This window comes from Eurosta solidaginis, chromosome 3, assembly GCF_040869045.1.
Source record: "Eurosta solidaginis isolate ZX-2024a chromosome 3, ASM4086904v1, whole genome shotgun sequence".
In the NCBI taxonomy this organism is placed as follows: domain Eukaryota; kingdom Metazoa; phylum Arthropoda; class Insecta; order Diptera; family Tephritidae; genus Eurosta; species Eurosta solidaginis.
Window position 1 is genome coordinate 95,711,005 of NC_090321.1, and position 282,235 is coordinate 95,993,239.

The 282,235-nt window shown below is 38.4% G+C and overlaps 3 protein-coding genes, 1 long non-coding RNA gene and 1 pseudogene across 6 annotated transcripts; 3 read left to right on the plus strand and 2 right to left on the minus strand.

Moving 5' to 3' along the window:
• The first annotated feature begins 3,114 nt into the window (after window positions 1-3,114).
• Klp54D (Kinesin-like protein at 54D) lies at window positions 3,115-150,313 on the plus strand. Of its 3 annotated transcripts, none has more exons than XM_067772828.1 (11): window positions 3,133-3,224; window positions 3,424-3,957; window positions 39,831-40,002; window positions 40,079-40,306; window positions 45,014-45,154; window positions 96,210-96,351; window positions 114,911-115,147; window positions 115,204-115,810; window positions 147,599-147,713; window positions 147,784-148,010; window positions 150,150-150,313. In XM_067772828.1, exons 2-11 carry the CDS (start codon window positions 3,647-3,649, stop codon window positions 150,160-150,162), a joined length of 2,193 nt encoding a protein of 730 aa, XP_067628929.1. In that variant the 5' UTR covers window positions 3,133-3,224; window positions 3,424-3,646; the 3' UTR covers window positions 150,163-150,313. The 3 variants fall into 3 exon arrangements, with proteins under 3 accessions (XP_067628930.1, XP_067628929.1, XP_067628926.1); XM_067772825.1 differs by having other exon boundaries at window positions 3,154-3,224; window positions 3,413-3,957; XM_067772829.1 differs by lacking the exons at window positions 147,599-147,713; window positions 147,784-148,010; window positions 150,150-150,313 and adding an exon at window positions 120,958-121,407 and having other exon boundaries at window positions 3,115-3,957.
• A 62,184-nt stretch (window positions 150,314-212,497) lies between these two features.
• Window positions 212,498-213,065, minus strand: Chrac-16 (chromatin accessibility complex protein 1). Its single transcript, XM_067777638.1, has 2 exons — window positions 212,902-213,065; window positions 212,498-212,847 (listed from the first exon to the last, which is right to left on the minus strand). Exons 1-2 carry the CDS (start codon window positions 213,004-213,006, stop codon window positions 212,623-212,625), a joined length of 330 nt encoding a protein of 109 aa, XP_067633739.1. The 5' UTR covers window positions 213,007-213,065; the 3' UTR covers window positions 212,498-212,622.
• A 40,408-nt stretch (window positions 213,066-253,473) lies between these two features.
• On the plus strand, window positions 253,474-254,433 carry LOC137244190 (uncharacterized). Its single transcript, XR_010950835.1, has 3 exons — window positions 253,474-253,867; window positions 253,924-254,068; window positions 254,128-254,433. It is a non-coding gene; the product is annotated as an uncharacterized lncRNA (long non-coding RNA).
• A 22,144-nt stretch (window positions 254,434-276,577) lies between these two features.
• LOC137244189 (small ribosomal subunit protein mS26-like) lies at window positions 276,578-277,756 on the minus strand (annotated as a pseudogene).
• An 877-nt stretch (window positions 277,757-278,633) lies between these two features.
• LOC137246547 (uncharacterized) lies at window positions 278,634-281,601 on the plus strand. The gene is made up of 4 exons (XM_067777640.1): window positions 278,634-278,783; window positions 278,839-279,031; window positions 279,956-280,387; window positions 280,965-281,601. The coding sequence occupies exons 1-4, from the start codon at window positions 278,767-278,769 to the stop codon at window positions 281,184-281,186; spliced, it is 864 nt and encodes a 287-aa protein (XP_067633741.1). The 5' UTR covers window positions 278,634-278,766; the 3' UTR covers window positions 281,187-281,601.
• Window positions 281,602-282,235: the final 634 nt, after the last annotated feature.

The window sequence follows — 282,235 nt, forward strand, 5'->3', positions numbered from 1 at the left end:
CAGGAAGATCCTGGGGATGCAGTTCAAAGATCCTAAGATGGGTGTACACTATGATAGTGAGACCTATCATAGTGTATGGAGCAGTTGCGTGGGCATCAACGACAACCATGGTGACCGTACAAAAATGACTCACGAAGCTGCAACGCTTGGCATTTGTCTGCATTACGGGAGCCATGCGAACCTCCCCGACGGGGGCAATAGATGTGCTGCTTGAGTTAACGCCTCTACTCAAAATAATTGAGCAGGCAGCCAGGAGAACTTTAGTAAACATAGCCAAAGGGGGATGTGGAAGAGGCAAAGTGATACAGTTAAGGAACATGGAGAAGCTGAAGAAGCAGATTCCACTCATCCAACTTCGCAGTGATGACACGAGGAAGCTAATTAAGTTTGAGAAGGGCTTCAAAATAGAGCTGGGGAACAAGCGTACGTGGGAGACGTTCAGAATAGAAGCGCTTCACCAGAAACACACTACAATACGGTATATCGATGGCTCGAAGGCACTGGAGGGCAAAGGAGCGGGGATCTTCGGTCCCCCAATCAAAATGTCCCTACCACTCGGAAAATCTCCGAGCATCTTCCAAGCCGAGGTTTTCGCCATAAGCCGGCGTGCTCAAGGCATTATCTTCAGTTGAGATTAATTCATCAACAGTCCTTGAGAGAGAATAGAGAGGTTAAAGAGTCTAGGGGTCAATAACACCATCCGTCTAGCATGGGTACCTGGATACAGAGGAGTGGATGGTAACGAGCAAGCGGACGAGCTTGCCAGGTTGGCAGTGGCCGAAAAGCCAATAGGACCCGAGCCCATCGTGCCGATAGAGCCACATACAATAAGGAAAGAGTTTAGGCAAAGAGGGGCGTGCCTCAGAGAACAACACTGGCGCGAAAGTCCAGGACTTCGGCAGGTAAAGGCACTAATAGGAGGTACAACTCAAAGCGATATAAAGCTATGATTAACTTCCCAAAAAGTAGCCTTAGAATTTTAACAGGCATACTCACAGGTCACTGCAGGCTAAAGAGCCATATGCATAAATTAGGTATATCGTCTAGTAGCCTCTGTCGATCGCGAAGATGAGATTGCAGAAAACATCCTGATGGAATGCGATGCAGTCGCGAGAGGAAGACTTAGGATCCTAGGATCACCGAGATTAGAAAGTAGTCACATACACTCTCTGAAGCCGAGTACCATTTTGGATTTTCTCACAGAATTCGGCTTGGATGAGGTGTTGTAAAGAGAATGAGGGCACAATAGACCAATAGGTCGTAGTGCTTAACCTCACAACATCTATCTATCTACCGTAGCGTCTTGAGATTTTTTTTACCGACCAAGTGCTTTCATTTCCGGTTTAATGTTTTTATCATGGACTATACAACTATTTTGTTTAAGTTTCTGCTTTGCACAATTTAATAACAGAAGCAGCAAAATGAGTTCCCATCCAAATTTGCCAGTGTGTCACACATTAGGCTAAAAAATATTTGTAAGTAATCAAGAATCCAAAAACCAATCTCAATTATGATATTTTAAGACCCACTTGAAGAGCGGCAAGTTAACTTTTTAACTCACAGTTAACCTGATATAAGGGGTTAAACTCATACATTTTTGAAAAGTATTTTAATTAACTCTGAGCTAAAAAAAATAGCTTGCCGTTCTGCAGGTGGGCCTTAATCTCACAAGCTTTCATTTTAAAAATATTCAAAGTGGAAGAAAAATGAGGACTGTGGGGCGTTATAAACCCTAACTTCTGAAGCAAAGCAAAAAGTAAAACCAATATAGATCTCTCCTCACTTCATTCTTATATAATTAGAGCTCGAATACAAATACAGACTTTTAGTGCCTATTCATATCGTAAGCTTACCTAATTAAAAAGGCACTAACCTACAGATTTTTCGAAACTGCGTTTTTCGCAGATTCTGGTATGGCATATAGTGAATATAAAAATAATATATTTTTTGCTTCTACTGCAAAATTTTAAATTTGTTGGTTTGGGCCTTTGTGAATTAAGCTAAAGATATTTATTGTGGCGAATTTTAACATCACTAAGCGGTTATCAAATAAATGCACAACAACAAAAACATTAAAGCAAGCTACATAAACACATTAATCATCATTTACACACATATATAGAGGGCGAGGAAGAGATTACTCACGCACACACATGTGATCATCAGCAGAAGTAATTACTCACGCATATGGCTATAAGAGAAACATAAACTACAAATAGGTATACATGTATATAGCTAATAACCAAGCAAGGAATACAATTGTTCTGGAATACAGTTTCGCGAAATGACTAGACCTTAGGAGAAATGGATGAACGAGAAAACTGAGAGTATAAAAGCAGCGCAAGCTGAGGAATCAGAAATCAGGTTGATTTAAACACGCTATCAGTTGCAAAGTGAAGTTTAATTGTGAAGTATAAGTGTACTACTCCCAGCGTAGTCTAATAAATACCATTTTACGATACAGAATATTGGATTTATTTATTCGACAGTTCAGCGATTCGAACGTTAGTAGAAGTTGTCAAATTAGCGGAATTACCCTAAGTTCGTTACAGTATATACACAAGAATTGTACTTAATTTAATTCGTAAATATTTAATTTTTATGTCATAGTCCCGGACAAATCATCACAGATGGTCTAATTATGAAAAGTTGCAGAAGCCAACTTTACTTTTAAGTGTGATTTCAACCCCTCATGATGTGCTTACTATGAATTAAAGAAATAACTTGCCTTTCTGCATATGGGTATATGTGTACTTAATGTCAATAAGTGTTATCCTTTATATACCGCTACACCTAACTCGTTGTGTGACGCATTTTGTGTACTCTCTTTTTGTAATAAAGAAGTTTATGTATAAATGTAGGTATATAAAGATATTACCATACTCAGAACTTGTTCTCTTCGCGGTCAAATTACTTGTTAGCGGTCAAGTTATGACCACAGTCATCAATGACAAGTGAAAATTACCATGAATCTCCTAGCACAATACATTAACAAAAAATGACCTCAGTGACGCGCCTGACCGCCATAAGCCGATTAATTGACACTTTTCACGAACACATTTTTAATAAAACAACGGACGTACTACGCATTGCATACAGTTTGAATTGAGATATTGAGGTAGTAAGAACTAACGGATTTATTCAAAGTAGCGCTAGTTTCTAACACACATACATATTATTAATTGAAGCATGCAATTAGGCTCATAACATAAGTAAATATATTTGTAAGCAATTTCCACCCCACAGTTGATTTGACACAAAAAACATATAAAGAGTATATACATACATATATACATACATACATATGTACATATTTACGTTGATTTTTGTGATGATAACGAATAAAAAATTTAAACGCCTACACTAACTTGAATCGTGATGGAAATGCATATGAAAATATTAATATGAAAAGTGAATTTGTAGAAATAGTGCGAGAAAAAATTATGGCGCCTGATTTCACCATTTGATATAGGCAATGACATACAAGAAATAAGAAGAAAATGTGAGGGTAAAAAAAAAAATAAAAAAGCTTTAAACAAAGATACCTGAATATTTTATATTTTAAATATTGCAAAATAAAATGGTAATTACTTGTGTACTACGTTAGTAAATAAGTGTTAAAAAAAAAAACAAAAAAAACAATATTATGGTTACACGTGCGTCTAGCGTTCCTCACCTGAATAGTAGCGGTGGTAGTAGTCATGAAAGTGGTATTGGTACAGGATCTGGCTCTGGTTCCAGTTCTAGTGGTCGACGTAGTCGCGTACCGAATCCACGTACACGGCGCTCAGGAAAAGGTGCTATGCCTTCACAAGGGCGCAACACCGTCGGAGGCATGCCGCGCTCACGTAGCCTAACACATGGGATGCAACGAGGTAGTCCCCAGAAGGCCGCTAGCAGCTCTGGAGGTGTAAGCTCTAGAAATACACCAGTTTTTTTACGTTCCCGCGAGAATGAGTAAGTATAAAAATGTTTTTACAAACATTTCGTACACACTCACTAAATCGACTTTGAAACTACATTTTTTTTCATCACGATGCGCTATTTCAAACAATAAAAAATATACTACAAATGAAAACATACTGCCAGTATACCTACAAATACGTTTGTTAAACTGCAATGTTATGAGGGAGCAAAAAATTTTCCTGTCGTGCAATCGTTATCTCGTTTAAGAAATTTAACAAAAGGATAGAAAAAAATGGTCTTAATCTTCAAATCAATTTAAATGTAAAACTAATTTTTGTTTCCAGCAGGAAAACAAGCCAACAAACCCAATGGCAATGGCTGCAAAATAGAAGTGGTTATTTCTGCAGTACATGTCAACTAATTTTTGTTAAAATACAAGTTAGATTAACACCAGGTTGGTTTAGGTTGAACGACCGGTCTATAAAGACCTCACATAGACTGAATGTGTCCATAGTGTTATCAGAGTTTGTTTGACGACCAAACAGGAGAACCCCAATCAGCTGGTAGGACTTATGTTATAGAATAACTCCGTCCTCTTGACAAATACTAGAAGTTTTCTAAGACCTGGCTTAATAGCCTTGACCTGGTGAACGCAGAACGCAGCTCGCTCTTCCTACATCTACTGTTACTGACGAGGCCTAACTTATAAGCACGTGACGCCAGAAAGCAGTATCCAGTTGGGATGCCCATCGTGAGCCTTAAGTCTTCGCGCTTCTGTCCACGCCTTTCTTAATTTATGGATCATATGAAACTGCTGTCTCCTTTCAGTTTCTCTCAAACGGATTGATGCGTCTATCGTCGATTCAACGAGTGCTCCTCTGCGAACTCATCGTTACCTTTTATCCATTTATTACCGGGAACCCCGTTTAGATGCATGTTCCGGCCTGAGCGAAGTTTTTTCAATGCTTCTTTGCATTACAGAATACTTCTTGCTGAAGTATTGTGTGAGATTATTGCCTTAATCGCCACCTGACTATCAATATATATATTGACGCGAGTGCAGCTTAAGTACGCTTATTTCTGAATTTCTGCTGCTTTCTTCACGGCTGAAAGACGCTGCAGTAATCTGGAAGCCTATAGGGTCTACTTATTTCTGGATCAACACAGTAAACAACATACCCGACTCCTTCCATTAATATGGAACCATCCGTATACACGTGTATAGTATGTTCTGCCATTTCTGCACCCTGGAACTAACCACCCGACTCAATTGTGGCCCCAAGATCTGTTTCGAAGCTCAGGCACGGGAACATATGTTCCGTTTGCCCGATATTAGATGGCGCCATACTTCTATGGCTATAAGGCCTTCACTCAAGCTAACCCGAGGCCTTAAGGCTTGTTGCAGTTGCTAACGCAATGTTTTTGGCCGTTAGGTCTGCAGGCGGGATGTGTAGAATGGCCTGCAATTCTGTCGGGGTAGCTTTTAAGGCTTCCGTTATGCTAATCATTGATACTCTCAATTTTTTGGATATACGTCCTTTTATGTGTGGCTGTCCACCAAACAAGAACCCCATAGCAAATTATGGGTTTGACAATTGCCGTAGATACTTAATGAGAAAGTTTGGGTGATAGGCCTCACGTGCATCTCAGCATATCCTCTTGCATGTATACAGTACCGCGGAGGCTTTCTTCGCTCTCTCTTCCATCTAGAATTACTCCTAGATATTTTGTGCTACATTTTTCTTGTAGGGTTACCCCACCAAGCTTAGGCTTTCTCCAAATACGGACCTTATATTTCCTTGTAATGAATGCTAGATCGGTTTTTTTGACGGTTTGACTGGTTCACCTAAGCAATTGGTTGATAACCAGCGTCCACAGCATTGGTGATAAAACCGCACCCTGCGGCGTTCCTCTGTTTACAGATTTTGTTGCCTCGTATTGACCCCATTGCGACGTGATCATTCTGCAGATTAACATGGAGCTGGTCCAATTTGTCAAGGCCGGATGAACTTCTATCGAGTGGAGACTGTCCATGGTTGGTCATTTCGTGATATTGTTAAAAGCTCCGGCAATTCAGATAAACACCTGGTGCATATTCCTGGTGTTCTAGGTTTTCTCTATATTCATGACCACCTTATGCAATGCTATATCGACTGATTTGCCTTTGGTGTAAGCATGTTGTGCTGAAAAGAATAATTCCTCGTTCATATTTGATTTTAATATATATATGTCGGATCTGTCAATAAGTTTAGAGTATTGGGACATACTTTGATGAAGTGACGCGCACTGTTTCATAAAACACTTGTTGTAAGTTTACATACTAAAAATTAGTAGGCGAGAAAAACAATAATGAAAATATTGGGGTAGTAAAAAATATGAGGCAGAGTAAAATTATTATTGGTTGAAAGTGCGTGCGCGTCAATTCCTCTTAGTCTTTTGATAATGACTTCGCATCCTGCGCCATCAGAAGTGGGCAATGAGCCAGAAGAGTAAAATAGTGAAAATAGTGTATGGAAAAAATTATACGAACAACTAAATAAAGAGTTTGTTTCGCTGTAAAAACATTTGGTTCGACTTTCAGTCCAAATAGTGATGTGCAGCTACCGGAATTTGATCCAGATGGATTTAATGAAAGTGCACGAGCCTGGATAGCCACCGCAGATATGTGCATGGCAGAGAAGCCCTTAAAGGGTACATCTTTAATGTTGGAGATATTTTCGTTTCAAGATTCGACTTTTCGGAGACAAATGCTGCTTTCCTTATCAATTTAAGCAATAAAAAACCAGAAGAAGATGAGTGCCTTGCATCTTATGCAGCAACAATAATGACGTCATTATCGACCAAATGGAAAAATTTGTCCACGGAAGAGATAGCCATTTCAACAGTGCTGGCACATGTGGCTCAGTTCGACCCTCGTATTCACCGATTGGCTTTCACATCAAACGTGGGAACAAGAAAGCTTTTACAGCAAGAACTAAATTCGATGTCGTTTATCAAGAGGAAAATTTCAATAATGAGCAGTGGATGTGAACGAATTGATACCAAACGTCAGAAGCATTCCCCAGTTCCATTTGCTGTCAAATGTGTCATTTGTGGTAAACCAGGACACAAAGCGGTGATGTGCAAATATAAATTGGATAAAGCCACACAATTAACACCCAAGAAGGAATTACCAAACAGAAGTTCTTTTAATCCAAACAAGGCATCAGTCAAGTGTTATCGTTGTCAGGGTTTGGGGCATTACGTCTTCCGATGTCCAAATGCAACCGAAAATTTTAAAAACAAAACATCGGGCGGTATTGCTAATCGTAAAGTCGATTTTTGTGCTGTTAAGTCGCCATCAGGTATTTTACGAGAGTCAGGTGAGAAATACACTTTTTATTACGATTCTGGAGCGGAGTGTTCACTTATGAAAGAATCTATACGTTCAAAGTTTTGCGGTAAGCGTTTTAACAATGTTGTGAATATGTCAGGTATTGGTCACGCGAGTGTTACCAGTACATTGCAGATTTTAGCCACAATCGAAATAAATTCAATTGTGATGGAAATACTTTTTCACCTATGACCAGATGAACATTTGTCATACAATATCATGATAGGGCGTGAGATTTTAAACCAGGGCGTGTGCGTCAAAATGAGTTGTAAAGAATTAGTTTTTAGTAAAGTCGAAATTTCAGTAATTGTAAGAAGCAAATAAAAATCTTCAGTATTAAAGATCTTAATACTGATATTCCATTGCAATTTCAATCGAAATTGGTGAATAGACCGTTTGTAGACGGCCTTATAGACTAAGTTTTGAAGAACAGGGCATTGTTCGCGAAAAAATTTATGAACTATTAAGGGTGGGAGTAATTCGGCCCAGCTGCTCTCCTTTTGCTAGGCCCATTTTACTGGTCAAAAAGAAAGATGGTTCAGATCGCATGTGCGTAGATTATCGCCAATTAAATGATAATACTTTTCCTGATAGTTTTCCTTTGCCTTTAATATCAGACCAAATTAATAGACTTCATGGAAGCTATTATTTTAATACTTTGGATATGGTTAGCGGTTATCATCAAATACCGGTGCATTCAGATTCTGTAGAAAAAACGGCTTTCATAACACCAGAAGGTCACTGTGGGTACCTGGCCATGCCGTTTGGATTGCGAAACGCTCCAGCAGTCTTTCAACGGGCTGTTATGAAAGTTCTGGGGTAGCTAGTTCATTCTTATGTGGTAGTTTACATGGATGACATTTTGGTATTAGGAACAGAAGATGTTGAGGAAAGTATAAGAAGGATTGGCATTGTTTTACAAATACTTACTGACGCTGGATTTTCGCTTAATGTTAAGAAGTGTATATTTTTGAAGCGAAAGGTAGAATACCTTGGGTATGAAGTGAGTGATGGTCAAATTAGACCCAATCAAAAAACAAAAATAGAAGCCTTGGTAACTCTTCCTGCACCAAAAACGGTGACTCAACTACGTCAATTCATTGGTTTAGCTTCATATTTTCGGCAATTCGTTCCAAAATTTTCCCAAGTAATGTCGCCCTTATATGCTCTAACGAGTTTAAGTAAAGGAAATCGTATTTGGAGGACATCACATGAAAATATTAGACAAAAAATTATAGCAGTGTTAACCGATTCTCCTGTTCTTACTATATTTGATCCAAATTTTCCTTATCCTTATGCAGAGAAGTGACAAAAATCTTCATGTTGTGGCATATTTTAGTAAGAGCATCACACCTGTTGAAGCAAAGTACCATTCTTATGAACTGGAGACTCTCGCAGTTGTAAATGCTGTGAAGCACTTTAGGTATTTTTTATATGGTCGGAAGTTTATTGTAATTACAGATTGTAATTCCCTGAAATCAGCACGTAGCAAACTGGACTTGACACCTAGGGTACACAGATGGTGGGCATTTCTGCAGTCATTTAATTTTGATATTATAAATAGAGTAAATTGGGTAAATATGGACCACCCTTACCTTTTTCGTGAATAAAAACCTATATTCAAAACTATTCAATTCACTTTTTATTTTGAAGTTTTTCGAAAATATTGCGAATTCAGTATGCAATAAGAAATAAAAAAAAAAAAAAATAAATGTAAGGCGCGATAACCTCCGAAGAGATCTAAGGCCGAGCTTCTCTTCCAATTTGCGTCGTGCTCCTCTTGATTTTCCCTACAAATTGGCCGGACGGGACCTACATGTTTTATGCCGACTCCGAACGGCATCTGCAAAGCAGATGAGTTTTCACTGAGAGCTTTTCATGGCAGAAATACACCCGGAGTGCTTGCCAAACACTGCCGAGGGGCGACCCCGCTTAGAAAAATTTTCTTCTAATTGAAAAATCTTATTTCTAAAATTTTGATGTTGCTTTGCCTGGGAGTTGAACCCAGGGCGTACGGTGTGATAGGCGGAGCACGTTACCATCACACCACGGTGGCCGCCGATAAGAATAATGCAATAAGAAATAGTCAATAAAATAAAATATATAAAAGTTATTATTAAAAAACGTAAGGTACTTCAATTTTAGCCATAGCAAAAATGTGCGGATAATATAGACCATCCCGTATTCAATATGGACTACGGTGGTCCATATTAAAATGAGTTTAGGAGCAGCAAAATTCGCAAATGAAATATTCCTTTTCGTTTGCTGAAAAAAGTTCATGTGCCACATTGCGTATACAACAAATTGTATCCACGTTTCTCCTCCTTGTCATCCGAAAATAAATATAAACAATAGATACATTTGACATCTTCTTGGTTGGATCTGTCAGGGCTAAGATCTGGTGAATCAGTCAAGATTAAATTGTCGCTTTCTGATGAAGAGGTTTCTTCCACATGTTGGGCTTTCTTCTGAAAAATACGTTTAAAGTAGATAAACATTCTTTCAGTTCAAATTTTCCTACACATAAGTACCATGCTTATTAAAGTCTTTCGCTTTTTATTGTATTTTGCAGATTTTGGCCTTCCCTTCGTGATATGTTTTTCGCCATTAATTTTGTTTAAAGATTCTTCCACTTTGAGCTTTCATGTACGCTCGACCAAATAATTCAACAATGTCATATTGAGTCAATGCTTTTGCATGATTTATAATCCAACACCTGATTTCCTCGGTCAAATATTTTTCAAAGGGGTTGAATTTGGTGGCTTGAGTGGGGAGGAATGGCGCGCGTATTTTTTTCCAGCTAGCTCTATGATTTCAGTGCTTCTTGTGTGACTTGCATGGCCATCTAAAGGTTTAACTACTGAAAGGAAGTGCTTGAACCATTTGGTGAATAAATTAGTTTGAACCCATCCAGAGGGATGATTAGCATGCATGGATCCAGGAGGTGCTCCTTTCATTAGAAGTGGATTGTCTTTTTTCGGGGAAAAATGAACATGGGTTGTATGAAATATTCACCTGCATTCATACATAAAATGCTGTAATCAAAGATCCTCTTTCAGCTAAAGCAAGGGTACGAATTTGCTTCCTGCCTTTCAGAGCCAAGTTCATCAACATTATAAATATTATTGGGGGAAAATGTATATGTTTCCATCTCCCTTTGGAGAAGATCAAAGAAAATTGCAATATTTTCTGTAGAAAAACCCTTTGCTCGAGCTACAGATGTACTGGTTGGTTGACGGAACGATAAAGACGAGTGGCGTCTAAAAACAAACGCAACCAATATTTTCCTGCTGTTTCCTTCGCTATAGAAAAAGGGTTTGGTAAATTGTTTTTTAGCGCCACTTGAAAAGCTAGTGATTTTATGTCATTACTCGTTAGACCGAACAATTTCGCCTCCTTCCTAGCTTAGCTGCCACAACTTTATCAATAGGTCGTCCATGATCAGCAAATAAATGGCGCAATGGGGTTTTAGGTACATTATATTCCTCAGACGCCTTCAGGAACCCCATCTTCCTCATTTCTACAGCCGAGATTGCCCTAGTCATATTCTTCTTGCTCCACGACTGTCGTTTTTTGGAATCTTGAGTCGGATTTGACGTCATTTTAATCCTTCAAACGAAAAGAAATAACGTTACTCGTATTAAATAAAAAGTTGTCAAATATGGCCTACTGGTCCATATTATCAATATCGTAATGGGCCATATTGTCCGCAGTAAGTAATTTTCCAAACTTTTATATTTTTCTACAGATTACGAGTTGTTCATTAAAATTTAATTCCACTTCCAGAAATATATATTTATTCACTACACTTTTAACACGATAACACATATTTTTCAATTAAAATTAAAGAGATAAAAACTTACGAAAATGCACTAAAAAAGTCTTAAGTTATCACAAAAAAAAATATTTTCTAATGTATCGCGCACATCTGCGTCACTACACTGATTAAACAATACTGAGTGGCGCTATGACGAAAAATGTACGAAATGAAGCTGCAACGTGGCTTCTTGGACTTGCGGTTCAGAGTATATTAATGTGGGACATAATATACGCATAGGCCATATTTACCGAACTTACTCTAGGAATGGCGATCGTATGGCCCACGTTGATTTTTTTTTCAAGAAACCCACAACGTACTTTAAACAATGACGTAGATAAAGTTGAAAGAAAAGAAGTTAACATTGCGGATATTTCCGGAAACTGGGTAATTGCTGAACAGCATCGCGATGAGGAAATTCAGAAAATAGTTTCTGATTTAAAAAATGGAAAACTTAGCGGCAATTTATCCAAAACTTATGAGCTGCGGTCAGGTGTGCTACATCGCACTATACAACGCAACGGCAGAACGAAGTGTTTGCCAATCCTTCCTCGCACCCTAAGATGGTCGGTTATAAATTGCGTTCATGAATCTTTAATTCATCTAGGATGGGAAAAGACTCGCCAAACTTTATGATATGTACTGGTTTGAGAACATGGCAAAGTATGTCAAAAAATTTATAGACACCTGTATTACATGTAAAGTTTTTAAATCTCATTCTGGTAAAGTTCAGGCAGAGCTACATTCCATTCCAAAGATCTCGACTCCGTGGCACACAGTGCATATTGATGCAACCGGTAAGCTTAGCGGTAAGTGTGACCAAAAGGAATATGTATTTGTGTTAATAGACGCATTCACAAAATTTGTAATTCTGCACCATATCTTACATATTGACTGAAAGAATAGTATTCAGGCAGTAAAATTCAGTTTATCACTTTTTGGTGCTCCTAAACGCATATTTGCTGATAAGGGTAGGTGTTTTTCTACTTCTGAGTTTCGAGATTTTTGCAAAATAATGGCACTGAATTGCATCTTATTGCTACTGGCAGCTCGCATGCGAATGGTCAGGTAGAACGAATAATGAGTACTCTTAAGAATATGTTTACTGCTGTAGAGACAAGCAAGGGTTGTTCGTGGCAAGATGCCCTTCCCGATGTACAGTTGGCTTTAAATTGTAGGGTTAGCAAAGCGACTAAATTCAGCCCTCTGGAATTATTGATAGGAAAGGTTGCAAGACCACTTGAACTGATTCGTTTTGATGAAACCGAATTGAACATTGACATCTATAATGTGAGGCAAAATGCCTTATGCAAAATATTGACAAAAATGCTAAATACAATAAAAGGAGGTTTGATAAAAATAAAGCTCCGGTAAATAGGTTCTCAGTAGGAGATTTTGTTTTGCTGCAAAATGAAGAACGCAACCAGACAAAGCTTGATCCTAAATATAAAGGACCTTACTTATAAGTATGCACATGATCGTTTGCGTAGAATGCCTGATGGTACTATATTTATAGGTGGCGAAGATGAAGAAACTGAAAGCAATGGCATAGAAATGTAAGAACACAATTTGCGAAAATTGAACATATTCAAGTTATCTATTTAGTTTATTTTTAACGAAAAATTAAGTTTAACCACTGGTGTAAGTGGTGGATAATGAAATGTAACCACTGGTGTAAGTGGTGGAGAATGAAATTGTGACCACTGGTGTAAGTGGTAAGGTTGGAGATATTACCACTGGTGTAAGTGGTGTAGAATGAAATTGTGCCCACTGGTGTAAGTGGAGGAAAATGATAACGTGGCTTAGCGGAGCGATATTTGTAATGAATTTAAATTTGTTTATGTTGAAAGAAAATTGTAGTTCTATTATAAAATGAGTAAAAGAAAAACTGAAGGTAAGATTTTGAGTCAGTAATGGCCGAGTGGGAGACTCTTTGAAGTATATCACACGGGGACGTGTGACTTGTCAGTATGGCCGTGTCGGATCTGTCAATAAGTTTAGAGTATTGGGACATACTTTGATGAAGTGACGCGCACTGTTTCATAAAACACTTGTAAGTTTACATACTAAAAATTAGTAGGCGAGAAAAACAATAATGAAAATATTGGGGTAGTAAAAAATATGAGGCAGAGTAAAATTATTATTGGTTGAAAGTGCGTGCGCGTCAATTCCTCTTAGACTTTTGATAATGACTTCGCATCCTGCGTCATTTACATATCTATTAATCTCGCTAACGCCAACTATTATACTAACAAGTAAGGGTGTCTAAGTTCGAGTTTAACCGAACATTATATACTCAGCGTAAGCTTCAATTGTACAGTTCATTTGCCCATTTAAAAAAAAATTTCTTCCAATTTCCTCTTACAATAAAATTTGGTAAGTGAAATATCATTGATACAAATCTATTTTTCGCTAAGATATAGCTTATTATTCTAGTCTACGACCCTTTTAAACTTATTTTATATCTAAGTTGCCGTGGTCTTTAACCGATCTCGTCCATTTTTACTAGAAATATTTTCTGCTATAAGGAAAATATGTTTGAAATGAAAATTGCCTAGTCATAAAGCCAATTTTCAAAAGTTTGAATTTTTTCCTACTTCTTGTTATAATTCCACTTGGGAAGAGAAATATCATTGATATAAAGTCCAAAAATATAGCTTATTTTATTAGTCCACGACCCCTTTAAAAATCTTTAATATAAAAGTGGGAGTGGTCCTTAACCGGTTTCGTTAATTTTTCTTCGAAGCATTCCTTAAGGCAAGCTCCCTGCCGAATTAAGTTATTTAAAAAATTTAAATTTGAGAAATATATTAAATTGTATCAAAACGACTGAGAAATGTTTTCTTGGCAATCGTTGTCTAATATGACTGTAACTTATGCAGTTTTCAAGCGATTGCAAGCTATTTTATATTTGTCATATAACCGAGAACGCTAAGCTAAGAACGTTGTTGTTAGTGTGGCGATCAATGGCTAGCACCAAATCGCCTCAAGCTGATGGCGCCGGCTGTGCATCAAAATCAGCGCAAATTTGTCAGATATGGTCAATTATTGGCCAAGAATACATATGTTATTAGCGTCATGCCCAATGTTAGCCACATCACATTCATCCACGACGCTCTGCGACAAGTCGCTTTTTTGTACTGCTATTTAGGGATTTCCTTTCGTGGATGCTTCATGGCCCATGCCCTTTTGAAATATGCAGCACATTGCAAACATATTAAAAGTTTCAAGCTGCAAAAGAAGAATCAGATTGTCACATCAACTAGCGCAGTTTGGACAATTTTGAATTTGTTTTTCCAGAGTAGCAGTATCTTCAGCTTTGGCTCTGAACATAAACATGCTCGCTTTTTGGCAGTGGAAAAATTATTTACAGTTTCATTCTAATTTCGAAATGCATGAAAAAGAACGAATTATTTATTACAATATACAGACAAAATTATTATTTTAAGTGCAGCAAAATCCGAATGCAATTTTTTTTTTTCAAAAATTAATCGAATCAAATTTTGCCGCCCTAGGCGCTAGCCTGTGTTGTCTATATGGTAAATCCGCAACTGAGCATTTCTCAGGATATGCTACGTCTTGTTGCAGAGCGGAGCAAATAGCAGAATAAAGACTACTAACGAAATATTACTTGGAGCTGATGTAGCCTTGCGATGCTGTGATTTTTGTACTTGTGGTTTTAATTGTCGGCCTTTGAGTTGTTTCTATAGATTCTTTTTTGTGGTTATTGTTATTCACTTCTGTTCCCACGTGGCATTGCACTCCCACCAGCTTAAGAACTAGTCCTGTGAGGATTTTTTGAAATAAGACGAACATACTAAACTTAACGTCTAACCCATTCTGCTGAGCTTTTTTGTTTTTATGCTCGAATCAATACAGTTAAAAAACCGTTTTTTCTGAATTGTAGCCATTTGAAGTGGTCATAAGCCCAGTTGGCCTACGGTAGAAAGCTTTCTGAAAAGTTATGAAAATTCCGTAAGAAACTACCTGTTCTTTGTACAGATACCAGGAAAATAAGTCAGATAGGCATCACAGGAATCGTCATTGATTTCGTTGGGGCTAAAAGAGTAAAGTGAATTAATTTCGTCATGATAAAACCGTTTTAAAGTTACTGTTGTAGAAATATGTAATTTCTCACTGTAATCAATACCAGCTGGTATGAAAACATACAGTTGTATGCACTATGAAGGTATATAAATAGATACGACATTCTTTACTTTTCGAACTCAATAATTTAGGATATTTACACATGTGTAAGTAACAACAGGACAATACCCAGAAAAAACTGGCATAAGCGGTTGGAAGTAATAAGGAATACTAGTTTCACTCCTGAAAGATAAACCTTAGGTTAGGTTAGGTTGAGGTGGCTGCCCGAGAGCACACTTAGGCCAGTGATATTATGCCCGTTGTGATACCACGAAAATACACCATCACCTTTCCTCTACGAAGCATTTTGAGGACCTGATAAAAGATACCAAGTCCTTGACGTCATACTCCACAACCTGGCGCAGATTATCTAGAAATGGAGTACCCAGAAAGCGCTGCCGTGCTCCGCTTAGTGCCGGGCAGTTGCAGATGAGGTGAATCACCGTTTCCTCCTACTCATCCCCTTTACAACTCCTGCAGCATCGACGATAAGGCGCTCCTAAACTTTCTGGATGCTTACCTATAAGGCAATGACCAGTTAGTACCCCCACAAGTGTGGTAATTGTGTCCCTACTTAGGTTGTACACGTGGCGGGATCTTTTAGGATCCCATTTTGCCCAGGTTTCCTTCGATATTCGACGCTCCGTTGCCTCCCGTTTGTGGCCATCTTTCGTCGGTTGCCTTACAATGAGGTAAACAATTACATCATACGCCTTATTTTTGGCCTATTTAAGCTATAAAAAAAGCTTTATCTCTCAGGTAAATAAAAAGCAAGCAAGAAAGTCTAAGTTCTAGTTCTACTTGTATTGATTAGGGAATCAATATGGGAGGGTTATTATTTCAAAAATCCACTTAGACTTGGGTCCTAGAATGTGTTTATGCAATATAGGTGTCATACGAAAAGCATTAGCGACGACATAGTGCCGGGCAATTACAATTGAAAAGATGGTTGGTGTCATATCGCACGGAGGACATACTTACGTATGTCGGAGTTGTTTCTGGATAAGTAAGAGCTTAACCTGTGTCTGTATCCAGAACGAAGTTGGGCCAGGGTGACTCGCGTCTCCCTTGGTAGTGTGCTTTCTTCTTCTGAAAGAGTAGGATAGGATATTGTATGTTAATAACAGGGTTAAAGGGGGCGAGTCCTGGCAAGAGCGTTTACCGATTCTGTGTGGATTTCTCTTAAGGCCTCCTTATGCTTGTTTGGATAAAACGGCTGTGTTGGAAGGTGTCGGATTCCGTCATAGTGTTTATGGAGATGTCCCCTTAACCACCGTGGAGGTGGGACTAGATAAAGTAGTTGTTTGCTAGGTTTGTGACAGTTTAGCAGAAACTGCCTGTTCAGCATTACGCCGTGCTCTTTAATGTTGAGCTCTTTGGCCTCACTATGTAGGTGGTGATCGGGAGGCATCCCGGGGCAGTTCTGATTGCAGCATTTTGACAGGCCTGCAGCCTTTTCCAGTATGTGTGTTTAAGACCAGGCTACCAAACTGGTGGCGCGTAGCACATGAGCGGCCAGAAAATTGCTTTGTACGCGGTAAGCAATGTTTCTTTATCTTCTCTGACTGACAATCGGTAGCGTGACATCGTTGATGTGAACGTCCAATATTTGCGTGAGTCGTCGGCATAAGAAATGAGTGTAACTCCTTCTGGTGGGGTAGAGAGTTTTGATATGTAGAAATTAAACAGATTTGGTTATGGGACACGACCCTGTGGTACCCCCTATTTTATTTTCCTTGGCTTTGAGATTTCGTTAATAAATTGAACCGACCATTCAGATAATTTGTGATCCATCTTTTTATACAAGAAGGAAGGTATGAGACTTCTATGTATTGGAGTAGTGATCGGGTGTGCATTACCCTAACGTAGGGGACAGTCGGACTTGTCGGGAAACTGAAATAAAGCAGCTATACATAACTATCTCATGACTATAATGGCGGACAAAACATTTTGGACTGAAAATAAAACCATTTACGTATTTCAATTTAAAATTGGCCTAATTTCATTTAAAAATATCGTTTTGGCTTAAGGAAGGCTATTGTAATCAATGTTTCGAACAGAGATCTGCAAATTTTGACATATATTCTCAAAACTGTATCTAGCTTCACGTTCAGTTTTAGCATAAAACAGTATAGCGCCCTCTAGAAAAATTTAAATTAAAGTCCCAAAGGATTGTATAATTTCCAAACATGAGCTAGGCAATGATAATCTCTCAGACGGATTATGATTTCGAAGGCACCTCCGACCGAATAGTTATTTACTAACGTTTTATGGTGTTTCTTAGGTGATTCGCTTAGTCTCTTATAGGCTATGTAGCTCAGTAGCACGACGTCGAGCTAGTGCTTGCACTGTAAACTTTTGTATAAAATTAAGATTAAAATGGGGTTAAATTCCTGTTGAAATAATTTTTAGGTTTAAAATTCCCCTTTTTTGTACGTATTCATGTTGAAAATAAAAAAATGGATGATATTACTATAAAAAAACGTGCAATATTTTGATTTACACCGCAAAAGTACATAGTTTTACGCAAGGAAAGTGCAAAAGTATACATGCTTTGTAATTTCACACAGCAATGTGTAAACTTCGGTCACTTATTATCGTATTTTACTTCAGGTAATTGTAAATTTTCATTTCCTGTGAAATCGTCGGGTTTGTCGCCTCGTCGTGGAAAAAAGTGAATAAGCTTTAAAATATCTATATATTAATACGCTAACAAAATTTCCATACAATCAATTGACAGGCTGTTTCGCATACTTAGCATACGTAAAATCATATAAAAGTTATAAGAATCGATTCGTATTGATCAGCCGCAGTGCATAGGCCTATTTTTGTTAACAAATATTACTCTATTTGTTTATAATTAATAGAAAAAGTTTTTTGTAAATTCGAACAATTCATACAAATATCGTAAGTTATTTTCGTGAACAAGCGCGCCATCTTTGGGAACAATTATCTAAGTTTTCTAATGCGAATTTCAAAGACCTAAACCTTTATGCACAAGGGCGCCGTCTTTGGGAACAATTGTCTAACTTTTCTAATGTGAATTTCAAATTTTATGTATAGTCGCTAAATTCGAAAGCACAAATGTTTCACCTACATACAAATATGGTTCCCCATTGTAGCCGCTGACCTATAATAGTCTTTACCAAAATCCTAAAAAATTGTTCCAAAATAATTTGTAGCGTACCAAAAAATCTTAAATAGAATTAATTTTTGACCGGCCCATTTTTTGTGGCAAATTTCACTTAAACGTAAATACATAAGTCTTTATTTAACAGATTCTTTGTTTTTTATTTTAGTTGTTTTCAAAAAAACATGAAATCACAAATAATGAGTTAACTTTAGTTGAAACTAACTAATTTATTTATAACAATTAATGGCAAATTTGCCGAAAATGTTTTTGCATTTGCAGATTTAATCCTCATTTTAGATAAAGTACGTCTTATACTGAACGAAAAAAAAAAGTTACAAAAATATAACATTAAATTTTTTATATTGCGTTTTATGCTAATTTATTTTAGTTCTTATTTTATTTTATTATATATTCTCTTATTTCAAATTGGTTTATTATTATTTAACTGCAACTTGACTGAATCGGAAAATTTCACGTTGTATATTAAACGAAACAAAAAAAACGTCGCAAAAACGTTTTTGATTTTAGGTCAAAACGGCAACCGGCATCATAGCGTGCATAGTCAGTATATTACCCACTATCTATATATTAATACGCTAACAAAATTTCCATACAATCAATTGACAGGCTGTTTCGCATACTTAGCATACGTAAAATCATATAAAAGTTATATGAATCGATTCGTATTGATCAGCCGCAGTGCATAGGCCTATTTTTGTTAACATATATTACTCTATTTGTTTATAATTAATAGAAAAAGTTTTTTGTAAATTCGAACATTTCATACAAATATCGTAAGTCATTTTCGTGCACAAGCGCGCCACCTTTTGGAACAATTATCTAAGTTTTCTAATGCGGATTTCAAAGACCTAAGCCTTTATGCACAAGCGCGCCGTCTTTGGGAAGAATTGTCTAAGTTTTCTAATGTGAATTTCAAATTTTATGTATACTCGCTAAATTCGAAAGCACAAATCTTTCACCTACATACAAATATGGTTCGCCATTGCAGCCGCTTACCTATAATAGTCTCTACCAAAATCCTAAAAAATTGTATGGTTACCCATTGTTGCCGCTTACCTATAATAGTCTCTACCAAAATCCTAAAAAATTGTTCCAAAATAATTTGTAGCGTACCAAAAAATTTTAAATAGAATTAATTTTTGACCGTCCCATTTTTTGTGGCAAATTTCACTTAAACGTAAATACATAAGTCTTTATTTAACAGATTCTTTGTTTTTTATTTTAGTTGTTTTCAAAAAAACATGAAATCACAAATAATGAGTTAACTTTAGTTGAAACTAACTAATTTATTTATAACAATTAATGGCAAATTTGCCCGAAAAGTTTTTGCATTTGCAGATTTAATCCTCATTTTAGATAAAGTACATCTTATACTGAACGAAAAAAAAAGTTACAAAAATATAACATTAAATTTTTTATATTGCCTTTTATGCTAATTTATTTTAGTTCTTATTTTATTTTATTATATATTCTCTTATTTCAAATTGGTTTATTATTATTTAACTGCAACTTGACTGAATCGGAAAATTTCACGTTGTATATTAAACGAAACAAAAAAATGTCCCAAACACGTCTTTGATTTTAGGTCAAACCGGCAACCGGCATCATAGCGTGCATAGTCAGTATATTACCCACTATCTATATATTAATACGCTAACAAAATTTCCATACAATCAATTGATAGGCTGTTTCGCATACTTAGCACACGTAAAATCATATAAAAGTTATATGAATCGATTCGTATTGATTAACCGCAGTGCATAGGCCTATTTTTGTTCACAAATATTACTCTATTTGTTTATAATTAATAGAAAGTTTTTTGTAAATTCGAACAATTCATACAAATATCGTAATTAATTATCGTGCACAAGCGCGCCATCTTTGGGAACAATTATCTAAGTTTTCTAATGCGAATTTCAAAGACCTAAACCTTTATGCACAAGTGCGCCGTCTTTGGGAACAATTATCTAAGTGTTTAATGTGAATATCAAATTTTATGTATCCCCGCTAAATTCGAAGGCACAAATGTTTCACCTACATACAAATATGGTTTCCCATTGTTGCCACTTACCTATAATAGCCTTTACCAAAATCCTAAAAAATTGTTCCAAAATAATTTATAGCGTACCAAAAATCTTAAATAGAATTAATTTTTGACCGGCCCTTTTTTTGTGGCAAATTTTACCTACACGTAAATACATAAGTCTTTATTTAACAGATTCTTTGTTTTTTCTTTTAGTTGTTTTCAAAAAAACATGAAATCACAAATAATGAGTTAAGTTTTGTTGAAACTAACTAATTTATTTATAACAATTAATGACAAATTTGCTCGAAAATGTTGTTGCGTTGCCTTTTATGCTAATTACGAAACAAAAACACGTCCCAAAAACTTTTTTAATTTTAGGTCAGAGCGGCAACCGGCATCATAGCGGCCGTCTTGCATAGGCAGTATATTACCCACTATCTATATATTAATACGCTAACAAAATTTCCATACAATTAATTGACAAGCTGTTTCGCATACTTAGCATACGTAAAATCATATAAAGGTTATATGAATCGATTCGTATTGATCAGCCGCAGTGCATAGGCCTATTTTTGTTAACAAATATTACTCTATTTGTTTATAATTAATAGAAAAAGTTTTTTGTAAATTCGAACAATTCATACAAATATCGTAATTCATTCTCGTGCACAAGCGCGCCATCTTTAGGAATAATTATCTAAGTTTGCTAATGCGAATTTCAAAGACCTAAACCTTTATGCACAAGCGCGCCGTCTTTGGGAACAATTATCTAAGTGTTTAATGTGAATTTCAAATTTTATGTATCCCCGCTAAATTCAAAGGCACAAATGTTTCACCTGTATACAAATATGGTTTCCCATTGTTGCCGCTTACCTGTAATAGCCTCTACCAAAATCCTAAAAAATTGTTCCAAAATAATTTATAGCGTACCAAAAATCTTAAATAGAATTAATTTTTGACTGGCCCATTTTTTGTGGCAAATTTTACCTACACGTAAATACATAAGTCTTTATTTAACAGATTCTTTGTTTTTTATTTTAGTTGTTTTCAAAAAAACATGAAATCACAAATAATGAATTAACTTTTGTTGAAACTAATTTATTTATAACAATTAATGGCAAATTTGCTCGAAAATGTTGCTGCATTTGCAGATTTAATCCTCATTTTACGTCTTATACTGAAAAAAAAAAGAAAAAGTTACAAAAATATAACATTACATTTTTTATATTGCCTTTTATGCTAATTACGAAACAAAAAAACGTCCCAAAAACTTTTTTGATTTTAGCTCAGAGCGGCAACCGGCATCATAGCGGCCGTCTTGCATAAGCAGTATATTTCCCACTATCTATATATTAATACGCTAACCAAATTTCCATACAATTAATTGACAAGCTGTTTCGCATACTTAGCATACGTAAAATCATATAAAAGTTATATGAATCGATTCGTATTGATCAGCTGCAGTGCATAGGCCTATTTTTGTTAACAAATATTACTCTATTTGTTTATAATTAATAGAAAAAGTTTTTTGTAAATTCGAACAATTCATACAAATATCGAAATTAATTTTCGTGCACAAGCGCGCCATCTTTGGAAAAATTATCTAAGTGTTCTAATGCGAATTTCAAAGACCTAAACCTTTATGATTCCCTGCTAAATTCGAAAGCACAAATGTTTCACGTACATACAAATATGGTGCCCAATGTTGCCACTTACCTATAATAGCCTCTACCAAAATCCTAAAAAACTGTTCCAAAATAATTTGTAGCGTACCAAAAAACCTTAAATAGAATTAATTTTTGAACGTCCCATTTTTTGTGGCAAATTTTACTTACACGTAAATACATAAGTCTTTATTTAACAGATTATTTGTTTTTTATTTTAGTTGTTTTCAAGAAAACAAGAAATCACAAATAATGAGTTAACTTTTGTTGAAACTAACTAAATTCATTTATAACAATTAATGGCAAATTTGCCCGAAAATGTTTTTGCATTTGCAACTTTATTCCTCATTTTAAATAAAGTACGTCTTATACTGAACAAAAAACAAAAAATTTACAAAAATATAACATTAAATTTTTTATATTGTCTTTTATGCTAATTTATTTTATTTCTTATTTTACTTTATTATATATTCGTTTATTTCCACTTAGTTTATTATTATTTAAATGCAACTTAACTGAATCGGAAAATTTCACGTTGTATATTAAACGAAAAAAAAACGTCCCTTGATTTTAGGTGAAAACGGCAACCGGCATCATGGCGGCGTATTGCATAGGCAGTATTTTACCCACTATCTATATATTAATACGCTAACAAAATTTCCATAAAAGCAATTGATAGGCTGTTTCGCATACTTAGCATACGTAAAATCATATAAAAGTTATATGAATCGATTCGTATTGATCAGCCGCAGTACATAGGCCTATTTTTGTTAACAAATATTACTCTATTTGTTTATAATTAATAGAAAAAGTTTTTTGTAAATTCGAACAATTCATACAAATATCGAAATTAATTTTCGTGCACAAGCGCGCCATCTTTGGGAACAATTATCTAAGTGTTCTAATGCGAATTTCAAAGACCTAAACCTTTATGATTCCCTGCTAAATTCGAAAGCACAAATGTTTCACGTACATACAAATATGGTGCCCAATGTTGCCACTTGCTTATAATAGCCTCTACCAAAATCCTAAAATACTGTTCCAAAACAATTTGTAGCGTACCAAAAAACCTTAAATAGAATTAATTTTTGAACGGCCCATTTTTTGTGGCAAATTTTACTTACACGTAAATACATAAGTCTTTATTTAACAGATTATTTGTTTTTTATTTCAGTTGTTTTCAAGAAAATCACAAAGAGTTAACTTTTGTTGAAACTAACTAAATTCATTTATAACAATTAATGGCAAATTATAATTTTATTTAATTAATTATAAATACATATGTAATAGTAAAGCGCCGATTGCATACCTACTAGGTGGTGTGAAACAGGTTAAATTCCTTTAGCACATTTCTTCGTTCTTAACTAAAAATTCGTGTTTTTTGAATTATTACGCTATTGAAGTAAATGGGCGATATATGTATATGTAGTTTATATTGGTGATATAAGCCTACTGGGGAACCGAGCACCCAAAACTAACTTCGCTAGCGCGCCAACGGTATATCTCCCGGGTAGTGTATAAAAAGCAAATTTTCAATTCAAAATCAAGTAATTTCACCACAATTCTATGTAAATTTCATTTGATTTTACATATTTGCTATATTTTTTTTAAGGAGCTCTACTTATAATTACATTTGAAAAGTTTGTAGAAAATTTAAGAAAATACAATCAAAGATTATAACGTCTTAGGTCAAATTCAAAATTTTAATGATAACTTTAAGCAAGATAGATCAGTTTGCTATATTTCCACTCACTGCTCAACTATTAACGCATTATTGCACTACCCCAACACTGGATGCATAGAGTGAGTTGAAAAAAATACAAGTTGGTCGAATTTCGACAACGGGCGATACTAGTAATTATAAATAGGTGAAACGCTATAAAATATATGTCAATATAAATAAGTGATAAGCTTTGCAAATATATTGGAAATGTTTGTGTGTAAAGACGCCATGGTTGAAGGTGTCACCCTGTGTACCCCAAATTCAATTTTTCGATGGCTTCTTGCGACTTTTTCGCTACAAGCGTACAAAAAAATGAGGCCCTTAGTGTTTAAAATCGCGCTCTTAGGGTGTAAATATAAGCAACTGGTGCGTACAATTTTAGGCATATTGTGTCAAAAGTATTACACATTTTTTGCGTTAAAGTCAACAGGAGATTTTTAAAAATAAAGATGTGTAATATTACACATTTATAGTGGTTAAAGTGTTGCCTATCATTTTGGTAGTAAATTTACGATTTTCGCTTTAGAGTGTGGATTACTATTTTTAAACTATTCGCGAGAAATTAAGAAGCGGGACATTGAAATGCTAGCCCTTGGCCCTGGAAAAAAACACGAAATACACATAAACGAAACCTTCCTAAATGTTAGTTTTTTTTAAATAAGAAAGGTAAATTATTTATGGTAAATAATTCGGTGTTGGCCGTTGCCTCCCGTTTCCTATGGGCCCTACGCCGCCGCCGCTGACGAAGTGATCGGCGTAAGCCTCTACAACAGAGCCCCTTAAAGTTAAGATACTTTATTTGATAGTAGCTTTACACATAATAAATAGCGGGTTATATATCTAGTCCTAGATATAATATTAATTTGGTTCATTTGCAAAGAACTCATGTTAAAAACTGTTATTAACCAGACAATTTTTCTTCGATTTTAATGGTTTTCTTTAATTACAAAATCGATCGAACTAAATAGGAATTATTTTGCTTATATATTGTAAATGGACATACTATTTGGTGAAGTGGTGGTAAACTGAATAACGAAAACAAAATTATTTTTATCTTTGTTGGTGTGCATTGGCTCTTCTTGTAAAGCACACAAAATAAAATAAATAATATTGACACTTTTTTACTGCAATTCCAACATCAACTCCATTAACCAATATCAACTAATTTGTATAGGTTTTATGAGCAATTGCTTCTCCATGTTTGTTTATCACATTTACCAAAATAGATACATACGTGTACATATATTAGGGTGGTTCTTATAAATCCAATAAACGATTTTTCCCTGTCTCACCCCATCAAACTGTAACAGCAAGGTCATAACTATCACATATAAATTTGTGTCCCAATTGAATATGGTTAAGTGCCGAACAAGAGTCAAATATAAGGTTTTATATTTTAACTTGAATCCTTGTGCAACACGTCTTACCCGTTTCCTATCGGTACCAGAACCTTCGTGTGATATTTTTGACATCGGTATAACCATTTAAGGGGGAGTGGGGGGGGGGGGGGGGGACTGAAAATTTCATTTTTTTATTTATAAAGACTTCGCAAGTGTATATGCGTTGGACTGATACAAATAAATTTTTTTCTTCCAACAGGCCCAAAAGTTTATTTTTGGTGCAGAACATGAACTGCTCAAATATGAGCTTTTAATATTAATATCAAGCAATTATTTTATGCATCAAACTCCGATTTTTCGAAGGAATTAATTTATTGTTTGTCTTCAGTTAGAATATACTGCACTGTATGTTACATGCGATACCATTTCCGTTTCCACTTTCAATATTTTTCCTGTGGACAATTCGGACGTTGCGGCTCTTCATGGAAACTGCATTCTCCTTGATCTTTTCAATTAATTCGTTACAGTTCAATTGCACGATTTTGTAGTTCACCTTGATGATATAAAGTTGAGTGGCTTGTCTGGGACTGAAAGCCCTGGCAGCACGGATCAACAAATGCGTCCGTCAGTAAGTTACAACGGTAAGCCCAAAGCTACGTTGAACCAATGTTACAGTCATATATATTATGTGCTGGCATACGGTGCACAATGGAGAATCAGAGGTGTAAGAGAAATTTGCGGCTATTAGTAGATGTTGAAGGTTGTGGTACGCTTGCTCGTGAACTATATAATGCATTTAGGCGAGAAGAACTACGAGCTACAAAAGTATTAAAGAGATTGTGGGGCTTACGCACATTGAAAACTAACCCAGTATAAACGGCTCGGTGCAGTCATGCTTTGCATGAATCACATATTAAGAGAGTAAAGGTCATAAGTTCATATATGTTACTGCAACAGCGCAGTAGGTGCTGCCCCGACGGGGTTAAATTATAACCTTTGGTCAAGAAATAGCCCGGTTAATGCATTCAAAACAATATTGAAGTTCACAAGGCCTCCTATTTTCTGTTATCTGAAGAATTGTCATGTTTTAATAAAATTTTGTGTAGATAGCCTTGGAAACAAAGGGAGCTATATAAGACTTTACAATGAATACGATGCCTTAAATATGTATCGGGCTACTTCAATATGACTTAGAAACATATGGCGTGGTTGTAAACGATTTCGTCCACATTATCCAATCGTAAGCAATTTTGTGCAGTTCCTCTCTTGTAGAAATCTCCTCAAATTTTATTTGTCATCCGCCAAATGGTACTCTAAAAGTGTGCCAACATTTGCAACTACATCAAAAATAAGCTAAAGCAAAAATCTGAAATTTTTAAGTTATGCATGCTACCAGGCTCGCTAACCTAATACCTACGGGTCTGTATGGTCAATTAAATGTCAATTAACTCACCTAATAAAGTTTCCTGAACATTGTGATTTTTCGAGCTGATCGCTGTTTTGGTGATAGGGATTTTCCCCAATTTTCACGAAAATTGTCGAGAATATGATAAAAATTTTACACAATAGTTGTGGAAAAATTTACGGCCCAAAAACATGACAACATCAATTGAAGCGGCTCTGGGAGTGTTCGAGAGAAAAGTTCTTCGAAAGATTTACGGGCTCCTTCGCGTTGGCGACGGCGGGTACCGAAGAAGATTTAATGATGAGCTATACGAGATTTACGCAGACATCAACATAGTCTTGCGAATTTAAACACAGCAGCTACACAGGCTAGGCCATGTTACGCGAATGAAAGATAATGCTCCGTCTAAGAAAGTATTTTAATCGGATCCCGCCTACGGAAGCAGAGGAAGAGGGCGGCGACTCCCGGAAAACGATTTAAATTCCCTTGCTGTGACCAATTGGCATCAGTTAACCAAGCGAAAAAGCGACCATAATCGTTGAAACGGTTAATGCTAAGGACACACTGAGCTGCACTGCACTATGCGGCAAAATATTCTTCGCATTGATTCGTATGGAGCAATTCACACTTAGCGGCACCAGCACTGCGCGGCGCGGTCATGAGCGGCAATGTTTATCAAATAGACAAAGAATTGAAGCGCCGCTGCCGCTTCATGCCACTCTGCTCAGTGTGCGCGTTTAGCTTAAAGGCCAATTAAGTAATGGCGTTTTCTTTGCTTTTTGTCGCACTGTAGGTTTTTCTCAGCTCTCTCGTGAGTTTATATGTGCATTCACAAAACATTTTCCAATGGATAAGAAAGCGTGTCTCATTACCTACAAAGAGTCTTCTTGCATATCTACAGGTGACCCGGTTCAAAAGTTAGAATTTAAGATTGCAACATGAGGGTAAAATTTTTTCACGTAAAGAAAACACCATAAGTAAGTATAACTTTACTATGGCCATAACATGCGGTTTTATGATATGAATTGGGATATTTGTGAAATTTTTCTTTTTCGATCTTAGAAAAATTTTCTATTGCCTATTGCAAAGCCGCGAAGTACAATGAAAAGCTTATAGCAGCATTTGTTGTGAAGAGTGGGTCGAATATTGTCATATTTACTGGGTGCTTCATCGATGTCTCTGTTTAAGAGGACAAATCTCTGAAGATTGGTTACCAGGTCACGCTTTTTGTTCGGACAGAAATTTGACCGGGGCTTAAAACTTTACATCTTTCGGCTTATTTTGGGTAACATTTTCAATTTTTCCAAAGCTCTGTAGAAATAATATATATATAAGACTGGGTCGATTTATTAATCGATATCGCGCCATCGATTTTTCGATAGAATTTGGGCTCAGGAAAAAAAGGTCCACTACGCATACCCAAAAAAATAATTTTAGAGCCTGCGAAATTTCATCGATTTTTTCGATTTTTTTTGCATTTTTTTCATTTTCAAGGCTCGAAATCATTTTTCATGTATTTTTTTTTTGTGTCAAATGCAAAATTTGTAAATGCAGTTTTTTGAAACAAAATTTCTTTTATGGAGATTTAGAAGAATTTTGGTCGAAAAATCTACTTTTTCGCAGGCTCAAAAATTATTTTTTTGGGTATACGTAGTGGAACTTTTTTCCTGAGCCCAAATCCTATCGAAAAATCGATGGCGCGATATCGGTTAACTTTCGTCCATACAAATAGACCCAACCCAATATATATCTTTATATATAAAAATCACGTGTCACATTGTTTGTCCTCGATGGACTCCTAAACTACTGAACCGATTTTGAATTTGTTTTACACCCCGTGTGTAGTTTGATCTAACTTGAAATATAGTATAGGTTTTATCTCAGTTTATAGTGGCAATATTATTTTATTGCAAATTTTTTTATATGTTTACTAGCAGACCCGGCAGACATTGTTCTGCCCTAAATTTGGTCTACCTGCATACATTTTAAAAAGCTTTTTCCGTCTTAACTTTGCCCTCCCCCCTCTTCACTTTTTCTTAATCTGTTATTCACTCCTACCTCCGTTTTTTCGCTTCATCTATCTCTATTTTCGTCTTACTTTATCTCTTTCTCAGTCTCCTTCTCCTTCCCCCTTTTCTCTTATCCCAAGTTCTTCTCATTCTTCTTCATCCCTTATCGCCAGTCCAAGAGGGTGGTATATATTTTGTTCCAGTCTCATTCTGCGTCCCAGTCCCACTACGAGTCTCAGTCCCAGTCCGTCTCTGGTCTACTTCCCGGACAAAAAGGATCGTAAATACTAATATAGGCAAATTTATATCCCAAATTTCAGGCAAATCGAATAGTACGTATGTAAATAGGTATGTGGGTATTATTAATTCATATCTCTATTTCGGCCTCGCATGCATATTTATCAGTATTGCCAGGCTGATGCGACTAAATCGACTATCGCAATGAAAATTACTTTAAAGCTCTCAGCAACATCGTTCATTTGATATCCATATTACATATACATTCTAGGGGTATACGGGTCCGCGTTTTGGCCTATATCTCGAGACCATAGTCACCAAAAGGTATGAAAACTACCCTGTAATAAAGCACACATCAACAGCTTTAATTTGATACCCATACTGTAAAAACACATCCTAGTGTTACCCTGATCCACGTTTTGGCCTATATCTCGAGACCTTAGTCACCAAGAGGTATGAAAACTATCCTGTACTAAAGCACTCATCAACACCTTCAATTTGATGCTCATAATGTACAAACACATCCTAGTGTTACCCTGATCCACGTTTTGGCATATATCTCGAGACCCTAGTCACAAATAGGTATGAAACTTACCCTGTACTAAAGCACTCATCAACAGCTTCCATTTGTTATCCAATTGTATAAACACATTCTAGGGGTACACGGGCCCACGTTTTGACCTATGTATATCTCGAGACCCTAGTCACCAATAGGTATGAAAACTACCCTGTACTAAAGCACTCATCAACAGCTTCAATTTGATGCTCATAATGTAAAAACACATCCTAGTGTTACCCTGATCCACGTTTTGGCATATATCTCGAGACCCTAGTCACAAATAGGTATGAAACTTACCCTGTACTAAAGCACTCATCAATAACTTTCATTTGTAATCCATATTGGATAAACACATAATAGGGGTACACGGGCCCACGTTTTGGCATATATCTCGAGACCCTAGCCACCAATAGGTATGAAACTTACCCTGTACTAAAGCACTCATCAACAGCTTTCATTTGTTATCCATATTGTATAAACACATTCTAGGGGTACACGGGCCCACGTTATGGCCTATATCTCGAGACCCTAGTCACCCAGGGGTATTCAAATTACCATCTACTAAAGCACTCATCAACCGCTTTCATTTGTTATCCATATTTTATAACCACATTCTAGGGGTACCCGGGTCCACGTTTTGGCCTATATCTCGAGACCCTAGTCACCACTAGGTATGAAAACTACCCTTTACTAAAGCACTTATCAACAGCTTTCATTTTGTTATCCATATTGTGTAAACACTGTCTAGGGGTACCCAGGTCCACGTTTTGGCCTATATCTCGAGACCCTAGTCACCCAGGTGTACGAAAAATTTCCCGTATCAAAGTACTCATAAGCAGCTTCCATTTGATAGCCATATTGTACAAACACATACCAGGATTACCTTAGCACAAAAAATATATTGAAGAATACAATTTCCTTAGTGCACAAATATTAGCATATACATGCAAAAATACCAGAAAATAAAACTTTTGTTTAAGAATTTTAAGGAAATGTATATTTTTAACGAAAGGGTATTTCTCAAGAGATGTTTGCATTATTAACCATTTATGTTGCATTAACTTGGCAACAACGCATAAATATGTATGCACATACATATGTCAAGCTAATATGATATGATATGATACATATAAATGTACTCCCGAAGTTAAATAACGCAGCGAATGCTATGTGTCGCCTCACTCAAAAGCAATTTGTGCGCACAGGTGACACCGAGCAACCACACACAATTTGGCTGATATAAGAAAGGAATCAAGTAGAAGGTAAATATTTCAAAGTTTTACTGAAAAGTAGAATTTTTTAAATCCATCCATCCGTTTATGAAATATAGCTGTGTAAACAAAATTTTTATGATTTTTTACTACATTTTGGCAATTTTCCACGCCCCTATAAAATATACCTTCAAATTATATTAACTGTACCATCTCACGTAGCTAAGCTTTCAGACGCAAAAAACCGTTTTAAAATCGGAGCATTCTGTGTGAAGTTATGTGCGCACATGGTATTTAGCGACTTTATTTTATAACATTTACTAGCAGACCCGTCAGACGTTGTTCGGCCCTAAATTTGATCTATCAGCATACATTTTAATAAGCTTTTCCGTCTAACTCTGCCCTCGCCCCTGTACACTTTTTCTTAATCTTTGTATTCACTCCCCCTCCGTATTTTTCGCTTCATCTATCTCCATTTTCGTCTCATTCTATCTCTTTCTCAGTCTCCTTCTTCTTCTCTTTTTTCTCTTCTCTCAAGTTTTTCTCATTCTTCTTCATATCTTATTGTCAGTCCCAGAGGGTGGTATGTATTTTCTTCCAGTCCCATTCCGAGTCTCAGTCTCAGTCCCAGTCCTAGTCCTAATCCCAGTCACAGTCCGTCTCTGGTCTACCTCCTGGAAAAAAGCATCGTAAATATTAATATAGGCAAATTTATATACCAAATTTCAGGCAAATCGAATAGGACGTATGTAAATAGGTATGTGGGTATTATTAATTCATGTCTTTATTTCGGCTTCGCATGCATATTTATCAGTTTTGCCAGGTTCATGCGACTAAATCGAATATCACAATGAAAATTACTTTAAAGCTCTCAGAAACAGCTTTCATTTGATATCCATAATACACACTCATTCTAGGGGTATCCGGGTCAATGAACTGGCCTATATCTCGAGACCCTAGTCACCCAGCAGTGTAAGACTTAATCTGTACTAAAGCACACATCAACAGCTTCAATTTGATACCCATAATGTAAAAACACAGTCTAGGTGTATCCGGGTCCACGTTTTGGCATATATTTCGAGACCCTAGTCACCCAGCGGCATAAAACTTTATCTGTACTAAAGTACACATCAACAGCTTCAATTTGGTATCCATAATGTAAAAACACATCCTAGTGTTACCCTGATCCACGTTTTGGCCTATATCTCGAGACCCTATTCACCAGTTGGTATTACTAAAGCACTTATCAACAGCTTCAATTTGATACCCATTATGTAAAAACACTATCTAACCGTTCACGGGCCCACGTTTTGGCCTATATCTCGAGAACCTAGTCACCCAGGGGTATGAAAATTACCCTCTACTAAAGCACTCATCAACAGCTTTCATTTGTTATCCATATTGTATAAACACATTCTAGGGGTACCCGGGTCACGTTTTGGGCTATATCTCGAGACCCTAGCCTCCCATTTATATGAAAATTATCCTGTACTATAGCACTCATCAACAGCTTTCGTTTGATATCCATCTTGTATAAACACATTTTAGGGGTACCCGGGTCCACGTTTTGGGCTATATCTCGAGACCCTAGCCTCCCAGTTGTATGAAAATTTTCCTGTACTATAGCACTCGTCAACAGCTTTCGTTTGATATCCATCTTGTATAAACACATTCTAGGGGTAGCCGGTTCCACGTTTTGGGCTATATCTCGAGACCCTAGTCACCCAGGGGTATGAAAATTACCCCCTTCTAAAGCACTCATCAACAGCTTTCATTTGATATCCATATTGTATAAACACATTCTAGGTGTACCCGGGTCACGTTTTGGGCTATATCTCGAGACCCTAGCCTCCAGTTATATGAAAATTATCCTGTACTATAGCACTCATCAACAGCTTTCGTTTGATATCCATCTTGTATAAACACATTCTAGGGGTACCCGGTTCCACGTTTTGGGCTATATCTCGAGACCCTAGTCACCCAGGGGTATGAAAATTACCCCCTTCTAAAGCACTCACCAACAGCTTTCATTTGATATCCATATTGTATAAACACATTCTAGGGGTACTCGGGTCACGTTTTGGGCTATATCTCGAGACCCTAGCCTCCCAGTTATATGAAAATTATCCTGTACTATAGCACTCATCAACAGCTTTCGTTTGATATCCATCTTGTATAAACACATTTTAGGGGTACCCGGTCCACGTTTTGGGCTATATCTCGAGACCCTAGCCTCCCAGTTGTATTAAAATTATCCTGTACTATAGCACTCATCAACAGCTTTCATTTCATATCCATCTTGTATAAACACATTCTAGGGGTACCCGGGTCCACGTTTTGGGCTATATCTCGAGACCCTAGCCTCTCAGCGGTATTTATTGATATAGATATTGGCAGATTCTCAGACCTACTAAATATGCTCATAAAATTTCATGAGAATCGGTCAAGCCGTTTCGGAGGAGTACGGAAGCGAACATTGTGACACGAAAATTTTATATATAGATACGTAATAATAAAATGTTACGTATACGCACCGGCACTCATATTTTCAGGTGGTGCGGATATACTTCCGTGTAATTGGTTGGTGTTTAATTAAACAACGTGCTTATCAATAAAAAATATTATAGCGAATGATATCAAGTACATCACCAGGCCCGTCGAGAGGGGGGATTACCCCCGGACCCCGGGTTTCTGAGAGGGCCCGCGATTTAGAAGTACTAAGACATTTTTTTTAATTCAGGAGAGTCTTTAGTTGTTCCATGTGCAGTTTTTAAGCCGAATTTCAAAAGCAACGAATATCTGCATTTCGCTTTAATATTATCGAGCCATAACCGCAGAAAGGGCTTAACCGACATAAACAAAATCGTTCAGTAGACGCATGTATTAATATTGCGATTACTTTAGATAGTAACGTGAAAGTTGGTTTGTATATAACACTATATAATTGACGTATACTGATGTGGGATTTTTTTTGCATTTCTTTAATAATAATGGCGCATTTGTCGCTGACGCCCTTTTTGCTTTCCAAAAAAAGACTCCATTACTTGAAGGTGTCGGTTAAGCCAAAGTTAAAATTTAAAAAAATACACATTTGAAAACATTAAAAACAGTGGTTGCTGATGCAGATCAATGTTTTTATTTAAATTTAAAGATGCAGACTGATTAACAAATATTTTAAATTTACAATTAAACTAAGTATTTTTAAATAAAAACTATATAACTAAGGTACAATCTATTCATTTCACATTGCCGTCTTCTACATCAGTATCTGGTAATGTATATGTGATAAAAGAATTGTGTTTTAAGTTGAGGTACCCTATGTGGAAAATTTCGGGAATTATTTTTATCACAAAGTGATTTTAAATCAGAATAATTTAACGATGAAATTCTCTGCAAGCTCCTGTATAAACTGAAGTAGAAGGTCCCTTCTTGCGTAGAAGTATTTTGGGTAGTGGTTTCGGAATCCTCCTACCTCGTTTCCCAACACAAGTATATTCTTCAATTATTTCCTCTGAAGGATCGGTGTCGCTGTATGGAACTAGTGCAACTTTATTTGAAATCTACAACAATAGTTTGGCTATATTCATTATAATCCTTATTAAGAAAAATCTTAATATAAAAAATAATCACCTATGTTTGCAAGAAGTCCATATTTAAATTAAAAACACGAAAAAACGAAACATGCACACCAAAATGTAAAAACTTTGTATTAAAATGACAAAATTTTCTCGGATGAAAGGCTTAACCTACACATTGTGAGCACAAAAAAATACAAACAAAGTGTTTTGTGCACTTGACAAAATTGCCCTATCTATAACTTGGTATCGGTATTTCGTAGGTCTTTGATTTTTTTGGAGCTGGTGCATATGGTAATGGCCTTTCGATTTCCATCAAAAACAAAACATCAAAAATAATGTCGGTTAAGCCTTTTGTGCGGTTATGGCTCGTTATAGTGAAGTGTGAAAAATAAAAATCTATATATATAAAAGGAAACGCTAAAATGTGTGTTAGTTGGTCGCCGGTGTTTGAAGACATGCGTCGGTCGATTTTGTTCAACCGTGGACCCGGGTACCCCTAGAATACGTTTATAGAATATGGATAACAAATGAAAGCTGTTGATGAGTGCTTTAGTACAGAGTAATATATTATACCGCTAGGTGACTAGGGTCTCGAGATATAGGCCAAAACGTGGACACGGATACCCAGGGCCGTAGAGAGAAAATCCGGGTCCGGGACTAATCAATTTACGGGCCCCTATAAAAAATCCACTAATACATTTGATTAACTTAAATTAATGACGTCTCATTCATTAATAATTATTGATGGATTACATCAAAAAAAATTGTTGCCACATCAACTAAATGATTTTTTGGACTAATACAATTAACAAAGAATATTTACTATTTATACTATTTTATTGTAACGTAGAAATAAAATTCTCTTTTAACAGCCACATATTGTTTCAATTAATCTTTTCTAGTTATTTGGTAACATTTTAATACATTTCTGATAAATTTAATGATGATTATATATTTTAATTTCAATATAGAAACTTCGGTTATCAAAGAGTGGCTTTACTTGCCAAATTTTTATAATAATATCAAAATTTAACTGTCTTGCCAAAACAGATTCAACACAAATCGTAGCAAGTCCTGAAACTCGCTGTTGAGATGAACACGATCTATGAAAGTTTTTGATTCTTGAAAGGGCGCAGAAGGAACGTTCTGCACTAGCAACAGTGACAGGTATAGTGCAAAAGATACGTAAAGCAACACAAATGTGGGGAAAATTGTATACAAATTTTGAACTTATGTAGATGGCATTTAGCAAGTCCAATGGCGACAGACCTTTATAAAAAATTTGCTTCGTAAATGTGTTTCAAGTGAATTATTTCACATTCTAAGCTTTGAGAAATGCCCGACTTGTATTTTTCGACAAATTTTCCTGTGCTCGCCCGAACCGTAGTTTCATCCATGTCTTCAAATTGCCCCAAAGAGGAAAACGTTTTGTTTAAATTTCTCATAGCTGCAAATCGTTCAGTAATGCCAGTGATTACCGAATCGACGATCACCAAGAATGTGTTGTTTTTAAAATCAGACTCTGGATCATCCGTAATCATCTCTTTTCCATTATCTTCAAAACGTCTTTTGGGTTTTCTTTTTCGCATGTCTGGAAACTTGGGAAAGATGTTGAATAAACTGTTTTCATTCGTTTAAAATTGTTTCCCATTGGTTCCTGATCAACTTCAAATCAGCTAGTAAGGCACATAGATGTCGGACCTCAACATCTATGGTGGCGTCTCTAGCTTGGAGGACCACGTTTCTTTCATTAATGGTAGTCAGTATTTTGAACCAAATTGAGGACAGCAAGATACATTCGAAATTGTTGATGTACTTGAGAATGCCGGTAACATCGCCGTATCGTTGCGGAGTCAAATTTGGCTTTTGGCTGAAAGACTATGAAGAGAGCTCGGTACATTTTTTTTGGGGATGTCCCATCGTTGTGGAGTGCTGCTGAAAGTAGTAAAACATTTTTGTACAACCCCGAAGAAAGTAATTGCAGCCGTACAACATTCTGCAGCATCAAGACCACATAAATTCCGACTGTGCGTTGCACAAGGCGAGTAATCAGCATTCGAGTAATTGAATTGTAAAATTTGTTGCTTTTGAATTGAAACGGAGTTAGCGAAAAATGAACGTAGTCAACGTGACTAGCATCAGGCATATCATCAACGATATAACAAAATACTTGGCTTTCTTGCCTTGATCTAATATAGTTTCCCTCACGTGCTTTGCATAAATTTCTATAAACTCGTTCTGAATGTCTGGGGAAAGATGGAAAGGTAAACGTTTGTGCTGCTGTTGTGAAATCCTAACTTTCTCGAAATGATCTCTAAGGATCGGATCATAATGGCTTATGAGATTCCCAAAAAATGTCCATCGTTTCGTTCACCAAGATATATACTTTCGCCTTGAAAGCTAGACAGCTTTCACCAAAAATAAAATAGTGTCCAAAATTCTATATAAAATTTCTTCCCACTGTTGAGTTTCAGTGATTAGCTGTTCATTGATAGGTGTATCAATTGTAGCCTCGTTTTGAATTGGATTTTGTAAAGATCGCCATTGAATATAATTTTGAGTATTTTCGTGTGATGGCCGTTTATCGTATAGCTTCTTCGATTCCTGGAATATCGAATATCCGCACAAAAAATTGAAGGTCGATTTAAAGTATTGGTGCTTAACAGACGACATGGTAGGCAATAAAAAGCATTGCTACTGGCACTCCACACTAACCAGTCACGCTCCACTTTCTCTCCATTTGGCAAGAGTCTGTTTAACAACGAGGTAGGAAATGCCTCGTCATGACAATCACGTGGAAAAATAATAGGGCATTTTTGATGACTTCGTCGAGTTATTTCGTTGACTTCTTCAGATCGCAAAAACTCATTATTCACGGTACCGATATCGAAGTCGTTTAAATAATCTGAACTTTGATACAGAGTTGGTGGTATTGTTGGAAGACTTTTTGAAGATGAACGTTCATCAGTTTCACCACGAAAACTTTACGATGTCGGATTCATGTAAACATACATTTTTGTTTGATATTTTTATTGTAAACTCAGGCCCAGGCAAAAAATCATTATCAATATTCGTTGCTTTTGAAATTCGGCTTAAAATTTGCACATGGAACAACTAAATACTCTCCTGAATTAAAAAAAATGTCTTAGTACCTCTAAATCGCGGGCCCCCTGAGAAACACATTTTTGTTTGATGTTTTTATTGTCTCCTCAGGCCCACACAAAAAATAATTATCAATATTCGTTGCTTTTGAAATTCGGCTTAAAATTTGCCCACGGAACAACTAAAGACTCTCCTGAATTAAAAAGAATGTCTTAGTACCTCTAAATCGCGGGCTCCCGGAGAAACACATTGTTGTTTGATGTTTTTAATGTCTCCTCAGGCCCATACAAAAAATCATTATCATTATTCGTTGCTTTTGAAATTCGGCTTAAAATTTGCACATGGAACAACTAAAGATTCTCCTGAATTAAAAAAAAATGTCTTAGTACCTCTAAATCGCGGGCCCCCTGAGAAACACATTTTTGTTTGATGTTTTTATTATCTCCCCAGGCCCAGGCAAAAAATCATTATCAATATTCGTTGCTTTTGAAATTCGGCTTAAAATTTGCACATGAAGCAACTAAAGACTCTCCTGAATTAAAAAAAAAATGTCTTAGTACCTCTAAATCTCGGGCCCCCTGAGAAACCCCGGGCCCGGGGAATACCCCCATTCCACCACCCCCTCTCGTCGGGCCTGCGGATACCCCTAGAATGTGTGGGTAATATGGATATCAAATGAAAGCTGTTGCTGAGAGCTCTAAAGTAATTTTCATTGTGATATTCGATTTAGTCGCATCAACCGGGCAAAACTGATAAATATGCATGCGAAGCCGAAATAGAGACATGAATTAATAATACCCACATACCTATTTACATATGTCCTATTCGATTTACTTGAAACTTGGTATATAAATTTGCCTATATTAGTATTTACGATCCTTTTTTCCGAGAAGTAGACCAGAGACGGACTGGGACTGGGATTAGGACTAGGACTGGGACTGAGACTCGGAGTGGGACTGAGACTGGAACAAAAGAGATGTACTAAGAGATAGATAGGATGAGACGAAGATGGAGATAGATAAAGCGAAAATACGGAGGGAGGAGTGAATAAAAGGATTAGGAAAAAGTGAAGAGGGCGTGGGCAGAGTTAGACGGAAAAGGCTTTTTAAAATGTATGCAGATAGAACAAATTTAGGGCAGAACAATGTCTGCCGGGTCTGCTAGAATATAAAAATCACGTGTCACATTGTTTGTCCGCGATGGACTCGTAAATTACTGAGCCGATTTTGAACTTGTTTTGCTCCCCGTGTGTCGTTTGATCTAACTTGAAATATAGGATAGGTTTCATCTCAGTTTGTAGTCGCAATATTATTTTATAGCAAATTTTTTTTATATGTTAATACGTAATAATAAAATGTTACGTACACGCACCGGCAATCATATTTTCAGGAGGTGCGGATATACTTCCGTGTAATTGGTTGGTGTTTAATTAAACATCGTGCTTATCAATAAAAGATATTATAGTGAATGAGTATAGCACAAGTATATCAAGTATAGCACATCACCAGGCCCGTCGAGAGGGGGGGGATTACCCCTGGCCTCCGGGTTTCTGAGGAGGCCCGCGATTTTTAGAAGTACTAAGACATTTTTTTTTAATTCAGAAGAGTCTTTAGTTGTTTCATGTGCAATTTTTAAGCCGAATTTCAAAAGCAACGAATATCTGCATTTCGTTTTAATATTATAGTGAAGTGTGAAAAATAAAAATCTATATATAAAAGGAAATGCTAAAATGTGTGTTAGTTGGTAGCCGGTGTTTGAAGAGATGCGTCGGTCGATTTTGTTCAAACGTTCTTTTTTGAAAAGAAAAGATAGATAACAAATTTCATCACTAAATCTTCAGCGTCCTCGCAGTCGATGCAAAGCTTTTTTTAAAATATTGATAATTAAATAGGAATTTTAAATCATTGGGAAATTTACCTTTCGAAATATGAAACAAATTTAAAATCTTGTTTTATCTTTTAATTTGAGGTATTAATGATTATTTTTGAGTTTATGAGTTGATATGTTCGCATCAAAATTTCTTTTGCTATGAACGGCAATATATTCTGTAAGAATTTGTGAATTCAAAAACTTTACTTTAAATAAAAAAATAAAATAAAAAAGGCCAAATAGCGAAATCTGATTTTGTTCAACAAATAAACATAACCAAAATTAGCCGGTCTTTGCTTTTTCGCCAGAAATATTTAATATATATACGAAATGTATTAGTCTGACATTAATTAACGCTTTACATGTTAATGGGAGATTAAATTAGGTGCGATTGTACCGTAAAGAGCGTTGTTTTGTGCAGCCGAAACGGTGGTGGTTTAAAGGGGGCATGCATCATTAATTGCCAGGTATATACATACAATGTACCTTTGTATGTATTTAATATAAATAAATACCTGTGCTAGCGCCAAGTTCAAGGAAAAGTTAATAAACGTGCTTATGATATATGTATGTATATTATTTCAAGCGCACATCGCAATTTCACCAGTTTATTCAGTTAAGGCTTGAATAAATATGTATGCGCTTTTGTGCTTTCGAAAATTTATTTCGAGGTTATTCTGATGTTTTTCCAACTTCTTATAACATTTTTAGGATTGGTAGTGCCGATACATTGGAAATAATCGCCTCTAAGTCTACTGGTAGTGAGCCGTCAACTCCTGAGGACAATATAAATGTTGTAGTCAGAGTCCGACCTCTCAATGAAAAGGAGAAACGGGACAGGCGGGGCATGATTCTGCAGTTTCCCGGAAATGGGCAAATCATTGTAAGTTGGCATAAATAATCACACTATTAGACATAAAAATTCTTAATTAATGTGCTGTATGCTTATATTAATTTAGATTGAAAGTAGTGAAGGAAACAATAAGAGATCACGAAATCAGGAAAATGTACACGTATTTACTTATAATGTTGTATTCGAGCCGGGAGCCACACAAGAAGATATCTTGGATTATTCCGGTATCAAGCGTATAATTGAAATGGCTATAGAAGGATTTAGTTGCACTGCGTTTTGCTATGGTCAGACTGGCTCTGGAAAAACTCATACACTAACGGGTCCACCAGATCTGGTAAGCCTACCTATACGTTCATATATGTGAAAGAATGAAATTCATATAAAATGCATTATATTTAGACCCCGCCATTTCTATTACAATGTCTTACTCTTATCCTCGTTCTCTTGCCAGAAGCATGAATGTGCATTTTCGTTCGATTTTAAGAGTTTACTTCATTAACCATTAGACTACTTTGTGTGGTCTTTATCTCAGCAATTATTTGAAATAGTCATCCAATATTTGTGCTAGAAAGGGGCAGACGGGATTGGGATACATCGTTCCTCAATGAACATCATCGATGCTTTTGCAAAATTTACCATTGCACCAGCCCTTACGTTTCAATAGATCATGAGAAAAATATTTTTTAGTATTTTCTTGACTACAATGCGTTAGCTTTTTTCTTCGAGGCCTTTTCAAAAATAAGCCAAGGAACGAACCGTTTACTGGGAATATCGTGACCTCTGAAAATAATTGGCTACATACTTAACAACAAGAAAATTAATTTAACTGATGTTTTCTATGACGTAAAACCATGGACTAATGACATCGAGATGACATCGAATTATCGTTCATAGTTGTCGATGTTTTCGACATCGATATTTTACTATTGAAAAACATCTCTAACTGAGAAAGAAAGTCGGAGTGAGTGACAGTAGGAATAGGATTTAGAATGGGAGTGGAACCGGGCGCAAGAGCTGGACTGCGCGTGGAAATGAAATGTTGAGAGGGAGAAGTAGAGTGAGCTATATTTGGGGAAATCGACATTTTGACCATTTCGGACCATCCTCGGGTTCTATATACTGAAGTGACCAGGTGTTTTAGCCAGGACCAATAGCTGTTGTTTCAACATAACGCGGCTCAAGCTCTCGCGAATCGTTCAAAAAACTTAATCCAAGGAGTAGCTCCTTGCGAAGGGACGGTCCTTCATTCGCTTACTCCACGGAGGCTTCGAATCTAACCCCGGTCCTAGTTATGTTTCTCGTGGCACAGTATTAACTATTACCATTAATGCTAACCTATTGTTGATAATACCAAAGGGCACATCCAGCTTTTTTGGCTGATTTTAAAAGGTACAATTTCAGAAGTTTGAACAGTAGCAAGTCCGACCACCAGTCGCTACCACCCCTATTGGCCCTCGCACAGTATGCCAGCACAGAACCTATAGGACAGCGACATCGAATTCATACCTTCGTCAACATCACTTCCCTAGAAGCTCTAAGGTGTAGCTATGAATGCTTTCCGACGAATGTTTTTGTCGCTCCATGCTGCCAAGCTACATAGCCCACAAGAGATTTTTCTAATCACCAGAGAAACATCTTGAAACGTTAAGGAGTAACTAGGTTGCCGCTCTCGAAATCATAAGCTGTCTAAGTGAATATCATTGTATAACTCATGGGTGAAAATCGAATAATCCTCGGCAACTATACATAGTTCAATTTTACAAGTGGGCGCTGTACATCTTTACACTGAAACCGTATAGGGCCCTGGGGGTCAATTCCGTAACTGTGAAAATCTGAAAAATGTACACTCATTGAAAACTCATTTTTATCAGTGAGTTTTTTTGTTCACAGTTTTTCTTTACAGAATCAGAATTTCAAAGTTTACACAATTTCTTGTGTACAGTTTAAAACTCACAGTTAGCGAATAGGGCCCCTGGATACAATTTTAAAAAATTTGCAGATATTTGTGATCGAAACAATGATTTCAATAGAAGAAATTGAAAACATGTTCGACTTGGGTCATTTTATTTGAATTCATTGTTCTTGATTAATTTTTTGAAAAATTATGCAAAGTGATTAATTATATAATTTTTCTTTTAATCTTTTGCATTGTGGGTAAGACAAGTGTGATAACTTCTGCATAGACGTCAAAATTTCAAATAGAACGGATCACCTGATTTTATTTGACTATCGCTGTCTCATTGTGTATCTATTTCTATCACTCGCTGAAGATAGCCGGCCCCATAGTACAGGTCTACAAGTAGGATATGTTGCAGCACGCACATACATAGCCACGCTCACCTCTTAAATTCTTGCTCTTGTTGGTTTTTTTTTTGATGCTATTTGGCACTGTTGTACTTTTTAGGTCCAAGAGAAAAGTGTAGTAGCGGCTAACGAAAACTGCGTAAAATTTTTATTGTAAAATTACAAAGAAATATCCTTATTTACATTCAAACGAGCACTAAATTACATCCTCCTTAAAATCCATATGTTTTCGACAATTCTAATTAACAAATTGTGATACTTTATTACCGGGGACGATTGGTAAAACACGGCAAAAACCGTCGGGGGAGGTATTAATAGGCGCGTTTTCCCTCACTTGTAATAATTCGAATACTTTTTCGCCTTTGGAGTATTGATAACAGAACAAAACGCGTCTTTTCATTTCTCTTGCCACACTTTTGTACGGGTTATTACAGCCGACCTCGGTTTCAAACTGTTTTTCGCGGATAACTATTGAACGGGTCGAAAAACTTAGCACCCTTGTATGTATTCTTAATACTGGAATAACTACGCGTCCTCAGATACCCCAATTCAAGACTTTTGTATAATTTTCTGTAGGACCCATATAGGTGCAGTACATTTTCATACTAAATTCGTTCAAAAAATGTACCACCACAGCAACTCATATCTGATATTCCGCTCCTTTTTTGTTTCCCCGCGTCGCTTTCCACGACAGCAACCCCGGTAATTTTGACACTTCGTTAAGTGTCAAACGCATGTTCCGCACAGGTTCCACTGAGTTCCACAATAGTTTGACGCTGACCGAAGTGTCAAACTGCAATGTGTTAGAAAGAGAAAGGAATTGTTTCCTTCTCATACATATCATACTTGCAAACCTGTACTATGGCCGGCCCTATGCGCCGCCATATTGAACACACTGTCAAAACCCTGCCAAAATGCTAAAAAGTAGCCATACTGAACATCCTGTCTGGTAGTTGACGGATAAGATATCACACTTGTTTTATCCACAATGATGTTTTGTTTTAAATAACTTGATGAAATTGGTGATGCAAAATCCGATGGTATGTTGCCCGCACCAACTTGGGTGGCGTCGTTTATCTCTAAAAAGCTGCGGTCCAATCTACTGGTTGTATACTAGTAAGCCAAAAGTCCAAACTAGTTCGAGTTCTGTCTTTTTTCCATCTTACCAAGAGTTTTCTTTTAAACAGTGACGGCCTACGAAATATCAATCGCCAGTCAGTGCATCAGCATCATACCAGTGGACATACTAGTCAGTATATGCATCAGAGTCGGACCTGTTGGCATAAAAGTTATTTTATGCAAGACCACCATACTCTTTGGCATACTATGCCTTTTAATCAGGGTCATATCAGTGACATGGTAGTCGATCTAGGCATCAGCTGAATGATACGCTAGCTGGTACATACAACAGCATCCTACAAGTTTACGGTCCGGTAGACCTATTCGTGCTGAAAAATCACGCGTAAATTGCTAAATTACCTAAAATTCAATTCAATCAAAAATATAAAAAGTGAAAATCAAAATATCTTCAAAATTATAATCAGTAAACTCTTCAAACACTAACTAGTATAAATAAGCCTACAAAATTTTTATTATAGAACCATAGAATGTTTGCTGATAGTTTGGCTGTTTACTGCAGAGGAGGAGAGGCAGTGCTACTTTACAAGGTAGGCAAACCAATTTTACGGCAGGAGAACGGCGCACAGCTAGCTGGGGCTTTGCATCATCCACTCACATCAATGTATCCGTCTGCAACGTTTACTACTCGGAAAAACAGCAGGACAACCAAGCAAACATGGACGAAAGTAAAAGAATAGAAGACCTGCTCAAGGGTAAGGAATGAAGTCCTTAGATCTACAATCATGGGACACTGGCCGCATGATATCCGCGCTGAGAGAAAAGGGATCCTTTTAACCGCATTTACCGAAGTTGCGGCGCAGAGCACTGCAAAAAAACAATCGCGCACTAACTTAGCGAATTCCTAACCGTAGCACATATGTATTAGGTTTTAAACTGTGGGCTAAATTGCAAACCTCTCGATTTACTGCTGTGTTTTTTAATTTAATTAAGTTTCAATTTAAAAAGTATTGAAACAGTAAGGTGTTATTATATATTTTCTTACAAAGTTGCGATAGATCACTAGTTAGACCAAACTACTAGAATACTTGGGCACGTCGGCTGGAAGCCACGGCACCGCCCACTAGATTTTTGTTTTTTATAACTGCAAGTGTAGAGCTCTCTAGTTTCAATTTGAAACCCTCTTCTGTGCACTAATTATGAGGAATACCGGTATAATTTATATTTGAAACCAAATTCGGTTTCATATTTTGGCTCAAACTTTTTTTTTTGTTCTTTTAATGGACGTTGTGGCAGCGATCTGCCCTCAAGTGGCCCAATGAAACCAGGCTAATCCTGATCAACCAGCCCGCACAGCAACCAACCAACTAAGCATAAAAGTAAACCCCAAATTTTTACGGTCTAAATAAGGTGAATGCGAAAAAAATGTATGGATTTTTCGAAAACAGTAAACTTTGAAACTTAATTTCCCAACATTTTGATCTATACAGACCTGTTCCTGGACAGAGGGCGACGATATGCTGAAATGCACATTCGGGTGTTAAAGAAAAAGTTGATTAATTAATTTTTCATCGAAACTTAAAAGGCTTTGCTTAAATGCGTATGCTCATAAATTTATTGCACATATGAATGACAATTTTTTAATAAAATTTTTGATTAGTTCATAGGCAAACCAAATCCAAACGATCAACGCCATGGACTAATCTTCCGATCGTTTTTGTACCTCTTCCGGTTGATAAAAAGCCGTAAAAATATAAACTACGTATTGAAGGCATCTTTCCTCGAAATCTACAATGAACGAGTGAGTATAACATAATCTTATATATGACAAATAAGGAAGTCTAAGTGTGATCTCACGTATATATATTAAGAATACAGTTACAGAGAAATGTCACGAACATAAAACGATATGAAAGTTGGCATGTCGACGGACGGACAGGCCAAAGTAAAATTTTTTCTGTTGTTGATATTTTTTTACATAAGAAACCCTACATCTATCTCGATTCATTTATGCCATTACGTACAGCCGTTATCATATCAAAGGCATATATCTCTGTGCACAAGGGCATGCTGGATATAAGTATGAATGAAACAATTTTAAGAGTACCTTAAAACGAACGCAAATAACTGATAGGTTAACTAGCGTTTAACCCTGCCAGATCGGCCGCTTAAGTTAAGCTGAAACTTTCAGTTAAAATAGACTGGAAAACTGCAAAATAAGTTTAAGCGTAGTTTAACTGACAAACTGAGTTGAACTTGTACTGAAAACTGGGCCTTATTAATGTACAAAAAATGTGTGCTTCTCGAGTACGCATTTTACTGGAATCCCCGAAAACGGTGTGAATAACAAGCGGAAAGTCGAGACTCCTCCTAAAAGGGTACATATATTCGTCATTTGCTACGTAACTTTATCCTAGTCTTTTGTGTAGAACTAAGAACGTAGCATACATATATAATCATAATATTCAGAGTGACCATCTTATAGAGGATAAGACCACTACTAGCATGCAAAGCGACACAGTCAGTGTCAAAAGAAAGTGTACACACGTCTAATGTAAAAATATTAGCTCTACTTTAGGGGTTTCCGGGCGACACAAAGGAACTCTTTATGTTTTCTGAAAATGATATGTAATTCTGTTTAGTTTACTGGAAAGACAAAAACAAAGCTCTTACAAGACAAAAGCTACGGGCCAAAAACCCGAAATACTTCATATGTTCAGTGTCAAAAGGAAGTGTTAAAATTGGAGTTCATGCGTTTGCAAGACAACAAACCGTACACCCGTTACACGGACGCCGGCTTTGTATGGCAGGCGATTGAATTGAGCTATATGAAGTGTTTGGGTAGTCGCGATCTTTAGTTATGTTGGTAGAAGAACATTGTTCGTAATAAAAACAAAACGTCTATCGACATTTGCGAACTTGGGATAAAGTATCATTTGGATGGAAAAACTCCGCAAATTGGAGATATAAATATTTTCGAAATCACAACACTGTAAGAAATATTATTGACAAAGAAAAAATAAGGAAAATTTGAAAATCGTTCCAAGTTAGGCGGGCCACTGTGTGAAAATCCTTCGGAAAGTGCTGTAAAATTGTTGAAAATGTTTCGGAAATATCAGGTGTGGCGGTAAGTACCAGGCAATGCTTCGGACATTATATGGAAACGGTATACATGGGCAAGTTCCACTGCAAAGACTCCTTATAGTCAAACCTGACCAAATAAAACGCTTGAATTTCCCTACAAAAAAAGTGTAATCACAAATTCTTCTGGAAGCAAAGAAAGCAAACTTGAGGTGTCAGGGAGGTAAATAGGAAGAAAAATATGGAGAACAACAAATGGGAAACTTGTCGAAACGCAATGAAACATGGAGCGGTTGGGCGATGTTGTTGTGGTGTTTGGGCTTAAGCGATGTTGGACATTTGGTTTTCATAGAAAGTTCCATAAATAGTTAGACTATCTGAACATGTTGAAGAATAACTGATTGCCGAAAATTGAGTTTGGATCAATCGTGGGTGTTTAAGCAGGAGCCAAGTCGCAACATCTGTGATCATATGACTCGTCACGTACTAACATGGTTTTCGGTTTATAACATGTGTGATCGTACTATTTAATTCGTATTCCACATGATGCCATAAGTGAACGATTAATGGAACCTAATTGCTGAATTGATTACTTTTTGGTGGTTTTACAACCTGCCTGACGTTTTTATATCTGTTAACTTTAAAATATGCTCCTACTTACTTTTTGGTCCTAAAACGAGCAGTTCATTCAAAATAAATCGATAATTCATTGCTGTCGTTTGTTTTAGATCCATTAAACTTATACGTCACTGCACCTTAACCCATCGAACATCAATACTTATTAGTTCCATGCCACGTACAGGAAATTGACAATCTTTTGTTTTTTACACTTTCTTTTTACACTAAATGTATGATTTGTATTTCCGATATTTCATCTATAACATTTTAGGGCAAGAGCCCATGACTGCCAGACCTTCGCCATTTTATAAAATATGAAATTTCATCAGCGCTTACATCCAATTGAAGGGCGAATATTGGTGTATTATGAAGCTCTTAGACTATTTTTTTTTTGTTGTAAGAGATTTGTTTTTGTTTTTTCATTAAATAAAACAGTATTACATATCACTAAAAAAATGTCTATTGTTTCACCCAGAAAACCCTTACGGAGAGGTATTATTTTTACATTCCAGGTGTGTACACTTTCTTTGACACTGACTATACGTACATCAATTTGTAAGTACAAACATATTACGTGAATGCATTAAATTGCACAGTCACTGACCATGGGGGTCATTCCGATATTTACATTAGCAATTTGCGTGCGCTTCAGGTGATTTATTCACGGTATCAGAGTGCGCTGTAAAACCATTTTTCTTTTGACCACTTTTGAATGATATTAAATATGCAATGTTGATTTTGGTGAATACACGCCTTGTCACTTCGACATGCTATCAAATTGAAGTTGGGAAATGCAGCCTTGGCAGTCGTTCATCGTATACGAGTGTTTAATTGAAAATTAAAAAAGTGAAAGTCACATATTTAAATACTAATCCATACAAATGTAATAGGGTGGGCAAAAAATAATGTATTTTTGCTTTTGATATAGTGAAAATATTGTTCTGGACAACCAAATATATACATACAGTTGCGGTCAAAATCTTAGTAGTGCTCATGGATTATTTCATTTAAGTGGCCAAATTTTTTATTAACCACAACAGTTCTTCGATATCCACTGTAAACTGCATTGGACTAAGAAGTTGGCTTCATAACATGCAATAACTTGTTAAGATTAACCGGTTTGTTAAGTTTGCATGAAGTTTTAGTTGTAACCAAAGTGTATTAACAAAGTGTGTTTGAATTTGACAGTTCTCTAATAAAGAACCGGATTATAATGTCAAAAAAAATCTTAACCCTTTCAGAAAAATTTTCAAAATTTTTAAATTTAAAATTTGTGAAAGATAGCTTTTATTTTTTAACAAAACAACATTTTTTTGCGATAAGAACACGCCAAGAACAGTATTTCGCAGCTTACAAGCCCATGTTGTCGTTGTTCTTGTTGTAGCGATAACAACACACTCCGAAGGTTCTGGAGAGTGTAATCCATTTTATAGCCATTTTCCGAACATAGATCCAGTACGTTCCAGTAACAAGCACCATTAAGGTACAAGCCCGACCATCCCGGAATGATTTTTAGGTCGCCCCCCTTCAAGCCTATTTAGATTATAGAAGGTAGAAGTATGAAAAGGAGCAGAACGTATGAAAATGGAGGAGCGTGTAGCAACAGCGAAGACATTGAAATAGTATTTTTGTTTTTCAAAAGGCAGCTTGCGAACAAACACTGAAGCGATGTGAAGAAAGCAATCGGGTTGTATTAACAAATTCATCTCGCCTTTTCGAAAATAATTTTAAGCAAACGGATTTTATCACCTGTCCGTCAAATATTAACATTTACTAACGTGCTCGGTTGTATCGCGGAGCCGTTCCCATTCCAATTGAACCGCGTCCTTCAAGTGGGGCACAATTAAACAAAATACCATATATGTTTCCGATTTGGAAACTTAAACAGAAAGCCCTTTCGAAACTAGTTTTCGAAAGGAGAAAATACGAAACATGGAAGTAATGCTTTAGGACGTTAGGTGTATAAACTTAAAAATCCTAACAAAAAGTAGTTCTGGAAGTGGGAAAAGCATATATCTTCGGCAATTTAATACAAAAAAATGGCTTAAAAGGTTTGTAAACAGATATGTTTTTTTTTAGCAAAATACTCTTTTAATTTAATGTCAGATATTCAAATGTAACTTGTGTGTTTGGTGTTATTGGAATAATTACGGTCGGCTTTGGAAGTGCTACATGCACCATATAGGGTTAATTAAATTTTTTATATTTGTTTGACATAATAGTCCCTTACAAGATAATAATATTCAACTGTCAATGACATAATTTGTTAAACTCACTTACGTTGCAACCGCTTTTTAATCAATCAAAATCTTAGTAGTGCGAGAAAAAATGTATAAAAAATTAATGTTATCGTCATCCTAGACAGTAAGCTGTCATGTACCTCAACGTGGAGGAGAGGGTGAAGAAGGCCTCAACGGCACTTTATGCATGTAAAATAATGCTGGGGTGTACGTGGGGCTTATCGTCCTCTCTTTCTCATTGGTTTTTTACAGCGATTGTAAGCCCTATTCTATACTATGGAGTTCTTGTTTGGTGGAAAGCCACACAAAAAACAATCTACCTCAAAAAATTAGAGGGGTTATGCAGACTAACAATGCTTAGCATTACGGGAGCCCTGAAAACAACCCCGACAGCTGCACTGTATGCCATTCTGCACATTCCACGTGTAGACCTGGTAGCAAAGAACAAAGCGTTAACAAATGCAACCAGGCTCGTTGCCTCGGGCAGCTTAAGCGCCGACCATACGGCCATAGTAGTATAGAGTCATCAATCGATATTTTGTTCATAGGGAGACCTTAAGGTCACAATAGAGGTGGACGGTTGGCGCAAGCATGCTCAAATGGCGAACGAGGCGATACATGTGTACACAGATGGTTCCAAAGTTGTGGAAGGAGTAGGGTCTGCGGTATACTGAGCTGATGCGGAAATAAACAGATCCTACTGGCTGCCGGATTACTGTAGCGTTTTTCAAGTGAAAATAGTAACCATAACCAAAGCAATAGAAATCCTGGAAGAAATTAGCCCAATCTGCAATCGTGTTAACTTTTATATTGACAGTCAAGCAGCAGTTAAGGCAATAATCTCGCATAGCATAGCCTCTAAATGCATGTTAGAGTGTAAGCAGTCTCTGGAGAGAATGGGGAAAGGGAGAAGCATACATCTATATTGGGTCCCAGGACATATGGGAATAGATGGGAATGAAAAAGCGGATGAACTAGCTAAGAAGGGCGCATCCTTTGAAGCTTGCTGCGTAGACGTCCCAATTAGACTGGGCGAGATTAAGCGAAGGCGAGAGGTGTACGAAGCGGATCGACCAAGCGGGAAAGGCGTGGGTTCAAGCGCGGGGTTGCAAAGTGGGGAAGATTATGTGTAGGTCTTACTTCCTTAGACTAACAAAGTTGCTTCTATCATTAAAAAGAGAGGACTGTAGACTCATGACGGGTATTCTGACTGGGCACTGCCTTCTGCCGTCACATGCCTTTAAATTAGGCTTGGTCAGTGACAGCAGATGTAGGACGTGCGGGTTGGAGGAAGAACGATCGAGCACGTTCTGTGCTCGTGCACTACGCTTGTCAGGCTAAGACTCCAGCTTTTAAGAGTGATATAGCTGTCAGATCTAGAAGCAGGAAGTGGCTTAAATGTATCATTCAATAAAACAATTGATTTGATATTTAAAGATTTAGTTTAATTTCCACTTGGCGTGTCTGCACAGCTAGATTGTTCAAAACGGAAGTCTATGTCTTACAATTGGTGTACTAAAGTTATCGAACTATCGAACTGCACACTAATAATACATTGGTAATATTATACAGATGCGTTCATTTTAAAGATGTAACATAATAGGAATATCTTATAGTATGTGGCTTACTCCTAGTTCACACACTCCATACATGCTCTTTTTTTATTAATTTTTAATTTTTAATCATCATGAAAACCATACAGCTTGGGAGGCATAACTAGACGTCCACTTCGTGTTTGATAGTATGGCTATGAACTGCTTGTTCCTGCATCCATGGCATCATCTCTTTCAACAGTATTACTATTATTTTCAGGTATTGTAACTGACTCATCGTTACTTATTACCTCGCGAGTCACAGGCATACTATTTTCATTTAACGAGCAGGACGGCGCTACTGATTCTTTCTCATCATTCCGCTCAAGCCACGGTGTACATATTGGCAAATTTTCATTACACTGACTCATGCCTTCTTCAAATAACATTTCAGGATCACTTACACTATTCTTACTTTTTGCTATAAATCTTCGATTACGTCTAAAATAATTATTATTATTATCTTTTATTACATACGATCTTCCATTAATGTTTTGCACTATCTTGCTATAGTACCATTTTTTGTCAGTTTTCTTAAATATAATTCTATCGCCTAGCTCTAATTCCGGTAATGGCTTTGCATTGCGATCAAAATAATCTTTCTGCTTTTTCCTTTTTTTTTTAATCCTTTCCCCTATCTCTGATTCATCTATTGAGTTTTGGAACAAAAGTAGTTCTGCTGTTGGGAGTTTTGTTTTTATCAATCTCCCGAAGTATAACTGAGTTGGAGCTAACTGCAAATCTGCCACTGGGGTGTTATTATATTCTAGAATATGATATTGAAAGTTGTCCTTTTCATTGGCTTCAAAACACCGTTTCATCAAACCCTTAGCAATTGCTACCCCTTTCTCCGCTAATCCATTGCTCTGTGGGTATCTAGGACTTGAAAACTTTACCACAATATTAGCATCATTAAAGAAGTTTTCCATTTCTAACGAATTAAATGGGTTGTTGTCGCAGCGGATTGTTGTGGGATATCCTACTTTCGTGAAAATGTTTTTCAACGTATCGATTACACAGCCAGCGGTTTTATGTGCAAGATTTTCCGACAACACAAGGTTAGAGTATGCGTCGATCAGGGAGATATAATATCTCCCCGCATATTCAAAAATATGAATTCCTTTTATTTGAAAAGGATATTCAGGGACGTCGTCTTGTCTCAATGGCTCTTTTGCATTATTACATCTGAAAGTTTCACACACAACACATCCCAGGATTAGTTCTTTAATCTGTTCAGTCATGTTTGGCCAGAAATACAATTATCAGGCTTTTGCTAACGTTTTTTCTATCCCGAGGTGTGGCCTGTGCAACCACCTGCATACAACTGGTTGTAACGAGGTTGGAATTATTAGTCTATGATTTTTAAGCAACATTCTATTTTCGTAGTGGATATCAGACTTGTATTTGTGAAAATGTTTGCTTAGCTCATTCAATTGGTGATAACTGGGCCATCCCTGTTCCACGTATTGACATATTTTCTCGTAATCCTCATCCTGCTCTATATGCTTGCAATATAAATCATAATTAGATTTCGATATGCAAACTTTCCTTGACAGCGTATGAATAACTCTCTTAAGCTCGGCAATTTCAGCCGTTTCACCTAAAGGAGCCCGAAAAAACAATCATCAACCAACATTTGCTTACCGGGAGTATAAACTACCTCCATCTTTGGATATTTGAGCAAAAACATGAACATAGCCTGCAGCCTAGGCGTGACCTCATCAATTTCTTTCTTCAGAAGGGATTCGAGTGGCTTATGATCACTCTGTACTAAAAATTCACGACCGTAGAGATAATAATGAAACTTAATGCAGGAAAATACTATAGCTAGCAACTCTTTCTCTATTTGTGCCCATTTCTGTTCTGATTTACTGAGAGTTCGGGACGTATAAGCTACAGGATGTCTCTCTTGAAGTAAAACGCAACCTAAACCATCTTTTGATGCATCTGTCTGCACCACAACCGGTTTTTCCTTGTCATATATAACTAGTACTGGGTCAGATGTAATGATAGTAATGAGATTTTGAAATTCATCTTCATGAGCATCAGTCCACTGAAACTTAGCGTTGTTATGCGTTAGGTAACGTAACTTTGCCGATTGTTTTGATAAGTGCGGAATATATGCCGGAAGAAACTTAAGCATACTCAAAAACCACATAACATCGCTTTTATTTTCTGGCTTTTTCAGCTTGATTATAGCTCCACGATATTTGTCAATTGGTTTAATTGTACCTTTTGACACTACACGACCCATGAATTTCATTTCCGTTTGACGATATTGAATTTTATCTGGATTGAATCTTATACCTTTGTAAATTGCTCGCGTCAAGACTGTTGCGAGAATCTCGTCATGCTGATCCATAGTTTCCGCCACGATTGCCATATCATCAAAGTATATTATGACACCGGGAATATCGCCGAAATGTTTGACCATTTCTTTCTGAAACATTTCTCGCGCACAATTTAAGCCAAAGGGTACGCGATTGAACTTATAGCGACCAAACGGTGTCATAAACGTAGTTAAATTTGAGCTTGGTTCATCCAACTCCATTTGCCAAAACCCACTACTGAGATCGAGTACAGTAAATGTACATTTGTTTGCTAATTGACTAGTTACATCATCGAAAGGCGCGATCAGAAAATGCTCTCATTTTATGCACTTATTTAATAGCTTTGGATCCAGACACATTCGAATGTCATTTTTCTTTTCCACTAACTGTACATTATGTACCGTATCCGTAGGGTGATTGACTGCAGTGATAACTCTATTCCACACTATCTCCTCAATTTTGCATTTAAAACGCTCTAACAAACTTAATGGTATTCTTTTCTTATAATGCAGACATGGTATAGACCCCTTCTTTAGTGTTATTGAAACAGTTCCTGGAAATTTACCTAATCCACTGAAAATAGTACTATATTGCTTAATAAAATCACTCTTACTTTTTGGAAACGGTGTCGTTTTAGACTGTATAGTATTGATATCCATCCATTTTATGATCTTAAAGTTCACACTAGTCTCCAACCCTAAAATTGGTACGCTGGCATTATCTACAACAACAAACTCTGCCTCTTGTTCCGTATTCAAGTCAGGATCAGTGCATTTTAATATTACTGTGCCAAGAGTTTTTATTTTATTCCCACTATAATCGTACAAGGGATAATCATTACATTTGTTAATGAATTTAGTTTTAAATATTGAAAGATATTTGATAGGAATGCAATTGACATCGGATCCGGAGTATATTTTGAATGAAACTGCGGTGTTTTGTATATAATATTTCTTGGTCCACTTGCATGTTCCATTATTACTGGTATTTATTCTATAAATGTGAACACTACCTACTAACCTGGTTGATATATTTGTTTTATTACAAGCTTTACCTTCATCGTTCCAATTATAGTGATCTCCTACTGAGTGTACCTGTCCATGCTGCTTGCTTAATCCGGGACTTGCTCTCTGTCCGTTGTTTGTTGTCTTCCTATCCGTTAATTGCTGGTTTTTCTTTCCGCGACACATTTTCACAAAATTACCCTTTTTTTCGACAACCTCGGCAGGTTACTTCCTTTGCTTGGCACGTATTTAAATGGCCAGTTGTAAATTGTTGCCCGCAATTGTAGAAAAAACCTGTAATTGCATGCACAGATTCTTCGATTGCGTTGATGGTTTTGGAATTTCCCTGTTCCAATAGCATTTTGTGAGAATTTGCAGCCTCGTATACCTTACACTTCTCAATTATCTTTTCTAGTGGATCATTTCTCCCTTCAAGCAATTTAAGCTGTAGTGTTTTGTCATAAACACCCAAAATGATTCGGTCTCGTATCATACGATCGCCGAACGACTGACCACAGCTACAGTTGTATTCGCAATAACGTATTTGAGTGCGCAGTTCCGTTTCAAACTCAGAAAAAGGCTGTTTTTCTTTTTGCGTTAGCGTATTAAATTTGAATGATTCGATTGCCACGTTCTTTTTTGGAATGCAGTAATTGTCAAAAGCATCCAGCACATTTGCTAATGACCGTGTACCCTCACCGCCATTGCTAGCACTTGCAGGTATGCCAAGCAATTGCTCAGTTGACTCATCGTTTGGGAACAGCGTGTTATACATTTCCACTGCTTTCGGTCGTACAAGCCATAAAAATGTTGCAATTTTGATGTCTTCTTTTTCTTTTAGTTTTCCATTGGCATGTAGGTACATGCAAAAAGTTCCTTTCCATGTGGGCCAGTCTTTAGCGAGATTACTGCAGTCAAATTCAGGCGGTAGTCGATTTTCAGCCATTATGGCAGTTATCAATGGTAATTATATTATAAAAGTATAAAGCTTGATGTGTTTTGGTCCACTTCTGACACCATGTATCATTCAATAAAACAATTGATTTGATATTTAAAGATTTAGTTTAATTTCCACTTGGCGTGTGTGCACAGCTAGATTGTTCAAAACGGAAGTCTATGTCTTACAATTGGTGTACTAAAGTTATCGGACTATAGAACTGCACACTAATAATACATAGGTAATATTATACAGATGCGTTCATTTTAAAGATGTAACATAATAGGAATATCTTATAATATGTGGCTTACACCTAGTTCATACACTCAATACATTAAGTCCTAGGAAGCTTCTAGTATTCGCCAAGAGGACGGGGCTATTTTATAGCATAGGTCCTGGTTTTTGATAGGGTTTTTGAGTTTAGTCGTTAAAATAAACTTCTGGTAACACTACCGACTCATTCAGTCTATGTGAAGTCCTCATGGACCGCCCAGTTCAACCTGACCTAACCTAATGTTATCGTGACTATATTTGTGGAAAATTTAAAGGGGCATAAACAACATTGAACATTTTTCCGTCCTCTTGGCAAATACTAGCTTAATTGCTGCTTTGAGATCTGACAACTCTACTGCCCCTTAAATCTTGCTTTGACCAGGCAAGCGCAGGACACGAACACAGCGTGCCCAACCGTTTCTACCAGCGAGGCCTGACTTACATATAAGCATCTGTTGGCAGAAGGTAGTGTCCAGTTAGTATGCCCATCGTGAGCCCTATGTCTTCTCTCTTCAGAGATATGAGCCACTTTGTAAGTCTAATATCGTAGGATTTGCAAATGATGCCCCGCGCTTCTGTCCATGCCTTTCCTGCTTGATGGATCATATACAACGCCTGTCTCCTTTTGATCTCTCCCGCATGAATTTGGATGTCTAACGTCGACTTAAGAGAGTGCTGCCCCCTCCTTTGCCAATTATATGAAAAATATTGCGGTTTGCTTCTGTTGCTTTTCGATCAATTCCACGAGGTTATTCTGGGTATTATCCTGCGACGAACTGTACTAATTCTCAACTAGAGCAGAACTATTGCATTTAGAGCCTGCAAACACAACTTTTAAATGACGACCTTTCTATTGGGATGGGCCAATATGTTAATGTATTGAGGATTGGCTTTCATGTTTAAACATTTTCCGCCCTTCCTCTCATTCTCAATCAGCATTCCATGCACAGTGACGAAATCCCAATTTTTTTTACCTGGAATCATGTCAAAATCCCTATTGAGATAATGTCACCCTTTACGCAAAAAAAAAAAAAATGTATGAGCATTTCGAAGGCAGCCATGGCCGTATTGTGCTAGTTGCCTTTTCTTGCCGGATACCTTGGTTCAAATACATGAATATGTATATAAACATACACGATATATGTCGCACGTCCTGTGAGACATCAACCATCTTTTCAATTATAATATGGGACCTAGAGTCGTTGGCAACATACAAATTGTTCCATGTTGGAACTTACGGTTTTCTTGGGCTCCTGTTAGAGGACTTTGATAACAATTCAAGAGTATTCACGCCTACTGGATGGAGAAGGAAACCAAATCTAGAAAGCATTTAGAAAGTTTTCCTGGGAAATGGTCACCTTAGAAACCACAATGACTATTTTTCCTTTAAGAATATTTCAGCAGAAATTAATTGCAGAAGAAAATTACACTCGTACATAAATTGGTCTGAGCAGCATGATGATCACGTTCGCGATGTCAAGGCTCCCCCTAATAGGAACGGCAAATGTATCATATCTGTTACGTGGCTGGCTGTTTGGGTGGCGAGGAGCGGCGGCAAGCAGGTATGCTTTTATTTCACCACCGTCCTCACCCACAGCCACATGAACAAAAAGGGTTCATACCTGCATATCTATAAGAGAAGAAGGAGAAAGAGCTGAAAAAGATGGAAACATACGTGAGGGGCAGAGTTAAAAGGGGTAAAGATGAAGGCCTGTCCTGTCAGGTGGAGTCTTCCCTCCCTCTGCATTGCAACTTGCACCGCACCGTGGGCACTGTGCTGACTTCTGTTTACCTTACAGTGCCCCCAAACCTGGCACTAGTCTGTCCTCTGTCAATCAGTCATTTTCCCTAAACACTCACCTTCACCTTACCTTGCCACGCGCAAGCGCAGCACCAACCCCAAAAATGGGAATTTTAGCCCTGCATTATTAAAAAAACCTTTCTTTTCTCATCCATACATTACAACGACTTTATTAATATCATAGAAGGTTATCTAATATGTTAGTTAATTAGATCTTGTACCTATATCTACTTCTTCAAAACCTCTAACCTTACCTAGCTATGTACTTACGTTGATAGTAAAAAAAATCAGAAATAGACAATGCAGCTCCGTGCCAAAAAAAAAACAATATATAGCAATTCAAATTCCTACAAAAAAGGAAATTTCCAAAAAAAAAGGTCACCCTAATGTGTATTTCACCCTAATATTTCAGAAATGTACATATTCCAATTTCAAAAGGAAGCTAACGCCTAAACTGATCACACTAACGTATATTTTACCTTAATATCTACAAGACGAAAAAACTTCAAATTTAAAGCCTAAACTTAAACTTATTTTTGTGTAACTACTAACAATATCTTACCAATTCAAATTGCTAACCTACGACAATAGGGAAGGTATGGGCGAAGAGATCAACAAAAGCAAGGTATATCATGAAAAATGCATTGCACAAAATGTGCAATAACAAATCAAGCTGGTGACTTAATTATGTAAATATGTATGTTATTATGTGTATCTAGAGTAGGCAGTCATGTTTGTACACATATTTTATTTTATTATTATTTTTTGTTTTTTTTTTTTTTTTTTTCGTTTTTCCTTTTCTATTCCTGATCTTTTTGCTGATCTCTCGTGGGGATTGTCAGCAATGTTAATATATGTACATACACACTTGCCTGTATACTTTTATAGATTTGATCATAAGATAACACTCACCGCTTTCTCAATCTGATGGAGGCGCCTGCATTTAGTTGAGTAGCTATGCTGAAAAGTGTAAAAGTTCAATCATACATATATACATACATAAAGCTACTCTCAATCACTCAGCCAGATCGCTCGCTTGCGATCTTGGCTTATGAGTTATTCAGTATGTTGGTTATGCCCGGGGCAATAACGCACGGGAACAAGAACCGTGTGTACAAAAAAAAAAATAAAAAATAGGTTATGAATAAAATCAGGTGAAAAACGCGGGTGATATCAAAAGTATAAAGCTAAGCTTTATACCTTTAGTGCCAGCGGGTATGTGAAAAAGAAAAACAAAACAAAGGTCGCTAACTTAAAGTAAAAAAAAACCCATGTGCTTAGAGACTTATGAAAGCCAGTAAGAATTAGAGCGAGTAAAAAAAGTTGAAAGATGGGAAAATTGGGAGAGTTATGCTTTCGGGGGCGAATGTCAAACACAAACGGAAACTGAATGAGAGTTAGAACCTCAGGAAACTGAAATGAATACAAGTGTATAAGCGAAAGATTACACGAAGGGGTGTAATAAAAATCAAGGAATAGAATAAAAATTTATAAACCAAAAAAACGAAGTGAAAAAAATTTTTTTTTGAGAAGTGAAAAATTTAAATCATAAGAAAACTAAATAGCGACAAATATCGAAATGATCTCATGCCTCTGATCCCTGTTGATATGCCCCTTCTTTTTACCCTGAGCTAGAAGGAAATTCCTAAGTTCATTTTTCAACAAAAAAAAATATACAAAAATGTACCATATACGTATTAAGATTACTAAAAAAGTTCAGAAAACAAGCGAATGTTGTGGTTGTTGATGGCCTCTGATGTTGCGGTTAAAAAAGATGACGTTGAAGCTATTGCTGTGGCCTTTGGTAGCCAAAAAAAATGGTATAAGTGGTCGTGGGTGTTCCTGGTGGACAATCTTCAAACGCCATAGTTGTAGTTTTTGGACCGCGTATCGCCAAAATTATGCATCGCAGTTGTTTTTGCTATTGGCGTTGCGCCGCCAAATAAGAAAATGCGGTATCTCTTGCTGGAAGACTTTTGTGTTGCCGCTGTTGCTGAAGTGTCGGTTTGCCGGTACGACTGTGGTTGTTGTTGTTGATGCGTTCTACTCCGCCAATAAAAGAATGCTAGCAGAATTGTATATCGAGGGTATTGTTGGGGGATGTTTTGCCGTCGGCCAAACAAAAACGTAGAGTGGTGTTTGTGGATGCGTGGTTGTTGTTGTTGTATGTCGCCAATGTAAAAAGACGATGTGTTTGTTGTTGGGCGGGATCCGCTAATTTGGCCTTTAGGCCGCTAACTGAAATTTTCAATTGTGTGCCCAGTGGGTTCTTTCCAAAAGGGAGTGTCCTGTTAATATAAGGAAAGAAAAACATTGTTCTTGAAGAATTCCTAGTGTAAAAAGCCTGGTGATGCTAAAACTATTTTTTTTTTGTCTGCATGATTAATATACACACCGACATATATATGCCTGTGTGACGGCGTGCATATATGCATGCAAATTTGCTTTTGGCTTGCTTGGAAAATTGGCTATGTGGAAGCCAGCTTCCCAGTAGCATGCCAAGCTGGTGGGAGATAAAAAAATTCAAGGGCAAGGAAAACCATTGTACTTACCAGGAACTTCTGTTTTTTTTTCACGTTTCCCGAACAACTTTTCGGCGCGCACAACTTTAAGTCTCGCTTTTATTAGCGCACAACAAACCTTTTTTTTGTTTCGCTTTAAGCCGCGCACTTCTGAGGTTTTTTAAATATTTTTTCGAGGCACAAACTTTTAAATATTCACTCACTCACACTGGGCACTGATAAAGTAATACTTTGTCCGTTGCCTAACGTTGCGCCCTTTTATAGCTACCGCCGTGGCAAGGAACGTTACCCAGAAACGGAAAATTCGTACCTATACATGCCAAACTTTCTTTTCGGCTTTCCCGTATTTTTCATCCATACAATCAGGCACTCATACATTCACACGCTTACCGCTCCACAGAACGAACACCTACACAGATACACTCGGTTCGATTCACACGTTCATAGCCTTGTACCAATGCACATCAACATACATAATACAGCACACAAAAAACACATAGGTGCATGGCATTCATCAATGTTGCTAAGTTGTTAGCAGCATGGTGACATTTTATTTATTATAACAGCATGATACCAAGCGCAACATCTTATTTCCGCTGCAACATTGTGTTCACTATCGGTACAATGTTGTCAATGTTAATGTTATTATGTTAATATTATGTTAATATTATGTTAATGGCAACATTGCGGCTAAGGCACGGCCTGGACACGAAACACATAAACACATAGACGCATATACACTCTGCACTCATTTAAGCTAGTATGGAGACAGGCTGTCGTTACAGGCTCGCAACCGCCGATGGTGCCTGCACTATGGAGCGTGGGCGTAAAGAATTCAAACGCAGCCTGCTAAGTATTATTTCCCGCGTCCAACGTGTGGCCTCGACCCACGACTCAATGCCGGCCCTATTTTTTTTTCCACGCCTTTAAACTTTTGTTCTGTTTACTTACAAACTAAATCACTGGGCTAATGCTACTACTTAAACCTATATCACAGATACTACTCTACATATCTAATAGTAAATAAAATATCACAGATAAAAAAAAAAAATAAATAAAAAAAATAAAATAACATAAAATAAAATACAATAAAATAAAATAAAATATCACAGTTAGCAGAACAATTATAAAAAAAAATTATAAAATAAAATATCACAGATGGCAAAAAAAAATGTATTAAAAAAAAAAAAAATATCACAGATCATATAGTCAGGTAGGTAAAAAAAAAAATGTAAAATAAATAAATAAATCAAATAAATAAATTAAATAAATGCAAAAATAATCAAATAAATAAAAAAAGTTAAGAAAAATAAAAATAATTTAATAAAATAATCACGTACGTCAATAAGTTAATAAATAAAATTCGTCAATAAATAAATAAACAAAATACGTCGATAAATAAATAAATAACATAGAACAAAAGTACTAGCACTACAAAAGACACTAAACTATTTTGCAAAAATGTCTTTAGCGTGATATACGCCGATCTTTTTCCCATTGCTATCGCCAAGCTCGTACATTGAATTCCCTATAGAATTAAGTACGATACATTTTACTTGTTTCGGAGCTAGCTTGGCGTTGTAGTTATCGACCTGGGAACTTTGCTTAAAGTTTCGGCGATATACCACTTGTCCAATTTGAAACCTAACATCCCTACTCCTAGCGTCATATACTTTTTGGCTTCTTTCATGGGCCAAATTCAGCTCTTTCATAATTTTGTTCCGAATTAGTTGCAGTTTATCACCTGGGGCCTCTACCTCGCAATCAACATCCTTCACCGCTGCCAGCCTTCGGTATAGCTCATATGATGCAGCATGCTGTACCATAGGCATACCGAAAGTGGCGTAGTACGGCGACATGTTGATTGCTGCATGTGTAACGCTGCGGAGTGCAAAAGCGGCATCACTGACGCATTTGTCCCAATTTTTCTGATTCTCTTTTATAAATGATCTAATGATCTGTAGGACAGATCGGTTTACCCTCTCTGCAGCGTTGCCCTGAGCTGAATAAAAGGCTGTTTTTACATGTTTTGTGCCATATTTTTCTAAAAAGTTGTTGAAGATCTCAGATACAAACTGTTTTCCGTTGTCCGAATGGACATATTCGGGCACGCCAAAAACATGAAAAACATCCTTTTCCAAAAACTTGACTACCTCAGCTGAAGTTGCCCTTTTCATTGGTTTTAAGAACACGAACTTTGAAAAATGATCTAAACATACAAAGACATACACATTTCCATCACTAGAACGTGGATAAGGACCCATAAAATCAATGAATAAACGTTGGAAAGGTCGTTCTGTTAGCTTCTGTTTACCCATCATTGGTTGTTTAAAAACGTTTTGAGTTTTATTTACTTTACAAATTTCGCAATATTTTATATGTGCGTATACGTCTGTAGCCATCCCTGGCCAGTAATACTTTTGACGTAGTCGGGATAGTGTTTTGTGAATGCCACCATGACCAGCGGACGGAGAGCTGTGGGAAGACTCTAGCAGCCCCGGTCGCAATTCCGACGGTACCCAGAGCTTCCAGGCCGCTAGAAGATCATCCCCCCTGACGAATTGCGTCCGTTTGTAAACGTAACCGTCCGATAAACACAAATCCGGTAACTTGTCTTTGTTCTCGGTCACCGTTTTCTTCAACTCCGTATACTCCTCCGACTCGAAGCACGGTGACTCGAGACACACGTCTATGGCTCTATCGTTCGTCAGTATTTCGTCCATGTGCATTCGTGAGAGTATGTCGGGAACCACGTTTTGCGCTCCTTTTCGATGTTGAATATCGAAATCATAACCCTGGAGTTTCAAACTCCACATTGCCAGCCTCCCAGAAAGATCTTTCTGATTTATGAGCCATTTGAGGCTGGCATGATCAGTTATGATGGTGAACGGGGTTCCCTCCACGTAAGGTCGGAATCTCTTGACACTCACGATGGCGGCGTAGCATTCAAGTTCCGTAATGCTGTAATTTTTCTGCGCCTTCTTTAATTTTGCCGAAACGTAGGCAATCGGTCTTTCGTTCTGGTCATCGTCTAGTTGGAACAAAACCCTCCCAATCCGTCAGTTGATGCATCACATTGAATATAAAAGCGACGATTAAAGTCAGGATGTGTGAGCACCGGTGCAGAAATCAACCTTTGCTTTAAAATTTCAAATGATTTCGTTGCTTCGTCCGTCATTGCAAATTTTTTGACTTTGTCTTTCTTGAGGCAGTCGTGCAGCGGAGCTGCAATAGTCGCGTAGTCCTGTATGAAACGTCGGTACCAGCCCGACATACCCAGGAACCGTCGTAGTTGCTTCGGGGTTTTCGGAACTGGAAAGTCCCTCACAGCCACCACTTTGTTGGCGTCTGTCCTAATACATCCATCTCCGACTACGTATCCTAAATAGCGAACCTCTTTAAAACAAAACTTGCTCTTTTCTACATTAATTGTTAGCTTAGCCTCGCGAAGACACCGAGCGACCTTTGCCAACAAACACATATGGGACGAGAAATCTTCAGAACACACTAATAAATCATCAAAGTAAACAAAAACACATTCACGTAAAGCGGCCGGAATTACCTTGTCCATCAGACGACACATTCGTGGTGCTGCATTGCACAACCCAAAAGGCATGACAGTAAATTGGTAAAGGGGTCGGCCAGGGACAGTAAAAGCAGTCTTTTCTCTAGACTTCTTCTCCAGAGGAATCTGCCAGAAAGCGTCCTTCAAATCGATCGCGGAAATAAATCTTGTATTTTGTAATCGGCTAAGTTGTTCGTTCGTTGACTTTGCGAGCGTCAAGGCACAAGCGGGTTTTCGTCCCTTTTATTACCAGCGATACCGGCGAATTCCAGCTGCTGTTGGACTCCTCGATGACTCTCATGTCCAACATTCGATCTAACTCTGCGTATATGAGTTTTTGAATAGCTGGTGAAATCGGGTAATGGCGCTGCTTTACTGGCAGATTCTCGTCAACCACCTCGATGACGTGTTCTTCCTTATCTGTTTCGCCTAACACTAATACCGCGAAGGACGGGAATTGGGCCTTCACACGCTCCAACATTGCATTTTGCTTCGGCGTTAAAACGTGCTGCACAGCGTCGAAAGACAAGTCACCCTCGGCGGGCACGAGCTCCACCACACTGGCACCATTCACCCTACCACTCACACCCTTACTCACAACACTCATACCGAAAGCCTGCCAAAAATCTATCCCAAAATATACTTCCTGTTGCAGATCAGGAACTATCAAAAATTCTAATTCCCTGGTCGTATTATCCCACTCGACTGGTAACTTTATGACCCCTACCACGGCGGTTTCCTCCCCGTTCGCGGTTCGGATATTTTGGCTCCTGATTGGCACAATCAAGGCCCTTTTACCGCACAGGAGTGCCGCTGAGCCTTTCCCTAAACAGCTGGCACTCGCTCCTGAGTCTAAGAGAGCCAATACTTCCTGACCTGCTATAGTGGTTTTTGCAAAAAATCTATTATCACCTTTCATGGTGACTATGGTGGCAATTATTTTACTTTTCAGCCGATTAAAATATCTCCTCTTCTCACGCATTTTCTCTATTTTCTTAAAATTTCTCTTTTTTCTATTAATATTCTTCATATTCAATTTTCCTCTGATGTAAACTTTTTCCCTCGCGCTTTTTCAACTTTCCCTCTATCTTTTCAACTCTCCTATCTACCTTTTCCCTTCTCAAAATCTTTACAGTTGTGCTGCCGGGTTGCCTGTCTTCTGGCTGGAGTCCCCGGTCAACTCCGAGCCTGGGGTTTCTCTGCTTGGGCTTAAACATGCAAAAGGACGAACCACTTCCACACGCAAAACAGACCAATTGTGGAACGAGGAAGAATATTTATTTGGTTTTTGTGCTTCTGCCGGGTTTTTCACAAAGTGATCCACCGGCATACCACACGAAAAACACAACATCAAGTGGAAGGGAGAAGCACAAAAGGAATTCACAGTCGACTTAGACGCAGGACTAACAGAAGGACGAACACTATTGGGATTGGTTGGGGTTTGGTGTAGGGGTAAGGATTGGGATTGGTGTTGGGATGGGCGCTGAGGCTTCCTATCAAGAGCTTCGGCTTTTGTTTCCCCTAACTGCTCTGACTGTTCAAAATTAATTTCATTAATGACCCTCGACCTACTTTTATTTTCTTTAATAAGCTTTTCGGCTGTCTTGCATTCCGACTTGAGCTCCGCCAACGAGTCCATTTTTATGGCGAAGGTCAAGTTGCCCAGGTATGGTTTGAGGTTGCCCCTGATTATGCCAACCAACTCCCTTTCAGGGGTCCTCCTCCGCAAACGGAACGTCATGTTGTGGACTTCGGCATAAAAGTCGTCGAAAGCTTCCGCCGGCAGCTGTTTCCGTTCCATTATTTCACGGATTATTTCATAGTCGGACTCAGCAGACTTGAAGTGGCTTAGCATCTCGGCCTTCAGCTCGAAGTAGCCGAAATCAGGCTCATCTGCATGGTCCTCTAGGACCTGCCAATACCACTTCAAGGCACCGCCGGAAACCAGACTATGAAAGTCCGTGAAAAGCTGGAAGTAGGAAATATTGTGTTGCTCCCGCATGCGTTCAACACGAAAGATGAAGCTTTCGACGCTTATACTCTTATCGGTCCCATCAAATTTGATGTGCCATATTTCCAAATCCAACTTTTTCCACCTTGGAGGGTCACTACCATCTCGCTCAGTAATCCGACTGCCACTCGGAATACCGTTGCGGGTAGCAGGTTCCCCCCTGCGGTTCTGAGGCTCGGGTGTGGATGCCACAGCGGACCGATGTCCCACCGCGTGACTGGATGCCTCCATCTCTGCCACGCGACCATCAAGATGATCGACGTTGGTCTTGATGCTCCGCACTTCACCCGCCATTTGCACCACCAAATCTTGTTGTTGCGCCATCATCGCCATCATGCGGCTCAGCTGTTCAACATTGGTTGCATGCTCATTAGCGTCGGTGCGAGGAGCATTTAGGCCGCCGTGAACCATTGCTGGTGCGTTTCGCGATGGAATATCGCCCCCCTGTGCACCCACGTTCTCACTATGGGACATTTGGCACACCAAATCGATTTTCTGCGAGAAGTTCAAACTGTCCCCTGTCTCGTTAAACGACACTCCGTTCGCGAAAGAGACCCTAATCGGACGCTCAGGGCCAAACGATCCAAAGATCCGCGATTCGCACCTATTAAAGTAGTCCGTAGGTACAAAGTCAACGGGCCTCGGTATACCCGTGTCAGCTGGACAGTGCTGGACTCCCGGTAAGGTAGCCTGAACAGCTCGCCATGATCTCCTACCTAAGTCCGTCACTAGCTAAGTGTCATACCAGGTACCACTTAGTCAAATTGCAGGAATCCGAAGAAGGAACCCTGTTATGAGCACTTCGCTAATCCCTATCTTATTGTCATGGTGACACTTGTCGGCCAGGCAAACCCAAACGACATTGCCATCATGACGGTCCCTGTCCAGTCAAAATACGGAAATAAGGATTGGGTTTGAAAGGACCATGGGATAAAAAAAAACAAGGAAATCTGGAATAAAAGTGGGAAAATTAAAGAATAGTGAAAGATAGAGTTACTTTGAAAAATGTGGGAAATAAAAAAGATTATCGGGCTATTATCCGTTGGGCGCCATTGTTACGTGGCTGGCTGTTTGGGTGGCGAGGAGCGGCGGCAAGCAGGTATGCTTGCGGGCCCAGGCTAGCTCGTCGTCTTGGACGGGGTATTTCACCACCGTCCTCACCCACAGCCACATGAACAAAAAGGGTTCATACCTGCATATCTATAAGAGAGGAAGGAGAAAGAGCTGAAAAAGATGGAAACATACGTGAGGGGCAGAGTTAAAAGGGGTAAATATTAAGGCCTGTCCTGTCAGGTGGAGTCTTCCCTCCTGCAGCTTGCACCGCACAATTTTGCGACGGCGCACTCAACAACGAGGCAACGATCGCTACAAAAAAAAAAGGTGTTAACAACTACCAAAACAACCAATCACTAACAATATCTACGTCCCGCCACTACACCACTCTCAAATGGTCAAAACTAGCAACATTGAAGGCATCAGCAGCTACCACCAACAAGAACATCCAACACCATGAACTAAAATCGGAACCAAACAACGCACCCAACAGCAACACGGCACAATTGGTAATAGTAACAATACACTTTGGTGATAAAAGCAAAACAAACACCGGCTGAGAGACGATCTTTTCCGACGTTATTTATGTTATGGTATTATTTTAATGAAATAGATCTGTACATGTATGTATCTTGTTTTGTTTTTTTTTTTTGTTTTTTTTGCGGGGAGGCTGAAAAATGCCTAATGCACCATAATTGCTGCCGTCGCAGCAACCGTGTGTCCGTAGACTAAAAAACAGCCCCGTTCTGGAACCGTCGCCCACCCCGGCACCACTTTCGCATTACTGCAGGGTGGCGTTCCATATTTCTCATTTTTTAAGAGCCTACTGTTGTCCCTGCGTCCAGATTCCCGCTATTTGCTCTGAGTGTCCATTTAATCGCCACTGCTTCGCATGCGCATTTCTCTGCGCTCCCTCTCAGCATCCATCAGGCGTGTCATTACTATAAATGCCATTTTGCTCACTGCAGTCCAGCACTCTTTCCTGTTGCACATATGTGATACTAAATTTCTCGTGGTAGGTTCCTCCCCAAAGACTCCATGCAAGGTGAGTATTTCTTCGTGGAAACGGGGGCAGTGGAACATGACGTGTTCTGCGTTTTCTAACTCCGTGGTACACATTGGGCAATGAGGATCTTCCTCTATCCTACGCTTCTATAAATACTCTTTGAAACCGCCATGTCCACTCATTATCTGCGTGAGATGGTAGTTCAGTTCGCCGTGCTTCCGCTCATTCCATTGAGCTACGTTCCAAACTAGTGTGAAAGTCCAACGCCCTTTACTCGAGGCCTCCCACCGTTCTTGCCACTTAGCTATTGTTTGTGTCCTTGCTCTTTTCTTGTCTTCTGTCTTCTTCAGATGGTCGATATTAGTGTTATACAGATCGGCCATTTCGCTTGCCAGTAAGTCCACTGGGATTTTCCGGGTTAGAACCAAGATCGCGTCGTCGGACACCGTCCGATAAGCACTTGCTATTCTTAAAGAAGCAAGTCGGTACGCTGCCAATATATATTTTTGATGGGTCTGTTTAGATCCATACCACACTGGTGCTGCGTATAGTATTATTGAGCTGATTACTGTGGACAATAGCTGACGCGTAGCTTAGCTCGGACCACCAATGTTAGGCATTATTCGCATAAGTGATCCATTAACTTTGGTAATTTTCTCCCCCACCACTCTGAAGTGCTCTTTGAAAGTTAACTTATAGTCAATGTGCACTCCTAAGTATTTTAAGGAATCCTTTGAGGTGATTTGAAGATCCCCGACAGTTAAGACTAACTCGTTCGCCGACCGTTTGGAGCTTACTAATACCACTTCCGTCTTTTGGCTAGCCAACTCCAGTCCCGTATTGGTCAGCCATTCCTTTATTCTTGCTACGGCGTCGTTACATAATGCTTGAAGCAGGTCCAGTTTCTTGGCCACTACTACCACTGCAATATCATCAGCATATCCCACAATTTGCGTGTTTTCTGGTAGATCAATCTTTATCACCCCTTCATACATTACATTCCAAAGCGTTGGACCGAGAACAGAGCCCTGTGGGACGCCTCCTGTGATTTTGTACTCTTTTGCTCCTTGATCCGTGTCAAAAAGAAGTACTCTGTCTTTAAGATAGCTACCTATAATTCTGCGTAAGTAAGCTGGAGTGCCGAAGCTTTGCAGCGCTGCCATTATCTGTATCCAGTTCGCAGTGTTAAAAGCATTCTTGATGTCCAACATAATCATTGCACAGAACTTCCTTTCATTTTGGCCTCCAGAGATAGCTTCTCTAGCTATATTGACGACTGTTTGTATTGCATCTACGGTGGATCTTGATTTGCGAAATCCATATTGACTATTCGATAAGCCACCTGGTCTTTCTAGAGTCAGCTGTAGGCGCTCACTAATTATACGCTCGAAAATCTTCCCTAGGGAATCCAGCATACAAAGTGGCCTATATGAGGATGGTTGGTCCGGCTGTTTACCACGTTTCAGCAATAGGATAAGTCTTTGTCTTTTCCACGGGCGAGGGAACACGCCTTCTTGCATACAGGCATTAAAAAAACAGTAAATAATGTAGCCCTAGTTGTGATCGCGGCTTTAAGGGCTATGTTTGGAACTTCGTCGGGTCCTGGGGATTTGTTATCAGCAACTCTTTTTGCAGCGTCCAGCACCTCTTGCTCTGTAATTTGCGGAATTTCCGTACTTTCTAGATCCTCGCTAGTAGGTTGCTGTGATATCGGTCCTTTAACTTTGGCCATCACAGTTCTGTAGGCTGATCCCCAAGGATCTAGGTCGACATTATCCAGCAGTTCCCTAAAGCATAACTTCTTGCTCTTTTTTATGGCATTTTTAAGTGCCTTTCTTTGTGCGACATAGGTGCTTTGTAGCTCCGCATATCGTGGTGATGAGCGTGCCCTCTGCGCTATTCTTCGTGCTTTGTGACATTTTCTACGCTCTTCCGCAATTTCCTCATTCCACCAATATACCGGAGTGCGCTGTGCTTTTCCGCGACTTCTGGGCATGGCAGCATCACATGCCATACATAGCAACTTAGTGATTTGAACCGACTGGTCTTCCGCATGCGATGCTCGTACTATGGCGTCCTTCCAGATAATGTCAAATATTTGTGGGTCGAAAAGGTGCTGTTTCCATTTCCTACTTTGTCGATGTCTTCCTGCTACCGTTCGTGGAGTTTCGAACAGCTCTACGCTAATAGCTTTATGGTCGCTGTGTGTGTAGACGTTGCTTATGGACCATTTTGCTCGTCTTGCTATTTCGCTGCTAGCGAAGGTGAGATCTATAATGGATCGTCTGGTACCTGTATCGAAGGTATATATCCCTGGTTCATTTAGGATTTCTAGCCTCAAAGAAGTAAGGCTTTCGAGGAGAACTCTCCCTCTTTCGTTGGTTCGTCTACTTCCCCGCACAGATGACCATGCATTGAAGTCTCCACAGACTAAAAGCGGGTGTTTACCTCGTGCTTCAATGGTGATCCCGTATATCATGTCTTCGAACTCGGCGATGGTCATGCTCGGAGGGGCATAGCAACTGAAGACGTATATACCGTTGATTTTTGCCCACGTGAATCCTGCTACCGTTGGCGTCATAATTTCCTGTGGGAGAAATTTCCATGGTGCCCAAATTGAGGCTTTCCCTGCTGAATGTGAGAGCCAAACCTGCTCCTGGCAATTTTTGTATTGTTCAGAGAGTACCACTATGTCATATCCTCCTTCATAGACTGTTTGGGATAATAGCTCTTGGGCTGCCTCGCAATGGCTTAAATTGAGCTGCAATACCCTCATGAGGCAGTCATTTTGCTGCCCTCTCGTTGTGGGCATTTAAAACTGCCTGCTGAATGTTGTCCCCCACATAGCGCGCATTTCGGCGCGTTTTCGCTACTTGCAGTCTTATGACCTTCCTGGCCGCCTTTCCTGCATAGGCTAGACCTATCTACAGTCTCCTTACATTTCTGAGCTATATGCCCGTAGCCCCAGCACCTATAACAGCGTTTATCTTGCTTGAGCTCTCTAATTCGGCAGGAAACCCATCCTACCCGGATTCTTTGCGTATTAAGAACCGCCTTGGCATCATCCGCTGTAAGGATTATAAGTGCCGACTTCGTGCCACTGTACCCTGTGCGTATGCTTTTTATGGCAGCCACATCTGGAAGTTTGATGTTGCATTGCTGGTGGAGGGCGTTGCAAATCTCCTCGGGCATAGTAATCTCATCGAGATCTCTGTACTGTAGCGTGACCATTTGGGACTTTGTTATAACTTTAGCCGAGTCCTTTATTACCGCTTCAATTTCTGCTTGGTACGCGCTTGTTTTCCCATCTTGCGATTTTTTCAGCTCTAGTAACAGCTCTCCTTTCGCCGTTCTTCTAATCGTTTTGACGTCATCGCCCAGGGATTTTAATTCGTCGCATCTTCTCACTTTACGCAATATGTCGGCGTACGTCGCATCCCCCGCCTTGGAAATGATGATTGCATCCGGCCTAGCCTTAAGTGCTTTTTTCTTGCTCTTATTTTTAGCTAACTGCCACTCTCCCGTCTTTTGGGCTGCAGTTTCCTCTTTCCGATCCGTCTTCTCTTGCATTTCTTGCCGTCGTTTGTGACCACCCACGTGCCCTGGCAAGACGTCTTTTAGTGTAGTAGTGGGGTTTACCACGTTGTTCTCCTTGGTCGAGTACGAATTATTCCTCGGTCGCTTTCCTGGGGGTGATGGACTTCTATCCTTGGCACATTCGCTTGCACGCAATTTATGTTCTAAATTCTTTACCTCTAGGGCCGACTCGATCTACAGCACTTTCATTACGGAGGCCAAGCGCTTGATTTCCGCGTGTATATTATTACGCCCTATGAAGAACTGCATCAAGTCCTCAATCGCCTTGCCTAGCTTGGTCATCTTTTTTTCTCCAGGGGGGTTTTGATGATTTAACGCAGCTGACGCCTGCTTAATTAGCTCACTTAATACTGGTGTGCCCGTTTGAGCCTTGCTGTCGGAGTTCTTTTTGCAAAGCTTCGGTGTAGCACCCGGCGACAACGCTCCTTGCTTGCTTTCGGCCTCCGCTCCTTTGGGTTTCGTGAAAAAAATTTTTTTTTGAGAAGTGAAAAATTTAAATCATAAGAAAACTAAATAGCGACAAATATCGAAATGATCTCATGCCTCTGATCCCTGTTGATATGCCCCTTCTTTTTACCCTGAGCTAGAAGGAAATTCCTAAGTTCTTTTTCAACAAAAAAAAAATACACAAAAATGTACCATATACGTATTAAGATTACTAAAAAAGTTCAGAAAACAAGCGAATGTTGTGGTTGTTGATGGCCTCTGATGTTGCGGTTAAAAAAGATGACGTTGAAGCTATTGCTGTGGCCTTTGGTAGCCAAAAAAAATGGTATAAGTGGTCGTGGGTGTTCCTGGTGGACAATCTTCAAACGCCATAGTTGTAGTTTTTGGACCGCGTATCACCAAAATTATGCATCGCAGTTGTTTTTGCTATTGGCGTTGCGCCGCCAAATAAGAAAATGCGGTATCTCTTGCTGGAAGGCTTTTGTGTTGCCGCTGTTGCTGAAGTGTCGGTTTGCCGGTACGACTGTGGTTGTTGTTGTTGATGCGTTCTACTCCGCCAATAAAAGAATGCTAGCAGAATTGTATATCGAGGGTATTGTTGGGGGATGTTTTGCCGTCGGCCAAACAAAAACGTAGAGTGGTGTTTGTGGATGTGTGGTTGTTGTTGTTGTATGTCGCCAATGTAAAAAGACGATGTGTTTGTTGTTGGGCGGGATCCGCTAATTTGGGCTTTAGGCCGCTAACTGAAATTTTCAATTGTGTGCCCAGTGGGTTCTTTCCAAAAGGGAGTGTCCTGTTAATATAAGGAAAGAAAAACATTGTTCTTGAAGAATTCCTAGTGTAAAAAGCCTGGTGATGCTAAAACTATTTTTTTTTTGTCTGCATGATTAATATACACACCGACATATATATGCCTGTGTGACGGCGTGCATATATGCATGCAAATTTGCTTTTGGCTTGCTTGGAAAATTGGCTATGTGGAAGCCAGCTTCCCAGTAGCATGCCAAGCTGGTGGGAGATAAAAAAATTCAAGGGCAAGGAAAACCATTGTACTTACCAGGAACTTCTGTTTTTTTTTCACGTTTCGCGAACAACTTTTCGGCGCGCACAACTTTAAGTCTCGCTTTTATTAGCGCACAACAAACCTTTTTTTTTGTTTCGCTTTAAGCCGCGCACTTCTGAGGTTTTTTAAATATTTTTTCGAGGCACAAACTTTTAAATATTCACTCACTCACACTGGGCACTGATAAAGTAATACTTTTTCCGTTGCCTAACGTTGCGCCCTTTTATAGCTACCGCCGTGGCAAGGAACGTTACCCAGAAACGGAAAATTCGTACCTATACATGCCAAACTTTCTTTTCGGCTTTCCCGTATTTTTCATCCATACAATCAGGCACTCATACATTCACACGCTTACCGCTCCACAGAACGAACACCTACACAGATACACTCGGTTCGATTCACACGTTCATAGCCTTGTACCAATGTACATCAACATACATAATACAGCACAAAACAAACACATAGGTGCATGGCATTCATAAATGTTGCTAAGTTGTTAGCAGCATGGTGACATTTTATTTATTATAACAGCATGATACCAAGCGCAACATCTTATTTCCGCTGCAACATTGTGTTCACTATCGGTACAATGTTGTCAATGTTAATGTTATTATGTTAATATTATGTTAATGGCAACATTGCGGCTAAGGCACGGCCTGGACACGAAACACATAAACACATAGACGCATATACACTCTGCACTCATTTAAGCTAGTATGGAGACAGGCTGTCGTTACAGGCTCGCAACCGCCGATGGTGCCTGCACTATGGAGCGTGGGCGTAAAGAATTCAAACGCAGCCTGCTAAGTATTATTTCCCGCGTCCAACGTGTGGCCTCGACCCACGACTCAATGCCGGGCCTATTTTTTTTTCCACGCCTTTAAACTTTTGTTCTGTTTACTTACAAACTAAATCACTGGGCTAATGCTACTACTTAAACCTATATCACAGATACTACTCTACATATCTAATAGTAAATAAAATATCACAGATAAAAAAAAAAATAAATAAAAAAAATAAAATAACATAAAATAAAATACAATAAAATAAAATAAAATATCACAGTTAGCAGAACAATTATAAAAAAAAATTATAAAATAAAATATCACAGATGGCAAAAAAAATGTATTAAAAAAAAAAAAATATCACAGATCATATAGTCAGGTAGGTAAAAAAAAAATGTAAAATAAATAAATAAATCAAATAAATAAATTAAATAAATGCAAAAATAATCAAATAAATAAAAAAAGTCAAGAAAAATAAAAATAATTTAATAAAATAATCACGTACGTCAATAAGTTAATAAATAAAATTCGTCAATAAATAAATAAACAAAATACGTCGATAAATAAATAAATAACATAGAACAAAAGTACTAGCATTACAAAAGACACTAAACTATTTTGCAAAAATGTCTTTAGCGTGATATACGCCGATCTTTTTCCCATTGCTATCGCCAAGCTCGTACATTGAATTCCCTATAGAATTAAGTACGATACATTTTACTTGTTTCGGAGCTAGCTTGGCGTTGTAGTTATCGACCTGGGAACTTTGCTTAAAGTTTCGGCGATATACCACTTGTCCAATTTGAAACCTAACATCCCTACTCCTAGCGTCATATACTTTTTGGCTTCTTTCATGGGCCAAATTCAGCTCTTTCATAATTTTGTTCCGAATTAGTTGCAGTTTATCACCTGGGGCCTCTACCTCGCAATCAACATCCTTCACCGCTGCCAGCCTTCGGTATAGCTCATATGATGCAGCATGCTGTACCATAGGCATACCGAAAGTGGCGTAGTACGGCGACATGTTGATTGCTGCATGTGTAACGCTGCGGAGTGCAAAAGCGGCATCACTGACGCATTTGTCCCAATTTTTCTGATTCTCTTTTATAAATGATCTAATGATCTGTAGGACAGATCGGTTTACCCTCTCTGCAGCGTTGCCCTGAGCTGAATAAAAGGCTGTTTTTACATGTTTTGTGCCATATTTTTCTAAAAAGTTGTTGAAGATCTCATATACAAACTGTTTTCCGTTGTCCGAATGGACATATTCGGGCACGCCAAAAACATGAAAAACATCCTTTTCCAAAAACTTGACTACCTCAGCTGAAGTTGCCCTTTTCATTGGTTTTAAGAACACGAACTTTGAAAAATGATCTAAACATACAAAGACATACACATTTCCATCACTAGAACGTGGATAAGGACCCATAAAATCAATGAATAAACGTTGGAAAGGTCGTTCTGTTAGCTTCTGTTTACCCATCATTGGTTGTTTAAAAACGTTTTGAGTTTTATTTACTTTACAAATTTCGCAATATTTTATATGTGCGTATACGTCTGTAGCCATCCCTGGCCAGTAATACTTTTGACGTAGTCGGGATAGTGTTTTGTGAATGCCACCATGACCAGCGGACGGAGAGCTGTGGGAAGACTCTATCAGCCCCGGTCGCAATTCCGACGGTACCCAGAGCTTCCAGGCCGCTAGAAGATTATCCCCCCTGACGAATTGCGTCCGTTTGTAAACGTAACCGTCCGATAAACACAAATCCGGTAACTTGTCTTTGTTCTCGGTCACCGTTTTCTTTAACTTCGTATACTCCTCCGACTCGAAGCACGGTGACTCGAGACACACGTCTATGGCTCTATCGTTCGTCAGTATTTCGTCCATGTGCATTCGTGAGAGTGTGTCGGGAACCACGTTTTGCGCTCCTTTTCGATGTTGAATATCGAAATCATAACCCTGGAGTTTCAAACTCCACATTGCCAGCCTCCCAGAAAGATCTTTCTGATTTATGAGCCATTTGAGGCTGGCATGATCAGTTATGATGGTGAACGGGGTTCCCTCCACGTAAGGTCGGAATCTCTTGAGACTCACGATGGCGGCGTAGCATTCAAGTTCCGTAATGCTGTAATTTTTCTGCGCCTTCTTTAATTTTGCCGAAACGTAGGCAATCGGTCTTTCGTTCTGGTCATCGTCTAGTTGGAACAAAACCCCTCCCAATCCGTCAGTTGATGCATCACATTGAATATAAAAGCGACGATTAAAGTCAGGATGTGTGAGCACCGGTGCAGAAATCAACCTTTGCTTTAAAATTTCAAATGATTTCGTTGCTTCGTCCGTCATTGCAAACTTTTTGACTTTGTCTTTCTTGAGGAAGTCGTGCAGCGGAGCTGCAATAGTCGCGTAGTCCTGTATGAAACGTCGGTACCAGCCCGACATACCCAGGAACCGTCGTAGTTGCTTCGGGGTTTTCGGAACTGGAAAGTCCCTCACAGCCACCACTTTGTTGGCGTCTGTCCTAATACATCCATCTCCGACTACGTATCCTAAATAGCGAACCTCTTTAAAACAAAACTTGCTCTTTTCTACATTAATTGTTAGCTTAGCCTCGCGAAGACACCGAGCGACCTTTGCCAACAAACACATATGGGACGAGAAATCTTCAGAACACACTAATAAATCATCTAAGTAAACAAAAACACATTCACGTAAAGCGGCCGGAATGACCTTGTCCATCAGACGACACATTCGTGGTGCTGCATTGCACAACCCAAAAGGCATGACAGTAAATTGGTAAAGGGGTCGGCCAGGGACAGTAAAAGCAGTCTTTTCTCTAGACTTCTTCTCCAGAGGAATCTGCCAGAAAGCGTCCTTCAAATCGATCGCGGAAATAAATCTTGTATTTTGTAATCGGCTAAGTTGTTCGTTCGTTGACTTTGCGAGCGTCAAGGCACAAGCGGTTTTTCGTCCCTTTTATTACCAGCGATACCGGCGAATTCCAGCTGCTGTTGGACTCCTCGATGACTCTCATGTCCAACATTCGATCTAACTCTGCGTATATGAGTTTTTGAATAGCTGGTGAAATCGGGTAATGGCGCTGCTTTACTGGCAGATTCTCGTCAACCACCTCGATGACGTGTTCTTCCTTATCTGTTTCGCCTAACACTAATACCGCGAAGGACGGGAATTGGGCCTTCACACGCTCCAACATTGCATTTTGCTTCGGCGTTAAAACGTGCTGCACAGCGTCGAAAGACAAGTCACCCTCGGCGGGCACGAGCTCCACCACACTGGCACCATTCACCCTACCACTCACACCCTTACTCACAACACTCATACCGAAAGCCTGCCAAAAATCTATCCCAAAATATACTTCCTGTTGCAGATCAGGAACTATCAAAAATTCTAATTCCCTGGTTATTATCCCACTCGACTGGTAACTTTATGACCCCTACCACGGCGGTTTCCTCCCCGTTCGCGGTTCGGATATTTTGGCTCCTGATTGGCACAATCAAGGCCCTTTTACCGCACAGGAGTGCCGCTGAGCCTTTCCCTAAACAGCTGGCACTCGCTCCTGAGTCTAAGAGAGCCAATACTTCCTGACCTGCTATAGTGGTTTTTGCAAAAAATCTATTATCACCTTTCATGGTGACTATGGTGGCAATTATTTTACTTTTCAGCCGCTTAAAATATCTCCTCTTCTCACGCATTTTCTCTATTTTCTTAAAATTTCTCTTTTTTCTATTAATATCTATTGTTTCACAAAAAATTCTTCTCCTAGCTTCTTCATATTCAATTTTCCTCTGATGTAAACTTTTTCCCTCGCGCTTTTTCAACTTTCCCTCTATCTTTTCAACTCTCCTATCTACCTTTTCCCTTCTCAAAATCTTTACAGTTGTGCTGCTGGGTTGCCTGTCTTCTGGCTGGAGTCCCCGGTCAACTCCGAGCCTGGGGTTTCTCTGCTTGGGCTTAAACATGCAAAAGGACGAATCACTTCCACACGCAAAACAGACCATATTGTGGAACGAGGAAGAATATTTATTTGGTTTTTGTGCTTCTGCCGGGTTTTTCACAAAGCGATCCACCGGCATACCACACGAAAAACACAACATCAAGTGGAAGGGAGAAGCACAAAAGGAATTCACAGTCGACTTAGACGCAGGACTAACAGAAGGACGAACACTATTGGGATTGGTTGGGGTTTGGTGTAGGGGTAAGGATTGGGATTGGTGTTGGGGTAAGGATTGGGATTGGTGTTGGGGTGGGCGCTGAGGCTTCCTATCAAGAGCTTCGGCTTTTGTTTCCCCTAACTGCTCTGACTGTTCAAAATTAATTTCATTAATGGCCCTCGACCTACTTTTATTTTCTTTAATAAGCTTTTCGGCTGTTTTGCATTCCGACTTGAGCTCCGCCAACGGGTCCATTTTTATGGCGAAGGTCAAGTTGCCCAGGTATGGTTTGAGGTTGCCCCTGATTATGCCAACCAACTCCCTTTCAGGGGTCCTCCTCCGCAAACGGAACGTCATGTTGTGGACTTCGGCATAAAAGTCGTCGAAAGCTTCCGCGGGCAGCTGTTTCCGTTCCATTGTTTCACGGATTATTTCATAGTCGGACTCAGCAGACTTGAAGTGGCTTAGCATCTCGGCCTTCAGCTCGAAGTAGCCGAAATCAGGCTCATCTGCATGGTCCTCTAGGACCTGCCAATACCACTTCAAGGCACCGCCGGAAACCAGACTATGAAAGTCCGTGAAAAGCTGGAAGTAGGAAATATTGTGTTGCTCCCGCATGCGTTCAACACGAAAGATGAAGCTTTCGACGCTTATACTCTTATCGGTCCCATCAAATTTGATGTGCCATATTTCCAAATCCAACTTTTTCCACCTTGGAGGGTCACTACCATCTCGCTCAGTAATCCGACTGCCACTCGGAATACCGTTTCGGGTAGCAGGTTCCCCCCTGCGGTTCTGAGGCTCGGTGTGGATACCACAGCGGACCGATGTCCCACCGCGTGACTGGATGCCTCCATCTCTGCCACGCGACCACCAAGATGATCGACGTTGGTCTTGATGCTCCGCACTTCACCCGCCATTTGCACCACCAAATCTTGTTGTTGCGCCATCATCGCCATCATGCGGCTCAGCTGTTCAACATTGGTTGCATGCTCATTAGCGTCGGTGCGAGGAGCATTTAGGCCGCCGTGAACCATTGCTGGTGCGTTTCGCGATGGAACATCGCCCCCCTGTGCACCCACGTTCTCACTATGGGACATTTGGCACACCAAATCGATTTTCTGCGAGAAGTTCAAACTGTCCCCTGTCTCGTTAAACGACACTCCGTTCGCGAAAGAGACCCTAAAAGGACGCTCAGGGCCAAACGATCCAAAGATCCGCGATTCGCACCTATTAAAGTAGTCCGTAGGTACAAAGTCAACGGGCCTCGGTATACCCGTGTCAGCTGGACAGTGCTGGACTCCCGGTAAGGTAGCCTGAACAGCTCGCCATGATCTCCTACCTAAGTCCGTCACTAGCTAAGTGTCATACCAGGTACCACTTAGTCAAATTGCAGGAACCCGAAGAAGGAACCCTGTTATGAGCACTTCGCTAATCCCTATCTTATTGTCATGGTGACACTTGTCGGCCAGGCAAACCCAAACGACATTGCCATCATGACGGTCCCTGTCCAGTCAAAATACGGAAATAAGGATTGGGTTTGAAAGGACCATGGGATAAAAAAAAACAAGGAAATCTGGAATAAAAGTGGGAAAATTAAAGAATAGTGAAAGATAGAGTTACTTTGAAAAATGTGGGAAATAAAAAAGATTATCGGGCTATTATCCGTTGGGAGCCATTGTTACGTGGCTGGCTGTTTGGGTAGCGAGGAGCGGCGGCAAGCAGGTATGCTTGCGGGCCCAGGCTAGCTCGTCGTCTTGGACGGGGTATTTCACCACCGTCCTCACCCACAGCCACATGAACAAAAAGGGTTCATACCTGCATATCTATAAGAGAGGAAGGAGAAAGAGCTGAAAAAGATGGAAACATACGTGAGGGGCAGAGTTAAAAGGGGTAAATATTAAGGCCTGTCCTGTCAGGTGGAGTCTTCCCTCCTGCAGCTTGCACCGCACAATTTTGCGACGGCGCACTCAACAACGAGGCAACGATCGCTAAAAAAAAAAAAGGTGTTAACAACTACCAAAACAACCAATCACTAACAATATCTACGTCCCGCCACTACACCACTCTCAAATGGTCAAAACTAGCAACATTGAAGGCATCAGCAGCTACCACCAACAAGAACATCCAACACCATGAACTAAAATCGGAACCAAACAACGCACCCAACAGCAACACGGCACAATTGGTAATAGTAACAATACACTTTGGTGATAAAAGCAAAACAAACACCGGCTGAGAGACGATCTTTTCCGACGTTATTTATGTTATGGTATTATTTTAATGAAATAGATCTGTACATGTATGTATCTTGTTTTGTTTTCTTTTTTTTTTTTTTTTTGCGGGGAGGCTGAAAAATGCCTAATGCACCATAATTGCTGCCGTCGCAGCAACCGTGTGTCCGTAGACTAAAAAACAGCCCCGTTCTGGAACCGTCGCCCACCCCGGCACCACTTTCGCATTACTTCAGGGTGGCGTTCCATATTTCTCATTTTTTAAGAGCCTACTGTTGTCCCTGCGTCCAGGTTCCCGCTATTTGCTCTGAGTGTCCATTTAATCGCCACTGCTTCGCATGCGCATTTCTCTGCGCTCCCTCTCAGCATCCATCAGGCGTGTCATTACTATAAATGCCATTTTGCTCACTGCAGTCCAGCACTCTTTCCTGTTGCACATATGTGATACTAAATTTCTCGTGGTAGGTTCCTCCCCAAAGACTCCATGCAAGGTGAGTCTTTCTTCGTGGAAACGGGGGCAGTGGAACATGACGTGTTCTGCGTTTTCTAACTCCGTGGTACACATTGGGCAATGAGGATCTTCCTCTATCCTACGCTTCTATAAATACTCTTTGAAACCGCCATGTCCACTCATTATCTGCGTGAGATGGTAGTTCAGTTCGCCGTGCTTCCGCTCATTCCATTGAGCTACGTTCCAAACTAGTGTGAAAGTCCAACGCCCTTTACTCGAGGCCTCCCACCGTTCTTGCCACTTAGCTATTGTTTGTGTCCTTGCTCTTTTCTTGTCTTCTGTCTTCTTCAGATGGTCGATATTAGTGTTATACAGATCGGCCATTTCGCTTGCCAGTAAGTCCACTGGGATTTTCCGGGTTAGAACCAAGATCGCGTCGTCGGACACCGTCCGATAAGCACTTGCTATTCTTAAAGAAGCAAGTCGGTACGCTGCCAATATATATTTTTGATGGGTCTGTTTAGATCCATACCACACTGGTGCTGCGTATAGTATTATTGAGCTGATTACTGTGGACAATAGCTGACGCGTAGCTTCGCTCGGACCACCAATGTTAGGCATTATTCGCATAAGTGATCCATTAACTTTGGTAATTTTCTCCCCCACCACTCTGAAGTGCTCTTTGAAAGTTAACTTAGAGTCAATGTGCACTCCTAAGTATTTTAAGGAATCCTTTGAGGTGATTTGAAGATCCCCGACAGTTAAGACTAACTCGTTCGCCGACCGTTTGGAGCTTACTAATACCACTTCCGTCTTTTGGCTAGCCAACTCCAGTCCCGTATTGGTCAGCCATTCCTTTATTCTTGCTACGGCGTCGTTACATAATGCTTGAAGCAGGTCCAGTTTCTTGGCCACTACTACCACTGCAATATCATCAGCATGTCCCACAATTTGCGTGTTTTCTGGTAGATCAATCTTTATCACCCCTTCATACATTACATTCCAAAGCGTTGGACCGAGAACAGAGCCCTGTGGGACGCCTCCTGTGATTTTGTACTCTTTTGCTCCTTGATCCGTGTCAAAAAGAAGTACTCTGTCTTTAAGATAGCTACCTATAATTCTGCGTAAGTAAGCTGGAGTGCCGAAGCTTTGCAGCACTGCCATTATCTGTATCCAGTTCGCAGTGTTAAAAGCATTCTTGATGTCCAACATAATCATTGCACAGAACTTCCTTTCATTTTGGCCTCCAGAGATAGCTTCTCTAGCTATATTGACGACTGTTTGTATTGCATCTACGGTGGATCTTGATTTGCGAAATCCATATTGACTATTCGATAAGCCACCTGGTCTTTCTAGAGTCAGCTGTAGGCGCTCACTAATTATACGCTCGAAAATCTTCCCTAGGGAATCCAGCATACAAAGTGGCCTATATGAGGATGGTTGGTCTGGCTGTTTACCACGTTTCAGCAATAGGATAAGTCTTTGTCTTTTCCACGGGCGAGGGAACATGCCTTCTTGCATACAGGCATTAAAAAAACAGTAAATAATGTAGCCCTAGTTGTGATCGCGCCTTTAAGGGCTATGTTTGGAACTTCGTCGGGTCCGGGGGATTTGTTATCAGCAACTCTTTTTGCAGCGTCCAGCACCTCTTGCTCTGTAATTTGCGGAATTTCCGTACTTTCTAGATCCTCGCTTGGATAAGTCCAGCGATCTTGCGCCGGGAAAAGTGTTTCAACAATAATATTCATCAGTATCGGGCACGTAGGTTGCTGTGATATCGGTCCTTTAACTTTGGCCATCACAGTTCTGTAGGCTGATCCCCAAGGATCTAGGTCGACATTATCCAGCAGTTCCCTAAAGCATAACTTCTTGCTCTTTTTTATGGCATTTTTAAGTGCCTTTCTTTGTGCGACATAGGTGCTTTGTAGCTCCGCATATCGTGGTGATGAGCGTGCCCTCTGCGCTATTCTTCGTGCTTTGTGACATTTTCTACGCTCTTCCGCAATTTCCTCATTCCAGCAGTATACCGGAGTGCGCTGTGCTTTTCCGCGACTTCTGGGCATCGCAGCATCACATGCCATACATAGCAACTTAGTGATTTGAACCGACTGGTCTTCCGCATGCGATGCTCGTACTATGGCGTCCTTCCAGATAATGTCAAATATTTGTGGGTCGAGAAGGTGCTGTTTCCATTTCCTACTTTGTCGATGTCTTCCTGCTACCGTTCGTGGAGTTTCGAACAGCTCTACGCTAATAGCTTTATGGTCGCTGTGTGTGTAGACGTTGCTTATGGACCATTTTGCTCGTCTTGCTATTTCGCTGCTAGCGAAGGTGAGATCTATAATGGATCGTCTGGTACCTGTATCGAAGGTATATATCCCTGGTTCATTTAGGATTTCTAGCCTCAAAGAAGTAAGGCTTTCGAGGAGAACTCTCCCTCTTTCGTTGGTTCGTCTACTTCCCCGCACAGATGACCATGCATTGAAGTCTCCACAGACTAAAAGCGGGTGTTTACCTCGTGCTTCAATGGTGATCCCGTATATCATGTCTTCGAACTCGGCGATGGTCATGCTCGGAGGGGCATAGCAACTGAAGACGTATATACCGTTGATTTTTGCCCACGTGAATCCTGCTACCGTTGGCGTCATAATTTCCTGTGGGAGAAATTTCCATGGTGCCCAAATTGAGGCTTTCCCTGCTGAATGTGAGAGTCAAACCTGCTTCTGGCGATTTTTGTATTGTTCAGAGAGTACCACTATGTCATATCCTCCTTCATAGACTGTTTGGGATAATAGCTCTTGGGCTGCCTCGCAATGGCTTAAATTGAGCTGCAATACCCTCATGAGGCAGTCATTTTGCTGCCCTCTCGTTGTGGGCATTTAAAACTGCCTGCTGAATGTTGTCCCCCACATAGCGCGCATTTCGGCGCGTTTTCGCTACTTGCAGTCTTATGACCTTCCTGGCCGCATTTCCTGCATAGGCTAGACCTATCTACAGTCTCCTTACATTTCTGAGCTATATGCCGGTAGCCCCAGCACCTATAACAGCGTTTATCTTGCTTGAGCTCTCTAATTCGGCAGGAAACCCATCCTACCCGGATTCTTTGCGTATTAAGAACCGCCTTGGCATCATCCGCTGTAAGGATTGTAAGTGCCGACTTCGTGCCACTGTACCCTGTGCATATGCTTTTTATGGCAGCCACATCTGGAAGTTTGATGTTGCATTGCTGGTGGAGGGCGTTGCAAATCTCCTCGGGCATAGTAATCTCATCGAGATCTCTGTACTGTAGCGTGACCATTTGGGACTTTGTTATAACTTTAGCCGAGTCCTTTAGTACCGCTTCAATTTCTGCTTGGTACGCGCTTGTTTTCCCATCTTGCGATTTTTTCAGCTCTAGTAACAGCTCTCCTTTCGCCGTTCTTCTAATCGTTTTGACGTCATCACCCAGGGATTTTAATTCGTCGCATCTTCTCACTTTACGCAATATGTCGGCGTACGTCGCATCCCCCGCCTTGGAAATGATGATTGCATCCGGCCTAGCCTTAAGTGCTTTTTTCTTGCTCTTATTTTTAGCTAACTGCCACTCTCCCGTCTTTTGGGCTGCAGTTTCCTCTTTCCAATCCGTCTTCTCTTGCGTTTCTTGCCGTCGTTTGTGACCACCCACGTGCCCTGGCAAGACGTCTTTTAGTGTAGTAGTGGGGTTTACCACGTTGTTCTCCTTGGTCGAGTACGAATTATTCCTCGGTCGCTTTCCTGGGGGTGATGGACTTCTATCCTTGGCACATTCGCTTGCACGCAATTTATGTTCTAAATTCTTTACCTCTAGGGCCGACTCGATCTACAGCACTTTCATTACGGAGGCCAAGCGCTTGATTTCCGCGTGTATATTATTACGCCCTATGAAGAACTGCATCAAGTCCTCAATCGCCTTGCCTAGCTTGGTCATCTTTTTTTCTCCAGGGGGGTTTTGATGATTTAACGCAGCTGACGCCTGCTTAATTAGCTCACTTAATACTGGTGTGCCCGTTTGAGCCTTGCTGTCGGAGTTCTTTTTGCAAAGCTTCGGTGTAGCACCCGGCGACAACGCTCCTTGCTTGCTTTCGGCCTCCGCTCCTTTGGGTTTCGTTACCACTTGCGACGAATTGTTAAGGCCCCCAGCCGATGGGCCACGCCCTTCTGGAGAGCGAGCTAGCTTCCTTCCTACAAATGGATTGAACGCCGTTTCATTCTCCTGTGTTTGTTTTTTTATTTTAGTATTGTTGTTGCTCATATATTTATTTGAGGCCGCTATCTTGGTCCGAGTGTGCAGTTAGCTATATAGATCCCGTGGTTCTCTATGCGAAGGCAGGGAGGCCACGTGAAGGTTGACGCAGTCCCTCATGAAAACTGCGTTCAGAGCCAGATCAGTATTAATCGGGAGGATCTCAACCGAACCTGCACCACCAACTTTATGATGACGGACTTTGAACGTACCCCAAGGCCTGCCAAGGTTTTAACGGGACGGAGACGAATGGGACATTAACCGGAAAGTTATTTCGACGGTGTGTCAAGCCGTGTACTGAGATTTCCGAATGCCACATTCGCCAGCCCTCAACAAACATATCCGAGTCGTTGATTCCAGTATACCTTAATTAACACCTTACTGGGCTCATTCTTAATGTGACAATCACCTTAAATTTACAAATAATTTACCTCTTTACCTTCCTGAGTGTATCCCACGTCGTATAGTTGCCTCCCTATCTTGGGTAGGTATTCCCTCGAAGCAACCCCGTACTAGGCTATGGATGCTTAATTCAGGGCGGCAATTTCTCGCCCTGCCACTGGAGGTTCTCAGGGTGCTTTAGGTCTTTTAAGCCAAACCCTCCTCACCAGCCGCTCTTGGTCGAGGGCTGCTTATTTGATATTCGCAGCTAACCTAATTAATAGACCGTTCACTGCCCCCTTGGCCTGAGCTCAGCCTGTATGTATCTGGAAATACTGTCATAAGGGGGGCATAAATTTGGTAGGGAATAGGACACTCCATTTCCGGGGCCAATATATATTTTTTTTGGGTTTGACCATAAACATTTTTTTTGGGCTTCACTTTTATAGCTAAGTTAATGGTGGCACTTTTGCTTCCATCTTTTGTTCATCTTCTTTTTTTCATTCCTACTTTCGGTATGACGTTTATTTTTGATCCGTCGGTAATTCTTTGCTACCACGTCTCCCTTTCAATTTTTCTTTGCCATTTCGCGGCATACACACTTTATTATTTTTCTCACATGTGGTTTTAACTTCTGTTAAAACAGGGTCTAACTCGAAGTTAGCGAATTTTACAATTTTTTTGTAGCTGTTTTTTTTGTACTTAAATCCCCTTTATTTCGCGATTATTGGCAAAATTGATTCCTGCCAACCTACCTCTTAGCCATCAGCCTCACACCCCGAGGGTGTACATGCACAGTGTGCCTTCAGCACCAAGAACATTTTTTTTTGATTACACTTTTTTTTAACTTTTAATTTTTGCGTTTTACCATCACGCGGGCAGCTTTTATACTGCCAAAGCACTCCTTATCAAAGATCACCAGCGAGTGATCTTGGCTGAGTGTTTGAGGGTGGCTACCTTGAGTGTGGTCATAGGTACATATGTATGTTTGAGTTTTTTTTTTGTTTCAGCTACTCAACTGCAGCGGCGCCGTTGGATAAGAAGAGTAACTTGGTGAGTGTTTTGAGTGAAATATTAAAATTTATCAACATACACCTGTTTAGTTGTATGTACATGTGTTAGCACAGATTCCTGCTCTTGCAAAAATAGAGCAGAAATTAGCAAATCAGAAAAATAAAAACAGATTGCAACGAACATATGTACATGCATGAAAAACGTCACAAACGTTAAGTGCAAACACATACCTACATACATACATACCTTTTGTTTTCATATACACATAAATTCTTTTACTTTGATGACCTACTTTTGCTGTGTACATAATTGATCTTATGTTTACTTGAGCGGTTGCGGTAGATCAGGGATTAGGGTACTTGAATTTTTTTTTTTGTTCGCCCTCTTATTTTATTTTGTTTGAATTTGTATCTTTAGGATTTAGAATTAGCTCCTAGTAATAATATTGCATTAGGGTGGCCCTTAAAGTTTTAATTTTTTTCTATTTGAGTTCAGACACTTGGTCTATTAGTCGTAAGTATTTTGTATTGAATTGAATTCAGAATCGGTTGAATTGAATTTGCAATTTTAATTAGCAATAAAGTTTAGCATTAAATTTAAGCATTTTTTTTAATTTTATTTTTGAGTAAATAGAAACTTTGGAAGTGATCCTAGTAGCTAAGCCTTTTGAAATCATTGTCACATTATTTTGTATTAAACTCTGAGTTTAAAGTTCTCTTTTTTTTAGAAATCATTGAAATGGTAGTAGGGTGGTATTTGCTAATTTGTAAACCAAGAACTTTGTAAATAAATTATAAGAATTATGTTTGGATGAAATTTGAATATATTCATTATGCAGGGTTAGGTTGACAATATTTGGTGTTGGTGCTGCGCTTGTGTGCGGAAAGGTTAGGTGAAGGTGAGTGTTTAGGGAAAATGACTGATTGACAGGGGACAGACTAGTGTCAGGCTTGGGGGCACTGTTAATAGATAGGAGTTAGCACAGTGCCCACGGTGCAGTGCAAGTTGCACTGCAGAGGGAGGGTAGACTCCACCTGACAGGACCGGCCTCCAGCTTGTTTTGTCCCTGATGCTTTCCCCTTCTAACTTTTCCCCCTCACGTTTATTTCTATCTTTTTCAGCTTTTTCTCTCCTTTCTATACACATGCAGGTATGAACCCTCTTTTTGTTCATGTGGCTGCGGGTGAGGTCGGTGGTGCAATACCCCGCCCAAGACGTCGAGCTAGCCTGGGCCGCAAGCATATCTGCTTGCCGCCGCTCCTCACCACCCAAACGGTCAGCCACGTAACATATCTCGAGGCAGCAACTAAGCTAAGTCCTACTGTTTTAGTGAAATTTTATATTGTTATTGGATTTCATTGACTTTTTTTTTACAATTTTATTGTCGTGCTAATTTTTTTGGGGTTGTGCGTTAGTAGGCGTTCGCTTTTGGGAATACTGAATCGTTAGTTACATTAGGGTACCTGGTCACGTTTTTGAATTTCCTGCAAATTGTTTTCGTTCAGACAGTGAATGTCTGAAAAACGGAATTATACCAAAGACAGAGTTACTGGGGGATTAGGGATACTAGATTCCAACCGACGCGTAACTAGGAGCCGTGCGCGAGCCCTAGAAAACCAAATTGCAGGTGCTCTTTTCAACCAAATTTACACGGGTATACCGAGGCTCGTTGACTTTGTCCCTACGGACTACTTTAATAGGTGCGCGTCGCGGATCTTTGGATCGTTTGGCCCTGAGCGTCCGCTTAGGGTCTCTTTCGCGAACAGAGTGTCGTTTAACGAGACAGGGGACAGTTTGAGCTTTTCGCAGAAAATCGATTTGGTGTGCCAAATGTCCCATAGCGAGAACGTGGGTGCACAGGGGGGGGGGGGGGGGGGATGTTCCATCGCGAAACGCACCAGCAATGGTTCACGGCGGCCTAAATGCTCCTCGCACCGACGCAAATGAGCATGCAACCAATGTTGAACAGCTGAGCCGCATGATGGCGATGATGGCGTAACAACAAGATTTGGTGGTGCAAATGGCGGGTGAAGTGCGGAGCATCAAGACCAATGTCGATCATCTTGGTGGTCGCGTGGCAGAGATGGAGGCATCCAGTCACGCGGTGGGACATCGGTCCGCTGTGGCATTCACACCCGAGCCTCAGAAACGCAGGGGGAACCTGCTACCCGCAACGGTATTCCGAGTGGCAGTCGGATTACTGAGCGAGATGGTACTGACCTTCCAAGGTGGAAAAAGTTGGATTTGGAAAAATGGCACATCAAATTTGATGGGACCGATAAGGGTATAAGCGTCGAAAGCTTCATCTTTCGTGTTGAACGCATGCGGGAGCAACACAATATTTCCTACTTCCAGCTTTTCACGGACTTTCATAGTCTGGTTTCCGGCGGTGCCTTGAAGTGGTATTGGCAGGTCCTAGAGGACCATGCAGATGAGCCCGATTTCGGCTACTTCGAGCTGAAGGCCGAGATGCTAAGCCACTTCAAGTCTGCTGAGTCCGGCTATGAAATAATGGAACGGAAACAGCTGCCCGCGGAAGCTTTCGACGACTTTTATGCCGAAGTCCACAACATGACGTTCCGTTTGCGGAAGAGGATCCCTGAGAGGGAGTTGGTTGGCATAATCAGGGGCAACCTCAAACCGTACCTGGCCAACTTGACCTTTGCCATAAAAATGGTCTCAAGTTGGAATGCAAGAGAGCCGAAAAGCTTATTAAAGAAAATAAAAGTAGGTCGAGGGACATTAATGAAATTAATTTTGAACAGCCAGAGCAGTTAGGGGAAACAAAAGTCGAAGCTTTTGATAGGAAGCCTCAGCGCCCACCCCAACACCAATCCCAATCCTTACCCCTACACCAAACCCCAACCAATCCCAATAGTGTTCGTCCTTCTGTTAGTCCTGCGTCTAAGTCGACTGTGAATTCCTTTTGTGCTTCTCCCTTCCACTTGATGTTGTGTTTTTCGTGTGGTATGCCGGTGGATCACTTTGTGAAAAACCCGGCAGAAGCACAAAAACCAAATAAATGTTCGTCCTCGTTCCACAATATGGTCTGTTTTGCGTGTGGAAGTGATTCGTCCTTTTGCGTGTTTAAGCCCAAGCAGGGAAACCCCAGGCTGGCGGAGTTGACCGGGGACTCCAGCCAGAAGACAGGCAACCCGGCAGCACAACTGTAAAGATTTTGAGAAGGGAAAAGGTAGATAGGAGAGTTGAAAAGATATAGGGAAAGTTGAAAAAGCGCGATGGAAAAAGTTTACATCAGAGGAAAATTGAATATGAAGAAGCTAGGAGAAGAATTTTTTGTGAAACAATAGATATTAATAGAAAGAAGAGAAATTTTAAGAAAATAGAGAAAATGTGTGAGAAGAGGAGATATTTTAAGCGGCTGAAAAGTAAAATAATTGCCACCATATTCACCGTGAAAGGTGATAATAGATTTTTTGCAAAAACCACTATAGGAGGTCAGGAAGTATTGGCTCTCTTAGACTTAGGACCGAGTGCCAGCTGTTTAGGGAAAGGCTCAACGGCACTCCTGTGCGGTAAAGAGGCCTTGATTGTGCCAATCAGGGGCCAAAATATCCGAACCGCGAACGGGGAGGAAACCGCCGTGGTAGGGGTCATAAAGTTACCAGTCGAGTGGGATAATACGACCAGGGAATTAGAATTTTTGATAGTTCCTGATATGCAACAGGAAGTATATTTTGGGATCGATTTTTGGCAGGCTTTCGGTATGAGTGTTGTGAGTAAGGGTGTGAGTGGTAGTGTGAATGGTGCCAGTGTGGCGGAGCTCGTGCCCGCCGAGGGTGACTTGTCTTTCGACGCTGTGCAGCACGTTTTGACGCCGAAGCAAAATGCAATGTTGGAGCGTGTGAAGGCCCAATTCCCGTCCTTCGCGGTATTAGGGTTAGGCCAAACAGATAAGGAGGAACACGTCATCGAGGTGGTTGACGAGAATTTGCCAGTAAAGCAGCGCCATTACCCGATTTCACCAGCTATTCAAAAACTCATATACGCAGAGTTAGATCGAATGTTGGACATGGGAGTCATCGAGGAGTCCAACCGCAGCTGGAATTCGCCGGTATCGCTGGTAATAAAAGGGACGAAAAACCGCTTGTGCCTTGACGCTCGCAAAGTCAACGACCGAACAATTAAGGATGCCTACCCATTACCCCACATCGACGGAATACTTAGCCGATTACAAAATACAAGATTTATTTCCGCGATCGATTTGAAGGACGCTTTCTGGCAGATTCCTCTGGAGAAGAAGTCTAGAGAAAAGACTGCTTTTACTGTCCCTGGCCGACCCCTTTACCAATTTACTGTCATGCCTTTTGGGTTGTGCAATGCAGCACCACGAATGTGTCGTCTGATGGACAAGGTCATTCCGGCCGCTTTACGTGAATGTGTTTTTGTTTACTTAGATGATTTATTAGTGTGTTCTGAAGATTTCTCGTCCCATATGTGTTTGTTGGAAAAGGTCGCTCGGTGTCTTCGCGAGGCTAAGCTAACAATTAATGTAGAAAAAAGCAAGTTTTGTTTTAAAGAGGTTCGCTATTTAGGATACGTAGTCGGAGATGGATGTATTAGGACAGACGCCAACAAAGTGGTGGCTGTGAGGGACTTTCCAGTTCCGAAAACCCCGAAGCAACTACGACGGTTCCTGGGTATGTCGGGCTGGTACCGACGTTTCATACAGGACTACGCGACTATTGCAGCTCCGCTGCACGACTGCCTCAAGAAAGACAAAGTCAACAAGTTTGCAATGACGGACGAAGCAACGAAATCATTTGAAATTTTAAAGCAAAGGTTGATTTCTGCACCGGTGCTCACACATCCTGACTTTAATCGTCGCTTTTATATTCAATGTGATGCATCAACTGACGGATTGGGAGGGGTTTTGTTCCAACTAGACGATGGACAGAACGAAAGACCGATTGCCTACGTTTCGGCAAAATTAAAGAAGGCGCAGAAAAATTACAGCATTACGGAACTTGAATGCTACGCCGCCATCGTGAGTGTCAAGAGATTCCGACCTTACGTGGAGGGAACCCTGTTCACCATCATAACTGATCATGCCAGCCTCAAATGGCTCATAAATCAGAAAGATCTTTCTGGGAGGCTGGCAATGTGGAGTTTGAAATTCCAGGGTTATGATTTCGATATTCAACATCGAAAAGGAGCGCAAAACGTGGTTCCCGACACACTCTCACGAATGCACATGGACGAAATACTGACGAACGATAGAGCCATAGACGTGTGTCTCGAGTCACCGTGCTTCGAGTCGGAGGAGTATACGGAGTTGAAGAAAACGGTGACCGAGAACAAAGACAAGTTACCGGATTTGTGTTTATCGGACGGTTACGTTTACAATCGGACGCAATTCGTCAGGGGGGATGATCTTCTAGCGGCCTGGAAGCTCTGGGTACCGTCGGAATTGCGACCGGGGCTGCTAGAGTCTTCCCACAGCTCTCCGTCCGCTGGTCATGTTGGCATTCACAAAACACTATCCCGACTACGTCAAAAGTATTAGTGGCCAGGGATGGCTACAGACGTATACGCACATATAAAATATTGCGAAATTCGTAAAGTAAATAAAACTCAAAACGTTTTTAAACAACCAATGATGGGTAAACAGAAGCTAACAGAACGACTTTCCAACGTTTATTCATTGATTTTATGGGTCCTTATCCACGTTCTAGTGATGGAAATGTGTATGTCTTTGTATGTTTAGATCATTTTTCAAAGTTCGTGTTCATAAAACCAATGAAAAGGGCAACTTCAGCTGAGGTAGTCAAGTTTTTGGAAAAGGATGTTTTTCATGTTTTTGGCGTGCCCGAATATGTCCATTCGGACAACGGAAAACAGTTTGTATCTGAGATCTTCAACAACTTTTTAGAAAAATATGGCACAAAACATGTAAAAACAGCCTTTTATTCAGCTCAGGGCAACGCTGCAGAGAGGGTAAACCGATCTGTCCTACAGATTATTAGATCATTTATAAACGAGAATCAGAAAAATTGGGACAAATGCGTCAGTGATGCCGCTTTTGCACTCCGCAGCGTTACACATGCAGCAATCAACATGTCGCCGTACTACGCCACTTTCGGTATGCCTATGGTACAGCATGCTGCATCATATGAGCTATACCGAAGGCTGGCAGCGGTGAAGGATGTTGATTGCGAGGTAGAGGCCCCAGGTGATAAACTGCAACTAATTCGGAACAAAATTATGAAAGAGCTGAAGTTGGCCCATGAAAGAAGCCAAAAAGTATATGACACTAGGAGTAGGGATGTTAGGTTTCAAATTGAACAAGTAGTATATCGCCGAAACTTTAAGCAAAGTTACCAGGTCGATATCTACAACGCCAAGCTAGCTCCGAAACAAGTAAAATGTATCGTACTTAATTCTATAGGGAATTCAATGTACGAGCTTGGCGATAGCAATGGGAAAAGATCGGCGTATATCACGCTAAAGACATTTTTGCAAAATAGTTTAGTGTCTTTTGTAGTGCTAGTACTTTTGTTCTATGTTATTTATTTATTTATCGACGTATTTTGTTTATTTATTTATTGACGAATTTTATTTATTAACTTATTGACGTACGTGATTATTTTATTAAATTATTTTTTTTTTGTTGACTTTTTTTATTTATTTGATTATTTTTGCATTTATTTAATTTATTTATTTCATTTATTTATTTATTTTACATTTTTTTTACTTACCTGACTATATGATCTGTGATATTTTATTTTATAAATTTTTTTTATACTTGTTCTGCTAACTGTGATATTTTATTTTATTTTATTGTATTTTATTTTATGTTATTTTATTTTTTTATCTGTGATATTTTATTTACTATTAGATATGTAGAGTAGTATCTGTGATATAGGTTTAAGTAGTAGCTTTAGCCCAGTGATTTAGTTTGTAAGTAAACAGAACAAAAGTTTAAAGGCGTGGAAAAAAAAAAAATAGGCCCGGCATTGAGTCGTGGGTCGAGGCCACATGTTGGACGCTGGAAATAATACTTAGCAGGCTGCGTTTGCATTCTTTACGCCCACGCTCCATAGTGCAGGCACCATCGGCGGTTGCGAGCCTGTAACGACAGCCTGTCTCCATACTGGCTTAAATGAGTGCAGAGTGTATATGCGTCTATGTGTTTATGTGTTTCGTGTCCAGGTCCGTGCCTTAGCCGCAATGTTGCCATTAACATAATATTAACATTATAACATTAACATTGACAACATTGTACCGATAGTGAACACAATGTTGCAGCGGAAATAAGATGTTGCGCTTGGCATCATGCTGTTATAATAAATAAAATGTCACCATGCTGCTAACAACTTAGCAACATTGATGAATGCCATGCACCTATGTGTTTGTTTTGTGCTGTATTATGTATGTTGATGTGCATTGGTACAAGGCTATGAACGTGTGAATGTTGGTTAATTAAGATCTCCTTCGGACCAACTGGCATACGTGAATATTTCGTCAAAATGAGCTGAGCGAACATACGAGCATTTGGGAAGGTTGTCTCTCCTTACTTCGCATGCTTCGATTTTTTTTTTTACCAAAGCAATTTTCGAGAGGTTGACAAGCTTAATATCTTCTTTCCTAGACTGTTATTTCGTATTTACATATTTCCAATGCACGCATCTCATTTTTTCTTTATTATTTAAAAAAAAAACTATGAAAATAACTACTTACCATCCATTAGAAAGAAATCCATCGAAAATAAACAAGTTCGTAACATTTTTCAGCTAGATTTTGAATTTTCATTGTCACTGCAAAGGTCAAGTGGCTAACGTCACATAAATCGAACTACCTCCATTTTTTGTACCATCATGGTTCTACGTAACATAGCCTCCTAAGTAATAAATTATAGGAAGATAAACATTTTTTAAATATTTCCTTTATACAAATGGACCAACAACACGAAAAATTACTCTTTAAACAAAAACATAACCTTTCTGGACTTTGATATTCATACTTTAACATAGGTTATGTTGAACTGGCCGGTCCATGAGGACCTCACATAGACTGAATGAGTCCGTAGTGTTACTGGAAGTTTGTTTTAATGACCAAATTGAAAAACCCTATCAAAATCCAGGACCTATGTTATAAAATAACTCCGTCCTCTTGGCAAATACTAGAAGCTTCCTAGGACTTAAGCCACTTGCTGCTTCTTGATCTGACAGCTGTATCACTCCTAATAGCTGGAGTCTTAGCCTGGCAAGCGCAGGGCACGAGCACAAAACATGCTCGATCGTTTCCTCCTCAAGCCCGCACTTCCTATATCTGCTATCACTGACCAAGCCTAATTTAAAGGCATGTGACGCCAGAAGGCAGTGTCCAGTCAGAATAGCAGTCATGAGTCTACAGTCCTCTCTTTTTAATGATAGAAGCAACTTTGTTAGTCTAAGGAAGTAAGACCTACACAAAATTTTCGACACTTTACAGCCCTGCGCTTGAACCCACGCCTTTCCTGCGCTTGAACCCACGCCTTTCCTGCTTGGTCGATCATGTTCACCTCTCGCCTTCGCTTAATCTCGCCCAGTCTAATTGGGACGTCTACGGAGCAAGCTTCAAGGGATGCGCGCCCTTTTTAGCTAGTTCATCCGCTTTTTCATTCCCATCTATTCCCATATGCCCTGGGACCCAATATAAATGTATGCTTCTCCATGTCCCCTTTATCTCCAGGGACTCTTACACTCTAACACGCATTTAGATCCTGTGCTATGCGAGATTATTGCCTTAATTGCTGCTTGACTGTCAATATAAAGGTTAACACGGTTGCAGCTTAAGCTATTCTCTTACAGGGTTTCTACTGCTTTGGGTACGGCTACTACTTCCGCTTGGAAAACGCTATAGTAATCCGGCAGCCTGTAGGATCTATTTATTTCCGGATCAGCACAGTATACCGCAGACCCTACTCCTTCCACTTCTTTGGAACCATCTTTGTACACATGTATCACCTCGTCCGCCATTTGAACACCCTTGCGCCAACCGTCCACCTCTATTGTGGCCTTAAGATCGCCCTCGAAGCCATATACGGAATCAGGTAGTCTGTTCGTCTTGTGATTGATGACGCTATACTACTATGGCCATATGGTCGGCGCTCAAGCTGCCCCGAAGCACCGAGCCTAGTTGCAGTTGTTAATGCTATGTTCTTTGCTACCAGGTCTACAAGTGTAATGTGCAGAATGGCATACAGTGCAGCCGTCGGGGTTGATTTCAGGGCTCCCGTAATGCTAAGCATTGATAGTCTGCATACCCCCTCTAATTTTTTGAGGTAGGTTGTTTTTTGTTAACCACCAACATAACCACTGTAAAAACTTTTATGAAGAACAAAAATATAAAGGTGTAGCACACATTGCCGGACTTAAGTATGTAAAGATTATATGGAAAGTCTACTTATTGCACTACCCTTTATATTTGTGTTCCTCATAAAAATGTTTATATTGGTTATGTTAAAGTTTGAATATCAAAGTTCAACAAGATTATGTCTTTGTTTAAAGAGAAATTTTAGTTTATTTTAGTTCATTTATATAAAGGATGTACTTAAAAAATTTGTATGTTCTTTTTACTTGCTGCTTTTGTTGCATTATCAAGGTGACCTGAACTATGTGTCAGGTTTCATGTTTGTAGCTCAGTGAGTAGGTTCTTAAAAATCGATTGCAATCTTCCAGAATTCTTAATGGACTTTTTAATACCTCTAAATATTTCGATATTACCTCTAATATTTCAACCTTATAAAGCCCGAAGTTTTCTACAAAGTTTCAGTTTTCTCTGTTATTGGGAAGTTCCTTAAAACTGTAAAGCGTAATTTCCAGGTTCGACCGATTTTTTTTATTTTCACGATCCCTGGATCACCTAGCGAAAATATTTATGGCGCTGTGAAGTATGTTCTTAGTTTCAAGAATCTAGCTCTACCGGAAGTTACCCAAAAAGCGGTCGCAAAATTCCACATGTTGTAAATGGACTTTTTAATATATCTGAATATTTCAATCCCTGTCCCATCAAGATTGCCTGTCAAGATGCATTGTCAAGTTTCAGATTTTTGGTCATCGGGAAGTTCCTTAAAACTCGAAAGAAAAATTTCCTAGTTCGGATGTTTTTTAGATCTTTTATAATCCCTGGACAACCTAGCAAAATTTTTCTCCTCACGTTAAATTGTGACCAGGTTCTGATATTAGTTCCAAGTTTCAAGACTCCAGGAAGTTACTTAAAAATGGATACGAAGATCTCGAATTTTGTATGGAAATTGGCCGCAACACATCTAACGAAACTAGTACAAAGAAAGTAAAATGAATATATTTATTTTTATAAGCTTGCTTTTTTAAAGTTGTAGTGGTGTGAGAACAAACATTACATCCTTGTATACATCCGTTTATAAATGCGGTATTTATATATAATTCTTTGGCAGGTAATCGATTTGTTAAATCCAGGTTCGGCGCGCAAACCCCTCGCTGTACGTTGGTCAAAAAAATCGGGTGGCTTTTTTGTGGAGAATCTTTTTACAGTGGACTGCGAAGAATTGGATGATTTATTAGCAGTACTGGAGGAAGGTAAGCTAAAGAGGGGCTATTTAAGTTAATTGTTAAGTCAATAATCAACAAATTGAAGGAAAACTTATAGTACTTTCACATTATTTAAGTTTTTTGTATAGTTAGCGATTTTTTGTTTTAATTTAGAAGTATTTGCATTAGAGTACTTAACTTAAAATATCCTGCGTTGTTGACATAAAGACACAGTAAAGTGGCATCGAGCGAATTCCTCCTAACCTTTGAAAAGAGGCCGTTTGGCTTTGCGCTGCTCCAGGAGCCATAGCTCTCATCGGGAGGAAAGGCTTCTGGACTCAGCGCGCGCGGACTTGGCGTTTATTATGCGCAATCGGAAGGAAAGGTCCCAGCTGCAAAGATGGTAAGGAAACAGATCCACTCACATATGCTGACTAATTACACCACTTTACAGCGGTGGCCGTCGAGCAGAAGCATAATCAGGCCTAACATCCTGCTTTATGACCCAAATTGCGGGAGGCACACTGGGGAAATGCCAGAGACTAATGGAAGAGGAAGGGCGCAAAGTACGGCTGGCTATAGGCGCGGATGAAAATGCGCACAATAATGCGTTGCGAGCAAGCGATACAAATGATAAAAGCGAGTCTCTTTTTGTTACATATCGCAAAGCATTTTCTAGATAGCCAACAGAGGTAGTGTGCTTATATATGTTGGTCCAACATCCAGCAAAGTATGAATGGAGTCCTTGATAATATATCCTTCTAAGACATTGGGTATATCAGCATCAGAATCCCCCAAAGAGGGTGGAGAAGGGAGGAACCTGAAGAAAGTCTAAGTCAACGAACTGGATCCAATTTGAGATAAATTTAAAAACAAGACTGGGATTACCCAAAGAGGTTGCCACTACAGACTAACTGAAAGTGTCGAAAAAATTTCCTTTCAAAGACGCTTATGAGTGAACAGAGTTAGCCCCCTAAAAAGATTCAAAAGAAAATCAAAGCCGCGTGGTGGAGAAAGGAGCTAAGTCTTCTTAGAATACAATTAAAAGAAATGCTTAAACTGGCAAAGGTTACAGAAAGTGAATCATGTAATAACGAGTATAGAGATCAATTGAGGATATACAAGAAATGCACAGGGCGAAGAGAGTCTAATTGAAAAACTATGTGCGGCCATCGAGTGCTCCAGAGAAATAGGGCCCATTAAAGCCCTTCGTGACACACATTTCCCATTGGGAGATGTTGCAGAAGAGCCAGCAAACAGCACCTAGACTTCGTTTATGGGGCTAGTAGTGACCGAGGTGACTGATACCAAGATCGAATGGGCGGTGAAGACTTTGTCCAGGTTTAGATCGCCATGACCAGATTTGTATTCAAGTTATCCTGTCAACGGACGGACGGACGGGCATGGCTCAATCAAAATTGTTGTCGATGCTGATAATTTTATATAAGGAAGTCTATATCTATCTCGATTCTTTAAGCTATTACGCATTACCGTTATCAAATAAAAATGTGCACCAGTACACGTGAGGTATAAAAAAGTGCCCACTCTTCGATTTTATGTGTGGAAATAGTTGTGGAATAGTTTTGGAAAGCATTCCCAAATCATGGTCAAACAGAAAATCGGAGGTGCAAGCTCGTCACGGTTAAAGTTGATCCAGGACCATCGTAGGTAAATACGTGCTGATCAAATGTTTCTTCTAGTTGCATTGAAATATCATGAGGAAAAGGCACTGCGATAGCGAATTAATAGTAAGCTTTTGGAGATCTTAATACACTGTTTGCTTCATTCTTTTTAGCGAAGAGATTCTAGATGCTTGGTAGCGGATTACAAAATAGTTGAGAATTTGTCGTCAATAATAGAGCGAAGGTGTTTTATAACTTGTCAAAAGCACTTGGGAAGTCTAAACTAGGAGATTGTAAAATATTGCTCAAAGGAGTCGTGAGTTCGAATAATTTCGATTTCAAAAAGAGGCTTTCGATTTCTTCTTTGCGTACTTTGTTTTGTTTTGACAGTTGTCGTTTCGCTATTCAAAATTAAAAAAATAAACTACGGGTTTTGAAGCTGCGTATTTGCCATGACCTAGCAAATGCATTGCCGTGTATTTTGTTAGTGTATTGTTAACAATTCACTACACAAGTTTGCAATGCATGATTCTAGACATTTGCACAAATTCCTGAACTCCCTTAGGTTAGTTTTAACTGGCGGGTCCATGAGGACTTCACATAGACTGAATGAGTCCGCATTGTTACCAGAAGTTTATTTTAATCACTTCAACAATGTTTTTTGGTGATAACGATTTTGATACTTTACTTTCTTTTTCACTGAGGTAAATATACGCAACACTGTCCAAAAAATTTGCCAGAGTTTCATTAACCGACATATAATTTTCCATTTACTTCAATGGAATTCTTACTAAAAATTGCTCAATCTAAGTGTAGAAGAACAATGGCATTTCATCTAGGAGAAAACCAAGGGGCGGCATTAAAAAGAAAGAAACTGTGGGATCTTCGGGCAAACAATTTTTCGGACTTATCAGAAAAAAGTTTTTTTTTTGGTGGCTAGATATGTTTTTTATCAGTGATATGTTTTTTATTTGTGATAGATTCTTATCACTAGTAGAGCTTAAAGGATTTGTTTCAAATGCACGTGTGCCTCTGAGAAATTTGGCAGGGCTTGCTCCTGATGGAATCATTACTACGGTCAGCAAGTTAAAGAGAAGAAAACTATGATAAAGTGTACGTGCCACCCACTTAATTTATGCTCAATCATACACTAAAGTTTGTGAAGGAATATATCGACGTGAAAAATAAAAAGTAATTTTTACAAAGAAGTCATATGAAAAAGTTTTGAAAGTGTTGCTTCTCGTTTGGCACGTCCATATTTAAAGTTTTTCCACAGCTCAATGAGTTTAAGGATTTCCAGGACTATTGAGGTGCTAAGCCAAACAAGATACTTGAAAACTAAGTACCTTGACACAGGAACATTTTTTAATGAAAGAATGGCAAAATATTTAAGGACCAAAAACTTTACAAATGTACAACGAATTGCGATTAAAAAGAAATTATTTTTAAATTCAGCTTTTGAAACAAAAGCGAAAGAGTTTTGATCAGTGTTGCCATTTTAGCTTTTTTCCAGCTAGATTTAGTTTTTTCAGAAATTTGTGAGCTCTTTTAACCTTTTTTGCAAAATTTTGGAAAATTTAGATTAAAAGTTTGGTGTAGATTCAATTTGAAGAACATTGAATGCACTTGAACTGTATGTTAAAACTTTGAGGTGCTTAAGAATAGATAACACTAGAGTTATGTTAGGCAGAAATCGAGGCGTAGTAACTTTATTAAAGCAACACCAATCTAATATCGTTTTCGTTCCGGGTATTTGCCATCCGATGCAATTGGTTGTTTCATCTGCTTCGAAACTATTTCCGAGCGATATTGAATTTTTGATTTCAGAAAAATATAACTGGTTTTCTAAGTCCGCGTGTAGACAAAAGAGCTAGCAACCCCTATATAAACGACGAACTCGAACCATTCCAAATTGCATCTACACGAATGAGATAACACAGGTTCCACAGTTGAGTTTTAGGTACAGGTAGCAGAGCTTAAAAACATGTTTGTGAAAAATCCTTCTGCCAGTCCTTCCAGATTTTATTTCGAATTTTTAGTTTTGGCACTAAGTGATGCAGAAGTGGAGCGAATTGTTTTTTATTTCTTTTATTAACAACTTTGATATACAATATACATACATACATACATAAATTTTCTTAAAAAAATATAAAATTTTGTGTGAGAAGATATCGAATACATTTTTCTCATTGTGCATCAATCAATCCTAATTGGAGGAAAAAATAATTTGGCTTGTTCCATAAATATTTTAAGTATGTGGTGATATATGTATATGTTTATATTCCAAAATTCTTAGACAATAGTAAATTTGCTACATATCTTTTAAATAGTATGATGTTTTTTTGTACCTCTAACGGTAATTTATTGAATAACCTTATACCGTAGCGCCTAATAGATCTATCGCATCTTTCCGTTCGAAAAAAGTGAGTGCTGATGTTCTGAGAGTTTTTCTGCTATTAATTGTACGTATATTTTGTTCTATTAAGTTGTTTTTATACTCAGTTGAGCAGAGATCACAGAGTATATTAACTTTGATTGGATAACGGTTGGTTGTACAGGTATACAAGAATCGAGATAGAAATAGACTTCCATATATCAAAATCATCAGTGTAGAAAAAAATTTGATTAAGCCATGTCCGTCCGTCCGTCCGTTCGTCCGTCCGTCCGCTAACACGATAACTTGAGTAAATTCTGAGGTATCTTGATGAAATTCGGTATGTAGGTTCGTGGGCACTCATCTCAGATCGGTATATAAAATGAACGGTATCTGACTATAATCACGTCCACTCTTTCGATATCGAAAATTTCGAAAAACCGAAAAAGTGCGATAATTCATTACCAAAAACGGATAAAATGATGAAACTTGGTAGGTGAGTTGAACTTATGACGCAGAATAGAAAATTAGTAAAATTTTGGACAATGGGCTGTAATTTGGCAGCCGTTGAAGATATCATGATTAAATTTGGCAGGAACGTTACTCCTATTACTATATGTATGCTTATTAAAAATTAGCAAAATCGGAGACAGACCACGCCCACTTAAAAAAAAAAGTCGAATTTTAACAAAAAATTTAATATCTTTACAGTATATTAGTAAATTATGTCAATATTCCACTCCAGTAATGATATGGTGCAACAAAATACAAAAATAATAGAAAATTTCAAAAAGGGCGTGGCTCCGCCCTTTTTCATTTAATTTGTCTACGATACTTTTAATGCCATAAGTCGAACAAAAATTTACCAATCCTTATGAAATTTGGTAGGGGCTTAGATTTTAGGACAATAAATATTTTCTGTGAAAAAGGGCGAAATCGGTTGAAGTCACCCCCAGTTTTTATACACAGTCGACCGTCTGTCCTTCCGCTCGGCGGTTAACACGATAACTTGAGCAAAAATCGATATATCTTTACTAAACTAAGTTCACGTACTTATCTGAACTCAATTTGTATTTGTATAAAAAATGGCCGAAATCCGACTATGACCACGCCTACTTTTTCGATATCGAAAATTACGATAAATGAAAAAAATGACATAATTCTATACCAAATACGAAAAAATGGATGAAACATGGTATTTGGATTGGTTTATGTGACACCTACCATATCAAGTAGAAAAAAATGAAAAAGTTCTCCAGGGCGAAATCAAAAGCCCTTGGAATCTTGGTAGGACATATATAAATAACATATATAAATAAATTAGCGGTACCCGACAGATGATGTTCTGGGTCACCCTGGTCCACATTTTGGTCGATATCTCGAAAACGCCTTCACATATACAACTACCACCACTCCCTTGTAAAACCCTCATTATACCTTTAATTTGATACCCATATCGTACAAACACATTATAGAGTCACCCCTGGTCCACCTTTATGGCGATATCTCGAAAAGGCGTCCACCTATAGAACTAAGGCCCACTCCCTTTTAAAATACACATTAACACCTTTCATTTGATACCCATATCGTACAAACAAATTCTAGAGTGACCCCTGGTCCACTTTTATGGCGATATCTCGAAAATGCATCACCCTATAGAACTAAGGCCCACTCCTTTTTAAAATACTCATTAACACCTTTCGTTTGATACCCATATTGTACAACCACATTCTAGTGTCACCCCTGGTCCACCTTTATGCCGATATCTCGAAAAGGCCTCCACCTATAGAACTAAGGCCCACTCCTTTTTAAAATACTCATTAACACCTTTCGTTTGATACCCATATTGTACAAACGCATTCTAGAGTCACCCCTGGTCCACCTTTATGCCGATATCGCGAAAAGGCGTTCACCTACAGAACAAAGGCCCACGCCCTTTTAAAATACGCATTAACACCTTTCATTTGAAACCCATATCGTATAAACAAATTCTAGAGTCACCCCTGGTCCACCTTTATGGCGATATCTCGAAAAGGCGTCCACCCATAGAACTATGACCCTCTCCCTTTTAAAATACTCATTAATACCTTTCGTTTGATACCCATATTGTACAAACACATTCTAGAGTCACCCCTGGTCCACCTTTTTGGCGATATCTCGAAAATGCATCACCCTATAGAACTAAGGCCCACTCCCTTTTAAAATACCCATTAACACCTTTCATTTGATACCCATATCGTACAAACGCATTCTAGAGTCACCCCTGGTCCACCTTTATGCCGATATCGCGAAAAGGCGTTCACCTACAGAACAAAGGCCCACGCCCTTTTAAAATACTCATTAACACCTTTCATTTGATACCCATATCGTATAAACAAATTCTAGAGTCACCCCTGGTCCACCTTTATGGCGATATCTCGAAAAGTCGTCCACCTATAGAACTAAGGCCCACGCTCTTTTAAAATACTCATTTGATACACATATCGTACAAACAAATTCTAGAGTCACCCCTGGTCCACCTTTATGGCGATATCTCGAAAGGGCGTCCACCTACAGAACTAAGGCCCCTCGCTTTTAAAATACTCATTAACACCTTTCATTTGATACCCATATCGTACAAACAAATTCTAGAGTCAGCCCTGGTCCACCTTTATGGCGATATCCCTAAAGGTGTCCACCTATAGAACTAAGGCCCACTCCTTTTTAAAATACTCACGAACATCTTTCATTTGATACCCATATCGTACAAACAAATTCTAGAGTCACCCCTGGTCCACCTTTATGGCGTTATCTTGAAAAGTCGTCCTCCAATAGAACTAAGGCCCACTCCTTTTTAAAATACTCATTAACACCTTTCGTTTGATACCCATATTATACAAACGCATTCTAGAGTCACCCCTGGTCCACCTTTATAGCGATATCTCGAAAAGGCGTCCACCTATAGAACTAAGGCCCACTCCCATTTAAAATACTCATTAACACCTTTCATTTGATACCCATATTGTACAAACAAATTCTAGAGTCACCCCTGGTCCACCTTTATAACGATATCTCGAAAAGGCGTCCACCTATAGAACTAAGGCCCACTCCCATTTAAAATACACATTAACACCTTTCATTTGATACCCATATTGTACAAACAAATTCTAGAGTCAGCCCTGGTCCACCTTTATGGCGATATCCCTAAATGGTGTCCACCTATAGAACTAAGGCCCACTCCTTTTTAAAATACTCACGAACATCTTTCATTTGATACCAATATCGTACAAACAAATTCTAGAGTCACCCCTGGTCCACCTTTATGGCGATATCTCGTAAAGGCGTTCACCTACAGAACTAAGGCCCACGCCCTTTTAAAATACTCATTAACACCTTTCGTTTGATACCCATATTGTAAAAACGCATTCTAGAGTCAACCCTGGTCCACCTTTATAACGATATCTCGAAAAGGCGTCCACCCATAGAACTAAGGCCCACTTCCTTTTAAAATACTCATAAGCACCTTTCATTTGATATCCATATTGTACAAACAAATTCTAGAGTCACCCCTGGTCCACCTTTATGGCGATATCTCGAAAAGGCGTCCACCTACAGAACTAAGGCCCCTCCCTTTTAAAATATTCATTAACACCTTTCATTTGCTACCCATATCGTACAAACAAATTCTAGAGTGAGCCCTGGTCCACCTTTATGGCGATATCTCGAAAAGGCGTCCACCTATAGAACTAATGCCCACTCCCTTTTAAAATACTCATTAGCACCTTTCATTTGATACACATATCGTACAAACAAATTCTAGAGTGAGCCCTGGTCCACCTTTATGACGATATCTCGAAAAGTCGTCCACCTATAGAACTAAGGCCCACGCCCTTTTAAAATACTCATTAACACCTTTCGTTTGATATCCATATTGTACAAACGCATTCTAGAGTCAACCCTGGTCCACCTTTATAACGATATCTCGAAAAGGCGTCCACGCATAGAACTAAGGCCCACTCCCTTATAAAATACTCATAAGCACCTTTTTATTTGATACCCATATTGTACAAACAAATCCTAGAGTCACCCCTGGTCCACCTTTATGGCGATATCTCGAAAGGGCGCCCACCTACAGAACTAAGGCCCCTCCCTTTTAAAATACTCATTAACACCTTTCATTTGCTACCCATATCATACAAACAAATTCTAGAGTGAGCCCTGGTCCACCTTTATGGCGATATCTCGAAAAGGCGTCCACGCATAGAACTAAGGCCCACTCCCTTATAAAATACTCATAAGCACCTTTTTATTTGATACCCATATTGTACAAACAAATCCTAGAGTCACCCCTGGTCCACCTTTATGGCGATATCTCGAAAGGGCGCCCACCTACAGAACTAAGGCCCCTCCCTTTTAAAATACTCATTAACACCTTTCATTTGCTACCCATATCATACAAACAAATTCTAGAGTCACCCCTGGTCCACCTTTATGGCGATATCTCGAAAGGGCGTCCACCTACAGAACTAAGGCCCCTTCCTTTTAAAATACTCATTAACACCTTTCATTTGCTACCCATATCGTACAAACAAATTCTAGAGTGAGCCCTGGTCCACCTTTATGGCGATATCTCGAAAGGCGTCCACCTATAGAACTAAGGCCCACTCCCTTTTAAAATACTCATTAGCATCTTTCATTTGATACACATATCGTACAAACAAATTCTAGAGTGAGCCCTGGTCCACCTTTATGGCGATATCTCGAAAAGGCGTCCACCTATAGAACTGAGGCCCACACCCTTTTAAAATACTCATTAACACCTTTCGTTTGATACCCATGTCGTACAAACAAATTCTAGAGTGACCCCTGGTCCACCTTTATGGCGATATCTCTAAAAGGCGTCCACCTATAGAACTAAGGCCCACTCCCTTTTAAAATACACATTAACACCTTTCATTTGATACCCATATCGTACAAACAAATTCTAGAGTGAGTCCTGGTCCACCTTTATGGCGATACCTCGAAAAGTCGTCCACCTATAGAACTAAGGCCCACGCCCTTTTAAAATACTTATTAACACCTTTCATTTGATACACATATCGTACAAACAAATTCTAGAGTCACCCCTGGTCCACCTTTATGGCGATATCTTGAAAAGGCGTCCACCTACAGAACTAAGGCCCCTCCCTTTTAAAATACTCATTAACACCTTTCGTTTGATACCCATATCGTACAAACAAATTCTATAGTCACCTCGTGGTCTACCTTTATGGCGATATCTCGAAAAGGCGTTCACCTACAGAACTAAGGCCCACGCCCTTTTAAAATACTCATTAACACCTTTCGTTTGATACCCATATTGTACAAACGCAGTCTAGAGTCACCCCTGGTCCACCTTTATGGCGATATCTCGAAAAGGCGTCCACCCATAGAACTATGGCCCACTCCCTTTTAAAATACTCATTAACACCTTTCGTTTGATATCCATATTGTACAAACAAATTCTAGAGTCAGCCCTGGTCCACCTTTATGGCGATATCCCAAAATGGCGTCCACCTATAGAACTATGGCCCACTCCCTTTTTAAATACTCTTTAATACCTTCCATTTGATACACATGTCATACAAACACATTCCAGGGTTACCCTAGGTTCAATTTCCTACATGGTGATTTCCCCTTATTTTGTCTCCATAGCTCTCAGCTGAGTATGTAATGTTCGGTTACACCCGGACTTAGCCTTCCTTACTTGTTTATCTTATATGTGACCATAATAGTTTGAAGAGCTGAATACTTTCGGATCTCAAGCATGTTTACATATAGATTGGATGTGCTAATTGTACGTGGGAGTGCAAGGATATTTTTTACTATTTTATTCTGTAGCCTTTGTAATTCACTTAATCTTTCGTCTGGACATCCATTCTAAGTTGGGTTTAGATAATTTATATGCGAGAGAAAGAAGGAATCGCATGGAAGCCATGGCTGCTTCTTTGGAATATTGTTACGGTTTCTATATTATCACTTTCATTTTAGTTTTTTTTATCTCTTTATTCCGATTCAAATTTTCGTCGAATCAAATAACTACTCTTGACATAAAGTTACTGTTGCAATTACAGGAGCTCACTTTTATCAGGAATTTTTCTAAAATTATTGAGAATGATGAAATTGGTTTGGGAATTTCTTGCAAATCTGCTTTGATGTTGCGGATTAATTCTTATAATATAGGAAACTACCAGCATCAGCAAAGAACTTTGGGACTCCGTACAGACCGAGTTTCAGTACGTTAGTTATATAGATTATAAATAATGTTACAGGAAGTTTGGAACCTTGCGGTACTCTTACCTTTTAATGTACATTCATTTGATCCTTGCTGCTAGCACGATTTGCTTCCTATCTATGAAAAAGTTTTGGAAGAAGCTTATAGCAGTTTTGTCAAATTTAAGTTCATGGAGCTTTTGTACCAAGGTGTTTAAATTTATGGAGTTAAAGGCATTACTCAGCTCTATCGCCAGTATAGCGATATATTTTTCAGTACTATGAATAACGTTATGCGAAGCAGCGATATAAAATTAATTTAAATAAAAAGATGATAAAAAAATTTGAAGTACTACCTTTATATAAATGGACCAAAAAAAAGGCAATTTCTCCTTTAATACAGACATAGTCTAGTTGAATTTTAACTAAAAAACTTTAACAATAGCTCTTGTAAAAGAATTTTGGGATTTAAAACTAAAAAGGTAGAGCGCAATCTTTCAATTTAAGGCAAACTATGTACTTGGGATTAACTAACTGATTATTTAAAATTTAAACACGCGCTCTACCTTTATAATTTAAAATCCGAAAATTCTTTTGCAAGAGCTATTGTTAAAGTTTTTTAGTCAAAATTCAAGGAAAAATAGCCTTGTATTTTTTGGTGCATTTATATAAAGGTGGTGCTTAAAATTTTTTTAACATCTTTTTATTTTCAATTTTTTAGTACTGCCTGCAAAAAGACAATTGCAACTTTGATTAGTAATTTAAGTAATTCCTAACTGAAAATTCTTATCTTTATTTATTTGTTCAAAATAGCAAGATTTAAGAGAATTTGTGGAATATTCGCTGACAACACTGGCGAAAACAAAAAAATTCCACCTCGTTTGTCAGCTACTTAATTTGCACAGCTGAAAATCGTGTTGAAATTCGCATACGCCCGAAAGCCTAAAAGAATCGTGGTGAAAGTCGAGTACGCCTAAAAGAATGCTAGGACGTGCATTGAGTTGGGCCTTCAACGAGGTGGAAGTCTACAACGCCTGCAACACTCAGGAGGCTAGCCATGAAGGTATGGCCTAATCTTCTAAATAGTTAAATTTGTGCGTTACGTAGCTCACATTTTTTGATCACACATTGCACTGTCACCGAATTTTAAACTATATTTCAGGTTCAAGTCTCTAGATATCTAGGAAGTTAGTTAAAAATCGATTGCAAGATTCCCAAATTAAAACTAGTTCTCAATATCTCGATCCATGCGCCACCTAGCAGAATTTTTTTGATAAAATATTGCATTGTCACCGGGTTCTGACTTACGGCCCAAGTTTCATGCCTCTAGCTCATCGCGAAGCTACTCGAAAATGCATCGCAAAATTCCCCTCGTTTTTCAAGGATTTGTAGTTATCTCACTTAGCGCGCCACCTAGCGGAATTTTGTTTTGTGTAAATTGTATTGTCACCGGGTCTCGAACTATATGCTAAGATACAAGTGTCTAGGTAACAGGGAAGTTAGTTAAAATTGGATTGAAAAATTCCCAAATTAAAATTAATTTTCCTAATATCTCAATCCATGCGCCACCTAGCGGAATTTGTTTGGTAAAATATTGCATTGTCACTGGGTTCTGACTTACGGCTCAATTTTCATTTCTCCAACTCACCGGAAACTTACTCAAAAATCGATTGCAAGATTCCCCTCGTTTTTCAAGGATTTGTAGTTATCTCACTTAGCGCGCCACTTAGCGGAATTTTGTTTGCTGTAAATTGTATTGTCACCGGGTCTCGAACTATGTGCTAAGTTACAAGTCTCTAGGTAACCGGGTAGTTAGTTAAAAATCGATTTAAAGATTCCCAAATTATAATTAATTTTCCTAATATCTCGATCCATGAGCCACCAGCGGATTTTTTTTTTAAATATTGCATTGTCACTGGGGTCTGAATTACGGCTCAAGTTTCATATCTCCAGCTCATCGGGAAGTTACTCAAAAATCGATTGCAACATTCCCCTGTTGTTGTTGTTGTTGTTGTAGCGATTAGTTACTCCCCGAAGGCATTGGGGAGTGTTATCGATGTGATGGTCCTTTGTCGGATACAGATCCGATACGCTCCGGTAACACAGCACCATTAAGGTGCTGGCCCGACCATCTCGGGAACGATTTATATGGCCACATTAAACCTTCAGGCCATCCCTCCCTCCCCACCCCCAAGTTCCTTGATGAGCTTGGGGTCGCCAGAGCCTCGTCTGTTAGTGAAACGGGATTCGCCGCTCGAAGGTGAGGTTGACAATTGGGTTGGAGAAGCTATATATTGCGCTACACAACCCCTTGAATCCCAAAGCAACATTCCCCTCCTTTTTCAGAGATTTATAGTTATCTCACTTAGCGCGCAACATAGCGGAATTTTGTTTTCTGTGAATTGTATTGTCACCGGTTCTCGAACTATGTGCTAAGTTACAAGTCTCTAGGTAAACGGGAAGTTAGTTAAAAAAGGATTGAAAGATTCCCAAATTAAAATTAATTTTCCTAATATCTCGATCCAAGCGCCACCTAGCTGATTTTTTTGATAAAATATTGCATTGTCACTGGGGTCTGATTTACTGCTCAAGTTTCATATCTCCAGCTCACCGGGAAGTTACTCAAAAATCGTTTGCATGATTCCCCTCGTTCTTCAAGGATTTGTAGTTATCTCACTTAGCGCGCCACCTAGCGAAATTTTGTGTTCTGTAAATTGTATTGTCACCGGGTCTCGAACTATGTGCTATACAAGTCTCTAGGTGACCGGGAAGTTAGTTAAAAATTGATTGAAAGATTCCCAAATTAAAATTAATTTTCCTAATATCTCGATCCGTGCGCCACCTAGCGAAATTTTGTTGATCAAATATTGCATTGTCACCGGGTTCTGACTCACGGCCCAAGTTTCAAGTCTCTAGTTCACCGGGAAGTTACTTAAAAATCGATCGCAAGATTCCCTGCGTTTTTTCACGGAGTTTCGTTTTTCTCGATTCGTATGCCACCTAGCGGCATTTTGTTTTCCACGAATTGTAGTGCCATCGACTCGCAAACTATGCGCGAAGCTTCAGGTCTCTAGATCACCGAGAAGTTAGTTAAAAGTCGATCGCAAAATTTCCATTTTAAAATTAATTTTCTGTATATCTCGATCTGTGAGCCACCTAGGGGATTTTTTTCACTTGCAATGTAACGTCCCCCAGATCTGAACTATTTCTAAGTATCAAGTGTCTTGCTCAACGGGAAGTTACCGAAAATAACTTTTCCGTGGGTCAAAAATTCGTATGGAAATGAGGTGACAAACATGAAAGGGACTTAGTATAAAGGTAGTAAAAATGGATTGAAAGATTTCCAAATTAAAATAAATTTTCCTGATATCTCAATATATGCGCCACCTTGCGGAATTTTTTTGATCAAATATTGCGTTGTCACCGGGTTCTGACTTACGGCTCAATTTTCATACCTCCAGCTCACCGGGAAGTTACTCAAAAATCGATTGCAAGATTCCTCTCGTTTTTGAAGGATTTGTAGCGGAATTTTGTGTTCTGTAAATTGTATTGTCACCGGATCTCGAACCATGTGCCAAGTTACAAGTCTCTAGGTGACCGGGAAATTAGTTAAAAATGGATTGAAAAATTCCCAAATTAAAATAAATTTTCCTAATATCTCGATCCATGCGCCACATAGCAAATTTTTTTTTTGATAAAATATTGCATTATCACCGGGTTCTGACTTATGGCTCAAGTTTCATATCTACAGCTCACCGGTAAGTTACTCAAAAATCGATTGCAAGATTCCCCTCGTTTTTCAAGGATTTGTAGTTATCTCACTTAGCGCACCACCTAGGGGAATTTTGTGTTCTGTAAATTGTATTGCCTTCGCCGCAGGGAGGGGTGCTATCACCTCTGCTGTGGACACTGGTCATCAACCAACTGCTCAGGCAATTCGATGAGGGACCCGTAAAACTTACGGCTTACGCAGATGACGTTGCAATTGTCATAAGTGGAAAATGCCTTCCAACGATTAGTTCTTTGATGGATCGGGCGCTTCGGGATATTCATACCTGGGCATCTAATGTCGGGCTGAAAGTCAATGCGGAGAAGACGGATATGGTCTTGTTTACAAAGAGGTACAAGGTCCCAAATTGGACCAGGCCTAAGTTAGGAGCGGTGACCTTACAGGAGAAACCTTGCACAAAATATCTAGGAATCATCCTAGACAGTAAGCTGTCATGGAAGCTCAACGTGGAGGAGAGGGTCAAGAAGGCCTCAACGGCACTCTATGCATGTAAAAGAATGCTGGGGTGTACGTGGGGCCTATCGCCCTCTCTTTCTCATTGGGTTTTTACAGCGATTGTAAGCCCTATTCTATACTATGGAGTTCTTGTTTGGTGGAAAGCCACACAAAAAACAACATACCTCAAAAAATTAGAGGGGGTATGCAGACTATCGATGCTTTGCATTACGGGAGCCCTGAAAACAACCCCGACGGCTGCACTGTATGCCATTCTGCACATTCCACCTGTAGACCTGGTAGCAAAGAACAAAGCGTTAACGACCGCAACCAGGCTCGATGCTTCGGGGCAGCTTGAGCGCCGACCATATGGCCATAGTAGTATAGCGTCCTCAGTCACAAGACGAACAGACTACATGATTCCCTACCTGCACTTTGAGGGAGATCTTAAGGCCACAATAGAGGTGGACGGTTGGCGCAAGGGTGCGCAAATGGCGGACGAGGCGATACATGTGTACACCGATGGTTCCAAAATAGTGGAAGGAGTAGGGTCTGCGGTATACTGCGCTGATCCGGAATTAAGCAGATCCTACAGGCTGCCGGATTACTGTAGCGTTTTCCAAGCGGAAATATTAGCCGTAACCAAAGCAGTAGAAACCCTGGAAGAGAATAGCTTAAGCTGCAACCGTGTTAACTTTTATATTGACAGTCAAGCAGCAATTAAGGCAATAATCTCGCATAGCACAGCATCTAAATGCGTGTTAGAGTGTAAGCAGTCTTTGGAGAGAATCGGGGCAGGGTGAAGCATACATCTATATTGGGTCCCAGGGCATATGGGAATAGATGGGAATGAAAAAGCGGACGAATTACCTAAAAAGGGCGCATCCCTTGAAGCTTGCTCCGTAGACGTCCCAATTAGATTGGGCGAGATTAAGCGAAGGCGAGAGGTGCACATGATCGACCAAGCAGGAAAGGCGTGGGTTCAAGCGCGGGGCTGTAAAGTGTCGAAGATTATGTGTAGGTCTTACAACCTTAGACTAACACAGTTGCTTCTATCATTAAAAAGAGAGGACTGTAGACTCATGACGGGTATTCTGACTGGACACTGCCTTCTGGCGTCACATGCCTTTAAATTAGGCTTGGTCAGTGATAGCAGGTGTAGGAAGTGCGGGTTGGAGGAGGAAACGATCGAGCACGTTCTGTGCTCGTGCCCTGCACTTGCCAGGCTAAGACTCCAGCTATTAGGAGTGATACAGCTGTCAGATCTAGAAGCAGCAAGTGGCTTAAGTCCTAGGAAGCTTCTAGTATTTGCCAAGAGGACGGAGTTATTTTATAACATAGGTCCTGGTTTTTGATAGGGTTTTTCAGTTTGGTCGTTAAAACAAACTTCTGGTAACACTACGGACTCAATCAGTCTATGTGAGGTCCTCATGGACCGGCCAGTTCAACCTACCTACCTACCTATTGTCACCGGGTCTCGAACCATGTGCTAAGCTACAAATCTCTAGGTAACCGGGAAGTTAGTTAAAAATGGATTGAAAAAATTCCAAATTAAAATTAATTTTCATATCATCTCGATCCATGCGCCACCTATCGGAATTTTTTGATCAAATATTGCATTGTAATCGGGTTCTGACTTACGGCTCAAGTTTCATATCTCCAGCTCACCGGCAACTTACTCAAAAATCGATTGCAAGATTCCCCTCGTTATCCTTGTACAAGGATTTGTAGTTATCTCACTTAGCTCTCCACCTAGCGGAATTTTGTTTTCTGTAAATTGTATTGTCACCAAGCCTCGAACTGTGTGCCAAGTTTCAAGTCTCTAGGCCACCGGGAAATTGGTTAGAAATGGATTGAAAAATTCCCAAATCAAAACTAATTTTCTTAATATCTCGGTCCATGCGCCACCTAGAGAAATTTTATCAAATCAAGTCTCTGGATCACCGAGAAGTTAGTTAAAAGTCGATCGCAAAATTTCCATTTTAAAATTAATTTTTTGTATATTTCGATCTGTGCGCCACCTAGCGGATTTTTTTCACTTGCATTGTAATGTCTCCTAGATCTGAACTATGTTCTAAGCATCAAGTGTCTAGCTCAACGGGAAGTTACCGAAAAAGACTTTTCCGTTGGTCAAAAATTGGTATGGAAATGAAGGGACAAACATGAAAGGGACTTAATATAAAGGTAGTAACATGTTGAATTCAATTTTGTATTTAAGGTACAGACGTGATTTTTTAATACTTGTGAAAGTATGCAAAACTTAGCGAAACTTAGGGGAAATTTCACATTCCTTAAATGAGAGGCTGAATATGAGAGAAGACCCTATACTTCTTGACTACAAGCTAGCGTACGGTAACGGACGCGACAATAATCAATGAATAACATATACTCTTTGCGAAACATATCTCAAGTTGTATGTCTAGTTGAGTATACAAAATCTGCATAATTGGAATTTCGAATACTTCCTCAAAATCCGGAGTTATGGGCCGAAAACCCCTTTCTCATAAGCGGAGACATATACTGGCAAATAACTCTCCATCCGTTTATTCTCCGATCGATTTTTATGCCATTCAATAGAGTAAATTATTGTGAGTTTTATTCATCTATATACATAAAAACGAATGTCCGTTGGTGTGAGACTTACAGAATCAAAAACTATCCGGTCGATTTTGTTCAAACTTTCACATAAGTTGCGTATACTTCACGCGGTGGTTTGCACATAGGTTTGGTTGCGATCGACGCACAGGGTCTCGATATATAGGCCAAAACATGGACTCGGGTACCCCTAGAATGTGTTTATAGAATATGGATAACAAATGAAAGCATTTGATGAGTGCTTAAGTACAGGGTAATTTTTATAGCCCTGGGTGACTAGGGTCTCAAGATATAGGCCAAAACGTGGACCCGGGTACCCCTAGAATGTGTTTATAGAATATGGATAACAAATGAAAGCTGTTGATGAGTGCTTTAGTACAGGGTAATTTTCATAGCCCTGAGTTACTAGGGTCTCGAGATATAGCCTAAAACGTGGATTAGGGTAACACTAGGATCTGTTTTTACATATGGGCTACATAGGATCTCGAGATATAGGCCAAAACGTGGACCTGGATACACCTAGAATGTGTTTTTAAATTATGGGTATCAAATTGAAGCCGTTGATGTATGCTTTAGTACAGAGTAAGTTTTACACCGCTGGGTGACTAGGGTCTTGAGATATAGGCCGAAACATGGACCAGAATACACCTAGAATGTGTTTTTACATTATGGGTATCGAATTGAAGCTGTTGATGTGTGCTTTAGTACAGAGTAAGTTTTACGCCTCTGGGTGACAAGGGTCTCTATATATAGGCCAAAACATGGACCGGGATACCCCTAGAATGTGTGCGTATTATGGATATCAAATGAAAGCTGTTGCTGAGAGCTTTAAAGTAATTTTCATTGTGATATTCGATTTAGTCGCATCAACCTGGCAAAACTGATAAATATGCATGCGAAGCCGAAATAAATACATAAATTAATAATACACACATACCTATTTACATACGTCCTATTCGATTTGCCTGAAATTTGGTATATAAATTTGCCTATATTAGTATTTACGATGCTTTTTTCCGGGAAGTAGACCAGAGACGGACTGGGACTGAGCCTGAGACTCGGAATGGCACTGGAACAAAATACATACCACCATCTGGGACTGGCAATAAGAGATGAAGAAGAATTGGAAAAACTTGAGAGAAGAGAAAAGAGAGAAGGAGACTGAGAAAGAGATAGAATGAGACGAAGATGGAGATAGATGAAGTGAAAAATACGGAGGGAGGTGTGAATACAAAGATAACGAAAAAGTGTAGAGGGGGGAGGGCAGAGTTAGAAGGAAAAAGCTTATTAAAATGTATGCAGATAGGCCAAATTTAGGCTAGAACAACGTCTGCCGGGTCTGTTAGTATTTAATATATCACACCAAAATCTGCGTAAACTCAATTTCGGAAAATCTGTTTATTAGGGCCTTTGTGAGTTAAGCTAACGATTTATTATCGCACACATACTAACCTTTATAAGTGCAACATAACATAGTCATAATGGACATCTTCCTATGTTTTTGATTGTCTTTATGCATTTCATAACCTAATTCTTGTAATATTTCTGTTCTTTAATTAGGAATGCGGAACCGCGCCGTTGGATCCCACGCTATGAATGACCATTCGTCACGTTCTCATACCATGCTCACTGTGCAAATTATTTCAGAACAACAGACCGACGGCGGAGTATTCATCTCGAAGCGTGGAAAAATAAACTTTGTTGACCTAGCTGGCAGTGAGCTTACCAAAAAAACGCTAAGTGAAGGCAAGACACTTGAGGAGGCAAATAATATTAATAAAAGTTTAATGGTTTTAGGTAAAGCGATGAATTCTTAGTATTTGTTGCCTAATGAAAATAATGTTTTACTTTAGGATATTGCATTGCTTCATTGTCCGATAGCAAAAAGCGATTTGGTCATATCCCATATCGTGATAGCCAATTGACTAAGTTACTGGCGGACAGCCTAGCTGGTAATGGCGTAACGCTTATGATTGCTTGTGTCTCTCCAGCGCAATACAATCATGCCGAGACTTTGAACACGTTACGTTATGCCTCTAGAGCTAAACGCATACGCACGAAACCTGTTATTATGATGGATCCACGTGAAGCCTTAATTTTGAGTCTAAAACGTGACATAAACGCTTTGGAAATGGAAAATGATCATTTAAAAGCTGCTCTCAATTTACATCATAAAAACTTTCAATCGCGAAATGGCACACCCCACAACGGTGAACTATTAGAAATGCATCTGGAGCGTGTTGCCACAGGAGGTGTTGTACCCAAAATTGTTTTGGAACGCTTAGCCGAATTGGATGGCAATGAGTTGGCAGAGCTTGTCAAATTATATATGCAAGAGAATGAGGCATTACGTCAAGAGAACAATCATCTGTTTACAGTGCGTGAAACAATTCTCAGGGATCAAGAAATTGTATGCCGCGAAAACGAGCGACTACTTAAAAAACTCGAAGACGTTAATAAGTGAGTAAAAATCCTGTCTAGAGGCATAATTAGGTTAATAAGGTCTTGTTTTCAGTACGACCTTAAAGATGACTCTATGAGGAGTCAAATTTAATCATGGTTTTGAACTGTTCATACTGACAAACTGGACATTAGAGCTTATCAACAAAAACAAGTAAGGAAGGCTAAGTTCGGGTGTAACCGAACATTACATACTCAGTTGAGGGCTATGGAGACAAAATAAGGGAAAATCACCATGTAGGAAAATGAAACTAGGGTAACCGTGGAATGTGTTTGTATGACATGAGTATCAAATGGAAGGTATTAAAGAGTATTTTAAGAGGGAGTGAGCCACAGTTGTTTTGGTGGACGCCATTTAGTGATATCGCCATAAAGGTGGACCAGGGCTGACTCTAGAATTTGTTTGTACGATATTGGTATCAAATGAAAGGTGTTAATGAGTATTTTAAAAGGGCGTGGGCCTTAGTTCTTTAGGTGGACGCCTTTTCGAGATATCGTCATAAAGGTGGACCAAGGGGACTCTAGAATTTGTTTGTACGATATGGGTATCAAATGAAAGGTGTCAATGAGTTGTTTTAAAAGGTCGTGGGCCTTAGTTCTATAGGTGGACGCCTTTTCGAGATATCGCCATAAAGGTGGACCAGGGGTGACTCTAGAATGCGTTTGTACAATACGGGTATCAAACGAAAGGTGTTAATGCGTATTTTAGAAGGGAGTGGGCCTTAGTTCTATGGGTCGATGCCTTTTCGAGATATCGCCATAAAGGTGGACCAGGGGTGACTCTAGAATTGGTTTGTACGACATGGGTATCAAATTAAAGGTGTTATTGAGTATTTTAAAAGGGAGTGGGCCTTAGTTCTATGGGTGGATGCCTTTTCGATATATCGCCATAAAGGTGGACCAGGGGTGACTCTAGAATTTGTTTGTACTACATGGGTATCAAATGAAAGGTGTTATTGAGTATTTTAAAAGGGAGTGGGCCTTAGTTCTATAGGTGGACGCCTTTTCGAGATATCGCCATAAAGGTGGACCAGGGGTGACTCTAGAATTTCTTTGTACGATATGGGTATCAAATTAAAGGTGTTAATGATTATTTTAAAAGGGAGTGGGCCTTAATTCTATAGGTGGACGCCTTTTCGGGACATCGATATAAAGGTGGACCAGGGTTGACTCTAGAATGGGTTTGTACAATATGGGTATCAAACGAAAGGTGATAATGAGTATTTTAAAAGGGAGTGGGCCTTAGTTGTATAGGTGGACGCCTTTTCGAGATATCGCCATAAAGGTGGACCAGGGGTGACTCTGTAATGTTTTTGTACGATGTGGGTATCAAATTAAAGGTATTAATGATGGTTTTAAAAGGGAGTGGTGGTAGTTGTATATGTGAAGGTATTTTCGAGATATCGACCAAAATGTGGACCAGGGTGACCCAGACCATCATCTGTCGGGTACCGCTAATTTATTTATATATGTAACAACACGAACAGTATTCCTGCCAAGATTCCAAAGGCTTTTTATTCCGCCCTGCAGAACTTTTTCATTTTCTTCTACTTAATATGGTAGGTGTCACACCCATTTTACAAAGTTTTGTCTAAAGTTATATTTTGGGTCAATAAACCAATCCAATTACCATGTTTCATCCCTTTTTTCCTATTTGGTACAGAATTATGGCATTTTTTTCATTTTTCGTAATTTTCGATATCGAAAAAGTGGGCGTGGTCATAGTCGGATTTCGGCCATTTTTTGTATCAATACAAAGTGAGCTCAGGTAATTACGTGAACTGAGTTTAGTAAAGATATATCGATTTTTGTTCAAGTTATCGTGTTAACGGCCGAGCGGAAGGACAGACGGTCGACTGTGTATAAAAACGGAGCCACGCCCGTTTTGAAATTTTCTTTTATTTTTGTATTTTGTTGCACCATATCATTACTGGAGTTGAATGTTCACATAATTTACTTATATACTGTAAAGATATTAAGTTTTTTTTTAATTTGACTTTAAACAAATTTTTTTTAAACTGGGCGTGGTCGGCCCCGATTTTGCTAATTTTTATTAAGCATACGTATAGTAATAGGAGTAACGTTCCTGCTAAATTTCATCATGATATCTTCAACGACTGCCAAATTAAAGCTTGCAAAACTTCTAAGTTACCTTCTTTTAAAAGTGGGCGATGCCACGCCCATTGTCCAAAATTTTACTAATTTTCTATTCTGCGTCATAAGGTTAACTCACCTACCAACTTTCGTCGCTTTATCCATCTTTGGTAATGAATTATCGCACTTTTTCGATTTTTCGAAATTTTCGATATCGAAAAAGTGGGCGTGGTTATGATCGGATATCGTTCATTTTAAATAGCGATCTGAGATAAGTGCCCACGAACCTACATACAAAATTTCATCAAGATACCTCAAAATTTACTCAGGCTATCGTGTTAACGGACGGACGGACGGACATGGCTCAATCAAATTTTTTTTCGATACTGATGATTTTGATATATGGAAGTCTATATCTATCTCGACTCCTTTATACCTGTACAACCAACCGTTATCCAATCAAAGTTAATATACTCTGTGAGCTCTGCTCAACTGAGTATAAAAAGTTGAAAATGTGCCCCCGTGCTCGAAATTTACTTCGTGGACGTTTAAAAAAAATTTAACACATTTTTCAGCACCCTGTTAAAACAGCGAAGTAAGTTTTTTTATTACTTTGCTATTTGATAATAGATTTTATTCAGTGATATATGAATTGTTTGAAAGGTACCTATCAACTATGAAGTAGTCAAGGCGAATTCAGCAGAGGTGGTGTTATCCCAACAGCTGATTGCTTCTTCTTGATAATTTTCCATCAAGGCGAATTCAGTAGAGGTGGTGTTATCCCAACAGCTTATTGCTTCTTCTTGATAATTTTCCATACAAAGCCCTGTACTACAACATGTCAGTTAATCGGAATCAAAGAAAATTTTCTTTTGACTTTACATTCTTCTGTACGGCGAATTGATTGAATTCGCTTTGCCACCACCTGGTATGGATTCGCCTTGATTTCCCATACAAAGCCTTGTACAACAATATGTCAGTTAATCGAATAAATGAAAATTTTCTTTTGACTTGACATTCTTCTGCACGGCGAATTGGTTGAATTCGCTTTGCCACCACCTGGTATGGATTCACCTTGGAAGTAGTCATTAACCAATCTGGATACGTTCCTCTCTCATTATTCGAGCCAAATATCAAAACCAAGGCGAATCCATACCAGGTGGTGGCAAAGCGAATTCAACCAATTCGCCGTGCAGAAGAATGTCAAGTCAAAAGAAAATGTTCATTGATTCCGATTAACTGACATATTCAGTACAAAGTGCTGTATGGAAAATAATCAAGAAGAAACAAACAGCTGTTGTGATAACACCACCTCTACTGAATTCGCCTTGCCTCACACTATTTTTTGCACATGCAATTTCTTTGTATTCTAAAATCTTTGACATGTGTCGTTGCATGCCAAGCAGCGCGCTGGTTAAACAAAAAATACTCCTTTAAAATCAAATGTGTACATGAGTATATGAAAAACTATTTTTTATTTTTATTTTAAAATTACTTTCAGATTATCAAGTGAGTTTTAGAAAAGTCGGTGAAAACTTGGCATTTTTCGATGCATGAGGCTGCCAGATATATATAGCAGCACATGTGTCTAGAACAGTGGTGTACAACGCCAGCAGAGCTGAGAGTACAAACGCAACTTACGTATAAGATGTTTATTGCTTGAAGTACAACCTAAAACTGATTGACTGCTTTCCTTACAAAATCTCTGTCGCTGCACACACACGACATGTAGGTGAACGCCAAATAGTTTTCCGAAGCTCTCGAGTGCCCCACTGTCTTAGAAAACAATCAAACTCCTGCGAAATGCTGCACACGCGTTTGGGGGTAAGGTTAGGTAAGGTTGAAGTGGCTGCCCGAAGGTACACTTAGCCAAATTAGGCCCATTGTGGTACCCCGAAAAGACAATATTACCTTTCCTCTTCGAATGATTTTGAAGACCTGATAAAGGCTACCATGCTCAACGACCTGACGCATATTATCTAGAAATGAAATTGCCAGAAATTGCTGCCTTGTGTTACTTAGTGCCGGGCAGTTGCAGTTGACGTGAACCACCGTTTCTTCCTCTTCATCCTATTAACAACTCCTGCAGCATCGACGATAAGGCGCTGCTAGCCTTTCTGCATGCCTACCTATAAGGAAATGCCACGTGTGGAAGTTGTATTCCTACTTAGGTTGTAAACGTTGCGGGATCTGTTACGAACCAGATTTGGCCGGGTTTTCTTCGATGTCGGACAACCATTGTTTATTGACATTTTTTCGTTTGCTGGACGGTGGATGGGCACTTTTAGCATTAGCTTACATGTGGCAAGGGGCATACGAGTAGGAGCCAAGAAAATCGATGGCATCCAGGCTGTCGCTGAACATAAAGATTTATTAGCCGATATTGTCTGTCCCTTTCCAAACTGCGGCTTTCTTGATGGCTGAAAGTTCTGCCCGGAAGACGCTACAGTGATGAGATAATCCGAAGGAGAGTTGGAGGTCTAGGTAGGTCCCTTGATTACACTAGACCTCCAACTCTACCGCTTAGCTTAGAGCCGTCCGGGATAAAGAAAGAACAGGTTCAGGGCCCATATTACGTTTTACGATCAGTGAGTTAAACCCATTTTTATTCAAATTATAACCATGCAACTCTCAAACTATATTTAAAAATTATAATAAGTTATGGATCTAAAGAGTACTTTTTGTCGCTACTTCGCATATTCAGGTCATAATGAGCTTTGATCACGTAATCGTAAAACATCATTCATACGTCTTTATAGATGTTAATTATTACTACCTTTATAGTATTTACCACCGTGCCAAAGTAAAAATCAAAATTAAACAAAGAAACATAGAGAAACGCAATTTTGCTGCATTTACGGGTTGCCGAAAATCTATTATTTATATTTTTTGAGCTCCTCATAAGGTAAGTGTTCAAACCTTGGGGACATATTTCGAACTTTTTTTAGTCCATACATTGTGCTAAGCTTTACTGGACATAGGTCATAGTTGAATGATGTTGGTCTTTAGTGTTCATGGCTGTACTCATTGTTCTTTTTCTCCTCTCGTTTTAGATCGAGATTCGAGACAATGAGCAATGAGTCGGACACAAAAGATGCATCGTACCAGCGAAAGTGACGCGAAATTCAGGAATTGTTGATAAATTTGTGCATACATAACTACATAATAGATCAAAACAAAAGTATAGGCCCATTCCATAATTTTGTAAGAAATTGTTATATCCTGTAACATGACTGAACATAAAAGGAGTCCGTAAAACTACCTACATATCGCACACCTAGATCAAAACGACGATCAACCCAAAAAATCGCAATGTTCAGAAAACGCGAAAAACTGACTACCTGTCCCATATACGCCAATGCAATTTTAAGTTTTTTCAAAGTCCTTTCTCGTTGATTAGTGGAGGTATTAATAAATCGAGTATACAGTTCGGTAGGTATTGAACTGGGAAGTCCGGAGATACATCGAAATTTCAGATTTTTTAGTTAGTGAGCGATCAGAAAGCACGCAACTATGATATTATCAGTATTTAATAGTGATAGAGATGTAGGTTGAGGGCCTCCAATACCGAAGGGTCCCATGTTCAAAAGGCCACTACTATCAAAAATACTCTACAGCACCATTCTAAACGGCAGTTGCTCTTGGCAGTACTTCGGAAAGCCCTCTTATTTCTGTCTTGAAAAGCTTTTCAGCAGAAATTTTTCTGCTTTGCAAAAGCCGGTCGGAGTCCACGAATTTGTAGCAAAAATTAGAAACCACCACACTACAAAACGGAAGAGACGATGGACCTTAATCTCCTCGAAAATTGAGACTCGGAAATATACCGTGCAAAATTATTATTAATATTAATACACATTATCGGCTAGAAGTCTAAAACCTGCAACCTATATCAGTCCAGTAGTTTTAGGTGAAGAAAACCTAACCTGGGAATTAGAGATAAGAAGCTACAAACTTGCAAGTGGTGTTTAAAAACATAATAAATCGCGTGTGACTGGTAACCTGGTAAGAGGGCTAGAGTGCCCGAAGCCAGAGAGCCAATGGTGCATATCACAAAGCCTGACCAACGACCGGACCCCGGCCGGCTTCCCCGCAATATCCACTGTATGTATGTTCTAAGAGCACTGCCAGCCACAGTGTCTAGGTAGCCCTGCAGTACATCGCTCATGGTGCCCAGAAATTTGCCCCTGACTAGGATAGCCAGGTCCTCTGCGTAGGCAACCATCCGACAGACATTGGCTACCAGCTCCAGCCTAGTTGACTCTTAAAAGTCAGAGCAGATATCAGATACTCTTCACCGTGTTCCAAGACTATAGCTAAGACTAAGTTAGTGAAAATGACGGCCAACCAGCGGCAGGAAATCCATAAAGCACTTTGAGGTTGCGCAGGAATAATGCCAACCGGGCATACCTGCATAGCCAACAATCGCTGACTGCAGGCGGAGATTCCTGCGCAACTGTATTGTATTCTAAATGGATTCAAATTTTTGTGTGTTTTAATTCGCCAATAGACAATAGTAATAACGTAACATCTATTAAAGTGAAAAAAAATTTCCTATTTTGTAAATAAAATAAAAGGTCAATATAAACTTGCCTCTAAGGCTATACTGAAAACCAGAGTTGCAAGCTCGCTTGCAAAAAAAAAACCAGGGATGCACCTTAACGTTAAGCTAATCGTTTATCAAAAAATTTCCACCGTTTCCGTTGAAACATTTCGAAATATTATCGATAAAGAAATTATCAAAATAAATTGTATCTCGTTTTTAACCGAAACGAAAAGCTTTCGTTAACGTTAAAAACGTTAACAAAAACGTGATACCTTATGTTTGAATTGTGCTGGCAATGCTGCAGCCATGGTGAAGCCGTAAGGTGGCAACAACGAGCGCACATACACACACAAACTCTATGTAATTTGTTTGTGTAATTCGTTGGTGGTAATGTCAAAAATACTCTGAGAAATGTTCGTACTGTCAAAATTCAAGAGAAAAGTTGCAATCAGCTTGGCTAATGCTTTCACCTTTAATGACTCCGCCATCAATCAGCTTTGCCAGCATAGTTTGAAATTAATAATCAACATAAACGATTTGATTTCGTTTTGATATGGCAGAAAACGAAACGAAATCATTTCGTTAATTTGACGATCTTAACGTTAATAAACGAAACGAAATGAGTTCGTTTCGTTTATTAACGTTGATTATCGTAACGAAATGATATCGTTTCGTTGGTTAAGCATGCCTGAAAAAAACAACTAATGTGAACGTTTTTATCAAACATTCCCCACTTGTATGAATTCACAATGCTAATGTTTGAAAAAACGTTCACAATAGTAAACAGCCTCAATCACCTGTTCAATCGCTGGTCGAATACTTAAATCATTTGCTCAATAGTGTTTTTCAAACATTTTTTAGACGACTTGTATATTGCATTATTTACATATTTTAAAATGCTTGCTTAACTGGCTGCTCAAATTTAATATATTAACTAGATTTTAGAAATGAATGTTAATATGTAGTCTGATTTTCTAAATACACATTTAAAAGAAAAGCTGATTTAAAACACAAATGGCCAATTCATTGCCCTTCAATTTAATAACCGCGAGCAAAAAACAAACCTTTCATCCATTCTCTGGCCACTCGCGACAGTCGTTCTCCCTGTCAGCTATTATTTGACAGGTAGGTATGGCAATGGAGGAATAGAAAGATTTTCCACTTGTATGAATTCTCAACGAACATTAGCTACTTGTGTGAATTCAGAATGGCTGCTACGAAAAATAAAAAAAGACATTTTTGAAATGAGGGCGTCAGAATATATTGTACACGCAGCTTGGAAAAATGTCCTGGGGCGCAGGCAAAATTTATACGCGAATCAGGAAAATTAGACCCGAGTCACACAGAGGAACACCCAGCACAGCATTTACGCCTCGGGAAAAGAAATCCCGAGGATAACAGTCGTAATTTGCAAGAAGCTGAAGAGGCTAAAGAAGACCTCTAAAGGGCAAAAGGAGGACGAAGACCTGATGAAGGTGTCGGAGGGGTACAAACAGCTCAATCGTGCTGCGAGTCTTACGGATAAACCTCCAACACAGTAAAGTGCCGTCACGTTAACTCCTCCCAGCCCTCGAGGAAGGTTCGTTTCACGTTGAGCTGATCCAGGAGCCATGGCTCTCAATGGGAGGGAAGGTTCTGGGTTTGGATTTTACTACGCGCACAGGGAAGGAGGGCGCGAGCTGCATTCATGGTAGGGAAACAGCTGCATTCATATATGCTGCCCAATAACATTACCCCGCAGTGGTGTCCGTCGATCAGACGAATAAGCAGGCATTTATCCTGACATCCTGCTACATGGCCGATATTGTGAAGGAGGGGCGGAAAGAGAGGTTGGTCATAGGCGCGAATGCAAATGCGCACCATAATGCGTTGGGAGGAGGAGATACGAATGCGAGAGGCGAATCTCTATTTTGTTTCATCCTGGAAATTTGCAGATAACCAACAGAGAGTCCCTACATATGTTGGTCCTACTTCCAGCAATGTCCTTTATATTACATTAAGCTCTGAACGTGATATATCAAGGTATGATTGGATGGCTGTTGCTAGCACATCCTTCTCCGACCATGCGTATATCAGCTTCAGCATCCCCCTCCCCAAAAGGGGGAAGAGAAGGGAGGAACCTTTAGAAACCCAAGGTGAACGAATTGGACGAAATACCAGAAACATGTTGAAACAGAACTGCGAAAACCCAAAGAGGTTTCTTATGTGAAGGAACTGGAGGAGTCCAATGTTTTCCTAACAAAGACGCTTATGAGTGCGTATAAAAGAGCTTAGAGGAAAAGCAAAACCGCCATGCTCGACCAACGAGCTGAGTCTATTGAGGATCTACAAGCGTGATGTTTCCAGGGTTATGGAACGGTTATGGAAAATCTTAGCAAGGGGAAACATAGTCAACATAGAATGGTCACGTAATAGTTAGGAGTCCCTTGAAGTTATTTTCAACACACATTTCCCATCGGGAGATGATTCAGGAGAGCCAGCAGACAGCAATTACACTTCGAGCACGGAGCGAATAGTGCCGGGCAAGGTGACCGGTACAAGATCGAATGGTGAAGACGTTCTCTAAGCTTAAATAGCCGGGCCCAGATGGTACATTTCCAGCCATGCTACAAATTTCAAGTAGAGCATTCGTGGAATGGCTTAAAATAATATTCTATGGGTGCAAAGACTGAATCAAATCCACATTCTTGGAAAACTGCTCTTCCCAAAGACTACTAGCTTAACTTCAATTCTGCTCAAAACCTTTGAGAGGCTGATAGATATGTACATACAGTTCTACGTGGATGAAAAACTGCTCTCCACAACACAACATGCGTACAACAAAAGCTAGTCTGTAGATATTGCACTGCATAGGGTGGTAATAAACATAGAGAAAGTCCTGGAATATAAGTAGTATGGTTTGGGAGTCTTCTTAGACATTAGCGGGTCTTTTAACAATGTCTTTAAACGGACGATCATGGCTGGTATTAATTACATTGAAGTACACTCAGCCGTAACCAAATGGATCGTCTGCATGTTAAGTTGCAGGAAGATTACTTCACAATAAGGATTGTATGAGGCCTCAAAATTATTGGACAAGTGCACACCGCTGATCATCAACCAACTGCTCAGGCTGTTCGATGAGGGATCGTCAAACTTACGGCTTACGCAGCTGATGTTGCAACTTTGATGGATCGGGCACTTAGGATATACATACCTGAGCATCTAAAGTCGGGTAGATAGCCAACGCAGAGAAGATGGATATGGTTTAGTTTACTAAGAGGTATAAGGTCCCAAAGTGAACCAGGCCTAAGTTAAGAGGGATGGCCCTGCAGGAGAAGCCTTGCACAAAATATGTTGGAACCATTATAGACAGCAAGTTGTCGTGGAAGCTCAATATGGAGGAGAGAGTGAAGTAGGCCTCAACGGTACTTTATGCTTGTAAAAGAATGCTGGGGTATACGTGGGGTTTATCGCCCCCTCTCTGTCATTGGGTATTGCGATTGTAGCGATTGTAAAGCTTTTACTATGGATTCTTGTAACAACCTCGCCGGGTGCACTGTATGCCATTCTGTACATTCCACCTGTAGACCTGGTGGCAAAGAACATAGCGTTAACAACTGCAACGAGGCTCAGTACACCGATGGCTCCAAAGTAGTGGAAGGAGTAGGGTCTGCGGTATACTTTGCTGATTCGGGTATAAACAGATCCTACTAGCCGCCAGATCACTTTAGCATTTTTCGGGGGGGAAGTAGTAGCCAAAGCAGTAGAAACACTGGAAGAAAATCGCTTGAACTGCAGCCGTGTCAACTTTTATATTGACATCCAAGCAGCAATTGGTAGTTTTAAGGCGGCGGGGAGTTTATAAGGCGCACGCATCTGCTTCTTTGCAAAATATGGTCGGACGACTGCATGCCGCACGATTGGAATCTAAATGTCCAATCCACAAGAAAGATGATCCTGCAAACTGCGCCAACTACCGCAGAATCAACCTTTTTAATATCGCATATAAGGACCTGTCAAGTGTTTTGTGCGAAAGATTGAAGCCCACCTTGAATCTACTGATTAGACCTTATCAGTGCGGCTTCAGGCCTGGTAAATCTACCATCGACCAGATTTTCACAATGCACCGAATCTTGAAAAACAAAACTCGAAAAAGGAGTTGATAGGCTCTGCCGCTATGTCTGAATTTGGTTTCCCCGCAAAACTTATACGGCTGTGCAAAATGACTTTGAGCAACACCATCATCTAAACTAAACGCGGTTCCAGATTGGGTGACCCCTGCGATTTTTTTAATTTGATGCTGGAAAAGATCATACTAGCTACAGAACTTAACAGCTCTGCAACAATATTCCATGAAAGCATGCAATTACTGGCGTATGCTGATGACATTGATATCATCGACCTAAACACCCGCGCCGCAGTTCTGCTTACACCAAACTGGAAAAAGAAGCGATAAAGATGGGTTTGATAGTGAATGAGGACAAAACGAAGGACCTGCTGTCATCGAGCAAAGAGTCATCGCAGTAGCGCCTTGGAAACCACGCCACTGTTGGCAGAAATAACTTCGAAATAGTAAAAGGCTTCATTTATTGGGAACCAGCATTACAACAAACAACATCAGCTCTGAAATACAGATAAAAATCGCTCTTGCCAATACACGTTACTTTGGACTAGGTAGACAATTAAAAAGTTAAATCCTCTCTAGGCAAACGAAAATCAAGCTCTACAAGTCACTTGTCGTACCCGTCCTGTTATATGGTGCACAAGCATGGCGCATGATAACATCAGATGAAGCGGCTCTGGGAGTGTTCGAGAGAAAAGTTCTTCAAAATATTTACGAACCTCTACACGTGGGCGACGGCGAGTACCGAAGAAGACTTAATTACGAGCTGTACGAGCTTTACGCATACATCAACATAGTCCAGCGAATTAAAACGCAACGGCTACGCTGGCTAGGTGATGTTATGCGAATGAAAGATGACGCTGCGGCTAAGAAAGTATTTTTTTCGAACCCGCCTATGTAAGCAGAGGAAAAGAGCGGCTCCCACTCTGCTGGAAGGACCAGGTGGAAAGCGATTTAAATTCCCTTGGTGAGACCAATTTGCCCCAGTTAGCAGAGCGAAGAAGAGACTGGGGCGCCTTGTTGAATGGCCACAACCGTTTAAACGGTTAAGAGCCAATTAAGTAAGTTAGTTTTAACGCGGCGATGTCTATGAAATATTAATTGCCAGTCTCTGCATCAGCACCATACCAGTTGACTACTCAGTATATAAATCAGGTTCATATCAGTTGGCATTTTAGTCGACCTAGGCACCAGCTGAATGCCTTTTTATATAATAGTCGGTACATACATAAGCATTTTACTAGTTAATACTTATACTAGTTTATGGTACAGCAGTCCTATTCGTGTTGAAAAATCGTGCAAAAATTGCTAACATAGCTAAAATTAAATTTGTTTCCAATTCAGTTATAAAATATAAAAAGTGAAGATCAAAATAATCTCAAAACTCTAGTCAATGAACTATCCAAACACTAACTAGTATGAATAAGCCCACAGAATTCTAATCAATGAACTAGAACGTTTTCTTCCGCGAAATCTTTCTTGTTACTATTGGGTATAAGGTTAAATAAGCGTAATATGCGAAGAACTGAAGCCCAAAGTCAACGAACTGATTGGATCTTATCAATGCGGCTTCAGACTTGGAAAATCTATGCTCTATTGAATCCTCACGATATTTCAGATGTCGGAGAAGACTGGCAGCAAGAGTATCGACACGCAACATCCTATTGTCCACTTCAAACTAATTTTTGACAGCAACATCCTATTGTCCACTTCAAACTAATTTTTGACAGCACGAAAAAGATTTGCTTGTCTATAGCATAGTCTGAATTTAAGTTTCCTGCTCCTTCTCCGTAAGGACTGGGAGGGCTTCTCCATGTCATTCGAACTCAAACGGGGTTTCAGACAAGGCGGCTCCGTCGTGCGACTTCTTTAGCCTAATGCTGGAGAATATTATTCTAGTAGCATATCCAAGAAAGAATTGGGGCATTCGCGCCTTGCAGCCACGTCGTTGTTGACGGATATACATAAATTGGGGAATGTGAAGGATTTCGTATATTTATAAAGAACGGCAGCTAAGAAATCAAACGGAGAATAAATCCTGCCAACAAGTTCTACTTTGGACTGAGTATGCAATGGCAGAGTTAAGTTCTCTCTCGACGAACAAAAATCACGCTCTACAAGTCGCTTCATTTTACCTATTCTAATATATAGCTCGGAATCTTGGCCGGTGTTGAAAGAAGATGATACTCGAGTGCTTTGTATTTCCGAACAGCTGAAATTCCTGGAATACTGTTGTGCTTTATAAGAAAAGGAGAAGTAACTTCTGTCTGTGAAAGAAGTTTGCATATGAAAGATGTTGAAACAAACAAGTAAGGAAGGCTAAGTTCGGGTGTAACCGAACATTACATACTCAGCTGAGAGCTTTGGAGACAAAATAAGGGAAAATCACCATGTAGGAAAATGAACCTAGGGTAACCCTGTAATGTGTTTGTATGACATGGGTATCAAATGGAAGGTATTAAAAAGTATTTTAAAAGGGAGTGGGCCATAGTTCTATACTTACTTACTTAATTGGCGCTTGACCATCTAAACGGTTATGGCCGTCCAACAAGGCGCGCCAGTCGCTCCTTCGCTCCGCCAACCGGCGCCAATTGGTCACACCAAGGGAGTTTAAATCGTTTTCCACCTGGTCCTTCCAACGGAGTGGGGGCCGCCCTCTACATCTGCTTCCATAGGCGGGTTCTGATAGAAACACTTTCTTGGCCGGAGCATCATCTTTCATTCGCATAACATGGCCTAGCCATCGCAGCCGCTGCGTTTTAATTCGCTGGACTATGTTCATGTCTGCGTATAGCTCGTACAGCTCATCATTAAATCTTCTTCGGTACTCGCTATCGCCAACGCGTAGAGGTCCATAAATCTTTCGAAAAACTTTTCTCTCGAACACAGCCAAAGCCGCTTCATCTGCTGTTGTCATGGTCCATGCTTCTGCCCCATATAACAGGACGGGTACGATAAGTGACTTGTAGAGTATGATTTTCGTTCGCCGAGAGAGGACTTTACTTTTCAATTTCCTACCTAGTCCAAAGTAGCATTTATTGGCAAGATTGATTCTTCGCTGGATTTCAGTGCTGATGTTGTTGCTAGTGTTGATGCTGGTTCCCAAATAAACGAAGTCTTTTACTATTTCGAAATTATGGCTGCCAACAGTAGCGTGGTTGCCAAGGCGCATATGCGCTGACTCTTTGCTCGATGACAGCAGGTACTTCGTTTTGTCCTCATTCACCATTAAACCCATCTTTACCGCTTCTTTTTCCAGTTTGGAGTAAGCAGAACTAACAGCGCGGGTGTTTAGGCCGATGATACGATATGGGTACCAAATGAAAGGTGTTAATGAGTATTTTAAAAGGGAGTTGGCCTTAGTTCTATAGGTGGACGCCTTTTCGAGATATCGCCATAAAGGTGGACTAGTAGTGACTCTAGAATGTGTTTGTTCGATATGGGTATCAAATGAAAGGTGTTAATAAGTGTTGTTGTTTTTGTTTTTATTTTCGGCCTTTCAAAAGTTATATCAAGAAGAATTTTCGAGCTCTAGGCCACACATATATATTAGTAATAAAAATGCAATTAAATATACCATATATGTTGTATTTATTTATTTTGTCGATATTTCGATTTCAATTAGAAATCATCTTCAGGGCTGTAAAAAATACATTTTTCTATAAAAACCATAAATGCACAAACATAATCTAACACTTACACTTGTGAATGCACCTTGTCGACTAATTTAAAATTTCAGTGCAGAACACAGAATATCACAAACAGAAAACAAAGATGTATACAGATAATAAACAAAATATCTGCTAACAACAACGTATATATTAACTTATTGGACACCCTCAGCATTATTGTTGCTAACTTCTCTTCATTACCAAATGTCTGTATGCGTGAGCGATGTTGTCGGTGTCGCTCTTAAAATTTATGCGTATGCCTTTAGGTGTATTGATAATATGTAGCATTTCGAGAGTGTACCGCTTGGAATATTGTTTTTCTTATTGCAATATTGTAACACTCTCTAAGTCCGGAGAGTGTCCCGTCGTCTTGGAATGTTGCGATAAAGGCGTTCTGTTGTCGTTAGAGTGGTCGCGATTTTTGATGTTCGATTTGTGAGGTGTTAATAAGTATTTTAAAAGGAAGGGGGCCTTAGTTCTATATGTGGACGCCTTTTCGAGATATCTCAATAAAGGTGAACCAGGGTTGACTCTAGAATGCGTTTGTACGATATGGGTATCAAATGAAAGGTGTTAATGAGTATTTTAAAAGGGAGTTGGCCTTAGTTCTACAGGCAGTAGCGGATTTGAGGGGAGGAGGGCGAAGGGGCGACAAATCGTTTAAAAATATTTTTTTTTTTAATTTATCTTAATTTCTGTAATATTTTATTTTAAAAGAACGGTATTAAAAAAAATTGTGGAAATTGCTTCACCAGGAGGTCCGTCAGCATATCTGGGTTAATTGAGTATGAATTTTCAAATAATATTAGCGCTCAACAGTAAGAATGCTCATGCAAATCAGTCCAGTGCTCAGAAATATTTGCGCTGTTGATAACATACTGAATCAAACCTTACTTTATTGAATAAAGTTTATTCAGAATCTTATGTGATGGCAATATAAGAGAAGATTTTGTAACTTTCCTTGATGCGTACGATTCGATCCGAGAATATGTTATAAACGTAGAAAAAAATTGACAGGCATAGCCTTGGCACACATAGTTATTTAATAATTTAGGAATAACCTTCGAAGATTGCGTTGGAATTGGAACGGATGGATGTTCTGTAATGACCATTGCCTTAATAACTCGCTTGCGAAAACGTCGAAAGTTCTTCAAACAAAGGATTGTATTGCGTTGATGAAAAAAATGATCAGTTTTCCAAACCAGTCCCCGAAACGTACCATAGTTTTCAAAAAATATCTGCAGGAATCATTAAGTGGACTATGTGAAACGCGCTGGTCTGAAAAACATGATGCTATAATGCAGTTTGAAGAAAACATCACAAAAATTGTTGCTTCGTTTCAAGAAATTTCTACTTGGCAAGATTCAACAACAAGTTCTGAGGCCCGTTCTATGTTGAAATATATTTGCGAGACAGAGTTCGTGACTTCAATGATTTGTTTGAGCAATGTACTTTCTGTTACACGACCACTAAGCTTAGTTTTGCAAACACCGTCAATAGATTTGAATCAAGCTTCTGAAGCATTGAGTGGCACTTTGCGAACATTAAAAAACCATATACTTGAAGCAGAAAGTCGTTTTTCGGGACTTTACAAAAAAATAGTCGCTTTTGCAGATGAGTTGAAGTCTGATATTGTCCTTCCACGCATTGCTAAAAATCAAATACATCGAGCGAATTACACTTCATCAGACGCTGAAGAGTATTATCGAAAAGTAATTTATGCACCTCTTCTTGATCATATCATTCTTGATTTACAAGGTAGATTACCTGAAGATACATTGCAAGTTTTTAATCTTAATTTGCTACTCCCATCGCGAATAATCAAACATAGTGCACTGCAAAAAAAGAATTTGTCTAAATAGATTGTCCAAGATCTTGGTAAAGGATACGCATCTCTTATTGGAGGAAATAAAATTAATCTAGATGAAGAGTACGAAGTGTGGTCAGAACGCTGGTTTGATAAGCAACACAAAAAATCAATTCTACTATCAGCTGAAAAAGTTTTAAATGATTGCAATGAATATGCGTTTCCATCAATAAATGCTCTTATCAAAATTCTGGCCACGCTTCCAGCTAGCAATGCTTGTGCTGAAAGGAGTTTTTCGACACTTCGCCGGTTGAAAACGTGGTTACGGCCCACAATGTCCGAGAACAGACTCACTGATCTTGCACTTTTAAATACCCATTTCGATATTGAGATTGATATTGATCATATAATTGAAAGATATGTAAAAAAAAGGGAGGCATAGAATTAAATTTACTATGTGAATATGAGCTATGCAGAAGATAAAAATGATGATGTCAAAATGTCAAATATTGGATGTACTATTGTTAATTTGAATTACCAAATGAAACCAAATATGTGTATGAAATTACTAAACGATGTAAAAAAATACTAATAAATTTACCCCTAAAAAATTACGGTCTGCTGTACGTTTCCCTTGTTGTTTTGTCTTGCATTTTCACGTATAAAGTATCTTGAAGTGAACTTTGTTCAAAACACATCAGCTTTTGGGAGAAACAATTAATGACTGAAATCGCCCCCCCCCCCCCCCTCCCCCTCAAATAGCAGCCTGGTCCCCCACTGTCTATAGGTGGCTGCCTTTTCGAGATATAGCCATAAAGGTGGACTAGGAGTGACTCTAGAATGTATTTGTACGATATGGGTATCAAATGAATGGTGCTAATAAGTATTTTAAAAGGAAGTGGGCCTTAGTTTTATAGGTGGACGCCTTTTCGAGATATCTCAATAAAGGTGGACCAGGGTTGACTCTAGAATGCTTTTGTACGATATGGGTATCAAATGAAAGGTGTTAATGAGTATTTTAAAAGGGAGTGGGCCTTAGTTCTATAGGTGGACGCCTTTTCGAGATATAGCCATAAAGGTGGACTAGGAGTGACTCTAGAATGTGTTTGTACGATATGGGTATCAAATGAAAGGACTTAATAAGTATTTTAAAATGGAGTTGGCCTTAGTTCTATAAGTGGACACCTTTTCAAGATATCGCCATAAATGTGGACTAGGAGTGACTCTAGAATGTGTTTGTACGATATGGGTATCAAATGAAGGGTGTTAATAAGTATTTTAAAAGGAAGTGGGCCTTAGTTCTATAGGTGGACACCTTTTCGAGAAATCTCAATAAAGGTGGACCAGGGGTGACTCTAGAATGTGTTTGTACGATATGGGTATCAAATGAAAGGTGTTAATGAGTATTTTAAAAGGGAGTGATCCTTAGTTCCATAGGTGGACGCCTTTTCGAGATATCGCCATAAAGGTGGACCAGGGTTGACTCTAGAATGCGTTTGTACGATATGGGTATCAAATGAAAGATGTTAATGAGTATTTTAAAAGGGAGTTGGCCTTAGTTCTATAGGTGGATGCCTTTTCGAGATATCTCAATAAAGATGGACCAGGGGTGACTCTAGAATGTGTTTGTACGATATGGGTATCAAATGAAAGGTGTTAATGAGTATTTTAAAAGGGAGTGATCCTTAGTTCCATAGGTGGACGCCTTTTCGAGATATCGCCATAAAGGTGGACCAGGGGTGACTCTAGAATGTGTTTGTACGATATGGGTATCAAATGAAAGGTGTTAATGAGTATTTTAAAAGGGAGTGATCCTTAGTTCCATAGGTGGACGCCTTTTCGAGATATCGCCATAAAGGTGGACCAGGGTTGACTCTAGAATGTGTTTGTACGATATGGGTATCAAATGAAAGGTGGTAATAAGTATTTTAAAAGGGAGTGATCTTAGTTCTATAGGTGGACGCCTTTTCGAGATATCACCTTAAAGGTGCACCAGGGGTGACTCTAGAATGTGTTTGTACGATACGGGTATCAAATGAAAGGTGTTAATGAGTATTTTAAAAGGGAGTGATCCTTTGTTCTATAGATGAACACCTTTTCGAGATATCGCAATAAAGGCGGACCAGGGGTGACTCCATAATGTGTTTGTACGATATGGGTATCAAATGAAAGGTGTTAGTGAGTATTTTAAAATTGAGTGGGTCTTAGTTCTATAGGTGGACGCCTTTTTGAGATATCGACATAAATGTAGACCAGGGGTGACTCTAAAATGGGTTTGTACGATATGGGTATCAAATTAAAGGTACTAGTGAGGGTTTTAAAAGGGAGCGGCCCTTAGTTGTATACGTGAAGGCGTTTTCGATATATCGACCTATATGTGGACCAGGGTGACCCAGAACATCATCTGTCGGGTACCGCCAATTTATTTATATATATAATACCAGGAACAGTATTCCTGCCATGATTCCAAGGGCTTTTGATTTCGCCCTGCAAAACTTTTTCATTTCCTTTTAATTAATATGATAGGTGTCACACCCATTTTACAAAGTTTTTTTCTAAAGTTATATTTTGCGTCAATAAACTAATCCAATTACCATGTTTCATCCCTTTTTTCGTATTTGGTATAGAATTATGGCATTTTTTAAATGTTTCGTAATTTTCGATATCGAAAAAGTGGACGTGGTCATAGTCGGATTCCGGCCATATTTTATACCAAGATAAAGCTAGTTCAGATAAGTACGTGAACTAAGATTAGTGGAGATATATCGATTTTTGCTCAAATTATCGTGTTAAAGGCCGAGCGGAAGGACAGACGGTCGACTGTGTATAAAAACTGGGCGCGGCTTCAACCGGTTTCGCCCATTTTCACGGAAAACAGTTATCGTCATAGAATCTATGCTCCTACCAAATTTCACAAGGATTGGTAAATTTTTGTTCGACTTATGGCACTAAAAGTATTCTAGATGAATTAAATGAAAAAGGGCGGAGCCACGCTCACTTTAAAATTTTCTTTTATTTTTGTATTTTGTTGCACCATATCATTACTGGAGTTGAATGTTGACATAATCTACTTATATCGTGTAAAGTAATTAAATTTACTTACTCCAAATTGGAAAAAGAAGCGGCAAAGATGGGTTTGGTGGTGAATGAGGACAAAACGAAGTACCTGCTGTCATCGAGCAAAGAGTCAGCGCATACGCGCCTTGGCAACCACGCTACTGTTGGCAGCCATAATTTCGAAATAGTAAAAGACTTCGTTTATTTGGGAACCAGCATCAACACTAGCAACAACATCAGCACTGAAATCCAGCGAAGAATCAATCTTGCCAACTACTTTGGACTAGGTAGGCAATTGAAAAGTAAAGTCCTCTCTCGGCGAACGAAAATCATACTCTACAAGTCACTTATCGTACCCGTCCTGCTATATGGGGCAGAAGCATGGACCATGACAACAGCAGATGAAGCGGCTTTGGGAGTGTTCGAGAGAAAAGTTTTTCGAAAGATTTATGGACCTCTACGCGTTGGCGATGGCGAGTACCGAAGAAGATTTAATGATGAGCTGTACGAGCTATACGCAGACATCAACATAGTCCAGCGAATTAAAACGTAGCGGCTACGCTGGCTAGGCCATGTTATGCGAATGAAAGATGATGCTCCGGCCAAGAAAGTGTTTCTATCGGAACCCGCCTATGGAAGCAGAGGTAGAGGGCGGCCCCCACTCCGTTGGAAGGACCAGGTGGAAAACGATTTAAGCTCTCTTGGTGTGACCAATTGGCGCCGGTTGGCGGAGCGAAGGAGCGACTGGCGCGCCTTGTTGGACGGCCATAACCGTTTAGACGGTTAAGCGCCAATTAAGTAAGTAATTAAATTTTTTGTTAAAATTTCACTTAAAAAAAAAATTTGTAAAAAGTGGGCATGTTCGTATTCCGATTTTGCTAATTTTTATTTAGCACACATATAGTAATAGGAGTAACGTTCCTGCCAAATTTCATCATGATATCTTCAACGACTGCCAAATTACAGCTTGCATAACTTTGAAAGTACCTTCTTTTAAAAGTGGGCGGTGCCACGCCCATTGTCCAAAATTTTAATAATTTTCTATTGTGCTTCATAAGGTCAACCCACCTACCAAGTTTCATTGCTTTAACCGTCTTTGGTAATGAATTATCGCACTTTTTCGGTTTTTCGAAATTTTCGATTATTATGTTATGGGTTATGGTCCGATTTCGTTCATTTTAAATAGCGATCTGAGATGGGTGCCCAGGAACCTACATACAAAACTTCATCAAGATACCTCAAAATTTACCCAAGTTATCGTGTTTACGGACGGACATAGCTAAATGAATTTCTTTTTTCGCCCAGATCATTTTGATATATAGAAGTCTATATCTATCTGTGAGCTCTGCTCAGCTGAGTATAAAAAGAATAGTTTATCTTGTTCAGGAAAACCAACGATGGTAAAAATCCAAAAGAGTTCGAATTTAGAAAATTACCGATTATTTCTTTAAATTATTTAAGTCAACGAAAAGAACATTAAACAAAAACAATTAAGGAAGTCTAAGTTCAGGTGAAACCGAACATTACATACCCAGCTGTACACTTCATATGCTGTTGTTGTTTGTTTTGTGTGCTTAATAGTGTTACAAGGCTCGTTTAAGCGAAGCAAAAAGGATACAGAGGCTAACACCAATGACTTTGAGCGGGTAATAATGCAGTTTTCCTTCAGATATGTAGATTTCCCTACTGTTTATTTTAAAATAAAGATATAACAGACCAATAAACATAAACACACAAGTGCCATTGTACTAAAAAGCGTTATTACAAAAAAAGGGCAGGGTTATTAACGAGATTTTCCAACTTTTACTAGAAATAGCTTATTACCTGCATCTACGCACTTTTATAGAATATTTTATATAAAAGAAGGCGACTTAACCAATTCTTGTGATAATGGCACAAAATACAATTGGTACAAAACTATTTTTCGCTAAGATTTAACTTATTATTTTTGCCTACGACCCTTTTTAAAGTAATTTATATGAAAGTGGGCGTGATCCTTAACCAATCTTATCCATTTTTTCTAGAAATATTTCCTGCTATAGATTAAATTTGTGTACCCAATTTTATTACGATCCGTTAATTTTTCTGCGAGTTATGGCTCCCGAAACATAGAAAATTGCTTAATCATAAAACCGCCCCACGCCCATTTTTTTAAATTTGAAGTTTTTCCTATTTATTGTTATAAATCCACTTGGAAATGAAATACCATTGATAAAAAGCTCTTTTTTGCAAAGGTGTATTATTTTATTCGTCCACGACCCTTTTAAAAATCTTTTACATAAAAGTGGGCGTGGTCCTTAACAGATTTCGTTAATTTTTCTTCAAAGCATTCCTTATAGTAAAGGCAACCCCTCTGCCGAATTTTGTTACGATAGGTTTAACGATTTTTGATTTATGATTAATAATATTTATAAAATTTATTTTATCACAAGTGGGCGGTGCCAAGCCCATTTTAAAAACATTTTCCAAATTTTATATATACCATCGAACTCTATGATTTTTTCAGACAAAAATATATGCTATATACGTAAGCATTTGGTGAAATTTGAAGCTTCTATCTGTTAAAATGGGGAAGAAATTGCGCAAAGGTTCTTATCTGAACAATCGGTTGTATGAGATATATACTATATATACCACCGATCTCAATGATTTTTTCAGACAACAATATATGCTATATACGTAAGCATTTGGTGAAATTTGAAGCTTCTAGCTATTAAAATGGGGAAGAAATTGCGCAAAGTTTCTTATCTGAACAATCGGCTGTATGAGATATATACTATATATACCACCGAACTCTATGATTTTTTCAGACAAAAATATATGCTATATACGTAAGCATTCGGTGAAATTTGAAGCTTCTAGCTGTTAAAATGGGGCTAAAATTGCGAAAATATATATATATGCTATATATATATACTATATATACAACCATATATATACTATATATACCACCGATCTTTATGATTTTTTCAGACAACAATATATGCTATATACGTAAGCATTTGGTGAAATTTGAAGCTTCCAGTTGTTAAAATGGGGAAGAAATTGCGCAAAGGTTCTTATCTGAACAATCGGTTGTATGAGATATATACTATATATACCACCGATCTTTATGATTTTTTCAGACAACAATATATGCTATATACGTAAGCTTTTGGTGAAATTGGAAGCTTCTATATGTTAAAATGGGGAAGAAATTGCGCAAAGGTTCTTATCTGAACAATCGGTTGTATGAGATATATACTATATATACAACCGATCTTTATGATTTTTTCAGACAACAATATATGCTATATACGTAAGCATTTGGTGAAATTTGAAGCTTCTAGCTGTTAAAATGGGGAAGAAATTGCGCAAAGTTTCTTATCTGAATAATCGGTTGTATGAGATATATACTATATATACCACCGATCTCTATGATTTTTTCAGACAACAATATATGCTATATACGTAAGCATTCGGTGATATTTGAAGCTTCTAGCTGTTAAAATGGGGCTAAAATTGCGGAAATATATATATATATGATATATATAAACTATATATACCACCATATATATACTATATATACCACCGATCTTTATGATTTTTTCAGACAACAATATATGCTATATACGTAAGCATTTGGTGAAATTTGAAGCTTCTATCTGTTAAAATGGGGAAGAAATTGCGCAAAGGTTCTTATCTGAACAATCGGTTGTATGAGATATATACTATATATACCACCGATCTCAATGATTTTTTCAGACAACAATATATGCTATATACGTAAGCATTTGGTGAAATTTGAAGCTTCTAGCTATTAAAATGGGGAAGAAATTGCGCAAAGTTTCTTATCAGAACAATCGGCTGTATGAGATATATACTATATATACCACCGAACTCTACGATTTTTTCAGACAACAATATATGCTATATACGTAAGCATTTGGTGAAATTCGAAGCTTCCAGTTGTTAAAATGGGGCAGAAATTGCGCAAAGTTTCTTATCTGAACAATCGGTTGTATGAGATATATACTATGTATACCATCGATCTCAATGATTTTTTCAGGCATCAATATATGCTATACACGTCAGCATTTGGTGAAATTTGAAGCTTCTAGCTGCTAAAATGGGGCCGAAATCGCAAAAAAAAATATATATAGATACTATATATACCATCATATATATATTATATATATCACCGATCTCTGATTTTTTGACACAACAATACATACTATATACGTAAGCAATCGGTGAAATTTGAAGCTTATGTTAAAATGAGGTAGAAATTGCGAAAATTTTCTTATCTGAACAATCGGTTGTATGAGATATATACTATATATACAACCGATCTCTATGATTTTTTCAGACAACAATATATGCTATATACGTAAGCATTCGGTGAAATTTGAAGCTTCTAGCTGTTAAAATGGGGCTAAAATTGCGAATATATATATATTCATTTCATATCATTTTTTATTCATTTTCTTTCAAAACAGCATATATGTTACAATAGCGACTTAAATTAAATTAACCATAATTACAGAACGAAAAGTAAGGCATTCTGTAAAAATATATGTATTTTAGTATCGAATGCAATCTCCGAATAAAATTTAATTCAAAAACATGTAAAATAGTGCGTGGGGTGAAGTTTGATTAAAAATAATAAGTAATAAAATATATTAATACAATATGTACATATATTTTTTTAAGTGCTATGGTTCAGCAAAATTTTGATGTCTTCGTGTGATTTCTCTAGTAGAAAAGATTTAACCTTTCCCAAAAACTCATTCAGATTTCTAGTGACACGTATACATGCAGGCAACGCATTAAAAGCTTTACAAGAAACGATAGTAAAGAAGTTGTTGAAGTTGGTTGTTCGAGAGGTCGGGACATACACAAGTCCATATGAGTTTTGCCTCAAGTTATAACTATCCGATACCAGGCTATGTAAATACCCACAGCGAAGGAAAAATATCTTTAACGTTTTATAGTAGTACATATGCTTAACAGGAAGAACTTTCAGATCCCTAAACAACTCCATAGAGTGGTGAAAACGATCAACATTACATATTTTTCTTATGACCCATTTTTGAATAGTTAGAAGCTGCTGGATTTTATTACCTGCAGCGCCACCCCAACAGGTTATACCATATTGGAGCTTGGAGTGGACTAAAGCGTAGTAAATAGTTTTAAGTATTTCGTTTGAACAAACTTTTCTTAAATTGTAAAAATAACGAACGGAAGATCGCAAGTAGGACTTCAAACGAGAAATGCTATATATATATGCTATATATATATACTATATATATCAACATTCAAGTTCATATTTTAAAAATCTTTTATTTTGATTTTAAGTATAAAAATTTATTTTTGTTTATTTTTGAGTTTAGATATTTTCCAACTAATTAGAATTTTCTTTTTTTGAAGTTATTCAAAATTTTAAGTTAACACGAAAACTCAATTAAAATTATTTTAAAAATTAAAGTAAAGAGTACAAAGTAGTTAACACTATATTTACTCCCCCTCCAAGAAAATTTTAAACAAACAAATTATTAATTAATATTAAATGTAACCTTTTTTTGTTTTTTGTTGTTTAATGTATTTGTATTTAAATTAGTGTTAATAAGTATGTTTGCTGGTTTAAGTAAATCAATTGAAATATTTTTAATAGTATTTTTGTATTGAATTGTAAATGTTTTATGTTTCTTAGAGATAACTTTAAAAGGTCCTTCATAAGGTGATTCTAAATTAGATTTACGAAGAACTTTAACAAAAACATATTCACAATTTTCTAATTGTTTAGGAACGAAACAATTTTCTTTGTTATGATGAAAACCTTTAGAACGAACAAGCGAAAAATATTCTCTTATTTTATGAAGAGCGTCATAAGAAAAATCATGTTCTTTATTACTATTTGAAATAATTAGTTCACCAGGTATTCTAAGTGTTTGGCCATAAACAAGTTCAGCAGATGAACATTTTAAATCTTCTTTAATAGAAGTTCGTAAACCAAGTAGAATGAATGGTAAAATGTCAGACCAATGAATCGAGTCGTTTGATGCTATAATTGCTGCTTTTAAAGTTCGATGAAATCTCTCTATCATGCCATTTGCTTGGAGATGGTAAGGAGATGTATGAATTTTATGAGAACCTAAAAGTTTAGTTAATTCTGTAAAAAATTTTGAGGTGAATTGTGAACCTTGATCTACTGTAATATTTAATGGTATACCAAATCGTGGTATATAATTTTGAATAAAAGTTTTTACTATAGTATTTGTTGAAATATCTTTAAGTGGATAAGCTTCAGGCCAACGTGAAAATCTGTTAATAATTGTTAAAATATAACAATTTCCATTTGAAACTGGAAGAGGTCCAACAATATCCATATGAATATGTTCAAAACGGCCTGATGGTATTTGAATTTTTTGGATAGGAGATTTAGTATGTCTTGAAATTTTGGATTTTTGACAATTGATGCAAGATGAAGTCCAATCGTTAATCTCTTTACGCATGTTAGGCCAATAATATTTATTTTGAATTAATTTTCTAGTTGTTCTTATACTTGGATGAGATAATGAGTGAATTTTGTCAAATATAATTCTTCTCATAGAATGTGGAACATAAGGTCGAAAAGGTTGTACAGAAACATCACACCATATATTTAAATTAATAACTGGAATATGAATTTCTTTTAAATTATTTTTAGAATTTTGATCAGAAATGGTTTTTTGTAAAAATGTATCAGTTTGTTGTTCTTTATATAAAGTTTCTAAATTTATATCTTGAGTTGAAATTGCATTTATTTCTGGAATACGGGAAAGTGTGTCGGCAACTATGTTGTCTTTTCCACGTATATATTGAATATCATTTGTAAATTGAGCAATATATTCAAGATGACGTAGTTGACGAGGAGATCTATCTACTTTAGAATTTAGAACATGAATTAAAGGTTTATGATCAGTATAAATAGTAAAAGTTCTACCTTCAAGAAAATGTTTAAAATGTTTAATTGAATTATAAATAGCCAAAAGTTCACGATCAAATGTTGAATATTTAGTTTCTGTTGTAGTTAATTTTCTTGAAAAATAAGCTAAGGGTTCTAGTATATTATTGCTAGTTTGTTGAAGAACTGCTCCAATAGCAACATTTGATGCATCTACTGCTAATGATAAAATACCATTTTTGTCGAAATGTGTAAGTAAAGTATTTTTAGCAAAAAGTTTTTTAACATTTTCGAAAGCTGTTGTGGTTTCATTTGTCCAATTTAATTGTTTGAGTTTGTTTTTAATTGCATGTGTTAACATTTCATGCAGAGGACTAAGTTCTGTTGCTAACATTTTAATATATCTGTGATAGTAATTTATCATACCTAAAAATTTTTGTAATTTATTTATAGAAATTGGTTTTTCAAAATTTGTTATGATTTCAATTCTATCTAAAGATGGTTTAATACCTTCGCCTGAAATTTCGTAACTTAAAAAAATTTAATTTATTTACACCGAGAGTACATTTTGAAGGTTTGATATTTAAATTATATTCTTCAAGTCTTTTGAAAACTGATTTTAAATGATTTATATGTTGATCTTCATTATCACTGGCAATAAGAATGTCATCAATGTATGTAAATACAAAATCGAAATCAGAAAATACTTCATTAATAAAGCGTTGGAAAGTTTGAGCACTGTTTCGTAAACCGAAAGGCATTCTTACGAATTCAAACATTCCAAAAGGGGTAGTTATTGCAGTTTTATGAATGTCTTCTTTTGCCATTGGAATTTGGTGGTAAGCACGCACAAGATCAATTTTGGAAAAATATTGTTTGTTATTTAAATCGATTGTTAAATCGTGAATATGTGGTAAAGGATACCGATCTGGTGTAGTAATAAAATTAAGTCTTCGATAGTCTCCGCAAGGTCTCCAATCATTTGGTTCTTTTTTAGGAACGAGATGATGTGGAGATGCAATAGGAGAATTTGAGGGTCTGCATATACCCGTTTTAACTAAAAATTCAAATTCAGCTTTAGCAATTTTAAGTTTGATTGGATCAAGACGTCTTGGTTTCGAAAATGGTAAAATACCTTTTGTTTCTATCCTGTGAACCGTATGATGTTTAACTTTTTTAGTATAATCTGGTTCACAGGTAATAGATGGAAATTCATTAAGTAATTTTGAAAACTTATTTTCGACAATAGGAATTTTGAGTGAGAAAATATCAGAAAATCCAGAAGATCCAGCAACTTTAATTTTTGTAGTAAAATCCATTATTTCTTTATTTTTAATATTGACAATAATTCCGAATTTTTCTAAAAAGTTTGCTCCTAAAATTGGTGTATCAATGTTCGCAATAATGAATGGAAATTCAAAATCTCTTCTTAAACCTAAATCAATTTTAAGTAGTTTTGTACCGAAAGTTTCAATTGAAGAACCGTTTGCTGCAGTTAAAGTAAGATCCGAATTTCTTTTATAAATTTTAAATTTAGAAAAAGGAATAACTGATACAACTGCGCCGGTATCGATAAGAAAATTAAGTTTATTGAATTTATCAAATATGAATAGGCGACGAGTAGGTTTAATAATAATTCCATTATCCGTCACCGTCATAATGGATTGTTTCAGTTTAAATTTTGTTCGGAATTTGAATTATGATTTTGATTGAAATTGCATGGGGGTATACATTTAAGAGCGTTATTCTTAAATTTTTTGTGATACCAACAAATATTTGTTTGCAAATTAAAATTATGATTGTTTGAAAAATTTCTGGATCTTGAAAAATTTTCGAGATTTAGATCTATTTCTATCTTTAGATCTTGAACGAATATATAATTGATTAATATCATTAGAAATTTTATTTAAATTTTGATAAATAGCCGTAGTTAATTCAGTTAAATTTTTAACGCATTGTTCTAAAATATTATTATTTATACTTGAGACTACAGGAGATTTGGAAGAATGAGGTTTATTGATTAAATCAAAAAGTTTGTCAGCTAAAATAATAATTTCATCTCTGTTTTGATTATTATTGGAAGTCAAATGAATTTGTATTTCTTGTGGTAATTTACGAATCCACAATTTAAAGAGTAATTCTTGGCTAACTATGGAGTCAGAACCTATAAGTGATTTCATAAATCTGAATAATTCAGATGGTGAACGATCACCAAGTTCAGTTTTTGAAAATAATTGTTCTAATCGTTTTTCTTCGTTAAGAGAAAATCTTTCACATAGAATTTTTTTGATTGTATCATATTTATTAAAAGGAGGAGGAGGGTTAATAATATCTAAAATTTTAGATATAGTATCTTGTTGAAGAGTAATTAGAACATTTTGAAATTTTAAATTATCATCATTGATATTGTTAATTTCAAATTGTCCTTCAACAAGTAAAAACCAGGCATCGGGAGATTCTTGCCAAAATTGTGGTAATTTAATAAATTTAGTAGAAGAAACATTTGTAAAGTTATTTTGTGTTGAAGTATCTTGTGTTATATTAGAGATGTTGTTTTGTGTTGTATTAATGTTAGAATTTTGAGTTATATTGTGAGTCATTGTGTTATTTGTATAGTTGTTGTTTTGATTTTCCGAATTTGTAAAATTACGGGCTCGTATTGGTGAACGTAGAACCATATGAAAAAAAAAAAAAAAAATTTAAATGAAAAATTTGAAAATTAGAAAATATTTAAGAATTTTTTTTGGAAAGGGAGTTAACAATTTAAATAAAATATTTATTTTTATATAAAAAAAAAAAAAAATTAATTTAAATAAGTTATATTAAAATTATTAAAATATAAAAATATCTTAAAATAAATTTGAAAATTTAAAAGGTTTAAAATTTTAATTTAAATTATAATTGAAAAATTTTTAATTTAATATTAAAATAAAAATTATACTTACATAAAATTAAATTTAATAAAAAATATTAAAATTAATAAGTAGTTGATTGATGATTGTAGAGATTTTAAGGGAATAAATTGCGTTTTTTGGACGTGATAACAATTAAATACATCGTTGTTGTTATTTATGCAATGGCTTTGTTGTTTTCTTTATAAATCTCATCATTTTCATCGTGATGTCTTATACTTTAAATCCGTTTTTGTGTGTATTGTGCGTAAAATTGTTGTAATAGCTCTTGTTGTAGTGAAGTGGATAACTCAACCATTGTTTTTAATCGTAGTATGTTGTTTTTTAGAGTTTTTATTGCTCTTTTCTTTAATGGACATTGATGTTATGGTAAAAAGGTCGAAAAAAAAAAAAATCTGTTGTTGATGCTATAAATTTGTTATAATTGATGGTTGATATTCTGTTGAATTGTCGCTACATTATGTTGATATACTTTAAATTTCTTGTAGTTGAATATTTGTTGTTGCATTTCAAAATCTTCGAATAAGGCGTAAATATCAATGATAATATAGTTTGTTTAATTCACTCGAAAAATTTAGCACAATGTATAATGTATGTGCACGATATATAATGTATATTCATTTAAAGTAATTTGCACGATGCAGTTTATTTTAACTCAAAATGTTTATTTTAAAATTGAGTCGCTAAAATATGTCGTGGTACACAAATTATCGTAGCACAGGAATATTAATTTAAAATATAATGTTGCAGTTTAAAAGTCAATCAAATAACCACACATAAAAAAAAAAAAAAAAAATTGCAATTGTAGGATCGCAGGATAAAATTACATTAGTCTCGCCACTTTTCTAGTTTGCTACAACACTGTTAAAGCAATTCATCTGTTCGCAGATTTTAATTTCTTCGTATTTATTTTTCTTTTGCTTTAAATATGCAAACTACTATTTAGGTTCGTAGGATCGCCAATATATCAACATTCAAGTTGATATTTTAAAAATCTTTTATTTTGATTTTAAGTATAAAAATTTATTTTTGTTTATTTTTGAGTTTAGATATTTTCCAACTAATTAGAATTTTCTTTTTTTGAAGTTATTCAAAATTTTAAGTTAACACGAAAACTCAATTAAAATTATTTTAAAAATTAAAGTAAAGAGTACAAAGTAGTTAACACTATACTATATATACCACCATATATATACTATATATACCACCGATCTTTATGATTTTTTCAGACAACAGTATATGCTATATACGTAAGCATTCGTTGAAATTTGAAGCGTCTATCTCTTAAAATAGGGCAGTAATTACGAAAAGTTTCTTATCTGAACAATCGGTTGTGGAGGATATATACTATATATACGACCGATCTCATCAATTTTTTCAGGCAACAATATCTGCAATATACGAAATTATATAGTGAAGTTTGAAGCTTCAATCTGTTAAATTGAGTAAGATATGACAAAAATCCTCTTTTTCTGAAAAATCGGTTGTATGGAGGATATATGCTATAGTGGTCCGATCCGGCCGGTTCCGACAAATGTCTAATCGGACACCCAAATACACCCGCTCACCAAATTTTATCAAGATATCTCAAAAATTGAGGGACTAGTTTGCATACAAACAGACAGACGGACAGACGGACATGGCTAAATCAACTCAGCTCTTCATCCTGATTATTTCGGTATACTTAATGGTGGGTCTATCTATTTTCCTTTAAGGACTTACAATTTTGGGTTTCGTGACGAAATTAATATACCATTTCATTTTCATGAAAGGTATAAAAACTTGAAAATAAAATATTCAAAAAAAATTGTTTAAGTTAAACGGTTTTATTGAAAACAATTCTTACATGAAGTAATAATAATACTAAAAGCTAGAAAATTATTAGGTAGGTCCTAGGTACTAGTCCTCATCAATCTAGGGCGTTGATCAGACAATTAAATAAAAGCGTTGGGCGCGTGAAATTTCTAAAAATGTGAGGCGTAGCATAACCTGATTAAGGTTCAGTTGGTCTAACTCATGACTATCAATAGAAATTTGACGCGTCCATCGCTTTTATTTAACTGTCTGATCAACGCCCTGGATTGTATTGTTTTCAATAAAACCGTTTAACCAAAAATTTTTTTTTATTATTTTATTTTCAATAGTTTTTCAAGTCTTTTTTAACCTTTTCGGGTCTAAGACCCGGTGAGGATGATAAAACTGAAACCTCTGGAAATCCAGGTTGGAAAATTGTAATATTTGATTTTGCGAATACTTTTAACATTAACTTAAAGAAAATTGAGACGCACAGGTTAGGTTGAACTGGCCGGTCCATGAGGCCCTCACATAGACTGAATGAGTCCGTAGTGTTACCAGAAGTTTGTTTTAACGACCAAACTGAAAGGCCCTATCAAAAACCAAGCGCACAAGAGACGCACAAGTATTTATTAAAATATAAGATACATAATCTATGTACAATTCTAAAATCATATACATACATACATACAATATATATGTATATAGAAATAACTGCAGAAATTATTTGTATTAATTTGTTATTTAAGGATAATAATGTGTAATTTAAACAAAATTCTATACCAATAAAATTTATTGAAAAAAAATTGCATACAAATTACTTATCGTACAAAAAAATTATTTGAATTAAAAAAAAAAAAATATTAATATTTGTATTAAGGGTCTGTGTACGTTCACCTCTTATACCCGCACGTTCGGCGTTAACAGCTGATTCAGCCGGTGGAACAGCAAATTCAGAGATTTGGACAAATCCGCAGGATATACCTATACATCCGGTTAGTAAAATACATCAGTTAAATCTACTTCATAGGTACTTAAATTTAATAAACAAAAATACTTTATTAGCGCCAAAATGGAATGGAAGGTCGAATATCTCAGAATAAGGACAAACGATCCGACGAAGACCAACGCAAAATTGATCAAGATCGTATAGCAAAAAATATTTTACTTGTGGCAAACTCTCTTCCTAAGAAAGCGATTGAGAATAAGGATTCCAAATCTAATATAGAGAACCAGCTGGAGAGTGCCCAAAGTGGACAGCCCATCAAGGATCCTGCCGAATTCATGCCAGAGTATGTATAGCCGGAAAAATATATGTTAGTGTATATACTGTCGCCCTTAACAAAATAGAAATAAAGGTTATAAATTAAAAGTAAAGTTTACCTTGTTATCGCCATATCAATCTGGCTTTAGAGCAAGGCACCGTTGGTCCACGGCTATTATAAAAATTTTAGACGACATTAGAGAACCCTTTGACAAAAATCAACTGACTTTACTATGCTAACTTCACTTTTGTAAATTATTCTTTGAACTATGACTAACTTTTTACGAAGGCGGCCGCCGTGGTGTGGTGGTAGCGTGCTCCGCCTACGACAACGAAGATCCTGGTTTCAACTCCCGGGCAAAGCAATGAAAAAAATTTAGAAACAAGATTTTTCAATTAGAAAAAAGGTTTTTCTAAGCGGAGTCGCCCGTCGGCACTGATTTAGCATACACTCCGAGTGTATTTATCCCATGAAAAGTTTCACTGTGAAAACTTTTTTGCCTTGCAGATGCTGTTCGCAGTCGGTGTTAAAGATGTAACCTTCCCGCCAATTTTTAGGAATAATTAAAAAAGAGCAGAATACAAATTAGAAGGGAAGCTCGGCCTTAATTTGCTTTGCAGGTTTATCCCGCCTTGTATTCATTTTTTATTTTATTTGTATGAAGTTAAACAATTACTTTGGTTTTGGGGACTCCGCAACGCGTCTCATGTGGAGTAATCTGACGGGTTGATTACAGCATGTTAAAACTTGCTCTGAAGCTTCTGGCCTAAAACTGCTACTTACAGGCGTTCCGCAGGGATCCATTCGGGGTCCGCATCTTTTCAGTCTCTTTATTAATGACATTTTTTATGTGTGCCACCATGTTCATATACATACATGCATATGCTGATGATATCCAGCTATATCTATCCGGAAATCATGAGGACACGGATGTTATCTACTCAAAGTTAAATAGTAACCTAACACCCATTTTGGAATGGGCGACGAAAAATGATTTGCGTCTTAACAGTAATAAATCATATGTTTTTTGCCTATAGCTAAAAAGCGAACAAGTTTCAAATATACCATCTGTATACATTGCCGACAAATCCCTAAGACTAGCACCCAAAGCAACCTACCTTGGCTTCATTATCAATGACATTGACTTGTGACGATCATGTAAATTGTTGTCTGTAAAGTGTACAGCGTTGCAACTTTTTCCCTTTCAGCATTAGGAGGAAGCAAAATTTATATCCATCTATAGTGACGTGGCTGCTAATGCGCGAATGCGCCTATTCTTTCTTGGAAGACAGCAAGTCCTCATTCACCGCAGGATCCACATATTTTCGCTTCTTTATCTAATCCAGAGAAAACAAAATTTACAGCGAGTTTGTTCATGCCAATAATGTCAATATCATTGTTTACATAATATAATGGACGGGTTTATCCCCCATTTTTAACATTAGACCGCTGAGCCAGCCTTGTCGGGCAGGTGGTCGTAAGACCAAGATGAACTCAAAAGCTTTAAACAAATTAAGGATAAGAAGGAAAATGCGATGGCGTCGCAAGCCGCGAACTGCAAATCGCTATCAGAGATGATTCGGACGGGGCGATGGCTTAAAGATATTATGTTAGCATTTATTTGTTCTCAAGAAATTGTAAAACTTGATTATTTGGTAACTATAATTTTGTGTTCCAAAAATAGCCTGCGAGTACATATGTAGTGTTGCGGGGGTGGTATAATCCCAAATAAAAAACTTGGGGCTATGCCACTTGGGATTATGTGATATCAGCTCTTATTCTCATAGCATATTTTTTGCATTTTCTGCTCTTACTCTTTTCTTGCTTATATTGTTAGACTGTGCAGTTTTATTTCAGTTTTTATTGCGTGCATAAAAAACAACAAATGTCGTTTTCGCTTTTTGGGGTCATTTTTTAGTAACCAATCGTTCGTTTAGAAGCACCGTGGGCTATACTGTGTAGAGGATCGATTTAATGCATTTATGTATGAGTAATTTAATATTTTTAAAGAAAATTTGTTTTTAATGTTTAAATTGTTTTAGACCAAAAATACATAATAATCGCCATCAAAAATGGAAAAAAGGCCTTTTGTTAAGGACGGCAGTTCATATTTTTTTACAAATCAACTAATATGTATTAAATTTTTTGTTATTTTGGGAATTGCAGCATGCTCACATAAACTTGGCGGTTATTCTAATATTTTAAATATAAGCAATAAATATTATCCTAATGCTCATCTCCATCAAAAATAATGTGCTAATACTTTTAGAAGCTTTTGTGAGAGGCTAAGAGTTGTATCTGCTGTTACGTCGTTACCTTTATCTTTTATTATAAATAAAATTTAAAATATTTTATAAATCTTACATATTTACTAAATTGGCGCCTAACCATTTGAATGGTTCTAGTAGCCGCTGTGCTTTAATCCGCTGGACCATGTTGGTGTCTGCATAAAGCTCGTACAGCTCGTCATCAACTCTTCTTCAGTGATCGCCTTCGCTTGTTTGTAAATCTCTCCAAGAACTTTTCACTCGAACACTCCTAAATACGTCTCATCTGATGCTGTGAGTGTCCATAAAGGCATCAAATTCCAAATATCTTTATTAATTCCGGAATTTCGCGATTTAAAAATAACAATCCCGGAATTTTTTGGGATTATTCAGAGGCAGTCAGCTTTGAGTTTCGGTTCATAAATAAAAATGTAATTTATACCGGTCCAATACTCTACTCTACCCCGTTTCCAACTGTATTTCGGAAAAGAACAAAAAATGAATTGTATTTCAGAATTCTCAAATGAAAACCAGAAAGGTGTAAATGTTATTTCAGAAAATCACAAATGTGTTTCAGATACTTTAATTGTGTTTCAGAAAAGCTCAAATTAATATCAGAGAAGTGTAAATGTGTTTCAGAAAACCACTAATGTTCTTCAGATACTCCGATTGTATTTCAGAAAACCTCAAATTCATTTCAGAGCAGCTCAAGTGTCATTCCGAAAAAAAAACTATATTTCAGATTTTCGAAATTTATTCCAGAAAACCTCAAATGTATTCCAGAAAACTACCAATATATTTCAAAAGACATGAAAAGTATTTCAGAAATGGTCAAATTTATTTCAGAAAAACTCAAATGTGTTTCAGAAAGTCTCAGCTATTTCATAAAAATCCACCAAAAATTACATTTTATTCTAAATAAAAAGTTAACCAAGTTAAAAGGATGGCGGCCACCGTGGTGTGATGGTAGCGTGCTCCGCCTATCACGCCGTATGCCCTGGGTTCAACTCCCGGGCAAAGCAACATCAAAATTTTAGAAATAAGATTTTTCAATTAGAAGAACATTTTTCTAAGCGGGGTCGCCCCTCGGCAGTGTCTGGCAAGCGCTCCGATTGTATTTCTGCCATGAAAAGCTCTCAGTGAAAACTCATCTGCCTTGCAGATGCCGTTCGGAGTCGGCATAAAACATGTAGGTCCCGTCCGGCCAATTTGTAGGGAAAAATCAAGAGGAGCACGACGCAAATTGGAAGAGAAGCTCGGCCTTAGATCTCTTCGGAGGTTATCGCGCCTTACATTTATTTTTTTTTTTTATTTAAGTTAAAAGGATGAAAAAGCAGCGAACGTCGTTCCCGTCAAAGTTTTTGAACCCATTCTACAGCCTTTTTTTTAATGCGCCACGACGAATTTCCGTCGGCAGCACACTTAATGTGCTTAATTGAGGCTCGAGTTGCCTTAAATTGTAATGAAAGTTTTTCAGTTTTTCAGAGCACTGCTCACTGCTCGGTTTTTCTGAAATACGTTTGCAATTTTCTGATATTCATTTGAGATTTTCTTAAATACAATTGATTTTTTTTTTTTCAAATAAAGTTAGAAAAGGTGTAGTAGGCGAAATTGTTAATATCACACTGTAACGAATTTTATGAATCCTTATCCTTATTATTCCGCAGCTTCTGTTATAGTTCCAAACGCTGAATTGTCGAATAAATAACTCAAATATTCAGTATAGCAAAATGGTCTTTATTTATACAACTTTGGTAGTAATACTTCGCAACTAGAGTACGCACGTACTTCACTGATAACGTGTTAAAATCAGACTGATTCATTATTCCTCAGCTTGCGCTGCTTTTATACTTTCAGTTTCCTCGTTCGCCTATTTCTCCTAAGGTCTAGACTTTTCGCGAACAGCATTCTCGAACAGTTGCTTATTTATTGTCTTTATGTATCTGATATTCACGTGTAACGAAACTGCTTGGTCCAGGGCGAGAAGGGTGGCGGGTAGGTGAGGCTCGTCGGCGTTGAGGCACGGTTCTTGCCACCTTCCTCGACTCACAGTCACAGAAACAAAATTATAGAGATCATGCCTAGATGAGAAAAATATAGGCACATGTAAAAGATAAAGAGAAAGAAGAGGAAAAAAATAAAGCGGGAGAAGACCGTCCATGTCAGGTGGAGTCATCGCACCCCTCTTGTTCATGAGGCATGAACAACCTTGAACTCCACTTTGACTCCGATAACTGAGTGAAGCTCCCTTTTCCTCGCGTTCGTCAGTCTGTAATGGTCGGGCCTAAATCATCGTATGTCGGTAAGTTGCAACACCTTACCCATCCCTAGTGTGCCACAAGGGCAACACCCACACTGACCCAAAAGATAAATTAAACGGTCTGCATTTTTCCTGCCATTGTTTCAACCAATACATTAAAAAACAACTCATTTCCTCTTCATACAAAAGTTTATTTTTACAAATTTTATGTTAACTTATGTACATATATGCTAGTGATTTGTATTGGTAATTCCAAATATATAAATTCCTTATTATTATTTTCCCTTTACCCCGACAAAATAAAAAACTAAAGATATATAAATTTGGATGTTAGAAAAAAATCATTAAAGCAAATTCAAAGTAATCTTCGCGAGGGAACACGCTTTACAAAAAAAAACTATTTCTTGCTTATATTAGCAATAGTTAAAGCGATCAATTAAATATGTGCACACGAATATATGTTAGGAAAGAAATATAAAAAAGAGAGATTGTAACAATATTGTAACGAATTTAGTGCAATTCCGCTTATTTCAAATCTGTTGCTAACGTTCGAATCACTGAACTGTTGAATAAATAACTCCACTATTCAATAATGCAAAATGGCCTTTATTCAAGTACTTCACACTATTACTTCTCGACAGATAGCGTGCTTAAATCAAACTCATTCTGATTGCTCAGATTGCGCTCTTTTATACTCTTCGATTTCCTCGTTCCATACTTCTAGGTGCTTCTATTTCTAGAATTTACTCGTTCACCAGCTATAACTACAGATGCACGATTTTATAGCTTCTCGCAAAGCCCATGCGCGTGTATATGTGAGTGATACTTACACAAATGATTGCATACTTTCGGGAGGATCTCAGATATATGCATATGTTTATGCGTCTCTCTCCGCTGCGTGTACGTACATATGTGTAGACATAATGATTATGTAGATACAAGTGACTGCTTGCTTTATTGTTGTTGTGGCCAGCGTTGCCATATATTTTTTTCCCAAGTCGTCAGACGCCGCCCAAAAAATCGTCAAAAATCGTCATATCTATGGCAACAACTAATAACAACCAATGTTGAGTTAGGACGAAGTTGGGTTATTACCAGGGGACGTACGATTGTATTCGCCGGAAACCAAAATGAGATCGCCGGATTTCATTCAACAATATTAACTTTAAATACTCTTGGGCTAGCAATATTCCTTTTAATGTATCAGATTCCAGACGGTTTCGGATTTTTGTTTTGTTTAAGTTTATTTTAGAAAAAATTCGTGCTACATTCGCTGAAGAGTGTGGCAAGCACATTAGATCTGCAACGAATGCACATTAATTAGAAAAAGCGTATATAGAGACAGCTCTTTTGATAGTAGAAGTAGTTTTCTAAAAAACTTCTGGAGGAACCTTAGGAATGTCTTCAAAATAGGGGAACTGCGGCATTTGTGGTATAGCGTTTAGTTTTTGGGTATTTTTGGGTAATTTTGGCCAACCAAAGTCCAATTCACCTCTTTTTCGTCACATATTGTTTGGTGAAATATCTATAGCGTGCTTTATCAAAAGTTGTATACCACGCTTCCCCAAAAATTGGCGGGTAATGTGGTACGCAAACGTAGGTTAATTTGGTATAATATACCATTCAACCCGAATAATAACCAGATCAGTTTTACTAAAGGAAATATTAAATAACTTTTTTTAAAATTTACCAATTTTATTAATAAAAGATTAATAGCTTCTCAAAAGATAAAATAAAATGCATCCTTGGCTCGTTAATATTAAAAATAAATAAGTTATTGGAAGTATCAAAATTTGCTTAAAAACTTCAATTTGTGCAAGTCTCGCAAATAAAAATTGGATTTTTTTTAGGAATGCAGGCGTTATGAGCTCAACCCGTATCGCACTGTAAACAAGCACTCCACTCTGATATATTTCTTTTGTCCTTCCATAACTTTTCGCAAAAGGAGCAAATTGCTCCGTCAGGAGGCATTTCAACAAAATCCCCTTGGTTCGATATGCGTAAACGTCACTGGTTAATTCTTCACATTCAGCTTTTCTATCTTTCGCTGCTGATTTTTTGGAGGTTCCTTTTCTTTTTTAATTTTTGGGTTCACTTTTTCCCGGATTTTCCGAATGCTTTCTTCCAACTGATTCTTATTTGGTGATTTTGGTAATACTGTCGCTTTTGACTTTCTTTCTCTTCCGGTAGCAACTGGCTTTCTTATCTTTGTCAATGGTAAAACCTGCCGAGGTAAAACGACTCCTTTACTGTTTGGTGCCACAGGTTCTGGAGAAGTCACTCGATTTGTATTAGATGTCGGTGAAGTAAGAGTAAGTCCAGTCTCCGAAGTTGCATTATTTTGCTCGGAAACTTCAGAGTTTTCGGCAGTTACGTGCTCATACATATCATTTGCAGCAATAAAGTCTGCATGAGTAAAAATATTTCGATCGAATGGGTACATCTGAAACCGTTAACTGCAACCTGGCCAGTCTGAACCTTATAATACGCTTTGGAAAAGAGACCAAATAAATCGAATTAAGTCACTTTTTTCTCATAAAACGCTTTTCTTCGTTACTGTAATAAGTCTTGAATGGGCTCATGAATGCTCGGTGTAGCGGTTTCATTTTATGAGTGGAATGCGGAGGCAATGATATCATCACACTCCGTTTTCACGAGCTAAGTTGATCACTTCAATAATTATTACTGTAGTGTCCCTCTAAAATCAACATTATTGGATCTATTTCTTGGTGTTTGAATATTTAAAATAAATCTTACATAGAAGATAGAAGGCAGGCTTGTTATGGAATACGCATTTTCTATGGGAGCAGCAAGGAAGGCAGTCGGCATGATCTGGGGTGCACTGTGGCTAGTCATGTCGGCTGGGTTGGGTTCTTGCCAACCTTGCTGCCCTGCGCCATAACAGAAAAAAATTCCTATCATGCCTTCAAAACAAACTGGGAAAATTGCACAGAGACGACTCAAAACGCTTGAAATTCAAATTAAAACAACATCCGGTCGAACCGGATGCCACGGACAAACATTCAAAATTTAAAATTAAAAAAAAAAAATCTAAACGCAAAAAAACTTAACCGAACCGGATATGACCGGTTACTATTACTGAAAATCAAAAATGAAAAGAAAATCTGAAAATTAAAAGTAAAAAAAAAGGCCGAATATACACAGGGGGCGCCGCGGGTGGTGTTGCGACGCCCGGTGCTTTACCCACCCTCAAATCCATGGCCACCGACGCACCTAACTTTTGGTGGCCCCTTACCTGGATTACCTAGTGCCTTCTAAATCAAAAAGACTGCCAGCATTCCCATTTTAGAATACAAATTTTATTCAAAACTCAATATCAAACATTTCAGTGAAAATTTATTCAGAACATACATGGCAATACATGCTATATAACTAAAGCTATACTAAGGCTTATGAAAAATATTATAAGGGAAACCCTAAGCAAAAGAAAAACTCAAGGGTAGGTATATTTTAAAATGTGAGAGAATCTGCCTTAATTACATATTCTTTTCAACGGTGAGTACAACCCAAAGGTTGATCCAAAGAAAATTGCTACTCTAAGTTTTTTTTTTTTTTTCTTTACGCTAGATTAGTTGGGGTACCATCCTGACGCGTAACTGTACTCCCTATTAAAAAGTTTCCTCACTTCCTACCTATTCTACCTTTATTGTATTTTATTTTATTTTATTTTACTGTAGTTTAAATTGTTCTTTACTACCTACTATCTATCTTGCGCCTGATTGCCGTTTCATTTAACAAAGTTGTTCAGTCTAATTTTAGGGTTTTCGTATGCTAGTAGTAATTTTACTTGATATGTATTTTAATTACATTATGCATATTTTTACTATTAGTAATACAATGGAAGAGTTTCATATGGAATCAGCTTTTGCCGAAATAAAAAAAAATTATTTTATTTTTTTTTTTTAACGCTACGCAGCATAAGTATAATAAACATAAACAGTCACACCAAGCTTACGTGATGCTGTTCGATTCCAGCAAAATTTTCTTTAAATATGCATCAATTTTGTCGTTACGCGTGAGTTCTGTGGGCCTACTCTGTATTGCGATGCGAAAGAAAAAATACGCGAAATCGCAAAATCGGTACTCTGTATCTTGACATTCGCATGTATATTTTGACTTTCGCATTCACATTTTGCCCATTCGCAATTTTTCTCCCTTTTCGCATTGCCGGCACTCTGTAAAGCGAAAGCGAATGTCAAACAGCATTCATTTTCGCATTTTTCTTGCTACAAGTAATAGGCATTCGCATCATTGTTTACTATATAGTTTGGCAGCTTAAATAGAGGTTATGTTGCGAATAGAGTGAAAGGCAGTGGACTAGGCAGTCGAATGTCATATAATGAAGGAATGGTGTTCGGAAAAAAAAAATGTTAAAAGCTTTAATATAAATAAAACTATTGTTTTAATAACAACAAAAGGCCTTATATATTCTATATACATAAATTCGTAAGGATTATCTCACTTTAAAAATTGAGTTAAATAATCTAAAGTTTGTTTTTGAAATTGAGTCGAGAACTGTGCGTGATTTTCACCGATCAGCTGTTAGTTGCGCTACTTTGTAAAATTTACAATGATTCGCATTGTTCAAATATGTAAGTATTAATTGATGATTTTATAAATTCATATCTTTATATTCATTTAAAAATATATAGGACAACTCAAAAAACAAAACAAACACAAAAGCAACAATTTGTAATCCTAGTGGACTTAAAATACATAAATAAATAACAATTAAATCGAAACCACTTTTTTATAAAGCATTTCTATTTGAAATCATGTCATTTTTTATTTGTTCTCTGATACAACTAGCAATATTTCCCATTCTATGATTTTCCACGTTTTCTGTATTTATCACGTTCACTTCTTCCAGTTCAATTTCTGAACTGGGAGGATTTCTTCATTTAAATCAATCCTTTTTCATTTAAATCGTTCCATAATGCTACAGAATCCTTTTTTTAATTTGTTCAACAAAAATTAATCGTTTGCCGAAATTGTAATCGCCTTGTTTCTTTTGTTCTCTTTCTTTGAGTTTGGTCAGTGATGCATACTCAAGCAAAAAATTAGCGAAAAATAAAAAAGCGACATTGTTAGCGATCCGATAGCGCTACAGAGTTCCAATTACCTTTCGCATCGCACTGCCTTTCGCATCGCAATACTGAGTAGGCCCCCAGGACAATAAAAACCTAGTTAATGATGAAGAGCAAAATTTTTTCGAGGGACCAGCTCGGACTGTCTTCCCACCATAACTTTAACGTTTAAAAAGAAAAAATTTTTAAAGCTCTCATAGATACTGGAGCAAGCATAAGCTTAATTGACAGTAGTATAAATGATTTCAAAAGAATTGTATTAAAAAAAGCTGTTACATTTAGCACAATAACTAAAAGCGATGTTATTAAATATGAGGTGCTTACAGATGCACCTAAAGAATTCAATCTTCCACATTATGCAGAAATAAGATGGAAAATGACTCAGCTAAGAGGTCGAAAGTATAGTTTCATTATAGGCATTGACTTACTTAACTGTTTCAACACAACAATAAATTTGGGGGATGGTTGTATAATGCTAAATAAAAGAACCACCTATTTTGAGAGTAATCCGTATACCAATTTAGAAATTCATGCATTAGAAGCAAAAGAATTCGATTGGGGTAGAATTAATATGAATCATCTTAACAAGGAAGAAAAAGAAGAAGTAGTAAAAATCGTAAAAAGATTTAAAAATTTATTTTTTAAAGAAGGAGATCAATTAACCAGCACTACGAAGGTAGTACACGAAATCAGGACAACGACAAATGAGCAAATAAACAGTAAGTTATATAGATACCCTCCACAACATGAAGTAGAAGTACGAAGGCAAATAAAGGAAATGGAAGACCAAGGGATTATTAGGAAAAGTCGCTCCCGATATTCCAGTCCTTTAATTGTAGTACCAAAAAAAATCGACAACTCGGGAGAAAGGAAATATAGAATTGTGATAGATTACAGAAAACTGAACGAAGTAACAATAGATGACAAATTTCCTCTTCCTAATATTAATTCAATTTTGGACAAACTGGGTAAAGCACAATACTTTACAACATTAGATCTAGCCAAAGGTTATCACCAAATCTTAATAAGGGAACAAGATAGAGAGAAAACGGCGTTTGCAACACCTCACGGGTTGTATGAATTTATTAGAATGCCATTTCGATTGAAAAATGCCCCGGCAACATTTCAACGTCTAATGAATGAAACTCTAAGAGACTTCATCAATAAAACATGTGTGGTGTACTTAGATGACATTTTGATATTTAGTACATCCCTTCAGGAGCATGTAAGGACAATAACAGAAATTTTTAAGGTGCTAGAAAGAGCAAATTTAAAGGTTCAAATGGACAAATGTAATTTCATGAAAAAATGAACTGAATTTTTGGGGCACATTTTAACAGAAAATGGCTTAAAACCAAATCCGGATAAAATAAAGGTAATAGAAGCGTTACAGTTACCTAAAACGGAGAAACAAATAAAAAGTTTCCTAGGAGTGACAGGTTACTACCGGAAATTTATAAAAGGCTACGCATGAGTAGCACATCCTATAACAAAATACTTAAAGAAAAACGTAAAGATCAATACTAAGGATCCAACTTATATAGAAGCATTCGAAAATTTGAAAATACTAATTAGTTCTCACCCAATTTTGAGATATCCTAATTTTGATAAACCATTTACTCTAACTACTGATGCGTCGAACTATGAAATCGGTGCTGTTTTGTCACAAGAAGGGCATCCGATATGCTATATTTCCAGAACACTAAATGATCACGAAAAAAATTACTCTGCTACAGATAAAGAATTTCTAGCGATTTTATGGAGTGTTAATTATTTACGACCATACCTTTACGGAAGAAAGTTTACAATTTTTACAGACCATCAGCCAATAAAATACCTGCATGCTAAATATAAAGGAAAGGACATGCCACCTAGACATCAACGATGGCTTCTAAAATTAGGAGAGTATCAGTTCAACATAGAATACTTAAAAGGGAAGGAAAATCAAGTAGCAGACTTTTTGAGTAGAATAGATAATGAAGTTGATAAAATGGAAAGTGTGAAAGAAATTGATAGATGTAGGGATTTACCAATAGTCAAGGATATGAAAATTGATTCGGAAACGATAAATAACCTAGAAGATGAGACGATGGCTACAATTCATTCAGCCGAAGAAAATCTTCGAGATCATTTTTTTATCAAAGAAGAAATTGTAAACAAATATAAAACACAAATTATTTTAACTAATAACAAGATCGAAGAAATGAAACAGTTACATGGAAAAAGAATAATTTTTATAGCGGAAAGCGATTTTAATACAATGGGAGAAATCTTTAGAAAGTATATCACCAAAGGATCAGTTGGAATATACTCAGAGCTTACCGATACGAAATATAACATTGTCCAACAGAAGTTAAGGGAAATGTTTTCAGATGACAATCAATTAAAATTCTATAAATTTACAATGATGGCGAGGGACATTGAAACGGAGGTAGAGGCAGTGAAACAGATATCACTGTACCATGTAAAAGAAAGTATGCATTCAGGCATCCAGGAGACATATAATAAAATTAAAGAAAACATTTATTTTCCAAAGTTAATGGAATTGGTACAAATAGTCATTAACCAATGTGACATTTGTAAAGAAGTTAAGTATGATCGAAATCCCATCAAATCTAAATTTTTTTACACTGAAACACCATCGGATATAAATCAAGTAATACATATAGACACTTACGTTATAAAGCGGTTTCATTTTCTAACAATAATAGACAAATTCTCCAAATTTGGAGCAGTATATGCCTTAACAGATAGAAATCACATTGCAATAATTGAACAGTTAGAAAATCATTTTTCGAAAATAGGCAAACCAGAGAAAATAATCGCGGATAATGAATTCAAAACAGTACGTTTGAAGGAATTTTTAGATCAAGAAGGAATCGAACTACACCTGACGAAACCTAATAGCCACACAGGAAATGCAGATATTGAAAGAATGCACAACTCTGTGGCTGAGATATTTAGGATAATATATTATTTGAACAAGAAATTACCAATCAATCAAATTATGCAAAAAGCAATAAGAACTTATAATGAAAGATATCATTCAACAATAAAAGGTATCCCGGTAGAAGTACAAAATGGCAAGATTAGTAAAGAAAAAGTTAGACAAAATATGGAGTTCTCTAAGGGAAAATTTATACATAAACTTAACAAGAAACGAGAAAGCTACGTAGAAACTAGGAGAAGAGGCTTTATAAAAAATTATAAAGCATTAAGGCACAAGGAACAACCAAAATATAAGAAGAAAAGTCTCAAGGGTATTCATCCATGTAATATTAAAAGACCTCTTAAATTTACAGATAATAATGATGATAATATTGATGATACAATGGGCGTCTAAATCCTATTGAGATCGTCGTGACTAAAATTAAGGATCAGTCAGGATTTACAGACATTCAATTTAAGACGCAAGGAATCGTGAAAGACACTAAAATTATCTTACACATGATTAATATAACCAGGATAGAAGACATTTTAAACAAAATGACGGACAACGTAGTATCAACGAAAGCAAAATACAAAGACCTCTTATTACTCGAAATAGCAGACACAAGGAGCAAATTACTAACGCTAAGACCGAAAAACAAACGACACAAACGAGGGCTGATAAATGCAGGCGGTACCTTATCAAAATGGATATTTGGTACGATGGACGACGAGGATAGACAGGATATAAAAAATCACCTCTTACAAACAGGAGAAAAAATTAATAAACAGAACAGAACAGATTAACGAGATTATAAATAACGATAAAATTGAAATAGAAAAAGGACTCAACCTTATACAAAAATCACTTGATGAGGAATATGAAAGAAGTTTATATTTAGAGCAATTAACAAAAATTCAACTGCTGAAAACTAGCATAGAACAGATACTTGATAGCGTAGTGGCAGCCAAGTACAAGATAATACACTCTAATATCTTAACAAGTAATGAAATAATGAAGTATGATATTGACTACGATAAGCTAAAATACCTACAATCTGGAACAGCATTTTTTAATAATACATTTCTAATACTTAGTATAAAAATACCTGTAACTTTTGTAAATGTTCAAGTTAGATACATTATACCAATACCAAACGATTCCTATCATGAGATTGACTACGAAATCGAAGAAATTTTTGAATACAACAACAAAACGTATAAATTTGAAGAAAATAAACAGCTAGGAAAATTAAAGCCAAGCGCACATTGTATTTTAAACTCAAATTGCCAATTTACTAAAAACAAAGAGCTAGAAATAATAGAAATTGATATAGATACAATTCTTATTAAAAATGCCCGAAACTTATTAATAAATCAAACTTGTACAGAAAACACAGTTATTCTAGTAGAAAATAATTTGTTACAATATACGAACTGTTCACTAAAATAAATGATTATTATTTTTCAAATTCAAAAGAAAATATTGAAGAAAAAACGATATACATTCAAAATGAAATGATACGCAATTTTACAGAAAAAATAACTTTAACGGATGTCATTAAACTTAATAAAATAAATTTACAGAGTATTGCAAGCTTGTATAACCATAGCAAAGTTTCATATGTATGCATCGTAAGCATAATTATTATAATAATAATGGTTGTAATATTTTCAATTTTTAAACATAATAAAGTAACTATAAAATTAAATAGTAGAATTCAGGAGAATTCCAATCTAAAAGGGAGGGTAGTTACGTATAATTCCGCTACTCTACCAAATAAGGTCAATAGCTCGCCAAGTTATAAAGTGCAGAGTCAGCAGCAGACGATATTGACCAATTCATTTTAAAAATCACAAATAAACAAAAGTATTAATATCCGGTCTAAATTAAAGTTGCAAACTGGCCATTCTGGGAATTCTGGTATTTAACAAAATATTAAGTACACAGCTAGTTAATTCTACTTAGTAAGCAATAATATCATTCAGTTAGCAATAAGTATTAATATTATTATCAGCAAATTTTAAGTTTCATTATTGATGGTAATAAAGTGAAAGTTCAGTTTGATTCAGAGTTACACCCTAGTCAGTCGTGTTGATTTTCTTAGCGTATTCTGCCTTTGGCTTATATATTCCTTTTTAAAAAGCCCCACCGCAACTTAAGCAACGAATCTCGCGCGGTGTTGCAGGCAGTAATGGTGGCAGCGCGCGGTTTCGTTGGCGCTATTGGTGGTGGTTGCGCGTTTGGTTGGCTAGCGTTATCGCTGGTAGTTGCGCGCGGTGTTGCACGCAATGGTGGTGTTAACGCGCGGTTGTTTGCGCGGCTGGTGGTGGTAGCGCGCTGTTGCGCGATCAAGGCTTGTGGCGCGCGGTGTTGCGCTGCTTATGGTGCTAACGCGCGGTTGGTGGTGGTTATGTCCGGTTTCGGTGGTAGCGGTAGCGCACGGCTTTGGCGCGGTTAGTGATAGCGCGCAATGTTGGCGCGGTTGGTGGTAGCGGTAGCGCGCGATGTTGGCGCGGTTGGTGGTAGCGGTGCGCGATGTTGGCGCTGTACTGTTGGTGCTATCGCTAATAGTTGCTCGCATTAGTGCTGTCGCTGGTATAATATTGGTGTTGGCAGAGTATGGCGTTGCTCAGGGGCGCCCATTGAATTTGTTGTAATGTTTTTAACATCGTAGATGGGTGAACAACAGTCTCTTAGCGTCTTACTCTTAACATCCAGCGCTAAGTCTATAACGCGCTTTACATTTGTATCATACAACTTAGTTTGATCACGCTGCTTGGTAAGCATTACACTTTGAGCAACCCAAGAATAGTCCTATGTGCATACTATACTGCAATACGCGTTTGACAAAATTAAACAAGTTACACCATTAAAAAGGTGAGAATATACATGATGGCATGAGAAACGTTTTTGTGACACATGGCTAGTATTTGTCTGATGGTTTGGGCGCCCATACGCGGGATACGGCATATAAGGATATACCTGATCTTCTCAAAGGAGTTCTCCACCTATTTCATGGTCGCACGCACACTTCCTTCGTCTCGAGGTTACTTTTTATTCTATAAATGTTCAAAGTCACTTGAATCGCTCGTATTTGCGTGTACTTTCGCACGGACAAAACTAAAGACTTATATATGCACACTAGGGCGGGTCGATTTAAAAATCGCTATTTGCTCAGTGAAAATCGTATTCTAGTGATCAAAATAAGAAAGGGGCAATTTCAATTCTACCTGCTGTGTCTTGTGGTGGCTTAAAAAAAACAACACAAGCAATTTTACGATCTGCAATTGTGTCACAGTGATACCTTCATTTTTTAAAACGGTTGAATAAAAAACCCACGCAACTATGTTTACGACATGCAAATGCATCACAGTGATGCCTTGGTTTTAAAAGCGGGTTGTAAAAACGCTAATTTCTAATAATTTTTTTTAATTTCTTTTCTATTACTAAGTTAAATTCAGTTTTTCATTTTCATATGTTCTGACTAAATAAATTTCTAAAGATGAAAATAAACTTCAAAAAGAAAAAACATAGGCATTTCAAAGTGGGATTTTTCAAAATTTGCCCCTACGACCCAAAGGGGGGGGGGGGGGGAGGAGAATTCGTTTTAGAGGTACATATGGTTCCTTCGGCAAAGTTTCTTATTTTGATCCCTAGAATACGATTTTCACAGAGCAATGGGCGATTTTTTTGCCTCCTCACAAATCGACCCGGCCTAATGCACATGGAGGCAGCGCAATGAAGTTTATACTTTTGTATTTCACCTGGTGAACATTTCCATGGATGAGAAATTTTCCTTGTTGATATATTTTACGTTGTCTTTAACGTTCGACCACTCACGACCTCTACCGCGGACTTGTACGCGCTTTTCTTTATCCACCTCCCTTTTCTGGCATTCACTCGCGTGAAGTATTGAAAAAAAATGTCACTTGTGCTTGTTCGTACCACACGCTTACCGCTTATATACTTCTGCTGAAATCAGTGGAACTTTTCCATTTCGTTTATGTTGAACTTATATTACGCATAACTACACTTCATTTACATCACTTTTGTCTTAGTTATAAATGCTTATCGCATTTTATTTTTCCATTAAATATTAAGGATTTGGAAGCATAAAATCCATTATGCACCTTCCGACAACTATATTCTTGCAGAAAAAACACCAACTTAAGCCTACGAGTGCTATCCACTTAATTAGTCTCTTTTTTTGGAACCAAAAACCTCCACCACGCAGTTATGCCGTTGGCAAGACCAAATTCCATTCCATTCTTGCGACTGCGCAGTGGAACGGCGCCGTTAAATCGTATAATTTAACTGTGGTTGCCATGGTGGAACCACACCAGGTGGTAGTCGCGGTGATATTCCTGCAGCCATCATTAAAAGTTCCATATAATTTGTTTTTGTGAACCGATGGACTAATGTCAAAATCGTACTGCGCTGAAAGTTGATGTGTCAAATCGTATAAAAGCTACAAGTTAGCTGTCACCTTGTATAGTTACGCCATGGTGGTTTCCGTTATTGGGAATTTTCCCACACCATTGGATTATTTAGCGATGCCACCTGCGCGAAATTAACAAAAATTTGTTTTGACCGCCCCAGGCAGACATGAGTGAGGGTGAATCTTACCTTTTTCGCTATCACTAGCCAACTGGTACGTTCCAAGGTTGACTCTCCCAAGAGGACCATAACAGGCTTAAATCGTCATTTTTCTTTACAAAATCGTCCAAGTGTCATTCTAGTTGAAAATCGTCAAAATGACGAAGGCGTCGTCAATCTGTCAACGCTGGTTGTGACTTCATTTACTTAGCATCAAACTAGTGATGTGAGTATCACTTAGTGTCACTAATATTCGTCACATTTGCCGTCTTCCAGTGAGTTTTACAGCTCCGGCTCACGCTCAATTCTCACGGGAATGCTCTGGATCATTGAGAGACTTGAGAAGCAGATATCGTGAAATTTTCGCACACGTGAAATGTGATAGGCAGATGTCGCCGCTGCTTTTCATTTAACTCATACGGCGAAAGGCTAAGCAGCGACATCTATTTTTGAAAAAGTAGGTTTATTAAAGGCAGCGTTGCCAAACTAAAAAGAAGTAATTAACAAATTATCTGGCTCATAAATTGGACCAGACTTCTATCTAGATTTATCTGGCTCAAATCGTTGTTGTTGCATGCAAAATTATTTATCTGGCTCAGGATTTTGCCACCGGATGATCGCTAATATTATATAGATATTGCCATTCATTATCCATATATACTACCATTCACGTACTCATCTCTATACGCTCTTCTGCAAGACAAGGCTGCAGCAGCGGGAGCTGAAAGAAAAGAGAAATAAAGAGCAAAAAAACCCATTCTACGTACTTCTGTACTATTACACTGGTCAACAGTGAAAAAATTTCCAGACTTTTTCTAGTCGTTTTAAGTCAATTTAAGGGTGCTGATTACGAAAAAATGATTTGTTTCTTTCTACCAGCTCTAGTTTTTAATTTTCGTATAGGTGTTAAATTCTTACAAAAATGAGAATTTTTACAAACTTAGTTTTAATGATTTACCGCGTATCAGCACAAAATTTCCTTTTATAAGACTTCCTTGCCTTTGGGTCTGGTTCTAGATCCCGACAAAGACTCCAGAAGTAATCGACCATCATAGGCGTGTCCCATCTTCGTTAGTATCGCTCTTCACAGAAACTATCTGCATCATTCAAACAACGCCGTCTTTTTGTGGCCATTTTTAGAATCAGAATTAATTGTATTAATTTTAAAATAAAAGTCGCGAAAAAATTTGGAGATGTTATAAGAAAACACAATAAATACTCTTTAAACAAATGTTGGTTTGCTTTTGTAAATTGTTGAATTTTTTGTTTTTGCACTTTTTACTCCTGTGGGCTAAGTTTTCGGGTAGTCGAAAATATCTCAAAAACTAGAGCTGTTACAAAAAAAGTAAAATGATTTATGAAATCAGCACACAATATTACATCTACGGCCCGATTCTTAGCGTTACCGGTAAAATAGTACCCAGAACATTATGTAACCGAAAATCGTTACCAGTCCTTTGATTCGCGATTCTGGCCAAAGTGGTAACGCTGTCATCACCGAAAAACTCACCAGTGTCTGTGGTGAAATTTAAAAGTTGGGTTTTTCGCTTTACCCATGGCGGAACGATACAAGGTGGCAGCATGGGACAGCTGAATATAAACTTTTTTCAAGGTTCGAATCGAGCTCAAGGCCAGAACAATATTTTTTTTCTAATGATAATTATTGTTATTTTTTAATTTTTCTAAATTTGAAAACTTTTTTTATTTAATTTGATACATCAACTTCCGGTGCAGTACGATTTTAACATTTGTCCATCGAATTTACAAAAACGAAGTACATGGAATTTTTATTTATGTTTGTAGGTATGTCACCATGCTGCCACCGTGTATGTTTCCGCCATGGCTTTACCGAAAATGTGTCACTCGTAGATACGAAGTTAACGAATAAACGGGACGATGTGTATATACATATGTGCATACATGTATACGTTTTTACATAGCTATATTGTAATATATACGGCCCGATTCTGAGCGTTACCGGTAAAATAGTACCCAGAACATTATGTAACCGAAAATCGTTACCAGTTCTTTTATTCGCGATTCTGGCCAAAGTAGTAACGCTGTCATCACCGCAAAACTCACCAGTGTTTGTGGTGAAATTTAAAAGTTGGTTTTCTTCGCTTTACCCATGGCGGAACGATACAAGGTGGCAGCGTGGGACAGCTGAATAAAATCTTTTTTTATTTAACTTGATACATCAACTTTCGGCGCAGTACGATTTTGACATTTGCCCATCGAATTTACAAAAACGAAGTACATGGAATTTTTATTTATGTTTGTAGGTATGTCACCATACTGCCACCGTGTATAGTTCCGCCATGGCTTTACCGACGATGTGTCACTCGTAGATACGATGTTAACGAATAAAGGGGAAGATGTGTATATATACATATGTATATATACATATTTGCATACATGCATACGTTTTTACATAGCTATATTGTAATATATACTGTGAAAGTACATGAAAACAAATATGAATAGCAAGAGGCAACACTTTTTTACTATTATGTTTACTTATTTGCGCTCACAATTCTTTATTTTTCAGTATTGCCTTTTTCTAAACAACAGCTTTTGTGTGGTTACATCAATGTTACCACCTATTTTAGTGGTAAACAATTATCCGGCTACTTTCGTGGGCAGAATATCAAAAGGGTACAAAAGTTACCACATGAAGAAAGTTGCCGTGGTGAAGAAAGTTGTTACCACATTAGAATCAGGCTGATACTGTGATAGTACATGGAAACAAATATGTATACCAAGAGGCAACACTTCTTTACTTTTATGTTTACTTATTTACGCTCACAATTCTTTATTTTTCAGTATTGCCTTTTTTCTAAACAACAGCTTTTGTGTGGTTACATCGATGTTACCACCTATTTTAGTGGGTAAACAATTATCCGGCTACTTTCGTGGGCAGAATACCAAAAGGGTACAAAAGTTACCACATGAAGCAAGTTGCCGTGCTGAAGAAAGTTGTTGCCACATTAGAATCAGGCTGCTAATGTGATAAAAATTTCCTTGGAAAATTTTGAAATGTGGAAATTTGTTCCGCAGTGTTATATATTATCACCTCATGGAACCTTTTAGTTCCGGTTTATAAAAGTGAAAATACGCATGCACATTTTTCGCGATCGTGGTAATTAATAAAAAAAAGTTTGTTAAAAATGTAAAAGTAATCGCAAGTTAGATACTACGAAGTAAGCTCGGGGGAAATATATTAGTTTATAAAAAAAAACAAGTGGTTCACATATAAAGTGATTTACCAAAAAAAATTTCACAAAAGAAAAAAAGGAAGGTGGCAAATATGTTCTGTGGTTTCTCCACTGGTGTTGAGCAGATCCTCCTTTTTCGTTCTTCCAGAAAAAAATAATCTGGACCAATAATAAAGAAAACTAAATAAGAATAAAAATTATCAAAATATGGTAGAACAAAAAAAATTCTTGTGTGCCTAAGGATTAGGGTGTGAAAAATTATTTAAAAAAACACACACAAAAATTCAAAAAAAAAGGCAAATACTTAGTATCAAAAAAATATTGTGTCAAGAAAATAAAATTATCCCTTTCGGGACTACTGGAATAATACATCCCAGCAAATTTCAAACGTCTGTATTTTCTTTTCTATGTACGCTATTGGTTAAGCAAGAACTCCCAAGAGCAGATTTAGGTATCATTTATGAGTTGTAAACAAAAATATAACAGTAAATTTTTGCGTTTTGATGTCACATTTCACGGAATCGCGCAGTACCATTAAATTTTATCAGTTTGGCTTCGTTTTTTCGCAAAATTAGTCGCAATAGACGTATGATCAGAAATTTCGTATTTTGTTTATGATAAAAAGACTTTAATAAGTGATATCAATTGATTTGAATGAAATTTTTAATAAAGAAGGGTAAGTTAAAATACAGTTTTTTAAGGTGGGATATATAATCCCAAAAAGCTTTTTATGTGGGATTATTTGTCCCAATACTCTATTTACCTGGGATTATTTGTCCCTAAATTTCCTCTTAGATGGCGAAACGTAAGTTAAAACTTGAGGACTTGGAGCGTATAGTGTGTGAGGAATCAGACTTGGGTAGTGATTATGAGGAATCAGGAAGCGATTACTTGCTAGACAGTAGCGACGCAGAGACTGAAGATGCTTCAGAAATTGAGGACTGTGTTAATGTGACCCAAGAGAATGCTGAGGTAAACGGTTTAGTTTCGCAAATAGAAAATGATGATAATCTTGATACGGTCCCTGGAATTTCTGGAGCAAACAACGAAATTAGTTTAGCTGCCCAGTGGTTAAATGTTTTTCCTGATGACACTCAGAGCATTATTAATCCAAAGCATGAATTTCCTTCTGAGCGAGACTGTAAAATTCTAATAGACATAGCCCAGATTACAGTGAATTCAAAGAATTTTCCAAAATATTTCCATACAGCTTGTGTGTTAGAATTGCGGAATGTTCCAATCAGCGATTGACAGCTTTGAATCGCCGAGCTCAGTCAAAAAGAAATTTAACGGACCCCAATGAAATTCTGGTATTTCTTGGGTTTCCCTTATAATGTATTACAACAAGTTACCGTGCCTAATAGACTATTGGAGTAAAAATCCATCGCTTGGAGACTATGTTATAAAAAATTGTATGTCTCGAGATCGATTTTTGATGTTATCATCGAAGCTCTATTTCAATGACTGTGATAAGCCCGATGACGTGTCAAGGGATTATTACATTTCTGATGTTTTGCAATGTCTAAAGCATACCTTTCCAGCTGCTAGAAGTGAATGTATATTCCAATCTATCGATGAGTGCATGGTAAAATTTAAAGGCAGATCAAGCATGAAGCAATATATGCCAATGAAACCGATAAAACGGGGAATAAAGTTGTGGATGCGGTGTGACTCAAAAACAGGGTATACCTACGATCTAAATATTTATACTGGTAAGGAAGCAAAGCCGAGCCGACCTAACCTAGTACTCTTGGAGAAAAAGTCGTTCTTAAATTGGTATCTTCCGTTCGTGAAAAGAATGTTTGTTTGGCATTTGATAGATTTTTCACATCAATAAAACTATTAGAGACAATTCCATATCCAGCCCTTGGAACATACATGCAAAATCGAAAAAATACACCCAAATTTTCCGGGAAGCTAGCCAGAGGAAAAAGTTAATTCCAGAGGCATTTTGGCAGCCCGCTGGATGGATTCAAAGAAGTCCTTTTAGTTTCAAACTGTCACACGGCATATCTTGAAGACATTCAAAGAAAGCAAAAGGATGGATCCAAAAAGAAAATGTTATGCCCAAAAAGTATTAGCGACTATAACAAAATCATGGGTGGCGTGGATCTTGCTGGTCAAAAGACAGCCGTTTATGATTTCAACCGCAAGTCTCAAAAGTGGTAGAAAAAAGTGTTCTATAAACTTCTAATGGCAAGTGTCACAAATGCTTGGATAGTTTACAGTGAAAATAGAAAGCAAAAGTTACCCGTGAAAGACTTCCTCGTCCCACTTGCTGAGCAAATGATTTTGGAAGGAAGTAAAAGGCGCTTATTAATTCCCCGTCGACAGGGAGGTAGACCAACCAAACGTTCAAGAACTGATTGCCTCAATATTGGGGACCATATGCCAGTGGAACAAGAAAAGCGTTGCCGTTGCGTACGCCGCACTTCGCTTGGAATCGAAACTCGAACAAAAATGGTTTGCTCAGGCTGTAACAACGCGCTCTGCTACAAATGCTTTTTATCAATTAATTTTTTGAACTTTTATGCTTATTGGGATCTCATATCCCACCCAAAATGCCTATTGGGATTATATGTCCCAGGATAAAAGGACGATTTCGGGATTTTCGAGTATGCAGAACATAATTTTTTACCCCAATGAATAGGTGTAAATATAATTTTTCGTTCAGGCTATTCCCATTTACCGAATAAAACTCCGCCCCGAAAGGGTTATATATAGGTATGTGTGATACAAATTGGGTGTGAAGTGACTAATGTGTATCGTGTGTTTTTGGGTAAGTGATCATTATAACGAAATATATGTATCTTATAACTTTAAACGAGCAATTCTTGTATATTTGTATGTTTGTATAGCCGAACGATCTCGGGAACGGCTCAACCGAATTAAATGAAATTTGGCACAGAGATAAGGTATCACCTTTTAAGAATTTCTACCACTCGGAATGTTTCACGAGGTTGCCACCTATTCGAAATAAAAAAAAAAAATTGCATGAGATATGCCGATATGGGTATCAAACGAAAGGTATTTCGCTCCGCATTACAATAGGGTAATTTTTGAGTAGGGTTGCCGTTTAGGGTTGGGGTAGTAAGACGAAATAGTACTGTTCACGGAGTAAGAGAAAGAATATTGTTTTCAAGCAAGCTAAATTTCACGTTATTATTTATTAATTGACAATATAATTAATAGCGCAGCAGGCTTTAAAAATTTTAATCTATCTTCCCTCTCTTCTCTCTTTTTATCAAGTGACGATGACAATTACCAACTCTTGCCCGAATATGACATTCGTTCAGAGTTGCCTGAGAGAAGATAGACATTTAGGGTTTCCAAGCCTGCATTAAATAAGTACAAGGTTTAATATTACAAATGAATTCAACTAATATCATGTTCATATTAAGTGTTAATTATGGCGGTAACATTCCCCCCCCCCCTCGTAAGTAGCCCCGGTGCTTACTAAGCTATTACCGACATCTAACTTGACTATCTTCGTCGCTGTTCGTTCCATTATCCCTAGAGGGGTCTTTACCGTCACTCGCCGAACTTGTCCGTCTTTGGCTACTATGGTGCTGATTACTCTTCCTTTCGGCCATAAGTTACGAGGGAGAGTTTCGTCGATTACAATAAACACATCATCGATTACTATGGGTGTAGCTTTTTTCAACCACTTGGCTCGCCTGGTCAGTACCGACGTATACTCCTTCACCCAGCGTTGCCAAAAGACGTCTGTAAAGAGCTGCGTTTTGTGCCACCGTTCCCTTAGGTCCATACCGTCGCTGAACGCGGGTTTATGACCATCTGCCGACCCTAATAACATGTGGTTTGGTGTGAGAGCAATATCATCCGAAGACTCAAGACGAACGAAAGTAAGCGGTCTCTAGGTTATGATGAATTCTACTTCCATCAGTGCGCATCGCAAGCTTTCGTCATTAAAAGAGTATGAGGGGCATATGCTTCGCAAAATGTACTTAGTTGTTCGTACGAGACGTTCCCACGCGCCTCCCATGTGGGGTGCGCCCGGTGGATTGAAGCGCCACTTAATACGGTCATATTTCGCTGTAATTCGGTCGAAGTCAAGCGTGATCAGTTTTTCTCGGACGAGTTTCTCTGTCGCTTTAAAATTGGTGCCGTTATCGGAAAAGATCTCCGCTGGAGTACCACGACGTGCCATGAAGTTTCTAAGAGCCATAATACAAGAATTTGTATCGAGACTATGAGCGATTTCAAAATGTACTGCCCGGAGTGTCAAGCAAGTATAAAGCACTCCCCATCTTTTCTCCTTATGTCTCCCTACGTTGACAAGTATTGGACCAAAATAATCGACGCCTGTGAATGTGAAGGGTCTAGTAAAACTGGCTAATCTTGCAGCTGGTATCGGCGACATTTGTGAAGGTTGTGGTAAGGCGTTGTTAATTTTGCACCTTTGGCAAGATTTTCGTATTTTATTGTACAATACTCGTAGACGCGGAATACAATATTTGCCTTTGACATTAATAATGACTGTTTCGTGTGCCATATGATGGTTCTTTTCGTGGTAATCTCTTAACGATCAAAAACGTTATGTAGCTTTCTCTCGGCAGTACGATGGTATCCGTGTGCTCGTTAATTGAATCTAATCTGCTTCGTATGCGCAGAATACCTTTGTCGTCGAGATAAGCGTTAAGCTGATATAATTTCCTTTGCTTGCTCAGCGTGTGACCCGAATACAGTACATTAATTTCCGATGAGTAAATTTCAGCTTCTGCTTGTTTGAACAGAATATTTTCGGCGATCTCAATGATATCTGGTGTAACTTCTATTGGCATGATGCGCCTTACTCGTCTGGATTTTAACTTGAATATGTACAAGATGAAGGTCTATATAGATAGATTGCGCCACTTTGAAAAATACTCAACATTGAGAGCTATTGGTGCGACTTTATAGATTACGCATACTCGCTTTCGAAGCTTGGTGGTATCTAATACCTCGCTATGCATATCGGAACTCGGCCACATGCTACTATGTAGAAATAAGAAGTTAGGCCCTTTCCGCCACTGTTTGTCATCGACCGCGCTGTTGATTTTTGTGGCTAGATCGGCTACGTTCAGCTTCGTAGGAACCCAGCGCCACTGTTTGCTGTCGGAACTCTCTAGGATCTCTCCGACGCGATGCATTACGAATTGCTGAAAGCTGCGTGGGTTCATATTAAGCCATTGCAGTACGGTTTTGGAATCAGACCAATACGTGGTGTTTCGGTGTTCAAGCCCACGTATTTTTCTTACCTTTTGCGTCAAGCGTACTCCCACTACGGCGGCTTGCAGTTCCAAACGAGGAATGGAGATTGGTTTTAATAGAGCGACTTTACTTTTTGCCGCTATCAATGACACGTCGACGTCGTCTCCTTGGCGTACCCTCACATAGCAAACTGCAGCATAGGCATGTTCGCTGGCATCAACGAACGTATGAATGCCGACGTCGGTAGCGAAATTCAGATTACGTGAGTAGCATCTCGGAATTTCCACCGCTTCAATCAGTGGTAAAAGTTGCCTCCATTTTAACCAGTCTTCGTATAGTGTCTCGGGAAGTTCTTCATCCCACAATATTTGCTCGCCAGACTCGTTGGATCATTATTTTTAGCCCCACTGTATAGCGTGCTAACAGCCCCAAGGGATCGAAAACCAACATCAGTACTTGCAGTACTTCCCTTTTAGTTGGAACTACGTCGTGTGTGAACAGATCTCGACGCAGTCGGGTGAACCTGAGAATAAATTTAAACACGTCAGACTGTGGTTCCCAATACATACCTAGTATTTTTTCGGTATCTCCAAACTGGACTGATGTTTGCACGCCTGGGTTGCCGCCAAGTAGATTTGCTAGAACAACTACTGAATTTGATGCCCAATTACGTATTTCGAATCCGCCGGCTAGATGGACTTTACGGACTTGTTCCGCTACCTCCAAGGCTGCCTCGTCGTTGTCTGCCGTGTCAATGTATTCGTCGACATAATGCGCATTGTTGATGGCTTCATATGCGCGTGGATATATGTTGCGATACTCCTCTGCATTTTTATTTCGGACATAATGGGCGATACAGGGCCCGCAACTTATACCGAAAGTCATTGCGCGGATAACGTATACCTTTGTTTGGTTGTTGACTTATCGTACCACATGAACCATTGGGCGTGCATGTCTTCATCGCGGATGTTGATTCTGTGAAACATCTCCGCGATGTCACCGCACACGGCCACCTGACCAAGTCTGAATGCTAGAAGTACCTCGACAAGTGGTTTTAGTAAATCCGGCCCAGTTAGCAAAAAATCATTTAATTATTTGCCATGAGACTTTGCGGCAGCGTCCCCCACAAGTCGCACCTTATTTGGTTTATTGGGATTAAGAGCTATAAATATTGGTAAATACCAAGTGCGGTCAGGCTCAACTGCCATTTCGTTTTCTGATAGTTGTAGCGCGTATCCCTTTCGAATTAGATTGTCTATTTGATCGTTGATTTTATCATACATTTCTGGCTGTCGACTGATTTTGTTTTTTAAACATGTAAGACGGTTGAATGCGTTCGTGTAGCTTTCGGGTAGCGACTCGTTTTCGTTGCGCCACAAAAGGCCAATTTCAAAACGTCCATCTGTTTTTGTGCAAGTTCGACCTAGAATTTCCATAGCCTTCTTATCATCATTAGACTGCAGATTGTGTGGTTTTACTGCGTCTAGATTAAAACTATCTTTAACGACGTCGTTGAGCTCTTGCCACCCACAATCACAGTGATGCATCGTCACGTAGCTCGCTGCATTCGAAGTGCCTTGAACGCCCCATCCCAACAAACATTTTAACGCGATAGGTTCGCTTCGCTTGCCTTCGCGTATTTTACGCGGAACAGCAATTTTCCAATTATCGGTGCCGATGAGCAGCATCGGTCGAATGTCCGAATATGACGGCAGAGGAATACCTCTTAGGTGCGAATACTTAGATTGAAGGTCTTCTGCGTTCATGGATTGCTTGGGCAAAGCGATGTTTTCAACCGTATGCACGTCATTGAGCCAATACAGCTTACTACTATTTAGTGCGGAAATTTGAATCGACGCTCGCACCGAATTATTTTTATTACGCGTAGTATTGCTGGTCCATTGCAAACATATCGGTGGTGGAGCCCCCTTAACACCGAGCTCTCGGAACATCGACTCGTCTATAAGCGTTACGGAAGACCCTTCGTCCAAAAATGCAAACACTTCGACAGTCCTTCCAGCTGAATGTAGGTTTACTGGCATAATACGAAAGTATTGTGTACTATGCTTGCCGCTCTGATGCGTACTTACAACTGCTTGATCATTGGCCTTGTTTTCAGATTTTTGTGTACGATCGCTGTGAAGCAACGGGTGATGTTTTAACATACAGCCATTTACGCCGCACTTCTTTATTGAAAAACAACTTTTGCGGTGACTTTTGAGACACGTATAACAAGCCTTATTGGCCTTCACCATGTTCCACCTTTCTTTTTCCGATGCGTTTTGAAATTGTGTACAGTGCGCAGCGGAGTGGTCCGATGCGCCACACGCAATACATTTCATGGTCTGCTTTGGTTGAGACTCGATAACGTTGCTTTGAACCTCTTTAGACTGAGTCTTTGATCAACAGCTGTCGTTGCTACTGTGCGTATTTATTGAGCCCGTTTTGTACATAAACGCTGGTGACACAACTGTTGATGCCGCTTCGGCCATACGATACAACCAATCGCTGAATACCTTGATGGATGGTGAAACATTGTCGCGAGGATACATCGCCCAGTTTAGCTTGTGGTGATTTGGCAATTTGTCTACAAGTTCTTTTACCAGCATTGGGTTGTTTAGATGTGCTTCGAGTTTGCACGTCTCCATTGTCGCGCAGATGTTACGCACCGCGAGTGCAAATTCTATAAGTGACTCAAGTTTATCTTTCGGACAAGGAAGCTTTCGTACCTTGTCGATCATCCTCTCCAAGATATGTTCTGGCCTACCAAAAAACATTTTTAATGTGTTTATGACATCCGGAACCATCGCCGGCAAGAGAAGTTTATCTTTCACCAAATCAGGGCGGGCACGTGACACCTTTGTAGCCGGAGCATGTTTTCGACATCTGAAAACCCAGCGACGGATGTGCTGTGGTCGATGTACTTATAAACATCGGCCACTCTTCCGGGTCACCACTGAACGTTGGTAAGTCTTTGGAGATGGCTTGCCTTGCAGCTATTTGAGCACTTGATGGCCCATTGTTTGATGCATGTTGCATCGATGATAAAAAATTCGACGTTGATAAACCAGCGTTGTTCATTTGTGAAAGTATGTTATGTTATATTTTTGTTCTATAAATCGTTCCTCGGCGGCTCTTCGCTCTTCGAGCATGGCCAGCATGAGCCTTTGTTGATCACCAGGTTCGTTCATAGCATTACGTGGTACTGCGGCTAATTTTAGTGAGCTAGTATCGCTCTGATTCTCGAGGTTGGCATTAATCGATGTGGTCGCTGGTGCTGGTGTAGCAGCCGATGCTGTTGTTATTGTTATAGTTGCTGGCTGCATTGCGTTTGCAGAAGTGTGTGGTGCGTCCACCCTAGGTGCCTGAGTACAGGAAGCACAACTCCAGTCGCGATCTTGCACGCTAGCGTCTACTCCAGCACATTCGAAATGGAACCATAGTTCCCAGTCGTCACACTGCACCCAATCCTCAGTACCACTAGCATCTGCCTTTTTTCCGCAGACATTACAAATGCACATGCTTGATGATGAAATATATTAAGTTGAGACTCCTGAAATACGAACACGCGTTTACAAGCGTTAAGTCGCAAATGGATCGATCGATTCGCAAACAAATGTACGCTTTTAAATGCGGATGCTGTTGATTTTAATGGATTGTATTCTTGCGAATGCCTTCGTCGTTGCCGCTTTTTCTATCAAAGTTTTGGCGGCACGTGCGTTACCGAAGATTGGTCGGTATAGCTAATCCAAGTAATAATCTCCAATCGCAATTAAAATTTTTAAAGAATTGTTCACGGAGTAAGAGAAAGAATATTGTTTTCAAGCAAGCTAAATTTCACGTTATTATTTATTAATTGACAATATAATTAATAGCGCAGCAGGCTTTAAAAATTTTAATCTATCTTCCCTCTCTTCTCTCTTTTTATCAAGTGACGATGACAATTACCAACTCTTGCCCGAATATGACATTCGTTCAGAGTTGCCTGAGAGAAGATAGACTTTTAGGGTTTCCAAGCCTGCATTAAATAAGTACAAGGTTTAATATTACAAATGAATTCAACTAATATCATGTTCACATTAAGTGTTAATTATGGCGGTAACATTCCGCCCCCCCCCCCCTCGTAAGTAACCCGGTGCTTACTAAGATATTACCGACATCTAACTTGACTATCTTCGTCGCTGTTCGTTCCATTATCCCTAGAGGGGTCTTTACCGTCACTCGCCGAACTTGTCCGTCTTTGGCTACTATGGTGCTGATTACTCTTCCTTTCGGCCATAAGTTACGAGGGAGAGTTTCGTCGATTACAATAACCACATCATCGATTACTATAGGTGTAGCTTTTTTCAACCACTTGGCTCGCCTGGTCAGTATCGGCGTATACTCCTTCACCCAGCGTTGCCAAAAGACGTCTGTAAAGAGCTGCGTTTTGTGTCACCGTTGCCTTAGGTCCATACCGTCGCTGAACGCGGGTTTATGACCATCTGCCGACCCTAATAACATGTGGTTTGGTGTGAGAGCAATATCATCCGAAGACTCAAGACGAACGAAAGTAAGCGGTCTCTAGGTTATGATGAATTCTACTTCCATCAGTGCGCATCGCAAGCTTTCGTCATTAAAAGAGTATGAGGGGCATATGCTTCGCAAAATGTACTTAGTTGTTCGTACGAGACGTTCCCACGCGCCTCCCATGTGGGGTGCGCCCGGTGGATTGAAGCGCCACTTAATACGGTCATATTTCGCTGTAATTCGATCGAAGTCAAGCGTGATCAGTTTTTCTCGGACGAGTTTCTCTGTCGCTTTAAAATTGGTGCCGTTATCGGAAAAGATCTCCGCTGGAGTACCACGACGTGCCATGAAGTTTCTAAGAGCCATAATACAAGAATTTGTATCGAGACTATGAGCGATTTCAAAATGTACTGCCCGGAGTGTCAAGCAAGTATAAAGCACTCCCCATCTTTTCTCCTTATGTCTCCCTACGTTGACAAGTATTGGACCAAAATAATCGACGCCTGTGAATGTGAAGAGTCTAGTAAAACTGGCTAATCTTGCAGCTGGTATCGGCGAAATTTGTGAAGGTTCTGGTAAGGCGTTGTTAATTTTGCACCTTTGGCAAGATTTTCGTATTTTATTGTACAATACTCGTAGACGCGGAATACAATATTTGCCTTTGACATTATTAATGACTGTTTCGTGTGCCATATGATGGTTCTTTTCGTGGTAATCTCTTAACGATCAAAAACGTTATGTAGCTTTCTCTCGGCAGTACGATGGTATCCGTGTGCTCGTTAATTGAATCTAATCTGCTTCGTATGCGCAGAATACCTTTGTCGTCGAGATAAGCGTTAAGCTGATATAATTTGCTTTGCTTGCTCAGCGTGTGACCCGCATACAGTACATTAATTTCCGATGAGTAAATTTCAGCTTCTGCTTGTTTGAACAGAATATTTTCGGCGATCTCAATGATATCTGGTGTAACTTCTATTGGCATGATGCGCCTTACTCGTCTGGATTTTAACTTGAATATGTACAAGATGAAGGTCTATATAGATAGATTGCGCCACTTTGAAAAATACTCAACATTGAGAGCTATTGGTGCGACTTTATAGATTACGCATACTCGCTTTCGAAGCTTGGTGGTATCTAATACCTCGCTATGCATATTGGAACTCGGCCACATGCTACTATGTAGAAATAAGAAGTTAGGCCCTTTCCGCCACTGTTTGTCATCGACCGCGCTGTTGATTTTTGTGGCTAGATCGGCTACGTTCAGCTTCGTAGGAACCCAGCGCCACTGTTTGCTGTCGGAACTCTCTAGGATCTCTCCGACGCGATGCATTACGAATTGCTGAAAGCTGCGTGGGTTCATATTAAGCCATTGCAGTACGGTTTTGGAATCAGACCAATACGTGGTGTTTCGGTGTTCAAGCCCACGTATTTTTCTTACCTTTTGCGTCAAGCGTACTCCCACTACGGCGGCTTGCAGTTCCAAACGAGGAATGGAGATTGGTTTTAATAGAGCGACTTTACTTTTTGCCGCTATCAATGACACGTCGACGTCGTCTCCTTGCCGTACCCTCACATAGCAAACTGCAGCATAGGCATGTTCGCTGGCATCAACGAACGTATGAATGCCGACGTCGGTAGTGAAATTCAGATTACGTGAGTAGCATCTCGGAATTTCCACCGCTTCAATCAGTGGTAAAAGTTGCCTCCATTTTAACCAGTCTTCGTATAGTGTCTCGGGAAGTTCTTCATCCCACAATATTTGCTCGCCAGACTCGTTGGATCATTATTTTTAGCCCCACTGTATAGCGTGCTAACAGCCCCAAGGGATCGAAAACCAACATCAGTACTTGCAGTACTTCCCTTTTAGTTGGAACTACGTCGTGTGTGAACAGATCTCGACGCAGTCGGGTGAACCTGAGAATAAATTTAAAAACGTCAGACTGTGGTTCCCAATACATACCTAGTATTTTTTCGGTATCTCCAAACTGGACTGATGTTTGCACGCCTGGGTTACCGCCAAGTAGATTTGCTAGAACAACTACTGAATTTGATGCCCAATTACGTATTTCGAATCCGCCGGCTAGATGGACTTTACGGACTTGTTCCGCTACCTCCAAGGCTGCCTCGTCGTTGTCTGCCGTGTCAATGTATTCGTCGACATAATGCGCATTGTTGATGGCTTCATATGCGCGTGGATATATGTTGCGATACTCCTCTGCATTTTTATTTCGGACATAATGGGCGATACAGGGCCCGCAACTTATACCGAAAGTCATTGCGCGGATAACGTATACCTTTGTTTGGTTGTTGACTTATCGTACCACATGAACCGTTGGGCGTGCATGTCTTCATCGCGGATGTTGATTCTGTGAAACATCTCCGCGATGTCACCGCACACGGCCACCTGACCAACTCTGAATGCTAGAAGTATCTCGACAAGTGGTTTTAGTAAATCCGGCCCAGTTAGCAAAAAATCATTTAATTATTTGCCATGAGACTTTGCGGCAGCGTCCCCCACAAGTCGCACCTTATTTGGTTTATTGGGATTAAGAGCTATAAATATTGGTAAATACCAAGTGCGGTCAGGCTCAACTGCCATTTCGTTTTCTGATAGTTGTAGCGCGTATCCCTTTCGAATTAGATTGCCTATTTGATCGTTGATTTTATCATACATTTCTGGCTGTCGACTGATTTTGTTTTTTTAAACATGTAAGACGGTTGAATGCGTTCGTGTAGCTTTCGGGTAGCGACTCGTTTTCGTTGCGCCACAAAAGGCCAATTTCAAAACGTCCATCTGTTTTTGTGCAAGTTCGACCTAGAATTTCCACAGGCTTCTTATCATCATTAGACTGCAGATTGTGTGGTTTTACTGCGTCTAGATTAAAACTATCTTTAACGACGTCGTTGAGCTCTTGCCACCCACAATCACAGTGATGCATCGTCACGTAGCTCGCTGCATTCGAAGTGCCTTGAACGCCCATCCCAACAAACATTTTAACGCGATAGGTTCGCTTCGCTTGCCTTCGCGTATTTTACGCGGAACAGCAATTTTCCAATTATCGGTGCCGATGAGCAGCATCGGTCGAATGTCCGAATATGACGGCAGAGGAATACCTCTTAGGTGCGAATACTTAGATTGAAGGTCTTCTGCGTTCATGGATTGCTTGGGCAAAGCGATGTTTTCAACCGTATGCACGTCATTGAGCCAATACAGCTTACTACTATTTAGTGCGGAAATTTGAATCGACGCTCGCGACGCTCTGATGCGTACTTACAACTGCTTGATCATTGGCCTTGTTTTCAGATTTTTGTGTACGATCGCTGTGAAGCAACGGGTGATGTTTTAACATACAGCCATTTACGCCGCACTTCTTTTTTGAAAAACAACTTTTGCGGTGACTTTTGAGACACGTATAACAAGCCTTATTGGCCTTCACCATGTTCCACCTTTCTTTTTCCGATGCGTTTTGAAATTGTGTACAGTGCGCAGCGGAGTGGTCCGATGCGCCACACGCAATACATTTCATGGTCTGCTTTGGTTGAGACTCGGTAACTTTGCTTTGAACCTCTTTAGACTGAGTCTTTGATCAGCAGCTGTCGTTGCTACTGTGCGTATTTATTGAGCCCGTTTTGTACATAAACGCTGGTGACACAACTGTTGATGCCGCTTCGGCCATACGATACAACCAATCGCTGAATACCTTGATGGATGGTGAAACATTGTCGCGAGGATACATCGCCCAGTTGAGCTTGTGGTGATTTGGCAATTTGTCTACAAGTTCTTTTACCAGCATTGGGTTGTTTAGATGTGCTTCGAGTTTGCACGTCTCCATTGTCGCGCAGATGTTACGCACCGCGAGTGCAAATTCTATAAGTGACTCAAGTTTATCTTTCGGACAAGGAAGCTTTCGTACCTTGTCGATCATCCTCTCCAAGATATGTTCTGGCCTACCAAAAATCATTTTTAATGTGTTTATGACATCCGGAACCATTGCCGGCAAGAGAAGTTTATCTTTCACCAAATCAGGGCGGGCACGTGACACCTTTGTAGCCGGAGCATGTTTTCGACATCTGAAAACCCAGCGACGGATGTGCTGTGGTCGATGTACTTATAAACATCGGCCACTCTTCCGGGTCACCACTGAACGTTGGTAAGTCTTTGGAGATGGCTTGCCTTGCAGCTATTTGAGCACTTGATGGCCCATTGTTTGATGCATGTTGCATCGATGATAAAAAATTCGACGTTGATAAACCAGCGTTGTTCATTTGTGAAAGTATGTTATATTTTTGTTCTATAAATCGTTCCTCGGCGGCTCTTCGCTCTTCGAGCATGGCCAGCATGAGCCTTTGTTGATCACCAGGTTCGTTCATAGCATTACGTGGTACTGCGGCTAATTTTAGTGAGCTAGTATCGCTCTGATTCTCGAGGTTGGCATTAATCGATGTGGTCGCTGGTGCTGGTGTAGCAGCCGATGCTGTTGTTATTGTTATAGTTGCTGGCTGCATTGCGTTTGCAGAAGTGTGTGGTGCGTCCACCCTAGGTGCCTGAGTACAGGAAGCACAACTCCAGTCGCGATCTTGCACGCTAGCGTCTACTCCAGCACATTCGAAATGGAACCATAGTTCCCAGTCGTCACACTGCACCCAATCCTCAGTACCACTAGCATCTGCCTTTTTTCCGCAGACATTACAAATGCACATGCTTGATGATGAAATATATTAAGTTGAGACTCCTGAAATACGAACACGCGTTTACAAGCGTTAAGTCGCAAATGGATCGATCGATTCGCAAACAAATGTACGCTTTTAAATGCGGATGCTGTTGATTTTAATGGATTGTATTCTTGCGAATGCCTTCGTCGTTGCCGCTTTTTCTATCAAAGTTTTGGCGGCACGTGCGTTACCGAAGATTGGTCGGTATAGCTAATCCAAGTAATAATCTCCAATCGCAATTAAAATTTTTAAAGAATTGTTCACGGAGTAAGAGAAAGAATATTGTTTTCAAGCAAGCTAAATTTCACGTTATTATTTATTAATTGACAATATAATTAATAGCGCAGCAGGCTTTAAAAATTTTAATCTATCTTCCATCTCTTCTCTCTTTTTATCAAGTGACGATAACAATTACCAACTCTTGCCCGAATATGACATTCGTTCAGAGTTGCCTGAGAGAAGATAGACTTTTAGGGTTTCCAAGCCTGCATTAAATAAGTACAAGGTTTAATATTACAAATGCGTTACCGGTAAAATAGTACCCAGAACATTATGTAACCGAAAATCGTTTCCAGTTCTTTTATTCGCGATTCTGGCCAAAGTGGAAACGCTGTCATCACCGAAGAGCTCACCAATGTCTGTGGTGAAATTTAAAAGTTGGTTTTCTTCGCTTTATCCATGGCGAAACGATACAAAGTGGCAGCATGCGGCAGCTGAATATAAGCTTTTTTACTTGATTTGATACATCAACTTCCGGCGCAGTACGATTTTGGCATTCGTCCATCGAATTTACAAAAACAAAGTACATGCAATTTTTATTTATGTTTGTAGGTATGTCACCATGCTGCCACCTTGTATGGTTCCGCCATGGCTTTACCGAAAATGTGTCACTCGTAGATACGAGGTTAACGAATAAACGAGACGATGTGTATATATGTACATACATGCATAAGATTTTACATAGTTATATTGTAATTTATTCTGTGAAAGAAAATAATGTAAACAAATATATAATATTGTCACGGATATTAACATCACTAAGTTATACCATCACTAAGGCGATGCCAAGGCCACGACAAGCAGTATTTACGTCAATAATCAAATCATGTATACACATATATAAGGCAGCCGAAAGATGTCACACACAGATGCATTTACTTATACGCCTATGTATGCGCGAGAGACTGTAAACTGCAGACGTTCACATCGGTGATTCAATCATTATGTATCTACATAAACGAATGAATAGTTGCGTCTACACATGTGTCAGTGTGGTTATTAAGCAAGCTATTCGTTGCACAGTTTGTTATTGTGAAGTACTTTAATAAAGGTCATTTTGCATTATTACAAATTGGAGTTATTTATTCAACAGTTTAGTGATTCGAACTTAGTAGAGGATTGCAAATAAGAGGATTTGCTGCAAATTCGTTACAATTGGTGTCAGAAGAGGAATTGTTGAATAAATTCCAGAGGACAACAAGGACATGGCAAAGTTCAGTGAATTGAAGATCCAGCAACTGAAGAGGGAGTTGGAGAGCCGTGGATTGAATACAAGCGGCGTTAAACTTGAACTTCAGGCACGGCTACGAGAGGCAATGGAAGCAGAAGGAATTGATATGGATGAGTATGTCTTTTATCCTGATGGGGACGAGACAACAAAAATTGAAGAGAAGAACGGAAGTCCGAGTCCAGTTGCAAGCAGCGAGAATAATGCGATATTGGCTTTGTTATCACAGATATCGCCAAAAATGGAAACCCAGGGAACACGCATAACAGAAATGTCATCACAAATATCCACAAATATGGCATCCCAACTGGAATCGCAAGAGACACGCATAACATCCAAGATGGAAGCACAGGAGGCACGTATTTCAGAAATGACGTCGCAAGTGTCATCTCAATTGGAAGATCAAAAGACATATATGGCATCTCAATTGGAAGCGCAAGAGGCACGTATATCTGAAATGTCGGCAGAAATTTTGGAACAGGTATCATCAAAACTGAAAGCGCAGGATGCAAAAATGGCTCAATTTCAGGCAGAAGTAGATGAATTAAAAGGTCGTATTGAGCAGTTGCAACTTAATCGGCCGGCTGCTTCAGCGAGTAATACGAAGGTAAAAACTCCATCTTTTGCCGGCTCTGTTCCTTTCCAGGTCTTCAAGCTACAGTTTGAGAAGACCGCAGCAGTGAACAACTGGAATGCGGAAGATAAAGTTGCTGCACTGTTTGTGGCATTGAAGGGGCCAGCAGCGGAAATCCTACAGACGATTCCCGAAGGAGAGCGGAACAATTATGAAGCATTGATGGCTGCTGTAGAACGACGTTATGGAAGCGAGCATAGAAAACAGATATTCCAAATTGAGTTGCAAAACCGCTACCAAAAAGCTAACGAGACTTTGCAGGAGTTTGCTTCTGACATTGAAAGATTAGCTCATCTTGCAAATGCGGATGCACCCGTGGAATACACGGAAAGAGTGAAGATTCAGAGCTTTATAAATGGCATACGAGATGTGGAAACGAAGCGGGCTACATATGCGAATCCAAAACTAAAATTTGCTGAAACGGTATCGCATGCTCTGATTCAGGAAACAGCGTCGCTTCTGTGTAAGCCAGTTTTCAAGCACGCCGTGTGGAAGTAGAAAGGCCAGAGTGGGTAGAAACAATTTTGGAAGCACTGAAGGGATCTCAACAGAAGAATGCCGGAGTTATTAAATGTTTTAAGTGCGGCAACCCAGGTCACATTGCACGTCATTGCGATCTTGGTCCTAATAGTTCCAACAATGTGGGTGGCCATAAACGCAAAGCTGGAGGAGATGAGCAAGAGCGAGTAAGAGGTAGAGAGCTAGATCCAGCTATTGAATTCCCTGTGATATCTGTGTCGCAAAGTGGTAGAAAATCGAGCAGTCTTACCGTCAGAGGGAATGTGGATGGCAACGAACGAATACTGACTGTAGATACGGGCGCATCTCATTCCTTGATCCGATCTCACTTGGTCAACAGGAGAGTAAAACCGTTACCTGGAGCAAAGTTGCGTACGGTCACTGGCGAGTATAACCAAGTTCAGGGAGAAGTGATATGTGAAGTATTGATTGGGAAGGTCATGGTTCTACACAAATTTGTTGTGGCGGAGATTGTTGATGAAGTTATATTGGGAGTGGATTTCTTGGTTGACCATGACATCAAGATCGATATGCAGAGAAGGGTGATGCGTTATGAGAACCAACATGTGCCACTTAACTTTAGTTTGGAAAAAGGGTTCAGCAGTAATCGGGTACTGGTGGAGAAGACTCGACGAAGGCCACGAAATTCAAAGGTAAAGGTTGATGGAACAAATGGGCCAAACAAATCAAAACCGAAGGTACCTGTGAGAGAAACACTGTCATTGAAAAGCCCTAACGGACGTACTAAAACGAAAAAAGAATGCAAGGGTGGTTTCAAGCCAAGGCACACTACTGTTGTGAAGCGTCGGAACGATACTAATTATGCAAAGCAAATCCGTCCAGCGCAAGCTCTGCGAAGTAGTTCTTCATTGGCAGAGCAACAGAGTGCGACGGAACGATCGAGGATAATGAGTAGTAAGATGAAACACAGGTACGACAAGGAAAATAATTCGGAAGGTTTCCGGGAGGGAAATTTGGTACTGTTATACAACCCTTACCGGCGGAAAGGTGTTCCATCCAAATTTCGGTGTAGTTGGGAAGGCCCGTACAAGGTTGTGAAGAAGATCAGTAATATCATCTACCGCATACAAAGCATTGAGAAACCACGGAGTAGAAGAGTGGTACATATGGCGATGCTAGCAGCGTTTAGATCGAGAGATTTGTCTGATCGGGACGATCAGACTTAGGTGGAGGGCAGTGTCACGGATATTAACATCACTAAGTTATACCATCACTAAGGCGATGCCAAGGCCACGACAAAATCATGTATACACATATATAAGGCAGCCGAAAGATGTCACACACAGATGCATTTACTTATACGCCTATGTATGCGCGAGAGACTGTAAACTGCAGACGTTCACATCGGTGATTCAATCATTATGTATCTACATAAACGAATGAATAGTTGCGTCTACACATGTGTACGTGTGCGAGCGGCGGAGCGGCGATGCGCAGGAACATGCATATATCTCATCTGAGTTGTCACAAGAGAGAGCAATAATTTGTGCACGTAGTTGTGGCTGGCGATTTTGTAGCCGAAACTAACTAGTAACTTCTGGAAATCGAAGAGCCCAGAAGTATGCAGCGTAAACTATAAAAGCGGGGCAGGCGAGTAAGAAGTAATTCAGTTTGATTTGAGTTGTCAAGCAGTTTGATTAAGACGATATCTAGCGAGCAATACCATTGTTATTTTGAATAGCAGAGTTTCATTGAGCTATCAATCAGTGTGGTTATTAAGCAAGCTATTCGTTGCACAGTTTGTTATTGTGAAGTACTTTAATAAAGGCCATTTTGCATTATTACAAATTGGAGTTATTTATTCAACAGTTTAGTGATTCGAACTTAGCAGAGGATTGCAAATAAGAGGATTTGCAGCAAATTCGTTACAATATATAGTAATAGGCAACACTTTTTTACTATTATCTTTACCTCTTTGCGCTTACAATTCTTTATTTTTCAGTTTTGCCTTTTTCTAAACAACAGCTGTTGTGTGGTTAATTCGATGTAGCCACCTACTTTTGTGGGTAAAAAATTATCCGGCTACTTTCGCGGATAGAATATCAAAAGGGTGTAAAAGTTTCCACATGATTTCTTTACCGTGGTGAAGAATGTTGTTACCACACTAGAATCGGGGCGTAGGTGTTAATTATGGCGGTAACAAGTACTCTTCTTACTCATATTCTCTTAAAGCTTCAAAGGAGAACATTAAAGTTAAAAATCTTCATAAAAAAATCTTACACATTATTCGACTTAATTTTCTTAATTTCACACACGCTAATAAAATTGAACTGCAATATCAAGGCACCGTGGCAAATTTTAGCAAAATATGTTTAAATTCATATTTTTGGCAAATATGAAATGAATAATTGCAATTTCTCACAGATTACTATTAGAAAGATTTCTCACCATAGCAAAAAGCTATCTCACCATGGTAATTTGCTACCGTTGAACAATAGAGGCATATGTTCAATTTGAAAACGACATCTAACCATTTAACTACTTACCAACAGATGGCGCTTAGGGAAGTAAGTTGACATTTAATTAAACTAACTAATAGTTGTCAGTCGTGAAATTTACAAGTTTTGGGAATGTAATAAAATTGTGAGACTTTCATAGTGTATAAATAAAAAATTTTTGAAATTAATAATTCGGCGCATGAAGATACTCGACCAAAATAACTTAGTTCTCGATTCACTAATTGTCATAACAATCCCTTATACTATAGGCTGGAATTACCCATTTCAAATTTTTCTTTCCAGTTCATTTTGGGGTTAGTGTTTGATATGTTTTTTAAATCTATTTTTAACACGCTTTTATTAGCTTGGCCTGTATGTAACGGAATCTTTGAGCTTAATTTTCGACGGCTTCTAGAAGTCTGATTAATTTGAAACTTTGCACACGTATCAAGGACCGCTGACAATGCATTAACTTGATGGTATCGTGTCATAAGGTCAACGGCCATAGGGTCAATTGGCATTATTACCACTTTGAATGGCCATCAGTTTGAATGAAACTTTGCACACGTATCAAGGCTCGATGACAATGCATTAATGTGATGGTGTGGTGACATAAGGTCAACGGCCATAAGGTCAATTGGCCTTATTACCACTTTGAATGGCCCTAAGTTTGATTGAAACTTTGCACACATATCAAGGCTCGATGACAATGCATTAATGTGATGGTCTGGTGACATAAGGTCAACGGCCATAAGGTCAATTGGCCTTATTACTACTTTGAATGGCCATAAGTTTGATTGAAACTTTGCACACATATCAAGGCTCGGTGACAATGCATTAATGTGATGGTGTGGTGACATAAGGTCAACGGCCATAAAGTCAATTGGCCTTATTACCACTTTGAATGGCAATAAGTTTGATTGAAACTTCGCACACATGGGGTCAATTGGCCTTATTACCACTTTGAATGGCCATAAGTTTGATAGAAACTTTGCACTCATATCACGGCTCGATGACAATGCATTAATGTGATGGTGTGGTGACATAAGGTCAACGGCCATAAGGTCAATTGGCCTTATTACCACTTTGAATGGCAATAAGTTTGATTGAAACTTCGCACACATGGGGTCAATTGGCCTTATTACCACTTTGAATGGCCATAAGTTTGATAGAAACTTTGCACTCATATCACGGCTCGATGACAATGCATTAATGTGATGGTGTGGTGACATAAGGTCAACGGCCATAAGGTAAATTTGCCTTATTACCACTTTCATTGGTCATAACTTTGATTAAAACTTTGCAAACGTATCAAGGCTCGATGAACATGCATTAATGTGATGGTGTGGTGACATAAGGTCAACGGCCATACGCTCAATTGGCCTTATTACCACTTTGACTGGCCATAAGTTTTGATTGAAATTTTGCACACGTATCAAGGCTCGATGACAATGCAATAATGTGATGATGGGTTCACATAAGGTTAACGGACATAAGGTCAATTGAACTTGTGACCACCCCAAATGACCATAAATTTGAAACCTTGCACATAATGCAAAAAACGCATTCCTTTATTAATGATAGAAGTGGATGTATGGCACATCTACGAAAGAGCATACTGGAGCCCTTTTTAACACGCTTTTATTAGCTTGACCTATATCTATCAATGTATCTATGTATCCATGTATGTATGTAACGGAATCTGGAGTGGAGCCGAGAGCCCCGGTAATGCAGATCTCCGAACTCCGTTGCACCTTTTGAAGCATTTTAAGATAGGTACTTTTAGCTAATGCAGGCCACCAGACCAAGGCACGATAAAGAAGAATCGGGTGCACAATTGCTGTGTAAATACAGTAGGTCACCTTAGGGGAGAATCCCCAGGAGGTGCCAATTGACCTCTTGCAGGTGAACAGCTCTGCTGCTACCTTCTTGGATTGCTCCACTATATGGTCACTCCATAATAGCTTCCTATCCAGAATGACTCCCAAATACTTGACTTGATCGCTAAACGCTATGAACGTACCCCCAATTTTTGGCGGTGTAAGATTTGGTACTTTGTACCTCCTCGTGAAGAGGACAAGCTCGGTTTTATCCGGATTGACTTCCAAACTGGAACCCAGGCTCTAGCCGTTGGTCGTGAGGGGATATCACGCGCCTCCACTACCTTGAGGCGCGCTCCCGGATATACCACCCCTATCAGCGTGACGGCAGCCCTATAGAGGTTGACCGACCTGGCGTCGTCACAGGAAATTAGCTTGACATTGCCCTGGAACCACCCTGCATCGGTGTAAGACGGCGGTGGACCAGGGTTGTCTTTTTACTCTTAACGGCCACCGTAGCGATCGCGGCCTCGATCCACTGTTGTTTCGGTATCCTGCCATCTTCGCTGCTCTCGTCTATAATGCCAATGATCTGCCGACCCTTGGCAATTTCGGGGAAAGACGGCCTCCAGCCTCCCTGCGTCTTGGCCCTTTTCGGTGCCGAGGGGTTGGATTCATCCATGGACCGCTGGCGTTTCGAGGTTTCATCACTCTCGACTAAAAATTTTAAAATTACTTGAACTAAAAAATTAAAAATAAATAATAGTTTAAAAAAACTAAAAAAACACGCTTTTATAGCAAACCGAACTAAAAAATAGAAAATAATTTTCAATTAAAAAGAGTTTATATAACAGTAGTAGAAGGTCAAACAATCATTTATAGTTAATCACCTCAAAATAAAATTATAATAAATTTTAAGTTATTAACAGAATAATTTAATTCACAGTAAAAAGCGTGGGGTGCTTGATGTTGAATGTTACAATAATTCTATTGGCAACTATCTGAGATGAAAGATATGAATTGTAGTCAAATGCACCCCACGCTTTTTATTCTGAATGAAATTATTCTGTTAATAACTTAAATTTTATTATAATTTTATTTTGAGGTGATTAACTATAAACGATTGTTTGACCTGCTACTACTGTTATGTAAACTATTTTTAATTGAGAATTATTTTCTATTTTTTAGTTCGGTTTGCTATAAAAGCGTGTTTTTTTTTTTTAGTTTTTTTAAACTATTATTTATTAAGGAAATCAAATATTGGTAAGTAAAAATATATAATATATTGTCACGGATATTAGCATCACTAAGTTATCCCATCACTAAGGCGATGCTAAGGCCATGCAGTATTTACGTTAATAATCAAATCAAGTATACACATATATAAGGCAGCCCAGAGAGATGTCACACACAGATGCATTTACTTATACGCCTATGTGCGCGCGAGAGACTGTAAACTACAAACATTCACATCAATAATTCAATCTTTATGTATCTACATAAACGAATAAATAATTGCGTCTACACATATGTACCATGTACGAATACTAGCAGCGGAGAGTCAATGCGCAAACACATGCATATATCTGAGAAGTTTGAGAGCTACTGGACTAGTAGATTCTGGAAGCGCCTAAAAGATGTATAAAATTGTGCAATTTTAGTTATAGCTGAGAAGTTTGAGAGCTCATGGACAATGCTAGTACATTCTGGAAAAATGCGAACGAGGAAACCAAAGGGTATAAAAGGCAACAGATGTAGAGGCGCTAAAATTCAGTTTGATTTGAGTTATCAATCAGTTTGGTTATTAAGCCAGCGAGTAGCAAAGTATAAGTGTTATTGTGAAGTACTTTAATAAAGGCCATTTTTCCATTATTCAATATTGGAGTTATTTATTCAACAGTTTAGTGATTCGAACTTAGCAGAGGATTGCAAATAAGAGGATTTGCAGAAAATTCGTTACAATTGGTGTCAGAAGAGGAATTGTTGAATAAATTCCAGAAGACAACAAGGATATGGCAAAGTTCAGAGAATTAAAGATCCAGCAACTGAAGAAGGAATTGGAGAGCCGTGGATTGAATACAAGCGGCGTTAAACTCGAACTTCAGGCACGGCTACGAGAGGCAATGGAAGCAGAAGGAATTGATGTGGAAGAGTATGTCTTTCACCTTGATGGCGAGGAGACAACAAAAATTGAAGAGAAAAACGAAACATCGCAGACGGTTACCAGTACAGACTTGAACATGATTTTAGCTGCAAAATCTGCTCAAACATCGACAGTGTCATCTCAACTGGCAGAACAGCAAACATATACGGAATCGCAGGAGAACCGTATAACATCCAAGATGGAAGAGCAGAAGACATATATGGCATCACAACTAAATCGCAGGAGAACCGAATAACATCGAAGATTGAAGCACAGGAAACACAAATTTCTTCACAACTTGAAGAACAGAAGACGTATATGGTATCCCAACTGGAATCGCAGGAAACCCGTATAACATCACAATTAGAAGAACAGAAGACATATTTGGCATCTCAACTGGAAGCGCAAGAGGCACGTATATCTGAAATGTCGGCACAAATTTCGGAACAGGTATTATCGCAGCTCTTTGTGAAAGTGGAAGAGCAGGATGCAAAAATTTTACAACTCGAAGACAAAATTGATGCCGAAATAGAAGCGTTAAAAGGTCGTATGGAGCAGTTACAACTAAACCGCCCAGCTGTTTCAGCGAGTAATCCAAAGGTAAATACACCATCCTTTGACGGTTCTGTTCCTTTTCAGGTCTTTAAGCTACAGTTTGAGAAGACCGCAGCAGTGAACCAATGGAATGCTGAAGATAAAGTTGCAGCTCTGTTCGTGGCACTGAAAGGGCCTGCCGCGGAAATCTTACAGACCATCCCAGAGTAAGAGCGGAACCACTACGAAACATTGATGAGCGCTTTAGAGAGACGTTACGGAAGCGAGCATAGGAAACAGATATTCCAAATTGAGTTGCAAAACCGCTACTAAAAAGCAAATGAGACATTGCAGGAGTTTGCTTCAGATATTGAAAGATTGGCTCATCTTGAAAATGCAGACGCACCCGTGGAATACACTGAAAGGGTAAAAATCCAGAGCTTCATAAATGGCATACGAGATGTGGAAACAAAGCGGGCTACATATGCGAATCCAAACCTAACGTTTGCTGAAACGGTAACGCATGCACTGACTCAGGAAACAGCCTCCCTTTTGAGTAAGCCAGCGTACAAAGCTCATCGCGTGGAAGTGGAAAAGCCAGACTGGGTAGACGCAATTTTGGAAGCATTGAAGGGTACGCAGCAGAAGAATAATGATGCAGTCAAATGCTTTAAGTGTGGAAAGCCAGGGCATATTGCGCGTTATTGCAACACCAACCCTAACAGTTCCAACAATGTGGGTGGTCGTAAACGCAGAGCAGAAGGAGATGAGCAAATCTCCAAGACAAATCAATCGTTAAACTGAAGCGAGTCAGCAGCAAGGGGCGACAGCTGACTCCCTCAATTGAATGCCCCATAATCTCTATCTCACAAATTGGAAGAAGGTCGAGCAATCTTACTGTCGGAGGGCATGTGGATGGAAAGGAACGTTTACTGACTGTAGATACGGGTGCATCTCATTCCATCATTCGAGCGGATTTAGTCAACAAGAAGATAAGACCATTGCATGGAGCAATATTGCGTACAGCCACTGGAGAAGACACCCAGGTAATTGGAGAAGTAGAATGTGAAGTAGCAATTGGGAACGTCACGGTACTACACAATTTTATAGTGGCAGGTATTGTTGATGAAATCATAATTGGAGTGGACTTCTTAATCAACCAAGGCATCAAAATCGATATGCAAAGCAAGACGATGCGATATAAGAACATGGATGTGCCACTTAATTTCGGCTACGAGAGAGGCTACAGTAGTAAACGAGTGCTGGTGGAAGAGAGTCAGCAAATACCACCAAACTCAGAAGCAGTCATCTGGGCAAAGGTTGATGGAGATTGTGGGACAAACAAATTGTGGGTTGTCGAAGCAGCAAATAAATCAGCACCGAACATACTTGTAGGAAAAACCCTGGCTATGACAAATCAAGATGAACGTATTCCGGTAAGAGTACTAAATGAGTTCAAGTCACCATTCAATTTGACCAAAGGAGCTATTTTGGGAAGATGCCAAGAGGCCGAAGTAGTTATTAACTGTGAACAGCTCCAGGAACACGTTTCATCTAGTAATACTGATCTTTCAAATGATATCACGGCATGGACGCATGGGCTAGAGGAAGCCTATCAGAGTAAGGCAAAACAACTGCTCATAAAATACGCGAACATATTTGACCAGGATGGTTCCAAACCAGGCCGCACCAATGTTGTGAAACATCAAATTGACACTGGAGATGCGAGGCCGATCCGTCAAGCTCCACGTAGTGTTCCACTAGCGAAGCGGGAAGTTGTGAGTCAAATGATACAAGAAATGAGTGACAGTGGCGTCATCGAACCATCAGCTAGTCCATGGAGCTCACCGGTAGTACTTGTAAAGAAGAAGGATGGAAAAATGAGGTTTTGCGTGGACTACCGGAAGCCAAGAATTGACGACACTCTGGACTCGCTATCTGGTACGAAATGGTTTTCCACACTGGACTTGAAAAGCGGCTACTGGCAAGTTGAGGTGAAGGAGGAAGATAAAGAGAAAACAGCCTTCAGTGTCGGTGATGGTCTTTGGCAATTTACAGTGATGCCTTTTGGACTTTGTAATGCACCAGCTACTTTTGAGAGACTCATGGACCAGGTACTGAAAGGACTACATTGGAAAACTTGCTTGGTGTACCTGGACGACATCATCGTATTGGGCAAGAGTTTTGATGAACATCTTAAGAACTTGGAGGAAGTTTTCCAGAGAATAGCTGGCGCTGGTCTGAAGTTAAGTCCCAAAAAGTGTACGCTGTTTAAAAAGGAAGTAAATTATTTGGGCCACAAGGTAACTACAGAAGGTGTCTGTACAGCGAATGAAAAGATAGAGGCAGTAAAGGATTGGCCAAGACCACAGAACCTACATGAATTGAGAAGTTTTCTTGGGCTGTGCACATATTACCGCCGATTTGTACCAAATTTTTCCAGCGTAGCCCATAGCCTCCATGAGCTTACAAGAAAAAACAAAGCTTTTGAATGGAAGAAGGAGCAAGAAGTGGCTTTCCAAACATTGAAGGAGCGTTTATGCACTGCCCCAATGTTAGCATATCCGATTCCAGGAGCAACATTTATTCTAGATACAGATGCGAGTGGATATGCCATAGGAGGCGTTTTATCACAACTGGTCGATGGACAGGAGAAGGTAGTTGCATATTACAGCCGTTCGATTGGAAAACCAGAGAGGAACTACTGTGTTACGCGGAGAGAGCTGTTGGCATTGGTAGAGTGCATTAAAAATTTTCACAAATACCTCTACGGCCAGCGATTCCGTGTCAGGACAGATCACGCAGCGTTGAAATGGCTTCTGCAGTTCCGTAATCCGGAAGGACAATTGGCACGGTGGATCGAGCGACTACAAAGCTACGACTTTTCCATTGAGCATCGAAAAGGTAGTACCCATGGAAATGCTGATGCAATGTCACGAAGACCATGTAGTTTGGAATGCCAGCACTGTTCAAAAACCGAGGCTAAAGAAGGCATTATAGATGTCCAGCTAATGAATATAACATGTACAGATGAATGGGACAAGGAACAGCTAAGTAAGTGCCAGCTAGAAGATGCAGATCTGTCACGTGTTATGCAAGGGCTCGAACGAAATGAAAGACCAAACAGAGAAGAGATGTCAGCAGAGAGTCCCATTGCGAAGTCATATTGGGCACAGTGGAACAGTTTAGAATTGATATCCGGTTGCCTTCATCGAGTATGGGAGAGTGAGGATGGTAAATACAAGAATAAACTGATAGTTGTTCCCAGAAAGAGGATTCCTGACGTGCTCAGCGAGCTGCATAATGGTCCAAGCGGAGGTCATCTTGGAATCACGAAGACGCTCGAGAAGATTAAACAGAGATTCTATTGGGTTGGTTGCCGTCAGTCGGTCACTGAGTGGATTGCGAACTGCGAGGTTTGCAGCAGAGCGAAAGGGCCCAGAACACGAAGTCATGGCCAGATGAAGCAATATAACTCAGGTGCGCCATTTGAAAGGATCGCCATGGATGTCGCAGGTCCATTTCCTACTAGCAACCGCGGAAACAAATATGTACTGGTGGTTATGGATTATTTCAGTAAATGGCCAGAGGTATACCCAATCCCAAACCAAGAAGCAGAAACAGTAGCAGAAGTGGTTAAAAACGAATGGGTTGCAAGGTATGGTGTACCAATGGAGTTACATTTTGACCAAGGCAGGAATTTCGAATCAGCTGTGTTCCAGGAAATGTGTAAGTCATTTGACATTCGAAAAACACGGACAACTGCATTGCATCCTCAATCCGATGGTATGGTAGAACGATTCAATAGAACATTGGAGGAGCACTTAAGGAAAGTAGTAGACAAGTACCATAAAGAATGGGATACCCGCATACCATTATTCTTGATGGCTTACCGATCAGCAGTGCATGAGACAACGGGCCAAATCCCTGCAAAAGTAATTTTTGGCAATGACCTTAGACTGCCAGCTGATTTGAAGTTTGGGATAGATGCCAATGCGGAGAGAAATGTCAGGAAATCCACTAGTGATATGGAATAAGAGCTAAGAGAAATACATGATCTGATATGGCAACGAACAAAGATTATGAGTGACAAGATGAAAGCCAGATATGATAAAGCAATTAATTCAGAAGGTTTTCAGGAAGGAGATTTGGTGCTGTTATATAACCCACAACGTAAAAAAGGTTTGTCCCCGAAATTGCAGTGTAATTGGGAAGGCCCATACAAAGTTGTAAAACGGATCAACGATGTAGTGTACCGCATACAAACCATCGGTAAACCACGAACCAAAATGAAAGTGGTCCATTTGGAAAGGCTGGCAACGTTTAGATCGAGAGATTTGTCTGATCGGGACGATCAGACTTAGGTGGAGGGCAGTGTCACGGATATTAGCATCACTAAGTTATCCCATCACTAAGGCGATGCTAAGGCCATGCCAAGCAGTATTTACGTTAATAATCAAATCAAGTATACACATATATAAGGCAGCCCAGAGAGATGTCACACACAGATGCATTTACTTATACGCCTATGTGCGCGCGAGAGACTATAAACTACAAACATTCACATCAATAATTCAATCTTTATGTATCTACATAAACGAATAAATAATTGCGTCTACACATATGTACCATGTACGAATACGAGCAGCGGAGAGTCAATGCGCAAACACATGCATATATCTGAGAAGTTTGAGAGCTACTGAACTAGTAGATTCTGGAAGCGCCTAAAAGATGTATAAAATTGTGCAATTTTAGTTATAGCTGAGAAGTTTGAGAGCTCATGGACAATGCTAGTACATTCTGGAAAAATGCGAACGAGGAAACCAAAGGGTATAAAAGGCAACAGATGTAGAGGCGCTAAAATTCAGTTTGATTTGAGTTATCAATCAGTTTGGTTATTAAGCCAGCGAGTAGCAAAGTATAAGTGTTATTGTGAAGTACTTTAATAAAGGCCATTTTTCCATTATTCAATATTGGAGTTATTTATTCAACAGTTTAGTGATTCGAACTTAGCAGAGGATTGCAAATAAGAGGATTTGCAGAAAATTCGTTACAATATGTACATATAAAAAAAGTAGAGTTTGATTAATGATGACATGTAGAACAAAGTATGCGGCATACTCGAAGATTGCCGAGCAAAGCTCGGTCGACCAGATACTGTATATAAAATGAGAAAATCAAAAAAATAAACTACAATTCAGAAAAATATTTCATGCTTAGGAAATGCCACGACATACATATATTTTTGAAAAAGTAGGTTTATTAAAGGCAGTTAGCAAATTCTCTGGCTCACAAATTGAACTAGACTTCTATCTGGATTTATCTGGCTAGTCTCTCAAATGAAACTTCATTTGATGGGTGTATTTTTAAAATAAAGAATTGGTTGAACTACATATGTATGTAATACTTGTTAAAGTGTACAAGGCAAATTATTTAGTTTTGTTTAAACTTTTTTATTTCTTTATAAAATTTATCTTGACTATGTTTGAGTCAAAAATAACAGTGTATGGGTAATTTCGGACTTCGGGATTGTCATATTCAAATCCCAAAATCCTGGGATTGCAAAAGATCTTCGGGATTCGATGCATTCATTTTGATGCTGAAATCTCTCCAATTATAATATTATTGTCTGAATCAGTTATAATTGCAGCTCAATATGTTACAGTCAGCATCTCTGCTACTTGGTGACCGATAACGTGCCATTTTAACGCGAATTTTTCGATTTTTATAATGTTAACTAGCAGACCCAGTAGACGTTGTTCTGCCCTAAATTTGGCCTATCTTCATACATTTTAATAAGCTTTTTCCGTCTAACTCTGCCCTACCCCTCTACACTTTTTCCTAATCTTTTTATTCGCTCCTCGCTCGGCCTTTTTCGCTTCATCTCCATCTTCGTCTCATTGTATCTCTTTCTCAGTCTCCTCTCTTTTCTCTTCTCTCAAGTTTCTCTCCTTCTTCTTCATCTCTTATTGCCAGTCACAGAGGGTGGTATGTATTTTGTTCCAGTCCCATTCCGAGTCTCAGTCTCAGTACCAGTCTAGTCCTAATCCCAGCCCCAGTCCGTCTGGTATACTTCCCGGAAAAAAGCATCGTAAATACTAATATAGGTAAATTTATATACGAAATTTCAGGCAAATCGAATAAGACGTATGTAAATAGGTATTGGGTATTATTAATTCGTGTCTTTATTTCGGCTTCGCATGCATATTTATCAGTTTTGCCAGGTTCATGCGACTAAATCGAATATCACAATGAAAATTACTTTAAAGCTCTCAGAAACAACTTTCATTTGATATCCATAATACACACTCATTCTAGGGGTATCCGGGTCCATGAATTGGCCTATATCTCGAGACCCTAGTCACCCAGCGGTGTAAAACTTTAGCTTCAATTTGATATCTGTAAGGCAACCCTTATGATAAGTGTTGAGTGACCATAACATCAATCATTAAATATTAACCACGTCAATTTTTTGACCACACCAATCACTCACAATGAGGGTTACCTTCATAAACGTCACTTTGAATGACGCCAATTAATTTCGCGCATTCAACTCGTCAAGAAGCAAAAGTTTTCAGCAGCTCATATATATATTAAATTTCTAAGTTTGTGAACATTTTTATATTCAACAAATAAAACTTTAAAAAGACTATATTTAAAGAGTAAAGTTCATCAGTTTCTTGTTTGGGTATTGAAAGCGGTGTGCGTGCGAGAAGTCTACGCAATTTATATTGTGTGCCTTACTTAAGCTGCGTTAAAGCGTTTGGGCGATAACCTGCGTCAACTACGACGCAAGAATAAAGATGACCACGATGGTCATCTTACATGGCGACCGTGGCCATGCCTGCGGCAAAAGATGGCTCCGGGGAAGAAGAAAATTCCCTGCAGTACAAAATCAATTTAAGGTTTTAAAAAAAATATATATATATGTGCGTGGGGTTATGGACGAAAAAAGTGCGTGGTGGTTGTGCTAATGCAAAAATACGTAAAATAATATAAAAGACAAAGAAAAACTTTGCAAAAATTACATGAAGTAGCATAGAATCATAAAAAGACTACAAAACATTATAAATTACAAAAAAAACTACAAAAAAAAAATCATCTTAAAATTTCAAACACTACAAAAATTACAAAATTTCTAAAAAGTACAAACAAATATATATATCAAAAGAAAAACTACAAAAATTATAAAATTTCAAAAAAAAAACCAAAACTACAACGAAAAGTGGACTTTTACCCAAAAATTTACATTTAAAATACATATAAAAGAAAATATACATATATACATTTTTGAAAATATAAAGAAGTGTTAGAAAGTTGTGATGGGCTGGAACATACATACATATACATATGTATATATGAACAAAAATTTAATTTTTAATCGGCTGTACCATGCCATAACGGTGATATTAAAAACACAACCACCTGTGACGCTTTTACAGAGCACCGTTAATAGCGGTTAAATATAACCCCAAGCCATTTACTCATCCACAAAAATTCGACAAAGCAAAATAAGCTAAAAGCTAAAAGACAGAAGCAAGAATGAGAGGCAAAGAAGCAGAAAAAGCATCAGTGGGTAACAGCAGCAACGGAAGACAACACCAACAACAACAAATTTCAGCAGTATACAAGCAAAGGCAGCAAGCAAAGCAGAAAAAAGGTGGTACAGTACCATAATATATACGTATATAAAATTTTAACTTTGTACATACGTAGGTAGTTTGGCTTTCTCAATATATATACATGTATACTATAAACTTAGCAACAATTTTTCGTAATACACATGTAGCCTTCGCATGTAGCAACACAATTTGACACTTTTGATTATAAACATACTTTTCTTAAACATTTGTTTACTACGCATGTAGCAACACAATTTGACACTTTTGATTATAAACGTACTTTTCTTAAACATTTGTTTACTACGCATGTAGCAACATACTTTTTCTACTTTAAAGACAATAACATGTTAAACTAATTAAATTAAGAAATTGAATTTTTCAAATTACTTACATACATAAAATTATTATATTGAAATATAAACATTCAAATTTCGAAAAAAATTCAAATGTACATTAAACATAGTAATTTTAAATATACGACCACCACATGCAAATTATCACGCATATATTACTATATTCTTTCTTTTTCAAACATTAACATGGAACTTGAATTTTTTATTTTAAATGCGAACACTGCTTCGTAATAAATACAATCGGAAAACTATTTTTTCAAATTTAAACATTTTTTTTTAAAACCTTTTTGAAACGCAAATTATACATCAATTTTATATGTATAATACCAAAAATATCAAACCTTTTCGCCAAAATTTTGCGATAATTATTCGAAGCTAATCAATTTTGAAATCTTTCATTGACTTCAAATATCAATATAGACAGGTTACAGTCACATAATGGTAATGGTGAAAATTTATTTTATCGGTGAAAGCTTACTTTTCCCTTTTTCTAATTATTTCTTCGGAAATTGAACATAGTGAATATCATAAACATTTACATATTTTTTTTGCAACAAATACAGTGCCATTCAAATAGTTAACAATTCCTTCGAAGCATCACACGAATACAGTGTATTCCAAATATTTCAACATATCTTACATTTGCGACTCTTTTCAAACTGTGTATTATATACAGTGTCTTTCAAATATCCCAACAGTTTTTTTCTCTTTGCATTATTAAACGAATACAGTGCGGTTAAAATATTTCAACATTCACTTGCATTTACAAAATAAGTCTTAAATACAGTGCCTTTCGAATATGCGAATCTTTACCATTTACCAATTAACTCATCGATTTTGAATATTTCGAATATTCTCTGATTTTTAAACAAAAAAAAAAATTTTTTTAAATTACAAACCACAATTACTGAGCGAATGAATAGTTTCAAATTCATTCTTGTATAAACAGTGCCTACAGCGTTAATCTAACATTTTTCCGAATTTTTTTTTTAGGAAACATTTTTTTTCTGCCACGGAGGTAAACATTTTCAATAAATGTAATAAAGTTTTCAGATGTCAGTTGTCAAATGTCAGATTTTGATTCCAATTTCAAAAATTTACGCTCTAATTTCACTAAAGTTACTAAACGAGTTTTAAATAACCGATCTATCTCAGCGAAAAAATCAATAGAATACGAAGATGCTTTAATTAAAAGCTATAACCAAATAATAATACAAGTAAACTCATATTTTGAAAATCGAGATAAGCCTAGTTCAATAATCGAAAGTTTGTCAAAGTGCAGAGAACAACTCACTAAATGTTTTTCTAGAATTAACTGCAATATAAAAATACCCAAAGATCTTTCTGAATTAATACAAGAAAGCGAATCAAGTTCTGATTTTGACACTGAGGAAGAATTATCTGACGCATCGACAACTTCAGCTTACAAAGCTAGTATTATTAAAAAAAGTCACGTATCTTTTCTTGAGGATTTCCCTGGATTTTCCAATTCACTCCACAATAATAATTTAGACACAATTAGCGAAGAACAACCAACAATGGCGACTTCAGAGCAAAAGAAAACTTTTATTACTATGTGTGCATCCATAATTAGAGAAAACTACAGCGGCGATCCGCTTTCACTTGCATCCTTTATAGATAAAATAGTTTTGATAGAAGATTTGATGGAAGAAAATTTGACAAATACTTTCATTTCGTTTATAAAATCCAAGTTAGAAGGGAAAGCGCGTGAGGCAATTCCAAATGAAGTAACAACAATTCAACAAATAAAAGATGCATTAAAAGGTAGAATAAAACCTGACAACTCAAAAGTTGTTGCAGGAAAAATTGCATCGTTAAAAGTTTTTAATAATAATCATACTGAATTCGCTAAACGTATTGAGGAACTCTCCGATGCTTTAGAACGATCATTAGTTATAGAAGGAATGACTCAGGAAAAAGCGCACGAAATGGCAGTCGAACAAACCGTCAACGTTTGTCGGCTTAACACTCGCTCAGATCTTGTAAAATCAATTTTAGCGTCAACTACGTTTACTGATTCTAAAGATGTAGTTGCGAAAATGATCGTAGAACAAAATAACCAAACAAGTGAAAGGCAGGTACTAGCGTTTAGATCACGTTATAACAGGCAAAATAATAGTTTTCGAGGTAACTTCAGGTCAAATCAATATAATAGGAACAACTTTTCGAGGTACAACAACAACTTTAACAGAAACAACAATAGCAATTATAGGCATAATAACAACAATAATTATGGCTCGCGAAATAATGATAATTTTCGAAATAATATCAGGCCCGTAAACAGAAACAACAGCAATAACAACCGTAACAACAACAACCGACGTTCAAATACTACAAATAACGCTAGTGTACGCACTTTAAACGCCAACGGCCCTCAGGAGCGAACACTGGGGGACCAGAATCTGAATTAAATAACGTTTTTCAAAATAAATCAATTTATTGTTTAAACCTGAACTACTCAGATTTTATCGAACTGAATTGTAATGACTCTTTTAAAACATGCACTTTCTTAGTAGATACACAGGCTGATATATCAATTATAAAACTTTCAAGTTTAAAACAAAATGTTTCTATAAATAACAACAATATTATAAATATAACGGGTGTTACGACAGATACAGTTTCAACATTGGGTACCATTAAAACAGAACTTTTTTATTCAAATTTTTCAATTCCACATACTTTAAATGTAGTAGATGACAAATTCAACATACCGTCAGATGGTATTTTAGGCAAAGACTTTTTGAAAAAATACAATTGCATCATAGACTATGCAAACGAGAGCATAACAATTGGCATTGGCAAAAATATACATAAAATTTCAATTTTACATAATACAACCGATAATACATTGATAATTCCTCCTAGATGCGAAGTTTATCGCTTATTTAAGCTGAAAAAATCTAAACATCCAGTTTTCATAGACGCACAGGAAATTTGTAGTGGTGTGTTCACCGCAAAGTGTATTGTTGACACTAACAATCCGATAATAAAGGTATTAAACGTCACTGACGAGGTAAAATACGTAAGAAATTGTAACATAGTTACGGATGAAATCACCAACTATAACGTGTATAAAATCAATGATCTTTCAAAAGATTCGAAAAGGTCAGAGGAATTAAAATCAATTTTAGAAAAACAAATGCCAAATTATGCCAAACCAAAACTTCTCGATTTATGTCTAAAATATAATGACGTGTTTGCACTAAAGACCGATCGTATGACACTTAACAACTTTTATGAACAGAAATTACGATTGACAGATACAAATCCTGTTTACATAAAAAACTACCGTTTACCATACTGTCAGAGAGAGGAAATTAATAAACAAGTTGATAATTTATTGCAAAACGATCTTATAGAACACAGCTATTCCAACTATAATAGTCCATTGATACTTGTGCCAAAGAAAAATCCAAATGGACAGAAATCCTACAGGATGTGTGTTGACTTTAGAGCCGTAAACAAAAAATTGATAGCAGACAAATTCCCACTTGCACGAATAGACGATATTCTTGATAATCTAGGCAGAGCCAAATATTTTTCTACATTGGATCTGTATTCAGGTTTCCACCAAATCCCATTAAATAAAGATTCTAGAGACATCACTTCATTCAGCACTGATCGTGGTGCTTTTCGATGGAAAGTTTTACCATTTGGTTTAAACGTAGCTCCGAACTCATTCTCAAGAATGATGTCAATTGCCTTTTCAGGAATTTCTCCAAACCAAGCCTTTTTATATGTCGATGATCTTATAGTCATTGGGTGCAGCGAAGCTCACCATCTTAAAAATTTAGAACAAGTCTTTCAAACATGCAAAAAATTTAATTTGCGTCTCAATCCCGAAAAATGCAACTTCATGCGTTCAGAAGTCACTTTCCTAGGACACAAATGTTCGTCAAAAGGTCTACTTCCAGACGATTCCAAAATAATTGCAATAAAAAAATATCCGAAACCTTGCGATAAAGATGCAGTAAGACGATTCGTGGCATTCGCCAATTATTACAGAAGGTTTATACCAAATTTTGCTTCCATAGCAGCACCTTTAAATAAACTTAGCAGGAAAAGAGTGGAATTTAAATGGGATCAATCATGTGATATAGCATTTGAAAAACTTCGAAAATCTTTAATTTCTCCTCAAATTCTCCAATACCCAGACTTCAAAAAGGAATTTATAATTACTGTCGACGCTTCAAAAATTGGTTGTGGTGCCATTTTAAGTCAAAATAAAGATGGCATTGACTTACCAATTTGTTTCGCGTCCAAATCATTTAATAATTCAGAACAAAAGAAATCAATAATTGAGTTAGAGCTTTTAGCTATATTTTTTGCAATAAAACAGTTCAGACCATACGTATATGGCACACACTTTACAGTCAAGTCCGATCATCGTCCATTAGTTTACTTGTTCAATATGAAAGATCCCTCTTCAAAACTTTCACGTATCAGACTTGAACTGGCAGAGTACAACTTCACTATTGAATACATAAAAGGTAAAACGAACGTAGGAGCAGATGCACTCTCTCGCATCACAATAGAAGAAATAAAAAATTCAGGAACATCAATTTTAGCAGTACAGACAAGATCACAGACAAAACAAGAACAATTAATGCAACAAGAAATACTCAAAGAAGAAAAAGTAAAAGGAAACATAAAATTACAAGTTTATGATAATTTTTCAAACAAATTTTCAAAGAAAATACCCAGAGTAAAATCCCAAATAAATTATGATAAAAGTGGTAAAATTACGAATTTTGAATTAAATGCGCATTTAAAACACAAAAAGATTGAGTTAATTAAGGTTGCGTGTGCTAACAAAATAATACATTTAGATGAATTACTTTTGAAGCTACAAAAAGAAGCTGGCAAGCGCAATATTAATATAATTGAATTGCAAAAAAATGATAATCTTTTTAAATATTTTTCGATATCAGATCTGAAAACCATTGGGAATAAAATTTTAAAACATTTAGAAATCGTCCTAACCGAACCCGTAGAAACTGTGACAGACGAAGACAAAAAACAACAATTAATAACAATTTACCATACCGACCCAATTTTAGGAGGACATTTCGGTAGCAAAAAAGTTTATGCAAAACTCAGAACCAAATATTATTGGAAAGGCATGACGCGCGATATAGCGAAATTTGTTAAAAACTGCGAAAAATGTCTTTTGAATAAGGTTAAGCCAAAAACAAAAGAAAATTTAGTCCTAACCGAAACACCATGTAAGCCATTCGACATTGTTGTCATTGACACTATAGGACCTCTACCTCAATCCGATAATGGTAACAAGTTCGCTGTCACCATTATATGCGATCTCAGCAAATACTTAGTAACGATTGCGATACCTGACAAAAGTGCAAAAACGGTCGCATCAGCTATTTTCGAAAATTTCATACTAATATATGGCATTATGAAAACAATTAAAACTGATTTAGGTACCGAATACAAAAATGAAATTTTTTCAGAGTTAACAAAATTATTAAAAATAGAACATAAATTTTCCACAGCGTACCATCATGAAACTCTTGGCACAGTAGAGCGAAATCACAGAGTTTTCAATGAATATTTAAGATCTTTTCTAAATCCCAATTTTTCCGACTGGGATGTTTACTTGAAATATTTTACTTTTCTTCACAACACAACAACAAACACAGTATTCGATAATAAATTCTCACCATATGAATTAGTCTTTGGCAAAACAGCTAATTTACCAAAAGAACTGCAAACCGATAAAATAGACCCGATTTATAACATAGCAAACTATTCGAAAGAAGTTAAATTTCGTTTTCAAAAAACTCACGAATTAGCGAATAAAACAGTTACAGAACACAAATTAAAAAATCAAACCGGATATAACAAAAGTTCACAACCAATATCTGTCAAGGTATTTGACAAGGTATTGCTTGAAAAAGAACCCCGCGACAAGCATAGTAGTATCTATATTGGTCCGTATACCGTAATAGGTATTGACGGCGTAAACGTCACGTTAATTGATGACGAAACGAAAAAGAAAAAAATAGTACATAAAAATAGAATAAGAAAAATTAATTAAATTAAATTTTAAATTCAAGATTATTTAAAGTTAATCTCTATTGTTAAATTAGGAATAAAATGTTTTTCTTCCAAACCTGAAAAAAAGACAATGAAATCAAATAAATTTAAACAATCATTAAAAATTAAGAACTTAATTCATACAGTAGAATTAAAACACAAAAAATTGTTTTTAATTATAAAAATTAAATTTAAGTCCTACTTTAGAATTAGACTTTAGAATTTCATTTTTAATTTAGATCTAAACATAGATGTAGATTTAAATTTAGTTTAACAGTCTTAAACTTTTATTAAGATAAAATACATCACGTTTGGGACAGAAGAATTTGGCCAATTCTTCTTTTCCAAAGGGGGATGATGTAAGGCAACCCTTATGATAAGTGTTGAGTGACCATAACATCAATCATTAAATATTAACCACGTCAATTTTTTGACCACACCAATCACTCACAATGAGGGTTACCTTCATAAACGTCACTTTGAATGACGCCAATTAATTTCGCGCATTCAACTCGTCAAGAAGCAAAAGTTTTCAGCAGCTCATATATATATTAAATTTCTAAGTTTGTGAACATTTTTATATTCAACAAATAAAACTTTAAAAAGACTATATTTAAAGAGTAAAGTTCATCAGTTTCTTGTTTGGGTATTGAAAGCGGTGTGCGTGCGAGAAGTCTACGCAATTTATATTGTGTGCCTTACTTAAGCTGCGTTAAAGCGTTTGGGCGATAACCTGCGTCAACTACGACGCAAGAATAAAGATGACCACGATGGTCATCTTACATATCCATAAAGTAAAAACACATCCTAGTGTTACCCTGATCCACGTTTTGGCCTATATCTCGAGACCTTAGACACCAATTGGTATGAAGTCTACCCTGTACTAAAGCACTTATCAACAGCTTCAATTTGATACCCATAATGTAAAAACACTATCTAACCGTTTACGGGCCCACGTTTTGGCCAATATCTCTAGACCCTAGTCACTCAGCGGTGTAAAACTTACTCTGTATTATAGCACACATCAACAGCTTCAATTTGATACCCATAATATAAAAACACATTCTAGGTGTATCCGGGTCCATGTTTTGGTCTATATGTTGAGACCGTAGTCACCCAGCGGTGTCAAACTGACTCTGTACTAAAGCATACATCAACAGCTTCAATTTGATACCCATAATGTAAAAACACATTCTAGGTGTATCCGGGTTCACGTTTTGGGCTATATCTAGAGACCTTAACCTCCCAGTTGTATGAAAATTATCCTGTACTACAGCACTCATCAACAGCTTGTATTTGATATCCATATTGTATAAACACATTCTAGGGGTACCCTTTTCCATATTTTGGGCTATATCTCGAGACCCTAGCCTCCTATTTGTATGAAAATTATCCTGTACTATAGCACTCATCAACAGCTTTCATTTGATATCCATATTTTATAAACACATTCTAGGGGTACCGGGGTCCACGTTTTGGGTTTTATCTCGAGACCCTAGCCTCCCAGTTGTATGAAAATTATCCTGTACTATAGCACTCATCAACGGTATTTATTTGATATCCATATTGTATAAACACATTCTAGGGGTACCCGGTAAACGTTTTGGGCTATATCTCGAGACCCTAGCCTCCCAGTTGTATTAAAATTATCCTGTACTACAGCACTCATCAACAGACTTCATTTGATATCCATATTATATAAAGACATTCTAGGGGTACCCGGGTCCACGTTTTGGGCTATATCTCGAGACCCTGGCCCCCCGTTGTATGAAAATTATCGTGTACTATAGCACTCATCAACAGTTTTCATTTGATATCCATATTGTATAAACACATTCTAGGGTTGCCCGGGTCTACGTTTTGGGATATATCTCGAGACCCTAGCCTGCCAGTTGTATGAAAATTATCCTGTACTATAGCACTCATCAACAGCTGTCATTTGATATCCATATTGTATAAACACATACTAGGGGTACCCGGGTCCACGTTTTGGGCTATATCTTGAGACCCTAGCCTCCCAGTTGTTTGAAAATTATCCTGTACTATAGCACTCAACAACAGCTTTCATTTGATATCCATATTGTATAAACACATTCTAGGGGTACCCGGGTCCACGTTTTGGGCTATATCTCGAGACCCTAGTCACCCAGGGGTATGAAAATTATCATGTATTATAGCACTCATCAACAGCTTTCATTTGATATCCATATTGTATAAACACATTCTAGGGGTACCCGGGTACACGTTTTGATCTCAAGACCCTAGGCACGTAGCGAAAAAAAAGGTAGACGTTGGCCGATTCTCAGACCTACCCAATATGCTCACAAGATTTCATGAGAATCGGTTCAGCCGTTTCAGAGGAGTTAAGCCTCTAAAACCGTGACAGAAGAATTTTATATATTAGATTTATTACAGACTATACTAAACTGTATATCGTTAGCTTCAAAGCAGAGTTGGGCAAAATTTTTTCGAAAAACGAATAAAAGATAAATTATATTTCGTGAGTTATTTCAAGAAATTTTAATTGAGTGACGAATAAATTATTATTTTTCGTTGTAATAAATAAATAAGAAAAGAAACGCTTGTTTTCGTTCAGTTAAGCTTCATAATTAAATGATAAAACTATGCATTTTTGAAAAAAAAAATTCATTCGGAAAATTATTTAAAAATAAGTTATCTATACAAAAATTATTTAATGATAGTTTATTCATGGACATTTTTTTAAAATAATTTTCTGAATATTTATTTTCATAAATCAAACAATTTTCTGAATAAAAATGTATTACAATAATGCCCAACTCTGCTTCAAAGGCCTTAACTAAAAAATTTAAAAAATTTACTTGGCTTTTTTATTTCAAAAAGTTTATCAAGCTCAATTTTTTTTGCTGATATACTACAGATATTGAGATAAGCACATTCCAAGTTGTGCACTCTCCTACTCCGATTTCTAAATTACTTACATTTTCTGTAATATTTGCAATGCCCTTTGGTTGTTAATAGTCAATCTTCCTTTTTTTTTTGCGGATAGCTTTGGTTGCTTCACAACATTTTTTATGTTGCATCGTCGGAAATGGCATCGTCAAAGACAGGAACTAGTTTGGGAAGACGAAAGTATATCATCTGTACTGGCAAGCGCTGGACAGGGTAACAGGGATTAAGAGTATGTTTTCCTAACGGACTCGTGTGCTGGTGCTGGAAAGAAGAGCTTAAAACGGCAGCCGGTCCGGTAAATACCGACTAGGAATTTCTTGTTTCAGTATAACTCCATTTAATTTGTACCGGAGCGACTCGGGTTTTTCCCGACAACCGGGTGTAATTTCAGTGTAACCAGATTTAACTTGTTGCGTCCCTCCAAAAATTGTAATCCTCCTAGCAGATCCTTGAAGCGGGACTGCTCCCACTTCGGTTCCGGAACGTAATCGCGGTTCAGAGAAATAGTTTTGCTGCATGTGCTGGAAACGAATCTTTTTAGGACGGTCACGCTCATGCCAGTGTGTCGCGTGCAAAGGATGACTGCATTGTAGGGGGTGTTCCACAAGTACCCGCTGCTGCTCGGGTCCCATGACGCCACCAGCTCACACGCCCACTCCAACCCATAACTACGATCTCCGTAGCATGGTAAATAGCAATGCCGAGCACTAGCCCCTGCCCGCTTCCCAAGGCAGCCTGTTCTATGTACCGGAGCGACTCGGGATTTTCAGTGTAACCCCATTTGTAATGCAACTCCAATTTGTGGCGTCCCTTCCACAAATTGTCATCCTCCCAGCAGATCCTTGCAGAGGGACTGCGCCATGCTCTCCTGCTCCGCGAAGGGTATCGAAACAAATCCGGCTCCTTCACCTGACCCCGGTCCTGAGAAATGGGCTTGCTGCGTTTGCTTGACGTAGGACGGTAACACTTTGTCAGTCTGTCACCTGCAAGGGATGGTTGCATCGGACAGGTTGTTCTGGGCTAGACCCCAAAACCCGACGCCCTTATTAAAATTTATAAAAATTTATAAATTTTTTGTGGGCGTCCCTTAATCTGCGCCTTAGCGCTCCCCCACTACCTTATAGCAGCCCTGCTGTTCAGCAAGCCACAACAAGTAGCAGCTCATAAGGCCGCTCTCACTCATAACTACAATCTCCGTAGTAGAGTCGGTAGCAATGTCGAGCATCAGCCCCTGCACCCGTCTTCTTCTCACCCTCATTTCAGCAGCAATCGCATAGGTCAGGGAAATATACTCGTAGCCCCTACCACCGTTTGCCAGCACAGAATATATACGTTTGTGTCATCTGCCCAATGCACCTCCTGTCTTGGACGGTGCCACTTTCCTAGATGTTCTGGTCTCTGCTTTGCAGTCCGCAGAAAATATCGTGAGAGTGGAAATGGAGGCGGACTCACATATATCACCCACCACTCAGTGCAATATAATCTATTTAATGCCGGCATCCGCCGCAGGGACAGTGGCCTGGAACTTTAAGGCATATCTGTCCGATCAGGCGAAGCAAATTTAAAAATTATCAACACCTACGAGCCCACCAAAATCTGTAGCAGTCTGATCTATAGGCGGACATCAGGGGTGAGTGGCTGGCGGACCAAATAGAAGAAAGTGTTGTGCATGACAAACGGGGCCGCCGCCACACGTATGGTAGGAAGCTGTCATAGTTCGCCAGACATCTCGATCGTAAACGCAGGACTTGTTAACTGCGTCAACTGGCAGCCGGTAACATTGGCACCCGACCACCTACTCATACTCCTTTCGCTCGAGCGATCAGCCGAATTTATCACTTCTTAAAAACGCACTTTCATAATCTTCAAAAAAAAAAGTGGAAAGATGTCAAAACATATACAATCACTTTACTGCCCTCCCAGTCCCGACTGATGCCCGTCAAGGGGAGCGTTCTCTCCCCAAGGTCATTAAATCCATGTCTGCTCTTTTTATTTCCACTGAAATAATCCCCGAAATCCAATCATACTTTGTAATGGGGACCGGAACCTGAGGAGCATTTAAATGGGGAGCATGTAAAGAATTGTAGCCTCCCTGCCGATATATGAAAGCTATGGTCTACCGTAAAGTTCTTATAACACGCGTCTAAGCACGACGAAGAAATATCCTTCGACTTTGGCCGCGAAATCATTATTTAATTTAGCTCACAACTGCTCAAACTTGACCAAAATTATCGTTTTTATGTGGTTGCTATAATTTTGCGGCCGCCGTAGTGTAGTGGTAGCATGCTCCGCCTGCCACACCGAAGATTCCGGGTTCGCGCCCCGGGCAAAGCAACATCAAAATTTTAGAAACAAGTTTTTTCAATTAGAAGACAGTTTTTCTAAGCGGGGTTGCCCCTCGGCAGTGATTTGGTAAGCACTCCGAGTGTATTTCTGCCATGATAAGTTTGTCAGTGAAAGCTCATCTGCCTTGCAGATGCCGTTTGGAGTGGGATAAAACATGTAACCAACCAATTTGCAGGAAAAATTAAAAGGAGCACGACGCAAATTGGAAGAGAAGCTTGGCAAAATCTCTTCGGATGTTATCGCGCCTTACATTTAATTATTTGTGTTGTAACTTTGATAATTTTCCTTAAGCCACCAAAAAAATGTCAAGAAGTGTTTTGCGCGGATGTAGTTTTGATCTCCAAACCGGTGTCGGACTTACGCAGGAAGGTTTTTAATAATCTCGGCCAAAGGCCGCCAATGCAGAAAGGATCTCTACCACCCATTTGAGAGCGATCCGGGGTAATTTTTCTGTTTTTTGGAAATGTCTTTTGACAAAATAAAATTTTTTTTATTTCCGTGTATGGATTCGTGGTCCTAGGTCCAATGGATGAGTTTTGCTGTTGTGAGCTAAAGTAAAGAATACCCCGAATGTATCCTGACAGAATAAACGTTCTTATTTTTCATTTTCGGATTATTGTTGCTACGGTCTTTTGGCACCACTCCCGATATTTTTGACGCGTATTATGAGCTAACCGCTGTCCTAAGCTTTTTACCCTTACCATCTCAAATTCTCGGGTACCTATTTATATTATACAATCAGAAATATTTAAGATTTAATTTTTATATAAAGTATGCTTGTATTTCGTAAGTATAAGACACCAATAATCGAAGTAAGACTCAATCTGAAGAAAGAACCATTTTCCTTTATCTAAAGAGGTTCACTCATGTACCAAGAAATTACTTGCCCCGCCTTTCTTCTTCACTCTCAGAGGATGAATTCACATCCTCTAGTTCGAGAATTTTTTTGAAGTCTTTAACTTTTATTTTAGCGGGCACAATTTGCAACAGGAACTCTAAGTTCTTTTCTTTTTGAACGTACTGTGATAAGTGTTTATATTTGAGCGTTTTGTCGTCCTTAACTTTTGCATATGCTTCCTTTGTGAGCTTTTGTACAAACATTTCCTGTAATATATAAACAATAATAATCTTTTAACCGGATTGATTTAATAGCCTTACAGTAGCTTTAGTCATTAGAAAAAGGACTTCATTAGATATTTGACCAGTGTTTAAAGAACTTTTCATTATTGTTCTAATACGGCTTAATGGCAATTCATTTTCCATTTCTTTCTTTTTTTTGCAACCGATAAGTTTTTACCGCCAGCAACCAATAGCTAAATATCAATGATGACATGATATGAAACTTCTCGCTCTCTGAGAGCGCGTGAAAATGTGCATTTTTTATAACATTGACCATAGATGCCATCATCCTCAAAATCAAATTTGGGCATTTCGGAGTAACTTTGGGGTATTTTACATGGTAAAGGTTTAATTTATGATTTTCACCGAAAACTTACTCAAGATTGTCAAATGGGATATCAAAAAACTCGAATTTTTTCAGGATCACAAATACAAAAAAAGCTTATTTTACCCGTTAAAAATTTTTCCGTGACAACACGTGATATTAAATTTTTTGATAGCTAAGATAAAATGTACTTATCTCTTTTCGTGCGTTAATATAACAGCTCATTTAATTTTGTTATTTCTTGTACCTTTTTTACAAATTTTTGATCCGCTTATGTAGTTGAATACACTTGAAATGAAAAATAATGAAAACGCACCGATTTTCTTGGAATTTTTTTTGTGCGGTTTACGCAACTCTGATCTTCAAGACCCATTCTTGGAAACGAATGAAGTTTGTTTACAATCGAATGAACCAATGTTTACAATTGAATGAACTTTAAGACCCATTCCTGGAAACGAATTGAGAGAGAATGAATGTTTCGTATCATGTCATCATTGCTAAATATCATAAATGAATGGATTTGCAACTCTTTGTTTCGAGAGAGCGCTGTCAAAATGCACATTTTTTATAACACTTATCAATGATGCCACTCCAAACAAAAATGAATAGATCTGAAAATGGGGATATTTGACATACATTTCGGCGATTATAGTTTCAATCATTTAATAAAATAATAGTCGTAAAATATTTATTTGCTTAAAGTTATTTTACAATAATACGACTAGTTAGAGTTAAATATAAACAAATCTAAGTAAAATTTACATTTCGATTAAATTAATTAGTCAAATATTGTAACGCATTTAACTCGCAGTGAAAACCATATATTCTTTTGAAATTTCAGTAAATCGGACCTATGATATAATAGTTAACATTATTTAATGGATAGGGCTTATCCTGCATGTCTGGCGTTCCAGGTTCTGTGATCAAAATGGACTGGTTGCATCGTGAGTTCATATTTACAAAACTTATTTTTAGTGATAACTTTTGAATGGGAAATAATATTTACCCTCCGCCTTCGAACTAATAATATTTACACTAAAACAAGTATTTTTATCATTTTTTCCATAATTTTTGAACGCTATTCTACAGTTGTAGGTCAAACTAACCAAAATTTTTGGCACGTTTTTCGTTTTGGCTGGCACATTTTGTGTTCTGGCACCCGCTTCAGCTGGCGCGAGGGATTTATCTGTGATTGTTGCCAGCAACCACTAGAAGATAAATCCCTCGTGAGAGCGAAAATATGAGAGCGTAAGCAAAAGATTCGTATCAATCTAATCTATGCTAAATATGCAACACTAGAGGTAAAAAACTTTCGACGATAGTATCGATATATCGGTAGTTTGTACTATCGATGTTTACAGAGTTTAGACCAAGTTTATACATGCTCTGATCTACAATAAATCGTCGATAGAGAATCTACGTGTTTACATATCAGAGATATAACAAGATTGAATCAATTGCCTGCATTCTCTCAGCCATAGTGTACCTATACAAGTGTGTCAGCTAAGCGATAAACGTCAAAACTACAAACAGCCTCGCTCACCTGATGCAAATCTCAGGTCTAGAGTTGCATTTTTGGTACGAAAGAGTACTTCAAGCTGAGTTGCATTTCTAATTCTACTAAAACGCTGCAAAAGTTGCTGCAATCCGCCTAGGGCCACTCTTGACCTATCCCCAAGTCCAGCTTGATCGAATTCCCCCCCCCCCCCCAGCTTTGGAATTTTCAAAATAAAAGAATAGCAAATCCTCTCAAGTATTTACATAAATATTAAAATATGTAAAAATGTTAAATTTGGCATATAGTTACAATGTACGGAGAAGAAGAAGAAGTTCAAAGTTAGTATACCGAAAAGAAGAGTCATTAAATGCAACAAAACTTGGAGCAAAAGGTTGCTAATAAGAATATATATGAGAGAAAGATGTTGCGAAATTGAAATTATTATTATTTCCGAATAAAAACATCAATCTAAGAAGGATTATTCAATTAAATTAAAATAATACCTAGAATTAGGTCCATTTAGATTTAAACCCACTGTGGAAAACAAAAAAAAAGTTAAATTTAAAATATCCATTAGATTTTCATAATCATTTCTCATATAATAATTATCAACGTGAGTATGTAATGTAACTAGCGATCGCTCATCAACATATGCCTATGTTGTTGTTCGTGTACAGCAGCCTCTCAAACATGCGACAAATATAAATTGTAAGGAATGAGAATGAATGAACATGTTTGAGAAAGAGTTGTATGCAGGGATGCACCTTAACGTTAAGCTAATCGTTTATCAAAAAATTTCCACCGTTTCCGTTGAAACACTTCGAAATATTATCGATAAAGAAATTATCAAGATAAATTGTATCTCGTTTTTAACCGAAACGAAAAGCTTTCGCTAACGTTAAAAACGTTAACAAAAACGTGATACTTTATGTTTGAATTGTGCTGGCAATGCTATAGCCATGGTGAAGCCGTAAGGTGGCAACAACGAGCGCACATACACACACAAACTCTATGTAATTTGTTTGTGTAATTCGTTGGTGGTAATGTCAAAAATACTCTGAGAAATGTTTGTACTGTCAAAATTCACGAGAAAAGTTGCAATCAGCTTGGCTAATGCTTTCACCTTTAATGACTCCGCCATCAATCAGCTTTGCCAGCATAGTTTGAAATTAATAATCAACATAAACGATTTGATTTCGTTTTGATATGGCAGAAAACGAAACGAAATCATTTCGTTAATTTGACGATCTTAACGTTAATAAACGAAACGAAATGACTTCGTTTCGTTTATTAACGTTGATTATCGTAACGAAATGATATCGTTTCGTTGGTTAAGCATGCCTGGTTGTATGACGTCGTTTGAACCCAAATTGTAGCTAAATAATTTTTTGTTGCGATCTCTCTTAAACATTTTGTATGAATTCGGATGGTTACCGTCATTCGCAAATTTATTATAGATTGGTAATTTATATTTAAAAGAATATTTGAATGTTTACGATATTCCTAATGCAGCAACTGCAAGCGTGAAGGCCTTCGATGCTACGTAGCAATGCAATATATATATAAATATTTATATATATAATATATACCTATATCTACTTTTTTTGATGCCCCTAAATATTCAAGCACACCACATACATATGCATATCTAGTTATAAGATTTTATTAATGTTACTTAAATACATATTTTTCATAAAACATATTTATTTTGTTGTTGTTGTACATACATATTGTATGTACATAAGCATGTGCGGATACACGAATGCAATTTCAACTTAAGTGAAATTCGATGGTTTTTAATGATAAATATTTTGTTTTTGCAAAGTGAGTTTTTTTTGCATCTACACACATACATATGTATAAAGCTTTTTATTGAACTTGAAGTTAAAGAAAGAAAGCGAGTAGGCTTATAGGAATCATTACAGTTCTGCCACCTGTATTTTTGTATTTTTATGAAATAGTAGGCAAACTAAGCTAAGATCCCTAATATTGTAATGGATTGATTTTGATAAAACAATAATTGTTAAAATGGGTAGATAATTTGTGTTTGCTTTGGTTTGAGACACGGGAGTTAGTGGTAATGTATCGGGGCCTCAATAACATCTATGAGGCCAATGGTAGGGCGGGTACAGAGGCAGCCACCAATCGTTGCAACAATGAGCTGCCATGCATAAAGGTAGGTATGTCATATTGATGAAGTGTGGCATGCAAGTGCGTTTGTTGTTTTATTCTTTTTTTATATTTTCTTATGCTAGTGTATCCCAGTGTGCAAACTAAATTATTCTGTTTGGCCATTGACTGGGGAGAGTAGTGCTGTGCAGTGATCACGTTAAGGAATCCACGAAGCTGAAACTCCGGCCCTGAACGCCAGTGCACACGCCGTGGTCATTGCACCTTGTCACAAGTACTACTGCTCGTTTGTTCTTGAATGTGCCTGTTGAACACTCAGTCGATGGATATCATAACAGATAAAATGGCGCCCAACGTGTAGCCCAATAGAGGAAAGCAACTTTTGTGTGCTTTTGTCAAATATTGGCTTCACATACATATTGAATCAAAGTCTGTCTGCTTTTGGAATTTTTGTATTAGATTAACTTTTTATAAATTTTTTGATTTTTTTTTCTCGATTGTGTTGTGTTCAAACATTTTTGTATGGATGCGAAGAATTTTCGCTGGAATTGACCATCCTATAGGCTAGATGCCTGGAGATGCGTACCGCGTTAAAACTTCGCGTTTAGGGAATTATTTGAGCATAGTACTTATTTTGGTTTTGTTGCAAAAATACGTTATACGCTTTTTGGGAATTTTTGTCATTAACGCTAAATGCCAATTGACTTACCAGGCGTTTACGTTTGCTACAAACCAATAGAAAAATATATGCAAATTTGCACTAGTTAGTACATCTCAAACTCATCGTCGAGATACCTCAATTTCATACCTTTTTTATAATTTGAATTTAATTTATTTGAGAAAGATTGTGAATATGTCGGAATTTGTGCGTTTAAATCAAATACGTCACAACCGATCTTTCTTTCTCAAAATGTTGTATGTCACAGCACAATATGACTATATGCCGAATTTAACCTTTATGCCGCATTACCACTACAGAGGCTCCCATGGTCTCAAACCAAGTTTATTTTTGATTTTTTTGTTTTTTTTTGATAAAGAACTTTTTTTCGCGTTGATTACCAAGCGAAAAGCTTCTAATATTTTTGGTGATTCTTTTTTTTTTTTGGCTTTCTTAAGAACAAATTTGTCATATCTTTTTTTTTGCGAGTGCAAATATACATATACCTTTTTTTTTTACTTTTTGTGGGAACATGCCATTGCGTCACAGCGACGAACACGCTCCTTTGCAGGCTGGATGTTTTCTATGTAGGAAGGCTTTTACGAATAGGGATAATATACTAACTACCGCGTGTGACCACCGCTTCCACCGAAACTGCCTATTGCCGTGGCTTAAGAACAATTCTTCTTGTCCACTCTGTAGAGCTCCTTGCCGCAGTAGGGAGTTTAATCAGAATATATATTACACTAGATTATTGAAGATGATGTCTCAGGACAATGCAGGTAATACCAGTGGAAGTGGGAACCTACAAAAATCTAATAGGGAAGAACAACAAGAGCTGCAACAAGGAGCAGCAAATGGTAGTAGCTTGTCAGCTGAAGGAGCGCATGGAGGTGACGTACCACCAGTAAATGATGACGAAGCTTGTATTAGGAATATGGTTTCGGCTATTGTATCAGCGAGGTTAGCAACCGTTTTTGAAGATTTAGAGAATCGCGTAGGGCAAATGGTAGAACAGCGGATAGAAAACACTTTATCCAGTTTTTTAGAACGGTTAAATATTAACCCTACACAAGCAGTCCCTGTAGGCAATGACATAAGCCAACCAGCTAATTTGTCCACAACTCAACACCCACCAAATAGGTCTACTCCAGTGTGGCCTAGAGATGTACCTCCATTGCCAAATAATACTAATACCAATTTTCATAACCAGATTGACCAAATACGGCTAAGTGATATGTCGACCGTACCGTACATAGGTAGAATAGCCCAATTAATTTCAAGTTGGGACGTAAAGTTTGACGGTACGTCTCGTTTATCTGTAGATAGTTTCTTATCGAGAATAGAATTGTTAGTTATCGATACGCTTAACGGGAATTTCAACCTTTTGTGTGAACACATACAAAGCCTTTTTATCAATGAAGCCAAAGACTGGTACTGGCGATACCGTAGATCTGTCGAACGTGTCACCTGATTTTCACAAATTTTCAACAACATAAGAGTGATTTCGAAATTAAAGAATCGATTCGTGCTCGAAAGCAGGGTCAAAATGAATGTTTTGACGAATTCCGTAACGCCATATTGAAATTCGCGGAACCTCTTGAAACCCCACTTTCAGAGGTAGAGTTACTTGAAATTTTAAAGCATAATTTGCGACAACGTATTCGGCAACAACTTCTTTTTGTACCAATTCATTCTGTGGCGGAACTACGTAGGCTCTGTTTAAAAGGTGAGAGTCTTGCTAATGAAATTGCGAAGACGACGCCATCTTCACAAACAAACAGCTCTCGACTATTGCCTAGGAGACAGGTTAGCGAAGCCTACCTTGACTTGGAAGTCGATGATGATGCGATAATGCAAAGTGAATTCGTTGAGGTAGACGCAGTTTCTCAGCTAGCGTCCAAACTAAAACCTGACTGCTGGAATTGTAACAAGGAGGGACATAGATATTATGACCGCCTTGTGGCGCACCAAATACTTATCGTCCCAAATGCCCGAAGTGTAGCCCGGGAAACTGCAAAACGAGCGAGGAATCTCGACAGATCCCTCGCAACGACAGCAAACGCTAGACAGTAATATCTCACACAAGTTTACGCAAACCAGCCGTGAACCGTCAAGTATACGCACTGGTGAATCTCAAATTTATACAACTCTGCCAAGAAAAGAAATAATTCCATACGAAGAACGGTTGAAGAGATACAATGAAGTTAGACGAAGAATATTTAGTCCTGAGGATAATACCTCAGAATTTCCAAAACGTTCCTCAACTCGTATGAAAGACTTTTGGATAAAAGTTAAAACAAATAGAAAAAACTTAAAGAAAGTTATTTGTTCGTTGCAGCGAAGTGAAAGTGATTTAAGGCCCTATGCCAAGGTTAGGTTATTGGAAAGCGACCACTTAGGCCTCCTAGACAGTGGAGCTCAAGTGTCTTGCCTAGGAGGTTTGTTAGCAAAAGAGGTTTCCAAACGTCCTTTACGAAAACACCAAATTCCGATCTGCACAGCTGATGGCAAGAATCAAATAGTTTTTGGTACTATAGACCTTATTGTAGAATATAAAAATAAAACAGAAATGATAACCTTCTTTGTTGTGCCTAGCATGTCACAAGAGTTAATTTTAGGAATTGACTTTTGGCATAAGTTCCAAATTGCGCCGAATATTATTTCGGAAATTTCACTTGATGAAAATTATAATGACGAAAACTCGCTTTCGTTGAATGTTGAGCAACAGCATCATTAAGTTTAATTAAAAATAGATTTCCAAGCTTCGAAAAAGAAGGCTTAGGAAAAACTTCTTTGTTGGAGTACGAGATACAGCTCGAACCCAATGTCCGTCCGATAAAGCAGCGTTACTTTCCAATTTCACCAGCTGTCGAGAAACTCGTACATGCAGAAATTGATGAAATGATAAAGTTAGGTGTAATCGAGGAAGCTCCCAATAGTCCATGGTCCAGTCCGGTTGTATTAGTGAAAAAGCCAGGTAAAGTCCGTCTGTGTCTTGATTCTAGGAAAGTCAACAGCGTTACCGTCAAGGACGCGTATCCCCTTCCTCATATTGATGAGATTCTTAGCAGAATATCCAAGGCACAATTTATAAGTTCACTAGACTTAAGGCGTGCCTTTTGGCAAATTCCCCTAGCCGAACAGTCCCGAGATTACACCTGTTTTACCGTCCCTAATCGTCCGCTTTACCGATACCGTGTCATGCCTTTCGGTCTTTGTAACGCCCCACAAGCACTTTGTCGCTTGATGGATCGCGTAATCCCACCTAATTTACGAAACCAAGTTTTCGTCTATTTAGACGATTTATTAATTGTGTCAGAAGATTTTGACACACATATGTCCGCCCTTGCTGAAGTTTCTCTACATTTAAGGAAAGCGGGGTTGATAATAAACGTCAACAAAAGTAAATTTTGCATAAAGGAAGTGAAATATCTGGGGTATATCGTGGGCAACGGAACTATACGTACCGACCCCGAAAAGATTTCGGCTGTTACGCAATATCCGGTTCCAACAAACGTCAAGCAAGTTAGACGGTTTTTGGGAATGGCGGGCTGGTATCGCCGATTCGTTGACAATTTCGCTGCATTGACATGTCCTCTTACTAACTTATTAAAGAAATCCAAAAGTTTTGAATGGAACGACGACGCCCAACTAGCCTTCGAAACGCTGAAAGAAAAGCTCTGTACAGCACCAGTACTGGCTAGTCCAGACTACACAAAACCTTTCATCATCCAGTGTGATGCCAGTAAGCTAGGAGTTGGTGCGGTGTTGGTCCAAAAGAATGCCGACGATGTTGAGGTTCCTATGGCATATTTTTCGTAAAAGTTGAACAAAGCGCAAAGTAACTATAGCGCAACAGAACTCGAGTGTTTAGCAGCTCTGCTAAGTTTAAAGAAATTTAGAGCCTACGTCGAGGGGCAGGAGTTCACTATAATTACTGGCCACGCTAGCTTGCAGTGGCTTATGCGACAAACTGACTTATCCAGCCGACTAGCGCGTTGGTCTCTCAAATTGCAAGGTTTTAAATTTAATATAGAACATAGGAAAGGCTCCCTTAATGTATTGCCTGATTGTCTATCACGACAAAATTTTGAGGAAGTAGCTGAAGTCCGTGAGATTGAGGTCCGTCCGTTAGTTGATTTACAGTCGTCCGAATTTTTGTCCGATGATTATCATACGTTGATAAGTCATGTCCGTCAAAATGAGAACCGCTTGCCTGATCTTCAGGTAATCGACAACCTGATTTATAAAAGAACCGAGCACCCCGATGGCAATCCTGAAAGGGAATCATTTAATTGGAAGCTTTGGATTCCCACCTCTCTAGCTCCGAATGTCATAGAAGACGCGCACTGCCCTCCAAATAAATGTCATGGTGGGATTGCCAAAACATTGGAGCGATTGCGAAAAAATTTGTATTGGCCTAATATGACAGTTGATGTCAAGAACTATTTTAGCCGATGCGAAACATGTAAGCAAAGCAAATCGCCCAATGTTACGCTGAGACCACCAACGTCCGCACAATACACTGTACAAAGACCGTTTCAGAAATTGTATGTAGACTTTCTTGGACCTTACCCAAGATCCAAGCAAGGAAACATAGGAATATTCATTGTATTAGATCATTTTACAAAGTTTCCCCTTTTAAAAACGGTTAAAAAGTTCAACACTTCAGTTGTATGCGACTTCCTCCAAGATAACGTCTTTAATATTTTCGGAACTCCCGAAATTGTAATGAGTGACAATGACAAGCAATTTAGATCCACGCAATTTAATACTTTATTGTCGGCTCGTGGGATAAGACAATTTTACACGGCCCTATATAGTCCCCAGGCCAATGCAAACAAGCGTGTGAATCGTTCGATCATTGCAGGTATAAGAGCTGTCCTTAAAAAGGACCAATCACACTGGGACAGGAACATCTCTGAAATTGCTTAAGCACTCCGAAGTTCATATCACCAAACGATCGGTGTAACACCATATTTTGCATTGTTTGGACAGCAGATGATGTCCCATGCAGGTGATTATGAACTATTAAGGAAGCTCAAGACCCTGGACGATACCGTTTTGGAACGAAGTGACAACCTGAAACTCATAAGAAAGAAAATTTCTGAAAACATCTCAACAGCCTTTGAAAATTCCTCAAAACGATACAATTTTCGAAGCTCTGATAAACGTTTTGAAATTGGTGATTTCGTTTTTCGGCGCAACTTTGTCCAAAGCGATGCCTCAAAGAGATTCTCAGCGAAACTTGCTCCAAAATTTGTAAAATGTAAAGTGACTGCGATAAAAGGCAACTGTATATACGAGCTAGAGGACATCGATACAGGGAAAAGAGAAATTTATCACAGGAAAGATATTCAGAATAGCAACTAAGGCACACCGCACCAGCTCTCTAGGTGGGGGGATGTGTACCATAGTACAAAGCCGTAAAAATAATTTCGTTTTTTTTTTTTTACTTTCAGTTGTAGCTACTTTTTTTTTGATTGATATAGTTTTATTTTCCTTGCCACCGCTGTTCAGACTTCAAAACTTTAAGTAACACAGCTCATGTCAAAAACATATGTTTTGAACTGAGTTATCGACACATCTTGGAAACGCAAGGGTCTAATACCATTTCCTGAAAAAAATATCTTTCTTTTCCTGTGGAGATCTGAAGGAAGCAACATAGTTTGTGAAGTTGTCGCGGTGATATAAATATTTATTTAAATAAATGATTTCTTTCGAGAACTCCCCGCAGAAAAATTGTATCATATGCATGTGGGTTGCTTGTGCGAACCACAAGCAACCCTCTCCCTCATCTCCCTGCATTTCGCCATCAAAACATAATTCTACTAAAACGCTGTAAAAGTTGCTGAGATCCGCCTGGGGCCACTCTTGACCTATCTCCAAGTCCAGCTTGATCGAGTTCCCCCCCCCCCCCCCAGCTTTGGAATTTTCAAAATAAATGAATAGCAAAACCTCTCAAGTATTTGCATAAATATTAAAATATGTAAAAATGTAAAATTTGGCATATAGTTACATGTACGGAGAAAAAGAAGAAGTTAAAAGTTATTATACCGAAAAGAAGAGTCATTAAATGCAACAAAACTTGGAGCAAAAAGGGCCCATTACTGATACTTGGCATAGACTTGACTTGGCTTGATAACTGTCACTTACAGTTCTGTTAAATGAACATTGCATGTTACTGATTACTCAAAACTTAGCAACACTTAACTTGACTTAGAAGTCTGTTGAATTTTGATTTTCTATGTAAGTTCTAAGTGACGTTTACATTTTGAGATGCCATTTGTTTGTTTCCATTTCATTTTGACATTTTGTCATACAATTTGACATTTATTTAAAAATAAATTTCAACGCTGATTATGATGCCAGATTGTATGCGCCAAGTGGAGTATAATCGTGGCTAAGTTGGCAAGTTTACGCCAAGTCAAGTCAAGTTTATGCTAAGTATCAGTAATGGGGGCTAAAGGTTGCTAATAAGAATGTATATGAGAGAAAGATGTTGCGAAATTGAAATTATTATTATTTCCGAATAAAAATATCAATCTAAGAAGGATTATTCAATTAAATTAAAATAATACCTAGATTTAGTCCCATTTAGATTTAAACCCACTGTGGAAAACAAAAAAAAAGTTAAATTTAAAATATCCATTAGATTTTCATAATCATTTCTCATATAATAATTATCAACGTGAGTATGTAATGTAACTAGCGATCGCTCATCAACATATGCCTATGTTGTTGTTCATGTACAGCAGCCTCTCAAACATGCGACAAATATAAATTGTAAGGAATGAGAATGATTGAACATGTTTGAGAGAGAGTAATATGACGTCGTTTGAACCCAAGTTGTAGCTAAATAATTTTTTGTTGCGATCTCTCTTAAACATTTTGTATGAATTCGGATGGTTACCGTCATTCGCAAATTTATTATAGATGGGTAATTTATATTTAAAAGAATATTTGAATGTTTACGATATTCCTAATGCAGCAACTGCAAGCGTGAAGGCCTTCGATGCTACGTAGCAATGCAATATATATATGAATATTTATATATATAATATATACCTATATCTACTTTTTTTGATGCCCCTAAATATTCAAGCACACCACATACATATGCATATCTAGTTATAAGATTTTATTAATGTTACTTAAATACATATTTTTCATAAAACATATTTATTTTGTTGTTGTTGTACATACATATTGTATGTACATAAGCATGTGCGGATATACGAATGCAATTTCAACTTAAGTGAAATTCGATGGTTTTTAATGATAAATATTTTGTTTTTGCAAAGTGAGTTTTTTTTGCATCTACACACATACATATTTACATACATATGTATAAAGCTTTTTATTGAATTTGAAGTTAAAGAAAGAAAGCGAGTAGGCTTATAGGAATCATTACAGTTCTGCCACCTGTATTTTTGTATTTTTATGAAATAGTAGGCAAACTAAGCTAAGATCCCTAATATTGTAATGGATTGATTTTGATAAAATAATAATTGTTAAAATGGGTAGATAATTTGTGTTTGCTTTGGTTTGAGACACGGGAGTTAGTGGTAATGTATCGGGGCCTCAATAACATCTATGAGGCCAATGGTAGGGCGGGTACAGAGGCAGCCACCAATCGTTGCAACAATGAGCTGCCATGCATAAAGGTAGGTATGTCATATTGATGAAGTGTGGCATGCAAGTGCGTTTGTTGTTTTTTTCTTTTTTTATATTTTCTTATGCTAGTGTATCCCTGTGTGCAAACTAAATTATTCTGTTTGGCCATTGACTGTGGAGAGTAGTGCTGTGCAGTGATCACGTTAAGGAATCCACGAAGCTGAAACTCCGGGCCTGAACGCCAGTGCACACGCCGTGGTCATTGCACCTTGTCACAAGTACTGCTGCTCGTTTGTTCTTGAATGTGCCAGTTGCACACTCAGTCGATGGATATCATAACAAAGTGTGTGTGTTATTAATTGGTAAAATTTCATTCAATATAGAGTGTGAATCTAGGAACCATCTTTATCTTTAATGAATGTAAACTTGAAATGAATGCACACTTTTTTTCCATTCAGTACTAAATACTTTTTTCCCAAGGTTATTTTTATACTCAGCTGAGCAGAGCTCGTAGAGTATATTAATTTTGTTCGCTTCCCAAGGCAGTTGGTTCTATGTACCGGAGCGACTCGGGATTTTTCCCGACCAAGGGCTGTCATTTCAGTGTAACCCAATTTAATTTGTTGCGTCGCTCCCACAAATTGTCATCCTCCCAGCAGCTCCTTGCAGCGGGACTGATTCATATTCTCTTGCTCCGGGAAGGTATCGAACCCAATCCGGGTCCGTCTCCTGACCCCTGTCCTGAGAAATGGTTTTGCTGCATCTGCCGGAAAAGAATCTTTTTAGGACGGGCATACTCTTGTCAGTGTGTCTCGCGTAAGGGATGGTTGCATCGGACAGGTTGTTCTCGGCTAGATCCCAAAACCAGACGTCCACGTAACTTCTATAAATCTTTTGTGGCTTCTTGCTGTTCACGCCCTAGGACGTCCCGCAGTGTACGCCTTAGCGCCCCCCCCCCCCCCCACTACCTTCCAGCAGCCCCGCTGCTCAACAAGCCACAATAAGTAACCGCTGCTGCTCGCGCCCCACGGCACCGCCAACTCATACGGCTGCTCCCACTCATACCTACAATCTCCGTAGTAGAGTTGGGAGCAATGCCGAGCATCAGCCCCTGTCCCCCTCTTCTCCCCTCCCTCCCCCCCACTCTTTTCCGGCAGCAATTGTGTAGGTCAGGGAAACAGACTTTTAGTCCCTACCTCCCTTTGCACCGTTTGCCAGCACAGAATATATATGTTTGCGACATCCGTCCAATGCAACTCCTGCCTTGCACGGTGCCACTTTCCTAGATGTTCTGGTCTCCGCGACGGCAACCCCCCCACGGGTTTCATTGCACCATGTTGCCAGGGCGCATACCCAAATACACCGGGTACCCCAATGCTTACCCAAGGACGTCCAGTCCCAGGGCCACACCAGCAGTTGCGTCCTAGCCTTCCACAACCCAGACGTAGTCACCCGCCACTTGATCCCAGAGTGACGACGTCTCCCCCTATGCACTTCAGAAATTTGCAGTTAAACTGTAATGGATTAACTGGAAATATCAAGGAGATTTCATGAAGCGGCACAACATCCGCATTGCTGCGATTCAAGAGACTAAACTTACAGCAAGATCTGCTCTCCAGACCTGTTCTGGGTAAAATGTCCACAGAAAAGATCGCGAGAGCGGAAAAGGAGGCGGCCTCGCGTTTATCATACACCACTCTGTGCAATATCATATATTTGATCCCGACATCGGCCGCAGGGACAGTGTCTTAGAACGTCGAGGTTTATCTGTCCGGTCAGGAGATGCAACCCTAGAAATCATCAACATCTACATCCCTCCTGCCATCTGTTGCCCCAGTGGATACCGCCCTAATATCAGCGCCTTACTCACAGGCAATAATCGCATTATCTTAGGTGATTTCAGTGCCCATCACGATCTATGGTATTAAATATTGCGGGCGGACAATAGGGGTTAGATGTTGGCGGACCAAATAGAAGAAACGACGTTCTGCACAATAAACGAAGACGCCCCCACACGTATGGTTGGAAGCTGTCACAGTTCGCCGAATATTTCAATCGTGAGCGCAGAACTCGTAAACTGCGTCAACTGACAGCCGATGGTAACATTGGCATCCGACCACCTGCCTATACTTATTTCGCTCGAGCGTACCGCCGACTTCATCGTCACAGAAAAACGCACTTTCATAAACTTTAAAAAAGAAAGTGAGACGAATACAAATCCTTTACAGACAACCGCTTTGCTGCCCTTCCTATCCCGACTGATGCCCGCCAAGAGGAGCATGCTTTCCGCAAGATCATTGAATCCGCCTCGGCTCGTTTCATTTCCGCCTGTAGAATTCCCGAAATTTGGCCCCACTTCCCGGCGGAGGCCGCAAATTTAGCGAGAGAATGTGACCTTATAAGACAGCTCGATCCCGGCGACCCCCAAATAAGGGATATAAACCAAAGCATCAGATTGCTTGTGGATGAACACAAGCGGGCGAAATGGGAGGAGTACCTAAGCGGTTGTAACCTCTCTGCCGGTGTAGGTAAACTTTGGTCCACCGTAAAGTCCCTATCGAATCCGTCTAGGCACAATGACAAAATTTCCATCGCCTTTGGCGATAAAGGGCTGTCGGATGCGAAAAAATGCATTCTACGGTCGACAAAGATAGACGGAAGGCCAACAGACACGCACATAAACATAAATTCAGCGCGTCACCAATTACCATCACCGTCAAAGAGGTTGAGGATGCCATCGGTCAAGCTAAACCATCCCGTGGGCCCAGACGGCATAGCCATGCCGATGCTTAAAAGCCTAGGGAAAGAGGGTTTCAAATATTTAGCACATGTCTTCAACCTGTCATCAGCATGGCTTCAGAAAACTCTATAGCACCAACACCGCGCTAAATGCCATTAGCACCCAGATAAATTGCGGTTTAAATCAAAACCCACACCATAGGACAGTACTCGCTGCGCTGGACCTATCAAAAGCTTTTGATACGGTCAACCATGGCACGTTACTGCAAGACCTGGAAGGGTCTACCCTTCCCCCATGTCTTAAAAGGTGGACCGCAAATTATCTGGGTGGTCGGCAGGCACCGGTGCAATTTATAAATGAAACATCAAAACCAAGAAGAATTAAACAAGGGGTGCTGGGTGGTGTCCTATCCCCACTTTTCTTTAATTTCTACATATCTAAGCTACCTTCGCCACCAGAAGGAGTTACTATCGTTTCCTACGACTATGACTGCACAATAATGGCCACTGGCCCATGCCCACAAATCGATGAGCTTTGCAACAGAATAAAGGGCTACCTCCCTGATCTCTCCAGTTTTTTCGCCTCGCGAAACCTGGCACTATCACCGACTAAATCCTCCGCGACCTTATTTACAACATGGACGTCCCAAATGTCGACCATTTTCAACATCCACGTCGATGGCACTTCGCTACCGACTGTCCTACACCCCAAAATCATGGGTGTGACGTTTGATCAGGTACTACATTTTGGTAAGCATGCAGACGCAATTGTACCGAAAATCCAGAGCCGTAATAAAATCCTCAAATCCCTTGCTGGCAGTAATTGGGGAAAAGACAAAGAAACGCTGATTACCACATACAAAGCAATTGGCCAGCCGAATGCATGCTGCGCGTCCCCTATATGGTCGCCAAGCCTAAAAACTACCCACTGGAAGAAGCTATAGGAATGCCAAAATAGTGCTCTCAGAACCGCCACGGGTTGTCTTCTTATGTCCCCAGAACACCATCTACATAATGATGCGAGAATACTCCCCATCAAGGAGAGAAATGAGATGCTAACCAAACAGTTCCTGTTGAATACCCAGAAACCTGGCATCCCAACAGACATCTGATTGGTGAGCCAACACCGCCTAGGGGCTTAAGGAGTCATCTCCGTAAATACGGCACCTGAGAACTCAGCCCCATGAAGCAAAAAACACAAGCAGGTCCTTGGTGAACTCCACAAACAGGCGTCGGACCTTTATGCCAGGAATTGCTGGTGAATCCAGTACTCAAAGAACAGTACCCAAAACTTGCGGAAGAGGAACGCATACTCCCCAGGGAAACGCGAGTCACTCTAGCCCAACTTCGTTCTGGTTACTGTATCAGGTTACACTCTTACCTATCCAGAATCATCCCCGACATACAAAATGTATGCCCCGCTTGCAATGTGTCCCAACATGACGCCAACCATCTCTTTAATTGTAATGGGGAACCAATGCCTCTAACACCCCTTTCGTTATGGTCCACCCCTGTTGAAGCAGCAAGTTTCCTTGGACACCAGTTAGAGGATATTGATGAAAATTTGGATCGGTCGCAACTATTAGGTGGGGCGAAGCACTGCTACAACAACAATAGTATATTAATTTTGTTCGCATAACGGTACCCCGTAACGGCATAAACTAATCGAGATAGATATAGACTTCTATATATCAAAATGATCTCGGCGAAAAAAGAAATTCATTTAGCCATGTCCGTCCGTTCGTCCGTAAACGCGATAACTTGAGTAAATTTTGAGGTATTTTAATGAAATTTGGTATGTAAGTTCCTGGGAATCGGACTATAACCACGCCCACTTTTTCGATATCGAAAATTTCGAAAAACCGAAAAAGTGCGATAATTCATTACCAAAGACGGCTAAGGCAATGAAACTTGGTAGGTGGGTTGATCTTATGACACAAAATAGAAAACTAGTAAAATTTTGGACAATGGGTGTGGCACCGCCTACTTTTAAAAGAAGGTAAATTAAAAATTTTGCAAGCTGTAATTTGACAGTCGTTGAAGATATCATCATGAAATTTGGCAGGAACGTTACTCCTATTACTATATGTGTGCTGAATAAAAATTTGCAAAATCGTATGACGAACACGCCCACTTTTTAAAAAGAAAAGTTTTAAAAGTCAAATGGGCGTGGCTCCGCCCTTTTTCATTTAATTTGTCTAGAATACTTTTAATGCCATAAGCCGAACAAAAATTTACCAATCCTTGTGAAATTTGGTAAGGACATAGCTTCTATGACGGTAACTGTTCTCTGTGGAAATCGGTTGATGCCACGCCCAGTTTTTATACACAGTCGACTGTCTGTCCTTCCGCTCGGCCGTTAACACGATAACTTGAGCAAAAATCGATATATCTTTGCTAAACTTAGTTCACGTACTTATCTGAACTCACTTTATCTTGGTATTAAAAATGGGCGAAATCCGATTATGACCACGCCCACTTTTTCGATAACGAAAATTTCGAAAAATGAAAAAAAATCCCATAACTCTATACCAAAGGCAGGCAAATATTTTCCTGGGAGTCGAAGTATGTTCGGCCGTCTCACGTACACAGTTCGTAATTACACGCACACAACAAGAGCGTCAACAAGCAGAGCACAAAAAAATCAAATTTTATTCAGTTTCATGCAAGCATTAAATGAAGCAAGTTAATACCGCATTGCTTGATCATTTAATTATTAAATTTAAATTTAATGGTACACTGAGCATAAATTCAAACTATATTTTATTGATCAGGAAGATGGAGTTTGAAAACGATTTTTTGTTTTGCCTAATTATTTTTAATGATGCTGAGTGTCTTGTATGCAGCCAAGTTTTAAAATGCAAAGACGAATTTCACCTTAAGCGCCATTATAACGCTCGTCATCCTGATCTCCTAGTAAAAGGAGTAGAGAGAGATCAGTTGATTGCTAAACTTAAAGACTGTTTTAGGATAAAATACAGTAAATTATTGAATAAAGAGCATGCTGACTATAATGCTTTGGAAGACAGTCAACTGAAGGCAACATATGCAATAGCTTTAGCGTTAGCAAAGAAAGGTAGGCCTTTTAAGGATGGGGGTTTTTTTAAAGAAATGTGCATTGAAATATTTCCGTTTTTCGGAAGCGTGGGGAAGCAAATAACTGCAATCGTAAATGGTCTTCAGTTGTCAGCCAGAACTATGACTCGAGGAAGTGAAATTATTGGGAATTTCCTACAAGCGGAGACCAAAGAACGTATAGAAAATGCTAAATATGTATCGGTTTGCTTTGATGAAAGCCTCGATATTTGCGACACTAGCCAGATGATTGTATGCATAAGATCAGTTGACATCTTTTTTAATGCATCTGAAGAGGTTTTAAATCTGCAATAAATGTATGGCAATGTTACTGGGGAAAAAATTTACGAATCTTTCGAGCGCAATGTTTTGTCAAGAGTAGGCAAGGAGAAGCTTTCAGCTACATGTACAGACGGAGCATCTGTTTTGGTTGGCCGTAAGCGGGGTTTTGTTGGGCAATTAATTAAAGCCGAAATAAATGTTTCCACATTTCATTGTATTATAAACCAACAAGCTCTATTTGCAAAATCAATTGGCCTTGCCGAAGTAATGAAAACTGCTGTGCAAATAATCAATCGTTTGAAAGGTGGACACAACGCTCTTACACATAGGAAGCTGGTAGCGCTTTTGAAGGAAATAGATTCAGAATACAAGGATATGTTACAATTTACGGAAGTCAGGTGGCTCAGTCGGGGAAAAAGTTTAGATCGTTTATTTTGTCTTAGAGAAGAAATAGCTCGTTTTTTGAAGTCCGAGGCTCTTCCAAAGGATGCTCAAATAATTAGTACAATTAGATGTCCCGAATTTTTATTACAGCTAGCTTTTCTTACAGATATAAATAAATAATTTAAATCTAGTTTTGCAGGGAAGAAATAAAAGCATATGCGACTTGCTTCAAGCAATAATTGAGTTTTCCACAAAGCTAATTAGTTTCAAGAACGAAATGGCTTGCCAAAACTTTGTTAACTTTCCAAAAGTTTCCGAAATATATTCAAAATTTCCAAGTCCCCAAAAATTAGATAAATTCATGGAAGAAATAAATCATCTTATAACAAACTTTGACAGTAGATTTAAAGATGTTTTTTCAATGAAATGGGTTATAAACATTTTTAATAGTCCATTGACATGCTCACTGGGCAATGTACCTATAAATATTCAAGATGAGCTAGTAGCAATGAGGGAGGATTTAGCTATTCCATTGGAAACCGGCATTCCTTTTTGGAAAGATATTTGCCCTAACAAATACAGGGCTACTAGGGACCTTGTATTAAACATGTATTCAATGTTTACGACAACGTATACATATATGTGAGTCTACATTTTCGTCAATGTCTCTCATAAAACGCAAACATCGAAGCCAGCTAACGGACAAACACTTGGAAACATTGCTCAAAATAAAGTGCTACGATAACGAAATTCAAATTGAAAAATTATTAGAGTTTCACAATTTATGTAAATAGTTAACTTTTTAAACTTTCTGTAGTTTGTAATTATCATTATCATCACATTATTAGTTTATATTTCATCAAAAAATTAATATTTCAAAATGTAAAAAAGTTAAATAATTAATACATACTCCCCTAAGGAAAAGTTTACTACGATCACGTAAAAATTACATATACATATGTAGGTATGCTACTTTCTTTTTTGAATTACCTAACTTATTTTTAATATTCATAGTAGGTACACGAAGTACGTTAGCTTTATTTTTCTGAACACCCACATAAGAATTTTAAGAAAAATATTATTTTTAATTATTGACAAAAAGAAGTTAAAAAAAATCAAAAAAATGTCTATTAATATTTAGGTATTTTTATCTGTTAAGTTATGCCTACAACAGATACTTTTCGTATTACAGAACTTACTTAAACTCATAGTGCTTGAAGCACACGCTTCATTTCGTTGAAAACCCATATTTTAGTTTAAAAAAAAAAGTTATTTATTTATTGATAAACAACTTAAAAAAACTAAGCACAAAGCATACACACATGTTTTTTTTTTTATTAATATCTAAGTTAAGCCACCTTCATAATTTACCTATTAATACAACAGATACATAGGTACATTTTGAATTCCGAAAATGTGCTTGGAACACGTTAGCTTGTTTTCTTTAAAACCTACATATGAATTACAAAAAAAAAACAAAAAAAAATTCATTTTCAAAAAAGATCACCCTCCAAAAAACTTGAAAAAAAGTTCAAGTAGACACAAAACATAAGATTTTTATGTTTTCCTGTCAATTTCAGTTACGTCGACCACATCAAGATTTATCTGTTAACTTATACAACATATACATTTTTTCCAGTGCAATAGCACCAACACATAAGCATTTTTGAGCGTAACACACTAATATTCCCACATATTGCGTCCTCTCACCGTGCTAAGTCTCTCCTCTAGAGTTTAATCTCTAATTGGAAGCACAAAATCAAAAAAAAATAATAATAATAAATAAATCAAAATAAATGTAAGGCGCGATAACCTCCGAAGAGATTTTATCAAAAAGAAACGTGAAAATTTGACGTAAAATAATCTCGTTTCTAGGGATGGAACATATGTAATAGAACTGTAAAACAGTGCAATCATTTTAAATCATTGATTTAAGAATGCTGTTTCTTCATTCCTTCATTCCTTGTTAAGGAATGTGGCTTAAAAGTTAACTTCATGGATGTTTTCAGTGGAAGAAAAGACTGCGCTCCTTAACTCATTCGAAGAAAGAATGAAGTAATTGAATGAAACACAAACATTTTTCATTTAATTATTGTCCGCGATGACCAGTTTTTTCGTTATTTAAATGGTAATAAAGCATAATGAAGTTAACTGGAAAAGTATTTTTACAGAAATTTTCCTAAAAATAAAAATAAAAACAGCAAATGACAAATATTTCAACGTCCCTGTTCCGAAAATTGTCATCGTTCTAAATAAGTGTTGCCAATGCCATATAAAAGGTACTTGCATGAAAAAGTACTAACCTATATTTGTACCTCCTCAATTGGTGATTAAGCCATTGAAAAAAGGAAATTCATTATAAAAGCTCTTAAGTTTCTTCATATATTCTTCTTAGCGGTATACGGTCAAATTCTGTATCTTTACTGGTTTGGGGTTTTGCAAAGTTCAATAGCAATATACATACTATTTTTCTATTTTCTAATAAAAATATTCTTCTAAACACAATAGTTTGTAAGTAAAGTCACTAATGTAGGCCCTATAGGTAGTTGTAGCATTTTTCATAGCAAAGCAAATTTACTTTGAATACAAATCTGCTCAAGTAAAATAGAATTCAAACTTCCAAAGCAATTTTAATCTTTCACCAATGCTGTACAGGAAGATAGACTAAGGGTCCTTCTCAATCACTCGGGTCCTATATTTATATCTCGCCAAACTCTGTCAAAACGTCAGCTGTAAAAAAAATTTAGTCCGATGGCGCCAGTCAATCTCTTTGTGGGGAGGGAAATTAATAACCTCTGAAGAGTTTCTACCAATGGAACATTTTTTTGTGGCACAGATGAAGGAAAACGGGGAAGGTGACTCAGGTGCGCGGTTGCTACACCATGCTTTCATTTGGGACCAAAATTCACGGAAAAAAAAGACCAAATTTTTGTTTTATTTTATTGGTATATATCGTATTCGTTGTAAAATACAAAACCTTAGGATGCTTCCATGCATTCCTATATAAAATTTTACTAGACATAAATACTTTGCTTAAATTCAAGGAACAAACAAAAATAAAATGTAGTTCATGGTATTATATTTTCACATTTCTAGAATAGGTGTATGTCGTTCACCAACCTAACGTTGTGAACCTAGATTTGCTCACAAAGCTTTTAGTTCCAGCAATATGTTGTTGCTTGCAATGAAATAAAATGTATAGCGCAGTTAGGTTTTAGTAAGGAAGGGTTAAAAATTTGGGTTCTGGTCGAACTATGTGGAAAACTCAGTAGAGCATAAATGCAACTAAGCAATTTTGTTAGTTCTATTTCTATAGATGCTAACTTTTTCTCTTAACGTTTAAACTTTATATCATAGCCTAGATTCAGTAAGTGTGAGTTTTGATACCTGGCATCAGGGGTTAATGCAGGGATGCACCTTAACGTTAAGCTAATCGTTTATCAAAAAATTTCCAACGTTTCCGTTGAAACACTTCGAAATATTATCGATAAAGAAATTATCAAGATAAATTGTATCTCGTTTTTAACCGAAACGAAAAGCTTTCGTTAACGTTAAAAACGTTAACAAAAACGTGATACTTTATGTTTGAATTGTGCTGGCAATGCTATAGGCATGGTGAAGCCGTAAGGTGGTAACAACGAGCGCACATACACACACAAATTCCATATAATTTGTTTGTGTAATTCGTTGGTGGTAATGTCAAAAACACTCTGAGAAATGTTCGTACTGTCAAAATTCATGAGAAAAGTTGCAATCAGCTTGGCTAATGCTTTCACCTTTAATGACTCCGCCATCAATCAGCTTTTCCAGCATAGTTTGAAATTAATAATCAACATAAACGATTTGATTCCGTTTTGATACGGCAGAAAACGAAACGAAATCATTTCGTTAATTTCACGTTCTTAACGTTAATAAACGAAACGAAATGACTTTGTTTCGTTTATTAACGTTAATTATCGTAACGAAATGATATCGGTTCGTTGGTTAAGCATGCCTGGGTTAATGCTAGCACCTACAGGGATAATTTTACACAAAATATTTCTTCCAAAATCAAACCTCTTTTGCATTTGCTTCAAAAGCTGAATATAAAAATAAAATTTTTTAATCGCATGCGTTGTACATCTATAAAGTTATCGCCTTCAAGAAGTATTTCTGCCTTCCAGTTAAAATATTTCTTGTTCTGGGTGAAAAAGATTTAAATATCGACGTGCCTTCACAAACTCTCAATATCTCTCGGTACGTTTGAATTAAGTAAGTGGCAAGTACACTTAATATAAAATAAATTAGTTTCATTCTTTTACTTAGTTTTCAATTCATTAAACTCCACGCTTCATCAGTTGCAAGCCTTGTCAAATTTCTTAGAGGCGCAAGTGCATTTGAAATACGTACTTTTAGCTCTACTAGTGACAAAAATCTAAGTGTTTAATAACCTATGGAAATATCTAGTCATTATTATTATAAATATTAAACAAGAGTTTTTTTCATAAGTCGGCTGTTTCATCAACAATTAACGACAGTGTGTTTGCCAACACTTTTCTTTTTAATGTAAATTAAATTTAAAGTAAATTCAAAATTATATGTTGGTTAACGAATGTGCTGCAAATTTTTTGGGCAATATTGTGAATTTTTACCTGAGTGAAAAAGAAAGAAAAGTACCAAAATCGTGGCAACTGCCTAAAAAGGGCCAAAATTTAAGAAAATGGCCAGACCAAATAGGGTTGGAAGGGTCCAGTTTTTGTCCAAATGGACCCAAAGTGGCAACCGTGCTCAGGTGAATAGCATGAATCGCTGTAGGACGATGCCATGGAAATAGACATAATTTTATCCAGGCATGCTTAACCAACGAAACGATATCATTTCGTTACGATAATCAACGTTAATAAACGAAACGAACTCATTTCGTTTCGTTTATTAACGTTAAGATCGTCAAATTAACGAAATGATTTCGTTTCGTTTTCTGCCATATCAAAACGAAATCAAATCGTTTATGTTGATTATTAATTTCAAACTATGCTGGCAAAGCTGATTGATGGCGGAGTCATTAAAGGTGAAAGCATTAGCCAAGCTGATTGCAACTTTTCTCTTGAATTTTGACAGTACGAACATTTCTCAGAGTATTTTTGACATTACCACCAACGAATTACACAAACAAATTACATAGAGTTTGTGTGTGTATGTGCGCTCGTTGTTGCCACCTTACGGCTTCACCATGGCTGCAGCATTGCCAGCACAATTCAAACATAAAGTATCACGTTTTTGTTAACGTTTTTAACGTTAACGAAAGCTTTTCGTTTCGGTTAAAAACGAGATACAATTTATTTTGATAATTTCTTTATCGATAATATTTCGAAATGTTTCAACGGAAACGGTGGAAATTTTTTGATAAACGATTAGCTTAACGTTAAGGTGCATCCCTGATTTTATCGAAATTCTCGGAATTAGGAAGCTCCAACGAAATCGCCGATAGACCTATGTACTGTGATGTATTTAAATTTATATGACTTCAACTCAAGTATCTGATTTTGTTATATTATCGGCAAAAAATATCCACAATTTCTTCTATTTGATCAATCTACAACGTGTTCATTTACAAAATCCATTTTACAACAATAGCAAAATAAGTAGGACATATAGTAACATTTTGACATATAGCAAGAAAGCAATAGATTGTCTTTGCGTTTCAGCAAGTTTCAGCAAAATTCGAATATATCTTCATGTTTTTGGAATACTTTATATAATCAAGAGCGCAATGATTTTATATAAGCAAGTCATCCGCGAGATATACCTTAAAAGAAGACCAATCAACTCACAAGAGCCTCAAATTTTTTGATCTTACAAGATTAATAGCTGTTTTTTTTACACGCGTATACGTTTACGTTTGCGCGTAAGATAACGCTTATTCTCGCTTAGATAATGTTTAGTATACCCATCTAGCGGCAACTAGCTTCAAAACATGTTTTACCGAAAACCGCAGACACAACCTTCTGGTGGCTATAGTGTAGAACATATAGCTGAATCAGTTGCGATTAATTGTAAACACGCACCATTTTAAGAGTTGATACATAGCATTATTGTGGAGGTGAAGCAAAGACACATTTTTCCCTTCAATCTGATATAATGCGTATTGACATTTAGTTGTACTAATTTTATGCGCGGCAATTTCAGATAGAATTCCAGTAGATAAAGATTAACGCTTAGCAGTCCACATAGAGTTTAAGCGTAAACTTCTATAGATGTAAAAAAACACGGCTAATGAAAGAAAAATCAACCCAATTACGAAGTATAGAAAATCTACTATGAAGTACTATTTCTTGAATGTCTTATATTTCGACATCATGAAGATGATTTAAGACTTTCTAGTTTTATAATAAACTACTTGAATAATTAGAAGGAGCTATTATTTCTTTTGACAAGTTTTACGCCTTTTTTTCAACTCAACTCCTAAATTGATCTAACATATCTGACGGAAATGAAAGTATACAAACCAAGTAAAGAAGGCTATATTCGGGGGTAACCGAACATTACATACTCTGCTGAGAGCTTTGGAGACAAAAAAGGAAAATCACCATGTAGGAAAACGAACCTAGGGTAACCCTGGAATGTGTTTGTATGACATGGTTATCAAATTGAAGGTATTAAAGATTATTTTAAAATGGAGTGGGCTATAGTTCTATAGGTGGACGCCTTTTCGAGATATCGCCATAAAGGTGGACCAGGGGTGACTCTAGAATGTGTTTGTACGATATGGGTATCAAATGAAAGGTGTTAATGAGTATTTTAAAAGAGAGTGGGCCTTAGTTCTATAGGTGGACGCCTTTTCGAGATATCGCCACAAAGGTGGACCAGGGGTGACTCTAGAATGTGTTTGTACGATAGGGATTGTCAAAAGGAGATGGCAAACGCAAAATGGAACCAGCACATTAACAATTATCTAATGCTGGTAAATTTTATATAAAAAGAAAATAGTTTCACATCACTTTAAGTAATTTTATTAGCAAGTGCATCTAATTTAGCGTATTATCTTTCCACAACACAAAAGTATTGCAAGGATTTATGATTTCTCTCCATTCAATTCCCTTACGACTATTTGCGTTGCAATTCCTGACTTGTTCGTTTGCTCACCTGCATAAGGCATGACTGGCTTGTACAGCACATTATTGGGTACTGATCAATGGTTTATCTTACAGGATTACACAGTACAAGGAGACGGTCAGGTGAGTTATTACAGTCAGTGGCGGATTTGAATATTCGCCGCCCCTAGGCAATACATAACTTGCCGCCCTTATTTTCACAATAACAATATTTAACACAATGATTGCGATTTTCAGTGCTTCATTACAGTGTAGTCTGCTATTAATTTAACCTTAACTTTTTTCCTAACATTCCTCATTTACGTTTCTTTGCGTCTAGATTTTTCAGGGTTGCGGGTCGGCTGTTTCTTTACGCCAAGTACAGGCGCGCTGTTGGGTTTCTAAGGCGCGTGACTAGAAGTTTTATGCAATTTTTACGGCTGGTATGCGGAAAAATAATTTACAGTATAATTCCGATTTATTTGTAATAATAATGCCAAGGTTGGATTTTTTATGTATATCCGTTCGCATTCAGTGCTCTATTCTCCATTAATCTTCTTTCTTTTTTTTCGTGTGTACATCATTGCCATATTTTCACATTTTTCTTTTTTTTAACATCTTTCTTATAATAAGTTACCGATGTTTTCCTACAGAGGGCTGCGTCAGCTAAGCAAGAATCAAAGCGAGCACCTGATTGGCTGATCGCCAGATTCTTGCTTAAAAGACAGCGCTGCCATACTTATATTTTTCACATTACACCTTCTGCTCGTGCAACCGATCTGACTGTTAGATGGTGTTGGCTGCAATCCATCCAGTGACTATTAGGGCTGGCACACAATTATTAATAACGACGAGTGTAAGTACCTTCATTTCTGATAGATTACAGCTTCGGCCAATTTGACACTATAATCGACCACGATTATTAAATCACTTATTTCTATTTGTAACTATAAGCTAAATTGTTCTTACTTAAATAAACACAATATACTTGAAATACACGGAGTGTCGCCTAAACGGGAGTTGAGTGGCATTCAGATACATCGTCAGACCACATTCTAATGCGCGATGCTTCTATAATACCATCATAGGGTAACTGGGTTAACTGGCAATTTTCTATGTCTCTTATTACGTATCGGTCATGTGGTAATACCTTATGAATTACGTATGGGCCTCTATATTTTGGTATAAACTTTTTATTAGAACCGGCCGATGTATCTACATTACGTATGACAACAAAGTCACCGACACTGTATGTCTCAGGAGGCTTGGAGAGATTGGAAAAGTATTTTGAGTTATATTCTTGTGACTTTTCTATAGCAGCTAAGGCAGACGCACGGGTAGCCTCAAGGTCACGAGGCGCACTGTAATGGTTTTTATCCTCGAGGTGTTCTGTCAATTCATCGATTATCGCTCCTCTCTGTTCCACACCGAACAGCAACATACTTGGTGCGTAACCAGTGGTGGAGTGTATGGTATTATTAAGACCGTATTCTACTTGACCTAACTTGGCTGACCAGTTGGCATGGTTAATCGGCTCGGAGATTTTACTCAACATGGCCTTGATTATTCTATTCACCCTTTCTACCTGTCCGTTTGCTTGTGGGGAAGCCGTGGTTACTTTCACGTGACATATGTTGTTTTTTAACAAATACGCGTCGAATTCGAGAGAAGTGAAACCAGAGCCGCGGTCAGATATCAGCCTCTTGGGTCTGCTGTAATAACTGAAGTATTTGTCTAGGGAAGCTATGACTTCTTTCGTACTCGTTGAATTTACTGGATACAAACGAACGAACTTCGTGAATGCATCAACAACCACTAAAATATATTTGCGCTTCGAGTTAATGGAGGGCAGAGGGCCAAAGTGATCGACATGTATGGTGTCGAATGGTATCGGTATTTTAGCAATGCTATGCATATTTCGCTTGTTCACGCGGGCTGGGGCTGAGTACATGATGCATTTAATGCAATTTCGAACAAAGTTTTCTACTTTATCTTTCATCTTGGGTAGCCAATAGTGTTTCTTTAGTTGATCGCACGTCTTATCTACGCCTAAGTGACCAATTTTCTCATGAACCAGTCCAATAATGTTATTCTCCATCTCATTCGGGACGTACAACTGTAGCCTCCCCTCCCCCTCTTTCCTAAAGACGAGACCGTCTACTAATTCAAAGTTCGGCGCGGGACCTGTCTCTAGCTTTTCTCGTAATTGTTTTATGTTATTGTCGCGGTATTGTGTCGCTTGGATGTGAAAATCTGCTTCGTCAGCATCCGCGGCGAAGACCATTTCGCAAAGTTTTGTTATTCCCGCAGGCTTCTTGTCGATAGTAGCGACGATTGATTCGGATTCATCGGCAGTTCCGGCTTCAGGGCAGCGGCTAAGCGCATCAACGTGTCCCATGTTAACTCTACCACTGTGTTGAATTGTATAGTTATAATTTTCAAGCTCTAGAGCCCATCTGGCTATCCGCGGGTAAAGTTGTTTTTTACTTAAAGTCATCGTAAGGGAGTTGCAATCTGTGACTATATTGAACGGAATTCCTTCCAAATAAACTCTAAACCGGCGTAGAGCGTATATGATGGACAGGGTTTCCAGTTCGAAGCTGTGGTATCTTGCTTCCGCGGGTGAGGTGTCTTTTGAAAAGTACATAATCGGGTGCAAACGACAGTCCGTTTGTCTTTGGAGTATGACCGAACCGAAACCTGCTGAACTTGCATCGCAGTGCAACTCAGTTTGTTTCTTCGGATCGTATATTGCAAGCACTGGGGCACAGTTTTATTTTAAGTTCCTTAAAGGCTCGTAAACAGTCTTCTGACAGTTCGAATTTAACACCATCTCGTGTCAGTTTTTGTAATGGTCCAGCTATTTTAGCAAAATTCGGAATAAACCTTCTGAAGTATGAGAAGAGGCCTAAGCAGGTCTTAAGTTCTTTACAATTTTTCGGGAGCCTATATTTTTTGATTGCTTCTATGTGCGCATCGCTGGGGCGAATGCCATCCGAACTGACTGAATAGCCTAAATATTCGAGAGTATTAAACCCGAACATACATTTATTTAGCCTAAGTTCTAAATTCGTTTCCTTCATTCTTCTAAGTACTTTGCTGAGGATCTTAACGTGGGTTTGGAATTCTACCGTGGCTACAATTAAATCAACCATATATATCATTATCGATCCATCGTCAACCAAATCTTTGAAAATGTTGTAGACATATCGCTGGAATACAGCGGGGGCGTTTTTTAACACAAACGGCATACGCATGTATTCAAATTGACCGTAAGTCGTTACAAAAGATGTATATTTAATGGAATCTGGGGCCATTTTAACATGGAAGAACCCGTTTTTTAGGTCTAGTGTTGAGAAAAATTTTTTTCCGCCTAGATAGTCGGGGCAGTCTTCGATCAAGGGGAGCGGGAAATTGTCCCGAACTGTTAATTTATTCAGCGGTCGGTAATCAACACATTTACGAATTTCGACATTCTTTTTTTTTACCAATACAACCGCAGAGGCATATGGTGAATCGCTTGGCCTAATGATACTCTTTTCCAATAATTCATCCGTTATCTTTCTAAGTTCAGCTTTTTCATAATGAGAAAGTCGCCTTGGCAACGCATGGAATGGTTTATCCTCAACTAACCTTATTTTCATCTCGTAATCATACGGTGATTCGATATTTCTTGGCCTCAAATAGTTATCTTCTAAGGTCTTTCTCAATACATCAGTACTATTTTCTTCTAATTCTTGATTTATATTAATTTCAGATATGCAGGCGGCCTGTTTATTAAAAATATTCTCACTAAAATTTTGATCAAGTGGGCATAACCCATCGCTGCAAGCCTCATGAGACACTACGTTTATTTCTTCGAGCTCAACATCTTCTACCCGTATACTGCTATTTGGTACAGAGATTTGTAATTCTGAATGCCTCTTTTCACCCTTAAGACTAGGTATATTATTCAAGTTAAGTGCACAGAAATAAGAAGTGTTATCTGGCATATCATTATTTTCTTGTTTTGTATGTTTAATTGTCGCATCACCTAATAAGCATAAGCAAATATGAAATCTTTTTAAAAAATCTCTGCCTAAAATTATAGGAATCTCCATAGTGTCATCAGGCACCACATTTAAAACAAATTCATCTATTTTATTTTTAAATTTTATTTCGCATTTAATTTTTCCAAAAATCATTAATTTGTTATTTCCCAATCCTCGATATTTTGACTGCTTGACGACTCCGCTCACATCAAATGGCACGGCGGACTTGCGAACAAAGCTAGTTGGACTGCCAGTATCAAAGAGATAAACAATCCATAAATCTTTTGCACTTAACTTGTTTTGTTACATAGGCGACACTTACCATATTCATAGATCCTAACATTCGGTAGCAACGTTCTTCATCCCCATCTTCAGTGTCGGTCCCGACTGCAGCAACGGTTTTCTTCAAGTTTAGTACCTTTTTTGAGTTAGTACAACTGCGGTGGTCATGGACCATCTTCCAGCAACGGAAACAACTTCCCACCGGCCTTTTTTCGTATGGACATTTGCTCTGAAAGTGTCACATATGGGTGCAATTGAAGCAGCGTATTTCTGCTGCATCAGTTTCATCATTCTTTGGCGTATTTGATTTTGAGGGTTTCGGTTTTTGAACGTTGTCGTATATAGATGGGCGACATGAGCGACGACGCTCGTATAGGTCAAGCGATTGCTTGAATTATTTCATCGTCCTTGCGTTTATTAGGATATATATTTCCGGGGACCTGTCTTGGAGGCCATCAACTATAAAGTTGATCAGTTCAAATTCGTCGACATAGTCAACACATATCGGCGAATGCTGCTTTTTTTATCCCATTTATGAGTGGCCAACGCTTTGTATACTTCGTGACGGCCCACCACCCGACCAAATTCTCTAACCAAAAGCGATTTTAAATCTTCGTAATTTAGAACGTCTCTATAGAGTAAAAGTTTAGCGTCACCGCAAAAATGTCGTCTGCATTTACCATCTGCATGACTCTATCAAAATTGCGAAGAAAGTCGTGCACGCTATATGCTTTATTTTCACCGTCAAATTTTGTGATGGTATGTTCGATGTCCCGAAAAGTTAAACGATTTGGGATTTGTAGCCTACCGTTACCAATGGGGGTGTCGTTTCGTGCGTTTTGGAATTCACGTTTTAAGTCCGCAACGGATTTTTCCAAAGTCAGGATTTCTTTTTCCTTTCTTAGGATTTCTATCCCTTTGTTCAGTTCATCGTTTATATGTTGTGGACTGTTAGGCATTTCCACGTATAATATGCCTGCAGCTTCTTCAGTGAACTCGGTTGTGGTATTGGCCATAGTGGCAGCGGTGGTGATGGCGTCGGTATTGGCAATGACAGCGGCGGTGGTGATGGCGTCGGTAGTGGCAGTGGCAGCGGTGGTAGTAGCAGTGGCAGCGGTGGTAGTAATGGCGGCGGTTTCAGCGTCGGGAATGGCGATGACAGCGGCGGTGGTGATGGCGTCTGTAGTGACAGGGACATCGGTGACAGCGGCATCGGTTACGGCAGCATCAGCAGTGCCGGAAGCACCAGAAATAATAACATCTTTGGTAATGTTTTGGTTATCTGCGGCAAATGAATCATTTGTATTAATAACTGAAGGAACGCGTGCTGCAATATTGGTGGAAGGGATTTGGCCAGTCCCAACCACGTTTTTTAACAATTTCCGCAACTGCGTTGTTGTAGCTGTTTGTGGAAATTCCACCCCAGCATCAGCCAAGATATTGGCCATTTCCTCACGAATGTTCATTTTTCAATTGTTTTTGTGGTACGTAAGTTCTTTTTTTCACACCTGAGCTATAATTCCGATTTATTTTTAATAATAATGCCAAAGTTGGGTTTTTTATGTATATCCGTTCGCATTCAGTGCTCTATTCTCCATTAATCTTCTTTCTTCTTTTTCGTGTGTACATCATTGCCATATTTTCACATTTTTCTTTTTTTAAACATCTTTCTTATAATAAGTTACCGATGTTTTCCTACAGAGGGCTGCGTCAGCTAAGCAAGAATCAAAGCGAGTACCTGATTGGCTGATCGCCAGATTCTTGCCTAAAAGACAGCGCTACCATACTTATATTTTTCACATTACACCTTCTGCTCGTGCAACCGATCTGACTTTTAGATGGCGTTGGCTGCAATCCATCCAGTGACTATTAGGGCTGGCACACAATTATTACTAACGACGTGTGTCAGTACCTTCATTTCTGATAGATTGCAACAGCTTCATTCTAATTTCGAAATGCATTAAAAATAATGAATTATTTATTAAAATATACAAAAATACTATTTTAAGTGCAGCAAAATCCGAATGCAATAATATTATTTTTTTTTTAATTAATCGACTCGAATTTTGCCTCCCTTAATTTTGCCGCCCTAGGCTCTAGCCTATGTTGCCTATATGGTATATCGGCCACTGGTGTGAGTTATTACAACACCATGGTTCAATTATGTACAGGTTGGCTCCTCTCATCAGCTGATTTTATTTATGTCATTGCATGGCCGAAGGGATTGTCAAAAGGAGATGGCAAACTCAAAATGAAACCAACACATTGGCAAAAATTTACTTACACATACAAAAACTGCTAAGTTTTATGTTTTCATTCCATACCATTCGCACCAACACCAATACACAGATTTTGACAATTTGAACAGACATATTTTGTTGCTTTACAGATGAGCTTACCTGTATATAGTTGAACCATGTTACAACACGGTGCTTCTCCGTTTATCAACACTCCCGAAACATAACGTTTTCTTCAGCTCTGAGTGAGCCTATGTATACATTTCAGATATGCAACATAATAGCAGCATGTCGGACACATATGCGGAATTGGTAAAGGGAAGAACGCCGGCATGCAAGCTAATTAAACGTCCCCACGCCAAGTGTCAGTCGACGGAAGCTGAGGTCTGAAACGAGGCTGTTATTGACATGCCAAGGGCAGCACTCGAACGACACTGGGTCATTCCAGACCAAACATTGGCCATCGCCGAAATCAGTGAGAATTCTCGGGACCGAAATAACACAATGGCCATCAAGATGGTGAACATGTGGCATTGAACTAAGCAACGATTGTCTGCCCTCATGATCGCAACCAACTGATATTGAGACAGGCCCATCCGAGGAAGGATTACCAGTCATTGGCACGGCCTTATGCCGCCTACGACAAAAAAATGGAACATTAACCGGAAACATTCGCATCTTGGGATCACAAGTGAATCTTATTACGCTGGAATGTGTACAGAGGTGCAATCTTGATCGAAAGCCATGTAAGATCTCGGTGGCAGGAATAGGAGATACAACGCCGATACGATCATACGGCGATAGAAGACAGTCGTTCTATGCCATAGGGGAAATCTAGAAGCCACTGAGACTGTCTGAAGAATATCCGGTAGAAACCCAAAAACAAAATTCAGGTGTCACCTCAGTAATCAATTAAATTAGGCGGAGCTCGCGGATCGAACTTCAGGTAAACTCAGGAGTATTGGGCATGATTTGATGAATATCCTGTTGAAAGCGCCAAATTACTCACCAAGCGTCAAATTATTAGCAATGTCGCTCAGATATATGACCCAACCGGACTGTATGCACCTGTTATCGTGACTGGCAAAATTACCATACAGGAAAGTTGAATTTTGCCTGGGACGACGTGATTCCAGACATTATTTTGGGGTGGTGGTCAAGCTTACAAAAGAGCGTTATCGGGTTAGCTGACATCCCAGTTCATAGATGGACAGCATCTCATTCTCTAAGACAGTAAGAAGCAGTCATGAGTGTGGATTTGCAAGCTCGTCAGAAAAGCTTGTTAGATAGAGAAGATTGATACGGTTTATCGGTGCGACTCCAGCTTTGTGCTTTTTTGGCTAAAAAAAGGGAATCCCCAGACGCTCAAACCATTTGTAGCACATAGTAGGGTGGTCTTTCCATTTTGGCGTCATTCATGCCTATTACGGTATCCGACGAATGCCACTCATGCGAATGCCATTCGATTCGCACTCCCCTTACTTGTTGAAATTTATTCCATTCTCATAAAGGTCGGATGACTGCTTTACCCACTCACCTAGCGGATTGTGTCAAATGCTGTTTCACATTTCTTTAAATAAAACAAAATTGTTTGTTGTAATTAAATTTCGTGAAAAATATAAAATAAACAAGTAAGGAAGGCTAAGTTCGGGTGTAACCGAACATTACATACTCAGTTGAGAGCTGTGGAGACAAAGTAAGGGAAAATCACCATGTTGTAAAAAGAACCTAGGGTAACCCTGGAATGTGTTTGTATGACATGTATATCAAATGGAAGGTATTAAAGAGTATTTTAAGAGGAAGTGGGCCATAGTTCTATAGATGGACGCCATTTAGGGATATCGCCATAAAGGTGGACCAGGGGTGACTCTAGAATTTGTTTGTACGATATGGGTATCAAATGAAAGGTGTTAATGAGTATTTTAAAAAGGAGTGGGCCTTAGTTCTATGTGTGGACGCCTTTTCGAGATAACGCCATAAACGTGGACCAGGGGTGACTCTAGAATTTGTTTGTACTTATTAACACGCAGTCTTTTGATGGAATAATAATAAGAGCAAAATAGAGTATTTATTTATATACATGAAATGGTAATGAGATATTATATGTATGTACATAGAGTGTTACAAAAATATGTGTTGTCATGTTGCTAAGAAATGTATAAGAGACATTTGACAGAGATGTTGTACACTTGTTAACAAAATATACTCAACATTCCCACCTTTTGTTAACATCGAAAATTTTACATATTACATTGATTATTACATTAAGGAATGACAAAAAGTTAATAAAAATATGTTTACTATTAATCAAGCTCTTTAGGAACCAAGCCTAATAAAGATCGTAAATATAGGAACCTTTCCTTGGGTAACGCTTTTGTACAAATGTCGGCAATCATTTCGTGTGTTGAGATGTATTCCAAAGCAAAGCAACCGTCTTCAAACTTTTCTCTTATGAAATGATACCGCACATCTATGTGTTTGGTGCGTTTATGAAATTCAGGATTTTTCACAAGACGTATAGCACTTTGGTTATCCATAAGCAATATAGCAGGACAGCTGCTTTTGTTTAGCAATTCCATGAATAATAGCTGCACCCACGCCAACTCTTTCACTGCTTCTGAAGCCGCGATATATTCTGACTCTGTAGTTGACAAAGATACACATTTTTGTCGTGCGCTGAACCAACTTATAGCGCTGCCATTAAACAAAACGGTTGTTCCCGATGTAGACCTTCGAGTATCGACATCTCCCCCATAGTCAGCGTCGCTGTAGCATTTCAAACATTGTTTATCGCTATTCGTGTATAAAATTCCCAAATGCATTGTGCCTTTCAAATATTTTAGTATTCGTTTTAAAGCCTTCTCGTGGACTATTGTAGGTTTCTCAAGATATCTGCTAGCATTGCCAATCGCGAAAGATATGTCTGGTCTAGTTCCAACAGCAAGATACATTAAGCTGCCTACCACTTGCCGATATGGAAACAAACTCAGTTCCGATTCCTCAAACTTACTCATTACTTGGTTCGGATCACTTGGTACTGCAACTGTATTACAATCTGCGCTGTCGGTTCTTTGCAAAACCTTTCGTAAGTATGCAGATTGATGAACGAAGATCGAGCCATTTTCAAGCTTTTCAATTTCAAACCCTAGGAAGCAGCCCACATCCATTGTTCTAATTTGAAATTGTTTTTGCAAATACGCGATAACTTCAGATATTTTTACATTATTATCGCCAACAACAATGCCATCATCAACATAGACTGCTAAGATCACCGTGCCTCCTTCATGGCTCACGAATACACAAGGATCTGCCTCACTTGCCTTAAATCCGAAGTTTTTAACGAAGTTTTTAAACTTTTCACTCCAACATCTGGAAGATTGCTTTAGTCCATACAGACTCTTCCGCAATTTACAAACACGACCGCTATTGTCGTCAAAACCAATAGGTTGTTGCATAAAGACATTTTCGTTAAGCTCGCCGTTTAAAAAGGCTGACTTCACATCAAACTGCTTCATGCACATGCTTCTGCTAGCTGCAATGCTAAAAATCGCACGTAGTGATGTAAAGCGAACAACTGGACTAAATGTCTCTAAATAATCTTTTCCATACTCTTGATTGAAACCACGTACAACTAATCTAGCTTTATAGCGTTCAATTGAATCATCTGGGTTGCGTTTAATTTTAAAAACCCATTTATTGTCAATTACCTTATGGTCCTTCGGCGCATCGACTAAAGTCCATGTTTCGTTTTGGCACAGTGCGTCGTATTCATCTTTCATGGCGCGTAGCCAATTTTCTCTATCTGATGATTTTATTGCTTGCTCATATGTTGTAGGTTCCCCCGTAATCGTTAGCATAGCTATTGCCATTGAAACATTTTGTTCTTCTCGGTTACGCAAGCGGGAACTTACTATGTTGTTTGGATCAATATGACTTTGTGTTCTCTCCGTTGCGTTGCTTGAAATATTATTCGTCTCTTTATTTTGTAATTGGTCCGAAGTTGCTTCTAAATCGTCTTCGGTGAAAGTTACCGTTGCCGGTTGTTCAGTAAGAAATTGTACATCTCGCGCCACGGACACATTATTAGCTTCATCTAAAACGCGATAACCTTTGTGATTGTTGTCATAACCCACAAAAATACATTTCTTCGATTTTGCCGAAAGCTTTGTGCGCTTTTGTTTTGGTATGTGCACATACACTTCAGACCCAAAAATACGAAAGTTATCAACCTGTGACTGCTTACCAAACCAAAGCTCGTACGGAGTTTTTTCTCTTACTGTGCTAGTGCCCGTACGATTTAGAATGAATACAGCTGTCTGCACTGCTTCTGCCCATAACCGTAGATCCAGACCTTTAGCGTGTAACATCGATCGGGCCGACTCCATTATTGTTCGATTTTCTCGTTCGACGGCTCCATTTTGCTCTGGTGTATAAGGCACTGACCGGCGATGATGAATACCATTGTCTTGAACCAACTTCTTCATCTCTTCATTGATGAACTCCGTTCCATTGTCGGTTTGCAAAATTTTAATTGGATGCCCACAATGTTTTTCTGAAATTTTTAGCACTATTTTAAATTTTTCAGTAGCTTCAGATTTTGTCTGAAGATAGAATACAAATCGAAATTTCGAATACTCATCTTTAAAAATTATGAAATATCTTGAACCGCCAAATGATTTAACTTCAATTGGCCCGCAAACATCGGCATGTATAATATCACCACATTTGGTTGCCTTCTCTGTACTCAAGCCAAAACTTAAGCGATGCTGCTTACCAAAAGCGCAGCCGTCACAATCAAAATTTTCGTCGGAAAATTCAATGTTGTTGTTTCTCAGAAATTCACGAACGTGCCTCAAATTTTGGTGACCTAGCCTCTCGTGCCATACACGCAATGACGTACGTTTGATTGCAATACTCGCTGATACCTTGGGCTCTATAACGTTAAAGAGCATGTGAAACATACCGCCCTTTCTCTCTGCTATTGCGACCACTTTGCCTTCATCAAGTAGTTTAAAAGTATTCTTATCGGACCAGCTCGTGTGACCATTGTCCATAGCCTTGGTGGTTGAAAATAAATTTGCGTACAAATCCGCCGAATATAGTACATCTTTCAAAACTTTTTCTATCCATTCAACACCATTGAAAGAACGAATTTTTATATTACCACGTCCAGTTGCATTCATTGTTTTTCCATTTCCAATTATAACTTGAATTGGTTTCTTTAAATCTGTGTAGGTGAAAAACCAGTTGCGTTGCTTACACATGTGACATGTGGCACCCGAGTCCAGAAGCCAGTTATCAGTTGACTGGAAAGAGTTAGGTAAGTTGCTGAGGAAAGCCTTATCGCCGCTTGACCTTTCGAATGAATGGTCTTGATTTTTAGACTTTCCCTTCATTTTGCATTCACGTTTCCAGTGACCAGTGCGCCCACATTTAAAACATCTGCCTTTGTGCTTTGTGTTGGGAGCAGTATTTCTTTGCTTAGCCAATAAAGCCTCACTCGTGCCTATTTCATTCAAACTCGCACTTTGAACACCCATTCGACTTTCCTCAATCATAAGACGATTAGTTAAATTTACAATTGTGCGATTCTCACTAGCTGTAGATTCCCAAGCTGTTGAAAAATGCTTATATTCAGCGGGTAAAGTCATCAAAATCTTTGTTATGAGCATGCTACTATCGATATTTACGCCAGCAACATTTAGCTTTCCCACCAGATTCTCCAGCGTGGAAATGTGTGTTGCTATATCATGGCATGGATCCTTTTTATATGCATAGAATTGCTCCTGCAACAGATGTTTTGCAGATTCATCTGAGTGTTCGAAAACCGAATGCAATTTTTCCCACATTTGTTTGGCTGTAACGCAGTTACACAAATGCACAAGTACTTTGGCTCCACAGGAATTCACTATAATTCTCTGCGCCTTTGCATCTTTTACCGAAAATGATTTATCATCTGCACTCTGCGTCCGAGTTCCATCAACGTAGCCAAAGAGTTCACATGCCATCAAGTTAACTCGTACCTGGAACCTCCACATCATCCATTGCGATGCGTCCACGAATTTCTCGATAACAAATTCTTTGTCCATCCTGAACAGATGCAAATTGGTGTTAAAAAAAAATAAAACCGTACTCCGTTCTATTAAGCGAACAAAAAAACTGCCTACGTGACGAAAACTGCAAAAATAGTAACGGATATCGACCTTTTTTGTTTTTGCTTTTTTTTGTTTTTGCTAAACTTTTCCGCTACGCTGGGCCCATAACCTATTAACACGCAGTCTTTTGATGGAATAATAATAAGAGCAAAAGAGAGTATTTATTTATATACATGAAATGGTAATGAGATATTATATGTATGTACATAGAGTGTTACAAAAATATGTGTTGTCATGTTGCTAAGAAATGTATAAGAGACATTTGACAGAGATGTTGTACACTTGTTAACAAAATATACTCAACAGTACTATATGGGTATCAAATGAAAGGTGTTAATGAGTATTTTAAAAGGGAGTGGGCCTTAGTTCTATAGGTGGACGCCTTTTCGAAATATCGCCATAAAGGTGGACCAGGGGGACTCTAGAATTTGTTTGTACGATATGGGTATCAAATGAAAGGTGTTAATGAGTATTTTAAAAAGGAGTGGGCCTTAGTTCTATGTGTGGACGCCTTTTCGAGATAACGCCATAAACGTGGACCAGGGGTGACTCTAGAATTTGTTTGTACTATATGGGTATCAAATGAAAGGTGTTAATGAGTATTTTAAAAGGGAGTGGGCCTTAGTTCTATAGGTGGACGTCTTTTCGGAATATCGTTATAAAAAAGGACCAGGGTTGACTCTAGAATGCGTTTGTACAATAAGGGTATCAAACGAAATGTGTTAATAAGTGTTTTAAAAGGGAGTGGGCCTTAGTTCTATAGGTGGACGCCTTTTCGGAATATCGTTATAAAAGTGGACCAGGGGTGACTCTAGAATGCGTTTGTACAATATGGGTATCAAATAAAAGGTGTTAATGAGTATTTTAAAAGGGCGTGGGTCTTAGTTCTATAGGTGGACGCCTTTTCGAAATATCGCCATAAAGGTGGACCAGGGGCGACTCTAGAATTTGTTTGTATGATATGGGTATCAAATGAAAGGTGTTAATGAGTATTTTAAAAAGGAGTGGCCCTTAGTTCTATGTGTGGACGCCTTTTCGAGATATCGCCATAAACGTGGACCAGGGGTGACTCTAGAATTTGTTTGTACTATATGGGTATCAATTGAAAGGTGTTAATGAGTATTTTAAAAGGGAGTGGACCTTAGTTCTATAGGTGGATGCCTTTTCGAGATATCGCCATAAACGTGGACCAGGGGTGACTCTAGAATTTGTTTGTACGATTTGGTATCAAATGAAAGGTGTTAATGAGTATTTTAAAAAGGAGTGGGCCTTAGTTCTATATGTGGGCGCCTTTTCGAGATATCGCCATAAACGTGGACCAGGGGTGACTCTAGAATTTGTTTGTACTATATAGGTATCAAATGAAAGCTGTTAATGAGTATTTTAAAAGGGCGTGGGCCTTAGTTCTATAGGTGGACGCCTTTTCGAAATATCGCCATAAAGGTGGACCAGGGATGGCTCTAGAATTTGTTTGTACGATATGGGTATCAAATGAAAGGTGTTAATGAGTATTTTAAAAGGGCGTGAGCCTTAGTTCTATAGGTGGACACCTTTTCGAAATATCGCCATAAAGGTGGACCAGGGGCCACTTTAGAATTTGTTTGTACGATATGGGTATCAAATGAAAGGTGTTAATGAGTATTTTGAAAGGAGTGGGCCTTAGTTCTATGTGTGGACGCCTTTTCGAGATATCGCCATAAACGTGGACCAGGGGTGACTCTAGAATTTGTTTGTACTATATGGGTATCAAATGAAAGGTGTTAATGAGTATTTTAAAAGGGAGTGGGCCTTAGTTCTATAGGTGGATGCCTTTTCGAGATATCGCCATAAACGTGGACCAGGGGTGACTCTAGTATTTGTTTGTACGATATGGGTATCAAATGAAAGGTGTTAATAAGTGTTTTAAAAAGGAGCTCTGCTCAACTGAGTATAAAAAGTATGGATTCAATTGCTTTTTATTTTCACACAAATGAAGCAGAAACAACACCGCATGCGTTAGAAGGTCTGTGACAGACATAGAGTAAGTAGGTAAACTAAGAAAATTTTAATACACATGCGAGTGTAAATTTTTAATTTAAAGGTTCGTTAAACAATTTCGAGTCAATAAAAAATCGTATAGACATCTTTTCAGCATAATTTGCAGTAATATTCCTCCCGTGATTAAATCGACAGCAATAGGTCGCCAACAAAAGCTCTCCTTATGTCTGCGTATATTAGCCGAAGGAAGCTATCAAAATGCAGTTGGTAAAGACTACATGCTAGGAATGGCTCAACCAACAGCTTCGAAGGTGTTTTCAGAGGTTCTTGACGTTATGGAAAGGGAATTGTGCGAAAAGTGGATTAATTTAAAAATGAATGACGAGGAGCAAATGGAATCTCGAACTTACTTCAACAAATCCAAAATTCCTGGTATTTTAATGTGCATTGATGGTACGCACGTAAGGATAGCAAAATCTTCAGGAGCGAAATCCCATTTATTTTATAACCGAAAAGGTTTTTATAGTCTTAACGTACTGGTTGTAAGTGTGCTTAATGTTTATTGTATTATTTTTAATCGATGTGCTTAATTTTTCAGATATGTGATTATAAACAACATATACGGTACATTAACGCGAAATACCCTGGGTCAACACAGGACTCATTCGTTTGGTTTAACAGTGACTTATCACAATTCTTCCAAGCTCAATACGAAAGCGGAAATAGAAGTCTACGTCTATTAGGTATAAGAAATCTATATACTAATTTACTGTTCAACGATAACTTTATATCAAATTTATAGGTGACGCAGGATACGGTCTTGCACCCTGGCTTATAAATCCTTTTCGCAACCCTGCACCTAATACTCCTCAAAGCCGCTTCAACAAATGACATAGTTCTGGGCGAAACATTATAGAGAGAACTATTGGTGTTTGGAAGAACTGGTGTCTTCTGTCTGCGCGGCAACTTCACTACTCTCCTGAGAAGGCTGTGCAAATAATTAATGTAGCTGCAGCACTTCACAATTTACGCATTCACTACAATACCCATGATGGGTATCTCGGTAACGTAAATAATGACGGAGAAACTGATTTTCAAGAAATTGAACAACCAGAAAGGTATAATGAAGCAGTTTTTTGTAAACAATTTTATCTTATTATAATTAAAAATACTGCTTTCATGGCCACGTAAATTATTTACTATACTTAAACTATACATTGCAAGTTTTATAAAATACTGTCCTTATTTTTTTATTTTCGTTAGTTTTAGAAAAAACTGTTTAAAAAAAAAATTAGTTTCATTATAAATAAAAATACTCCCTTCATGGCCACGTCGAATATGTTACACTATATATATACTTGTTTTATTATACTATTTTTTACATTTTTTGCACTTAATTTTTAATTCATTTCATTTACTTTATTACATAATTTTTTTAATCATTTTTAAAATTTTTGTTTTCTGCAAGAGAGACGGGAATGGAGACAGGAGGCAGGGGGTGGTGGATTCAAGTTAGGATGTGGAAGAGAAAGTTGTATTAGCGCACTATTCACTCTTTCAAGCTCCAGTTGCAAAAGTTGCCCCTTTACTTGGGTCTTGTCCCGCAATAACTTTTCAGTTGCCAAGTTATGCCTTTTAGTTTCTGCAACTAAGTCCGTTAATACTGAGAAAATTTTTTCAGAGTTGCTGTTCAAGCTGCTTATTATTTTTTCCATATTTTTCATAGTTTTGGTCAAATCTTCCATTCTTCTTTTTTGAGACCTCATTGCAGATGACACGTTATCGTGAAACGTTTTCTGCAAATCAGTTTGAGTTCTCAACAACGTCATCTGGCTGCTTCTTTGCGGCTGTGGCTGCGAAGAGGAAGCTGCAGGAGTGTTTCCGCTACCGTTTTCTTCGCTCCCAGCAATGTCAGTTTCTACATTGTTCACCGCGACACTTAGGGATGGTTCGCTAGCACCGCTTTCTATATGGTGGAGCAGGTTCTGGGGTGTGCCAAAGTGTCTGCCAGAAACTCCTGCTATGGCATCACCAAGACATACCAGCTGCACAACTTACTCTTCCAAGGCAGTCAAATTTTTTGTATTGTTTGGTCCACCACCTGTTGCTAGCATTTTGGTACGGTTGTGGGACATTTTCTTCTTAATGGAAGATTTGAAATCTGACCATACCTGAAATTGACATGAGTTAACAAAATTTTTTATATCTAACAAATTTTTTTACTTTTTGCCACTCAGTAATGGACTTTGTTGGAAGTCCCAACGCATTTAAGTCAGTGCCTAGGGATGTCCAAAACAGTGAGAGTACGCCTGGCGGCTTCTTGGACATGTTTTTGGCGATGTCCTCGTTGAGCTTCATCCGTTCAACATCAAAGTAAACTGTTCGCGATTTGTGGTGCGACTTCTGTTTAAAAATATAACTATTACATACATTTTACTCAAAAATATAAATAATAACTATCCTTTTATTGAATTCCATTCTTTTTTAACTTTATTGCGCGTTATTTCAAGTTTTTCTTTTCAATCCGCAACAGTTTTTTAGCGAATGAGATGGTCGGGCTTGTACCTTGCTTTGTTACCGGAGCGTAGCGGATCTATATCCGGCAAAGGACCATAAACATCGATAACATTCCTCAAAGCCTTCAGGGAGGGCCTTTATCGTTAATACAACAACAACAACCAAATGACAGCTATTGCATACTGTCATACTGGAGTACTTACCATTATACTCCACTGTAATGCAGCAATGGACCAACTCATGTTTCTACACGAATACATTATAAGCCGATCATTGATCGTTTTTAACGATTGTAATCACTACAGGATGTTTATTTATGTGGGTACTCCATGGATTACTCTGATGTAATGCTGAGCTGGAGTATATGGTCCAGTCCTAGGACATCGCAGTGTTAATTGGACCATATTTTTTGTATGAGTTTTGGTTAATTTTGGAGCACTCGCTTGGTCCATAGCGAGTACTTCATACATGCATGCATAGAGTACTCGCGATTTTTGCCGAGAATGCAGTGAATCACCGAACTGCTTTATCTACAAAATTGTATTCGCGAGCTGCATTGCCGATCGGTTATGAAAATACCAGATCTTCTCAATTCGATTCTCATTCCCCGCGGATGGCATTCGTCGGATACCGTAATAGGCGGGGGTCGAAATCCTGCTGACTTGCTATCGAGAGGTTGGGCTGCCTCCCAACTGAAAGATTCGACATTATGGTGGAACGGGCCCTTGTGGCTCCAAGGGGAGCCGGATAAATGGCCAATCCAAAACAATAGCAGTATCTCCACACACGACTCCAAAGCTGACGAGGCTGAGTCCAAGGTAAATCCTCGCTGTGCATATACCAATGCAAATTCTATATCTCAGCAGGAAGACTCAGGTCCAAAAATGTTCCACGACTAATAAACTGCTCCGCGCGATAGTTTTTGTGTTTCCTTTCATCAAAGGTGCCAGAAACAAGAACCGCAAGTTTCCGATCATCCAGCAGACTTTAAGGAAGTAGCTTCTGTCTCGTCCTCGGAGCGCGATCTGGCTATGAAACACTGGTCACCGCAGTTACAGATTGAGTTCTTTTCGGCGGAGTGGAGGGCCCTGCAAGGAGAAAGAGCAATTCCTGCGATATCAAAAATGCTGCAACTCTGCCCATTTCTGGCCCAAGAAAGCGTAATACGAGTGTCAGGACAGCTGGATAAATCACATTTTTCTACAGAAACTAAGCATCCTATAATCATTCACGCAGCATCACCTCTCGCCAAACTCATCATGGCCGATGCTCATAATCCTGCTATGGATGGTGGAACACAATTAACAATTGCCATCAGAAGACAGAAATTCTGTATCCCAAATGTTCGGGTCGCTGTGAAAAAGCTAATCAGAAGTTGCGTCATATGTGCGCGGTTTAGGAAGGATATTGCACAACAATTGATGGGTCCGTTACCAACTGAGCTAACATTTCCATTTGCTGCTGCAGGAATCGATTTCGCTGGGCCCTTTGAGATTCGGAAAGCTCCAGCTCCAATAATGAACCTATGACATGCCGCACGGTGGGGTATTTGATCGATCTAGCTGGCCAAAACTAAAACAGCAGTTATTTCTGTTAAAAAAGTAGTTGTCTCACTTAATTGTTATGAAAGGAAATATTTGACAGTAAATTCACGATGTTCCGCGCAGAATTACTACGGATCGAGCCCCCGCTTTCGGAAGGCGGGGTCATTTTTTGGCATTACATGAGATATGTATGTCAATGGGTATCAAACGAAAGGTATTTTAGTCCGCATTTCTATTGATACTTTTAAGTAGGGTTGCCACTTCGGGTTGCCACCTCACCTTCTTTTTTATATATCGATATAGTATTACATTTTAAGACTTTTCACCTAGGTGTTGCCACTGAGGATGTTTTCACAAGGTTGCCACCTTTTGCCAATAGGGGTATCAGTCTCTTATAAAATTGACCACCACTCAAAAAATCGCGGGTATGCGCAGCCGCTTTTGTTATTAAACTTTGAAACAAACACAAGCTTATGTATTGCCAAAAAATTACTGACATGATATGCCATGAAAAAGAGATATATCTTTTTGTTGGCAAGGTTTTTAAAACATTAAATATTGAAAAGTAGTAGTATTACAAGTAGAATAAATCAGTACATGCAGTATAAAAATCTAACATAAGAATTAGAAATACATTTACCTGTCCTAAAAGAAGATGTAACTAGATTTGATTAAGGCTAAACAAGTGAACAAGTATTTATGTTAGAAGGGTATATTGCTTTTTAATCCAAAAATACATCGAACTGGACACAATTTTTATACAACTTTAGATGTGCGCGGATAGCTTCGCCAGAGAGGATAGATAGAATAAGAGACGTCAGTTCATACATTTTGTGAAATTTATTTGTAATGTCCCATTTGAGGGGTAATTTTAAATTGCTTCTACTTTATTTTTGATTGTTTTAAAGGATCGTATTAATTAACCAATTCATCTTCTTTCCAACAATCACAATATCTTAATATATAAAAAAAACGTGTCACTATGTTTGAGGCCAATGGACTTCTAAACTACTGAACCGATTTTGAATTCGTTTTGCACCCCGGGTGTAGTTTGATCTAACTTGAAATATAGGATAGGCTATATCTCAGTTTATAGTCCCAATATTATTTTATTGCAAATTTTTTTTATTAGTTTATACGTAATAATAAAATGTTAAGTATACGCAGTGACACTCATATTTTCAGGTGGTGCGGATATACTTCCGTGTAATTGTTTGGTGTTTAATTAAACAACGTGCTTATCAATAAAAAAAAAGCTTATTAAAATGTATGCAGGTAGGCCAAATTTAGGGCAGGACAATGTCTGCCGGGTCTTCTAGTCTATATATATAAAAGAAAGTGGTGTTAGGTTCACTACGCATAACTCAAGAACGGATGAACCGATTTGGCTGAAAATTGGTGGAGAGGCAGCTTAGAACCAGGCAACGGACATAGGATACTTTTTATCCCGTTCTGGATAGGGTCTTGAGAACAAAACGTGGACCTGGGTAATCCTGGGATGTGTTTGTACAATATGGGTATCAAATGGAAGCTGTTTATGATTACTTTGACACTGGGTATTTTTCGTACCCCTGGGTGACTATGGTCTCGAGATATAGGCCAAAACGTGGACCCGGGCACCCCCAGAATGTGTTTATACAATATCGATATCAAATGAAAGCTGTTGATGAGTGCTTTAGTACAGGGTAGTTTTCATACCTATTGGTGACTAGGGTCTCGAGATATAGCCCAAAACGTGGACCCGGGCACCCTGAAAATGTGTTTATACAATATGGATATCAAATGAAAGCTGTTGATGAGTGCTTTAGTACATGGTAGTTTTCATACCTATTGGTGACTAGGGTCTCGAGATATAAGCAAAAACGTGGATCAGGGTAACACTAGGGTGTGTTTTTACATTATAGGTATCAAATTGAAGCTGTTGACGTGTGCTTTACTACAGATTGTTTTTTATGCCGCTGGGTGACTTGGGTCTGGAGATATAGGCCAAAACGTGGACCCGGATACCCCGAGACAATGTTTATACAATATGGATATCAAATGACAGCTTTTGATGAGTGCTCTAGTACAGGGTAGTTTTCATACCTATTGGTGACTTGAGTATCGAGATATAGACCAAACGGGGGATCAGGATAACACTAGAATGTGTTTTTACATTATGGATATCAAATTGAAGCTGTTGATGAGTGCTTTAGTAGAGGTTAATATTTATACCTATTTGTGACTAGGGTCTCGATATATAGGCCAAAACATGGATCGGGGTAACACTAGGATGTGTGTTTACATTATGGGAATCAAATTGAAGCTGTTGATGAGTGATTTAGTACAGGGTAGTTTTCATACCTATTGGTGACTAGGGTTTTGAGATATAGGCCAAAACGTGGACCCGGGTACCCCTGGAATGTGTTTATACAATATGGATATCAAATGGAAGCTGTTGATGAGTGCTTCAGTGCAGGGTAGTTTTCATACCTATTGGTGACTAGGGTCTCGAGATATAGGCCAAAACGTGAATCAGGGTAACACTAGGATGTGTTTTTACATTATGGGTACCAAATTGAAGCTGGTGATGAATGCCTTAGTAGAGGATAGTTTTCATACCTATTGGTGACTAGGGTCTCGAGATATAGGTCAAAACGTGGACCCGGGTACCCCTGGAATGTGTTTATACATTATGGGTATCAAATTGAAGCTGTTGATGAGTGCTTTAGTACAGGGTAGTTTTCATACTTAATGGTGACTAGGGTCTAGATATAGGTCAAAACGTGAATCACGGTAACACTTGGATGTGTTTTTACATTATGGGTACTAAATTGAAGCTGGTGATGAATGCCTTAGTAGAGGGTAGTTTTCATACCTATTGGTGACTAGGGTCTCGAGATATAGGCCAAAACGTGGATCAGGGTAACACTAGGATGTGTTTTTACATTATGGGTATCAAATTGAAGCTGTTGATGTGTACTTTAGTGCAGAGTAGTTTTTATATCGTTGGGTGACTAGGGTCTCGACATATAGGCCAAAATGTGGACCCGGATACCCCTAGAAGGTGTGTGTAATATGGATAGCAAATGAAAGCTGTTGATGTGTGCTTTAGTACAGAGTAATTTTTATATCGCTGAGTGACTAGGGTATTGAGATATAGGCTAAAACGTGGACCCGGATACCCCTACAATGTGTGTGTAATATGGATATCAAATGAAAGCTGTTGCTAAGTACTTTAAAGTAATTTCCATTGTCATATTCGATTTAGTCGCATCAACCTGGCAAAACTGATAAATAAGCATGCGAAGCCGAAATAAAGACATGAATTAATAATACCCACATACGTATATAAATATGTACGTCCTATTCGATTTGCCTGAAATTTGGTGTATTAATTTGCCTGTATTAGTATTTACGATCCTTTTTTCCGGGAACTAGACCAGAGCGGACTGGGACTGGGATTAGGACTAGGACTGGGGCTGAGACTCGGAGTGGGACTGGGACTCGGAATAGGACTGGAACAAAATACATACCACCCTCTGGGACTGGCAATAAAGGATGAAGAAGAATGAGAAGAACTTGAGAGAAGAGAAAAGAGGGAAGGAGAAGGAGACTGAGAAAGAGATAGAGTGAGACGAAATAGAGATAGATGAATCGAAAAAGACGGCGGGAGGAGTGAATAAAAGGATTAAGAAAAATATAAGAGGGGAGGGGGGAGGCAGAGTTAGACGGAAAACGCTTATTAAGATGTATGCAGATAGATTAAATTTAGGGCAGCACAACGTCTGCCGGGTCTGCTAGTATATTAATATAAACTTCTTAAAAATGTGTAGAAGGTAATTTTCTAAATGATGTATATTGGAACGATTTTCCGTCATCCCCTGTCAAATTTGGTTTTGAGACAAACCGGTTTCGGCGTTGTGCCGTCATCAGTGTCGATCACACTGATTATGGCACAACGCCGAAACCGGCTTGTCTCAAAACCAAATTTGACAAGGGATGACGGAAAATCGTTCCAATATACATCATTTATCCACCCTTTCGGAAAATCAACCAAACAAGATAAGTAATTTTCTAATATCCGCCAATCAGGTACATTACAAATAAAATTTGAACTGACGTCTCTTATTCTATCTATCCTCTCTGGCTCCGTTGACGTTGCAGATGGGTTTTGGGGTATGTATGTGGGAATGGCAACCAGGAGTGGACGACAGTACTAACTAAATGCAACCTTGCAGGCTTGACCTAAACGAACTAGACGAAACAAAGTAAAGTAGATACATACATTTCTCAACGGACGATATTTTAAAGTTAGTTGAAAACCGAAGGCCATACCCATTGTAAATTTTACCAAGTAGCGCAACTAACAGCTGATCGGTGAAAATTCGCACATTCACACGCACAGTTCTCGACTCAGTTTCAAAAAAAAACTTTAGATTATTTAATTCAAATTTTGAAGTGAGATAATCCTTACAAATTTATGATACAGAATATATATGGCGTTTTTTTTGTTATTAAAACAATAGTTTTATTTATATTAAAGCTTTTATGATTTTTTTTTTTAACTTTGAAAAAACTCCGAACACCATTCCTTCATTATATGACATTCGACTGCCTAGTCCACTGCCTTCCACTCTATTCGCAACATAACCTCTTCTTAAGCTGCCAAACTATATAGTAAACAATGGCCATACCGAACGCGCACTAAACTTAACTCGTGCATAAACTTTGTGTGTGAATCACCATATTTTATTAATAAACTATAATTAAAACATAAGCTAAGCAAACATACATGTAAATACATGTAACTGAATAATTGAATTCTTAAATAAAACATGAACTAAATTACAATAAAGTGGTATAATTTGATCGGCATCCTACAAATGGTGTCATACGTGAGATAGAATCGACGCGAAAGTTCGTGATTGTGTGAAGCGCTAGCGCCTGTACATTCAGTTGTTGCAAAATTTGAGCATTGTGCGTAATAAAACGAGATTCGTTTAATTTTCACATGCGCTAGTGAAAAAATTTAGAAACAAAAATTTTCGATGGCAAATATATTGTAAAATTGCATCATCCACTCGTCTAAGGGATGATTGCTTGCATATTCATGTACTGAAGTTGTTGTTGGCAGTGTACTTACGTGGCGGTGGCCGAATATCGTAAAGTATTTGAATTTGTTGTTGTAAACGAACTTTGTGTGGCGTTGGCCGAATAGCACAAAGCAAAGTTGTTGTTGGCAGTGTACTTACGTGGCGGTTGCCGAATATCGTAAAGTATTTGAATTTGTTGTTGTAAACGAACTTTGTGTGGCGTTGGCCGAATAGCACAAAGCAAAGTTGTTGTTGGCAAAGTAATTACGTGGCGGTGGCCGAAGAGCGTAAATTTTGAAAGAGATCGTGTGGCAAAGGCTGTAAACACGAGCGAAACGAATCAGTTGCTAAGTGATTGTATCGAAACAATTGTGTTGGAGTTGTTGTGCAACAAGTTGGAGTGGCGTTGGCCGAAACGAAACGGAGCGAGTAGCAGCAGAATTGTTCAAAGAAGTATTGTGGGCAGCAGCAGCAGATAACAAACGCAGATGAGTAGAGTAGAGTAGTAATGTATGTAGAATAGCATAACCAACCGGAGAAAACTAGTAGACACTAGTGTTTAAATTAAAACCGAAATTAATAGTACAAACATTTCCATCTCAGTTCAATCAATGTGTTACCATAAGAAAACAGGAAGAAAGAGATTTAATAGTATTCATTTTGCAAATATCAGAAACTCCAACTAAAGTCATAAGTATGCCTATCTTGCTTCGATTAATGTATTCTTTGGAGGAAAACACAAAGAATAGTCTTTATTTTATTCATGCAAAAATTTTATAAATTTTGAATATTTCTGTTTCAATGTAAATGTAAAATTCGTATAGAAATAGTGGTGAATTTTCGAATGGTGGAAATCGGTAGCAAAATAGTTTTGTATTGAATAAAGCTAAAACGAATGTACAAATTAATGTTTTCATGGAAAATTAAAATAAAAAGTTGTCGAGGTACGCAAGAATAAAACATATGCAGAATACTTTCATAATTACCCATTTTATAGCACGCATTTTAAGTACTCTAGTTGTTTGTAGATAAGAAAAAAATATTTCAGGGAAGGCTCAAGAAATATTTTGAGATTTTGTGTTCCTAACCGTGAATGAAACTAATCGCATATGTTTTTGAAGTTCTTTTCGGTTGTCGTAATTTATTGAGTACGGTGCGTTGTAAGAAAGTTTCACAAAATATTTCTTGATTAATACACATACAAAGTTTGCAGTGCCGGTGATTCTTGTTTTCTCTATTAAAAGCTATTACAATGGAACGTTCTGATATTTTGATATTGACAGTTAATGCTTTGAAAACGAAGCTAAGTGAGTTAGGGCTTGACACTACTGGACGTAAGACGACGTTACAGGACAGACTCCTGGAACATTTCGGTCTTACTGTCGATGGTGATGATGATGGCAACGGTGATGAGGGCTCAGAATATGGCGATGCTGGTACATCACCACGAAGTGAAATAAATTACCAGACACATAGTCGTACGCCATTCACATTGCGAGATATTCAAGACTCATTAACTTCTTTTAGTGGAGTGGGCTCTCCGTCGGTCGAAGAGTGGATCGAAGAATTTGTTGAAAATGCGGAGGCAGTTAATTGGAACGCCCTGCAAAAATTTATATATGCGAAGCAGCTGCTTAAAGGGGCAGCAAAGTTATTTATACGCAGTCAGCGAGGCATTAGTAGTTGGGATACTCTAGCACAGGCTTTAAAATTAAAAATTGGGTGCAGTGGTATCATCAATCGAGGTGCACCGATTGTTGCGCAACCGGAAAAAACGTAACAATGAAGATCACAGAGAATATCTTTATAGTCTTATGGAACTGGGTAAACCAATTAAGCTTGACGATTTGAGCTTGATTGAATATTTCATAGAGGGTATTCCAGATTCTAGGCAAAACAAAGCGAATCTCTATCAGGCTAAGACGCTTTCTGACCTCAAGGATCAGATAAAGGTGTATGAAAAAGTGTGAAGTGGTCGCCAGCAAGCGGCTAACTCAAGCTTTAGTCAAACTGTTTCTAAATTTGAGGGTGTTCAGAAACAAGTCCAGAAAGATAAAAAATGTTTTAAATGTGGAGATTCTGCGCATTTAGCAAAGGAATGTAAGCAAGTGCAATTTAAATGATTTAAGTGTGGTCAGTCAGGGCATCGTGCAGCTGAGTGTAAAAGTCCATCAACCCATATTAAAACTGAAAAAGGTAACGTTAATACGTTGGGAGAGGGCTTGTTTTCGAAAACAAGTGGCATGGGAAGGTGTATATTTAAAGATTTGACATGCAATGGTGTAACCTTTTCGGCATTAATCGATACTGGTTGCGATCTTTCTTTAATTCGATACGATGTTTTGCTGATGCTAGGCGAAGAAATAGAACTAAGTCACGACAAGCGTCGGCTAATTGGTGTTTGTAATAGTGTCCTAAACACATTGGGTAGTTTCGATATTCAGGCTCAAGTGGACGGGTTGAAGGTCAATATTACTTTCCATGCTGTTCGTGAAAAGGATATGCATTATTCTGCCATAATCGGCAATAGTATCCTGAAGAATGTTGACTTAAATTTCTCTGAAGATTTAGTAGTATTTAAATTGAAAGTGGAGAAAGTTGAAGGAAATAAGAAGGGTAAAAATGCAAACGAATCAAAGGAACAAATCACAGTACTAAATCGGGAGGAGACAGTAGGGTATAAAAAGAAAGGAGTTGAGTTAGACCTTTTAAAAGAGTTTGAGGGATTGTGCTTGGCACAAGAAGAAGAAGTGATCATAGCTCCAGAGGTAGATCTGTCGCATTTGCAGGCACCTGAGAGAAATACAGTCGAATATTTGATTACCGGTTATTAACCAATGAAGATAAAAGAGTCCCCAATAACCATGAAAATTTTACTTACGGATGATATTCCAGTATACGAACGGCCGAGACGTATGTCGCACGTGGACAAAAAGGTAGTGGATGAGCAGGTAGCCAAGTGGTTAGACGAGGGTGTAATTCAGCGTAGTACGTCCGAATATGCATCTCCCATAGTGCTCGTTGCTAAGAAGGATGGTAGCAAGAGGCTCTGTTGCGACTACAGGCGCCTCAATGCTAAAATAGTTCGAGACAACTTTCCTATGCCGTTGCTGGACGATGTAATAGAAAGATTACAAGGAGCTCAAGTTTATACCACGCTGGACCTGGCTAATGGCTTTTTCCACGTACCAGTTGACAAGGATTCGAGGAAGTACACGGCTTTCGTTACGCACGACGATCAGTTTGAGTTCCAATATGTTCCATTTGGAATATCGAACTCTCCAGCTGTTTTTTCGCGATTTGTTTTTGCTGTATTGAGGGATATGATACAAGACGGTACCGTGATAGCTTACATGGATGACCTTATTATTCCCTCCAAGGATATAAGTGATGGTATCCAGAACCTTGAACGTGTGCTTAGTAGGGCGTCAGACTATAACCTAAAAATCAAATGGAGTAAGTGTAAAATACTTGTGCGGCAAGTGGACTTTTTAGGTTATATCATTAAAGATAGTACAATAAAACCATCGGAGGCAAAAACAAGGGCTGTGACGAATTTCCCCCTCCCTCGGGATAAAAAAGCATTGCAAAGATTTATGGGTTTAACGTCCTACTTCCGCAGATTTATCGAAGGGTACGCCGTGGTAGCTAAACCACTTACCGACCTGCTCAGGAAGGACGCAAAATTCCAGTTAGGAGACGAGCACGTTACCGCTTTCCTCCAACTAAAGTCGGCTTTGATAAAAGCACCCGTGTTAAAAATGTACAACCCAAAAGCAATCACGGAGGTTCATGCAGACGCTTGTACGTCAGGGTATGGGGCTGTGCTAATGCAGAAAGACGTAGATGATCAACAATTCCACCCGGTACAGTATATGAGCCGTAAGTGCAAACCGGCTGAAGAAAAGTACCATTCTTACGAGCACGAAGTATTAGCTATTGTAGAAGCACTTAAGAAGTGGCGGGTTTATCTCATGGGGATAAAATTTAAGATTATTACGGATTGTAACCCGTTTACCATGACAATGAAGAAACAAGATATTCCACTAAGAGTGTCTCGTTGGGCTATGTTTCTGCAGGATTATAATTATGAGATAGAGCACAGAAGTGGGTCAAAGATGAGGCATGTAGACGCGCTGAGCAGAGTCTCTTGCATGATGCTAGAAGATTCTCTAATACACAGAATGAGGGAAGCGCAGCGAAGTGATCAGTGGGTTAAGGCAGTATGCGCAGTATTAGAAAATAGTAGTTATGAGGATTCTTATCTTAAACATGGAGTCCTACACAAAGATCCCATTAAGGAACTCGTAGTCGTTCCATCGTCTATGGAGGACGAGATAATAAAAATTGCTCACAAAAAGGCTCATTTTTCGATTGCCAAAACCAAGGATGCTGTAGAAAAGACATTTTATATTCCACAATTAACTGCAAAAGTGACCAAGGTAGTTCGAGGTTGTGTAGAGTGTATAATTAGTGAGAGTAAAACTGGGAAAAAGGAGGGTTTTCTTGCGCCAATAGACAAGGAAGACAGGCCACTGGGCACCTATCATATAGATCATGTGGGCCCAATGGAGCAGACCGCTAAGTCGTACAGTTATTTATTTGTAGTAATTGATGCGTTTTCAAAATTTGTCTGGCTGTATCCCACCAGAACCACTGCAGCAGATCCAGTCATAAACAAATTGAAATCGCAGGCTTCAGTATTTGGAAATCCCAAACGCATTATTTCAGACAGAGGTGCTGCATTTATTTCAAATAGTTTTAGGGAATATTGCGAGAAGGAAAGAATAGAGCATCTTACTATAGCCACCGGTGTTCCGCGCGGGAACGGGCAGGTGGAACGAATCCACAAGATCATCATCCCAATGTTGTCAAAGCTATGTGCTGAAAGTCCTGGTCAGTGGTATAAACATATTCAAAAAGTTCAGCAAGCACTAAATAGTACACCACCAAGAAGCACAAAGTTCTCTCCGTTTCAATTATTGACCGGCGTTGAGATGCGAGTAGTTAGCGATACTAGATTAGCTGAGTTGTTGGATGAAGAAGGCATAAGAGAGTTGGATGAAGAGCGGGAAAACATGCGTAAGAATGCACAAGAAAATATCAGGAAAATACAGGAGGAAAACCGTAAATCCTTTAATAGGAACCGGAAAAGGGAGAAGAAATACCGACCAAACGAGTTAGTAGCCATTAAGCGAACACAATTTGGGGCGGGTCTTAAATTGAAGCCGAAATTTTTAGGGCCATATAAAATCAGCAAGGTTTTGCCTCACGGCAGGTATGAGTTGGTAAAGGTAGGAGACCACGAAGGACCCGGCCACACAGTCTCGGTGGCGGAGTATATAAAAGTTGGGAGCCTTCGACTCAACTCGAGCCATCATTCGAGCCGAATGAATCGTCAGGAGGGCCGAATGTGGGAATGGCAACCAGGAGTGGACGACAGTACTAACTAAATGCAACCTTGCAGGCTTGACCTAAACGAACTAGACGAAACAAAGTAAAGTAGATACATACATTTCTCAACGGACGATATTTTAAAGTTAGTTGAAAACCGAAGGCCATACCGAACGCGCACTAAACTTAACTCGTGCATAAACTTTGTGTGTGAATCACCATATTTTATTAATAAACTATAATTAAAACATAAGCTAAGCAAACATACATGTAAATACATGTAACTGAATAATTGAATTCTTAAATAAAACATGAACTAAATTACAATAAAGTGGTATAATTTGATCGGCATCCTACATGTATATTATTCAGTGGACATCTACGAACGCCAGGGAGTGTATTAAAAAAGTCGGAATATTTTGAAAAATCGACTTTTGGCCAGCTAGATTGATCAAATACCCCACCGTGCGCCGCAAGGGCAAACAAGCCTCCAGCGACAGTCAAAGGTTGGGTAGTAGTCTTCGTGTGTATGACCACATTTTTGTCGCCTCTTACCACAGGCATACATACCGCGGGTATATTCTAAGCTCCCTAACCCGCCGAGATTTAATGTTGAGTTCTGTGGCCCCCGTATGTGGGTGGTGTTCGGGGGTCATAATGAGACATCCGGGGGCAGTTCTGATTGCGGCATTTTGACAGGCCAGTAGCGTTTTCCAGTATGTGTTTTTAAGACCATGCGACCAAACCGATGACGCATAGCTCATGAGCGGCTGGTCAATTGCTTTGTACGTTGTTAGCAGCGTTTCTTTACCTTTTCCCCAGGTGCTGCCGGCAAGCAACTTGAGGATTTTGTTGCGACTTTGTCCTTTAGATACAATTTCGGTGGCATGAGCCTTGAAGGTTAGAGCATTATCGAACGTTAGCCCTAAGATATTTGGGTGACTGACAGTCGGTAGTGTGACACCATAGACGCGAACGTCCAATATTTGCGTCATCTGTTCCTTTGTCGGTGATAATGCCAGGTTGCGCGAGGTGAAGAAACTGGAATGATCGGGGACATAGCTGTTTATTTTAGAAACTAATTCATCAATTGAAGGGCCAGTTCCTGTTGCCATAATCGTGCAGTCGTCGGCATAGGAAATTATTGTAACTCCTTCTGGTGGGGAAGGGAGTTTTGAAAGCGGGGATAGGATATGGTACAACCTGTTTCATTTTCCTAGGTTTTGAGATTTCGTTCCTAAATTGAACCGACGCCTGCCGACAATTCAGATAATCTGCGGTCCATCTTTTTAGACAAGGGGGAAGTTGTGAGCGTTCTATGTCTTGGAGTAGGGTGTCGTGGTTGACTGTGTCAAAAGCTTTTGACAGGTCAATGCCACAATAGGGTTTTTCCTGAATTAGTCCGTAATTAATCTGGGTGGCTTCGCTATTGAGCACGGTGGTGGTTTATGCATTTTGCGGAAGCTATGTGGATAGGCGAAGATTTGCTGTGAAATGAGGGAGCAAAATGATTTCCAATGTTTTAGCTACTAGCGAAAAGGGTGATGTCGGTCGATATGACTCGCCTTTGTTAGCTGGTTTGCCAAGATTTAGTAGTGGAATTATCCTTGCCATTTTCCTTTGTTCAGGAAAGATGAAGGATTTCAGCGACAAGTTGAAAACGTGCGTTTAGTAGTGCATTTAGTAGTAGTAGTTTACTCTCTCAGCGTCAAGGCGTTTTAGCATTGGCATGGCTATTCCGTCTGGGCCTATTGATTTGGAGGACTTGGCCTTGTGGATGGCTGCTTAAACCTCTGTGGGGTGATGGTAATGGGTGGCACGTCGTGTTTGTGTTTATGTGCCCGTCTGTTTGCACGACGTCTGGCCTTGTCTATTCAAGAATGCATTATAAATTGTCGGCAAAAAGCGCTCGCGCATTTTTTCGAATCAGATAAAGTTTTGTTGCCGAATGCTATAGATACTTTATCGTTGTGTTTAGTTGGATTGGAGAAGGATTTGACGGTTGACCTAAATTTACCAACACCCGCAGAGAAGTTGAAATTCCTTAAATGCTCCTGCCATTTGGTACGTTTGTGTTCATTTACCAGCCGCTTACTATCCGAGTTGAGACTCTAGGGTCGAGATGTCTCGCCAGGTCACGTTGTCTTGCTAAGCTTGCGGCTTCAGCCGGGAAATACGGTATGATTTTAGGTATTCTACCGGCCGAAATAAAGCGTGCAGAAGCTGAAGCGATGACGCACGCTCGTCTTGCCCGACATCAGTCGGGATGGGGAAAGCAGCAAAATATCGACTTGTAAAGGTTGTGTAGTCTTCGCAGTTGGCTTTTTTTAAATTAATAAAATTCCGCTTTTCAGAGGTGATGAAATTGACAGGTCGCTGTATTGAAAGGAGTATGGGCAGGTGGTCAGAAGCTAAAGTGAGCATCGGCTGCCATTCAACGCAGTTTATGAGCCCTGTGCTGATGATTGAGCTGTCAGGCGAGCTGTGCCAATTACCTGCAATTCTGGTGGGGGTGTCGCCGTTTATCGTGCAGAAAGTCTTATTGTCTATTTGCTCTGCTAGCTGCCTGCCACCGCTGTCGACTGGCAAGCTGGAATGCCAGAAATCGTGATGAGCGTTGAAATCGCCAAGGATAAGGCGGTTTTCGCGACAGAGTAGCGTACTGATATCAGGGCGACAGCCACTTGGACAGCAGGTGGCATGAGGAATATAGATGTTAATTATTTCTAGGTTAACATCGCTTGACCGGATGGTTATGCCTTGACTTTCTAAGGTATTCTCCCTATGGCTGATGTTAGGTTGTAATATGTTATATTGGACGGTGGGATGGGTGATTAAGGCAAGGCCACCAACATTACCCCTGGTGCGATCTTGCCTGTGAATGTTGTAGCCATCGCAAGTTGGCTTAGTATCTTCTTCAATTGCGCCTATACTGATATCCTTTTTATTCATGTAGTCAACTATCTCTGCGATCTTTCCGATTAATCCGTTCCCTTTAGACCATCTAGACATTTTCAACCGCTTCATATAAGCGCATTAGGCCGGGTCGATTTGTGGGGAGGCAAAAAAAGAGCCAATTGCTCTGTGAAAATCATATTCTAGAGATAAAAATAAGAAACTTTGCCGAAGGAACAATACCTCTAAAACGAATTCTGATGCCCCCCCCCCCCCCCCCCCCTTTGGGTGGTAGAGGCAAATTTTGAAAAATCCCACTTTGAAATGCCTATGTTTTTTCTTTTTGGAGTTTATTTTTCTCTTTAGAAATTTATTTAGTCAGAACATATGTAAATGAAAAAATGAATTTAACTTAGTAATAGAAAAGAAATTAAAAAAAAAATATTAGAAATTAGCGTTTTTACAACCCCCTTTTAAAACCAAGGCATCACTGTGATGCATTTGCATGTAAACATAGTTGTGTGGGTTTTTTATTCAACCGTTTTAAAAAATGAAGGTATCGCTGTGACACAATTGCAGATCATAAAATTGTTTGTGTTGTTTTTTTTAAGCCACCACAAGACACAGCAGGTAGAACTGAAATTGCCCCTACCCAAAAGTTTGACCCAGAGGTATGGTTCCTTCGCCAAAGTTTCTTATTTTGATCCCTAGAATACGATTTTCACAGAGCAATGAGCCATTTTTTAATCGACCCGCCCTAAAGCGCATACAGAACATCTTCGTTGTCTGTGTACTGATTTCAATAAGCACTGCAAAAGCATTGATACGTGAGACTCACTCCATGTAATAAAAAAATATCTACTGACTACCTTGAATACGTAATGATTTGGGTGGGTGGCTTGAAATCACGTCCTTTCCAACCTCCCACACATCGCGGCCTTGTTGTTGTTGTAGCGATAAGGACACTCGCCGAAGGCCTTGGGGAGTGTTATCGACGTTGGTGGTCCTTTGCCGGACGCAGATCCAGTACGTTCCGGTAACAAGCACCATAAAGCTACTAGCCCGACCATCTCGGGAACGATTTGGTATGACCACATGCAACCTTCCACGCCATCTCGCCCTCCCCCCTAGATCCATCAGAAGTTCAGGGTCGCCAGAGCCTCGGTTGTTAATGAAACAGGATTCCACGTGTAGGCGAGGTTGACAATTGGGTTGGAGAAGCTATATATTGTGCTGGCAACCCCTTAAGAGGGTTGCGTTACACAACCCCTTAACTCAAATTGGTATTTTAGTCGCCTCTTACGACAGGCAGACCTACCGCGGGTGTATTCTATCCGCCTAACTCGCAGCCCTACTTATTGTGCGTTAAATATGACGAATGTGCCGGTCGGACGGTTGCCGTTTCCAAGCCCAGAGCATATATTAAGGTGGCATCGGCCAAGGCCTGAACTGCATTGGACCGATGTCGCGATCGTAAATATTCTAAGCTGGCATACGGAATACTTGGTGTGGGGGACTAGGAGTTGATGGCTCCTTCTTTGGCGAGTGCTTGTGTCGGAAAAAGTGGGGAGGGACGGGGGTAAAAGCTGGTGCTTGGCATTGCTACTGTACATGCTACTTAGACTGTAGTGATGAGTTGCAGTGGCCGCGTTAGGTGGAGGCACCATTTGGCGCGAGCAACAGCGGACAGTTGATGTGGTCTGCTGGGCAGCGTCGCTGCTAAAAGGTGGCGGAGGTACTCTTGAGAGTGAACTGCGGGACGTCCTTGCACGTGAACAGCAGGGAGCCACGAAGGTTTTATAGAAATTTCGGGAGCGAGGAACGTTGGGTTCTACCACAGAACAGCCCGAACGGTGCAATCATTTTTACATGTGACACTCTGGCAAGAATATGATCGTTTGTGATAAATCCTTTTCAGATATATGTAGCAGAACCACAGCCTGGGACCGGGGTTTGGTTCAATACCTTCCAGGAGTAGGAGGGTATGGAGCAGTCCAGCTGCAAGGAGCTGCTCCGAGGATGACAATTTGTTGGAGGGACGCAACAAATTAAAGAAAAAATCCCGAATCGCTCCGGTACATAGAACCGGCTGCCGTGGGATGCGCCTTTTCTTCGCAACTATATGAGAAGTCACTCACTAGCCCCATTGCCAGACACTTTCAATTGTGGCTTTGTCCAGCCAGACACTCTTAATCCTTCTAAATAACATTGAAGGAATTTTATAATAAAATTCGAATAAAAAATCTTGAAAAAAATTTAGAAATTTTGTTTGTCATAAAAAATTTAATTTAACGTTACAAGCAGTCTAGCGTTAACAATTGAAACAAGGCTGTGTCTAGGGAAGCTTAAGCGCAGCCCATACGGCCATAGTGGTATGAGCTTCAAAGCGCATGGTACCAAAATCGCAGCTGTAATGCAAGGCCGACACAAAATCCTCAAATCGCTTGCCGGCAGCACTTGGGAAAACATAAAGAAACATCCCTAGCAACATACAAAGGTCAACAACTGCTAAACCTCGTCAAAAAATATCGGGAGAGGTGTTTGGACCCAGGACCACGAATCAGAAAGCGGAAATAAAGAATTTTATTTCAGTCAAAAGATATTTCCAAAAAATCAAAAAATGGCCCCGGAGCTCTCCAAAACCGGGGGTGGGATCTATAGTATTTTTGGGCAGAACACCTTTCTGTATTGGCGGCCTTCGGCCGGGCTTATAAAAAATTACCCTCGGTGGGTCCAACACCGGTTTGGAGACCAGAACTATATCCGCGCAAAATATTTATGGGTACGACAAAATCATAAAAATTACAACTACCACATGCATTGCACTGCAAAGTTTTCCGAATTAACAAAAATAATAAGTGGCTGCACTGGCTACGTAATGGGTTTGACAGTCGCAGTGACTACCTATTGACTACGTAAAAGGACAAACGCGAATACGTAAGAAGCTATAAAATAAGAACTTCTCGGTGAATGTGAGTGACTGCGACGCAAACATTCACGTTGGTATACATTATACGGGCCTAGGTCAAAGCGTATCCAAAACAAAACATAAAATATCCAAAAAGTTGATGTATCCACCAACTCAACTATTATAGGCTATGTATATGGCGAAATTTAATTGGTTGGTCATAGTAAGGTTATGGCTAGGGCGTTATGATATGGTAACGTACGTAAAGCAGTACGTAAACAAATCAATCATTATGTCTACACATATGTCCATACCAGCAGCGGAGAGAAACGCACAAACACATGCATATATCTGAGATACTCCCAAAAGTAGGCAATCACCGGTGGAAGTATCACTCACATATATATATAAAAATACAATTTCTTCATTAATTCCATACGTCTTTGGAACTCGCTCCCTTCTAGACTTAGGCTTATAAACAATGCTCTGCTCTTCAATAAAGAATTAACAAGTTTCTATAATAACCTAGACAATTAAAATACTGATTCCTTCTAAGCAAATGTACTCTATCATTCCTTTATTTATCTATTTACTATTTATTAAATATATTATTTGTTGTAACCTTTTCTTAGCCATAGTCATTAGCTTTAAGTTTCAAGATTAGATTGTTCCTATTTTATGCCTTTTACCGACTAGCACTGTAAAATAATTTTTGTGAAATTGTTGTGCTGGGATGAATTGCCTAATAAATACAAATACAAATACAATCTGCCGCCATTAAAAAAATTTGTTAGCTTCAGTCTATCTACATCTTCTATAAACATCAATCGCTTACTGTTGCAGGATTAAATTTAGAGAGTCCGTGCTTTTCACATGGCCCGCTATATGTTGCTTGCTCTAGAATTGGAACGCCAAAAAATTTGTTTATCTTTGCACCGAACGAAAAAACCAAAAATATTGTGTACCCACATACATTACAATAAGATATTATAATTAAATGTTTTAAACGAAAATTTCACCAAATATGCATACAAAATGCAATTCAATTTACAGAATAATAAACTGAATTATCAACAAACAAAACAGAAAATATAACACAACATTCACTCGATCTCGGGCGTTAAAACGTACGCCGGGTAAAGCTAATAAAAAATAGATAGGTACTTTGCGTGAGGATGCAAAGTTTCACGTTTTTTGTGGTCAACATGGAATATGTAGCTTTGGTCATGAATCACTTATCTCAACAATTTATTTTGTAAACGTAAGTATTTGATGAAATGTTAAGCTTCTAGCCATTAAAATGGGGCAGAAATTAGGAAAAACTTCTTATCTGGATAATGGGTTCTATGACGTAGGAAAAGATAGTAACTCTTTCTCTGGCGAAGGTAGCTTTGATATGTAGAAGTTAAACAAAAGTGGGGATAGGACACCACCCTGTGGCACCCCTTGTTTAATCCTTCTTGGTTTTGATGTTGCGCTTCTAAATTGCACCGTGCCGGCCACCGACATAATTTGCGGTCCTCCTTGCAAGACTTGGGGGAAGTGTAGAACCTTCCAGGTCCTGCAGTAACGTGCCATGGTTGACCGTATCAAAAGCTTTTGATAGGTCTAGCTCAACAAGTACTGTTCTTTGGTGGGGGTTTGATTTAAAACGCAATTTATCTGGGTGGTAATGGCATTTAGCGCGGTGGTTGTGCTATCCAAAGCCATGCTGATGAGAGGCTAGTTGCACATTTGCTTTGAAATAGGGGAGCAAAGTGCCTTCAAGCGTCTTGGCTACTGGCGATAGGAGAAATATCGGGCGATATGACTCTCTTATATTAGCTGTGGCCCTATTCAGTAACTATGAGTTTTGAAATGTACATTTTTCTTTCATACAAATTATACGACGAAAAAGTGTACATTTTAAAACTCAAAGTTACTGAACAGTTTGGATTACCACGCATCTAACTTAAACATAAAACTATGGCCAAATTTTTTCAAGTGTTTTCAATTCTGAGTCTAGTCGCAATCTTATACAATGTCCGCATTACATAGAAATTTAAATATCAGAATTAATTAAATTTCAGAGCGTTGACGATCTACCCTCTACTTCAAAAAGTTCACCCGCTCCAAAAGCGCCACCAAAACGTTTATCGCTCAAAGAAATGGAAGAAGGTAAAATAGGCAAACTACTAAGATATAAATCCGGCAAAGTAAAATTAGTTTTCGGTGATACATATTTCGATTTAAATATGGGCATGGAAACGGGTTTTCTACAGGTGAGTAGACATTAAAAAATAATAATTTGACCAATATTTCAATTTATAGGACCTTATGTCGGTTAACACAAATCGTGAGGAACGTAGTGGTAATATGATTAATTTAGGACCCATACAAGCCAAGTTGACCGCCACACCCGATTGGGAACATTTAATGGAACAAGAGGAGCGACGGCAGCGGCAAAAGCCAGCATAGCACCGTAAAAACTTACTATTATTTACTATTATACTTACAAAATTTGTTTTGTATCATATACATATATGTTGTTTTAATTTACAATCTACTTATAAGCTATTATAGTTCTAGTGAAAGCTCAACCAAAATATCAAAAAAGCTATGGATTTTGTGAAATTCAATACTGTAAAGAAAACCCATTATATTTAATATCGGATATGTTGAATAGTGAACATGATTGATAATTATTTACAGTAAAAAATATTGAAAAATTGCATGCTTTCAAAAAAGTTAAAAAATTAAACGTTTATATAAAATTGAATTAAACCTTTTGATTGTCAAATAGTTTTCGAAATCTAAACAAAGCATTTCTCATAATTAAATGCTTTATAACAAATAAAACGCCTACATATAATATAGTTTTGTTACGTACTACAAATTTAAAAGGATCTTTTTTAAAAAAAAAATTATATAAATAAAAAGTTTCATTATTTTACACTTTATTATTCTTGCTTACGTGTTCAATTAAATACAATTCAAAACCAATATTAATATGGAAAGCACAGCTATTACATATAATAACGCAAAACATTAAATTTATCGGCCACCTATATCAAAGCAGCGGTCAACTAAACAAATCGCGAGGTTAAGAAAAGGCCAAAAAATAACTGGCTCCCCCATAAGCGCCAATGCAGTTCCGGTAGGTATTGAAATGGAACGTCCGCAGGTACTCATAGCTTCGAAATTTCAAATTTTAGTTAGCTTTCTATTGATCTAGGTGCGCGTTATGTATATTTTATATGTTTATTATATATTGTTTTTTTTTTTTTTTTAATTTTGTGCTTCAATTGTTTTTTGCCAATCAGATTCGTTTATACCACCACTCGCTACAGGTGTACCACTACCATCAGGTAACGTTTTACGTCCTCAATAAATGTTGCCTTTCAAATCCAGTGAAAAGTTGTAATCTACAGGATTAGTTAAAGCTTGTTCTATAGCAACATCAAGATTTTCGTGGTTTATAAATGTCTTAGCCAACTCCTTTTCACGTCGCACAATCTCTTCGGCACGTTCAAATTTTTCTTCTTCTCGTAAACGTGCCGCCTCTATACGTTCTCGTCTCATTCTCTTGAATACAATTTTGGAATTCCGCTTCTTCTTGTTCGGCTGTAAGAACAAAGTGGTCAGCGGTGGTTGTGATATTCAAACGTACTACCTCCTCGCGTAGATATTTTCGTATTGAGCGCATTTGTGTCCTTTAGGGAGCCAACGTACAAATTCTAATGAAAATGTGGTGCTGGCGGTTTTTGTCTCATTCAATGAGAGGCGTGATAAAATGCCGGTACTTGTCCGCAGCATATTTGCCGGCAAATATTGGCACAGGTATTGGAGTTGAATGTACTGCCGGCTTCCCATAAAAAAATTAATATTACTACCAAACTTAATATTATATAATTTCAAGTTTACCTCAAACCAAACAACTGACCATGCAATATTACCGGTCAAATATTATTATGCAATATTACCGTCTTTCAATATCTACGTCAGAATAAAACCCTTTTCAACAACTGTCCTTATTTTAGGTAAATCTATTATTTCTTAATGCACGTTTAACTCATCAGACAACAAAATCGGCTGCTTGCATGTGGGTGAAATAAGAAAAACAAATTAAAATTTGACAGTTCGAAAACGCAGTGCTGCCACACGGTGAGAAACTTTAACATTATTGCTTATGTAAATACAAGAGCTCTGTTATATTGCCTAAGTAAATACAAGAGCTCTGTTATATTGCCTATGTAAATACAAGAACTCCGTTGAAATAACATATATGGGGGTCATGTCCCCAAAATGACCCCGCCCGAGGGAGTGCCCAAAAACATCACGGAACGAACCCAAATGACCCGGAGGGAGTTTCCAAAATCATCCCGGAAGACCCCAAATTACCCCGAGAGAGCCCCCAAAAAGATCCCGGACCGACCCCCAAATGACCCCGGGAGGACCTGATGGAAAACCCAAAACCATTGCGGAATGTCGCCCAAATGACCCCGAGAGAGTCCCCAAAACCGTCCCAGAATGATCCCCAAATGACCCCGAGGGAGTCCCCAAAACGATCCAGGAATGACTCCTAATGGGCCCGATGGAGTCCCCAAGCCATGACGAAATGACCCCCAAAAAATCCAGCGGATTATTTTTTCCTATTCCCATTTCGGGGTTAGAAGCATAAATATCGCTCCAATTGCTCATGCGTAGCACGTTCCACTTTTGATTTCCTTGAAAAAACTATGATTTTAAAATGTTTGTTACAAAAAATAATGAACAATATTTAATTCTTACGTTTTTTCCATTTCGCGATTGTTGCACTAAACAGCTGATTTCTGTTTACTTTATTTAGTTCACCACAATATGGTGAAAAGCACAGGTCGTAGAGCTTTTTAGAGTTGTAAATTTATGCACAGAATAGAAAAAGAAAGGACTTACGGCCCTATTCTGTGCATTTGACAAATTGTCAATAAGTTGATAAATAATCAAGATTTTTATCAACTTGATAAATTTTGTTATTCTGTGCGTAAGTTGACAACTCTAAAAAGCTCTTATGCGTATGCTTTTCCCCACACAGTGGTGAACTAAGTATTGTAAACACAAAACAGCTGTTTAGCGCGAACAATTGTTAAATGGAGTCTGCAGAAACGTAAGTATTTTATTATTTTTCATTATATTTTAGTTATATTGTATTTCTTTTATAGAAAATCAAAGTGCGATCGTGCTACGCGCGAACAGTTGGAGCACTACGTGTTTTTTTATAGTGCTAACCCTGAAATGGGGTCAGGAAAAAATAACCCTAGGTCACCGCAACAAATGCGCTCTCTATGGGCTCAACTGGCAGAGGAGCTAAACGCCTTAAGAGGACCAACACGTTCTGCAGAAAAATGGAAGGAAGTAAGTTGTAGTGCAAAATTAGTGGTACCATTTTAAAGACGGTTCAATGCTTAATATAGATCAAGAATTTTCGATGTTTGTATCAAAAGACGCGTCTTGACCGCAGAATCAATAATGCGAGAGCGGAAATTAAAAAATATATTTGTGTGAAGAGATATTTACAAGCATACATAAAAAGTATGGCTAATTTTAATTCGTTCAAAAGGTATTATCGAAAAACCGAAAAAAGACCCGCGGGTACCTCCGAAACCGTGGATAGAATCCATATTATTTTTGCGCATAACACCTTTCTGCGTTGGCGGCCTTCGGCCGCGCTTATAAATAATAGTGATAGTCTAGTTGCGGGGTTGACTGCTAATACGCGTCAAAAAATATCGAGAAGTGTCAAAAGACGCGTATTAATCTCGAGAACAATAATCCGAAGGCGGAAAGGAAAAATTTTATCTCTGTCCGGAGATATTTACAGTTGAATTTGGCGATTTTCATGTGGTTGTTATTGTGTTGTACCCACAAAAAAAATTAAAAATAGTGATAGTCAACTGTAAATATCTCCGGACAGAGATAACATTTTTCCTTTCCGCCTTCGGATTATTGTTCTCGAGATTAATACGCGTCTTTTGACACTTCTCTCAATATTTTTGGACGCGTATTAGCAGTCGACCCCTCAACTAGACTTTTACCAAAGTATGGATTACACCCCGGTTTTAGACCGACCTTTTCTAATTTTTGGATTTTTTGGCAATAACTTATATGTATAATATATATGTATAATATTTTCAATTTCCACTTTCGGATTATTGATACTGGAGTCAAGACGCGTCTTTTGGTACCAACATCATTTTTGATCAATAATAAGCATTGAACCGTCTTGTAAAATGTAACCAAATTAGTTAATAGCTTTGCGTATAATTTTTTTACATACAGACGCTTGGAGTATGGAAGAGCCAGTTACGTACACGTGCACGACGTATAAAAATGAGCCAAAGGGTTACTGGTGGTGGTCCACAATGCAAATCACTTAATGAGTTCGAAGATCGCGCTTTGGCTACTTTTGGCTTATTAGCGGTTGATGGTGCCGGTTTAGGAAGTAGTGGACTGAACTCGCCACCACAAGAACTACCAGCAAGAACATCGTCCATATTCCAGAGTCCGTCACCAGCTGAGAGTGATACACAATCTCCAAGCCGTATCCTTGCGATGAGTCCTTCGAATTCGCCAACGATTTTGCCGCAGCAAAACCATGCATCAGACTTATTTGTAGCAATGTGGAGCCCATCATCGCCGGAGACTAATGCTGAATCAGCAAGTTTCGAACCATCGATGCCTGGTATGACACCTCTTGAGCCAGAGACTGAAGTAAGTAATTCATATATATTAGGGTGGGGCAAAAATATGGTTTTTCTTTTCTTGGATTGGTTTATACATACATATATTTTCTCGAAATTGAACGCTCGACAATATTTGTTGTAGAGCGTTATACTTTCTGCAATTTTTGAGTAGAAATTTGTTGAATGATCTATCAGTAGTAAGATATCGACGTGCCATACGAAAACTAACACTCAAAATTCTGTACGAAAACTAACATTTTCGACTTGTGACTGACGAAAACTAGCAATTTTATTTTTTTGTCAGACGAAAACTAACACTTTTAGGTAGTTAGTTTTCTTCAGACATAAAATGAAATTATTAGTTTTGTCAGACACAAAATTTCTTTTGTTAGTTTTCGTATGGCACGTCGATATAATGATGTTCATAGAAGTAAAGGAAGCAGTGGGATTTTTGTTCCGTTAATATTAAAAACTTATATTGGATCAGTATGCATACTTCCTTTTCCGTATACCAATAAAATAACGAAAATAATTGTTTTGGCCTCCCTAATATATAAATATGTACATAGATCGGACACTTTTAAACTGAAATTTTTTCCTTCAAGAATGTTGGAGTTTTGAATGGAAGCTCAGTCCGTATGTCTCGCGCAGAACGAAGCAAACTTATAAGTACTCTAATGAGCAATATAAGCAAACGAAATAGTTTTGAAGAACGACGGGAAAGAAGAGAAGAGGAACAGCGTCAGGAGCATCGTGAAACGATCCAAGCTATCACAACTTTAACGAGCTGCTTCACTGAACTAGTCAAAGTTTTAAAACCAAATTAAACTTAAGAATAGAGAAGTTTGACGGACTAGTAATTTTCTTTAATTATAATTGAACCAAAGACTGAATTCCTTATAAAAATATGCTAGTTAGTATAATAATAGTCCGTAAAACTTCTCTATACACATGTTAAAGTCAGGGACTGCTAATAATATTTTATTTTATTATACAAATTGCTAGTAATAACTAGTTATTTATCGTTTATTTTATTTTAATTGGAAAACAAATTTCAATTGGAAAATAAAAGTTATGCATATATAACAAATACCCATATTTTAGTGCCTTTACAGTATTGTTTTACCAAGGACTTTTATTTTCCAATCAAAATTAAAAAATTGAAATCATAAAAAAATAGTATGGTAAAATAATGTAAAGTAAAATTAAATGAAATGAAATAAACAAGAAAAACTGTAATATGAAATAAAATAATAAAAATTGTAATCAAATAAGATAGTATAATGAAAAATGAAATAAAATAATAAAAATTGTAATCAAATAAGATAGAATAATGAAAAATGAAATAAAATAATTAAATTGTAATCAAATAAGATAGAATAATGAAAAATGAAATAAAATAATTAAATTGTAATCAAATAAGATAGAATAATAAAAAATGAAATAAAATAAGAAAAATTGTAATCAAATAAGATATAATAATGAAAAATGAAATAAAATAATAAAAATTGTAATCAAATAAAATAATATAATGAAAAATGAAATAAAATAAGAAAAATTGTAAAAAATAAGATAAAATAAATGAGAATTATAACAAAATAAATTTAATATTTTAAAATAAATTAAATAATATATAAAAAACTCAAATACCATAAAATAAAATGAATTAAACGAAATAAAATAAAACATAATAAAAAGTTACTAAAGTCAAACTTTATATTCTAGATTATTTCACTAAGCTACATATATAACTTTATTTTTATTTTTAAATTTTTAGTTTGCCTGTGAGAGCTATTGAAATTAATTATTTCTGTTGTTACATTTATGTAATTCTTTTCTTTTGTTTTTATAAATAAAATTTATTATAGAATACATA

Excerpts from the sequence above, each read along its gene's own strand:
- Klp54D (XM_067772828.1), top strand. The coding sequence starts at position 3,647 with ATGGTTACACGTGCGTCTAGCGTTCCTCACCTGAATAGTAGCGGTGGT. Across the intron at positions 45,155-96,209 it reads TCGAAATCTACAATGAACGA|GTAATCGATTTGTTAAATCC; the intron begins GTGAGTATAACA and ends ATTCTTTGGCAG. Across the intron at positions 115,811-147,598 it reads AAACTCGAAGACGTTAATAA|GGTCTGTGTACGTTCACCTC; the intron begins GTGAGTAAAAAT and ends ATTTGTATTAAG.
- Chrac-16 (XM_067777638.1), bottom strand. The coding sequence starts at position 213,006 with ATGGAAAATGAATTGCCATTAAGCCGTATTAGAACAATAATGAAAAGT. Across the intron at positions 212,848-212,901 it reads TTCTAATGACTAAAGCTACT|GAAATGTTTGTACAAAAGCT; the intron begins GTAAGGCTATTA and ends TATATATTACAG.
- LOC137246547 (XM_067777640.1), top strand. Across the intron at positions 279,032-279,955 it reads CTGCAGAAAAATGGAAGGAA|ACGCTTGGAGTATGGAAGAG; the intron begins GTAAGTTGTAGT and ends TTTTACATACAG. Across the intron at positions 280,388-280,964 it reads CTCTTGAGCCAGAGACTGAA|AATGTTGGAGTTTTGAATGG; the intron begins GTAAGTAATTCA and ends TTTTCCTTCAAG.